At 36.4% G+C, this 235577-nt stretch overlaps 1 protein-coding gene across 1 annotated transcript; it reads left to right on the forward strand.

Moving 5' to 3' along the window:
• Window positions 1-6575: 6575 nt before the first annotated feature.
• plxdc2b (plexin domain containing 2b) lies at window positions 6576-222190 on the forward strand. Its single transcript, XM_015354546.2, has 14 exons — window positions 6576-7532; window positions 84410-84627; window positions 130781-130927; window positions 142777-142846; window positions 155339-155461; window positions 159276-159394; window positions 161535-161634; window positions 172077-172172; window positions 172365-172446; window positions 188283-188343; window positions 188985-189141; window positions 196783-196821; window positions 215385-215545; window positions 217819-222190. Exons 1-14 carry the CDS (start codon window positions 7427-7429, stop codon window positions 217936-217938), a joined length of 1599 nt encoding a protein of 532 aa, XP_015210032.1. The 5' UTR covers window positions 6576-7426; the 3' UTR covers window positions 217939-222190.
• The last annotated feature ends 13387 nt before the right edge of the window (window positions 222191-235577 follow it).

A 235577-nucleotide genomic window follows, 5' to 3' on the forward strand; every position in this document is an offset into this window, starting at 1 on the left:
CCCATATTTCAGAAATTATATTGCTGCTCTGGAATCAGTCTAGAAAAGAGCAGTCATTCTGTGACTTCAAAGCATGTTCTACACTGACATGTTAAAATAACTGATTTTTAGTTTTGAACAGAGAAGACTACAAAAGGTACTGTAGTGTATCACAAATCCTCCATGAAATTGACAAAGTCAATATAGCATTGACAAATCTACCCAGCCACATGCTTGAAGACTACCTTCAAGAAACGGTTGGATGAGTTCCTTGGGTCAAGTAAGCTACTAACTACCAAACTACTGTAACTACTAAATGGGCCAAATAGGTTGGATAGACACCTCTCATTTGTAACCCATCTTATGTTTTTATTGCGAGAATTGCAACATATACCACTCCTTCCTGTTCACTAGTCACTGTAATGACTAATCTAATGTGATGTACAAGTGAATACATACAGGTTATGCAGGTAGACATTCCACTGCAGAAATGTTCCAATGTTATTTGTATCTCAAAGTCAAGAGCAATATTTCTATTGGATTAAAAAAGATGTATTCACAAACCTGCTGGTTTACAATGTAATAGCGCCAGTTCATGTCACAAGACGTTTTGTTGCCTCGTTCTGAATCATAAAGACAGCTGCGAATACCTGGAAATGTAATCTATTTTGTGATGTAAATTTGAGGTTTTACACGTTACTGTATATATTTTAATTTCATTGTGTTTTAAAATGTATTTATCAATGCCAGTTCTTTCTAATCCCAAAATATAAAAATAGCATTGCAGTTCCCCTTTAATACTCAAGACATTAATATTGTAATCAGTAGATACAGTAGCTGTTAGTAGAAATAAGAATATAAAATCAGAATATAGTTGATATAGGATGAAATGTTTCTAAAAATTATACTCAGTCCTGACACCGCCTTAACTACAAGTAATTTATGAATGTTAAATAATTAAACATCCACACTAGTCAGAGAATATCACTTTATAAACAATTTGATTGTGAAAAATAAACAGGCAATACCTTAACAATAAGTAATGATTATGTAACATTCAAGTCACAAAAAGAACACAAACCTTTCCAAATTAATATTTAAAGTTAAAATCATCCAGCCTTCCCCACTAAATTCTTAAATATTTTGTTCTCTTTGCTCTCTTTGTCATTTTAAAGATGACACTGGTGACATAGACTGACTGGGGTCTTTTTGATGAAATTCCAGCTTTATAACTTATTGAGCCATCTAATCTCCACTCAGGCTGTATTGTTATCCAGGATCCTGAGTGGGATAATTCAATTTGAACATAGACTGTCTCTCTCTGCACTTTGTAACTTTTAAACCTGTAGCCTGTCATTGCTTTCAAAGTCTTATGTGACAAAGCACAGGGCATGCACTTTCTGCTCTCCTGTCTGAAAGCAACTGTCTTATTTCTATTCCCTGGCTTTCACCTTCCTCCATAATGACACTTACAGAGAATTTGGAGAACTAGAGAAACAATACCAGTGAATTACGCCTTATTGATGTCATATAATCTGATGTCATGAATGCTATTAAACTGTAAGAAAGTAGAAGCTCAATGAATCCTACAAAAAAGCAGGCATAGTGAAAAGTAGTGCCTGAAATCTAGAATAGCTTTAATATGTACTTTATCTCTGTCTTACTGTCTTAAGGGATAAGCAAATGCATACAGTACTTTAAACATTATCATTATTATCATTGGTGTTATTAATGATGGTAATGTAGTTGCAGTTTTTGCCATTTCCTAAGATACTATCTGATCTGCTGCATCTCTGCCTTGTTTGTTTGATTACTTATCATTTCAGGTCATAAAATATACCAAAGTCAGCAGTTCCCAACTCGACATGGTTCCTAACTCCTACAATCCTTTAAGAGGTGTCTGTTTTGTGTGCTGAACATTCCTAGACTCTGTTACGACTTGTGTCACTAAGTCCTTGTATTGGTACTGATCTTGAGAAAAAATGATTTTCTTATTGATTTTTAGGATTGTGAATACCAGAATCAGGTCCTTCTTAGGACATTTCAGATATTCTCCTTTCCAAGCAAAAACATTACGTTTTCTTATCTTGTTTCTGTATGACATTCCCTGGAATTTCATGCAGAAACATGGAATGGCATGGAATTACAGTAGCCTTTCCTTACAGTATGGTACTTTCCTTTCTTTTCACATAGTGATGCATCATGCATTACTCTGTTTGATTTAAATTCTGCACTGCTAGACTATATAATAATAATAATAATAATAATAATAATAATAATAATAATAATAATAATAATAATAACAATAACAACTTAAACTTATAATATAACTTACACTTCCATACAGTAGTGCTTTTCTGGACACTCCACTCAAAGCATTTTACAGTAACGGAGACTCCCCTCCACCACCACCATTGTGCAGCATCCACCTGGATGATACAACAGCAGCCATAGTGTTTCAGTACACTCATCACACACCAGCTATCAGTAGGAAGGAGAACAGAGTCATAAAGCCAATTCATAGATGGAGATTATTAGGAGACCATGACTGGTGAAGACCAATTGGAATTTTGGCTAAGATGCCGGGGTAACATCGGTGATCTTTTTGAGAAAAATAATAAAAATAATAAAGGTACTCTCAGGACCAGTAGCACACAGACACAAACATACTCACACCAGGGTCAATTTTCCCAGATGCCACTTAACCTACTAGTAACTTACAGTATATGTTTTGGACTGTAGTAGGAAACTAGAGCACCTGGAGGAAACCTACAGTATAAGAACACAGGAAGAACATACAAATGCCACACAGATAGTGTCACGCCCAGTACACCTAGAGGGCGCTCTACTTCTGTCCTGTTCCTAGTTCCCTGTGATTATTCATGTATTTCTGGTGTGTGTTGTTGTGTAGCCTATTTACTTCCTGCTTCTGCTCTGCTCCTCGCTCAGCACTGAGGTTCGGATGTCCTGAAACCCGTCTAGTTTCAGGACATCAGGTCGCCCCATGTCCGCTACCTGAGGGCATAGGTTTCTTTACGGCATTCCCTGAACAGCTGAGCCCGGGCTAACCCCCGTCTCGCCGCTATGCATAGGGTCTTTTTGGCTCTCCTGCTATTCCACGGGTCTTACCTTCCGACATCTGTGACAGATAGCACATCTTATCTGGAATTGAAATCCAGAGTTAAGGGAGTATAGATATAAAGACTTAATAAATGATTAAAAACTGATACAGTTAAAGGAAATGAGTACAATGAACTGCAAGCACAACTGACAAAAAAATAGAAAAGCCAAAGAAGAAATTAAATGGAATATTGCGATTGAGGCCAAAAAAAGATCATAAAAAGCACTTTTGATATGATGAGTATTACATAAAATATATACCAGGACATTAATGGGAAACATCTAGATAATTAAAGAGAAATGTCTGATGTTCTAAATTATTATTTAACTCAGGTGTACTCTAAAGAAGAAGTCATCAATAGCAGAGGAGACCAAATTCAGCACTTAGTTATACAGTTAATTTTAAAGAATCATTATTAGAACTAAATTACACCATAACTCACATGAAAATCAGATACTAAGTACAGTAATAGACAAAACGGATTTGGAATAGAACTTGTTAAGAGTTCTTTGAACAAGCAACAACAGTAATTGATAACTACAGAGCCTATGATATGGTGGATTTAGATTTCCATAAGGCTTTTAACAGTGTTCTGGCCAAATAACTGACAGATGATGTTTAATGTAGACGTTAGTAGCAAAAACATAAACTGTCCAGTAAATATAAAATAGGAGACAAGACAGACATAAGAGGATACTTCTGGAACATACAGTGTTTTTTAGTGTTTGTCAACACATTATTAACATATTCTAGACAATTTTGGGAAGCAAATTAAAATACAAAATATGTTAGAAAATTTAAAGTGCAGAATTTAATTCAAGGGTTATGTTAAAATTGTGCAATTGTGCAATGCATTAGTAATGCTAAAGCCTCATTTAAAATAGTGTGCACAACTTTGGTCACCACATCAGAGAAATAAAATATTGCTACTCTGGAATCAGTCCAGAGAAGAGCATCCAGATACATTTTGGGTCTTGAGGAAAAGCCCTATACTGACAGGCTGAAGAAACAGACCCCCCTTTTTTAAATACAAGTGGAAACTTGTGGAATTACATTTAAAACAGAGAACATGAAGCATTTTTTTTTAACCAAAGGGTTGCGGGACTATGAAACAAGCTACCCAGCAAATTTTGAGAAGCCAATAACCTTCTTTCAACAAATGGCTGGATGAGATCCTCGAATCAACTGGCTACTACTGTAAATACCAAACAGGTTAAATGGACCAAATTACCTTCTTTCATTGTTAACTGTTCTAATGACACAGTCTATTAATTTAGCCAGGTCCTGTTTTAGTGTATTTTTGTGAGGGCCATAGGTGTGAGACAACCAGAACTGAAAAGAACATTAGCAGCAGCTGGTATCTTTCAGCTTTTCTCGCAATCTGTTTTCCTAAATGTGTGCTTCCTGTGAAGGCCCAATGAATGACTCATAGAACACAAAACAGATAGGTGAGAACTTCAAAGGCAGTATGGGCACAGGTCTCTGTTGCACTCACTGCACTTGCTTATGATAATGGAACTTACAAACACATGTGTGCAAGAATTATCTATTACTATACTGCATATAATTCCTGATACGTATATAGTACTTTTCTGGACACTCCACTCAAAGTGTTTTACAGGTAATGGGGACTCCTCTCCACCTCCACCAATGTGCAACCCCACCTGGATGATGCAACAGCAACCATAGTGTCCAGAACACTCACCACACATCCGCTATCAGTGGGGAGGAGAACAAAGTGATGAAGTCAAATCATAGAGGGGAATTATTAGGAGGCCATGATTGGCAAAGGTCAATGGAAAAGTTGGCCAGGATGCCGAGTTAACATCCCTACTCTTTTTGGGATTTTTAATGATCACAGAGAGTCAGGACCTTACATTACATCTCATCCGAAGGATGAGGCCTTTTTACAGTATAGTGTCCACACAGACTGCAGGGTAAGCGCCCTCTGTTGGCCCCACTAACACATCTTCCAGCAGCAACCTTAGTTTTTCCCAGAAGGTCTCCCATTGAGGTACTATCCAGGCTCGCACCTGTTTAGCTTCTCTGGGTTGCCAGTTGCGAGTTTCAGGGTGTTATGGATGCTGCCCGATATACAGTATATATGGAGCTCAAGTGCAGAGGTTCATATTGCCTTTTTTGATGAGAGGATATAAGAAAGATCACAATGATAACAAAGGCTAAAAAGCATTGTAAGACTGATGATGCAAGGATCTCATCCATCCATTTCATGAATGATCACCAGGAACTGACTAGTACAAAATGACTTGGTAGTTTAGCCTTGGGATCCCAAAACAAACGGTCTCACAACACTTAGTTTTGGTACTATGAAATTGCCAAGGATAACTTCAGCCTACCACACACCTTACTGGGTGCCAATGAGACTGTGGTGTTGTAAGTGAAAACTGTGTTGCAACTGCTCTGCAGTCATGGCTTTCCAGAGTTAAAAGCAGATGGTTTGACAATATACAGTACAATTCAGGGCATGAATTTCTGTTTTCAAGCTGGGCTGGTAGAGGATTACTGGTAGTAGTTACTGTATGTACTTTAGGCTTTACCTGCATGCAATATATTTCAGTAACTTATCCCTTTTTCTTAAAAAAAAAACAAAATAGTTTTAAAAACCTGCAAATAGTTTTGGGTCAATACTGGAGCCTCCTCTCTCAAAATCTGAAAAGAAAAGTAAAAACAAAGTCTGCTGTTTACTCTTAATTACAAGTGCTGTAAGGGTTAAGGGACAGTGTAAAGTTAGGCATGGCACCTATTCAATCGTAAGGAAACACAACGTTTAGAGGGTGTTCTGAACTTCATCCCTCGGAGGAAATTTAAATGTTAGCTGCGAAATGTAATACATTGTTGCAATCTAATGCCTTTGTCTAAAACAGGGCACAGTTCACGGCTTTATTGAGCAGAATGTAGGAGCACAATGCTCCTGCGCAGGTTTACACTCGTTACCTGGGCACTCCCAGTAGTACTGTACTGTACTGTACATTGTCCTGCCGCCGGATGTCTTCGGACATACTGTACTGTACAGAAACACAGCGGCATTTATTCATAACTCCATTAGAAATTGACTGGGATATATATATATTTGATAATTAAATGCAAAATATTTATCCCTAATTTTAGATTACACTTTTAGGTAAATCTGTTAAGTATATACTGTATATATAGATTTACTTTGCTTTTATTTTCAAGTGTTTATATTATGAAATAATACGTATTATTTATGTGTGTATTTATTAGCTTAGCAGTGCCCTTAACTAGGGCAATTTACAGTTGCAAACATACGTGGATAAACACGTATTTTTGCAACTGTTAACTGCACATAATAAAGCGAACACAATAAATCGCTAACACTACAGGAGATAGAACACCGATTTGGAGCTGGTGCACCAGAGTTTTTCACAATACCCGTGCGTAACGCGCCAGCCTAGTTATCATATTGTACAGTAGGTTACCTGACAGCGTTGTGTTAGCCCAGTCGTGACTGTGAAGCTGTAGTTCACAGATACCACCCGTTTTACCCTTCTGAAGTCCCAGCAATTAGAATACTTCCGGTTACCGGCAGATTGTATCTTTAGAAACTGGGAGCTGCTCTCCTGAAGTAACCCAGGGCGGCGGGAGCGGATAACCAAATCATTACGAAAAAAATCTGGAAAACTGTTGTTGGGTCTTAACAAGCCAAAGTGAAGGCTAGAAGCAAGCGGCGCACGAGTGCTGTGCAGCAAGCTCTGTTTGAAAGGTTTAGGAAATTCGAGGTGGATGTCATTACTGAAGATGCTGTCTGTGATTTATAAAGCCTGAACGTAAAAACAGTTTTAACGAAAAGCAGAACATTGGGAAATGATTCAGTCTGCGTCTTCTGTGCATTATAACCGTTCAAAGAAAAATCTGGACAAGTTTCAAAAAGTTGAGAGCACATTCTTTTATTTTTTTCCTGGAAGGGTTGTGAATGAAAGAATCTAGAACTGGCTGTCTGCAAGTCAGAAGCAACAGTCGGGAAAGAAGAAGGCGATTTCTTTCCATGTTCTGATAACACATGGGTCACCTATTCTTAGATTAAAAACAGATTTAGACCTGTATGGTCCCGGACTGACCCTATTATTTACTGCACTCTTTTATAGGATTCGTGTGGCTGCAGGACGCGCACACATTTCACTTTCGCCATCTGTACTGTGAAGAACAAGCAAGGGGATTAGCGGGACAATCTTGACTAAGTGAGATCAGAACTGTGAAGCGTGGAGACTGTTTAAAAGCCTTTTTTGTTTTATATAGTGAATATATATCTCAGAACGCCAAGGTTGTCCTCCGTGAAGGTCCATTATGGCGTTGATAAAGAAAATGGACCTTATTGTCGGAGTTGCTTTAGTTTTACAGTCTTTTGGAAATGTTTTTCGGCTAACTCGGGGAGAAAGCACACCAGCAAATGGTAAGGAACCTTCATCTTCACACAAATTCTTAAATCTCCTTTCGCTGCTTTCACAAACTTACAGACACCTCTGTTCATCTCATGCGTGTGCGAAACCTCGAAGAACACATTTTATTATTGAGAACTAGTCTAAACAGTTGAGTCTAAATGTTTTCGCACTGTTTATATGAACACTGATATGATAACTTGGAGGTGTCGATACATTGTTCCCTTTAAAAAAAAAGCATCAGTTTATCAAGTGTGATTATTTTGACCAGCTAATACGCAGGGTACTGCAAAACTATTAAGTCGTTTGACAATTTCAGAATTTATGACAAAGTTTTTATTGTTGATATTTTACTTTACGTGCATTCCACGCAATGTTAACTTATGCTGTCTTATATTTTTGTAAGGTAACATATTTTATACAGCTTGCATTCAGGCTAACTATGAGCATGAAAAACGTAAGTAAACGACATTAAAATGTATAGCTGCTTGTTGATGTTTTGATAGTCATAGGCTTATTCTCCGGCTTTGTCACCAGTCACGGGGCAATATACTTTTGCAAGATGTACGTTTTACAGTGCCTTGCGAAATTCGAATTCGTGTAACGTCTTTAGCTGATTATAATACAAAGAAATAATCCATTGCGTCCCCTTCAAAATGAGTGATTAATAGTCAGGGACATGACTGATTATTCTCTAAAGACTTTCTTCAATTATCTTGTGCAGATAAATTGCCCACTTATTGAGATGAACACCTTTGGTGTTTTTGACTTGGCTCTGACATTAGCGGTCTGAGTAATCCAGACAGCTTTACAGAAATATGAGCTCAAGAATTTTAAACGTCCATGCATATGCTAATAAGATTTTAAATGATAATCTTAAAACAATAATGCCTTAAAATTATCACATTTGATATGCGGCTGCATGAAGTAATAGGCGGTAACTTCGGTTTTGCTTACTGGGTCAAAATAGGACACCGCACTATGAAACTAAAATTAAGCCATGATACTACCGTCTGTATTTAAAATGTGATTGCACATCTATTAAAAGGTTGTAACCGAGGCACCAAAACGCACTAAAACTATCGATGTCGTAATAATATTAGTGTAACGATAGCATTTATAAGTATTGCAGGCTTTAGGTGTTCCACCTAAAATATTTTTCTCCGATGTCTTATTATATCAGTGCAGTAGTACATTACATGACTATAGGTAAAAAGTCTAGACTCGGAGAGTCTTAAATGGGTTGAAAAAATAAAAGTAGAAATTTTATTGAAAATACATATTTACACAAAGTGTTTATTGACCATGAAAAATCAGGAGGTAAAGCTTCTGAAGATCATGATGACATGGCTTTACAATTATTGTACGGTTTTCTTAGTCTATTTCTGGAATTTATTCAGGTCCTGTTTTTTGTTACCAGTCGTGTTGCTTACGTGTGTTCAAGTTTTTAAGCATAACCTAAATAGCTGCAACTACAGTATAAAAGATTCGGGACTCATGATTCGCTGCTACTGTACATCTGTTAATTTCAGGGGTTGACGAAGCATATTTACAGATGAAACAAGGCGTTTTTACTGGGACGATCTTCAGTAGTCCTGTTATTTTACACTGAATTCCAAACTATTCATTTCTTAAACACAGATTACTGTTTAGTTATTTGAAAATCGTGAAAATAAAAATGTGCCTTTAAATACTAAGCCTTATGTACCTTATCGTTCAAAGTTCCATCATAATTGCAAAGTGATTTATGCTTCAATAAATAGACCTTAGTTTAAAAGATAACCCATTTATTTCAGAAACCTACAGTATATAATGTTAGTAAAATATAAGTCTATCTCATATATTTTCAGATATCTTTTTCTTAATGGTTATAGTGAAGGCATTTTGAGTTCTTTGGTTTAGTAGTCTTGATTTGTGAGATTGTAATCCATAATGGCAAAGGTCCTGTATGAAGTAGACCTTGCAAAAGGATTTCTTTGTATATGAATTGAGTGAGGATATCCTTCATGTGCTCAGTGAGATTCATGTATGCTGCTTAGCCAGTGCATAGGCCATGGGATCTAGCACAATAATACTGCTGTTTTTTAAAAGATGACCATTGGCATGCACGAGCAGGTCCCTCCAAGAGTCTCAGATCCTACTAAGATGTCATCACACAGGGAAGTAATTCAAGAAGGTAGCTTCGTCAGTATGTGTAGGCTGCAAAGATACAAGTACTGTAAATGTTTATTCCGTGCTGGAGAAGCAAGAGAAGAAAAGAAACACAACATTTCGGCTGTGGTGGCTTCTTTGGGTGTGACAGCCAAAGTGACACCTGAAGACGGCTCCACAGCCGAAATGTTGCGTTTCTTTTCTTCTCTTTTCAGCATGGAATAAACCTTTATTTATTCCATCACACAGTAAAATATATGATACTTCACACATAGGCTAAGAAATCGCCCATATTATATTCCACTTTGCAAATGCGTCATTGAGGAATGAATGATACACTTATACACAAGCATTCTATGAGAAATTATATCAGGACTCCAAGTGATAGGGTAGAACGGACTGGGGGTGCAAATGTTGAAAAACTCTAGACCATGGCACAGTATCTGTGCTGTCCACACAGTGTGTATGGATTGTGGAGTTCAGTTCCCACAGTTTTCAGCTTCTGCACGTGGCAGCATTTAGATGGGACAACCTAGAAATTGTAGTGAAGAGAAGGCTGATGCAGCCATAATAAGAAATTTTTCTGATATAATTTGCTTATGTTCCTTATGTTTTTGGAAATGTGAGATTTTTTTTTTATGTGTTATCATTCCCCACCTTGTCACTCCCCAGATTTGACTCTGATCCAGATTTCACAGTTGAAACTGTGTCGTGTCACTGTAGATGACTGTAGCTGGAATTCTCCACATGGGACTGTTCAATTGGCAGAGCACCACTGACCACAGCTCTATGTTGGGTCAGCCAAGCCTCTCTCAGCTTTCCAGGAAACAGCGGCTCTTGTGGCTTTCCGGGCACCTGCAAGTGCCACCTTTTCTGTGAGACATTATGAAACTCGCGAAGAGTACTAAGATGAATAAGTTAATAGGTGAGCCGATCAGAAAAGTATGCCTGCCCATCTGTACAATATCTCTCAGCATGGTATAGGATTCAGCTACAGTATATGCCTAGATGTCACAACTGTTGATTTGGAAGCTGCTATGTAGGCTATTAAAAATATGACAGACATTTACAAAAAGTAGCTTTAAAAGTGCTTGAAATAAAAAAAAAAAGTTATTGCACCTCCAATTATTCCAGTTTTGTTTTGGACTAGGAATTTCCTATCACTTCCCTGATGTTTTCCTGAGTGTGCATCTCAGGTTTTGTCAAGGATACTATATGGTTTGATAGGCTAGGGCATTAAAGAGAGCCACAGGTTCATGTTTCATTGTCGATTTGTAAGAAGTTGATGGGGTTCACTCTGTTAATGAATTTTTATTTTTTTGAATACTTGAATCAAGTCCCTGTGTAGTCTTCTCTGTTGAAGACTAAAAGTATTCACTGCTTTTCAGACGTTGGCTTATACCAATACATTAAACCTGGAAATGTATCTGTTTACTGCAGTCTAAACCAAATCTAAATAGAAATCCCTTTTCTATAAATTATACATTCTGTTTTAAAAATAATTCTAACCTGTGCATGGCAAATACTGGTAGGTTAATTGGCTTCCTGCCTTTCTGTGAGTGTGTGCTGTGTCCTTGTCTGTGTATGTCCTGTGATGGACTGGCATCCTGTCCAGAGTTCCAGCCTGTCCCCTGTGACCCTGCATTGGATGAAGTGTTTAGAAAATGAATGGATTATAAATGTTGTATGGTAAATTCTACTTACTGTACTGTGATAGCGTGATATTTTTGTGAAAGGGCATTTTAAGATGCACCAAAACAGTTAAGATCACTGAAAAAACAGATGGATAAGAGAGGAAACTAGTTCCATCTTGGCTTTGTTGTTATCGGGCTTTTCTGGCAGTTTGTCTGATTCTGTGCTGGAGATTCCTTTTTTCTCTCTGAATCTAAGACCAAAATTGCTCACTACAGGAAAGAGGTACCAGTCCTTCAATTTAGTGTGTTGCAGGTGTAATAATTACTTGGAACAGACTAAATTACTATAAAAATTATAAATGTGACTAAATTAGTATTTTAGCATATTAGCATTAAAAATGCTCTAAAAGTAATGGAACAAATTACAACAATTACAATGGAATAGAGAATACAACAGAGACAACATGCTCGCGAATGCTTTCAATGTACTGCTGTTGAATATTGGCTGCAAACTTTAGTTAAGTTAAAGTACAGTACATATGCATGCATCTTAATTTCTAAAAATGCTTAGATGCTTAAAATTCTTAAAATGTTTGTTTAATGCAAGTGGCTATATCGCTTGTTTATTTTGAGGTGGTACTGTATATAGTGATTTAAGTGAAATTTGTGTTCACATCTAAACAGCATTTTGTAGACATGAAGGTCAAATGATTGATAAAACCATGTTTGAATTTTTATTCTCAGTTGCCTTTATTGTCTTCACCAATGGTGACCAAACAACAGAATTTATCATCTTGTTGATTTTACTTTTTTGGTATGATTTTCTTTAGTGTATTATTGCTGTTTGGGAAATGAAATAAAATGTTGTGCATCAGTTGCTGACATATGTCTATTAGGCAGAATTAAATAAAATAGATTACAGCCAACTTGTATATCAAGAATGCACATACATAAAATACAGTATAAGATTCTGTTACAATACTGCCAGCAAATTCATGTATTCCTATATGCAGATTTTATGAGCTTTACAGTAGTTTGCATTATTAATATGATATTATTAGGTAAATCCATAAATATGCTTTGTTTCTGGAATCAGTGAAAAGCAGATCAATCTTAAATGGTTAATAGGGTTGATAATAGTCTTTCCCAAGATCTTGATTCTGCTCTGAAATCTATGGTCTGTTTTCAAGTCTAAACAGTGCTGTGATGTACACAAGTGCTCTCAGGGTGAACCCAGACTGCTTGATTGGTTTATGCTCGGGTAAACTGCTTGGTAAATCAATTTCAATCCAAACTACAGGTTTTCCTCAGTATTAAAAATACCAAATACAAATTGAAACTGAGAAAACATGCAAACTCCACACAGAAGACTTCCCAGACTGGAATTAGATGCAGCTGTGAATCAGCTCAGTGAACTGCCACATCACCATGGCACCTGGATTCTGACATAACACATTTAATAATCCATCAGTGTTTACAAGTATGGCAAATGTAAAGTACGTACAAATGTAATGCATTAAAATAGGTGAGTGTAATAAAATAAGTGGAACACAGTTGGAACAATAAAAATTTGTAAGCATGTTTATGGAAAAGAACTAGTTATTTGTGCTAACAGTAACACAACCAAGAAATATTGGACATATACTGCACTGTACTGTATTGATAGACATTAAGTGCACAAAATGTGGCATTAGTTAAAGTACTAATACAGACCTGTTTGAAGTATTTGATCTTAACCATAAACAAAAACTGTTTTGAATATGTCCTTCACCAGAATTAGACAGTACTAATATTGGAGTAAGTATATTCAAATTATGAGAACAGGAGCTGTCTGTTTACACAAAGGGTTGTGGTTGTAAGGAACAAGCTTCTTAGACACTTTGTGAATTTGAAGATAATGAGAGTATTTAGCAACAGTCTTGATAAAGCTCTTTCTTCATTAAACCACTTAAAGAAATATTCTGTAGAAGTGAGGGAACACTTTCAAAATTCTCCATGCAGACCTACTGTTCTCTGTTCTGCCTTATTATACTATGACAGAAAATCATGCTGCTGTGCTTTGCTTCTATCCCATTTTCTCTACATTGCATTTAATTTTTTTATAATGTTCTTTTATCTTCATTTATTGTACATCTAAGCTATTCACCATGCTCTGGTTTCTTAACTGTGCATTTGTAGTGGTTAATACATACCGAAATAAAGGGCATTTGTTTTTAATTTTCCTGGTCTGTTTTTAAGTTTCTACCCATTAAATGGATTTAAACATGATCTTATTGAGTATACAGTATATATTGTTAAAAGATACACATTGTTTAAACTACATTTTGTCATATTTGTACATGCTGTATGTTATGTTTAATATTTGACAGATTTTACAGTTAAAAGTAATTATACCTTTTTCTCATTTGTTTTTTTTGTGTCAGTGACATGGTTGTCTGTATTTGAAATCACTGTTTTAATGCAAAAGTACATGTACAGTATATGTTCTGTTAATACATCATACTATGAAGTAAGTACTGTATTTTGTCATTCACAGTACCGTATAGTTACAAGGAAGCTGTTGAAGTACAGATTAAAAAATTTATGTAATGATAATACAGTTCTCAAATACATGTATTTTGGAATCGTTAAATAATTCTAAACTCTTGTTTGCATGCAGGCTGTTTTGTTTATGCAACAGATCTCGCAAACTCCTACTTTAAAGAGCAACTGAGTCCTCATGAGTTTGATCCATGTGAGCTACGAGCTACTTCCTTCCTTTTCTTAATTTGTCAGAATTGATTCTTTAAGACTGGACCATGCCTAATATTTAGCTGTGGAATATCATGCTGTTTTTCCAGATACACTTCTAATCAATTCCAAGTGGAAAAGGGCTTCTCAGATGTTATTGCAGGTGCTGCTGAAAGAAACCTACTTTCTAGGTATAGCAGTGGAGTTCTATTATTGGCTTCTATGACACCTAGGCCAGCATTTTGTAAGGACTTGGAGCAACGCAGAGGAATCCAAATTTCCATCAAAGTGATATAAAGCCTTTAGGTTAAACCTGAAGGTTTTAAAAGGAAGCTGTGTGTGAAATTAACTGATCCTCAAAACCTTTTATGAATATTAATGCTTTTAGAAGCAATTCCTTTCTTGGCTTCCTGGATTTCTTTTATTTAGAGACATGGAATGGATCAAATGAAATGAAAATGAAGTTGGCTTTGGTTGGAACTTTAAAAAAAATTCTAGTACTGTGTGCCTGTGTTTTCTTTAGTATCACCCTTGCACTGTGTACAGTCGTAGGGTGGTCAACAGTTCTGCATCACAGCTGGAATTATGTTATTATGGAAGATACATCCTGTAGTTGTGAATGCAGATGGTTCACTGTGAGAGAAGCCTCTGTAAAACCACTGTCGGTTGGTCCCACTGTCACCGATAATAGGAACCACTGTCTCGGTCTCCTCAGTTCTGTCTCAGTCAAGATACTGATGGAATAGTTATTTGACATATTTAGTTTAGTTTTTCACTGCTACAATCAAGGTACTGTATTTATGTTAGTGTCAGAACCTAAATTACCAAACAGCAGTCTGTACATCTGGTTGAAACTAATTTATAACATTTTTCTCACTCACACTAACTAAAGATAACATTCTGTATTTCTAATTGAGTTAATTGTTTGTACATGCCTTTATAATTGAGATGGGATTTTCAAATCCCAAAGGAATGACTTTAGGATAAAGTGCATTCATATATGAAAGTGACCCTGTTTACCAGAGATATTCTTGATTTTATTTACTGTAAATATACTCATTTATAAATAAAAACCCTCACAATAGTTCCTTGAAAAATCTTATATTTCTGACAAATAAAATATAAATAATCTGGCATACCTATTTTATGTCTTAATGAATAACAGAAAAAGGTGAGGAAGCTTTTCCCTGAGTTGTTGAGGCTTGAATGTGTCCTTATGGTGTAACTGGAATAGTCTTACTTCTGCCCCACATTTAAAGTTATTTTTAGAATATGTGCTATTCTGTTGCACACAGCTTCTCCAGCTTGACTGTTTTAACCCATAGGGTAATGCAGCAATTGCTAGTATAGGTCTTTCCTGTCACTTTCCTCTCATATGGGGTATGTACAGTACAATATAACTGGTACAACATTTCTTTGTCCTTATTTACGTAATAGGGTGGATCTGGGATTCAAATATATAGTATATATAAATACTTATGTCAGTGGTTATAAATATGTTTTGGTATTTGCAACTGAATAACACTTTAGGCTACCAATGACTTGGAATGTATATTTAACAGCAGTATTAATCATCACCATTATTCAGAAACCCAATTGACAGTTCCTGCACTGTGTGTTTCTGTCTTAGAGCTGGTTAATTCATGTCACAATTTCTGTTCAAACTGTAGTACTGGGATCTTGGATGGTGTTATTAACTCTGAAATACTGATGGTGTTCTAAGTTCTGGACCTAAATCACATGGAAGTTCTGCAATCCAATGTCTGCTCACTGTTGGGGCTTAAAAGCCTTAATTTATTTAATGAAAAGACGAAGTAACAACAAAAGGAGTCTCGTATTACATCTTGTGAAGTGAATATGTTGGCTTATCACTAATCCCCACTGTCCTGGAAGACAGAGTAGTGTCTTTCTTCAGTGATCATGGTTAAGCTCACATTTAAGCCCATGTGAATACTTGTACTTTTCAGATGTCTGGACTTCAGAAGCATTGATCAGAGGTCATTGGTCCCTTGCAAGAAGCACACCATCAATATGACTTCAGATAAAAGATAGAAAAATAATAAATAATTTGCACACTCTCTGTAGTATTTGTGTGTGTAATATGTTATTAGTATATACATTTGTTTGAAATATGTCTTTCTAAAGAGAATGATGTCTGTTCTATCACGCCCTTTCAATTGGGAGAGTTTTGGTTTCTCTGCAACCATGGAACCCGACGGGACTCTGGCAAGTAAACATAGACTTATTCTTTCCATTTTAATTTACCAAAAAAGTGTTGTTTTCCTAAAGTGTGGTTTAATTAATGAGTTTAGTTATACATTGAAAATTCAAAGCTATGTAATTTCTGTACATAAATACTATTTTATGTTCAGATATATGGTGGCTCCCCCACTGTGCAGATGTGTAACAGCTATTTTGTATCATATCCACTTTGAAGAAGTGATCTCCCAGACTTCTTACATGTGGATGAGCCTGATTCACAGACTGGGCTGTTGTTACCATCTCATCGATCAAAATGGCTCCACTGCAGTTCTTTTTTCAGTTTTTCATATCCTAGCCATTAGGCCTTGAAATGTGTTTAAACAAGACTGAATCCTGAGAAGAAAGTTTTTACTTTACTATGGAGCCTTCTTCTGTAATTGCAGTTTATGTTCTCCCCTAAACACAGAAGTAATGACATTTTATTTTGGCCTGAATATATTGTTCAAGTCTTCCAAATGATAAACATTAACTAGACAAAGCCAAGTTCTCTCAAATACTTGAAGCTGAAAATTGAAAACACAAGGGCTTCTATGCTTGAGGTTATGTTAAGTTACAGTACAGTATGTGAAATCATTATATGAGGTATACTTCAGAATTATAATCGAAAGCATCTACTGTATTTCAATTACAGCAGGGTAAAGTATATTGCATTTTTAATTGTACTTCAAAACCTCATTACACTGTTAACAAGCAGGAACTTTCACTTCTAGTGTTTTTTCATACCTCAAAATGTCATGTGCATTATCTGTAGAGCAGGATAATGGTTCCTGCAGATACATTAAGTAACTTGTTTCGGAGCTACTCATGACACAGCACTTCTACTGCTTTATTACAACAGACAATGAGGTTTTTTTGTTCTTCCGAAGAATAAAGCACAGCGACCAAAAGAGGCTCCAGTGAATTCAAAATTGTGAGTGAGTGTTGTCTTGGAGCGTTCTGTGAAGCACCAGTGCAAAGGAAGCCATTGGCCCTTGGAATGAGCCACCACCCCCCAGCCCCATGGCCACACAGGGACACAAGGAACAGGCATTAGTCATGGTGTGGCTCCAGCAGGGAGAGGGGAATTCCTGAAGCCAGAGTTGGGGAACGGTAAACCATTAAAAAGGAGGTCATTGGGTGCAGTGACCATAAGATTTGAAAAGAGAAGAAACTCCGAAGCAAAGCAAAAGAAGTTAATGCCATAAACTGGTTGTTTAAGACGTACATACCATTGCACTGTTTTAGAAGATGTTCAGTTTGATTTGTATTTAAAACAGACCGCACAACTTAATAGTTCAGGTTATAATACTGGCATTGTTCCAAAATCGTACTTTCTACAGAGCTGTACTAAAATAAAAATAAAAAATGACCTGTAAAGGAATGTAAAATGTATATGAGAAACCTGCTGAACTATTGGAAGGTGTGCAGTGAAAGGAGTGGCTAAAATGGCTGCTGGGGCTTTTTATGTTTTGTTTTTATGCGTATTGCAAAGCAAGGGACTGCAACTGGAGTCATTTACAAGAATGGTTACTGAGGTTCAGCCATCACGAATGCAGTCAGAGATTTAGCTATTAACATTAATTTAAAGCGGAAAATGACAGAATTTTAGCATTGTAACTGGCTTTCCAAAACTTTTATCTGTTGTTGCATTTGTCATGTTTTATTTGAGAAATGAAATTATTCCGGTAGTGTCTTGGTATATTTTCGGCCATATCATGTAACTGTGACTGCATAGGGTAACATTTGTGTTCTAGTTAGTCCAGCATTAGTGATCATGGAGGCTAAACATTTTTTACCTAGGTCCCAGACACCCCCGGCTAAGTGGGTGGTCTGCATGTGTCATGACTGGGATAATGGGGAATAGGGCTGCAAGCTGTTCCCTCCCTACTTTACTTTCCTGTTATTTTGCATCACCACCTGTACAATCTCAAAATGCATAATCTTTGAAGCCTTCTGTACATGAGTATTTGCACAGTCATTTTGTTTTGAAAATTCATATTGAACTGAGACTAAGACACATATTGTTCTTTTTTTAATAGGACGATATGGTAGATGTGAATGTTACTAATAATAGAGGAATTCTGTTGAGGAAGACATTACAGTATACAGGGCAGTATGAAAGCTTTAGATGTATAATGGTTTATTTTGGGCAATTCTAAAGTACTATAACTGGAAGAGAACAGTAGAATCGTTTTCATTCCTTTTTCCTATTAGGTAGTGAAGGTCAAAAGACCTCTTCATCAAAGATCAACATAAATGCATTACAGTGCTAAAAACGTAAAGGAGGTTAGAGGATTAATGTCTGCAGGGTGAATCAAGTTGCGTTCTTAAAATCATGACAGTTGTGAGGTCTTTTGATCTAAATTAGTTTTGTAGAACAGTAAATTTCTACAAATTGGCTTATAATAAGGCTTATAAAATTCAATGACCTATTTTCAGTAGTGTTAAGGCATATCTGACACTCTGATAAGGCAAATTCACATCAAATATATGTGCTGCTTAAAGTATATGGAAGATCTTAACATTGACAGTGGGCATATTTTGAATGTTGAGATATACTGTATTAAGTTGTACAATATGCCTTCTAACTCACATCTACTGTTTGCTGAAGAAAGCCTCAGCCTAGTGGTCTTTGGTATGAATCCAGACTTTGTCATTTTCTCCTTGTAATGAACAGGTTACACTCTTGTCACTTCATTGGTTTAGGTGAGCAACGGTTGAATGTGGTTTAATTGCCTGGGAGGGTTCTGTCCTGTAATTCACTCCTGTTGCTCATTACAAACCTGTCAATAAATTAGTAATATTAAGCTGTGTACTATACACCCTCAGGATCACATCACTGTGCTCTAGGCCTTTAGTGGTGATCACAAAGCTCATACTGTAGCTTGGTTCCACTCCTTGTAGGTGACATGTTTTGCAAGGCTGCTGTTGGCACCATGGCTCTTTAACTAGTAGTTATATGTTTCATACTGGGAGTTATGAAAACTCCAAATACATGTACAGTATGTTGAGAATATAGGATATGCACAGACAGTGCTGTTAAAAGTGCTGTAAAGTCTAACAGTTTCTGCTTGTTGAATCCCTGTGTTTGTTTTCTACAGTGCGTTCACCAGCAGTTGAAACCTGGACTAATGATGTCAGTTCCACACCAGCTCTTTATTTCACAAAGTGATAGAGACAGCATTTGGAAGTCCAGGGAATGATCTATAGCCCCGTACAGAGTGACACATTGTGTAATATGGATTGGATGACAAAGCAGAATGTGTCATCAGCAGTTTGCTCCAGCTTCTCTATAGTTAATGGTTTCTCCTATATTGAGTGTTTGAGTCAGTTCAAAAAATAAAAAGCACATTTTAGACACATATTAGTGCTTTTGAAACCTGTTTGTAAAATGGAAATGTTGACACATTTGAACATATTAAGGGTCAAAGTTTTTAGACTGTACTGGAAAGCATCATTTGATATGTAACAGGGCATAGAAAAACAGATAACATCAATCTGCTGTAAAACTTTAAATCATTCATTAAATCATAAAGTTTTCTTAAGAATCCCTGGATGTGAAACTTAACAAAACTGACTCCTGAACTTGTATATCTACCTTGTCAAAGTGAAGTACAGTATTCCTTTGTGCCGGAAAAGGTTGGCAGGGCCTACAGTAGCAGATGCATTCCTGTTGTAATCTGCCCTGATCTCTCAAAGCAAGGCTTTCAAGGACTTGCCTGAATCCAGGTGGATTGATTCATGCACTCTCTTATGTACTGTGAAAACCCTCCCTGTGTGTCACTCAAGGCCCAATAAGACACACACTCGTGTCTTTCAGGACTTTTTGAGGAATTGTTTGAAGATGCACCAGAATGACGATACAAAGGCAGACCACTCTGTGCAAGTCTTATTTACGTAGCTTTTGGATGCATTTTTCTGATGACGTGCAATAGAAAGTCTCAACAAGATTGTGTTAAAGATGGATGAGCATATTCTATTAACTGTATATTTGCACCTTTATGTGATGATATTGCATACAGTATAATTTAAAAGATGGGGTTCAGAAAACATCTTTATAGTAAATGTACAATATGAAGCCTGTGTTAGTGGCTAGCCAATGCTACTTCAACCATTGTAAAACATTCCGCATTGTTCGGAAAGTACTGCACAGTAGCAGGAGGCCAGGGCTGAATTTACACCTGTGGTTCAGAACCACTGCACAAACATTTGCGATAATCCTTCTGTGCATTGGAGCAGTCACACTTGCAATGCTCTGCAGGTGGTGTTGCTAAGAAGAAAGGGTACAAGCAGTCACTCTGCAAAGTGAACTGCTTTGGGCGTATGAAACCTCTAGAGGCGTTGGTGAAGAAATTGTTCTCAGGTGTCAGATTTTAAAAAGAAAAGGGATCTGAAATGCAACTTTTATCAAAAATAAGGCGAGACAGATAATAAGGCAGATACAGTATATGATTTACTTCATAAATGTTTAGCAAGTATAAACTGACAGACATTGTCCCTAATGGAGAGTGGTACTGTAGCACACTGTTTACTGCAATGATGTTACAGTAGAATACATGAGCGCCAGTGGACTGTCAGTAGGGGTTCTTACACAAAAAATCTCTTCAGAAGATTTTGTACTAAAATGTGCTTAAATGAACAAAAAAATACTTTGTCAGGTTTTCTATGCATTCAAAAGGGTACAACAGTAAAGGGCATTTTATTAGTTTCTTTGAAAAATGTTAAAGTAGAGTTCTGCATGCATTTTTTTTGGAAAGACATAGTTACTTTGTTGGTAATTTTGAGAAGAGTCACACTATGGAGAGCAACCTAATCTACAGTTCTTTCTGTCCTTATTGTAAGATTGAAAGAGGCCAATGCTAAGGAATATACAGTACAGTTGTGAAAAGTGCAGAAATCCAAGAAGTTATGTTACAGATTAGGTTTCATAATGTTATTATATGCTTTTACCCACCACACTAAAAAAGTACAGCTTTCCTCAGGAAAGAGCTTAAGGAAGAGCAAGCTGACTTACAGTTAATATCATACACAGACTGATTAAAGGAATTAAAGACTGTTATTAGTCTTGAACAAAAAGTTATAAGAAAATGTGATAATTGAATAACTAAGACAATCGTCAATGCATGCTACGCCATATGAACAATCTTCTACACATATTCCATGAGCAGTTATCTTGCTATGACAGTTGGATATCTCTTCCTTTGACCCTTTGAACAGGGTCTTCATTTGGAAACTCAGTCATTTCAGATGAAAGTATTCTGGGGGTGAAATAGCACATTTATAAAGACTATATCATGGTGTATGCTTGAAGCACTTTTGTTAAAAGAATATTATGTAGAGTTTTGTTCTTCATAATAAAGCCTATAATAAACAGGATGCTTATCAATGCAAATGTCTGTTCATATACACCACCTTCATTTTCAGAAAATCTTTGTCAGGAATCTTCTTGTACGACAAGAAGGGGCTGGACAAAAAATCTATTTAATTTGGCCTTTTATAGCTGTGGCCGTGCTAAAGAGAGCTGAGGCTCAGTGGTGGGTTTCTCAGTCACCTCAGAGTCACAGGTCCTTGTCGAAAAGCCTGCATGAAGTCTCTGTGTCCTGCATTCCCTTATGTTGAATGTTGAGCTGGCTTTGCTAAAATGCTGCCTGGGCATGCTGAACATCAAACAATGGCTGGGGTACTGACCCTCCAGTGCTTTCTAATTCCCCCGTCCTCCTCTGAAGCAGCTTCATTTCCTCACCACAGCATGAGGACAGATCTCTTTTGTAAGAAGGAGGGCTACACTGCATAAATATTTTAATTACATGCTATTATGCACAGAGTACTCCACATTCTTATTGTTACATACTGAACAACAGGCATGCAAAGAATTTCACAGTCTACTCGATTAAATTGAACATAGCTAGCAAGTTGTCATCTTTTTAAATAGAACTCGATGGACTTACAATTAAGTGTGCAGACAACATTTGTGATATAAGTCTTTTTGTTTGTTTTGTTTTTGGATTTTATTTCAGATTAATTCCCAACTGAATTTTAAAACCATGCGACACAAACAAGCCACTGTGATTGGACTCATTACTGTATGTTTATGAAATACTTATTGCAATATAGTAGTACAGTAGTTTCAATTATACTGTAGCTTACCTTTTTCATGCATCTTTACATAAAAATAATGGATTGTGCATAATCAGAGGTAAGGTACAAAACAAGTCATGCAACTCTGATTTCTGGAGCTGACATTCCTTTTTTCCTCCAGCAGTGCTTGTAACACCCAGTCTCCTCTACAGATACTTTCAGTGTAAAAAATGCAGTTGGCTTTTCACCTGATGGCATCTACAGCAGTGTGCAAGTCTGAACAAGACGGGTTCAACATAGCAGGTTCTTTAGATGGATGCTTTGTTTTTTTTAGGCATACAGACTTTATCTTCTGTAGCTATATTTATTTCCTACACAGAATAATAATCAAAATAAATGTTTTTAAATGAGTAATACTATTTTTTCTCAAAAACATAAGTATCAAAATTACTGGATCTCCAACATTGTTCAAGAAAATCAAACAGCATGAAATATGCAATGAATTTCTGCTTAAACACAACCCAGTGTGAAGGAATGATTTTTTTGGACCTCCTGTTTCATTGGTCTTTAAATAAAGATGTACAGTTACACACATGTAAAAACCTTTTGTCTTCCATCACCGTGGGGAAAGGCAAAAAACTGGCAAATTGAAGGAGGCAAATGGTTGTTGATCTTCATGAATCAAATAATTGATACAAAAAAATACATAAAAAGTTAAATATACCACTTAACACTATTAGACACTATTAATCAAGAAGTTCAAAACCACTAAAAGAGAGGTTAACTTACAGGAAACGTAGGCAAGTGCACCTTGTCCCCACGCACAGTGAGAAAGATTGGGAGGGTCACAGTTGGAGAACTGCAGAGTCTGGTTGAATCTAAATCTACATTGAACAAACTGCAGTATGTCCAAAATCCGGCAGCCAGAATCCTGACCAGGTCCAGTGCAAGTGTTCACATTACTCCTGTCTTGGAGTCCTTGCACTGGCTTCCTGTCAAATTCCGTGTGGACTTTAAAATCCTCATACTCACCTATAAGGCTCTGCATGGTTTAGCACTTCAGTAACTGTCTGAACTATTATCACTCTATTTCCCTCCTCGCAACCTTCGCTCTTCTAATTCTGGTCTCCTAACTATCCCCCAAGCCTGTCTACGTTCTGTGGGTGACAGGGCTGCTCTTGTTATGCCCCCAAGCTCTGACATACTTTTTTCCCAAGTAGTTTCTCTAAACTCCTTCAAATCCAGACTCAAAACTTCTTCTTTTGTCTTAAATCTTCTTTAGAAGAGCCTTTACTTAACTGGTTGCATTCTTTACCCTTCTGCTCCTACTTTACTTATTACCACCATCCACAGTCTCCTCTGTGTCTTGTAATGATGTTTTATCTTGTGTATTCTTTTTATTTATTGTTGTTGTCATTCTGTAAAGCGCTTTGAGAAGCCACCTTTAAAGGCGCGATATAAAATAAAGTTTATTGTTATTATCGAAACATAGGGTCACCAAATCGCCATATCAACAATTAGATGGTGCATCCATGCCAATGGGCTATTTGGAAGGGTTGCCAGAAGACAGCTCTTGCTGACAATAAGAAAGAAATTTAAACTGCTGGAGTTTGCCAAACACCATTGGGGAATTGGGACGGGTGCTATGGTGTAAAGAGACCACAAAAAAAAGAACTCTTTGGCAACTCATACCATCAGTTTGGTGTCACATAAGGGAAAAGGAAAGAATCTCATACTTACCACGAAATCGGGCGGTGGATCGTTGATATTGTGGGGCTCTATTTCTGCCACTGGCACTTGGGCCCTTGTTAAGATCAATGGCTATGTATCAGGATATTCTGGCCAAAAACCAGGTTGTTTCTGGCAGAAAGCTGCGGCTTAGTCGCAGGTGGACCTTGCAGCATGAAAATGACAATAAACAAATAACAGTCAACAAAGAAATGGAACCAAAATCAACATTTGCAATGGCTATCTCAGTCTCCAATCTAAATTCAATTGCAAACCCATGGTCTGAATTGAAGGGAGCAGTCCATAAGGACAGATGAGGATCTGAAACATTTCTACATAGAGGAATTGTCTAAGATTTCTCCCAATGTGTTCTCCAACCTCAAGAAAAGTCTTTATGCTGTTATCTTTGCCAGAGGAGATTGCACCAGGAGAAACAGGAGATACAATAATTGGGAAACCTATGCTTTTTCATTTACTCATTTTCATTTAAAATCTTTACCCATTGCTCTTTTAAACGTATAAGTTTTGATACACAATTATATTAGAATAAAAGCCTATAGTTTTCTCATTTTGGGGGGCATAAAATATTGATCATTATCTGTGCTGTTTATTTTATAGGGCTTTTTTCCAATATCTTTATCAAAGGTGCAAATAGTTCTTGAGGGCACTGTATGTATCTTACAAGACACATCTTGCAGAGTTACAGCGTTAAGGGCAGTTGCTTTGAATTATGGGAATTTGTAGCAGCTGCTTGCTAGATACCACACTATTGCTCATGTGTCCATCGACACTGTGGCTGTGAAGTTTCACATATTCCTGTAGCAATTTCCTGATTATTGGTATAGAAACAGCTATTTCTGGCTTGACAGAGAAATCTGTCAATTCTGTTTTACCGTAAGGGTGCACTGGTCGACCACAGATGACCTAGGTCTCCATGTCAGCTGGAAGCTCCCCAGATGATATGGGTCATCCTCTATCTGACTCCCAAGTTCACACTTCACAGAGCTTTGTGCAGGTTCCACATTTTCAATGTGCACAAGTTCATCCAGTTCAAAGAACACTGTACCTTCTCTTGACATAAATTTTTAACTGTTCAGCATGATAAATATAATATCTTCTTATATTCTTCTTACGTTCTTTGCATGTCAGATTTATTTTAAATGCACAAATAGTTTACATCAAAGAATTCTATGCTGTTCTTCTGTATCTTTTCCCACTAGTGAAGTATACTTTCACACTGTATATTATGGAACTTTAATACGCAGTATAACTGATATCAAAGCTGGATAGCTGGCCTACAGAAAGTTGTTCCATTGTTAGTTATACCATTAAAGCCTAGATAAGCATATTTTCTTCATTTCTTCTTTTCATAAATAAAAAAGGGCTAACTAGCATTTTCATTCAAACCTATGTTAAATATTGTGAAAAGCCTGATACTGTAAAGTTGGTTTAGTAACTTTTTTTATTTTATTTACACATTTTGCTCTTTTTGAGATCCTGAAATGCTCGTTTTGCATTATGAAAATGCTCTTAATTAGCCATAGCTTTATCCTGAAACTGAAAAACACCTGAATGTGTTTGAAACACTGTTTGGGAAAGCACCTTTGACCTTATGAAGTCTGTCTAATTTCATTCAGACTCCAAGAAAAAGGATGAGAGAGTTTAATATGAAACTATTTTCTAGAGAGTTGTCTTGGAGATTATTAGCCCATTTTTTTTCCATTTCCTAACTGCTTCATCCAGTTCAGGGTTGCAGGGAGGCAGTAACTTATCATGATAAACAACTGGCGCAGGGCAGGGTACAGCCTGGGTGAGATACCAGTCTCTTGTAGGGCAGAGACAAAGACATGCACACACAGGCCACACTGTCCCAGAAGCCAAGTAACCTACAAGACCAAGTATGTTTTTTGCCTATGGCAGGAAATCGGAGCACCAGGAGGAAACTCACGATTACAGGGGAAACATACAAACTCCACGCCAATGACACCTAAATCCGGAATTAATCTCAGGGCCTCAGCTCTGCAAGGCAGTAATGCTAACCACTGCGCCGCTGTGCCTAAGTCATTAATTTTAAATCTAGATCATCAGTTATTATTGCTTTAACAATTCGTCTACCAGGAACAAAAACAGCAGGCTCATGTTCCTGTTCATATCTGAACATACCTGTTCTGTATTAAGGCATTGTTTATGAGCACATCCATAAATCATGCCTTTGCACTGATGGAGAAGGGAAGGAGAAGGGACAGACAATTAATACAGAGTTCTCCAAGAGAATTTAGACACGTTTACATAGAAACTATTATTAGTCTACCCCAGTTGTGTTACGATTCCAAATTCTGGTGTATTTTATTTTAATTTTTGAATCATCAATTATTTTTTATTTTTTATCCACCCAATATGAAATCACAAAATGCATAAAACTGTAAGGTTGCTTTGACTACTACTTCTCTTCTTATTGTGTCATATGTTCAAGTTCAGTTTCAAATGATTTTTGAAAAATAAAACAAAGTTTTGCAAAACAGCCATGAATACATGACCAATTACAGACCCTGGTCATGAGCCTTCATGGGTTATTCATAAACCATTCTATCACTAACCTTTACAACCTAAGGCACTTGAATCAGTGACCTAAACTGACCTGTACTGTATACCTCAGATACATTTTTTAAAAATGGCAAATTACAAATAATACAGAAACACTTTTGAAAATGGAAAATAAAACAAAAATGATAAATCTTGAGTCAACTGAGGTTTGATGGTAGATAGTAGTTTTGGTCATTTAAACTTTATAAAGCTTTAACACCTTGAAGTGCCATTTGAAGTGCCATTACTTTGTTTCCTCTGGGCACATAAAGCTTTGGAGTAACACAAGAATCTGTATTAGGACCACTGAACTTAATTTATATCAACAATCTAGGTTCTGGTGTATTAATTAGTTGACTAGTCAGTGTTGCAAACTATTTATTTAGCGAATGCAAAGTCAAGCCAAGTGATAGCTTTTGGTCTGGCAGTGTGAGTAGGATGTGCTACATAATTTGCTCCATTCCACAGGAAAAAGAGGGTTTGCACTGATTCCCAAACTATATACTGTAGGTTGGCAAGACATGGACCATGACCAGTCCTAAAGTGGTTCAGAGTGGACCACTCTTTTCTTGGAAGTTGAAAGCCTGGAGTTTGTTGGTTAGGGAAATGATGAAGTACTTGTTTGTTTAGTTCCAGTGATTCCCTTTCTCAAGCCCAGATGAAGTCTGCTTTGGTCTTGTTGGGGAGACTTTTTCCAGATTGGCTTTTTTAAAGGCAATCCTGTCTTTGGTGGATTAAATATGTCCTACTGTATTAGCAGGTCAGGACTGTTTTGGAACTTTTTGAGTATCTTGTGGGTTATAGTCATCGGATGTGTAAGATAAGATCACTTTATTGACCAATTTCTTACATTAGGAATTCGTCTGTTAGAATACCACAGCTTGCTCTCCATGAGACACACAGGCGGGGAGGCGGGGAGAGAGAAGCTTGGGGTCAGAGTGCAGGGTCAGCCATTTATACGGTACCTATGCCGTAAGTGCCCTGCTCAGGGGCCCAACAGAGTAGGATTCCTCTGCTGGCTGCGGGATTTAAACCGCCAACCTTCCAGCCACAGGAACAGATCCTTAGCCAGAGAGCCAAGGCACCGCCCCAAATAAAAGAAATGTAGAGGAGTGATTTTGACTGCTGAGCAGTAAGAACTTCGATGAGGCTGCACATGGCTGCTGCACGTGGCTGCTGGCCTGGCAGTGGTGTTATTTTTGTTTATCTTCTTGGCTTTGGGATTTGGACTAACATACTTCGAGAGTCCTCTCCCAAAGCTTCTCTTCTCCTCTGTCAGCTAGTCAGATCATTATCTTCCCCGGGCATTGCCTGGGTACTGACAGGAGGTGTGACATGAGTGCAATGTAGATGCTGCATAGGACATTCATATTATTACTACTAATATTGTTATTACCTCCTCTTGTTTTTAATGTTTCATATGTTTTTATGGTGCCCAGAAGATTGCCTGATCTTACCTCACGATGAACTTACTATTATTTTTTTACAGATTATATAAAACATTTTTTTTACTCTAATTGCCAGTATCTATTATATTTTCCAGTTGCAATTCTCTGATTGTTTTTCATCTCAACTTAACATTCTCTGTTGAGCTCGGAGGACAAATGAAGCTGCACAGTCACTATTTCTCTGAGAGGTTTATGAAAAGCAGATGCGGCTTCTACTCGCACTGCTAAAGCTGCAGGCTCTCCACTCAGCTGCAGAGGTACGGTTGTTTGACAGAGATTCCCTCTCAGACTCTCTGGACTGACTGGGAGGTGATTGACCAATCTAACCCTGCTTAATCCTGCTACATCTGGAGATTAGCAGCACCTTGAACCATTGAACTGTAGGTTGTTACAGGGTTCATTCTACCAGTAGCCTGAGGCTTTCTCTGGAATGAGTATTGGAATGGATGAGAGCTCCTCAGCGTCTTCTTTTCCAACATGTTTGTTCAATATGTGTGCTAAACTACTAGTGTTTTTCAACAGTAGTCCTCAAATATCACTTACAGGGAATGCATTAAAGCATATGCACATACTGTATTAATTGCAATATTTTTATGTAATGGTTAAAATAAATTGTTCAACAGAATCAGTCATTTTGGATTTCAGGATTTTATATCCCCGATTTTTAAAAAGATCAAGTAAATGGAGATCCAGAACAGGTTATTGAGTCAATTAATATTGTTGTACATTTAATTTAATACATTTGAATATCTCTGCTATTTGCTAAAAAATGTAAAGACTGTGATTTCTATTATATTATGTATTACAATATATGTGTATTTTTTAAACCAGTTGGATCATTGTTATATATCTAAGCTTTGTTCTGTTCTAGAAGAAAATGTATCCTAATTTATATTTAGTAATATTTTCTGGGTTCAGCATTGTCGATTGCATGTACTGTAAGTGTAATAACTTTGTTGGCCTGGAGAGATCTCTTTAGAGTTTTGTTTTAATTAATGATAATGTTTTTTTTAACATATTTTGATTTAGAACAATTTTTTCAAGTGGTTTCTGGGAAAACTGTCCTTGCCATGGTGTCCATGTTTGTATCTGTATGTGCTCTGCGATGGACTGGCATCCCGTCCAGGGGGTATGCCATTTTGTGCCTGTTTCTGCTCCCCTGTGACCCTCAATTGGTTAAAGAGTTTAGAGAATATACCTATTCTTATAATAATAATTATTATTATTATTAGTAGTAGTATTGTAATTATTATATAGTGCATTTCTAGGATTTTTAATGACCATAGAAAGTCAGGACCTCGTTTCATCTGAAGAACAGCGCCTTTTTACGGTTTAGTGTCACTTTACTTTAATATCCCCTAACTAGGGCATTAGGACCCACATCAACCACAGGGTGAACACTACCTACTGGTCCCAGGGTCCCACTAACATCTCTTCCAGAGGCAACCTTAGCTTTCCCAATAGGTCTCCAGTCCAGGTACTGGCCAGGCTCATAACTGTTTAGTTTCAGTGGGTTGCAAGTTGTGAGTTGTTAATATATTATAGCTCCTGGCTATAAAGGCAAAATTAAGAGATAAACTGCCTTCTAAACTAAATATAATACAATCTGTAGTTAGCTCTATGTCTCTGTAAACCCAGATGCCACCAAATGAATAACCTTTGTCCCTGTGCTTAAAACGCACCTACTAACTAGGAGAGGCTGTTTTTAACCAAAGGATCCTTTACACATGAAATCAGAGTTCCCGAAAAAACACAATCTGTTCTTTCTGGATGATCTATTCCAAATATTGTTACAAATTGTGGGTTACAAATAGAGGTTATCTGGAACAAGGAGCTCTTGCCTTCATGCTCTCTTGTCTCTTGTTCCTCCCCTTCAATCTGTCTCTGTCTTCTTCTATACCTGCCTGTTTTATGGTGTGGACTGTTGGGTGACACTTATTCATTTACCTAGAACTTAATTAACTAAGGTAAATGAAGGTAAACTTAACATTTGCATTGATCAAAGTTTCTGGGGTCTCTGCATCTTAGAAAATACCCCCTTGCTTTGAAACTGATTTTAAATTAAATTAGAAACAATTAAAAGATGCCAAGTTCCATCTAAGAGCTAATGTAGTATGCAGTCATACCATCTCAAATGAACATGCTTCATTAACGCAGACTTGAGTTACTATAAGAATTCTCTTATAAAAAGTCTGACCCAGACTTGTAAGAATCTATCCATTAATCACATCTGCCTACTTACCTGTATCTATAATTATGTAGAAGCACTCTGTTTTGTTCTTACATGCCTGAAAAAGTGTTTTGATTGAAAATATACTTACACTGGTGTCTGGATAAAAGGGTAGAGGAATAAAAAACACATTTTAAATAATTAAACTGTTTTTATTTTAAAAGACTGTTCAAAACTCACTCAGAGAGATAATATAAAAATGTTCATAAAAATAAGTAGTGTATTATTTGGTTTTAGAGACTATGATCTAATTTTCTGTTGTGAATGAAACATAAGCATAAAATGTTTTTTTCAAAAATGAAACTGCAAGACAAAATATAAAGTATCTTGACATGCTCTGTAATAAACATGGTCTTTATTGTACACAAGCTTAACAGCTTGGTGTTGATGTCTTAACTTAAGAATTGAGGTACATACAGTAAGTGCACAAAACATAGGGCTTATTTATAAAAAAAGTTCATTGTGGAGGCTTTGTAGAATGTTTCATAAAGGAATTCTTAAGAAATCATTCAGGGTGTTGTTTAAAGTCAATTAGTTTGTTTTAAAACAATCTACTGTATATTGAAATATTAAAATAAGATAAATTTTGTTAAATTGTTACATTTTACAAACTATAAATATCCCAGAAAATAATGCCTAAACTCCAATTAGTAAACTCCAGAAGATTACCTTATTCTTTGCAATTTTGACTTAGCAGTTTACCTCCCTAGTTTCACACTGTCTGACTGTGAGTCCCTGTCAGAATTACATTCAGAAGAGCTGTTTTAGCCAGATATGAGAATCACAATCACTTCTGTAAGCAGTGTAAATTAATTCACCATTCACCTTTTTGGAATAGAATAGAAATAAATATAACTTTGACTAAACATGATATAAGATAAGATCTTAGATTATTAATAGAAATAAATATAACTTTGACTAAACATGATATAACCCATTGAATTCTCAAACAAAATCACATAGCTCAGCAAAGTAGCTTTTTTCATTTCAGCATTTTCTCACTGATTCAAGCTTATTTTGAGTTCAACAATACACTGGGATATATAATATAATAGGAATTCCTTGATGCATTGTGACCAACAAGAAGAAATAGTCTTCCAGGATATTTGTTCCAAAGTAATCTCAGAGCTTAATGCAGGGGGTTCAGGTATTATACCAGTACTACAGTCTGTCTCAATAATGTCTTAAAACCACATCAAAGTGGACACTGCAGTCCATGGGTGTACTATTTTCAGTGAGATTCATATAGCACAGCCGAGCACCAAACCTACTACGCTTGCTGCTGAGCGTTTAGATATTCTAGAGTCACCTGAGGAGTGAAATCATCGTAACAGTGTCAGTTAACAAAAAATCATCATAGCAGTATAACACAGATGAAACCTATTATACTGGGAAAGCTGAAGGGTAGGTTCTGTAAATTTACATTTTATCAAAGTTGATAAAAAAGTCTCTAGTATCTATAAGGCAGTGTAATATCAAATACTGTAGTCTCAATAAATAGAAATAAATAACAAAAATGACTTGACTGTTGGCTCTAGTGTTAAAATTCAGTTCAAATCCACTTTGACCTTTAATGGGTGATTCACTCTTGCTAAATTAGAAGACCCCAGGGGTGTTATTGTTTTTAACTGTGATGAAAAAACATTTTGTAGGTAACTTGCATTTAACTAATAAAAATTCAGAAGGGTATATTTTGGGATATCCAGATGGTATATTGTGGTAAACACATGGGTTTGTGAACAGCGTTCATAATCTCCCTCCTGTTGATATGTCTGTTGAAATTCTCCTGTTGGTGTGCAACGTTATTGCAGTGCAGTTCATGTTTTGTCAGTGAGCTATTCATATACACAATAGCTTTATAATTACGCTTAATTTCAATGATAATGTATTTTCATTTTTACCTAAAATGCTAGCTAGTGAATAATTTCAGAACAATTAGCCAAGGCTCTGCAATACACACTTCCAGAAACTTAATTGAACACAGTCAGTAGACATAATGCATTTCACAAAGACTGGAATCTAAGGACAAGGCATATCTTTCCAGAAGCAGATCATTTCATTGCCAAAACACGTTAACAGATTTTTTATCTACCTTTTTAAAACACATTGTCATCTGAGTATTTGAAAACCAGAAAAAACTATTTGATTTTTGGTAATACTTTTTTTGGTGTATGAACATATTAATTAATAACTCATCTACCTAGAGCTGATACTCTCATCTTGAGTAGTTCCGGTCAGTGTCATATTTAATCAGTTTTGATCAGTTTTCCCTGAATGTTTGTACAAGGCTGAGTATAAAGCTGGAATTTATTAGGTGCTTTGGCAGCTCCTGAAGCATTTGGCTTAGCAGTAGCTGCCAAAATAGTCACCAATACAACCCCTATACAAGTTTAGTATGGCAACCACCACACCAGTAGTTGCCTTTGTTACTTTGTAAAGAACTGGGAAATAAAAGCAGGTAAGCAAAAGCTAGGCAGGTATGTTGTGTTTGTCAGCCTGTGTGATTTAGAGTTCCACTAGTAGATGTGGATTGTTAGTAATTTTATAATGAGGGATACTCTTAATAACACAGCTATCCTGACACGTGGATAATGTTTGACCTGGAATCTTTTATCAGTAGCTTGTATGTACTGAGAAACTGACTTCTGTTAATGCATAGAATCTTTTTGTTATTTATACCGTTAGGGAATTAAAAAAAAATATATGTCTCACAGCAGAACATTAAAGACAGGAATCTAGTATTTCTAAAATACAATGCCAGGAAATTCAGTGTTTCATTAAACTGTAAATGGCTTATCTTATCAACATTTTCTTCAATGGTACTGGCTATACTGTACAGTATATACTGTATAGTAACTTGTTTGGTCTGTTTCCTTGGTTAAGAAATGGGTGCATGGTTTAATGTTTATCAATGGAGAAAGGAGTAGAATGTAGGCTTTGATTTAGCAGATACATTATATACAGTATAGAAACATTTCTATATTGTCCTAATGCATAGATATATATATTTAAGAGGAGAATGAAAACTCCCTCAATAGATTATAAGAAAAGTTCAGTAAAATAGCCCCAAAGCATAAGGAATCCCTGTAGCATAACAAATACAGCGGAAGTGCATTCAGAACTGAAATCAGGAAGTACTAGTTTGCAAAAAATGTTGTATGAGTTTGGAACAAGCTTACCAGCCATGTTTTGGAAACTGACACCCTGGCTTCTTTCAAGAAATGACTGGATGATGTACAGTACTTGGATCACTTAACTACTAGCAACCAAATAAGTTGGACAGGCCAAATGGCCCCCTCTCGTCTGGATCCATTTCTTCCCACCTCAGCTTTGCTAACAGTTAATTTGTAGTCCTTCGGACATTCATCATTGTTTTCTTTATCCTTGGCTCCCTATAAATTTTTGATAAATTTGGGATTTGGAAAAATGCCCACAGAAAGCTAAATTAAAGCTATGAGCATGTGGCATATGGTCAGTGTAAAGAAGTGTTGAGCATCAATACAAGTGATTTTAATCTTGCTTTCAGGAAAAATGAATGTGGAATTAAATTGCCTAAGTAGTGTTTTGAGGGATTTCAAATTGATGCTATTCCCTGCCATTTGAATACAACTCATAAAATGCCTTGAGAGGCTTTCTTTGTGATGTAGTGGGAGCTGGCTAGAAGTTTCTCTCCAAAACTATTTTTATGTATTCTTATGAAAACTTTGTCATGAAATGCTTGAAATATGCTTACATTTCCAATACAAAATAGCCTAAGTATTGCCATGTTAGTCTTTTGGCATGCCCTAAAATCTGTAGTAATAATGTGAAATCTTATTTCACAATCTTTTAGATTTTTTATTTATTTATTTATATAAATGTTTAAATGGAGAAGAAAGTTTGTAATAATCCTCCAGTAATTGATTGTTGTTGGTTTTTCCCGCTGACATGCTCAAACTCTGATTAGGTCATAACTCTGATGATCTTCTTCAGGATTCCTCTCCCTTTGTACAGTACTTTCTGTCTTTCTAATTGTCTCTTTCACAGCACATTGAGAAGGAAAAAAATGGATACTGGTTTTAAAAGATACACAAGTTTTTATAAATAAGATTATTGTGTTCAAGTAACCTTTGCTTTTTGTGATGCAGTTATATGTTATCCTATTATCAAATGTATCATTGTTAAATTGTCTTATTATCTACTAACAGGACCTGCCAAGTTTCATTATCTATTGTACCAGTTTCTGTCATATGTTGTACCTGCAACATGCCTTGTAATTTCATTTATAAAGTCATGTGTTAATACAAAGTTGGAATTTGCTGCAGCATTATGCTATTTAAGTATGCCTATTATATGGAAGTTTCTTTGTTATTACAAAATATAATGCATTGTAAGGGGTGTCATTCTCATGTTTAACATTTGTAGTGACTTCCCATATAATATCCAATTTGAATTGCCCGTCTTGAGGTTTGAATCCTCAGCCATCTCATCGGGAGTCCAGAGCCATTAATCACTACTCCACACTGCTGCTCCCATATCATTATATATTTTATAAAGAAAAACAGGTTTTTGCAGTTATTTAATTAGCTCTTTAAAAATTATATAATCTAATATTGAAGTGGAGGACGATCTTCTTTTTTCCAGACACAAGGCAGATAAATTAAATTCAACGTGTTTTTGGCTCTAGTGTATTGGACACAAAGGTGGACATTTACATATTCCTCAGCATGAAATTGAGGAGACAATTCGTTAAATAAATTTGTATAACTTTTTTTCAAGTCACTTTGATTGCCAGTCAATGTGTCAGCCTAATTAATAATTATTAAGTCTATACTCAAAACATGTTGAATTAGTCTTGCTCTAAAATGTCATGAAATGTTATCCTACATTACATGTTCAGAAAACATGAAATACAAAATAAAAAAGTTTGGGAATCTTTTTGAAGTGTGAATACTGTATATGTTATGTTATAAAATGCATGAACAAGCAATTATCCAAACTTAATTATTGTTTTAGACAGAAGTTTCTACATCCCTTCCAAATGACAGGGGAAAAATCACTTGCTTAGCAAATTATAGTGCATTGAGAATTATAAAAATAACTATCGAATGAGAGATCTTAAACAGAATGGAAATCAACCTTCCTGCAAAATACGTTTAATTATAGAACTGCTCTTTTTCATCTTCTGAGCGATATAGCACACTTCTACTCCAGAGAGGGCAAGTGAGAGATAGATGGAATTTTTTAGCATTTCCCTTATCTAAAGCTGCTGTGCTAAATAATTTGGTTTCCACTCAGCGTTTCCAAGCACATTTCCAATTTCTTCTTGGAGATGATAAATGAGGAGCAATGGTTTCCTAGCCCTCCATGTGCATATCTGAATCTTTTTCAGAAAGACTCTGGGCAGCATTTCAGAACTGTAGTACAGGCCCCCCTTCCTGTTAACTGTTAAGTCACAGCAATCTGTTTAAGTTATATTTACATATAATGTTTCCACACTATAGATTAATTGAGTGGATTTACAGTGGTCATAAAATCTTACCACTCATTCACCTAAAGAGGACATTGTTGTGTGGAATTTATTTTTCAGTCCCACATGATGCATTTTATTACTTCTCCACCTGAACAACTGTGTAGTGAGGATGTTGACACAAAATTCTGCTCTGTTACCCATAATGAGCATTGAGCAGAAAGACATCAATGCCAGTCCTGCCACCAATTTCTTTGCCATAAAACTGTTTTTAAAAGACAAACGTAAAATATACAACAGAAAGTCAGGTTTCCGTGAGGCAGGAAAGTATATAGAAAGTGCTTTGAGATCTTTTGGGATTAACAGCACTATGTAAAGGCGAGGAATTGTGGTTATGAATACTATAACTATATTGGCACAATTTGCTCCCTTCTTTGCCTTGCACTTCCGAAGCCAACAGACATTCCTACCAATATCATTCCCTGACCAGATCCAGGTCACACATAATTAGCTGAACACGAAGTTAGAGGCTAATTAGATGTGCTTCACACTTCAGAGAAAAATAAATATGAAATAATTTGTTAGCTTTATGCAGTTGGTATCTTTCTCACACACATCATCTACAAGACAATATATTTTTATATTCAACATACCATGGATACAGTAGGTACTCATTTCCCTGTAATTGGTGATTCCAATGTGAGTGGTCTCTCACATAGCTGTATAGGAATTTTGACCCATTCCTCCATGACCAACTGCTTTAGCTCAGTAACAATGGAGTGTTCTCTAGTATAAAACTGCTCATTCCAGATCCTGCCGCAACATTTCAATGGGATTTAGGGCTGGTAATGGCAAAATATTGAATTTTGTCTTCTTCATCTATTCTCTTGTAGACTTGCTATGAGGCTCTTATTGTAGAATGCAGTGTTTTGTTTTCACCAGACATAACGGCACACATGTCGCCCCAGAACTTCCACTTTTGACTCATCTGTCCGTAGAACATTCCTATGGAGGTGATATCTGGAGAGCCATCCAGATGCTTTTGGCAAACTTGACATAAGCGTCAGTGTTCTACTGAGTGAGCAGTGGTTTCCGCCTTGCTACCCTCCCATGAATCCTGTTTTTACACTGTGCTTTTCTGATGGTGGAGTCATAAGCACACCTTTAGTCAAGGTGAGAGAGGCTAAGGAGATTCCTGGATGTTGGTCTAAGGTGCTTTTTGACTTCTGAATGATTTTACACTACTCTCATAGAGTGATTTTGGCAGGATGGCCACTCTTGGGAAGATTCACTATTATCCCAAGTTTTCTTCATTTTAAGTCAGTGTGTCTGACTGTGGAGTGATGGAGCCCCAGGGCTTTAGAAATAGTTTTTAACCTATTTCTGAATGATAGGTATCAATGAGTTTTTTTCATAGGTTATTATATTTTGAGGGGCCACAATGTTTCTTTAGGTTCTGTGTGGTGAGAACTTTGCTGTGATGATCAGAGCTAAAGTTTGTGAGATGTCTATAGAGGAGGACTGTCCCATATTAGCCCTGATTGTTTAATAAATTATACATACAGCTGTCCCTAGTTATCCCTGTAATTGAATTGCTTGAACCAAGAGGGTTTTAACGTTTTCACACAGTGTAATACACAACAAATTTTGGTCTTTATATACCACTAGGACTCGCATTCAGTGGTGAAAGGATGCAGAAATTCTGAAAATCTGGAAGGGAGGTGAATACTTTTCTGTGGAACTGTAAGATTTTAGTAAGTAACGTCCATTTTAGTTTTGAAAAAAAAATATTCTGATTCAGATGATTTCTGTTCCATCATAACATTAAGAAAACATTTAAAAAACATTTCCATGGAGGTTCTGTACTCATTTCTCCAGAGACTGTTCTCATTCACAGCTGTAAAATTAAAATAGCTGTGCAGGAAATGCCACCTGATCCATCATGTTCACAAGGCAGATTGTATTTCTAATCCAGTGGATGACTGCATTTCTCTCAATCTGCATTTCTGATGAGGTGCTGCTTGGCAGAGAGCTTCTTACTGTTCCCTACATAACCTTTGACATTTTATTCCCAAAGAAAGACTGTTAACGTGTGCTGTCAATGTGGTAATGTGGTTTTATAACAGATCTATGTTCTGTTAAGTGTCTTTGTCTTTCAACCTTTGACACCAGCTCATACACAATGAATCGAAGGAGAATGGCAGTATTTTCTCTTTTCGATGACCTGAGACCATTTTCTTCTGCTCTCATCAGAACCAGAAGAACAAATTTTCTAAAACCAACAAACCCTCTGATAATTTACATGCACAAGTACAGATTGTGAATGAAGAAATGGAGCATATACTATATTTGATACTTTGCTTGTCAAAAGAGAGCAGACAACTAAATGCTGATATGATTGTAAAATGTATAATATCTATTGTATTTAGAGATTTAATAACATGTTTTCAGAAATGCTGCTTTAATCTGAATGCAATGTAAAACACCTCTGACTATGTACTAGAAATAAGTATTCATATCCAGTTCACACGTTCTTGTGTTACATTGACATTTTAAACTTCCTCAGATACACATGAAATTTAATTTTGATTCACCTAGATGAAAGTGGAACAATATAAAATGGTTCATTTCGTCATTGATACAAAGGTCTTGCGTATTCCATTACATTCTACCATCAAATGTTTTCTTATTTTTACCCCACTTTTGTTTTTAATGAAAAACACTCAATACTGTTGAACTTATAACATTTTTCACAGTTGTAAAGTGCAGTTTAAACTCACCTCAATATTTCAGATTTATTGATAACATGCTTTAATATCTCAACAAATTCTGTTGTTCAGGTATTCTCACAGAGATGTGGCCTGTGAATTTTCCACCTCCACATGGCCAATGATGGTTATTTTATAGCATAATATCCACCTGGGTGGGAGAAGCCTTCTAGTGTTATGAATCCCACAGCATCAGCAGAAGGAATGACTCTCCTATGGTTAAATTGAGACACAATCCCCTTATGAAGAGCAGAGAATACTCTGGAGTTCACTGGGCACTAAGAAAGAGCTTTGTGACTGCTGATATGCATTGGCACATATATAATCATAAACTAATAATTACACATATGCAATATTTTTTCAATATTGATTTTTTTTTCCAATACATCCTTGTATTATATATCTTTGATCAATTGTCTGCTTGCTGTGTATAATACAGGCCCTGCGGCAGTAGAACAGGGCCTCATGTTGGCTCCCTTTGAACATTTAATCCCTTGTGGTCACTGTGCAATACTTTAAATGCACTGTGTGAGACGTATGGGCCAAGTGTATATGGCTGTGGTGTGGAATAAATGTACGGCATTGTTAAAATATTTTGTTGTAACCACAAGCTAGGAGCCTGAAAAATTGTAATGGCAGTACTTTTTTTCCATGTTTGTATACAGTAGATATATACAGTATATAATTTTAAACTTTTCTATGTTTTTAGTTTATATGAATCAATTATTTTTTACTTTGATATTATTTCTTTAAATAGTGAACACTTTATATTGTAGTTCTAAAAGCTCTTTTAAATAATGTAATACTGTCTTAATGCATGATGCAGGCATTATTAAATCAAACGTTCAGACAGACACTGATGTATTGGAAAAGTGTATGTGTTGAGTTGTTGAGTTCTATTTACCTTGGAAAACTGGAAGATGGAGTTTATACCAAGCCAATTCTGGTGGGATCAGAAAAGCTTAGGGCAACTCTGAGAGCAAAAAAGAACTTTAAAACAAATTACATTTAAGAACTTCCATTTTCAAATCTGAATGCTACAAGTGTAGGGCTAATATGGTATAGAAATTACATATGGCTAGGAAAAGATAATGAGGATGAATCTAAAATTAAGTGCTAGACATTTTCAGAACAATGAACAGGTCAAAGGGGATACTGTGTATCAAAAAAACTGAAAGCTAAACATCTAAAGAGATTAGAAGTCTTTATGTGAGGTAGTCAGAGTTGGCTTTTTAGATGATCTTACCTCAAAACCTAGGCCCAGTGTGTGGCCCTGAGGCAAGATGTCCTCCTGTTAATTAGAAGAACCTGTAGAATGAGGCACAGCTAGTCTTAAAGAGTAATTAGCACTTTGAGGGAATGGAATTTCTCATGAGTGAAAGGAGCTGTTAGGAAAGGCTTTGTGTAGAATTGGTCCTTGGGCTAGGTGAGAAGCTTATTAGACTAGCTGGTAGGAAAAGGGTATCAGTCTATGTCTTGGCTTCAGGAGGTAGAGCTCCAGTGCAGAGATGCCATTAGTAACAAATTGGGCTGTCTTGCAGGCCTGGGGGACTCAGTGAGCTAGAAAGGCTTGAGTAAATACAGTTTACAGTTTACAGTAAGTAGGCTATACTGACAGACATCACAGGTGCTGTACAGATGTATTGTGTGGTACTTTAGTTTGTTGCTAGACTCAATGATTAGGAAGTGTACTGCAGAGGAACAATGTTGACTTGCTAAATAAGGGATGACTAGGAGTGGGGCACTGCTTGGAAAGTTAGCAACGTTATCTTCTCCCCACAACTGAGAGAGTGTAGATGGTGCCTCTTGAATTCTGAGTACTCATTATGCCTTACCTTCAACATACCAACAGGGGGTCTCTGGGTGTGAGATGAGAGAGAGTAGAATCACAAATTAGCTAACACAGTTTAATGGAGACGAGTGTTGGATATTGAGAAGAGTCCCCGGCCAAAGGACTCTATATACTGTATATCTTATATATATATAGAGGACTTATATATATATATCTTAAAAGTGTTCAGTTTTGCTTACAACAAACGTAATAGTGTGGCCTCAATGAAGAATAATAAGAATGATTAATTGGAATTAAATTATGTCAGTCTAGAGCAATGGAGATTGAGAGAAGATTTAATCCGTGTATAAAAAAATATAAATAGGATCAACCCAAGGGTGTATTTCTGACTCTATAGCAAAACAAGGATGCAGGGTCACATTTGAAAACCAAGGAATTCATGTACAGTAGTTTTGTGTTTTGTGTTTTGTATTTTTGGAACAGGCTTTCCAGCCAGGCGGTTAAGGTCCAGATTCTGGGCACTTTTAAGAAACAACTGGATAAAATTGTAGATTCACTTCGTAGGTAAACTACCAAAAGGGGTGAATAGCTAATTGGCCTACTCTATTTAACACTACCTCTTCAAAAAAAAAGTCCTTCGAGTTCATAGAATAAACGGATGAGGAATAAGCTTTTTAAAATGTAAAAGCATGGATCTTAACTTACTTAAAAAACATAAAATGTCTCACAAGTAGAGCAGTCATTGCTGATCACAAAGTCACAGCTCTGGTCGGACATACCTGTGAAATTTGGGGGGATTAGGGCAGTAATTATAAGTGTCCTAGTGCTATTTTGAAACACCCAAGTTTGAAATAAGATCCACTGGAACTGCTAGCTTTCCTGAACACTGCTCATGCGCCACCAATTGAAGCTGAAAAAGGATTATAACCCTGTTGACTATAAATAAGCCATCCCCAATGCAATAGATACAGTAACCGACACAGCTGACAGGTCATTTCATATTATATCTGGGTCTCTAAAGATCTGAAAGGGCAGCAGATAAAAGTGCTTGTTGACTGAGCAATATGACCCTCGGGGCATCTGTTTAGACAGTTTGCCACCTTAATTATGCAGGATTTAAATTTTTCTATGGCTTGACCAACCTTACACCAAACATTTACTTTTGTTCTGCTTCTTTGTGTGGCATCATGCTTCACATCTTACCTCTCTGTCCTTAAGAATACTTTCGTCATGACTTCCTGAAGCTCTGCTTTCACCTTTGGAAAATGTATAGTCTTATCCCTGCATGTTTGTTATGATTTGATTATTTAAAAAAAAATGTGTCATTAGCAGTTTTTTTCCTGTTTTTCAGCCAGCTAGTACAGTATGTAATTGTTCATCAGTTTGGCTCACTGGCACAGTGTCTTACTCTATGGATGAGGATGATGACTGAGGAACTGTTTGTATGCTGCTTTGTTTTGCCCACCTGTCTGAGCCATACTGTACATCATTGTACAAAAGCTGCCAGCTCTGCAGTGTCTTCCAGGAAAGTAAATGCTAACTGGAGGGAGGGTGTACAGTACATCTCCGTGATGTCACTGCAAGTTAGTAGGTTCCCAGCCAATCCCAGTAGCCATTGGTGTTGGAAAATTTGAGAAGACTGGCTGACTAAAGCTCACCTAATCCTGATGGCAGCTGGGGGCATGTTGGGGAGTTCTGTTCAGAAATGACTAATGAACAAGCACCATTACTTTTTTTCTGTTGTTTTTTTACGTTCATTTAGATATGCTACTAAAACATCTACAGATCACAGGAAAATGTTGGTATTTTAGGGGTCACCTGTAAGGCACTCATTATTACTGCAGCATATCTGAAATGCATGCCTTATTAGTGAACATTATAGAATATGTACTGTATTGGTAATTAAATTGTGACAAAAGGTCATGTTAGGAGCTATGTTGTTCATAAACATCTAACACGTGGCTTATAAGTACTCTGAAATTGATGTTCATTTGTTTTAAATTACGCTGATATGAATGTAAATGTACAGGTGCAGAATTGAAAACCTCAAATCGATCCCTTTTCAGAAATATACATTTTGGAATCTTTCCTGTAAATAAAGGCATTTTTCTAATGGGCTGTCAAGAATCCACCACTGTTTTGTAGAAGAGGTCACAATAGACAATCTGCATGACTTTTGGGTACCAAAAAATAAAAAAGTGCCCCCCTTTCCATGAATCACCTTATAATACTCATAAAGTTCAGCACAGCTGTTCTGAAGCAAACAAGTCCAGCCCTGTGTAGGACAGGACAATAAAACAAAGGAAAGGCTGCTCAAGGGAAGTAAATTCAGGTCTGATTCATTCTACCACAAACAGATGTATAAACCCCCAGTTAGAACAGAGTAACAGGCCAGCTCTAGAGTGAAGAAACAGCTGTAACCCGTCACATCCTTTGTTGTGAACTCAGAGCCCTTTCTCTTCTGACAGGAGAATATTTCTCTCTTCAGGTTTTCTTCTTTTGTCTCTTTCAAGGGTTATTAGTGATTAAAACTGTGTCATGAAATGATAGCTATCTGAAGCTTGTTAACAGCATAAACTCTGTTTTATCACCACAGTAATCTTTGCAACAGTGTGCTTTTGATATATAAATGTACATTGAAGCCCCTGTTTTCATGTCTCTTTTTATACTGTACTTTTTTTAACTTTTAATTCTGTTTTATATCTTCCTTGATGAGGGACGTGTGCTGACTAATGACTTGTTTACAAAGAGTGTGCTTTAATGGTCTTTATTGCAATGCCAAATGTTTGTATAGTCTTAATGAACAACTGTAGTATAAGATATTTATTGGGAATTTCTCCTTTGTGAGAAACTAAATGATAAGCTTTTCACAGTAATCAAATGATGATAACTTTTTTCTTAGGGAAGTATAAAGAAGGTAAATCAATATTGAGAAAATTCAGAATACAGTAGGTGAACATTTCTTACACTGCCTTTTTATATGTAAATATATTTATATCCGTTGCATAGATGCCTGTATACTCTCAACCTTGTAAAATTGAACATTTTTTATGATAATGTCCAACAGAAATAGGCACTTCTTGTGTAACTGGTGAACACAGTGGCATATCCAGGTTGATGCTGCACATTGGTGGTGGTGGGGGGGAGTCCCCATTACCTGTAAAGCACTTTGAGTGGAGTGTCCAGAAAAAAGCATTATATAAGTGTAAGCTATTATTATTATTATTATTATTATTATTATTATTATTATTATTATTATTATTATCATAACTATTATAACTATTATTAATTATATTCTCAAATATGCCATTTCATATTTAGGGCACCTACACATGGTTGCAGAATAGAGTTTTGTTGATTCAATTATTCATTGTACCTTGAGATACACCTCTGGTAGTGACAGTATGTTGCTAGAGATACATGCCTGTCTTTGTATATCAGTACATCAAGATAATGTGGATAATGGCCTCTGTGACACCAGACTTTGGTCATCCAGGTTGTTTTTATCTCAAGATTCTATTATTCATTGTACCTTGAGATACACCTCTGGTAGTAACAGTATGTTGCTAGAGATACATGCCTGTCTTTGTATGTCAGTACATCAGGATAATGTGGATAATGGCCTCTGTGACACCAGACTTTGGTCATCCAGGTTGTTTTTATCTCACACACCTGTATTTGTGAAACCATTCACACCATGCGTACAAATGTTTTGAAAACAGCACAATATTGTACAGTCACTCTCTTCCAAATAACACAAGGTTTGACACTTTCACTATACCTTCGAATTCTCTACAAATTCCTGATGACCCCTCACTGCTACATAATAAAATACTCCTTCAAGGGAAACCATCATTTCAACATGACTGTTATAGTATACATGGAGAGCTTGGATACAGAATCAACAAATGACTCACTTCTGCCACTTCAGTGTTTGAACATAATAGTAGTGTTTACTGTACATGTGTGCACTGTTAGCAACACATTCTGTTAAAAATCTAAAAAAAAAGAAAAAAAACAATTAACTTTTACACTTTAATATCTCACAACTTAGAAAACTTTACATGTTTTTAAATTCTGTTGACTGCTTTTTTGTTTGTTCTTCATACAGAACTTTACTTTTTGATGTACAAATATGTTTTATTTTATTGGTATGTTTGCCTGCAGCTCTGAAGTGTGACAAACTGTAGACAGATGGAAGTAAAAAGCCAACTCTAGTAATTCAACTGAATAAAAAAAAAACTTTTTAATTCTGCTGTTCTGTTAATAACACAGCTTAGCCTGTCAGTGGTAGGACAGTAGTATCTGAAACTCCCTTGTAGATTATCAGATAGTGTGATCCTGCTCAGTGAAAAATGCCAAGATCTGATACTGCCACAATTTCCCCATACCAGTGCAACTAGACAAATGGGCAAGGTTATTGCCCTCTTCTGCACTACAGAAATGACAGGTTGCATCACAGTGTGGTATGGCAACTGCAGTATTGGTGACTGCAAAGCCCTACAGCGGGTGGTAAAAACAGCCTAGTCCATCACTTGGGTGGTTCTCCCATCCACCCAGGACATTTATGACAGACAGTGCTTGAGGAAAGCTCAAAGCATCATCAAAGACCCCGCACACCCGGTTGAGTTTAAGACTCAGGTGTGCTTATAAAAGGGAAAATATGAATGGAAATATGTCAAGTAGATTTTAGGAATAGGAATGTGTTTTTGAGAAAAATTAGTTTTTATAAGGATTTTTTTCTTTGAATAATTTTACCTCACTAAAAGGTTTGATGTCTCTCATATTTTCAGTGTAAGATCAAGCTGATAAACAAAGGCATTTTTTCATAGCGTCTTTTGCTCATCTTTACCAAGGGTACTAATATTCTGGAGTGCACTGTATATACAGTAACTAAAGATTTCATTAAAGTTACATTGAGAGGAGGCCACTTGCCCAGTTTCTAGAGATTAGCTAATTGATCAAAGATTTTGAACCAACCATTTCTTGATGGAAGTTAGGGTTTTGGAGCTGTGACAGTGGAGCACACCTCCCACTGCACTCCCCACTCCATGGCACATGGGAATGCGCAGCTACAGCACCTGACGCTAATCAGGGCTGCGCTTTAAGATCCCCACATGCCTGCAGACGGGGTTCAGTTTAGGACCGAATGTGTTCTCCTCACCGGCAACACAAACAATTACTCCGAACTAAGAAAGGATTCTCTCCTATATTAGAGAACAGAAACCTCTGCAGACGACTACACACCGGCACACCGCAAAGGATTAAGAAGCGCTCTGCCGGTACTCAGGCAGCTCCCCATCAGATCCGACTCTATCACAGCGCCAACAGAGTGGCTAGTAGTTACAGTAGTTACTCCCAGAGTGCTTTGGGTACAAAAGTACCTCCTTTTCTCTGTTTTAACTGCACTTCCATGAAGTTCCCACTTATTTCCTCTGGTTGGTGTTCCAACGTTCTGTCTGAAGACGTCTACTGGTTTGACTTTGTCTATGCCCTTGAGGATTTTGAATACTTGTATCAAGTCACCTCATAATCTTCTCTGTTCAGGACTATAAAATTTCACTTCCTTCAGATTGTCAGTGTAGGACCACTTAACCTTAAAACAGTTGCTCTATCTGAACTGAGTCCAAAGCAGCAATGTCTTTCCAATAACATGGGGTCCAGATTAGCACACAGTATTTTAAATAAGGTCTTACTAGTACATTATTCAATTTTAGCATAACATCCCTTGATTTATATTCTATGTTTTATTACAGTATATATCTTAACATTCTGTTTGCCTGTTCAATTGCTTTCTCACATTATCTAGGTGTTTTAAATGATGTGTCAACATAAACAGCTACAGTATGTTTTTTACACGAATGGCCTCTTCTATCTCTTTGTTCCACATTTTGTATTTACTGTATAGTTTGTTTTTGCCACCTGCTTGCAAAACCATGCACTTGTCTATATTACACCTGTAATCTGTCAGGTGTTTCAGTCTTGAAATTTATTAAACTGTTTTGGATTTCATTTACTACATCTACAGTGTTTGCCAGTCATCCTAATTTGGTATAATCTGCAAATTTGACTAGTTTCTTAAGTATGATCATTGATAAAATTAGGAAGTGTGGTGATCGTGTGATCCACAAATAACATCACCTTAAGGTACAGTAGCTATGGCAAGATGAAGAGTCCCTAACAACATTTATTTTCAATTCTGACATACATGAGAGACAATAATTTTTTTTGTATTTATTTGGTGCTTTTTATTCAAAAGTATCACAAAATGTTCTACTTATCAGTGAAGTGCAGCACCCATCTGAGCAATGTCCTGGAGCCATTGTGTACCAACACCTCCACTACAGGGTAGATAAACTGCCTCTTCAACTGTTTTTAGAGAAACTTTTATTTAGCATTGATCTTGGGGTAAATGTCCCTACTCTTACAAATGGTGCCATAAGTTTTTTAATCAGCAAGTTTAATGTCTCATCTGAAAATGCCACTTCCTACATGTGTTCTAGAGACTTATTTTGGCGATTTTGGTCTAGAAGGAAGAACAATGCCTTCTTGGTCCTCCAGCATTACTTAAGTTAAAGTAGCAATTTGGTTTTCCTTAGAGGTCTCCCATCCAGTACTGACTAGACTCAGCTTTGCTTAGCTTCTGATATTTGACAAGATCAGGTTACAACGTGGTAGCACCTTGGTGTAATAGATGTTTTGTGTAGCTTTTGGTAGCTTTATTATGCTCTCAGCGTGCCTTCCAGGTCTGTATTTATTTGTTCATTGGGTTTAGTTTGTTTTTTATGATTGTGATCTGGGTGTAAACTGATCCATATTCCCTCAGAGAGAGAGAGGCAGGCAGACGACAGTATCTGGGACAGTATCTGGAGCAGCATACTATGGCAGGCAGCCACAGTGTCATGATTCACTACATTGAATTGGCTTGGCAATGCTATCCATCTCCTTCTCATCTGGAAAAGTTACCCTTTTCAGGTTCATCATATTTGGTGTACATATCTCAGGCTTTTGACTAGACGACAGGAAATCCAAATAAAACATCTGAAGGCTTCATTTTTTCTAAAACACATTTGATTTTAAGGACTTTTGTTGCCTTCCACCAGACCTTTTGTCTAGCACTCCTGTTAATGGCACTTTATGTGAGCACATCTTTTCAAAGTGTCTTTATACTTACAAAATATTTAGTTTTAGAGTACAGATGAGCAGTGCCCTTGATAACCCAGAGGTTTGCAGGGGTGGCATTTTGTTGATGAGGTAGATACCAATGTCAGTCACATTTTTCTTTGCTGGATAATGAAACCATTGTCTTTTAATGAAAGGGAAAGAGAAATATTAGAGCTTTTTCAGAGGCATCTTTTGAGTCATTTTATTTTTATTTTGTCTTCTATCAGAGTGAATATATAGGTGAGGCATAGTGGTGCATTGGTTAGCATTACTACCTTATAGCTTTGGGGTCCTGGGTTCAAATCCTGGGGTGCTGTCTGCTTGGCGTTTTGCTCCATGTTCTCCCCTTGTGTGTCTCTGTGTGCGCCCTATGATGGACTGTATCCTGCCTTGCTAGAATTGCTTGCCAGAACATTTTAAAATCTTTAAATTTTAAAAATCTACTTTGGTACAGAAGTATATTCTAAAATGCATTCTGGTTGGGAAATATGGTCTGTCTGTGCATACTGTATGTGGTTTGGGAATAATATAGGAAGGCCTATGTGACCTTTTTTACTTGTTCTTAATATGTTAGAAAATGGCCACGTTGAAAAAAACATAATATTGCTGTTTTTTCACTGTAGTTAATTTATTTTAAAACTTTCAATAAAATTTGAGTCTTTAGCTTATCCTGCTTCTGTTGACCTTTTCTTCAGACTTTTCTTTAATGCTGCTGGCAGACCTTCATTTTGCTTTCATTAGTACTTTTATTGCAGCAAATACTCTTGTTTATTAATCCATCATCCATCGAAAACATTCAGCAAGTTCAGAAAGAGTGGTTATTAAATAAAGAAAAGCTATAATATTTTTATTTCTAAAATGTAAACTTATATTTTTTATAAATATCAGATATAGAAAATTAAAAAAAAACGTTTTGATGATTAAAAGGGTGTCACAAACAACAATAGTATTTAAATAAATATTTAAAAATATATACTCTGTATATTTAGAAAAAGCCTTTAAAACATGCATAGTACTGCCTTTAGAAGAAAGTGGGTGTATTTCAAAAACTTGAAACTATTAACAGTTTCTTTAGAGTTAACCTTTATAGCTGGTTAAATCTTATTTAGACTGTAGTTCTAGAATTAAAAGACAGAGGCTGTGTGCAAGGTTTTGCAGTGAATTGTGCAGTGAAACAGTAATTCCACAGAATCGGAACACTCAGACCCAGTGTGAGACGTTATCAGGAGTATGAAGTGATCTTGATGCCAAGGTTTGTATGAACTATGTGCTTGTTTATCTGGACAATGGGTTAATCCTGCTGATAACTTTTCTTTTTTTATACATTCTTTTTTTTTTATAAAAGCATTAGAATTATTTTATAGGATTGCTTTAAATTTAGTATGATTTTTCTTGTTAGTATTCATGCCAGTAAACCCTGATTTTTTAAGAGCCCCAAAATATGAGCCATTTAGTGTATGTGATGTTACTGAATACGAATGTAAGTTTTATCGCCTTTATACCAGATTAGCGTTCACTAGATTTTGTATGAGGTATTAAGTATTTGTATTAAGGTGCCATTTAGGTCTGCATTTTGGCACAATGGTTAGCATTGCTGCCTCATACTGCTGGGCTCTGGGTTCAATTCCAGACCTGGGGTGCTATATGCATGGAGTTTGCATGTTCTCCTCATGTTCATGTTCACTTGGGTTTCCTCCATCATGCTCCAGTTCTCCCACAGTCCAAAGACATACTGGTAGGTTAATTGGTTCCTGGGAAAAACTGACCCTGGTGTGAAGGTGTGTGTGTCTGCATATGCCCTGTATTTGACTGGCATCCTGTTCAGGGTGTATCCTTGCCTTGCTTCAGAATAGGCTCCAGTTTTCTCGTGGATGGATGGAAGTTCTCATTTATGTACATGCACAACATTCATTTATTTTAATAAAAGTAGTTTTTATTGGCTTAGCTTTAAGGTTCTAATTGGAAGGCTATTTCAATTGTATTGAGTTTCTTCCAGCATTTAAACCCGCAGGTGGTCAAGGCAGCACTAGATCATTATCATTAATACAATGATAGACAAGAGTACTGAGACAAGTCAATCCATTAAATTGTATGACAGTACTGGAATCCTGTGTCACCCAAAATGACAGACTTAATGTATTCGGAAACTGTTAAAAGCTTATTATGAACTGCTGCACTGAATTGAAATGGAACAGATTCCATCAACAACCAAAACTTTGTAAATTCTCCATCTCTTATGTTTGGTACATAGATTTCTGCATCACACAGCAGTGGGACATAATCTATTTTTGAAAATGAAGTACAATGCCTGTGTCACCAAAAAGGTCACCAAAATGACCTGACCACATCTGATGACCTGTTTGTTCTTCAATGTATTCATTTGGTCCAAAACACTATTTTAAGATCACATGGCCTCAGCTATCATTTCTATGCTGATGATACTCAAATATACATGCATACCAAACCTGACACTGATGTGGCTGTCTCTGTTCTATCTAATTGCATTTCTGACATAAAAACTTGGATGACTCAAAATTTCCTTCATCTTAACAAGACTGAGGTCATGCTTATTGGCACACTCCATCAACTTTGTAAAGCCAATCCTGTAACCCTATCTGTAGATGGTTCCGTACTTGAAATTCAGTCTAAATTGATATGGCTGCTGGCCGGCAAGCAGCCATATCACCCTGCAACTCACAACTGGTAACCCATTGAAGCTAAGCAGGTGTGAGCCTGGTCAGTACCTGGATGGGAGACCTCCTGGGAAAAACTAAGGTGGCTGCTGGAAGAGGTGTTAGTGGGGCCAGCAGGGGGTGCTCACCCTGCGGTCTATGTGGGTCCTAATGCCCCAGTATAGTGACGGGGACACTATACTGTAAACAGGCACCGTCTTTTGGATGAGACGTAAAACCGAGGTCCTGACTCTCTGTGGTCATTAAAAATCCCAGGGCGTTTCTCGAAAAGAGTAGGGGGGTAACCCTGGCATCCTGGCCAAATTTCCCATTGGCCCTTACCAATCATGGCCTCCCATCTATGAATTGGCTTCATTACTCTGCTCTCCTCCCCACTGATAACTGATATGTGGTGAACGTTCTGGCGCACTATGGCTGCCGTCGCATCATCCAGGTGGATGCTGCACATTGGTGGTGGTGGAGGGGAGTCCTCATTACCTGTAAAGCGCTTTGAGTGGAGTGTCCAGAAAAGTGCTATATAAGTGTAAGCAATTATTATTAGTATTCAATTGAAAAACCTAGGGGTGATATTTGATTCTGGCTTGATATCCAACCTACATGTAAAAATATATTTTTTTCACTTCAGAAATATCACTAGACTACACACTATGTTATCACTAACTCTGGCTGAAAAGCTGATCAACACATTTGTGTTTTCCCAAATTGACTACTATAATGCTCTATTCGCTGGGGTATCTAAATTTACATTGAAAAAGCTGCACTATGTCCAAAATTCAGCAGCCAGAATCCTGACCAGGTCTAGTGCAAGTGATCACATTACTCCTATCTTGGAGTCCTTGCACTGGCTTCCTGTCAAATTCCGTGTGGACTTTAAAATCGTCATGCTCATCTATAAGGCTCTGCATGGATTGGCACCTCAGTACCTGTCTGAACTATTATTGCCCTACTCACCACCCTGCAACCTTCGCTCTTCTAATTCTAGTCTCCTATCTTTCCCTCAAGCCCGTCTACATTCTATGGGTGACAGGGCCTTCTCCTGTTAAGAGATATCAGAGAGTCACCTTCTCTAAACTCCTTCAAATCCAGACTCAGAACCTTCTTCTTTAGAAGAGCCTTTACTTTACTGGTTCCATTCTTTACCCCTCTGAGCCTACTTGACTTATTACCACCATCCACAGTCTCCTCTGTGTCTTGTAATTGTGTTTTATCTTGTGTATTCTTTTTATTTATTGTTGTTGTCATTCTGTAAAGCACTTTGAGAAGCCACCTTTAAAGGTGGCATATAAAATAAAGTTTATTGTTGTTGTTATTATGATTATTATTATTATTATTATTATATTGTTCTGTTTTAAACCACTTAGTCTATTATGATGGTCACACAGTGGCTCATTTCATGCTGCCTCTGTTTAGGCAGTTGCTACACTGAATTAATTCAATATCAGATTTCAAACGGGGTTAATTCAAACCAGAGTTTCACAAAGCCGGTTAAACCAAATGAAGATTTTCTCAAGTTAGCCAAATTGAATTAACCCAATAACTGACTTCACGTTTACTCCAGTTTCAGGCAAATTCTGAATTCAATTGTCCGGTTGAAACGAGGTGCGGTTAAACAACTTAGTGTGCTTCCACCCTGCACTTCAGTAACCAGGGGGTTCAGCATTGAATTCTTCATCCACACCAGCAAAACCACAGTGAAAAACGTGTTAATAGAACGTTAATCCAGTGACCATGAATTATGACTCCTTACAGAAAAGAATGCAAAAATAAAAATCTGTAGTACTGTAATAGAGAGGATCTATGCTGTAGCCAATACAATAGCCAGAGAAGATGTCTGGCAAAGAGTTGCCGATAAATTGAATGTGGAAGTTAATTATGAAAATCAAAGAAATTTCTCAAGATATGAAAAAACTATAAAAATTCAGAGAGCATGCATATATTGGCATTACTCATTTGATAATACAGGAAACATTGTGATGATGAAAATACTACATTATGAACTCGCTCTATGTACACCCATTGTAGGGATATGCTTAAAAACTTATTTTGATGGAAATGATTGATAGTTCATATTGTCTTCTGTGCAATCAATTTTGATATTTTGAGGCTAAAGTTGTATTTTTTACCCATACATTTATGCAGCAAATTTATTTTCTGTTAACAAAATCAGTCGCATTTGAACCAGTGGGGACTTAAATGGGGATGTCTGTACAGTCTGGAGCACCTATTATATTAGGAAATGCTACAAGAAATGTATAAATCATGGTACATACAGTAGCTACAGGAAACCGAAATTACATGTACTATACAGTGGATGAAATTATATATGAGAATATTACCAGCAATTTCATGAAACCCCTGTTTGGTGGTATTCACTAATGTATGGCCAAGAAGCTTTATGAATTCATACACAAACTGTTTAAGTGCAAACCAGCTTTCCTTATTGCATGATAACTGTAGCTTTACTGAAACCCTCTGAGTTTCCAACGCAGTCAAAAGCTGCACCTGTCACAAGGAATCTCAGCCCTATGCACAGAGTTCAGGTTTCTGTTAACTCTGAGCTACACTGTATGATGAACAGTATTAACAATGTGCTGTATGGACTTAAGAGATCATACTTGTAAAGTCTGCCCTGTCTGCTGAAGTGGTATCTTTCAAATAAAAATTATTTCTCATTCTCTCTGTTGAACTGGATCCCTAGAGAAAGGTGACATCATTTTTTGAAGGGGATCGATACTGTAGTTGAGCCCTTAACTACAAAGTCAAGCTTCAACAAGTTTCAACTAACCTGCTCCGAGCAGGTTAAGAGTTAGAGGATATAATTCAATCTTGCTTTGTGAATCCAAAAATCCAGACTTTTGTCAATATATTAAATAAAGTTATCTGGTTTATTGAGTAATCTTTGTGAAACAGCTAGATGTTGTGAACAAACTAACCTGCAATTAGAACAAGCTAATTTTCTTTTTTAAGCAGGCTATTTAATGTATTATAACTTGTTTCACCTCTGCTGTCAACAACTGTCCTAGACTGAAATGTGATTTCCAATCTGTTTGCCTACAGCATGGAAGAAGCCTTGGTCCCATCTCAAACATGGAGCCTTTTACAGTATACAATAGATTTATCTGTAGCACTATTTGAGCATATGTTTGGATTTTCTGGTTCGGCAAGAACAGTGGCACCTCCTGCACCAATGTAGTCATGTAGCCAGCTCAGCTTTTGAATCTTATGAGTTTTGAGTTTCCATGTGACATAGCACCTGAAATATTTAAAATGATTAAATCTTTATTATTATGATTGTTCTTCAACTCTAAAATACATGCCAGTAGACTGATTACATTTATAGACTGAATAGACTGAATACTGTTCCCAAAATCTGGATACAAGTATGACAACTTATTTGAATAATGAAATGTCTTAGGAGAAGCTGATAGCCAGTATTGATGACTTCAAAAAGATTGTGCCCTCAGTGTAGTGTTGGAAGTTGGCAAAAGAGCAACCTTTCCAGTATTTCACATGCAATGCCAGCTTTTCCCTTTGAAAGCAAGATACAATACAAAGAAAAGGAAATGTATAAAAACTCTTTTGAAGAACAAATCTGCACTTGCAGGGATTCAATACAGATAGAGGGCCAGACAGGCATTCAGCATACGCAGACAGGTGTGAGGTTATCTCATGTACTCTAAACAGAGTCATTACGTTTCTTTCCTTTTTCACTAACACACATCTGAAAGCTTCTTTCTCCTTAATTTGCCTTCTCTGTGAAGCCTTGAAGAATGAGACAATATCTCTGAATTCAGTGTTGAAAAAGAACATTTATCAGTGACTTGACTTACTTGGCCCAGCACTTTGAGACCCAAAGGTATCAGAATGAAGAAGCAAAGGGACCATTGAAGAGAGCACACAATGACCAGATGACACAGTCGTCAAACAGATATCTCCCAAGGAGCACATGCTTGCAGATTTCTAGTTTTTACTGTTGTGTTTAATTGTAATCTGTCTTACATATTTAGGAGGTTCCACTGAGTCTGTTTAACAGTATATTATACAAATTAATAGCAGATCTTTTAGGTATCAACCTGAACTATGTGTCCTGGAAGAGAAAATGAAAAAAATCATTTTTGACATTCCGGTATAGTAATTACAGATAAAAGTCTTTTTTTTCTCTTCTTCCTTTCAGATGAAAACAATGTGTAATTCCCCTTATTGCTATCATTGTTCTGCTTGTTGACGGATAGTTTTATGAGCTGTGACTACCACTCATATTTTAGAATTGAGTTGCAATTTTAGTGTGGAGGGTAGCATACCATAAAAGCAATGCCTACCCATCTCTTTGTGCAGTACAGGGATCAGGCTGCTGAAGAGGGTACAAAATGACAATGCGAATAAAATGTGACAGCTGTAAGAAAATTAAATGATTGAGAATCATGTCAGGGCTCTCTGGAGTTTATATTTTGAATTATACAGCAATTTTCTGTTGCCTTAATTTCCTCATATTAATGCAAATTACAGACCCATGAGTCCATATTCATTTATATATACTCATTTTGTCCATCCCCAAATGAATACGTATACTGTACATATGTAAACTGCTGGCATGTTTTGGAAAATTCCTTTGAACACACTGTTTAAAGGAAATTTGCAAACTACAATGTTTTGTATTTTATAATTGTATACTTCTATTTTCCATTTTTGCACACATTAAGAATGATTTATACATTTTTATGATAATAGAGCCAGGAATTATTTCTTGGAATGTTATTAATTAGCTGTGATTTTCTCGGAAGAGTTTTGACATTTGGGCAGTGCTTGTAAACACCGAGGTTCCTGTAAGATCTATACTGTATTTTGAAACCAGTGCTATTGACTTTTGTATTCGGTTACAATTTAAATGCAATTTCAAGACACAAATACAGTGGGAAACTTCCATACATTTATACTTTTGAGCAAAAACATCTGCATATTCTGGTATGTCATTGTTCCGGCTACAACTACAGGCCTTATACAATGTAAACAAGTCACTGTATAAAACACCCATCATCACCTACTGCATGGGTATTATCAGTCATGCTTCTCTGTGGAATAGAAGTCTATTCCTGCCAATAATTCTACAGTATGTTAGGGTATCCTTCAAAGTGGTTTTGTTCAGCATTCACTCATTTGGGTTAGTCTTTGGTCTTCTGGAACTGGAAGTACAGTACCACCAGATACATCAAAATTCTTATGTCTATGGTTATCCGTCCAAGGTAGGACTGCTATGGAAAGTGGTTCCTCACCTCACAGTGTACATGCAATGCAAAAATGAGGAGAAAGAGATTCAGGGTGTCACAGTTCTGCCCTGTCCTGGCAGATCACTATTGATGAAACATATGGAGCATACAGTATGTGGGCTATCCTTGATTAATCCTTGCAAAAGTGTACCAGTAAAACCATGGTCTCATGCAATTGATATTCAAGTTTGTTTGTGCCTTATATAACAAAATTGGGTAACACTATATTTTAATTCTCTCATGCTTTGCACTGCTGAGTATGTTTCCCAGGAAGAAGGGAATGTCTTCCGAATTTGGGTGTCAGTTTGTCCTAATTTTGTTGGCTAAAAGTCCAAAGACAGATGAGTCACAAACTGATTGTACAGACTGTGAAAAAGATATACAAATCCTAACTTTATTCATTTAATACTTTGACCTTAAAGAGCTTTGTATGTGCAAACCAGGATAAAACCTTGGACAGCAAGCCTGGAGAAGGCTTCATAGCTGAAATGTTATGTTATGTAATAAGAAGAGACTAATTAATTGAATGAGACTTAAATGATTTTAATGATTTTTTAAATGATTTTTTTAAGCGATTCTCTAACAAGTGGAGATGTATTGTTTGAGAGAAATTAAACATTATACATTCTCACTGTTTCACAGTTACAATTGAATAAGTCTGAGTGTTTCTTTCCCTTTTTTCACTAGTGCCCACGTATTTATGTAAGCTACCCACGGTATTTTGTGCAATTAAATATTTTTCTTTAAATTTCCTGACCCACTTTACTCTTGTATTTTGATATCTTGCCCAAACAAAGGACTAAAGCCCGTAATGAGAACTCACCTCTTGACTGTATTGGAATTTAATGCTGTTTTTCTTATAAATCCAAGACTTTCAGTAGCTTACCTTTCGAGGAACTGGTAAATTGGCACTTGAGTTCTCTCTGTGGCTCAAGCCATCACTCACTAGTGATCTAGGACTGGGAATTTGCTGACGCTCTATAAATATCCTATTTCTTATCTTTTGTTTAAAGTGTGTCTATTACAGTACCTCAGCAAGTACTGAAAGGCACACACTGGTTTGATTCATTCATTTGTAGGTATCTGAAGTCAAAATCAAATAACAAGAGAAACAGAAATTTGACCTCCTTCTTAAAATTCTTAGTTTAGAAAAATAGAGGCCAAATGCAAGGTTAAATACCAAACACCTGAGTCACAAGGTTGAAACAAACAGATCAGGTTCCTTGTCGTGGGGGTTTGGAGAAAAGACAAGATCACTTTATTAGCCATATACAATTTCTTGCATTATGAATTTGTATTTTCACATACCCCAGCTTGCTCTTCATGAGACACACAGACAGTGAGAGAAGCTTAGGGTCAGAGCGCAGGGTCAGCCATTGTACAGCGCCCCTGGAGGAGCAGGGGTTAAGGGCCTTGCTCAGGAGCCCAACGGAGTAGGATTCCTATGCCAGTTGTGGGATTTGAACTGGCAACCTTCCAGCCACAGGAGCAGATCCTAATTGCACTCTAACAGGCTCATAATGCACTATACTGTAAGGTGACACATAGTTATGAAGTAATGATAGAAATGCCAGAGAAACCCAATGAAAAAGTGTAAAATTAGGAGCTAGTGAAAGTACTGTCTTTGTTTTGTCATATATTCAGGTTTAGATAAGATCAAATCTTTTTTCTGAAGTTGCCTTTTCTTTTTTTTCATTTAAGTCTGTGTGAACAGAATACTAAATTCATTCTGTTTGCCTAAAGGATTATACAGTATTTCATATGGAACCTACAGTAAACTCATAGGTTTCCTCTACTTTATCAAACATGGAATATGAGTTCCCTATGTAAAATGGGGTTTGAGTACCACTTTTCAATGCTTTTTTTCCCTTTAAGCAGGATCTTCTGTGTTAGGACAAATAAAAGAAGGCTGGAACTTTGTCCAGAAAATGTATTAAATAGAATATTTCATATTTATTGATTGATTCATGATTCTCCTACAATATTCCTTGGCTGGTTCAGAATAGTTACATTTGTTTTATGTGTTTTATGAGACAAAGTGAAATTATACTATACATATAAAAGGTCTGTTTTTAAGAGCTGGTATATAAAACTAGTACAATCTTCCTATTAATGTGGCTATACTCTTATGGAATATTATACGAGTATGTTTTACAAGTGCAAGATTGTAATTTCTTTTCACAAATTGCAATTCACTTTCCCAAGTCATAAGCCTACCAGTATTTCATTTTGAAGGTTTGCATGACCCAACTGTTATATGTTGATACAGTACAAAACCTCAGTATTGTGTAATTTGAATAATGGAAAATGTGTTGCTATTGTTACAGAAGCAGAACCTTTAATCAGTATACATAGGATAAAATTATGTAAATAACGTAATTGATAAGTACATATTTGTATTACGTCTAAAAGTAATCAATATATTGACATGAATAAATCTGCTATCCTTAGATGTTAGTGTTGACCAGGAGAAGTCAATTAAAAAGTTAATCCTGCCTATAAGGAACAAAGCTGGAAGCTTCTGTTTTGACCTCTCACCCTAGACAAACATTCATGCTTCTTAGCAACAGAATGAAATGTATAAATCTTTCAAAGTAGTTAAGATGGCCTTTTACAGATACAGAATGACTCATTGTTCCCAATTATCTAAAGCCAGTCCTTCTTGTTTTCATGTCAGTGATGAAGGTAATGATAACACAAGTTATTGTTATCATTATTCTTTACAGCATGCCACAAAAATATATAATGTGGGAAATCACATTCCCATTGCTTCATTAGTTCTGCTATTCTCTGCATGAGAGCAGTTAATTTTAACATAATTTAGCTGGAATTATCTGGTAATATGTCAATTAATGTGGCATTTCAATTTCAGGGAAGTGAAGTGAATAAGTACAAGACATTTTGACAAATCACTAAGTTAATTGACTGAATGAAGTCACTTGCTGGAATCAGAACTTCTTTGTACTTTAGCCTCTTTTCTGGATGTTGTGCATAAGTGATACACAATTCTTCAACAGAATTGGTTCCCGGCAAAGCACTGTGGTGAATACTGCATGTTTCAGTGATTATAATCACTCCAGCTTCTCAATAAGTAAAGTTACACCGAAAAGTGTGGGAATGTGTTTTCACTTCCTAAAAGACTTCAGAGACTCGTTTAATCAACCTTTTCAGCTGGTGGAGAATATTTAAGAGGAAATCCAAGTATAATTCAATTACCACAACAAGTATGGGCAATGGTTGTGTGTTATTTATGTGGTGCGAGTTAATCAGCACTGTTTCATTGTTCCTCCCTCATTTGTATGGTGTAGAAATTCAAAATTGAAGTTTCCAGCTGATTGAACATGAATAATAATGTTGTGATATACAGTATATTGACTGTGTACTGCAGACAAAAAATATTAGCAACTTGAACTGTGTACTAAAGTATTTATATTTATCCAGGATATCTATTTGAAGGTTGTTAAATATTGATTCATTCTAACAAGTAGTAGTGCAGATTTCAGGTGAAGTACCTGGGTTCAGACGAGGCTGCCCAGTCTACATCTACTGTACCTGGGCTATGAAATGAATGTGCATTGAATGTGAGTAAGAGTATGTCAAGATGAATAACTTTTTCCAGTTTAACAGTTTTTGGTATTGTAGTGAGTTTTATGTCAACTGTTAAAAAACATTTTTTTAGCTGTAGTGTAAAGAGTGTCCTGTTAAGTACTTCTGAAGATAACCTGAAGCCCAGCCTGAAGTGGAAGTGAAGCTTCTGGTTTGTTTTTTCCGTAGTAATTTTCGGCCTTTGAGTTTCGCACAATCTTGAGGGCTATGTTAGGAGCTGTTTCTTTGACAGTTTGTGAGCAAATAACTGAGGTGTTCTGAATAGTCTTGTTGTTTTTTTCATTTTCAAGACAGCTGTCAGATAAATAAAACAGCTAGGTGATGTTGGGTGTTAGTTTGGATGACATCACCCTTATTATTAAAATAATTTTTACCTAGATAATGAGGTGTATTAAATAGTATTAACTAGATATTATAGTTAAATAGGTGTTAATGAGACGTGTAGAGTAAAAGAGAATGATTTGTACATTAGTCCTTAGGATTTAAGGCCTTATAGTGCCAAGAAAATGTTTGTGAACCCTTAGGTTGGTCTGAATTCTTGTATAGTTTAATCCTAAAATACAATTCGATATTCATGAAAGTCATAATAAGTACTCGAAAAATAACCTGGATAAGCATACAACACAAGACACTATATATATATTTGTACATATAGATATCATGTAATAGATCTATCATGTTTGTTATCTGTTAGGGAAGTGGGAAAATGATGGTGTCCACTCTTGAAAGAAAGTCCAGTCCAGCCATCTAGTCAGTTTGTTTATACTGGTTCCCATAATGCTCAACCTGAGCATATTTACTGTATAATTTCAGCTTTCAAAACGTATGATAAAAATCTACAGTTTTTCTGGTTTGGTGATGCAAAAAAATAAGCCAATATGGGTAGTATTTCCTTTTTTTCCCCTTAGTGTGGATTAATTAACAAACATAAAGGGTTCACCTTAATTACAAAAACCCTGTTCAGTATTCTTTTTAGTTGCCTTTTTATGTGGCATAGAATGTATTACTGCAAAACTCTTTGGGAACAAAAGAGAGTGTAATAAAATGTCATTAAAAGGGGCTATATGCTATATCATAAATCACCTTGGGTACTCAGCCAGTAGTCTGTTATGGTTTGGTGCAGTACTTAGGACTTTTGGCCCAGCAGTAAGTGGCAGCTTTGTAATTAATCCAAAGGTTTTAGTGGTTTACATTGCCTGTAAAGCAACTGTATGTAAGCAAGAAGAATATGCATGACAAATGTTTAAAAAGCAACAGAAATAGAACAACTGATCTGTGAAAACAATTTAGTTGATTATGTTGACACATATTAAAGTCTTTGTCCTGTCCAAACATCCAAACACCAGGTTGTAGGGTTTTATTTTAAATGCATGTACTGTTACACTACTTCTAGCATTATTTCATATAGCTGTAACTTTAACAGAAAACCACCTTAACAAAACAGATACAGTATCTTGTAAAGTAATTTGAAAGGTGAAAAATTTAAAGCTTGTTCCTGCACAGGGTCCATTAGTGGGTTTTGATTTTTTTTAACCACATGGTAATAGGGAAGAAATAACCCTATTCCTAAACCTTTTTTTCTGCTTGGAACATAACATCTAAGAAAATAGATGATTCGTGCTGGGATTCAAATTAATGTAGCTTATGCAAGGGGCCTTGGAAAATGTTTTCCAGTGTTGTCCTTATTTTCACTCACAGACTGATGTTACAAAATGTTACTGCTTTAAATGTGGGCATTGATTAAAGGTCTGCTGTGTTGGAAGGAGGTAATACAGGATGTACACACATGACCCTTTACTCAGTTCTGCAATTTCTTACTGGTAGGGTAAGTCTGAGAAACCCTATGGCTTAGATTTAATGTACTTTTGTGTCACCAGTGGGAGATCCTGCACTTTCTCAGGACATGGAACATGCAGCGGCATGTTGTCAAACTATTTATTTCCCAACACAAAGTAAATTCATACAGCAACAATAAATGTTATGGAGTCAATTAAATTGTTTGTCTTCCTGCCTTGCTCTCTTATGATAATTTCTGATTTTGGTTTTCTACTTCATTTTTCTAGGCACAGAGACTCTCAGGTAACAACTGTTTTAAAATGCAGTAAAGAAGGTTCCTGACATATAAAGGGAATTAATATAATTTGATCTCTATGGCCTGCAACCTTTCAGGAATTAATTTTGGAATAACATTGCTTTTTCTCTCAGTATCCCTTATCTTGTCCTGTATAACACTGCATTTATAGGCTGGCCTAACTGTTATAGTAAAAAGAAAATATTTTACTATCTGTGTTGTACCTTCAAGCTAAACTTTAAAATTTATTTTAAAGTCATTAAGTCCACGCCACCCTTGCCCTGCTTTGTGATTCCTTTTGATTATACAGCCCACTTAGCTTGGTGGTAGATCCTATTGCTTCATTTAAAGAGTTAGATGATTAAAGCACACTGCCTTGGTATTGATTATGGCACTATGAAAGGTCTATTTGAACATAGTGTTCATTTGACACTAACTCTGCAGGGAGAAAACTTGAAAACTCACTGCAAAATGTAGATGTGGTGACCTAAGAAAGTACCCAGTCCTGGTCCTGAAGTAATGCACACATACTTGTTTCATTCCAGATGAGCTTAATTACCTAGTTGCAGACTTAATTAAATTAAAAAGTTGATTGATTGGAATATTTGCATTTTTTTTCCTCTCATAAGTCTGGGATTTTACATAATTTACTGTACTAAATGCAATAGTTAAAAGGCAAAAGAAAAACTGCTTTTGAAATTATTTTTTGCTGAAGACAATCAAGTACTTCAAAATATTATTATTTATGATGCTGTGCTTACTTTAAATGAAGCAATCTGAAGCTGAAGATGGGATCCAGTCTCAGGTTAGTAACGGGGTAGCTGAGCAGAACAAATGAGACACTGAAAACACAAGCTGGAAGTCAGCCAACAGGCAGTGGTCGATGCCATGAAAAAAAATGTCAAGGTACTGAAGAGATCCAAAATCCAAAATGAGGAGAAGGCAAAAATTCCACACCCAGAAAGAACATGAGCAAAACGCCAGAGGGAAAATCCAAATATTGAAGGGGAAAAAAAACAGCACCGTCGAAAAACAAATCAGCACATTAAGAAACACTGAAACCAGGTGAAAATACACTAAGACTGGGTGCCGTAGTACAGTATACCAAGGACAGGTCTTAAATACATTCGGGTATTAAATATATGGTATTAATTTGTACACTGATCGTGTTCTCAAGGCAACAACCTGATTAACTGATCTGTCATTAGTTGCATTTCCAGTGTGGTTTGTGATACTGTGACACAAGTGGCTATGATAGATTAAGGGTACAATTGTGTAATTGAGAGCTTAGAACTAAAACCATCATGTGTGTTGCTCTCCAGCACCAGGATTGGGAACCTCTAACCTAAAGAGGTTGTGTGTCCTTATTAGTATTTCTGGATTAAATAGTAGCATTTTCTGCATCACTTACAGTAAGACAAGGTTGTTCAAAGGAATAATCTGGACAATAATATATTCTCTGTTAAGCAAGTCCTTGTTGTATTTATGTGAGGGAACCATGCTTGAACAATGACAGTCTATATAAAGGTCTTATAGTAGTTGGTAAATTAGGAGTGAACACCAATATTGCTGGCTGGCTCAATTGCTTTTTAGTAGCTGGTCTTTTGCTGTTGTTTCCCAGTTTTATTGAAATGGCACAATGTTTAAATAAAATAAAAACATTTTATTGTGACAAGGACTGTCTAAAATGTAGTGGATCAGTGTATTTGGTGTATTATTTTGTAGAATATTTAACGCTTTTCTGGGGGAAATTCATATTTTATACTTCCACACATACTATACAGCACCTGTTCTGCAACACTGATGATTAAGACCACATCTTTCACCTAATGTGAAAGACATTCCACATCCTGCTGCTTAACAATCTTATCTGGAATACAGTGTTCAGGTCAGCATACCACAAAAAATATATTATAGCCTTAGAAAGTTCAAAGAAAGGGAAATTCATTTAGGACAGTGAATAGGAAACAGTGCTTTACTGAAAGAGTAGTGGGAATCTAGAACAGGCTTCCCAGCCAGGTGGTTGAGGACCAAACTATGGGCATGTTTAAGAAAAGGCTAGATTAAATTTAAGATTCACTCAGATATTAAACTACCAAAAGAACAAGATGAGCCAAATGGCTCCCTCTTATTTGCATACGGTTCTTGTGTTCTTATGTTCTTAATTTATTGAGTCATTTTGCTACATAGTTTTAATAGTACATATTCTATTTGGTTTAATTTAACTCACTACAGGGAAAATGAAATGTTACATCAGATTGTTATGACAGTTGGATAAGACAGGAGTGTAAAATCTGCCAGAATAGCTATTTAATAATTTTGTCAGCAAACCAAGTGACTTTGGACCTGTACTGTACAGCCTGCAAGTTATAAAAAAGGACAAATTAATCAGATTAATTTCATTAGATCTTCTGCTAATTCAAATACTACATGTTAATATTCTAGAGTTATTAAAATTAAATATTTGACCAATGCCAGTGTTCACATAGAATAAATAATTTAATGGGTTATTGTTTCAATAATTCAAAACCTGTCCTGTGAGTAGTGGGTGAGGTTTTCATATTACAAAATTTAGAAATGTGAACTACCATGCTTATCTTGAACCTAGACTTGATTTGATTATTTGCAGAGGGTTATTCATTATATTTCTTATCTTTGTCTGTTACCATCAACCCCAGCTTTTCTATATATATATACCATTATACATTTAAAAGAGTAAACTCTGTGATCCATTTGTCACTCATAATTCAGTTCAAAAGCATTTAAGTTTGCTGAATATAGAACATAAACTTGGTGTTGACTAGTAAGAATTGGGTGAACCACAGATTATATGAAATAACCCACCATGGTGAAGAGAAGGAGTGTAGAATCACAAAGTGGTTAGAGTCATGGTTTACGGCATGTGTTTAAAGAGGAAAAAAATGACCCTGTTTTTTAAAACCGGATCATTTGTCAAGGGAGCCACCCACAATTACATAAAGCCAAAACTCTCGATGATCATTTAATTCTCAGATTGACTGAAGGTTTTTTTTTATTTTTTTAAATATCTTTAAAATATAAATTCTATATACAGTATATAATATATATACTGTATATAATATACATATGATAACAATTCTCTAACATCTAGTTTCAAACATTATGAGACATTGAAGTGAATGCTGATTTAGGCACAAGAAACAAAAACTATTTGGGGCAGTTAAGTTCAGCCTGAAAATATTATTAGACCATTATACATGTGAAGCAGCAGGCAGAAGGTTAAATAGCTAGCTAGCATATATTGACCATTCAGGCAGAACATTAGAACATTTTAAAATGACCCAATTTCAGTGCTTCCCTTGTGTCCAACCTTATCCAGTTGGACCTTTGCCTACTTTGTGGATTTCAATATTCCACCTGCCTGCCCAAGGCTACACACTAGCCAGGTCTTTAACATCTGGGCAGGAATATCTTCTTATTCCATGAAGGTCAACACCAGCTGTGAATTCGATGTATTTTATCATTGGATGTGTCTTCATTAAAATAAATAAAAGAATGTTGGAACGATTTCTGATTGAACTGGCATGAAAAAAATGTATTTCAGAGACTAGAGTCTTAATTAATGTGTAATGGAACATAAAAGACCAGATTGAGAAAATACACCTTTTCTTGTCTGTGCCTGTTTTTTTCCATAATAAATTTATATTACAGTATTTAATAATGATTGTATTATTTTACAATTTAAGTATGATTTTTATTCCAGAACTGTTTTCATTCAGGAATTACAGTTTATTTGAATCTTATACACTAATTTAATTCTGGAATAAAACCAGAAAATTCATTGACATCTTGTTAATAGTGAAACACTTTTTTTGAGACCTTTCCAACACTTCCAAAGATTTTTGAAGTACTAATTTATATGTTTTAAATTGTTTTAAAATACAAAATTGACATGTTTTATCTTTATCATTAGTATTGTTGTTTATTATTATGCAATCAAATGTTATGTCTTACATTTTTCTTAAATTTGTTGACAGGTTATAGTCATGTAGTGTATAAAATATAATAGAATATGCCATCCATTTTGAGATCCTAAGGAGGAATATATGATATATTTGCAAATAATTGATCACATTAAGGTCCTTTGTCTGGAAATGGACAATATCAGTATTATATTTCATTAAATTAGTACTAGAATGGAAAAGTTGATTTCTTGACTTGGCATAACAAAAAAGGATTTTCTGAAGTATCTGAAATTATATTATCCAGAGGTGATGTGCTTCATCATGCCACAATCTCCTCAATGTGAAAAAAGAGTTATTTTCAAAATGGGTAGATGCCTAGTTAGTGGAGAGCTCACTGGCATTTCAAGACTATCTCTCCAGGCATCTACAGTAGGACTGGCCTACTTTAATTAACATAAAGAAGTCCTAGATTAGTCCTAATCACTGATTTGCTTTTCTTCTGCAGTTTAAAATGTTTTTGATTTTTTTCTGCGTAGATTTTCCAATGAAAACCGATGAGCCATATTGTACTTCATTGGCCAGTGTACCCATTTTCTGACTCCAGGAGAGCTGCAGAAATACATACACCTGTGTACTCAGAGATATGTGCTGCCAGACAAGTTGAGCCATTTATTATGCCCAATCAGGAACAGAAACAGCTGCAAACTGCAATACCTCCTTCTCAGATCTAGAGGAATCTGGTAAGATGCAAGGGTCTCCAGGAGATTGTCAGATCTCTGGCTGAGTGTCTTCTCAACAGCTCTTACTCACACCAGCCCAGGATCATGGAGTAGTACTGCCTCTAAACAGGACAGGTTTAAACAGAAGAAACTTTACACAACAAAGCTGCTATCTAACTAAATACAGGCTAATAATACAGTATGTCTGTTTCCTTTTTATGGACCCATTACTTAGTGCCTGTGTGATATTTAAGTAGCCTACACAAGCTATTGAGTATTGTTAATATTACATTCAGCATTCACGCCTGGCTCCATCCAAAGTCTCTAGATTTTGAGAAACTTTTATGTGCTTATTTATCCAAAGGGGAACTGGTAATTGCAATGTAGGAGATCCCTATATCCAAATTGATGTGTTGTAAAAACGTGTGGTTGGTTTGAAGAAATACAAAATGGCTGAGATTACTAACAGTTAGGCATAGGTATTATCATATACAAAAAAAAAACAGTATCTCTTGTAGGTAGCCAGAAGAATTCCATGTTTTTTCATACTTTCAAATAAGTTGAATTTTGTTTCAAGTTTTATTTTCTCTCCATTAAATTCCAGCTTTGATATGGAGTTGAACATGAATTATTATTTCAGTAGGTTTCAGAATAAACTATGACAAAAAGAGTTTCAGGTCAGGATTGCACCAACCTGTAAGGTGACCTCCACTCTCCCATTGTGGTGTGCTCTCTGGCAGTGACTTGTAGGTCAGTGTGCCTCCATAGTGTATAGTGTTTTGAGTTGGTACTACTCATCACATTATCACCGCACACCATTAAGTAAGAAAATAAAAGTGACAATTGTGGACAAATGGGTAGTGGTTGCCCCAATGTCGTTTATCACTGTTGTTTATCACCTTCACCTTTTATTCTTGTCATGGATATGTTTTTGGTCATTACATCAGTTAAAAAAATTGAATTTAATTAGTACAGCATGGTTTCAAACTTTGTTTAGTTAACACATTGTTTTGTGAATAAAGATTGACCTCTAATTCAATCTGAGTATATTTATAATTCATGCCAATTTGTTTTCTCCACCTTGTGGTTCCTATGTTGACATTGAAAAAAGTAATCTTTGCACTATACTACTTTTTTTAAACTTGCCTATTTGACCCATGCACGTACTGTCCTAAACATTAGGTTCACCTAGTCAAATTTACAGACTCATTAGTAGAATTGGCAGGTAATAATTGCTTGGTTTGGTCTTCCATCACATTTGCTGGTTAGAACTCAGTCCTTCTAAAAACTTGTAGTATTGGTATAGAAAGCAATTTAATCTCAAACATCGCTATCCTTAACTGATAGCAATCTTTTGGCAAGAATGTGGTGTTTGGGCACAGTATTTTCTGGAATACTACAGTTTTGTTCACATCTTGTTCAGGCTGTTCTTTCTACCCAAGGACTAATATTCAGTGGTGATTCTTTTATTGTCCTTTTGGCATTGAGATTATTGTTATTTATTGAAGCCATTCAGTAACCCTGTCTAAATATATTATTCATCTTCCAGCTAAAAAGAGTATGTACTGGTATGGTAATTTTAAGAGGAAAACCATACATTGACGTGACTTCAGAAGACTTAATTACAGTACATTCTTTCTTACTTGCAGCAATCAAATAGATATTGCTGTTTTTTTTTCTCACGAGAAAACACCTTTTATTAGCTTAGACTACTAAATACACTGAGAGGGTGAAACTACACATTTATCAGAGACAGCTTGTCAGTTTCAAAGATTCATGTTCAACAACTTGCCCTGTGGACTTCAGCCAAGTGCTTTAATTGTTTGGGTGCTGACAACTCTAGGCATTCATGCATAATGTAGAGCTGTCTTTCATGGGTGTGTGTGTTTATTCTACCTCTGGGATTTTACATTGTTTTTTGTTTGCTTCTCACAGTGTATGTAACAGCTTATTTTGAATGCTCCCATTTGCTTTGAAATTATTTTCAAGTGTGCTATTTCTAATATGCAATTACATATTCTTTCATTTCCTTTTGCTTTGTGTTTCTGAAACTTGTGAAGATGAAGACGAATCAGATGTATGTATCACATTTCTACTGAACTGTGAAGCAAACATATACAATTAGTAGTTGCATCTATGCTTGTCTTGAACTTAGAAAATAGCGTGATGGCTGGAGACAATTCTGAAATTTCATTATGTTAAAAGACAAATATTGCATCCAGTCCTGCTGCTGTGTTACATTCCTTTCACAGATGAAAGCACGTCAGTTTCTTTTCCCGACAGTGATATACAGTGTACTGCTGGGAACTTGGCAGGAGACCTATTTAAGATTTTTGTGAAGATTAATTGCGATTAATAAGTCAAGTCAGCCTTAAAATCTTCAGCATGTGACTGTCTGTCAGTTGACTTTTACCTTTGTTTATGTGTTATATTATATGAAGACTATTCACTTAAATCTGGAAAAAATTGTTTTGAAAGTATTTGTCTAAAGGTATTTGCATCACATAATTTATGGAAAAGCCTGAAACTATGGTGAACAGCGCAAAATGTGTTGTTAAGGGAGACAGACTTGGTGGTGATTTTTTATATATCATTAATTTTTATTATTATTTTTCAACATGTTTTTTTTATATATTTTGAGTTTTTAGCAGAGCAGGTTACCATTGTAAAAAATCAATCATCACACAAGCAAATTCACATTTGTGAGGCCATTGCTGGAATGGGCACAAGCCATGGACTACTGAGCAGTAGAAAAATGTGATATAGTCGAGTGGATCATCTTTCACTATGTTCTTTACAAACAGGCATGTGCATACAGTATGTGGTGCTAGCCGAAAGAACTTCATAGCCCTGCATGTTCTGTTCCAGCACTGATGAATTCTCATGGTTCTGTACTGTTGTGGGGCACATTTTCTTGGTATGGTTTGGGTGCACTCATTTTCTTAGAAGGCAAGGTCAATTCTAATCGCTTCTTAATGGTCCTGAGTGATCATCTGCACTCAGTGTTTCTTTCCTGTCGGGGGGTGTCTTCCAGGAGGACAATGCCCCCAATCCATAGAACATGACACTGATTTTGTGCATACTTACTGTATGTCTTGGCCTTCTCAGTCTCCAGATCTGAACCCAATCAAGCATTTATTTCCATTCCATTGATCCATTGATCAGATGTGAGTCTAATGTTGTCTGGAATTCTGCTGTAGGGATTTGGAACAGTTCTTCCACAAGAAAGTCACTCAACTAATGCCTGGTTGATTGAGGTGGAAAACATTGCTTCAGACATTTTAATCATAAAACAAATGAATGTGTACTGATATGTTAATTTCTAAAATAAAACAAAAAGTCCAAAGTAGAAGATGCAGTGCCCATATCCTCAATTCAGATAATGATGTGTATAGAGTAATGCTGTATCATTAAGTCTAGAGTTTCCCTGATCTACTGTATATCAGAAACTGTTGAATGAAATATGTTGCTTCCCTTACAAGAGCATGTACAGTACCTCCCTTGCATGTACAGTACCTCCCTTGCATGTACATGTACAGTACCTCAGAAATTGTTAATATAACCAATGTGATTATTTTGAAGTTGTGTAACTGTCAACTATTTACATTTTAATGTACAACATCCTTAGAAAATGTAATTAAAATTGTCTGTTATTAATTGTTTGCCTTAGTAGCTGTTTCAGCAATTATTTATAAAACAGTCAAGACAAAAAAAAGCAAACGTTTGCTGAGAAAAAAGGAAAAGGACAGATGAGGGTAAATGTAGATCATGGCTACACATAAATCAACCCCTTTTTACTGTGTTTTTTTTGTTTAAATTAAGTTTGTCCATTATCAGAAAAAATATATATATATATTTATGTACAGTAGCTGTTCTACATATAAAAACACAAAACGTATTTATACTATGTCTCATATTAGTTTTATCACATTTAATTTCCCTGCTACTTTCTTCTTTTTTTTAGTGAAGAGACTGGCTCTTCATATGACTGTTCCTGTTGCCTTCATTAGTTAAAAAAGTCTATGTATTCCTTCTGTTAGTAATGGTTTTACTAGTATTACTTCTATGCAATCATAAAAATGATCAAAATTATAAAATTGGTGGCAACAGAGGTACAGTACCTGAATAAGTAACTTTTACTTCTATAATTGTTATCTCTGAGACACATAACTTCATTCTTTACTCTTCCTTTTCTGTTGTAACACTGATAAAAATGTTTTAACTTCTGCAGTATTCCTTTCTTTCTCTTCCAGTTTCTAATAGCCTTTCTAATGTGCTTGCAGTTCATTGTACGTCATTTCTTAATGTTTGCAAACAGTGTCTCTAATTCTAGACATAGCATTCCAAGTGAATTGTAGTTGCTGCTTCTGATTAAGTGGGATAGTGCTATTTACAAGCTTGACTCTTTATACCAATGCAGTCATAACCTCAAAGATAGTCATAACCTCCATCATACAGTATGTGGGGTTACACTATGACCCACTTTTATAGGAAATCTTTCTATCCAGGTGCTGTAGAGTTTTTGGATCACTTATGCTTGTCCACCCTACTTCTGTGATGTTATCAACAACAAGAGCTGTCGGATTGAGGATCCTTAACCCTAGACACACCATCATTATATAATTCTTAACAGCCACTGCACATTCCTTCTGGTTTATATACCCATTTATCAATTAAAATCACTCTTTTCCAGGAGAAAAATAATACTTTTCATTGATTCCCCTTTAAATTTCTGCTCAAACATGTCCAATACGTCCAGATATTACCAATCGTTAACTGCTCACAGCAACCTCAGTTTATAAACCTGACTAGGAAAGTTTCTTAATATCACAGTGACATATTGCAAATGCCAAAATTGTTGTTAATTAACTAATACAGTATATTATCATTTACAACTGTCCACTAGAACTTCTTCTTTAATTTAAAGACTTGACATTCTAACCCACACAGGAAAAATGTATTTGATGTTTTAATCCAACATGGCCTTTGAAGAATGATAATTTTGTTTTTTTAACTGTAAACATTAGATTTTTGCCAGAGAGTTACAGGTTTTGGCAAAGACCAACATGACAAAAAGATATTGAAAAGGAGCCTTTGAAGCTAGGGGGCACTGTATCTGTTTTGTTTCCTTTCTATGAGCTGAATTAGCATTCCAGCTACACTGTGTGGTAGTGTGTGGTGAGGAATACATGACAGCAAGCCTGCCTAGGATTGATTCTGATTGAGTAGAGAGGAAAAAAATGAGCTGGTATCTAGAGCCAGAACTGTAGTTGCAAATGCACACCGAGCATAAATGTTGTGCTTTTTGTTATCAAGGTTGAAAAATAATGGGCTCTAGTGTCCAGACAAGTGATACACCCAGGCAGTTTTAGGGGTTTACACGGGTTTTAATGTCTATGCTCTGTATCGGAAAAATAGTCAGTCAGATTTTTTTATTACTGCGGTAGTGCTGTGTTGTAAGACTGCAAGTTTGAAGTGTGATTTACTTTTTCAGTAGAAACAATTTAATATATTCTGTCATTGAGAGCTTGTGAAAGGTGTGATCCCAGCTGATGGATAATTGTGGCTTCAGATGTCTTTCTGGACTAGGAGTCTTGGAATCTCAGTGAAATCCAGACCACAAGAGGTAAAATAAGGAGCTATCAGCCTGGAGATATTTTTGATTCTCACCGCGCTCACTGAAGGGTTCCCTGAAGCTATCTCTGCTTCCAGAGATACCAATGTAAATGTCAAGGCACTCTCTGCAAGAGATGCAATAAATGAGTTTCCTAGATACACATCTCTGGGTGATGCAATAGCGTCTGTTGCAGGGTAGTATGTGGTTAAGGGGATTGTAGACAAGAAAGCTATGTTGATTAGGTGGTCGGCAGTGTGAAATGATAGGTGGGTCAGGAAAAAATATTCCAGTTGGGGGTCATCCGGTGAAGTTTTACTGATGATCATTAAAGAACATTCAGTTAATAAAAAATATAAGTATGATGCAAAATGGATCTTGTGATAGCTTTTAATATTCCAACAACATAGGGAAAATGTAATCATAAACAGCAATGGTATGTGAAAAATTAATTTGAACTTTACGCAAAGTACTTGCAGTTAACATTAATTGGGATTTTGGATTATAGAGAATTTACATAAGAATCTACAGAGAAGGACCTATGCAGTATTTGACTCATTATCGGTATTATGTACCAGAGCAGCAATTTTCCACTTTGCATATCATCTATTTAATTAACATATTAGCACATATCACATATTTAGGTTTGTATTCCAAAGGCAGTGAGACCCTTTCAAAGGACTTGAAAGGATAGTGTGTCCTGGAAATGTATAGGTGTCTTGAACATTACATATGCAGAGGCAGTTGTGAGAACTCGAGCTGGGACTGCATTGTCTGTGAATGTAACTAATGAACTTCAGTTTGTGCAGACAAACAAGTGCTTGGATACAGGAATTGCTTCAGCCATCTAAGAACAACAGCACTGAGATCTGCATAGTAATTAGAGCAGACTAATATTGTACATGTACAAAACAGCCTAGCACTTAGACTTTCAAATGAGGTGCTTGAGGTGGACAGATGCCTTTGTGTTTTCAGATAGGTAGACTGATTAATGTCTTGCTGATACAGTCTTTGCATTTTTAATATCCAAAACCTAGTATCTAGGGGAAAACATTTTCTGATTACTCAATTGTTCTTTCTCTTTCTGTACCTTATAACTTATACCTAGGAATCCCTAGGTAACCCCTTGGCATTGCCTAGGTTACAGGTTTTTTCTTAGTGTGTACTGTAGCAGTCTGTTCTTCCATCTGGTAGTTTTGCTTCACACCTTGAAGTAGCTGTGAATTCTGCTCAGTGCGATGTCTTGATGAATGCTCTTTTGTAATTAACATTTATTTCTTACAAAGAAATAAATTGAATGATCAAGAATTTACTGGACAAGCACAGGCTTTTAAAGAGAAAAAATTAAATGCCCTACAGTATGTATAATAATCTTCATACACATTTTATTTGAAACATAGTTATGATAGATATCCACATTCCAGTGTACAAAGGTTTTCTTCTAAATCTTACTTTGCTTGAAAGGTTGTATAAGGTTATAGTAAATCGTTTAATGCATTTAAATTGATTAACGATTGCTAATCACCAATCGAATAATAGAGGGAAAATATTTAATTAAAATAAACATTTTACAATAATAAGAAGAAACAGTTAAACCCTGAAAGGGTACAGTAGATTTCTGAAGTATTGCATTCTGTAAATAATTGTGTTTGAAAAAGTACTAAAATGAGAGGTAAAAATGCTATCTTGTCGCAGTGTGCCTAAAGAGGATAGAAGACGATTTATCCCTTTATTCCAGAAAGAAAAACTTTAGACACCCTGCTGTAGAAAATTAGGCACATTTCCTTTGTGCTTAATGTACAGTATGTACAGTATACAGTATATTCATGATTCATGGAAAGAACAATGACAAATGTTTGTGAATTGTATTGTGTTTAGCAATTAAGAGGGAGTATATTGTAGCAAACACACAAGTACAGGATGCCTGCTCTCTTTAGTAGACTTGGGCTCTATATGGCTAAGACTCGGGCAAACTAACCTGCTTGTCTTGGGTTTACCCCCAGCCTGCCTCATTTCCCTCAATGCCTTTGCTCAATGCTTCTGGGGTAGGCTTCAGGCCACCTTGACTGTGAATTGGCTAAGCAGTTATTGAAAGTTTGTGATAGGATACTTCATTACAGAATTATTGCTACAGTACATTTGTTTTCATGAGCATAACTGATTCAAGGGGACTGGTTTAATTAATTAACTAAGGTAATGGCAAGTTATAGAGCACAAAAAATTATTGTTTCTGCTTTTTTGCTCTTTTTCATGCAGTTTACTGGCAAATCTTGTGATCGCATATAGAAACCTCACTTGTTTCCATTGGCAGAAGGGGTTTTACATAGTGAACAGCACCGCAACAGTCCATTTTCTCTTGAACATTATCACACTTCTGCACAGTTTACTGCCAACTTATCTCAAAAGAGTACCAAGAACATGTGTTCAGTGTATTTAATCTTTGTAAGGGAAATTGACTTTTGTGTTTCAAATTTCAGGAGTATACAAATTTACCTGGGTGTATTCATCATTAAGCGCACAAAATACAAGAGAAAAATATAAAACTGTAAACAATGCCTTTAACTTAGGCTTAATAAATTGGAAAATCTTTATGCTTGGTTGTTCTGAGACCATAGTTTTTGCTTTACTGTTTTTATGTAATAAAAATAATGACTGTAATAGTAAATACATTTACAGCAATACTAAGCTACTGTATTGTTTTAACAATCAAGAGACTTTCTGTAAGTAAGAATTCCATTGTACCAGTACATGTACCGGTTACATATGGCAATAAAGTTAAAGTTCAACTACAAGTTCAATAACTCTTTATAGGTGCACATCTAATAAGAGAAATATGTATTTGAGTAAAATATTATTTGGGAACTTTATGTACAGTTTATCTTTGGAAACTGGATAAGAAGAGCAAAAAGCTTAAAAAATCACTTAGAGACAGATAATTTAATGTCTCTAAAAACACCCCAGCATTGAATTTAAAAAGAGAGCATGACATTTTTTGATTATCTCTCATCAACTCTGCTTGTAAAGTTAGCTTAATTTAAAACTATTTAAATGCAGCACTTTGTTGTCTCTCTGAAAATAAACAGATATAATGTGTTACAAAATTTTAATTTAAGTGTCATGTACAGCAAAGTAAATTTGTATTGAAGTTTTTTGTTTAAAATTCTATGGGGAATGCCCTAGGCTCAGCAGTCTAATAAGATATTACTTTTGTACTCTGTAAAACCTTATTTAAATGTGCCTGGAAGCTAAGCCTGGTTAAGACTTGAAAACTACTCCTGAGCATAGTTCTGTTCCGTAAATTACACATCAACTTGTGCTCTGGTTTTTGTGATGTAAAAGTAACAAGAGCCTTCTTTTAAAAGGTAAAAACACACTGCCATTTGTTTCATTCTTTCCTGGAACCAAACTTTTCTCTGTGGTACATTACCTTGAAAATTTGCCAAGAAAGAATTGTTGTATTCCATTTTTTTGTTTGTTTTTAATTGAAATGGATATTTGAATGGTTAAATAGATTTAGAACAATTCAAATTAATATCTCATCTTAATACAGCAATTTACATTGTTTTTTTTTCACTTAAATAGGTTCCTTTCCTGGTTTCTGATTTTTTCTTTAGTCACACATGAGTCACACATTGTATTATCATTGTTGATTGGGTGGAAGCTGACTTCTGTCTGTAGTCCATTGCCCTGTTATAGACGGATACACATGAGAGTTGACTTACTGTATCTGTAATGGGAGCCGGTCCTGACTCCCATGTAGTGCATTGTTTAGGACCCTGTGCAGACGGTATAATCCGGAATTGACTGGAAAAGGACTATGGGGAAAACACAGTTAGGAATGGAAGGGATGACGATCGTGACAGTATCTGCATGTAGACCTGGGGCATCTCTAAATTTCTGGGTGGCTGGTGGTGCTGATTAACAATAATCGATTGATCAATTAATTAATTATTTGGCTCTTGCAGTGGAGGATGATTGTCTTCTGTGAACTGAAGGATGATGTCTTCTGTGAGCCCTCTTCAATGCTCTGGCTTTGCTACCATCATTAAAAAACAAAATTAGCTCAAGGGTAGAGAATTTACACTAAATATTAAACTTAAAGATAGTCAAATATCCTCATTAATTTTTATTTTGGGCAGTTAGCAGGAAGCACATCTTGCAAAATGCCCCCGTTAAGATCATGGATAAAGCACATTTTATTTAGAAAAACAGTGTATCAATTACAAGGATGTCATGCACAGTTAAGGCACAAATGTAATAAATTAGATTTATTTTCACATTCCATTCACATATAAAACACAAGAGCCAGTCACAATGATCAAATAACGCAATTTCCTGGGGCAAGATACAAGAATTCTCCCTCCGAAAAAAAAAACTCTGTCTAGAAAAATATAGCATTTGTCCACTTGTACATCCCCCCATCCTTTCAATTGTGCTCTGATGATGTTTTCTCAAAAAGGCAGTACTACAGTATGTGAGTGCTAACTAATTGAGCTTGAGATTCATTAAATGACCCCATTAATTACAGAGATGATTTAGTGGTCACCGTGCCTTGCAAATGAGTTTGCCCTGAGAAAAATAACTGGGTTATATGAAGGCAGGGATGGCAGAAGTTGTTGCAGAGGTCTATGTGTTATGTTTGTCTGTAGTCATCCCTTCACCTCCGTCTGGTGCAGCAGGGGTTTCCCTTAAGTTTAAATTACCTTGTAGGTCTTTAGACACTGGTTTTCCCTCCTGCTGCTCAGACATTACACTGGCTGGATTTCTTCCACAGGCCACAGCAGAGGCACTTGGTTAGCTCTAGGGTACAAATTACAGACTGCACTTGCTGCCTTGAATGAACATGATCGCTTCTTCCCATAACAATCATGTTGCTTTGCTGGACGTGAATCTTGGTTAGGCTTTCTGACAAACACCATAGAGTATGCAGTTATTCTTCAATGCTTTTCATAGGTAGTGAAGATTAAACAATTAAGTCCTGAAGCCTGGGATAGCTAAGTAAGACATTTTCTAAGCCATTATATGTTCAAAATCCTTAGTATAATTTAAAATACCTTAGAGCAGATTAGTAAAGGTTGATCTCCCAACGTTATCTTTACAGATAATCCTGCCACGATAAAGGTAGACAGATAAAGGCAGGATTGTTCTAAGCAAGAGTTAGTAGCTTACATAGACTGATGCAAAACTGAAACTGCAAGTGTTAATTGCAATTTGTAATTGCTTTTGAGAGGAACCAGGCAGGGGAAATCTCACTTACTGTAAGTACAAGCACAAAGATCTAAATCACCTCTTGGGACCTGATATATTGCCGTTGAAGAGATATACTTCAGTGTTGGCTGGAAGGCTCCACATTTTGTTTTTCCCTGAAGCCTGATTGTTTTCCTCTTACATGGAAACACCAGACTGTACCCCCAAAGGAAATAAGACATGATGATCGTTTCTAGGAGAGTGAGGGTATGGAGAGTGTGAGTTCTTCATTTTCAGCTATGTGATAATGTTTTTACTCTTGATGTGTCTCAGCAATGAGTCAGCAATCCAAAATGTCAATGATGTTCTCTCACATTGCTGTATTTAGTGAAATTTTACACTGAACTTAATGGAATCGGTACAGATAAATCAATGGTGTGAGCACAAACCCAGAACTGGATTTATCCACCCGCAACGCCGCATGGTGCATGAAAGATTTCTCAGTTTATGAGGTGTCAAAGTAGTGTGATGTGTACTTGTAGATGCTGCTATCTGCTCCTGCCTCATGCCTGAATAATGTACTGCTGTACACTGCGGCTATACTTTTATACTCTGTATATATGAGTTCTGCAATTAAATTTTTTGCAGTACTGTACATTTACTGTACCCTTGTTTCTTACTGCACTTTTAAAGCAGTATTTTCCTACTTTATCCTTTGTATATCATCTCATATGGAATCATCAGTCAAATGAAGATCATTCTTACTACTATAATTTGCCAGGTTTTAATATGACATCTGTATTGTTCATTTTCATTTCAAAATCAATGTGCAGAGACCTTTGTACTGTACGTATCTTTTGGATTGGTTTTATAGTATTGCCTTTCCACTCCTGTAGGTTAATGAAAGGAGTTGTGACTGTCAAAATGAAAAGCTACCATTGTTTCTGAGAGGCAGCGAAACACCAACAGCAAAGAATTCACTGCATTGGAGTTAATGGTACAAATAGACTTTCAGAAACGAAGCTCTCTGCTCCAGTAAACTAATCACATTTTTTATTTTCCTGGTTTTTGACACTTGAAAAACTGCAGTGCTGATTGAGTTGTAAGTATTCCACTGAACTTACACATATGCCAAATAAACAAATATGCCAGATATGTTCTTTAAAACGTCATCAACATAAATATAATGCATTTTTAAAAACAAAGATATTCTGATATATATTTAAAGTGTAGAAACTAAACAGCCATAAAAATTATTGAAAAGATTTATATCATAAACAGGTTTTTTTTGTATCAAACTATTAGCATACAGTATAAATGTATCAACTCCCTGTAACTGTGTAGACAATCCTTGGTTGTCCAGTCTTCCGCCTGTGCCTGTTGCATGTGCATGCTTTGTAATCCCCAACATAACTCAATTTCTGTACACCTGACATGAGTATCTGAAATTGTTCAAGAGCAAAAATTGAAAAAAACATGTACTAAAAATAAAAACATGACAATGTCAATTGTTGGCTAGATTGCAGGGAGATCTGGAACTTCATAATGGCTAATCTCACATTAATCAGTCTGTTTGAGAAGGGACAATGTGTTTTTCAAGAGCTGCCATGTCCCATGAATCTGTTGTACCAATGACAAATACAAATTTTTTGTGTCGTAATTTTGAGGAAAGTTATCAGGAATGTATCAACCTGCAGAATATATATATTGCAGTTTTGTTTTTTTCCCATATCTAACATGCACTAAACTAAATGACATAATTCAGTGCATATAAGAAGAAGGAAGTAATAAGCAGTTCAGGTTATTGATCTGTGAGCACTGTTGTGACTGTTCCATGAGGGTTGTTCTGTTAAAATGCATGTGTACACAATCTGTGGGGTACTGAAAGACCATATGAGGCTGTCGAATATACTCAAGGGGGCCTCTGACCATTAAGACCATTGAGAGTAGGTGACTACTCTTAGGCAATGTTGTCTAAGAATCTAGTCTGTACAGTAGGGGTTTTCTGCTTTGATGCAAACAGTTGCAAGTAGCAACTGCCGAGCAAGTAATGAGCTTTTGGTAATTAAGGAGATTTGAGCAGATTATTCCATTGCCTCATTGTTCTGAACCTATGTGAAGGCTTGTGAATGCTACAGAGTGCTACAGAACAGATATAACTCTGTACATCTGTCGAGCTAGGAGGGATGCTAGCAGGTGTGTAAATATGTTTAGCTTAGGTTAGGAAAAAAAAGACATTGATTTTGCTTTATTAAAATGGGAAACATTTAATGAAGCGACACTGACATGTGCACCCAGAATTTGCTTTCCAGTTTGGCTTAGTGTTTACAGCCGTAAAACCTGTTAACAACCTGGACATTTATACGGAGAGACTTTGCTTTTGAGCGAATAATCAAAGAGATGATATGGAAAGCAGTGTCCTCCGTGCTGAAATTATGTGAACTTTATATGTATCCATAGTCAACCTTAGTCGAGAGCTCCGTGTTTCGAACATTTTGCATTGAATTTATGTGCAAAGAACTTTGAACGAAATTCCGACTGCATTTGAAACATTTGCCTAGTGGCATGGTTTGATTTTATGATTTACTATATTTGTTTTTGTTGCCACTGAACAGTATAATACTGAACTCATGCAAGCTAAACTTTTGGAAATTGTAAGGGTATGCTTCATTGAATCTCTTCATGAGAATTTTAAAATAAATGTTCCCTTTTATTTACCTGAGAACCACCCCAAAATACATTAGTCATCCATTGCATCAGAAACATTCATCACATGAACTATGGCAAGCAGAGTCATTCAGACTTTCCATTTACTTTAACATCTCTACAGAACACTGTCACGATCGCTACTCCTCCTCTTAAGGGCGCTCCAGCCCTTCCTTGTTCTACCTCATTCCTCACACCTGTTCCTTATTCCAGCCCCTCTTTAGTTCCACCTTAAAAGCCAGACGCAGATGTCACTCGAGGCTCTTCATTGAATCCTGTTTCCTGAGAGCCCGGGTCCTGCTATCCCGTTATGATTTTAACCTTCTGTTCCTGATCCCCTTCCTACCCGGTTCCCGTGTTTTAACCCCTGGATGGATCGCCTGGCTATGGACTCTTGCTTCTGTCTTTGTTTACCCGTTTGGACTTTTACATGGATTGTTCGCCCCGGAATCACTACCCCTGGACACCTGCACCCCTTGGACACGCCCCCTGTCTCCATACCCTCTCCTGCATGGCTTTTTCCCAAGTGTTTCCTCTCTAATCCGGATCGTGTCGTCTGCATAGGGCCCGGAAAGAACTGTTCGTGACAAACACATTGTGCAGTGAGAATAGCTCATGAATTCCTTACAGCAGCACCGAAGTGCTGTGGGTGTGAGTCGCAGCAGCTGATTGCACACACACCGTCTCCACCAAATCATACTGCAGCAGATAAACAGAAAATACTGCTTGATTAGGTAGGAAAAAACATAAAATGTTATTTTTCTTCTTTTCTTAATGTTATACTCCATCAGATTTCTTTTTGTGCTCATTGGGGATTTCTGTCCTGTATGATCTTTAGCCCTGGTTTTAAAAATTGAATCTTGAACACTTTCAAAAATGTGTATTTTGACACATTCGCAACTGGAGAATGTTTTTCTTATTTGATCAGCTTTAATTCATAGTGGCAAAATTGATAATCATAAAGGGCTTCATTTGGCGAGATTTACATTTGTAAATTGTGCACAGCTCTATAATGCTTTTAATTAAAAAAATTATCATGGAGAATATATTGATGGATAAAAAATATATTAGAAATTTGCATTGTGCTTGACCTCCTGAGTATTAGCTTGATCCTGGCAGTGTTGACACCTAGCCTCGATCAGCCTCTGTATAGATGGCTGTGGAATTTAATGTCACTCTCCTGTTGCATTAGCAGCCAGCTGGAAGTGGCTGACCAGTCAGGGTTAGTCAGAAAAATGCAGCAGTCAGCACAGCTCCCAACATGTCTTGACAAAAATTTGTCTTCTGTCTAGCCTGTCAGGTGCAAAATATCATTTTTCATTTTTGAATAAATGAACGTTGCCCCTGAACAGTCTCCAAGCAACCAAATCATTTTTACAGACATTCAACCTTTTTTTTCCCCTGGAATCATACTGCAGCCAACCACAGTCTAAAACAGTTTTACAGATGGATCAGACCAATGTGGCCAATGTGCTGGTGTGGTGACTTCCAGGTGGCCTACCCTTAACTTCCTCAATGATCGAATACTCTGTTACAGACAGGCTGCCTTCAATCATGTTAACAGCAAACAGGCAATCTTCATTTCTCTGGCAGAGTCATGTCTTTCAGTATTCTTCCATAAAATAAAATCATTTCTTTTGAATGGCTTTTTAAATGCATTTTTAATGCATTAATCCAGACACCTGTAATTCAAATCAAATACCAAGCACTGGAATTTTGATGAAATCTCATGACTTGTGCTCAGTATATTGTTATCCCTTAGAATAAATCTGCAGACCAGTCTCCTTCCTGTTAAAATACAAATACATACATTCATAAAATACTAATACAAATACTGATCCATCCATTTTCTAACCTCTTTATCCAATACAGGATAAAGGGTTGCAGGGGAGCCCCTGGCAGGAAACAGGAGCAAGGCAGGATAAACTCTGGACAGGATGGCATCACAGGGCACACAAAGACCCACACACTCCCCCTCACACCTAGGCACAGTTTTCCAAGCAGCCAGTTAACCAACCAGAAAGTCTTTGGAAACGGGAGAACCTGGGGAAAACCCACAAAAACATAGGGAGAACATAAAAACTCCACTCGGATAGCATCCTTGGTCCAGAACTGAACCCAGAGTCCCAGCATTGAAAGGCATGTACCACCATGTCATCCCCTAATCCAGAATACTGTATACATTTATACATTTAAAATTATGCATGCTTTCAATGACCTATTGATTTAAAACCTTATCAGTGCGATGATAAGTCGGCCTGAGAAGATGAAACACTGCTCACATAAGCTCTTCATATGGCATCTGAATTGTTAGTTCCACCGTCACTAAAGATACAATATTTGGTTTATTATTGGCAAAAATAATATAAATATAAAGGGTAATAAGGGTAATAATATAAAAATAAAACAAATAAAAAGGGTAATAACTATAGCCCTATTGGCAGCACTGAGAATGAAGATGTATTCACCAAATAATATTCCCAGTTATATCACCTATCATCATCTATTGTTTATCGTTTAATTTAAGTGTTTAATTTCAAAGAACTAAAAATCCCATTGTGCAATTTTTAAAAGGACATAGCTCGGCTGAGAATTTTCCATGTTTATCTTGCTGTCAGAAGTTTACGGATGAGTGCGTCTGACTGTCTAATTGATTGCTGAATAATTGCCAATATGCGTTAGCAAAAAAAGCAGGTGTCATTTTGTATGCCATAATAAAAGTGGCTGTTTGAAATGATGAATTATGAGTCAGAAAAGTGGCTAACTGAGTTAGAAACCACTAGGTGAAGACCTGGCCAGTAGAAACAGTGTATTTTTCTACTGGGTGTATTTTTTATTAGGTTTATAAGCTAAGGTTGCTGCTGAAGGTGGTGTTAGTAGGGCCAGCAGGGGACACCCACCCTGCGGTCTATGTGAGTCCTAATGCCCCAGTATAGTGACGGGAACACTATACTCTAAAAAGAGGCCGTCCTTTGGATGAGACATTAAACCGAGGTCTTGATTCTCTGTGGTCATTAAAACTTTCAGGGTGGTTTTTGAAAAGAGTAGTGGTGTAACCCCTGCGTCCTGGCCAAATTTCCCATTGGCTGTTACCAAACATGGCCTCCTAATAATCCCCCTCTATGAATTGGCTTCATTAATCTGCTCTCCTCCCCACTGATAGCTGATGTGCGGTGAGCATTCTGGCACACTATGGCTGCCGTCGCATCATCCAGGTGGGGCTGCAAATTGGTGGTGGTGGAGAGGAGTCCCCATTACCTGTACAGCCCTTTGAGTGGAGTGTCCAGAAAAGCGCTACATAAGCATAAGCAATTATTATTATTATTATTATTATTATTTTAACAGGAGGTCAGTCCTTTTTCTTTTAAATCTGGAAATTGTTGCATGCTATCTAAAACATCTAAAACAAGAGCTAATCCATGATTGGTTGAATTGATTATTATATAAAATCCACAAAAATAGTGAAAAGTTTTTTTTTCTGCACTAGTGCTGATTTGCTTGAGAATAATGGAACAATTCAGAACTCAACTAAAAGGTTGCAGCTGGCTCTCATAATGAAATCCCCATGTAAAACAGGAAAAGAAAACGCCCCTTTCATTATATTCTCTGAATACTGATAAACACACATTTGTTATAAGCACATACAGTACCTTTCCCCATCTTTTGCATTTGTTTCACTTCCTACATACATTCTTGTCTTATATTTTATGATTATGTCTGAAGAACACACTGTGAAGAATGTTAGTCCAGTAGTAAGAGAGTTATTCTGGGTTCCCAACTACACTTACAGATGCCTCCTCAGACCACTGATGATGGTGACTTCTGTGACATGAGGGGCTGAGAGTCCTGTCTGTACCAGTTAATCATGATAACAGAGTAGCTGTCATTATTTGTCTTTCAAAGAAGTTCATATACCTGAAATTTTAGTTTAAAAAATACATCTTTAACTCATTGAATTTACTATCAGATTTTAGGTCTGGTTAAATGCAGTATAGGTCTTGTTAAAATGAAAATGCATTCCACTCAGTGTTTCATTTTTAACAATGAGGTGCTAGTGTTCAATGTGAATGAGAGAGAGCACATTATGAGGGGCAATGGAGGTACCAGAGATTTTAACAGTAACATGCGTTTACTAACTTTCAATGCATTTTCAAGACACAAATTTTGATTAAATGCAAAAAGGGTAACTTAAAAAACATTTTACTGTTAGTAACTTTAAATACTATTAATATATGCAATTAGACCTACTCTTTACTATTCATTTTTTTTAAACTTTTCCACTCTCTAGGCTCCCTGTCAGGTCTCTAGGGTTTCAGTATCTGATTGTCTACACTGTAGATACTGTGGCAGAACTGCAATGAACACGTTTTAGAGGTCACTTCACCCCCTTGAAGCCTAGACAATATAGAATTCTGCCACAGTAGAAGGTGCATCGAACCATGTTCTGGTGCTTCAGAGTTTGCCACTTTCTAGGGAATGGCAAAGCATGGACCTGAGCACACAAGTGACTGTGATTGACACTCAGAAGACATAGAGCAGAGCAACAAACATTAAAAACAAACCCGTAGGTAGCCGTAACGACAATAAATAGGGTGAAATTCTCTTCTTTTTCATTACTGTATATTCATAAGCCCCTGACTAAAAAATGTACAAGCAGGTGTGTAACACGGTCAAACATTTTTTTGTTGATCAGCATAGTACTCTTAATTTAGCATTAGCATGATTTTTTATCTTTTCAAACAATTTTCTCCTCATTTCTAAGGAGATGTATTGTTGAATATTTGACTTTGAATGTGTTGAATTTGTCAGTGTGAGGATTTTTAATACTTATATCAAATCCCCTTTGTAATCTTCTGTTCAAGACTGATAAAGTTTAGTAGGACATTCCATTAAGCCCCATCTGGTTGTATTTCTCTGGACTGATTCCAGAAATATCTTTAAAATCTATATTAGACCCTTTATGATCCATGTCTAATTAATTAAAACAAAATAGTTTTATTTCTGCAACATAAAGAACATGACAAGCACTTCAAAAGAGCCATGTGTCTGTGTGGATTTACTGCAAATACACTGTCTGTCTCTCTTTTTCAGGAGTACCATACATGTATGTCCAGGGAATACCTTCCACGGAGGAGAGTATTTCTGTAGATGTAAAGCTTTATAGTCACAGATGGAAAAGACAGACCTGGCCATCACAACCAAAGCCTATGGATAACAACAGAGCAAGCCAGGACCAGGATACGTCTGACTCAGAGCGGCTCCCACTCATGCCATCTGATGAGGATAATGACAATAACACTCAAACAGAGGTACGAGGCTGATTTAAACACAAAGGGAATTGAATGCAGGTGCTTGAAACCTTGCTATCTGGTTTTCTATGAAATTACTGTATTCCATTGTGTACATTATGAAACCTGTATCAGAAAGAAATAAAAGTAAGAGAAATACTTTGCATAGAGAAATTACCAAACAAGTTAGATCCACATAGCTCACAGCGTGATGTGCCAAAAGAAACACACTGCTGGAAAATGGTTACATGAAGAATCATTGCAGTGCCATTACAGAGAAGATCCAGTTTCCAGCCAGTTAACCAGTGTCCTAATGGGTCTAATGGAAGAACTAACATAAATAAGCTCATTTTCAAAACCACTTCTGCATTATCCATTTATGTTAATATTGCTCAAATTGTGTGCAGTCAGGATGTCTCCAAGGCTCTTGAATTAGTTTAAGAGCAGACTGGGTTGCACTATGGTGAGGTGGTTAACAGTGTTGTCTCACAGTTCTAGTCTCTTGGGTTCAATACAGGTCACCTGTCAGTGTTGAGTTGATGTGGACATACTGTATACTATAGGTTAGAGTTTATTGGATATTCTAAAGGTAGATGCCCTCTTTGTCTCGTTACTTACTCATGAGCAGAGTGCCTTTAGTGCCTCTTTTCTATTTTACTAGCTCTGGTATTGTTAGAGAGGGTGTCACACAGTGGCCTGAGCAAGGCCAAAGTAGGTCCGTTTTATCTCAGACTGGCTCCGCCACAAAAACACCCAAGCAAAACAAGTGCAGTCTATTTACAGTGCTCCCAGTCCCCCACACCAGAAAACAACCCCCCCCCCCCCCAAAAAAAAAAAGAAACAAAACTTATAATTATAATAACTTATAATTATTCAAATAAGGGTAAATCCTGCTTGTCTCCACCATAAGCTGACTCACCCTGGAAGTACCTACACCAAACAAACAGTGAGTAACATCCATTTTGAGAGCACTCTCCATTACCACCATACTCACTCATACCTGTGTTTAGGTATTTCAATTTATATGATAAAAGGTATGTTTATGTTAAGTGAATATATATGAAATTAAGTAATAGCAGTCACTAGTCAAGCCCTGAGTGTGCACCCTAAGGAACTTATCTAGCAACAGCTCAATAGGAGGTGTATGAATGCTGTATTTGCTGTGCTATCTGTACCCGGTGACAGACTCCTCTGTCACAGAGGGCTATTGTGGATTTGTGATACATTTGTCATGACCTCTGCCTGAGGCAGCAGCAGCAGCTTAAAGAGCTTCTGTGGTTCTTTCGGGTCATCTTTGCGGTACAGAATCTACCTGGTGCAACACTATTTACCCCGACACTCTAGGAGCTCCAGTACGTGAATGATGCCGGGATCATTGAGCAGTCAGACATCCCATGGCCCTTTCGGTCAGTGCTAATTAAAAAGAATGTCTTATTTTGATTCTGCTTGGACAGCTGGGACCGTAATCAGATGATGAGTAAATACATTTATCTTCTACTTAGGATCAATGAGACCTTGGAGAACATTGGTAGGTCATGTTGGTTCAGCTCCCTGGAACTCAGAAGTGGCTATTTGGAGGTTGAGCTGGCACCAGAGGAGTGATTGACCACAAGACCACATTCCCCATGCCGAGGGGGCTGTGAGAGTTCTGAGTCATTCTCTTTGGTGAACCTACAGCTGGTGTTCCAATATATTTGGGAGGCAAGGCTGAAGCTCAGTCCAAAGACTTGCAGTCCTTGCAGATGGACATACAGTTCCTGGGGCATATGGGAAGTCACCAGAATGTCTCTAATGACCCTAAAAAGGAGAGGGTGATGACAATGTGGTCACACCCCAGCACAGTGAAGGAGCTCCAGAGGTTCCTGGTCCTCACGTCCCACTACTGCAGGTTGGTGCAAGGGTTTGTAGATCTGGCTGCTCTGCTGCATTGCTAGGTAGTCATCCTGAGAGTAACTACTTCGGGGCAGAGCAGTGGCACTGTGGCTAAGGATCTGTGCCTGTAGCTGGAAGGTTGCCAGTTCAAATCCAGCAGCCAGCAGAGGAATCCTACTCCATTGGGCCACTGAGCAAGGCCATTAACAACTGCTCCAGGGGCGCTGTACAATGGCTGACCCTGTTCTCTGACCCCAGGTTTCTCTCTCTGTCTGTGTGTCTGTGTCTCATGGAGAGCAAGCTGGCATATGTGAAAAGATGCATTCCTAATGTAATAAATTGTATATGGCTAATAAAGTGATCTTTAGTGGTCATTAGAAACTTTCTTCCCTACCTCAATGGAAGGCCATTCTTGGTCCCCTCTGAACATGCTTCTCTATAGTGCCTGTAGGCTAGAGAAATACTATTTCACTGTAAAACATCAGTCTGGAGCTCAGCATCTGAAATCACTGAAACGGGCAGAATGGTACAAAGAGGAAAAGGTTACAGTTTCCATGGTTGCTGCTAACAAGCTCAGCATACACCAGAGGAGAGATCCATACCTGGCCCTGGTACGGATTTGAATGGAATAGGAATGGGTTGGTTAGGTTGCTCCAAGTCTGTTAAAGGGCGTGTGGCCCTAATGTCATCCCAAGCAATCTTCAATGGGGTGTTTTACCAGAGCTGGGCAGTGTGTGGCACTAGGGAGCAACAATGGCTGCTGGTGATCCTGAGGGTGCTAAAGGCAGTCTGTGAAGTGCTTGAAAGGAAACGTTAAATTGGCCAAGACTGTGAGGAGGCTAAAGGCCCACTTCTACTCAGGAGGGTACCATGTAGATGTTCGTGACTTCTGCTGCACATGGGGCATCTGCTGGTCATAGACCCCCTCTATAGTATGCGAGTTCATCCACAGGGGGCAGATGCTCCATTGCATAAAAATGAGACACGGTACCTGAAGTGTACCTGAGGAGCTTCATAGTGATGATAGGTGGAACATCAAGTTCCAGATGTTCCTGGTGCTGTACCACAGATTTTAAGAAGACCGGGACCACCGCAACAATCTTATCATTCTACTGACAGGTTCAAATATGAGAACATGAGAAACTACAGGAAAGGTCAGAAACCTGGACTCAGAGACTTTGTTATCTTGTAATAGTGGTGTAGACTGAAGAAATAGGAAAAGAAAAAGTAAAAAGAAAAACAGTCCATGTGGGGATGTTTAAATGTGCTGTATATCCCACAGGTAATATTTTATCTCAGTCTGAAAAGCTGTTGATCTTTTTATAGCCTCTTCCTTCTTCATTACAACCACATTATAAACTTTGGAGTATAAATCTTCCTAAAACAATCAGTCATGCATATCAAAATCTGAATAAAAAGTTTTATGTTCTAGTGATCCATAATACATTTCTACAAAAATCTTCTGCAAAAACAAAATTATTTTGTGACCTATTTACTTTCAGACATCACAATTCATCATTTCTGCTGAGCACTCTGTAGATATACTTTGAAAAAAAAACTTTTATATCTGAAGATATTAAACTACATGGTGATGTGTTTCACCATTGTTATCATTAGATGCTGTGCTTAAATAGGTTAAAGAATTTTTATAGTTTGCCTTACTCACAAAAACAATGATTTTCCCATTTTAAATATTTCTCAGAGGGAGAATTTTGGTAATATTGATGCTAAAAATATATTGTATACAGTAAGTAAAAGTCAAAATTTCTTCTGGGTTCAGAAGCAATGAGTGTGACTCATGACAGCTAAAATGTAAAATATTAGCCAAAAACCTTCATGTAAAAAAATAGTTCCAGTTTTTCAATCCGTAATCTATCATTGAGAACATAACGGAATCTCCTTGTTTCAATGGTGCTTACATTTTTTCTGTACTGTTTTTGCTCTTACATTTTTACCCCCTTTTTTAAATTTTTTTGCCTTAAGAAGATTGATTTCAATGGGATTTATTTTAGTTCAAATGAACACTGAAATTCTGTCTTTTCCAGGATGCAGTCAAATGAAAACAGGGGCTGTTGACAGGAGAGAATGGAAGTCTAATATAGTTTTCAGCTATAAATTATAAGTCAAAATATCAGCCAGTCAAAGAAAAGCATTTACTCTTATGTCTATACTAACATAATCTCATACAGAGTACTCTTTGGTATTTCAAAATACAGTTTATAAACTGAAATATTAAAATAATATTTTAAATATGGAAAGGACTGTGTACTTATGATAGATAAAGGTGATAAACACTGAGGCTACCTTAGTAAGCTTAGTAGAGCATTCTGGCAGAAAGGAATGAATACAGGGGAGTGTGTCCAAAGTGCGCAGGTGTCCAGGGCGGTGAGTCCGGGGCAAACAATCCAGAGGTAATCCAAACAGGGAATCCAAAAACAGACAAGTTAAAAACAGGAACCGGGTCGGAACCAGTGGGGAGAATGGGAGCAGGAACAGAAACTTAAAAACATAACGGAGCCAGGCAATTACAGGTCCTGGGCTCGTACGATATGGGAGTCAAATGCAGAGCCCCGAACTGAGTGGGTCTCTGGCTTTTAAGGGGGACAGGAAGGAGGCTGGAACAAGGGGCAGGTGCACAAAATTAGGTCCGAAGTGACAGAGCCGGAGCGCCCTTAAGGAAGAGGGACTACTATCGTGACATGCATGGGTTTTCTCTGGGTACTTTAGATTCCAGTCCAAAGACATGCCAACGACATGCTATCCAGGTTAACAGTAAAATGCGCGTGTGTGTGAGCCCTGCAGTCGACTTCAGTCCCTTGCAGTCTGTCCTCATGCTGGGGTTTCAGTGACCCTGTATGGATAGAGATCATATGAAGGATCATGTAAAGGGTGTCTGTTACTGTAAAAGAGCTTCTGTGCTGTTCCGATTAGTTAAAACTGCTTGGCTCTTCTTTTTGGCCTTCAGACTAAAAATGGCACAGGATGCACGATTTGCAGGAATGATTAATTCATGCACAGTGAAAGGCAGGAGCCAGAAATTTGCTGATAACCACTAATGCATGTTCATGGATTATTATTGTATGATTGCAAATTCTTTAAACTCCCCCAAATTAAATTTGGTTCACCTACTGTACATTGGCAGTAAACACATTCCTTCACATCTGGGTTCAGACCCAATCAATAACATATTCATGTCAAACAATCTTTTTATCAGGACTGACAGCTTGCTGGTATACAGTATTTAATCCACATTAACACAGCACTCTTCTGCAGTAGACAGCCATTTGATCACAGAGCCTTCAGTCTCCTCATCTCCTCCCCAGGAATATTTATTTAGGCTTCTTCCAATTAGGCTTCTTCCAACACAGAGCTGAAGATGTCTTTTACTAAGGAATCATGTGAGTGAACTAGCACTGCTTTACACATTGGGTAGTGAAGCTATTTCCTTTTTTTGAGCAGAAACTAGATTTTAAACTGCACTTTTCCGATGGTAGATGTATTGGAGAAAAATAGCTGTTTTTTTAGACTAATAGCAGTTAGATAGCAAATATATACCTACTGCAATTTTCTGTTCCAAATGGCCTTGGTGACTTTCATTGAAACATGAAATATGAAGGAGATGGGAAAATGTGTTTCTCAATCATCAAGTTACATCTCACCCACTGTCACTTACTGATTGTATAGATCCATACAGATTTAAAGAGGTGTTATTTAAAAACAAAATTACTGTTGAACAGAAGTTTTGTGATAGCTGTGAGGAAAATGGCAGTAATATGTTACGTGATCTGAACAGCACATTTTGTATCCAACTATATTGAACTAGTCACAGATTCACAGCACTGTTGTTTTAAATCATCTTTACCTCAGACATAAAGTAATTTTTGCACAATGTGATAAAACAAAATGTACATCACAACAGCATCTTGTAAACACTTACATAGCTTTCTGTATTTTTGCTTTTGCACTGCTTATAAACTGTAGATCCTTATCTCTGATTTAGATTTAAATACTTACAGCGGCTTAAATGACCATTTTAGTGTATACAGTGTGTACAGGGACATGCAGAGTGGGGAGTCTACAGTGGCTCAAGCCCCTTCCCCTTTGCCCTCATTGGCCCGAGTGTCCGCCTCCTGTTCATTGTAAAAAGCAGAGAAAAAAGCAGCAGTAAGCAACATAGGCTACTACACCTGTGAAGGTCGTGTTAAACATTTTTGGACGGTGAGAAGATACACAGAGTTTTCAGAAGGACTGTACAAAATTAACACACCAGGTGTTGTGTTGTATTGAGCACTTTGTATTTAAGAAAGACTATTTGAATTAATCTATTCTAAGTTTGCAAACCGACAAACTCGCCATGTTATTGTCTGCATGGCTACGTAGCTAGCTGTCACGGACGTCCAAAGGGACTAACCGTGGGGAGCAGCAGAGCGGAAAAAGACCCATATGCGTAGCGGCGAGACGGGAAAAAGGCCCGGGCTCATTAGTGCAAAGAGTTCAGGAATGCCGTATAAAAACCTATGCCCTCAGGGAGCGGACGTGGGGCGCCCTGGTGCTAGGCGGGTCTCAGGACATCCGAACGTCAATGCTGAGCGAGGACAGAGTGCAAGACCCGGAAATATATAGCCCAAGGGAAAGAGAGGGACAGGAAGGACAGCAAACCGGAAACTAGGGACAGGACAGAGAAGGAGCGCCCTCTGGCTGCAGAGGGCGTGACACTAGCTAGATCTGAGATTTCCTTAAGAAAATTTAGTAAACCGACTAGACAAGCCAGTCTTTTTATGTTTGATATAAACAGCTTACATGCATATTCTTTGTTGTATATATATGGTTCGGTAACAGAAACAGGAGAGCATGTCTTCAGAAAAAAGAATAAGAAAAATAAGAGAGAGAAAATTTAGGGAGGCAGCTAAAGGGATCATTTCATAAATGGGCCACAACTAGCAGCAGACGAACAGGTAAATGGTCATCAAAAAAGCCAGTTCATCGGTACGTGTTGAACGACTTAAGTTTCGATGAATATCAAAACTGCCTGCAGCCTATTTACAAAAAATATACAGGCTATATGAGTAGTAATTCCATGATCATTTTTGGATATCTCTGCCATTTTTAGGACATGACCAAGAAATAATTATATTGGAATTACCTAATATGTAATTATAAAAATGTATGTTGATGTATAAAATAATGCTGAAACTTTTTGTAGTGTATATTGAGCAATTTCAAGAGTAGTGTACATCATCATCATCATCATCATCATCATCATCATAATACAGATATAATGCTTTATAAGACAAGTAAATGATCTGTATCTTTTTATTAACTTTTATGTAACTTTTTATTTAAACTGGCAGATGCCAATTTCTAGCAACTTCCTGAATATTTGTCCCACAATATACACTTTTTGGGGGAAAACAAATCATTGATTTGATGTGCTATCATGTGAACTCTTGCTCTTAAGATGGAAAGAGATTGCATTTGGTATTGCATGTCATTAGATTGTAATTCTTTTATGTGCTCTGTTATCTTGTTAAGATGTGTTATATCAGGAAAATAAATTACTGTATATGCTCAGTAGAGGGGCTGTAATATCTTAATGTCTGTTAATCAAACATAATAATCAATTATGGACAATCATTTTTTTGTCAAGGTTGTGAATATTATAAAGTCACATCCAAACTTCCTGTAAAATTAAAAAACACAGAAATACAAGCGGGCACTGATTTGTGTCCAGGATACTCTAATGTAACAAATCCTGCCCGGGAAAGTACTCCTTCTCCCTTTCTGAGCCACTGCCCACCAAAAGGTCTCTGCACATCTCTGTGTGTGTAGTTATTTAACTTACCAGTTTTATCATTTGTTCCCAGTGAATTTTATTATTCTGAGGTTTGGTTTTAAGTGACTTGTAAAGTTATCACAGTAATAGTGTTTTTAACTCACCATTTTGTGAGTGGCTCTTGAGCATCTGTACCACCTCCATATTGCTCATATCAGTTGGGGGATAGATTGAATGACAACCATCGAGTTGGTGTCAGCTCATGGCAGCCCTATGGATAGTTCCCCCGTCACTATTCATAGAGTTCTCATAGCAAGATACAGAAGTAGATTGCCAGGCCTTTCTTCCACGCAGATAATGCCAGTGTTGCTGTTGTCACAGAAACATGATTTACCGCCACCAACACCACCCCATAGTGCTGCTCCCCAGTATGGCTTATTAGAAAACCTTGGGCCCAATGTGGGAAATGAACCCACTACCCTGAGATTATGAGTCTCATGCTCTACCAACAGAGCTAGTTGGGGGCATTCATACCCCCCAGTTACTGGAGATGAAAACAAATGAGGAAACTAAAATGTAAGCAATGTTTTTTTAACCAGCTGTAAGGCATTTAAATTAAATATGCCTTTTTTTGTGAGTACAGTATCATAGCTGTGCAAATGAAATTTTAGTTAGGACTGTAGCCATGAATGAAATAGCCTGCTGTAATGTAACTCCTCAGCAGTCTGTAAAATGATGTAATACAATTCCTGTTGTCAGTTTTTGGAAAATATTTTTCTCTTTTATATCTGGTTTACATGTATTTCCTTTTGAAGTATTCAAAATTTAAATGTAATATTTTGCAATGTTTTATGGTAGGAGTACTGTGAGTTTTTCTGAATTAAGCATCTTCAAACTCTCAATCAAATGCAAAATAACCCCAGTTTAAAGTCTGTAGCAATTCTGGGAAATGTTACACTAAGTAACTCCCTGCAGTTTGAAGAACATTTACATACTACAAGCGCTACTCATGGATTCCATACAATGATATGAAGGTACACAAAACCTCAGCCCAACATTGCACATGGCAGTCCGAAGCTGTGAGATGAAATCCTCTGCCATTGCTTTGAAAGACTTCCAGTGTAACAGCTGTGTTGGCAACTGATGAGAAACTGTCACATTTAAATGGAGACATTTACCACAAGAGAGATGCAATAAGTGTAAATGAACACATATAGAAAACAGTCAGTTTTTTCTGAATGTGCATTTATAACTTTAAAATACATTTTAGTGTAGGACATTTAATTGAATAAGGCAGCTTTAAGATTAGCTTAAATGCACTTTACTGATGGTTTGCACATTTTTTGTCCAGGATTGTTAGGTCGTTATATGAGTGTATAAAGTTCGAATCAGATTCATTTCAATCTCAGTGCAAAGCTCCATGTTTTGTATTGTTAAAATATTTTCAAAATTGACAGTCCATCATACTCTTCTGTTATTCAAGGAGTGATGGCTGATTTAGGAACCAAAGTTTTATCACAAAACAATTGCAGAAGTTTTTTAAAGATATTTGAAAGGTTGTACATTTTCTAAAATCTGTCTAAACTAATTTTATAGGTTTCATTTTTTATGTTATATTTCATTTAATAAAATATGCCACAATTAACATAATCTGGAGTTACTGTAGGTGTAAAGCAAAGACATTTGTTACATAAATTCGATTTTATTTTTTTACTTAGTTGTTATTTTTCCCTCTTTCAAAAATCATGTTCACAAATTCACAAAAGTTAAGCAAATGGGTCCCATCTTCATTGTCAGTGCATCCTGTCTTTTTGAAGTAAACATTGACTGGGCCATATTTTATTAATGTTTTTTTACTGGGTCATCTTCACTGCTGCTGTAGGCAGCACTAGATATTCTGTTGACTAACAATTCACAATGCATAAGGGTTTAATGAAAGTATTAAACAGAAATGATTGATTGCAGTTGAGTCAGCACTGAAGAAGTAGAGCAAAACGTATAAGTAAAAACAATTATTCTAAACAATTATTTAGCACTTTAAGAAGCCACCTTCAAAGGTGCTATATAAAATAAAGTTTATTATTATTATTCTGTTGTAATAACTATTTTCATCATTAAATTGATTTAGTTTGAGTGATAACAGTCTTAAAGAACATTATCTCAACAACTCAATATGAATAATATGAATCATAGTAGCTAATCCATTGCATTTTCTAAATCTAATTGCCTTATTGTCATGTGTTCTTTGTCTTTAATATCATTTAATATACATTCATAAAGCTAAAAAGCTACTCCTTGTACTACAAAACACAGATCTATCAGGCTTAACTGTTCGCTTTAAATGAAATGGGTACATTTTCAATGTAAGATCACCATCAAATTGAGTTTCTCCACAAAAAGGGAGAAACAAGATTGATAATAGTAAGATATAGTAAGAAGTCTAGTACAATATATATAGTAAGATAAAATGTCAAAATAGTTTTGCATAACATTGTACTTCTTCAAAATACATAGCAGACAGATATCTGAGCAGTCATTAAATATATGCAGTAAGGCAAGGGTAGTTATTGCCTTTCTATTGATATTGTAACACATACGGCCTCCATTGCTTGTGAGAGCCTGCTTACCAGCGCGGTGACGTCACCGCCCTTCCGTGTGAATAGCAGGGACCGCAGCTGCCGGGCTGACGGGAGATTTCCCTTTAGCTCAAGAGGCTGGGTCTCTGATGAGTGACGCCGGAGGCCGGGTTTGAGTCTCTGACAGTGGGGGGCCAACCTGAGGTGGCAGTGGCGAGGGCGCATACCCATGTGAACCCGAGACCCCTACATTGGTGTTAGAAGCGGGATGGGATAGCCCTTCACTGAGGACGGCTAATTAAGCAGGGGAGAGTGTAACGCATACGGCCTCCATTGCTTCTGAGAGACTGCTTACCAGCGCGGTGATGTCACCCCCCTTCCCTGTGAATAGCAGGAACTACAGCCGCCGGGCTGATGGGAGATTTCCCTTTGGCTCAAGAGGCTGGGTCTCTGTTGAGTGACGCTGGAGGGGCCGACCTGAGGCGGCAGTGGTGAGGGCGCATACCCGAGAGCGCTACAATATATTGTAGTAAGTCATAGTGCCACATTATATAAAGGACTTTTGTTTTTCTATTTAATATTTTTAATTTAAAAAATAAAATATTGTTTCTAGAAGAACTCTTCTCATATATAAAATTGTGATTTTTATTTGAAGGCTAATGAGAATTAGATGTAGTCAAATAGTTGTTCCATGCAGTTCTGTGCTAGGCTTAAATTGAAAATGAGTAAAGATTTCATAGTCAAAGGTCTCAAGGCTATTTCAGCAAAAACAAGGGCAATATCATTACTTGTATCCAGGTTTTCCATTTGTTTTGATTTTTTTTTATTTCACAGTTTGGATGACAGTTTTGAATGATTAACAGTTAAATGTGTCTCCAAATGTCTTAATGAAGGGTTCTGTCTACTGAAGCAGGGATTTTGACTTTTCATGGTACGCTGTGGCTGCAGGAGACAGTGTGCTGCTCAATACTGTCAAAGTATTATGTGAAATAGATTGTTAGAGTGGTATTAAATTACTTTTATTTGCTTTTTTGACAAAAAAAATATGTATCAGCAGAGCTTAATAAATATTTCAGAAAGCAAACCTCAGTGGAGATTGAATCCTAGCTGGTGTAGTATGTGAGTGAAGATGGGTTAGTATACAGAAAAGCAGAATTCTGAAGGGAGTAGCAGTGACCAGGGATGAGAAAGATTAATCAAAGGGTTACAAAGAAAAAATAATTCTCCTTTAAATTATGCTAATTTTTATTCTTAGACAAAGTCAACTGAAATAATTACTAGTGTATCAAAAGGCACACTATGACAAGAGTATAGGTACAGAAATATAAATTAAATACAGAGTTAAACCTGTGAAATACTGATGAAGTTCACCAGTCTCATTTCTTAGCATTTATACACAAGAAATCCTCACAGAACATGTCTGATGTAATGGATAATTACAATGAAAACTTATAACAGTGTACTCATTTGCCAACGTATTTTCCCTCTTGCACAGTATCCACATTTGGTTGATGTCTAAGACTTGCAATTATTACACTTTTCAATATGATCCTATATTTAGAATCTACACAATCTACTCAAAACTGATAAAGCTATAACTTACTGATATAAGATAAATACAAGATTCTCAATTACATACTGTATGTATGTATGGAACCGTTAAATCATTTTAGGTGCAAAAGAACAATCTGAAAGGTCACCACGTTATAATAACAGTCTCTGTCTTTGTCGAATCATATTGGATTCAATCAACTTCAGATTACATGCATCTGTCACATTAACTTCCCTCAAATAAATATTGAATTACAAGCCAAAAACTCAGTGATTTGCAGTCGTACACAAATTGACCACAAAGACCAAGGCTTTTAAACCAAATCAGGGATCAGGAGAAAGTTTCTTATCCCTTGAAGTACTGTACACTGAAGTGCTTTATTAAGAATTGGAATGTGCATCTGACTAGCATTCAAAGTAGGAAAGTGGTTGATGATTTTTTTCCTATGGGAAAAAATCCCATCAATTTCCCTACGGGATCAATAAAGTTATCTATCTATGATGTTACTGTGAATCATTAAGTGTCTGTGGAGAACTTGCAAAGTCCTATGCTAGAGATAGGAACTGTTGTTCATACAGAACATTTACTGTACAATATCCTAGTCCCTGTACAAACATGGCTTGTTTGGGTGAGAGGCAGGAAAGAAATCTTTACTGTAATAAGCTCTGCTCTTACCAGTGAAGAGCAGCAAATGAAGGGGGTGGACTCGGATGCCAGGCGGAGCAAACAGACAAAGTGGCAGGCAGGTGTCGATAATCAGTGCAATCCAAGCTACAGTCAGAAAACAAGCAGACTTCATAGCCCACAGGACAGCGAAAAGTAAACAGGGAAAATCCAAGAGCAAAACCAGGGCACAGACAGAGATTCAAGGCCAGAGAAACAACTAAGTAGAGTGCAGGAAAAATCCAGCTGAAACTGAAACAAAGACAGGGCAGAGAATACTGGGAAAACTGGTTTTAAATAACTGCTAGGTAAGTACTGGGTTAATAGCGATCAGGTGGGACAGACTCCCTGCCACTTTGTTTTAACAAATTGATGGGCAGATGGAACAACAGGATTGTTGATTGCCATGGTTGCCAGGACACATCTTCTGGTTGTCTGTTTAGTACGACATTTACTGAAAATGAACATGAACATGATATACTATAGGTATGGCTGAAGGATATATGGTCAAAATAACAATATTTTGATTGAAATGCAAAGCACTATGTCTGGTATAAGCCGACCATTCTGTATCACAGAGACACCACCATCCTTACTCCATGGTGGCAGCACCATCATGTTATGGCATCATGCATCATGTTATGGTGGCAGCAGCATCATGTTATAGCAGCAAACAGTAAATTGCTCTTCAGCATTTGCATGTTTCCACTTGGTCAGCTTTTAAGATCACATGGCCCCAGCTATCATTTCTACACTGATGATACTTAAATATACATCCATACCAAACCTGACACTAATGTGGCTGTCTCTATTCTATCTAATTGCATCTCTGACATAAAAACTTGGATGACTCAAAACTTCCTTCATCTTAACTGTGACAAGATTAAAGTCATGCTTATTGGCACCCCCCATCAACATCGTAAAGCCCGTCCTGTAACCCTATCTGTAGCTGGTTCTGTACTTGAGCTTCAATCTAAATTGAAAAACCTTGGGGTGATTTTCGATTCTGGCTTTACATTCAACCCCCATGTGCAGCATATTGTCAAAACATCTTTTCACCTCAGAAATATCGCTAGACTATGCCGTATGTTATCACTAACTGTGGCTGAAAAGATGATCAACACATTTGTGTCCTCTCAAATTGACTACTGTAATCCTCTACTCGCTGGGGTATCTAAATCTACTTTGAAAAAGCTGCAGTATGTCCAAAATTCAGCAGCCAGAATCCTGACCAGGTCTAGTGCAAGTGATCACATTACTCCTATCCTGGAGTCTTTGCACTGACTTCCTGTCAAATTCCGTGTGGACTTTAAAATCCTCTTGCTCACCTATAAGGCTCTGCATGGCTTGGCACCTCAGTACCTGTCTGAACTATTATTGCCCTACTCAGCACCTTGCAACCTTCGCTCTTCTAATTCTGGTCTCATATCTGTCCCCCAAGCCCATCTACATTCTATGGGTGACAGGGACTTCTCCTGTTAAGAGATATCAGAGAGTCACCTTCTCTAAATGTCTGAACTATTATTGCCTTACTCCCCCCCTTTGCAACCTTTGCTGGTGACACTAGGTACACTGCTCTCCTAACTGTCCTCCAAGCCCGTCTACATTGTATGGGTGACAGGGCTTCTCCTAGTATGCCCCCAAGTTCTGGAACTCTCTGCCCAAGGATATCAGAGGGTCACCTTCTCTAAACTCCTTCAAATCCAGACTCAAAACCTTCTTCTTTAGAAAAGCCTTTACTTAACTGGTTCCATTCTTCGCCCCTCTGCTTTTCTTAGTACCACCACCCAAGGTCTCCTCTGTATATTGTAATTGTGTTTTATTTTGTGTATTGTTTTTATTTATTGTTGTTGTCATTCTGTAAAGCATTTTAAGAAGCCACCTTTAAAGGCACTATATAAAATAAAGTTTTTTATTATTATTATTATTATTATTATTATTATTATTATTATTATTATTATGGGGATGCCTCTCAGCAGGGACTTTATCGCTTGTCAGAAATAAGAGAAAATGCGTTATGTAAGGTCTAAGCAAATCCTACAGAAAAACCTGCAAGGAAGATATGCAAAGTCTGCACTTGGTGAAAGCACCTTTGGAAGCAATTATTGCTGTCAGTAGTTTCAGATCTGTTGCTGCCAGCTTTGCATAGTGGCAAAGTGTAATTATGGCATAGTGTAATTATCCTTTCCTCCTGAGAAATTTGTTCCAGCTTTGACAAGTTTGTTTATGATTGCTGATGGACTACAATCATCACCTCTCACCATACATTTCCTACTGGATTCCAGTCAGAACTTGGGTTACTCAAGGACATTGACTCTCTTTGACATTGTCACTGGTCTTTTTCCTACTAAAGTATTATTTTTCAACCTGTTTTTATATTTATGGGTGACTCAAGAAGGTTTTCCTGTGAGATTTGCCTGTATATATTAACATCCCTCAGATGGACAATGGACAATGTTCAGTTTGATTGTTTCATTTTTATCAAAATAAATGTATTTGATGTATAGGCACTTACCAATAAAACAAGATAAAGTCAAAAATAAAAAGACACGTATACACGGATAAACAGTAAAAACACAGGATTAAGAGCTAGTGTTTGAAAAGACTTGATTTGAAAGTGCAGTGACTTGCAAGATTTGAAATGTGCTGTAAGATTATTCCACAGTCTTTGAGTAAAAGAAGAAAAAGCATAGTCCAAAAAGTACAAATGAAGTCTAGGTTTACAGAGAATTTACAGTTAACTGGTGCAATTGTGAGGCAATTCAATCAAGCCTTAAACAGGAGAAATATGTTCATGCATTCAATTATGTTTCAGCTTGTTGCTGAATAATTATCAAGTTAATGCTAATTATAATTATCAAGCCAAGAAAAGACAAAAGCATGCATTGGCTTTTCTGAATCAGACTGGGAGAGACACCAATGGATTAACAGTGGTTTAAAATTGCAGGATAGACACTTGTGAATGTGAATATGAGATTCAAACACAGAGCTCAGATCAAATGTGATACTGAGTTGCTTATCTAAGAAGCTGGACCTATTCAAGTGCCATCAATAGTTAAAGTAAAATGTACGTAATGTAGGTGCAGAGTTATACACAATTGTAGCTTTGGTCTTGTCAGAGTTTATGTTAAAAATGTTTTTAGTGGCATCAAAGCAGTGTAGGCTACATGACTACTGTATGTACAGTAGATAGAGCTTGATTAACTTCAGATTTCTTGCAAACAAAAATTTGGTTACTCTAGGAACAACAATACACATAATCAGATTCATTTGAGGATGTTTATTAAATGATTATAGAAGTATAGTGAGATTTGGCTCAATTTGCAGCCTCCTGGCCATAGATGAATGCATAAAATGAAAGATGGGAAGAATTTGAAAGCACTAGGCTGAAAGACCTAAATTGTTGGACTTTTATTGGACTGTCTGACAGAAGGTGATGTTCATTTTAGGACATTAGAATTCGTTCTGATATATGCGTTGATTGCCCCTGATGACCAGTTACCACACTGCTTAATTGTGTAGTTGGGAATATCTTGACTGGCTGCTGATAAGGCTATGCCTGCGCAAAATAAGTGGTCGGAGAATTGTTCTGTAGATAATCCTGGATTTTGTTAATGATTTTATTGAGCTGTGATGATTAGAAACTGATTGACCCATTGAGATGATCATAAAATTTCAACCTTGGAGAATTGTCTCCATTTAAGGATGATACAGAAGACATGAAGAAAAAATCAGAGGTTCAGGGTACTGCAAACCATTGACCTGAATGATGGCATCCATAGCTGACAGGAGGTGCTGTCAGTAAAATTCTGGAGGTCATGAGGTCACGAGTCAATCAGCTTCATGAGACAACAGAAATGCAGGAAACAGGAAAGAAGGGCAGCTTATTTTACTCATCCTCAGGTAAATGCTATAGCCAAAGCTCTGCCTTGCAATCTGAATGAGTTAAGTGGTGATGGAAGGTAAAGACTAATATGGCAAGAACTAAATGAATGCTCGGCCTTGTGGGATTGAGCAGACCCACCAAAGACAGGAGTTCCTCTTTGTAGTGCGAGATTTAGATGACAGGTAAGTGGAAAGTTATTTCAATGGCTTTAGAGGGACCAGATGTTTTATCCATGGTGAGAAGGGGCCCTGATTTTTTTTTAAATGGAGATCAGAACACATTCGTCGAGAAGATTAAGGAGAAAAAGAAGTTAATAATTATTTAACAGAATCCAGCAGAGTGCTTTGGTTAGGGTGATAAATCAGATGGTTGTTTCAGATAGTATTTTTGTAGGCATGTAAATTGCAGGTAGAAAAGCCTTATTAAATAGACTGGACAAAAGCTCAATGTGGCTCAGAAATGGGAGACTAGATAGGTAAAACCAGCTGATGGAGAAGATGCAGCAGGCAACTGCTTGTGAGGAGCCAAGAACTGTTCCTTGAGTCTGGAAAGATCATCATCAGAGTAGCATTTCTGGAGATCTGGGAGGCAGTGACAGCAAAGCAGATAGGAGGAAATTTGCTTTGTACACAGTCCAGAAGCAGAAAAAAACATGCTTAACAGAGAGGTCTACTAAAACTATAGCTTTTGGGAAATGGCGTCGGGAATGATTATGATTTGGAACAACTAAGGTAAAAGTGACTTGGTTGCCATTGTCCCTCCCAAACATCAGTTAAGAACTCCCTCCATGTGTCATCAGCATAGAATTGACAACTGATGCCATACCTACGAAGAATCTGTTGCAATACAGATAAAAATAAAACTGTTCTTACCTGCTGCCTCTCCAAATCTTTCTATAATTTGTTTAAATCAACAGTTGCAACACATTTATTGAGCATAGGTTTTCACAATAAAAGGAGTTAATACTCTTCTTTTACTTTCTTATTTAAGTCCAGGAGTGTGATGTGAAGTTATTTGATACCATTTGATATCGAAATGTTAAATGAGTATGATGCTTGGGTGACTTTTTTCTGCAATTGAATTTATAAGTTGAAAATTGAAACCTGCACATGTATTTAAATTGCTACAGAAAGTTCTTTACAAATGATATCCAATCGTAGACCGATGTTACATTCCTGACCACGATTCCTTTATTAAAATTGTGATCTGTGGGTAAAATAATTCAGTGGAACAATCTTGACTTGTTTCACATTTTGTCTTACAAATACACTTATAGTGTTCCGAATACATTCATATTTTTGTTACTTTTTGGCTGTGCATTTTTTGCTTGCCCTAGTGACATTGTTCTTGAGAAGTTATCTCTCACAGACAGGAATAATGTGATAAACACATTCTTACACATAAAAGGTGTGTACATTTCCTTGAAGTCTATTAATTCTAGTAACTTGTACTTTATTTTTATCTTTTCCAACATAGCAAAAAGTTGGTGTGAGGGTGAGCTGTCTGAATCCAGTATTTAAAGGTCATTTTAATGGTTATCCATGTTCAAAGCAACTGAATGAATAATAAATTGCATCATATGAATTTATAAAGTTACAAATTAGTAGTATAATTTATAGAGAATTTTATTTTAATTATTTTAGATTTTTTTAACCGTAGTTATTTGTGCCCTGTATCTTACAGGATGTATCACATCTTCAGGACCTCAGAATTTAATTAAAGTCAGTTTTCAGCCTTTGATTACCTCTGAGTCCATTTTTGTTACTGGCCTTTAGTCTGTTCGATTTAAGCTTTATTTATTTCCCTCTTGTATATTTTAATAAGAGACAGCCGACTACCATTCAACATACATTCAAACAGAATTCAGGTCTGTCTAGTTCTGTCTGGATGTATTTTAAAAAGGCAATCATTCACATCCATGTGGTGCTGTAGTTAGACATTTGGCATTTTTGCTTTTATCCTTTCCTCAAAGTTGTATTGAGGTGGCAAGCAGGAGACAACATGTAACTTTTGTCAGTAATCATTAATGTTTAATTTTAGCTTAATTTAAGTGCATTAACCTTATTTTGCCTCTGTAAATGTCAAATCTCATTATTTGATTCTTTGTAAATGTATTCAAGCCTTTGCACTTTTTTCACATGTTGCTTTAAAACTTGCAGTCATGGAATTTTGAAGACACAATTACTATTTGCTACAGATGCTGCCATCTAGAATGCAAATCAAAGCTTGCACCACGAGTAAACAAGTTGTAATACTGTCATTGTCACATTGGTGTCATTTGGCTTGCCAGATTTAGCACTTCACTGCCCAAAGAATATTAGATGTTAGCTTAATTGAGTCGGTTGTACTGTTTCTTCAAATCCTCTTAATATGAAATATTAAGGGTAATTTTGGTAGCAGAAAATAAACATAACCTAAGTATAACATTTCTAAATAGTATTAACAATGTTAATTTCAGAACATAAATATACAGTATCGGTGGTAGTTGGAAAAAAATAAGTACACAACAGCATTCCACCTTCTTCATAAACATTTTCTGCATTCTTTAACTCAGTTACTTACTGTATTTTGGTTATTTTGAAAAAGATTTTGATATTCTTGTTATATGCTTGTCTTGTGAAAAGCTAAGGTTGCTGATGGAAGAGGTGTTAGTGGGCCCAGCAGCTGGCGCTCACCCTGTGGTCTATGTGGGTCCTAATGCCCCGTATAGTGACAGGGACACTATACTGTCACTATTACTATACACTATGCTCTCAGATGAGAGGTAAAATGGAGGGGAGTCCCCACTACCTGTGAAGTGTCTTCCGTGGAGTGTCCAGAAAAGTTATTATTATTAAAACAATAAACAAAACATACGTTTTCATTCAGCAGTTTTATTCATATTTTTTTATTTGAAACACTTCTGATTTGATTGGATTCATGTCCGCTGCAAGCAATTATAATAATAACATTTTAGTTATTTGTTGTTTATATATTGTTAGAAATGGGGGGTTACGAAACTGGTGAAAATCAGGAATTGATCAAGCGGTTTAGTCAGTGAAATTATTATTCATAACCCCCGACTTGTAAGTGATTTCTAGCAATATACCCGAACGACTGTTATAATCAGAGGCACATTAATTTTATGTTCTCTGGCACAGCTTTCTTGAGAGGAGTAACAATCCAGACACACTTGGTTAATAAATATTTATTACAATGACAAAACACAAACTACATTACACACAACATACAACACATGTACAGTATTTACAAACAAGGTGTTTCAGAAGCCTAACATCACCCAGAAATCCCCTGAACACTACTTAGCAATAATATTTTAATATGCCTAAAGAGGTAACACAAGAGATGAGCTGCCTTCTAAATAAATACAAAGCAACCTGCAGTTAAATCTCTCTCTGAACCCTGGATGCCATAAAATAAATTGGAGCCTACATCCCTATCCGTAAAATGCACCCTAAGCAGGAAAGATGTTTCTACTGAGGTAACTTTTAACCAGGAAACCCAAGTTCCCTAAAACACAGAATAGCATGCACTCTCTAACAAGTTTCAAACACTTAGCTCTAGTCATTATGAATTGGATGATCATGAAGTAGGGGTTTTCGCCTGGTGCAAGCTTCAAGTCCCCTGCAGACTCCTCTCTCTTCTCCCTGCTTCTCCTCATTTCTCCTTCCTTCCGCCTTCTTTCTGTCCTCTTCCTGTGATCTTATGTTGTCTGTTTCTGTCCTGCTTCTTTGCAATCATTAACCCACAACTTTGCTTAGGTATACTTGGATAAACTTTACAATTGTTTCTGCTCAAGGAACCCCCCAAACCTCACCAAACATCCTCTCTCTTTTGAAGTGAGAAGCTTGACTCTTCGAAGTGTCACAAACTGTATCTGAAATCCAAGAGACACTTCTCAGTCACCTAAAGCTGTAACAATAATATATACTGTATATATAAATAATAGGTATTGTGTTTTTGTAGTCTAATGGAAAATGAAACTTCTGATCAAATAAATCCATAAACTAATCAATGCCTGCCACATCGGAAGCCCGGGTTCAATTCCTGGCCAAATCACAAGCTGTACTTTAACAAACTGCCCTTAAGGATAATAAAGACAATTTATCTGATAATAAAATATAATACAAATATAAAAATATCATTTTATTAATTTTAAATATCACAGTTATATATAAAGTGATATAATATATAAGTGATATATAATATGTAAGTAATTAATATAATACATAAAACCTTATATTAAATTAATGTCAATAATAAATGTAATAATAACATAGATGAACATGGATGTACCAATGTATAAAGCTATCAGTTTGGTGAAACCTGCCATACTGTAAGTTGAATAAAAGAAACCAGCCACTTGACCACAAAACCAACAATCTCCCAGATGCTCAGAGAGTAAGGGAATTCAAAGATACAATGCCTGCAATTTGCTTTCTCAGTCTATATGGGTGGGGGTGGGGGGGAATGTTTTGCATTTGAATAATGGTATTGTGTGTTTGTGTGAATGGTAAAATTAAGTCAGTCTCCAATGTAAGCACAATTAGTTGCTGTTTTAGCCTTAAAAAGGGAAAATTAGGAAACATTTTTTTAAAAAAATTTAATGAGCATGTCTTAATCTTTCATATATTACGCATATCCTTCAGTATTTTTTAAAACTGTAGATGCAATCTGGAGTTTTTCATTCTGTCCTTTTGTATGTTTAACTTTGGTGGGGACACATGCTTGTTTTTTTATTTCTGATTTTCTTTGAAAAACTAAAATAATCAGGTGCCCAGCACTAGTTCTGACATGAATGTGTGATAATACCCAGCCCAGTGCTCCCTGAATTTAAAAAAATGTTAACTTTTTTCACATCTTGCCTGTCGCACCCCTCCTCCACCTCTACAGCTACCCCTTGGTTAGTTTTCTCTCTGCAGGGGGTCCCAGCCTCCTTGTCCTCGGTGGGGGGGGGGAGATTCGGGGGTGAACACTTTTTTGGTATATTTTCATAACATCACTCATCCTAAGTCCGTTTATTGTCTTAATATGTTTGAAGTAATATTGCATTTCATATTATGATTATTAACAATAGGAGAAAATTAGACCATTTTGTGTATCTACCCAGTATTAGTAACAGATGATAAAAATTGTTCTTTTTCTATTTTACACCTTGCAAAGTAGGTGATAATATCAAACTCCTTAAATCTATTATTTACATTTAATTGCTTAAAGATAAAGTTTTTACAAGTCTATCCAAAACAACTTCATTTATATACAGATGACAAATAAATATGTCAGTTTCTCTTCCAGCACACATAAATCATCTTTTAATTTGTGCTAGTTTAACAAGGTCTCTTTAACTTTCTGAACTCTGAACAATTTTAAATGTCATTTCTTTAACCATGTTTGTACGGCAATATTGACTCAATAATGTACAAAATACAGTGTAGTTGTCCAAACTAATTTCTGGATTTTTTTTCGGAACACATTCTCAAGAACAGTGACAAAAACTATGGCATTTTCCTAAAGGGTAAATGGAATCTAGAATCTATCCAAAAATCCAGAGTACAGTAAGTCAACAGTCTACCCTCTTTGTTTAACAATTGTCCCACTAACCACAAATATGCTTTTATTTTAGTACTTAATGTCTTTGTTATTCCATATAGACAGTAGTATGCATATGGTGAGAAATTCTGTTTATGTATTAAATTCCAGGTTAGTAAGACGCATAAAACTCCAATGTCCAAGTGGATCCATCTAAAGTGGATCAGAAGAAAAGTGATGTCATTTTAAAGGGGATTTTCAAGCGATCATTAAAATTATATTGCTTTTTTTTAAGCAGAGCATACTCAATTGCAATCTGCCATATTAACAATTTAAATATACTTATCTAAACATAGTACAGACTTCTATTAGCTACAATGCAACGTACTGTACAGTACACAACCCACAAAGTTTTTTTACATATTTATTTGTGTTTAAATACCGTATAAGACTTTATGTTTTTAAAGCCACTGTAGTGTATTTATAATAAAGTATATCAGGTGGGTAGCTGTGTCAGCATGCTTACTTCTCAAAGGAACAAGTGATAGGTTTATTCCATGCTGAAAAGTGAAGAGAGAAAATACAACGTTTCGGCTGTGAAGCCTTCTTCATGTGTGAGAAAGACAGGGCAGACAGCAAAGATTAAATAACATAGAAGAACAAAAGCTGGGAGAGGGGAGGAGGCAGGAGGGGCAGAGAGGCTACTCAGGAAGTACAAAGTGGAGAGGGGTGAAGAAAGGTGTGAAGTCAAAACTGGCATAAGAACAGAGAAGATTATATTAAAATAAATTGTTCACCGAGAGAAGGGGGAAGGTTTGAACCTAGTTTCAGAATGAGTTTTGTTTCTGTTGTTTTTCTGCTATGGGAGTTGAGAAGCCCTTCTTTGAGAACAGAGACAGAGAGATCAGTGTGATCATGGCCATCTGAGGTGAAATGAGAAACGATGGGCTTGGAGAAATCTTTTATCTTCACAGCCCTAACATGTTCTCTGAAGCGGTCTCTTAGTCTCCTTCTGGTTTCACCAACATAGATAGCTGGCATTTTTTGCAGGAGATACAGTAAATAAGGTTGCTGGAGGTAGAGGATGTCATCTGGGTGATCCGGAATTGACCTGAGGGGCCCTGAATGAGCGTGTTGTTAGATATGTATTTGCAGGTGATGCAGTGAGTTCTGTTGCAAGGGAAGGTGCCTGGTGGGGATGATTGCCGAGTGCGGTCTAGGTAGAAGAATGCTTCTTTGGTTCCTACACTGGTTTTGTCACTGTCCTCTATAACCGAAACATTGATGACTGTGTTGGTGCTGCTACATACATTACCAAGGTCCATTACATGACATCTGTTTTTTCTCTTACTGAAAGACATTTCATAATTTAAAGTAGTAGTATTTTTATTATTAAACATAATCTAACAGGATTTAGCGTACAACACAGTACATTAATGAAGAAAGTTTTCATATTTTAGATTATTAGAATTTTTGGAAGTACATTTTGTACTGTACAGATGGTCCCTATACACATCTTCCCACATAATTCAGTTTTGTCACCCTTCTAAATTCCTCATATTGAGTGACAGTGGGGTGATAGCATTACCCATGTTCAAAGCTTATTTCATGAATCACCTGGATGAAAACCTTTGATCAATTAACTACAAGTTTCCAAACAAGCTAGATGGACTGGATAGCCTGCTCTTGTTTGTAACCTTTTTTTATGTTCTTATGCTTAGCCTAAATTGACATTCTTACAGTGCCTATCACCTCCTATTTTGCTTGATTCTTATGGGGAAAAAAGTCCCACGGACAAAGCTATAGGCATTCATTGCAGGTACAAGTAAAGAAATTACATTAAGACTAAAAGTCCTGCAATAACCAGAAACAAAATGAGTGAGGAGAAAGGATAATTTGGGTTTATGGTTGTAGATAATAGGTGAATAGATATGCTATGTCCTCTGAGAATTCATGAATATTTTTCACAAGACAAAGTTGTATTTAATTATAGATATTTTAATTAAGACAAGTTGTAATTATACTGTAGGTCCAAAATACTGTTTCTGAAGCCAGTGCTGTATGAATTTAAATTGTGAAGTCTATCTTCACGTATACAATATGCCATTTAAATGGTTAAATGGTTAAACCAAAGTGACAGTTCTGGCAAAACAGTGCACCGTTTTCTACAGCCTGGTAGAAAAAGACTTTAAAGTTTGTCAGAGCTAATGCCCCTGCAAATCTCTCACACTGCAGAATGGAGAATCTAGAATGTGGTTTGTTTGTAATAATAAACAAAAGTTAACGAAGGAAGTACATTTATTTTATAATGGAAAGTCAAGCTTAGAGCATTTGGGAAAATGTGTCCATCTATTGAAGTCAGTGTCTACCTGTTTAAATATATTATTAAAGTTGGTTATTGTAAAGAATGCAAAACTCTCAGGAACAAAGTGGTTAATTGTGTTTGATCAATGACACAATCAAAGGTACACTCCTACCTCAATTACAAAATTCAACAGCAGTGGTGCAACACCAGAATAACCAAAAGTGCATTGTCGATGAAGCGTACAGTACGAGGATATTCAGTGCTGTGTATTGTTAATGATAATAGGGTAAAAATAGTACATACAGTAGCTATGTAATCAGTGGAGATGGGATGACAACAAGACTGTGTTTGACTCATAGACACTTTATCATAAGAGTTAGCAAATCAAAAGCTGAAAACTCTTTCCCATATCATTCAATAAATCAATCAGGAAAGACATAAGGGAAAATAATAATTACTATTAAAAGAAACAATGAACTGCAAGCACAGGTTATAAAGGATATTAGAAAGGTCAAGAGAGGGATGGAAAGGAATGTTGCAATGAAGGCTAAAACAAAAAATGAAAAGTTCAAAACAGGTTATACTGTACTTGCCCCACTATAGTTCGTTTTTTACTTATGCAGTTGGTGAATTGAAAAACTAATATCCCTGCACTTCAGTTGTTTTAGTTGTGAGTGATCCCAGAAAATGCTCAACTTGTGTACCTGAATGCTCAGCAATGCTTCTAGGTCCTACTGTGTTCTCTCATATTGTGACAGTGTGACATTCTGTCTCTTATTTTAGATTTATTGTGTTTTATCTTTGCAATTCCTTAACAATGAGTAGTAAACATAGTGCTAGTGCAGTTTGTACATTAAATAATAAACATACTGTAGTAGTCCCATTATGCTGGATGTTTAATTAGATATGATGGCCTAAGTTTTCTTTAATGGTATTTGATGACAGTAGCAATGATGAGATGGTACAGTAGTTGATCCTCATCCTCTAATATTCTCTCTTTTAGTCTCATCATCATCTACTGATACCACAAGATTCAACCACTCAACACGAGAAACATAATTAAGGGTAAAAGGGTTAACATATTCATTCTTTTGACGGTAAAACGATCTAATGTGTGTAATTGCTTAAGAAAAGAAAATAGCTTATGTGAAAAAATAATATCACATTGATCTAGATTTTGGGATAGTCAGTAAGATAGTAAACTAGTCAAGTTTGCAGATTATACCAAATTAGAAGAATTAGTGAACACTGTAGAAAAAACAAGGGAACAAAAAGATTCAAAAGACAAAAATAGGGAAACACCTTGCAGTTGAGGTTTATTGTAGACAAGTGCAGGGTTGTGTATGCAGGTAATAAAAGCATAAACTATAAATTGAAAATGGTGAACACTAGTTAGAACATGAGCTGGAAGAGGCTACTAAGGAAAAGGATTCAATTTATTTTAGTGTTTATGCTACTACATTATTTACATATTCTGGACAGTGTGAGAAAGTATTAAATAGGATAAACAAATATACAAAATGCAGTGCAAAAGGATTCAAACATGACTGAAAGAGCAGTGGGAGGAAAATCATTTGCTCCAGTTTCCACCCTAGCAAAATCTTGTACAGTATCAGATCCTTTCCATAGTTGTGATACAATGCTTCATGTCACCGTTTGCATCAAATCCAGACTTCTGCATCAGAGTAAAGTAGAACATGGACAGAAATGTGAATTGAAGCTTACTTCTTTCGTGTACAGGTAAATATTTTGTTCACAACAGTGAATTCGACTTTTTAGAAAGAATATGAATTTTTTCCCTTCAAAAATGTGTCTGTAACAAACCTTTTCTGATCCTTTTCTAATAAATTTGGACCTAAAACAATCAATTATTAATTGCTTGTAAGTATTTTATTTAAAATGCTTCCAAAGACAGATTATTAAATTATCTTTACCTTCTACAATACACCTTACTAAGCACATTTGACATATTCTAATTGTTAATTTGATTACCATGTGACTGCTGGGTCTCAGACACATTTTTCATAATCTTGTCATCTGCCTGAGCACTTATATAATCAAGTTCGGTGTCATTATTGTAGAAATGTCAGCTGACTGTTAGAATGACATCCTTCAACATCAGGACTCTTTGGTAAAAGTATATTCGAATGGTCTTCTAGCGCCAGGATTTTTTTAACTTAATTTCAGTCTTGCTATATAGGAGATATTTTGGAAGCAGAGACTACAAAAACTAAATGTTTAATGTTTTACTTAATTAAACAAAATTAGTTTGGACTATTTGAAAAAGAATAGTGCTGTAAGTGACATACTACAAGCTGTAACAATTGTGCTAAAGTTGTAATGTCACCTTGTACTGAATGAAATTCTGATTGATGACTAGTGTTACTAAGCCTCATACTGTACTTCCTTCAAACGTTTAGTCGGCAGTTTGTGTAGCAGTATTTTGGATGCATGGACAAGAATACACAAAAACGGTCTTGTTCACAATATCCTAAATGCATGCAACTTTATCTTTTTATATAATTTTAGCTGTTTTGATGTTTCTATAAAAATAAAACAAAGAAATATATAGCACAGAGCTATGATTTAAAACATATCTAGTTTCATTCTTGCAAGTTTCCATCTGTAGTGTTAGAGTTTGCCACATTAGGTCAGGAGTCTGGCATCTTAACTTGACTTGTGGTATTGGGTTACAGACTTGCATGACATCAGCCATCAAGGATTTCATGGAAATCTGCATATTTTCTGTGTCCTGGAATAAACTCTAAAGCATTCTAGTGTAGGTTATAAAAACCCATAGGATTAAATAATTATATGGTATTACTTGCCAAAAACATTCACAAACTCATACTTTATTATTTCTTTTCATGTACAAAAACTGGGCCATTTTTTGGTGACTAGAGCTGAGATGCGTTGTTATTCATACACCTGAGAAGGGAGTGACTGAGGTCTTAGGCTGCTGTCTTTGGAAGAGGTTGTCCCATGTTGCATGTCATAGTCCATTATTGCAGGCTAGTGGTAAAGCAAGCATCAATGGTAATTGTTTTGTCATTCAAGTAATATGAATGAATACTGTACTGTAGATTTGAATTCTTCCAAATATAAAAACTCATACAGTGTTCTGAGCTTAGAACATTTGTTTAAATTAATCTTAATTTGTCAGAAGGCAAAACAAAAATGCTGGACTATACCATGGATGAGAGCCAAACATACGTAGAAACATTAAAAAAATATTTGTATTTTATAAGTTCTTCCAAAACATTTTTTTGCATTTTTTTTCCTAATGTAGGATGATGTTGCTGAAAGAACCTGAGAACACTGGTGTTTGAAGAACTAAAGCATAAAGTTCTTTACTACTTGCATGAAGGGCTGGTAAATCCCTGGGGAAGGTCCACTTCTGGCACCAGTTACCATCACTTCCTTTCTTAAGTGGACAGCAATATCCAGGTCAAGGGTGTCTTTCTGCCAAGTGTCAGGTTGAGAAGAGGAGAGCTACATCTTTCTAAGAGTTTAGCTTCAGCTGGTCAGTATGGTACAGTTATGATGCCTCTGTTAGCTAGTCTTCACACAAATCTATTAATAGAAATGGTGAATAACTCACATTTTGTTTTCTGCCTTTAATTACTTTCTTTGTCTGAAAGGTTGAAGACCACTGTCTTCTGTCTAAATTAACTGCTTTAAAAAATAATGGACTATAAACACTATCAGCAGACACAGCCGAAAGGTGTGAATAATGCTGAGGCACAGCGCTTATTTGTGGCCTTGTCTAGATGTGATTTATCTGAGTAGTTATGATTTCAGTGAAGCGATTACAAGGCTTAAAGAAATGGATTGCACAATGACATTGATTTTGACAAAAGATAAATCCTTCAGTCTAATTATATGATAATTATATAGATATAAACCTACCACTTAAGCAAACAGTGAATATTTATTACTCTGCAGTGCGTGTTCAGTTAATACAGCCTACATTCACAATTTAGTATTAAAAAAGGATTTTTGAATCCTTTTAAAAAATGGCGCATTTTGGCTACAGTTGTATCATCCAGGAGAGTGTTGCACTTTGGTGGTGGTGGAGAGGAGTCCGCATTACCTATAAATTGCTTTGATAGGAGTGTCCAGAAAAGTGCTATGTAAGTGTGAGTAATTATTATTTTTATTTAGACTGTCTCATTTGGCTGATGTAGTGCAGAACACAGATTTTAAATGGTGTGAACTGAGATTTTGCTCTCATTAACGGCTTTGTGAATGGTGTTTCTTCAGTATGAGGCTTGAAAGTGTTATGTCTATAGAGTAAGAGTGGATTTTGGAACTCATTTATTCTTATGTCACTCTCTGAAAACCATTGTTTTTGTTGGATCAATGGGTCTTTTTGAATGAAAACTCTAAAACACATTTTAAACAGTTTGATTAAAGTGACAGCTGTGCAATAATTTTAACATGAGGTCAGTTAACTCTTTACATGTATCCGCTACTAAACAATTCTACTCAATGAATTTTGTGACCTTTAGTCAAAGAGATCTGTGATATGAATATGACCTGTGTCATAAGTCACCTTTACTCTGACCAAGAACTTTCAAAATTCAGTGCAAAATAGATTGAGTGTATCAACAGGGAAACTGGGGATTTTAACCTTCTTATCTTCCTGCAGAATAGAATCTGTCTCTATCTTGGCACTGTAGTGTTACAAGTATGATCTGTATTAATTCCTATGGTATGTCAAATTATTAAACTAAACTCTTATGAATTCTATGGCCTGAGCTCATCTGGTCTCAATCTTTCCTAAAAAAAAAGCTTTTCTTGAAATGGAAGCATTTCCATGTTTGTTCTATGTTTGTAAATCATGAAAAATGGCATGAAATAGGAAAGTAGACAAAAGTGAAATTTTGAGCTGAATTAAAATTGTAGTTTTTATTTAATATAGGTAAGACCTGTTGTATAATAGGTGTGACGTACTGTCTGTGCTGTAGGCATTATGAAAAACACCTTATGTTTGAAGAGATTACAATACATTGGGTTTAATTATCTAGACATCCAGCCATTTTCTAACCACTCCCATCCAGTACTGGGAGGAAACACAAACATGGTGAGAACATACAAACTCCACGCAGACAGCATCCCAGGTCCAGAGTTGAACCCAGGGCACCAGCACTGACTGGCGGCTGTGCCAACCACTGTGCCACTGTTTTGCCCTAAGTTTAATTATAAAAAATCTAAAACAATATTTGATGTCTGTATACTTACATGTCTGTATACCCTAAAGCATAGGGAAGAATGGCACTATGGTCAAGTAAAGACGCAATGGTACCAGACCTTCTAATAATAATAATAATTGCTTATACTTCTATAGTACTTTTTCTGGGCACTTCACTCAAAGTGCTTTACAGGTAATGAGGACTCCCCTCCACCACCACCAATGCTCTGTATGATACGACAGCAGCCATAGTGCACCAGAACACTCTCCGCACTTCAGCTATCAATAGGGAGAACACAGTGATAAAGGCAGTTTATAGATGGGGATTATTAGGAGGCAATGAATGGTGAAGGCCAATTGGAAATTTGGCCAGGATGCCGGGGTAACACCCCTATTCTTTTTGAGAAACACCCTGGGATGTTAATGACCACAGAGAATCAGGACCTGGTGTTATGTATCATCCAAAGGATGGCACCTTTTTACAGTATCGTGTCCCTGTCACTATACCGGGGCATTAGGACCCACACAAACTGCAGTGTGAGTGCCCACTGCTGGCCCCACTAACACCTCTTCCAGCAGCAAACCCAGGAGGTCTCCCATCCAGATACTGACCAAGCTCATACCTTCTTTCTTCATGGAGATAAACCCAAAGCAAAAAATAAAAAAAATATATTTTATGAACACAGGAAGAACATGCATCCTTCACAGACACAGGCATCTTAGAAACCATTTTTGTAAGATACTTAAACTGTTTAAACATCCATGGTAAAGGTCATGTCAATGCACAGCCTATCCTGGAAGCATAGAGCCCAACACAGTTCTATACCCTGACTGGGAATGCCAGTCAAATGCAAGGCACAGATAAGCACCTAGGGACAATTTAGATATGCTAGTCTTTTGGGAATTGGGAGGAAAGAGGGGCATAACAAAGGAATCCCAAGGGTGATTTCAGAAAACTCCACAATAAAGGTGTTTCAGTCTGTGATTCAATCCATGTCTGTGAATGTTTTATAAACAGCGATTTAAGGTTTAAATTTGAGTAAAACATCTAAACACATTCAAGGCAGAGAAATAAAGGTGAACTTGAGCTTTGTGTTGCAGATTAATCCTGAAAGTTTAGAAACACATTAGAGAGTGTGAGAACACAGCCTTACATTTTTTGGGGGATCACACAAATATACTCCCCTCGCCCCCCACACACAGACACACAGACAGGCTCTCACTGTTTAATGCCAGCAGGTCATCTTTTTTCCAGTTTTGCTGAATCTGTGCCACCTTGTTGGTTATTGTGTAAAAAAAAGTTTCATGTGCTGGAGCCTGAGCTCTAAGAGGCTAAGCTTATTCCACACTGGACAAATACAGCTGTTCGATAAGAGTGAACACTGTCAACACACTGTGAAAGAAAAAACAACTCCAGCTGGCCTTTCTCACATCTTGAGTTTTATACTGTTTTTTTTTCAGTAGGACGCCAACATTTGGTTTTTAGATGTCCAGGAGTTTTATTTTATATTTGATCAAATATAGTTCTGATTTTTTTTGCTTATTTGGAATCTGCTGATCATAATGAGATCATTTTAATACCACAACCCCCCACTCCCCTTCATAGTTACACTGTAAGATGAAGATGCCTTTTAAAGAGTTCTTAAACCAGTGGTTCTTAAACTTTTCAGACCAAGTACCACCCCTGATCTCATAGGAACCCCAGAAAATCTCAATGACCAACATGAGCGCAAGTGTGGGCACACACACTCACACACACATATAATAAATATTATAATAATAAACTTTATTTGATATAGCACCTTGAAAGGTGACTTCTCAAAGCGCTTTACATAATGACAACAGGAACAACAACAATTAAAAATAAACAATTAAAAAGCACAATTTCAGTGAGAGGGTTGAGCCTGTTTAGTCAAGCAAAACAGATGTGAATTCATTTTTCGAGCCTTGATACAATTCACAACAGAGTCTAACATATTTTAAATCGTCGGGCATTTTCTTGACGGCAAGGGTCGCAATGCGTCCATTCATTTCTGGGGAAACCTCTCTTATTCATGCAACTCCACCGCTGTGTCGGCTTGTCTTTGCTCTAGCACCGTCTGTACAAATTCCGACGCATTTTATCCAGTCAATGCCATTCTCTTCAATAAATTCATTCAGAAGCTGAAATATGTGCTCTCCTGTAGTTCCTGTTGGTAGCAGCTTACAGAACAGAAAGTCCTCATGGGACATACCCTCAAACTCATATCTAACATAAACATGAAATTGGCCAAATTGACTACAGACTCATCTAATTGCAGTGAAAAGCATTTGCTCATTTTAACGTGCTCTATCAGCATACTTTTGATATCATCCGCCATATCACTAATTCTATGACTGAGTGTGTCTTTCAGAGGGGGCAGCATGTCGAGCTGTTTAGCAGCTTTTTCTCCACACATAATACGTGTCAGCTCTTTTGCCAATGGTAAATAAGGTTCTTCAAAAGTAGTGTGGGGCTTACCTGCTTTAGCAATCTGCAAGCTTGCATTTTTCTCCGTTTCTGTTTCAGGAGTCCGTCTCAGAAGTTAAAAGAAGTTTTTATTTCATGCGCATAGGAGCGAAACACAGAGACGCTCAGTGTATTTTTCTCAAATTAACCTAGAACAGTTCTTAAATATTTTTCTGTTATCTATCATGCTTACCTGTGCTCACAAGATTGCCAGCGTTCGTAGCACGCATTTCTATGCTTTCCTGTGCTTACAAGATTGGCGGTATTCCAAAATCACGCACATTGTCCTACCTCCCTATTTCCTGGAGATAATTTTTTTTAAATACAATTGGTCACTTACGTTCATAGCATGCATTCCTATACTATGGTATAGAATTACATTGTAGCTCTTGTGCCCATTCAAGTATTAGTGTGTGCTGTATCGTAGTACTTAGGCTGCGTATTCGACATGTATTAAAATAGAAAATATGAAAACCTGTCCCAATGTTTCAGTGCACACAACAACGTTCCGGGGTCATATGGTGTACCACCTGGCGGCGCTCCACGTACCACAAGTGGTACGCGTAGCATAGTTTGAGAACCACTGTCTTAAACCACTCTAATTCACACTGTGAGCCCCTAGCATCACAGAAAGAGCTTGAGCACAAGGTGAGTCAAACACAAATAACAATGCTTAGAGGTGTTTCCTAGTGCACAGGGGTCTCTGTAAATATGGCATACTGAGGCACTCAGCTGTGCACTTCAGGAATCTCACTGGATATCGTGAATAATTTGTAACAAACTTACTCTACCAATTAAAACTAAGTACTGTATGTGTGGTCCCAAGATCTGCACACATAGAAACACATGATGGCAACAAGAAGAATTGTCAAGGAGGTCTTATTTAATGTTATTTTAGGGCACAACCCCAAAAAGATAATTCCACAAATCACCCTACATCACTAAAACCATGCATACCCTTTTTATACTAAACCCAGACTTATTTAGACCAATGTGAGAATGCGAAATTCGTAAAATCTTTACCAATTAACTAATAATTGGAAAATGACTAGTGGCTGTCATGATTACTACCATTATCACTAACTAAACTCTAGCCTTTTCTTTTTATATTGAGAAAGAAGCCATAGACCTGAGAATGATGACGATGTATCTCTGGATAGCGGATAGCGGATATAGTGGATACTCACTGATAACCATAGTCAAATCAAAACTGAAATGTCTTCTGCATTTTTTAGTCATCTCTCCAGTTGTTGAGTGTGATAATCTTTTACGTTAGATCATCAGACAGTTCTTGGAAATGGTACTTTTGCTTCAGTGTCCAGGCTCTCTTAATACTAAGTGACAATCAGGTAACTTTGTAGAAGCTTCTATACTGTATATTTGATGAGGAAAAAAATAAAATATATTTATTTCAGCATACAGTATGTACAGGGAATGAACAATTTTTAACATTGTGCCTTTAGAAATACGCATAATCGCTATTATATTTTAGGTGAAAAAAATAAAATATACTTATTTCAGCATACAGTATGTACAGGGAATGAACAATTTTTAACATTGTGCCTTTAGAAATACACATAATCATTGTTATATTCAGGCTCATACTTGAAGAAGGCTCCACGGCCAAAATGTTGTATTTTCTTTTTTCAGCATGGAATGAACCTATTACTTGTTATTTTGCAGCCCACGCATGCTGACACAGCTGCCCACCTGATTATTATATTTATGCTATAATTGAATTCATCACTCCTTTTCATAAATGTTGCATCACATTTTCATTCACAAATGTTTTAAAATCTTAATGCACATCTATTTTACATGCTTTGCTTAGGTTTAACCATTTCGTTCTTTTCTCTTTCCTCTAGACTCTGCTACAGAGCCCAACATTAAGAAGCAATGTTGTGTTTTGATTTCCATCTTGGAGTTACAGGAGTTAAATTTGTATGCTAAGATTTTGAATGCAGTATTGTTTTGCTCCTTTTTTCTAGTAGCAATTTATTTCTTTGTCACAATTTCATGCCGCGACATTTGCACCTTGTATAACGCTACAGTATATTGCTTTTTCACCATGCTTGCCATTGTTCGTGAACTGTTCCCTGGTACCGGCTTCTGACCAGTAATGTAATTCGATTTTGATTACCAAGAAAAGAAAAGCTCAAATACCATTACTGTGGTCTGTGAAGAAAAGGCTCCCTTTTTCTTCAAAAAGCCTTTAGTAGTGAAAGCTTTATACAGATGCAGCCATTCAAAATGCATAGTAAAACCCTGTACTGCGCGAAATTATACCGCAGTACGTGATTGGCTGGCCAAAATGACTGACAGGCGGCACTCGTGGTGCATTGGTTGTGAGTGAAACGATTGCTTCATTTAATCTCTTTACTGTGCTTGTTTAAAACCGCATAATATTGAATTAATATGGACTTTTTTAACTTAAGGGAAATTTTAGTAGCTGAGCATAAAAAGAAGAGGAGCATTACATGTCATAAACAATATTAATTTAGGAATATAAACATATTATGCAAACTATATATGGCTAGTACTGATAGTTTAAATAAAAAAATACTCATCAGTATTCCACTTTCTTCACAAACATTTTAAACAACAAAGTCTTTCATTCGGTTGCATACTATGGTTATTTTGGAAAAGTTTTTACATGTTCCTTCTGACTATATTAAGTTTATATTCTTCATAAAAAGTTATAAAGTTTTGACCTTTTCTATGAATACTTGCGACCGTTATCACAGTAAAAGTAACGCATACTTTTTAGAATTTGATTAATAGGGAATATAATATGGAATCGCATATCATAAGAAATTAATAACAATATATAGGAAATTATATTCATATAGCTCAAATTATCACAGTAATGAACTTTCTTTGTAAACATCTGCATCAATTTGACTCATTCACCCATGATTACTTCGAAACCTTTTGCCTGCCCTTTTTAGCTATAGCTTAAGTTGTCAAGCGGTATGTTGATATAATGGCTTTGGTGTGTGGCTTGCAAGCTGGAGGTTGGGGTTTGAACCCAGCTCTCATCATGAGGTTTCTTTGAACAAATAAACATTTCTTTAAAAAACTAAAATAGTAAATATGATTGACACTATATTGAAATTGTTGGTACTGATTTCTAAATATCACAACACATTCAAAGTTAAGTGATTTTTTTAATAACAAATAATACTTTCAAACTGCTTGTATTTTAAAGTTGTATTTTGTTTGCGGTGATTTGTCACTGTTTTCACAAACTTCAATTTATTAAATGTCTATTTTTCCAGACCTCTATTTACTTTCTGAAACGCCCTCTGTATTTCTTGTTTTTATCTTTTCTATGAATACTTGCACTCATTATCACAGTAAAAAACCTCATACTTTTTAGAATCCGCTAAATATGGAATCTCTTATCCAAAGAAATTAATAACAATATAAATTTAAGGATCTAAATATATGTATTTATATTGCTGGTGGTATTACTGTAACCAACTTTCTTTGTAAACACGTTTTATTTTTAATTTGACTCATTCACACATGACTACTTTAGAAACATTTTGAAGCTGTTCGGCTCAGCTATGTTTCTGAGCAGCCTGTTGGCACAGTGGGTTTGCTGATAGGGGTTCTATGTAGGTGATCCAAGTTCAATACCTGTGACACAGAATGGTTAAAACTGGGAACAGGTCAGGCAGGCAGGCAGAGGGAGGTGTCTTCCCACCTCTATGACTAAAATGCCAAAGAGAAATGGCTTAATCATCAAACAGAGCTGGAAACACTTGGTGCTGTCTTCTCCACTTTAAAGGTACACTCCTTGTGGAATAATTTTTACATCGAACGTTTGCCCACCAGCTAAAACAGAGAAGCAAACTGAATCCAAAATCTTGCAAGAATATAATGTGATTATAAACTTCAGATATTTGTCAACATATTTACTACAACTATCCATCTCAGTAATCTTACTATGTTAGTGTGTAAGTCTCACTGTACGCCCCAGAGCTCACTCTCAGTAAAATAAAAAAACAATTTTCCACATAATCACCTCACACCAGGGGGCAAGGAAAAGTGCCCGCGGTCATTTTTTTAACTGACAAAGTTAATTAAAACCCATTATAAAGGGTGTGGTGTTTTAACAGAGCCATTTGTAAGAGCAAGGTGACTTTCTGCTCAATTCAGTAAAGCTACAGTACAGACAGATTTTAAAATCTAAAATATAACAGGGCTGCTGAAGGGCTGAAGTGCTGGTGCTGAAGGAGGTCTTCTGTAGCTCAGCTGGAAAAACCTCTGTTGAGTGATGCGGGAGACCTGGGTTCAAGCTCACGTGGTGAAGGGAGAACTGGGGCAAGAGCAGTGAGGGCACAAGCCAAAGAATCTGAATTCATTACAATGTTATTAATAATATATTCTGTATTGCATTTTAAATTGGAATGTTTTTACAAATATAAGAGGTGATAAAAAATGTGTGAATATAACCCTATATTCACCCTATAATATAGGCTATAATAGTGGACTATTTTTATTTGTCTGTGAGAAACAAACCAAAAGTAATGCTCTGATCGCGCTTTGAACCGCCTGGGTGCAGCTCGCTACAAGGACAATAGGAGCTTTTTTTTAAAAGAATTTTAAAATGTTTCCAAAACGTCCACTTGTGATACTTTAGTTGCTTAGTTACACAATTCTATATTAATATTACTATCAAGTGATGTTAAATCACTACAACATTTATCTTTTTACAATAACAGCAAGTGGTGTTAATACTACTTCGGATGAGACGTAAAACCGAGGTCCTGACTCTCTGTGGTCATTAAAAATCCCAGGGCGTTTCTCGAAAAGAGTAGGGGTGTAACCCCGGTGTCCTGGCCAAATTTCCCATTGGCCCTTACCATTCATGGCCTCCTAATATTCCTCCTCTATGAATTGGCTTCATTACTCTGCTGTCCTCCCCACTGATAGCTGATGTGTGGTGAGCGTTCTGGCGCACTATGGCTGCCGTTGCATAATCCAGGTGGATGCTACGTACACATTAGTTGAGGGGAGTCCCAATTACCTGTAAAGTGCTTCAAGTGAAGTGTCTAGAAATTCGCTATATACGTGCATAACGCAACCCAAGTGCCACCTATCTTCTTTGAGCAGTAAGGAGCTGAATTTGGCATGTTGAACAAAACTAGTATACCGCAGTGGACTTTTCCCTAATGTGGATACATATACTGTATCTATTGCAGTGTTTCTGAGAACAGAGTACCATTTATCTTCTAGTGTAGAGTACTTCATTCTGTGGCTTCATTACTCTGCTGTCCTCCCTACTGATAGCTGATGTGTGGTGAGCGTTCTGGCGCACTTTGGCTGCCGTCGCATCATCCAAGTGGATGCTGCACATTGGTGGTGGTGGAGGGGAGTCCCCATTACCTGTAAAGCGCTTTGAGTGGAGTGTCCAGAAAAGCGCTAAATAAGTGTAAGCAATTATTATTATTATTATTATTATTATTATTATTATTATTACTTATTCTTAGAAAAGGATAAAATGTTATAACTTTTTATGAAGTAGAGAATATAAGCTTAATAATGTTAGAACAAGCACGTTAAAACCAGAACCCCCAGTAAGTTACCAAGTTAAACTTTGATGCATAAAATATTTATGCATAACTAAATTATTTATGATGAAGGTGGAAGGTTGTGTAGTTTTGTCCAACTGAGCAATCTTGCTTTTATAAAATTTACAGACTTTATAATGTTTAATGTTTAACATGCTGTAATACACAGTTTCAAATGCTGTACATGAGATGTAAAGCTTTATTAGCCCCACCTGGTGGTTTTGCAAGGTGCTTCGGGATACTGTTATCATATTTGAATTAACATGCGGCATGATGCAATATATTGCGCCACGCCCACCACGTTTTAACTGGTATTTTTTTGTATTTTGAATGGTTGGATCTGTACAGTATATCATATCAATATGATATAATAAATTACTAATTGTAATATTTCATTGTAAAATCTCAGAACAGTATAAAAAATAGCTTTTGCAAATTAAACTACTTGTACTTCTGGTTTGTTATTACTACCAGTGTATAATTAGTGTTTCTGCTAAATAATAAATTGACAATCCTGTTGCTTTGGCTGACAAGAGAAGTCTGCTAAAGATAGGTGTTGTGTAGCTATGTAGCTAAGCAAGTCTCTTCTTTTTCCTTGGTATCCCCTGTGCCCTGATGCTCAGTGCAGAACAGTGCATGGCAAACAGATGAATGAAATGCAGTACTGTACATCTTCTGAATAACACCTAGCAAAGCAACCTTGACAGCCTTGAGCTCAATTATTATTGTAGCAAATTGTGTTTTGAGCTGAGACAGCAGATTAAAACATGCTTTATAACCTATCAAAGCAATTAAGTTCAGATCATGTTTGACCCCAAAGGCAAATGGAGTGCTTGGCAAGCATTAACAAAAGGCACACTGTTGCATGGAACTCATTAATTTAAATGGAACGTTTAATGAATTAATGAAGTAAAAACCATAAGGAATGCAAAGAGAATTGTGGTAAAGTAACAAGACACCATGGAAAGCAAATGCATGGTGAAAGCATGGGAAAACAGAAAAATCCAGACCAAACGTATCCTGCTAAATGTTCATAAGGGAAATGGTGAACTCACTGCCCCTGCTTTTTTTCCACCTGGCACATTCCACAGTATTGTGGAAGATATCCCCAGCATCCAAAACAAGATAGACCATAGACCCTAGCGTGGTGATCTTGTTTGATGGGTTTGTTTCCTTCCTCTTCACTAGTATGTAACAGATGAGTCATTGACTTTTACTATCACATTACTGGAAAACAATTCCTAATGCAATAGCTTTACCACTCACCCCATGAGGTTTGTATAGGATAAAGTGCAGCAAATTCCACAATGCCTGCTTTTTGTTCTCCATTCTATTCTGATTGAATGGAGAAGGGAGAATGCAAGAATGGAGAATGGAGAATGCAAAAGGGCAGATTTCACTATTCCCCAACAGAGTGTCTTTCCAATTTATAATGTTTACAAAGACCGGTTTGTATCACGTATCTAGGAAATTCAGGTTGTTTCACATCTGTGAACTGTTTTTGTGAAAGGAAAAAATAACTAGGAATATTCTTGTGGTTTGGTTACTGTCATCCTTTTTTAACATTTGCATTCATTTTAAAATGTTTCATTTATTTGTGATTTTGAAATGCACACAAATAATAATTATGTAAATTAAACATGGGAAAAGATACATATCTTGCACTGCATGAAGTGGCCACAAAATAGTATGTTCACATTCCAAGCAGGAAGGGATTAAAACGGTTTCTAGTTATCCTCATGAGCTGTAAAGCTAGTGAATGCACCCATTAAATGTGGGCTTCCTTTGATATTTGATGATAGAGCGTGTGGTCTGGTTATTCTGCACATTAGCTCATTGAGATTGGTTTGCTTCTACATTATACTAGCTACCAAGCATGGTGCCTAGCCAGTCAGCACATTAGAGCAGTTTTTAGTGAGTAAAACCAAATTTGGAATTTGGTTGACAAGGAGATGCACATTCATCTAGTGATAGGAATGAGATCCCTTCATAGTACAAAGCAAAACATTTGACATGCATAAACAGCAAAGCATAAGGCTGACACACAGCAAATAATTTCTCAGTCATGCAGTGGTAGGACAAACAGATGCTATGCTATTATGGACAAGCACACTACAGATTTCAGTCCAGTAATTTTGAAATGTATTTAAACACCTCAGTCATCAACTGAGACTTGCACACACATTGCAAATTTAATAGATACACTGAGTGTACAAAAGATTAGGGATGTCTGCTCTTTCCTTGAAATAGACTGACCAGGTGAATCCAGATGAAAGCTATGATCCCTAATTGATTTAATCTGTTTCAGTCAGCGTACATGAAAGGGAGGAGATGAATTAAAGAAGGATTTCTAATGCTTGAGACAGCCGAGACATGGATTGTGCATCTGAGGGAGAATGGACAAGAATTAAGATTTAACTGCCTTTGAACGGGGTGTTCCATGTGCACTGGTTTGAGTGTGTCAAGAACTGTAACGCTGCTAGGTTTTTCAAGCTCCACAGTGTCCTGTGTGTACACTTGGCCAACAGCAGGTCAGTGGTTGAAAACAGCTCATTGACGAAAGAGGTGAAAGGAGGCTGAACAACAGATGATCTACAGTTAGTCAACAGACAGTCCAGTGCGACATTGGTGTTGAAAGACCCATAAAAAAATGCACAGCTTGTCTTTCCTTGACATGATTGGGGTATGGCAGCCAACGACCTTACAGAGTTCCACATCTTTTCGCAAAACACAATAAATTGTGATTCTCCAGCTGTAGCCCTTCGATTAGGAATAATGATCCTCTACCTCTCACTTGAGGGCAAGATATACTTGTGTCCTCTGCTAGACATGTATACCACTGTTCCAGTAGTTTTAAACTTCTTAGTAATTGCTCTAACAGTGCAAAAAGTCTTATTTATTTATCTGTTTATTCACTCATTGCCTGATTGTGAAAGTCAACAACCATTTGTCTCTTTTCATTCGTGAGTTCTTTGCCTTTCACCATGGTGATGGATGACAAAGGGATTTCACAAGCATGTTACTGTACCTCATTTCTTTACCCTACTGAAACAAGAAGCCACAGAAGGCCACAATATAGATCCCTATGACTAAGATAAACATAAAACATAAAACGGGTAAAAGTAGAATATTAATGCTTAATTCATTTTGTTAGATTTTATTTATAACCTAAATATCTTTAAGGGTGCCAATAATTTTGATACCTATGCATTAGTAATTGCATTAGAATGCAAAGAATAAAGTTTGTCCATATTTTGTGCATAAATTACACATTACCTGCATAGCCTTTTTTGCTCATTTATCCAGGGTGCCCATAATTTGGCAGGTGATTGTAGACAAATTTGAAATCAAATGCCAAGATAGTTAGCCAATATATTTGAGCTATTTTGAGCCTGTTTGCTATTAAAACAATAAACCTGACAAGTTACAGGTTATCCCTTCATACTGTACAACTAATATAGAAAGATGTGCATCTCAAGCTGAGTTAAAAAAAGGCATATTAGTAGATATGATTGGGTGAGTGATAGAATTAATGTGGGTTTTCAGTTTATATTTGTTTTTCTAATAATATGGATACTGTGTATTTGTCTAGAAGTGTTACTTAGATATAACTAAGATATCAGGCAGCTCCTGTTATTCAGTTTGTGGATTATAATTATTGCTTTTGATTCCTGTAATGTTTGAAGCTTCATTATAAATGTACTGTAGATCAAGGCAACTTATAAAGGAAAGCAATCAATGTGTTCTTATCATGCCTCTGTAGGTGTTTTGATGTGCTGTACTGTAGATGTGTAGTTTGTGTAGTCAGTGGTGTACATTAACCATGGTGTAGTCAATTAGGGCAAATAAGTAATGAATAATGATCCTCTACCTCTCACTTGTCTGAACACAACTAGATTTGTTAAAATTGAGTCATTGCCCTTTCTCCCTTCTAAAGATACCATTGAAATGTTTTGGGTTCCAAAGCCCAGTTTCTAATGTTCCAGTATAGTGTTGAGGCTCTGTTCTTCGAATGAGATTCTAAAACCAAGGTTCTGACTCGCTGTGGTCATTAAAAATCCCAGGGTGTTTTTTTTATAGGAAGAGGGGTGTTACCCTGGTGCCTCCTAATAATCCCCATTTATGAATTGACTGTTCCCTCCCCACTGATAGCTGGTGTGTGGTGAGCCTACTGTGTGTACTATATCATCCAGGTGGTGCTGTACATTGGTGGAGGGTAGTCCCCTTTACCTGTAAGGTGCTTTGAGTGGAGTGTCCAGAAACGTGCTATAAAATTGAACGGAATTATTATTATTATTATTATTATTATTATTATTATTATTATTATTATTATTATTATAAACTCTGGCTACCCTACAAACCTGAATTGGATGAAGCTGTTAAAATATAAATGGACGGAGGTTTATTTAAACAAATGTGTGTTTTTTTTGCAGCTTCATATTTTAACAACTGTGTGTGTTCAACTATGTAAAAAAAACAGCAGACCACATGCTAGGTTTATTTTACCTGTCATTTTACACTTATAATGGGACACAACATCAACTTTTAAGTTAACAATTTTAAGATCCCTAAAGACTTTGAAAAAGAATGTAAAATACAAATATGTCAAAGCCCCAACAAGTGTCAATGAAGAGAGCCTAGCACTTAATAATCCTCCTGTTCTGATTAATGCACTTACTGACAAAAGAGAGAGACAAGAACAGTTTAGCAGTGTTTTCTTAACTTTGACCTCTACTGGCATAAAAGTCATCTTGAATAGTTTAAATACATACATTTTGAAGCCAAATATTCTCACTGTTCTATTCAATATAAAGTAAGATTTATAGGTAAAACCCCAAACTCTTCTGAAGCATTTCCAGCCAAGTTTCTTTACAACGCTGTAGTTCTGAATTCTAAGATTAAGTAACCATCCATGAATTATAGCTTCAAATGTCTTCTAGCAACAACTAGTAGTCTTGGAAACACATACATTAAGGCTGCAGCTAGCATCAGAACAATGCTATGGACTAATTCATTTTAAATTTGTATTGTGTACTTTAGTATCATTACAGTGTTGTGTAGTATTCTATAAAACAAAAGCGCATTGTTTATTGGCATCACGATGATGGATTGGTGGAGCAGTGGCTCTGTGGCGAAGGATCTGTGCCTGTGCCTGTGACTGGAAGGTTGTTGGTTCAAATCCCATGGCTGGCAGAGGAATCCTACTCCATTGGGCCCCTGAGCAAGGCCCTTAACCCCAACTGCTCCAGGGGTGCTGTACAATGGCTGACCCTGCACTCTGACCCCAAGCTTCTCTCCCTGTCTGTGTTTCCATGGAGAAAATGGAGCTGGGGTATGTGAAAAAATGAATTCCTAATGCAAGAAATTGTATAGGGCTAATAAAGAAACATTATTATTATTATGAAAACTGGAATTGTTTCAAGGGATTGTTTGTTTTGATATTTTGTATTTTGAAAAAATGCTAAATATTAGGAATTATTTTTTTTTTTAATGAAAAATTTTACACATCATTTACCCCTTACTATTACTGTACTGTCCTGCATTATCTTGGTAGGTTTATTGGTTTCTTGGAAAATTGGCCCTGCTGTGAGTGTGCTCTTGTTTGTGTCTACATGTGCCCTGTGATAGACTGGGTGAACTTGAACTTGAACTTTATTGCCATATGTAACCGGTACTGGTACAATGGAATTCTTACTTACAGAAAGTCTCTCGATTGTAAAACAAGTGTAAAAAACAAAACAAAGTGCAAACAGTGCATCAAGACAATGACTGTACTCTGTGATGGCCAGAATTCTACCACGGCAGCGGTCCTCATAGAGCTGTTTAATCTCGGTGAGACTGCAGCCAATGATCTTCTGGGCCATATTGACCATTCTCTGCAGTGCCTTTCTTTCTCGCGAAGAGGTGTTGCCATACCACACGGTGATCCCGTTGGTGAGGACGCTCTCGATAGTGCAGCGGTAGAAGTTCACCAACACATTGGCATCCCCCATCGCTTGAGGCACCTCAAGAAATAAAGACGCTGCTGAGCCTTCTTCATGATAGAGTCAGTGTTCACAGTCCAGGTTAGATCTTTAGAGATGTGAATTCCCAAAAACCTAAAGCTGGTGACTGTTTCCACTTCCATTCCATCAATACTGAGCGGGCTGTGAGTGTGTGGCCTGTGTCTCCGAAAGTCCACTATGAACCCTGCCTTTTTCCCATTGCTTGCTGAGACAGGTTTCAGCTCCCCCATGAATCATATTGGAAAGAGAGGTTAGAAAATAGATGGATGGATCATCATGACCATTATTATTAATATCAATGTCATGTGATCATAACAAGGCAGGACGAAGTGAAAATCATCACTGAAATTTTTCAAAACATTTAATTCATTGCAATCATTATTAATATCAACATTGTGTGCTAATAACAAGGCAGGATAAAGTAAAAATTATATCCAAACCAACATGCCTTGGACATATTTTTTTAAATATTAGAGCCATCTAGTTCTACATCATTCTGTATATTTCAGATTTATTTTAGTTTTGGTGTTATGTTATACAGGAGAGCAAACTTAAGCCTCAAACAATGGATGTGAAAGGATGTAAACTGTACCCCAGGAACTGAGGCATGGAAGGCCTGGAAAAAAGTTATGGCTTCCAAAGCTCCTTTTATTTAGCTAAAAACACCACTCAGGGGCCTGCTTGGAGTTTTGCATTGCGAGTGCTATTTACAAGTTTTGAATGAGATTCACTGAGTTCTAATTTTTGTGTGTGAATCAGGCTTGTGAACAGGTTTTTCACAGCAGCCAGACTTTGGGATATTAGTTAGGTAAACAAAAACGGTTGGCAAATGCAATTCAGATTCATAATTTTACAAGGGTTGGAAATTCTAATTTGGAAAGCATTTTGGCATGTCGGATTGTTCTGAGGTCATCCGTTACATTTAGAATCCCCCACAAAGCGTCTTTAGCCTTTATATTGGTTACAAAGACTGGTTTGGATCATGTATCTCGGAAATATATAATGTACATGGTTTGGCTTTGAATAATCTATTATCAGCATATGTGCATTTTTCCCCAGACCTTTGTCAGCATATGTGTTTTTTTTCCTAAAGATTATTAAAAATGACAAATTTCATTTTTAATATTCATTATTATATAAGGAACTTTGTATCACACATAATCTTAGGGACATTTATACTAAAACAAGATGAAGGCTTTTTAGTAGAGATGTGTATGCATAAATTAATCCAGTTTGAAGACCAGCTGTGAAAGTGCTGACTGACTTTTGCCTAGTGCAGGGTATGAGGTTTTTCCACAGCCTTGGAGCTGTAGGAAAGAAACAGTGTTTCAAGGTTTATCTAGTTTTGACTCTGAAAGAAGACCAGAGTTCAAGGAGCACAACAGATTTACAGTATAGGTGTGTAGAAAGGTAAACATCACTGAAATAGATAAAAGACAAGGAAATCCAAATTATTAAAGGTGAGCACCAGGGTAAGGACGTGAGAAACACGCTCATGAATTTTAGTTTTATTCAATATTCAAGCAGCGGAGTTGCTTGTAAAGAACTTTAGATTTATCACAAGAGCATTTCTCAAAACATATGTTTTGTATTTTTCTAACAAATTGTATCCTTCGTATAACTGTTAGCAGATTTCCATCAGAGCTGTCATTTTCAAACCACTGTAAAATCTGTCCTTCTTAAATGTCTCGTTTGCTGCCTTAAAGGGAGAAAAAAATTGTTGGATGTATATCAGCTGAACATGTGAAACTTGTAGGTAATTTTATGCTTAGAGAGGAAGTTACAATATTAATGTGAAAGACTCTAAATAGAGTTGCAGTTATTTGCAGTCATCAAATCTATTCTTGGGTTACATAGACTTATAAATGAAAAATAAAAAATGAAAAACGCACATTTGATGCAATGTTTTAATTAGTTATAATGAATTTAAAATAATGTGATGGGATAATTAGTTTTGAATATTTCATTAATAGATGAATCCCAAAATGTAACATGAAAATCCAGTCCTCTGTGGTGGTCATCTTTGTAATTCACTGGTATGAATGTCAGGAAATATTAATATGATGCATACTATATAAATATATACTGTATATATAAACTATATATATACTATACTATATTGTATATCATATATAGTATAGTACAGTATATACAATATATTCTATATACTATAATATTAATATCAATCTAACATTATGAGTCTATTGAATGTGTTTATATTTTTTACCACACGATACCAGCATGCTAATGTCAGTTTCTTGAGGTTCATGTAGTTGATATTGATAGATACAACCTTGTAAAAAAAAGTGACCTCAGGTTTTTAGATCGATTTTATGAACATTGCTAATGGTGCTCTAGGAGAACTATGATCTGATATTTTAGATCTGGACACATTAAAAGTTTTGTTTAAATATAGATTAACACACTGTATTCCTCATCCATGGTGCACCTGCAAATGCATTGATATATTTTTTGTAGCCTGGAGACATCCCCATTTACAGTATTTCATTTCTATTTATTTTCTTTAGTTATTTTTGTCACTTGGTGTCAGATCTAGTTCAGTATTTGTTTGGTCAAAAGATTAACCATTCTCCGTTCAGTTAGTGTATTTAATTGCCATTTTATGTGTTTCACTGTTACTTTTATTATGATAATATGCCATTTTCAATGAGTAGTACTATTATATTGCAATACATTACAGTATACCTAATACAGTCCAGTGTATAATAATGATTCTGTTCTTTTTTAACAGGAAGATTCAGATCACAACTATTACACATCTAAAACATATGGACCATCAGATCCCATGAGCCAGAACCTGTGGGTAAATATTGATCAAATGGAAAAGGATAAAGTGAAGATTCATGGGATTCTGTCAAATACTCACAGGCAAGCTGCGGTAAGTTTAGTTTATTTATTTAATTAAGTAGATACTGTAGTGTAAAACAGGTGAATAATAGTCCTCTTAAGAACTAAGGATAAAACATTATTCATTTTATCCATAAACGTATCCTATAAAATATTCAGATTAGAAATTATCCCTAAACCTGTAATTCACAGCATGGACAACATGCTGGAAGAATCCAACAGCCAAAATACATGAGCAAAAACTGCAATTGAATCACTTTCCTTCTTAAAATAGTAAAATCACTGGAGAATTAGTTGCAGGAACTGAGAGAGTAGGATGAAATGGAGGCACGGGCAAATCCTACATTCATGGAGCTGTGTATCCCTAGTCGCGAGAGAAATAACACAGAGAGACAGAAAGGAGTTGATCACTGGTTCACAAAAAAAGTAAAATACAGTATCCTATCCTAACAACCTTACCTAGCACCACGTTGCCTAACAGGTTGTACCAATATAGTTGACAGTTGAGGAATACAGTTGGAAGCTCAAAGCAGCTCGCTCCCAGCATTCCACTTTCACATCTCATTCAAATTGCACTCTCAACAGCTTCAATCAGTGCTACCAAACAGACAAGGAAACTGAAGTGGTAGTTGATGGAAACTTCCAAACACAATAAGTAAGAATAAGAATAAGTAAGATGGTATACTGTCACCCTTTCAATGTGGTTGAAAGTCAGAAAGTAGACAGGTCTCTTGCAAAGGGAGGTGTAGACCCAGTTGTTACTGTTCTGTTGACAACATAATAAACAAATTCAAAGATCTTAGACACCCAATGATGAATATGACAAAATCCGTCATCTCCTCATGGACCCTTAATTCACCATTCAAAGGTGAGTAATTACAAATGTGAATCCATCCACATGACTGATTTGAGATTGAGGACATGGTTGTACTAAAGACTTTAGCTTTCTTGGCAAATGGAAACCCTACTGTGGTAAAATGTATCTGTACAGATGCAATGGACATTGGTCAGCTTTGGGTAAGGATCTACAGAGAAATTCAAAAACGTTTAAACTAGAACGGAATGGAAAAATCCAATGAAAAATAGAAGAGACAACACAAAGAGCAGAGTCAAAAAGCAAACCCAAGACAAAAAAAGCACACAGCACAAGGTAATTAAATGTTTATATCTAAATGCCAGAAGTATTTGGAACAAAATCCAGCAAAAAGAGCCTGCTGCTAAAATTACCAGTAACTGGGAACACATATACTGGCCAACAGAGAGTGATGGTGATGAATATAGTATATTGGATACACGGCATTTGGAAAAGACAGGAGGGGGTGTTGGTGTAGCAATATGTGTCAAAAAGAAACATCAGCAAATCAAAAGTGTCGGAATCTATATGAATCAGATTTAAAAAAAACTTTCAAGGGGAATAATATTAGGACTGTGGTACAGATCCTTAAATTGTATTACAATCTGGTAGAATGAAATCCGGGATGTGTATATACAGTATAAAGGAATAAGTGTGAGACTAACATTTTCCACTGTTAATTTGGAAAAACTATCAAGGCTGTCAGCAACTAAAACTGAAATGATAGACATGGTAGACATGACTTACCATTGCTTGTTGTTTGTCAGAATACCTAATAGGAGGAATCCTGTATTGATGTAGTCTTTTCAGAAAACAGATGTGAGGGAAACATTGGGAATTGGCAATGTGTTTTTAAGTATGTTTTGAAGCTATATACAGTAGGTAGAGTGTCAAATGTGACCCTATAACCTTTATAGAAACCTCCTATTAACCGCTCTTGGTAATTCAAGATATTAAATGTAAGTATAAATACAGTAAGTAAAAGTAAATAAGACGACTGTATAGGCTCACTAACTCTCTTTGCAGCTCTCGTACTGTAGGTGTGCTTGATTAATTTTTCAGATAATAAAGCACTTTTTCAATATTTTTTATTTTCCATAACTGACCACGTAAAGCCACGACCATGTAAGTTGCAAGACAACTGTATAGAATTGAGAGAAGTGTAAAGAGATAAGATCAAAATCATAAGGATGAAATATGAAAGTGAAAGACAATATTTTAAAAATATTCTCCTTAAAACATAGCATTATCAAACATCCCATTAAAGGAACTTGAGTACTATAAGTTGCGGGTATAGATAAACAAGGATAGAAGGCTATATATTTTTTTCATTTTTCAAAATATAGGCAATGAAAGCTGAATGGCTAATTTATTAAATTAATAATTCGCTCTGGTGTCCCAGGAGCAAGTACTGAGTAATATATTTAGAAGTATCAACAGAAGTTTAGCACAGGTTGGATGCTCTTATGATTAAGAAATCTCACGGGCCTGTAATAATTGTACTCAAAAAAGCAATGTTATTCATAGAATAAAACTGTTTCAACGATCACTTTGGAAAGGGTTAATTTCCATTGACTGGAAAATAACTAATCTAGCAGCCATCCAAAAAAAGGTAAAATTGAAACAGTGATGAATACAACTACAGCATATGAAAAAGTTTTCTGAAATCTTGTGGTAATGCTGCTCATAAAAGATTCTCAAGTTCTCAAATTGGCAGTAGGCCTCACAAGGAAATGTATACTGTATCTCTGGGCTGAGAACAGGTTAATAGAAAAGAGATAAGGGTGAATGGTTAAGATAAGAGCAGCCAGATAAGGGTGAATGGTTAAACTGTGGTGACCTACCACAGGGCTGTGTATTAGGACCACTTCAGTCCTTAATTTACAATGACCATCAAAAGAAACAAACATACCATTGATTATAACATTGATTAGGAGCAAGTAAAGATTTATTCCATGCAGAATGAGCCATGGAGCTGAATAAACTGTGGAGCCGAAACGTTGTGTTTCTTTTCTTTTTTCAGTATGGAATAAACCTTTACTTGTTCCTTTGCAGCCTAAGCATGCTGACGCAGCTACTTACTTGAACTGTAACATTGATTATAATTTATATATATATTATATGTATTTTATTATATGTGTCATAATTTGTATGAATTATGACTGACAATAAAACATTCAAGATCCTATGACAGTTGCATAAGCACTAAATCACCTCATTACTGAGAGAGTTGATTGGATACAGGTGATAAGGCGATTTTACCTTGTTGAATGACAAGCCCTCTGAAAAAGAAAAGCTTAGAAGGAAAACATACACTTATCAAGAGAACATTACCTATATACCATCTGTATATTGGATTGCTGGATTAAGTCAGCACATTTTGTTGACTGGGGCTTTTCAGAGCCAGCAGCTTCTAGTGTAACAAGACCTTACAAACCAACACAGGCCATAAAAGATACAGTAGGACACAGCCAGAGAGACAAGAACTCAGAACATCATTATCCAAATGTAATGGTCTAGGAAGACGTGCTTAGCCATAACACAATTCCACTTGAAGTGATTGATGACAATCTGACTTCACATCACTACACTGAAGACCTCACTCACTGCCCTTCCCGCTGGCTTGACTGACTTGACAGCATCCCAGAAAGATAAAAAATCTTCCTTGCAAAATGAGAATGTGGCTGTTGTACTACTAGTCACATATGAGCCTCATTGAATTATTATGAGATGAGCTAGGACAACACATGGCATCTATACCTCAGAGACTCAAGATCAGGCTCATGCTTTTCCATGAGAAATGAGAGAAATGGAACAGTATCCTATTCAAGACAACATCTGTAACCTGATGCAATGCATGCATGGTAAATTGCATTGCGTCTAACACCTGCAAAAGATGCTGCTAGAACGTGATTTCACAGTACAGCTTTGTTGATGACAAATCCTATTGATAAATGAATTTACATTTGGCATGTCTGTGTGATAACGAGTTATTTAATATACTACAGAATTTTAAACAAATCCAGTAATACCAAAACAGGAGGATCAGCGAACACCATAGATGCTTAAAGAGAATGAAAAAATAATTACTACAAATGAAAATCGATTTAGCCAAAACTCAAGGCTGGGCAAACACAATGTACTGTACAGTGCAGCATGCCACATATAGATAGCAAAAACACAATCTATGACACGACTTGGGAAATGCTAGATTGGATATTTTTATAAGATATTTTTTAAAGTGCAGATTTTTCTAAGGAATTTATATGTTAAAACAGAAAGAAACACTACTGAGCTGTATTCAGAATACACAATTTTGGTCACCATGTTACAAAAATATATTTCTGTTCTTAGAAGAGCAATCAGCTACACCACTAGCAATAAAGGAATGTCCTACACTGAAAGACTGTAATAAATGAGTCATTTTAGTCCTATGTAGAGAAAACTACATGGTGACCTGATTCAAGAATTCAAGTCCTTAAAAATGTTGCCTAAACCCACCCAATGAATCAAGCTGTGGACACAAATTGAACCTAAGAGAATGTGTTTTTGAAAAGGAGACACTTTTAACACAAAGCATTGTGTAAAAAGTTTGGAACAAGCTACCTCAAAAGCCCAGATCAATTACTCAGATCAATGAATCTCCAGATTCATACATGTCCCTGTGGATCAGATGGTTTACACATTATAGTCCTCTGAAAACAGAATCAGGTTAATGTGATAATTAACACAATGGTGAACAACTTGAATTCAACATAGCGGTAAAGTTGATCTGCGTGAATTCAGATCAGGACTGCTTCATTTTATTTAAATAGATAAGTTTATTAAAAATAAAAAAATTCAAAAAGCAAGACTTATTGGAAAGAGGTGGTTGGAAAATAGAATATTAGAAAAGTGAAAGTTGCTAAGATATGGAACAAAAAAATCTTGAATCGGGTAATTAAATGTTAAATGTTAATAAACTTGAATTCTAATAAGAGGCAAAAGGCATAAAGTTCAATTACATTCTTATCAAGATAAACTGCACCTATCATGAACTGAACCCAAACACAGGGCAAATGCAAACTAATTTTTTAGGAAATGTGTAAACTAGAAGAGCTTGGTGTGTTCCTATCGTTTATGTTCTGGGTACCAGGAAAAGGAGGCATCACCTGATCTCTGAAGATTTGTCAATGCGAGGAACTGTGTGATCTGGCTCAGGAGCTGATCCGGTGTTGCTTTGGAGCTCAAGTAGATGCTGGGTCTCTCCCTGGTGTACCAACTTCCTTGGGTCTTGATGTCACTGATCCTGAATTCCAGTTCTCTTGGGCCTATCTTCATAGGCCTAACCTCCCATCCTCCCAGGCTTAACTTCCCAAATTGTGGTTCCTGTCTTGCCCTTTTCATTAGTTTCAGACAAAGACATTCCAAAGTCTTGTCTGCCAGGGTTCTGGTTGGCCAATTCGAACTGCTTATCTCTCCTGCAGGAATTTTTATTGCTTCTATCAGAAGAGACAGAATAAAATGTCCAGTATTTGGGAAACCTCATAATGTCTTCTGAGTAATTAGGTTTGATATTTAGATTTCTGAACTGCCCATGATTTGCCCATTCAGTTGATGCAAAACAAGCATATCCCACTTTTTTCATGAAATAATCGTGGTGCCTTATACTGTATTTTAAATGAATATTTTGTTTACCCTATTGTAAGTAAATGAAGTATGTATTGTGGCAACACATCCAGTTCCCCATAGTCTTTTATCAATAAAGAATGAAAGATACTATTGTAGTGCATCAAAATTCTGATTTTCTATGCAAGCAGTGGGAAGGGTTTGTGTCTCATTTAACCACTAGAGGAATAACGTGGTTTTTCAAACTTGGTCCATCATCTGATATGTTTGGATCAGAATAATCTACTATCTAAATACATATAGAATGGTAAAACATGGTGTTTATAGGATACTGTATATATATGAATGATTTAAGGTATTTTGCCCAGTTTCTTAAAACTGAAGCCTAACAAAAATCCTTTCTTGCATTCCTTGCTAAGTGATGATTTATGATCCTATCTGTGGAACCAGTCTCTTTCCTTGGCTTGTGAATGACCTGACCTACTTTGTTTGTGCCCAAATGGTTTTATAATCATGACTTGCAACTGTCCTTCAGAGAGAGGTTCACAATTCTTCTGGCCTTTGAGGAACTACAAGGAATAACCAATCCTCCACTATTTAGTGATGCAGGCACTAAATGAGCACACATACCTCAATATCAGATCCTATGACCTAAACCTCCCATGAAACAATAGAAATAAAATAGAAATGAAAAACACCATATACCAATAAGAATTTCAGATTGGATAATGTGTTTTGCTTTAAAATTTTAAACATCTTATGCAGTAATCTGAACATTATTGCACAGAGCAAAGTCATCCATCCATTTTCTAAATACTTGATCACATAACAGGTCATGAGGAGTTACTTAACCTATCCTGGCAAGCAATGGGTACAAGATGGGACACACCCTGATTGGAGTGTTAATTTTTAACCAGACGTGAGCTTCCTGGGGTGTTTGGTGAAGATATCAGTGGGCATGAATATTCACTTTTTTATGCCAAATGAACATGGCTTAAAACCTCAATTTATGTTTCATCTCATCATAAAACGTGGTTCCAATTCTCGTTCAGATGTTCTTTGACAAAGTTGCATTGCCTGATTTCATACTTTGCTCTCAGAAGAGGCTTTGTCTTGCAATCTGGCCACATTCATGCATGAAACACTGAATAGTAGTTTTAGATACTATGTATCCTGAAGATACCAGCTTGTGTTGGAGATATCCAGCTCTTTTCTCTGAATTTACAATTGCCTCCTTGTTTCACAGCACCAGTTTGCAAGATGCTCCTCCTGTTCTTGGCAGTATTTCCACTGTTCCAGTCACCTTAAATTTCTTAATAATGGCACTCCAGTGGAAATAAAAGTAGATTTAGCTTTTTGTGATTTTTTAATAGACATGGAGAGATGATCTATGAAAATTTGCTTGTAGCCTTTAGTGAGCTCTCTGACCCTCATTAAGCTCTCTGAAGGCTCATCCAAAATGTTACATGCTGCTGCTCAGTGTTTTCTGAGTGTCTCCTTCTTTAATTCCCCAAAAACATATAAATCTGGAGACTTCTTTTATACTTCCAAAAAGCAGGATGGTACTGTACGTTTGGTGTTGTTGGATTTTATTTAAAGTAGTAGTTACAAGGTGGAAATAAATACAACTCCTATGTTTTCTGGAATGAAATTATTTCTGACAATTATTACGATCAGTGTAAAACATTTTAAAACGTTTTTAAACAAATTACTGTGACAGACCCTTAAAAAAAATTGGTCCCAGGGATCTGAACACATGAAAGCAGTCCAAAGCAGTCACCCCCAAACACCTACCAAAAATCCAGCCACCACCTGTTATGATCCCTGCCTCTCGGCAACGAAAGAGGCAGAAGAAGGCGTAGCCTTAGTTCATCAGTCCACCTATCACGGTACGCGTTCACCATCACACCTCCATCTCATCTGGTATTTTAGCATTAGTCTTTCCCTACCTCCTCGCTCAGTATAGGTTTCCCTTTCGAGTTTCTTATTTGCGCTACGCCTTCAACCTCCTCGTACTGTTCTGGTTCCGACTTTGGTTTTTCCCCTTTTACTACGTCTATTGGATTACGGCTCGGCTTCGGTTGCTTTCTTCTAGTTTGGTTCTCTGGCTTCCCTTGGATTCTCGGCTCTCCCCTTCGTCTACGGTTTTGGATTACGGTTTGGCTTTGGCTACTCTCTCTCGGTTTGGATCACTGGCTTCCCTTGGACTCTCGGCTCTCTCCTTCGGCTACGGTATTAGGATCACGACTCATCTCTGTCGGCTCCCGCAAGTGGGTTCACTACTTGGTTTCGGTTTCACTGACCGAATCCGTAACACCACCAACATCATATTTTCCACCTGGTGTGTCTATTTAGAAATGAGAGAGGTCTTTGATAGCATCTAGTGGCAGGTCGACTGCTTTAGCAGTCCTTTCCAAGACTGGCCAGTCAAAGACATACTGTGTTATCTGATCCTTTGGGGAGAGTAGTGACTCTCTGTAGCATCCAAATGAGTTAGCTGGACCAAATTAATTTTTCTAATTTGTAACCTTTCTTACAATCTTAAGTAGTGAGCATAGTAAATGTACAGCATACCTCCGACTGGAATGGGGGAACTAACTTGTATAAAACTCTGTGTGCATTTTAAACCACACCTCATAAACTCATTCTCTTAGCTTTGCGTCACTATAAACTAAAGAACGGTATATAGAATATAGGCCAATGGAGACTTCTAAAGTTTAAGAGAAAGAAGTCTTTGTTGTAGATTATTGGTGAAGACATGTTAGACAACTATAATAAATAATATGTGTCATACGTTATAAGCTAATTAGCAAGATGAGCTAGCAACTTAGAGTTTTTGGAAATTCAAATGTCCACAAATTTGAGATTTGCATGCCTTTTAATTCTTTAATTTGATCATAGAATTTAATACATTATGATATATTGCAGGATTTTTTTAATTTTGCATTTCACATTTCGATATTAGAGCTTTATCGAATTCACATGTAATTCAAATGTATTAGTACATGCTAAGGTAGGGTCTGATACAATAACAAGTGTATGCTGTGAGCAGTTTGTATTGAGTTTAGTAACACTCCTGCGCACTATTTCTAAATAAAAGCCTTTCCATGGATCTTCTCCTGAGGTAGTCAGCATTAGATGCTGCAGTTCAGTGGAGACAGAGTAAATTAGTTAGGACATCAGGAATCTGGAAAAAAAACACTCTGCGGAAAAAAAAACATTACACATCTATCGAGATTAGAAATTCTGAGACATTTTAACGTTCCACTTTAAATTTGTATTTGTTAAGCTTTCTAAAACAGGGTTATTCATTATTACTTTCAAGTAAAGTTTGTTATCCATTTCACATATTAATGTAGTAGTATTATCCAGATGTAACCAACACATTGGAGTACGGTAAATTAACTCTGTTAACACACATATTATATGTATGATATAGAAAAGTATTAGACTTAAAAAAGGCTTAAGGTGTAAGATGTGTAAGTCTAGAAAACCATTACATTTTATCAAGGTATTTAAATTGTTTCTTCCATATGTTGCATGCTAAGGGTTTAATCAGAATAATAATTGTAAAGTAATGATTGGAAAGGAAGGATTGCTTTTTTTTAATTGTGAATCAGTGTTTATTAAGCTCCATCTAAATTCCCTATCAAAAATGCCTTGAATGAGGGTGATATTATTAAAACAGCATATGTTTCCTCATAGCATCTAAAAGACAAATGAAGCATTGTAAAATTTATAGCTTTTCATTTTTATCAACAAAGTCATGTCATGAGTTTGCTAGATCAGCTTTTTGTAAATACTGTAGTAATGCACTTAAAAAGTTACACAAAAGCCAATATTCTCGTCAAGTCTTCCCACTTCAGTCAGGAAGAAGCAGAAAGCTTTCCTTGGTGACATCTGTGACACACCATTCTGAAGGTTCAAGAAATAAGTCTTTGTTGTAGTTTATTGTTCAAGATATGTTAGACAACTATTATAAATATTCTTTATAATAATATTTTATAACAATATTTTATAATAATTTAAAATGTATTATTTAAATTATACGCTCATTATTATCTTATTTGAATTATCTGCTTTTCGTGGGACTTAAATAGGAATGGTATAGCATTATGAGCTAAAAACTGATTTTTATACCCCTATCCTGGACATTTAGAAAAATAAAATTTAAAGAACAGAAAAAACATTCTGTCCTTTCTTAAATATGCCAACTTCTGATAATTCAATTCAGTGCACTGTATACTGACATATACACACTTAAGATAATTTTTAACAACACATATCACTTGAATTACTTTCTCCAGCCTAGATCCTCGAATATGCTTTTGTCTAGGTTTTCCACTACTTCAGGTTTAATGGTGTGTGTTTCTTTTCTTTCTTTTTAGCTTTACCCTTTTTCAAAATGTGAAAGTCCACTTCTAATTACATTAAGAATTGTTACAAAGGTCTGTTGTCAATTAATCTTTAAACTTGGATCAGGAAGTTTGCATTAGGATAAATTATTTATCTTTCACTTTCCCAGAAGTCAGGCCATAGTTATTTCCCATTTGGCATTTTATTGGTACCTTGGCTGTATGACTCCAGCCAGTCTTGTCTGTGAATGTCATTCCTGAAAAGCTCTGTTTTCCCTTTGGCCCTTCCTAAACAAATTCTGTGTGCAAATGTGAAGAGCATTTTGATCAAGTGGCTCAGTCTGTGCATCCTCTCAGGACTAGAGATGTTGAAAAAAAAACATCACTAAGAAGAAAACAGCAGCATGCCCCAGAAAAAAAAACAGTGAAATGAAAAGTAAAAAAAGGCTTTTACGACAATATATCTTTTATCCAACTTCATTGGAAATGGAAGAACTAAACAACGCAACAGAACAGTGCTTTCTCTTTAGCGGGAGACATATTTTCACAGACATTTGTTCTGTCCAGACGTTCAATACAGCTGAAAAACAGTGCATTAATTCAATGACCATTCAACCAGGGAAGAAGCTTCACCCTGAACTGAACTGAGAACTGGGTCTGGCTAATTTAACACAAAGCTGAAGCTTTTTTCTTACTTTTATATGGGAAATTCAGTAACTTGTGTCTTTGAAAGTTGTGTCTTTGAATTTGGTATGGGGTAACCTGCTTATTCCTGATGTTTGAATGGAAAACTACAGTACTTTAGAATTAAAAGATATACAGTACAGTAGTTCATCCTGTCGTGGGCTATGGGATGCAGGAATCTAACCTAGTAGATACGAGCCTAAGGCAGGATTACACCCTGGTATCTACTGTACACACGTGCATCTTCATTTCTGAAGATGTACCAGAACATAGACACAAAAGGTGTTCCCATTTTCAGTTTTTGCAATATGCTAAGGAATCTTCTGGAGGGAATGTTCTGAAAACCTAAAAGAATGGCAAAAAAAAAGTTTTATTAACAAACTAAAAACTGATGATTACGTCTTGTTGGAGCACACGGCTGGGTGAGCATCATGGACTAAATGGACTAAAGTGAGCAAGGGTTTCTCCACCTTTCCATGCAACCTTTAGTACCTGCTAGGTGTCTTTAAAGCTTGCAGCATTGTCAGAGATGTGCAATTAATAAGTAATAATAATTGACAAATAAGTAATAAGTAAACACCATAGTCAGATTCTTTTGGCAAAGATATTGTCAATACAGTAAACTATGTTGCATGCAGTAATAGTGATAGAAATTTAGATTGAAAGACTTTGAATATCTACAGTATAGTAACCACAAGAAGTACTGTTTTTACTTTAGTCTATATTATCTGTACATATATTTTTTGTAATATTGTAACACAAAAATAAGAGGACCAATGTACTAGTGAGCTACTTTATTCAACATGCTTGATGCATGCTTTATCATGAAGATATCTTAAAGGCTTATTTGCATTTTATAGTCAGTTATTAACTATGGTCACCTGAAAAGCATTGCATGAACTATGTTATCATTAAATGTCAAAATAAGCTATATTAAGTGAAGAAAACACCTTAATGTACTGTATTCAAAATAACAATTCATTTCACTACATATTCATTAAATTGTACATTTAATGTACATTTTTTGCAGCGCCATCTTTTGTGAAATATCAAGTCAAAAGTATGGGGTGGTTACTATGTGGTTTAATATATTCCAGGTTGTTATTCTGGTTGTTTGTTAGCCAGCACAGATAGTGACAAGGATCATTTTGTGTGTTTCTTGGCTTGCAGTCACACTGTATTATTTGAAAATTGGTGCTTTTTAAAAAGCATTTTTTGACAGTAATAATAATATTGTTGTCAGCAGTAAAACAACAAACTGCACTACAGCACTGAAGCTCCTTAATAATCACATCCAATACATCTGTGACATACAAATATACTGTTTATTGCCTTCATACACTCCTCCAACTGACTTCATTCTTTTGTAATTTTATGCAGAGAGTGAATCTGTCCTTTGATTTTCCATTTTATGGGCATTTCCTGCGTGAGATCACCGTGGCGACCGGTGGTAAGTGAACATCAATCCAATGCTCATAATTTTTTACATTTTACAGTGCTGGTTAAACTGTGTTTGCCAATAAAAAGAGGGTAGTAGATGTTTAAAGGGGGTAACAGTATTGGTGCTGACTGGACAATTTCATGAAGCAGGTTTATTCAATAACTTCTACAATGCAGCATCTAAAATATATTAAGTCACTTGAGTAAAATATGGTTCCAAAGCTGTTATTTGGCATTTACCACAGTACAAATCCGTAGCAGCCACTGACTTTAATGACTTTGAAGACTATATAAAAAGCAGCCAAGGAAGAATACATGTAAGAAACTTTATACTCTATCCATCTTAAAGTTGTCCTTTGGCAGCAGTGTGGAGGAGTGGTTTGGGTTCTAGGTTCTAGAAAGTTGTGGGTTCAAATCCCAGGTGAGTCACCACTGTTTTCCCCTAGAGAAGGGTATTTCACCCAAATTACTCCTTGCTGTATAAATGGTTGCAAATGTAATTTGTGTGGGATAACAGTGCCAACCAAATACATATATGCTTTAGTTAAAGCTTTACTGTACTGTTTACTTCATGAAAATTAGTCAATTAATATTGATACACTTTCATTTTTTACATCTTGTTCACATGTAACTTTGTTTTATGAGAGGCTACCCTAATTTCCCTACTGAGGATACAGTATATCTCATTGTTCTCTTTGTAAAGGTAAGTGAACCAGGATACTTGGAAGCTTTCAAATAGTAATAAGAAAATTGGCATTCTGACAACTCACAATGTACAAGAAAATTTTTATTTCACTAAAAACATGTTTGTTTCTGATACAGCCCTCTAGATTTGTTATATTCTCTTCAACTGTTTTTATGTTAATTAACTAGTGTTTGACAGCCTATTCGGTAATGACACCACATTTACTCATGAGAGAAATTTTACTTTAACATAAAAAGCAGTTGTTGTCAAGAATAACTGGTTGCTTATTATAATAACTGCCCCTGTACAAAGAAATTGCCCTGCATCGAGAACAGAGATGTTCTGGGCTGAGATTTACTGCAGGATTTGCTCCAATAACTTCATTCACTTAAGGTATGTCAGCCCCAAGGGCAATTTACCAGCAGAAAAAGTGTACATGTGAACAAGCTGATTTTTAAATCACTGTGCTCACAATGTTCAAGCAGAAGATACAGAGAACATTTTAAAATGAAAACATATAAAACAGCATTTTTTAATGGGTGCAATCAACCATAAGTTTCTTCATACCGAGAAGAATTAAAATGTTAAAGGTACTGCCTATTGAAGCTATAGATTTAAAAAATATATATATTTATTCTTATTATTTACCTTACCTTATTATTTATTATAGAAGCATGATGTAATCTTAATAGTGCAACATAAAAATTCACAAACTTTTAGGCTTGTTCTCAATTAAATGTTAATGTTTCTGTTTGCAAGTACTTTCAAATCCCAGCTGCTAGTTACCCACGATTACCTAAAACTAGACATGTCAAGGTGAAACCTAGTTATGGCAGGTAATGTTTTGCCCTTTTTGTAATACAGTTTAATTTTTAATATGTAAAAAACAGAAATATGTTTAATTCCACTAAAACCATTTTTTCAGTTGTACCTAATGTCTTCAGTTGTTTTGTTTTTTTCTAAAATGTGTAGTTGCTGACTACTCTTCACTTAATACTGCCCCTATTTAGAGTCTTTGCATTAGCACAGGGGAAGGAAGACTCAGTACATGTCTAGCACTGAAACATGTAATTGCCTGAGCTGTTTTACACAGTGCAAGCATCACAATGGCATACAGAAGAATGACCCTATTTGGAAAAGTGATACTCCCCTAACTGACAAGCTCACAGGTTGCCCTTGCGGGGTACCTCAAACACATTCAGCGAAATGGGCACAGAGTGAGTCGTGCACGGCCACTTGGGGGATCATTATTGAAGTGTCATAACCAGCCTTGAACAGGAGATGTAAAAGAGTCACAGTGAGTGCCTTTACTAGTTAAGCCTCATGATTGCTCCTTCCAATCAGTTTATAAGGGAGAAGAGCAAAATAGGGAGAAACAACAAGCCCAGTAGCCCTAGTTTATAACCATAAGTATAAGATGTGAGATTACTATGATATACAGTATTGCCAACAAAAGACTCTCGCTGTTGGTATAATAGAAGTAAATGTAATGCAAAATAGAAATCATGAATACATTAACACAGACATTAGCATACTGTAATTATCTGGTGTTTAGATAGCTTTATAATTGTTATCTGAAACATTTGGTAATTACAGTTATATTTAAAATATTTAAATAAAAGTTGGTGAGACTTTTCTGTCTTAGAAAGCCTTATTTGTAATTTCTGTGGAATAGTCTTTGGCTAACAGACTAGACATTATACACTCTGAGTGTTCTTGCCCAATTAAAAAATCTATTTTTCTTTCAAACACATTTAGTAAAAAAGGAGCATGAACAAAAGGTCAGTACAGTGTCTTAAGATAATGACATAAAATTTAAATCTTTGTCTCAGCTATAGCAATTACATTCAAACTTTGTTCATTGCCTTTCACAGTTTGTATGGAATACACTCACAATGACACATACTGTATGTGAAAGCTCTTTGCAATAGGGGAATATTGGATTGTACTGTACTTTTACACAGGACAAATCACAAGACTCCACTTTCATACATTAAATAAGTTGGTGTGTCAGAACTCTTATTGATATGCAAGATAAGGTACCATCGAGACCTTATGTGGCACCATGAAATGGGGTCCATTTAAAAAGCATGGAATATTAAGTGCAATACTTAATGTAGTTAATAGGAGGATGGAATGCTGCATCCTTCTCATTTGCCTTCACTTAGCAGCTAAGTCTGAGAGCACACATCTACAGATTCTGCAAGCACCTTAATCGAGTGGATATAAACCTTCCAGTTGCTGTAGCGGTGATGCAGAAAATCGGCAGAGGTGCTTTTCTGTGATAAGGCACCTTGGTCACTCTAAGGTATACTGAGGTTGCAGGCAATGTGAGGAGGAGTTATCAGCAGCTGGCAGATTGTGTAATTCAGCATTTCACTTCACTTCTTTCATTCATTGGTTCAAGTCAAATTGCAGGGTAAACTACTTTTGTTAATCACTTGTTCCTTGAATGCGAAAAATTAAATTGCATCAGTTTTGTTAATTCTGTTACTGTTTGATTTACTGTATATACTGTACAGATGCAGCCATTCGGAAAGCACGTCAAAACGCGTGTCTGCAGTAAGCAAAGTGCCGCTGTATGATTTGGTTTTGCCGAATTTAGCTTTTCACTGCCCAAAGAAGATCAATAGGTGGCACTTCTGGTGTGTTAGATGTAAGTGAAACAGTAGCTTCATTAAATCTGTTGCACTACTTCTTTAAATCCACATAATTTTGAATATTAATATGGAATCATGTAACTAAAGGGAAATTTTTGGTAGCTCAAAATAAAAATAACTTAAGCATAATAATGTTTCAAAATGTTATTAACAATATTAATTTAGGAATATCAATATATATTTGCAATGTAGTATATTGCTCGAAGTGGTGCATGATAAAATAAAAAATGAGGTACACAAAAGTATTCCCCTTCTTCATAAACATTTTCTGCATCAAATTCTTGCTCTCTCTCTCTTGCTGTCGTTTTTTGGAAAAGGTTTAAAATGCTCCTTTTAACTTGCATGTTTCAAATTAAAACAAAAAACAATATTTTGAACAAGCGAGTTTTGTTAAGTTATATAAGTATTTATAACTCCTAAAATATTTTATAATATGCTGTTATTCTAGTAATTTCATGCTGTCAGACTCCTCAACCTACTCCAAATCTGGAAACTTAGTTCTTTGCACAATCCTGTAAAGTAAATTGCACTATGCACATTGCACTTTATGTACCCTGTACCCTGTCAGAAATGTCAATGTCTACATTGTCTATAGCATTTGTTTGGCAGTCCCTTGTCTGTATTCACACTGTAGACCTGGAGAAAGATATTTCGTTCCTCTGTATACTTGTATACTGTATGGCTGGAATGACAAATGAACTTGAACTATTATAAGGATTCACTGCAAGGAGAACAATCAATTCTAATCAATAATAATTCTCATCAATTTCCCTTCCGGATCAATAAAGTCTTATCTATCTAAAGACTCTATGCATAACGGCAAAAGGGGTAACATGGAGGTTAGCCCAGGCTCAGGAGGTCAGACGATGTCGGGTACGAACCTATGCCCTCAGGCCGCGGAGGAGACGACCTGGTGCTCGGCGGGTCTCAAGACATCCGAACCCTCAATGCTGAGTGAGGAGGAAAGGGTGACCCGGAAATGTATAGACCCACATAAAGACACACCAGAAGGACAAGAAAAGCACAGGGAATCTAGGATCAGGACAGAGAAGGAGCGCCCTCTAGGTGTAGAGGGCGTAACATGCAGTTTCTGTGGTCAGAGATCATGGACATGAGGGGAGAATTTGCATGCTCTGAAAGTGATTTAAAGTTTAATCCCTTCAATTACTTTAATCATGTTATCCTGTGGTAATACAACTGTGAATTGTGAAAGTTCCATGTCTGGTCTTCTAAAAAATGTTTAAGTTAATGTCTAAGACAACATGTCTAAGTTGTCAAATGCTGATGGGGTGACATGGAGTTAGAAATTAAAAATATTTATACTAAATAGTTACCTGACCTTGAATATATATACTGTACACTCAACCCAGGGGTTTACTAGTAACCCAGTACTACCTAATATGTGCACTTACAGATCGTGGCTGAAAACCCACAGAGACATTTTGACATTGTGATCTGAGTCATATTTTTTCTAATCAGAAAGCTGTCACAGGACAGGCTTATCTACATTTTCATGCAAATTCCAGGTTCCAATGTGAAATTGGAATTGTAAATGGAATTCATACATTCATTTCCTTTGGCTTTGGGCTTTTGGTTGGAAAACTGATTCTATTGAGCTGTCCTCAGAGTGCTGTTTGCACATACATACTGTACATAAAAACTTCCCCATTGTCTGGGATAACACACAGGGGTACTGTCAATTTGGAAATCACCCCCTCAAGTTTAAAAACTGGAATGTCTTTAAGTCGCAGGGAAAAGATGCTAACTTGTGCAGACACACAAGGCGCATTTAATGAAACACAAACATATACAGTATATGGCTCAATAATGGTATTGCTGAAGGCTGTCATGCATTCCAGAAACAATAATAGTAGGTTCTCCTCAGCCTCTCCCAAGGTGTTCTGGGAATGTTCACCATTCTGCTCCAGGAATAAAAGGCTGTTAATCCAAAGACTCACATTCAATATGAATCTTATGCTGATAATGTTAAAAAGTTTGTTTGGATAAAACATGACAATTGTTATTTCTTGTTTTGTTTGGCAGTCTCAGGTGATGCACAATTTCAAACAATTCAGGCATTTATTTCCCCTTGAGAGGTGCTATACTTCAAAACTAAAGGAATCATACCACAAATCCACATCAGGTTATAGTTTAATCGAAAAAGTCAAATTTAATTGAAGGTGATTTCAGCTCAGTTTGGATTTAATTGAGTTACAGTGGAATTAAGGTGCTTGTTAGCAAAGGTTTGTACATCACAGTGGATAGTTACGACACAGTGTGAGCTTTGTCAATGGTCCACACCCTTCCTCTTTGGCATCAGAACAGGTGCATTGATCCCCACATCGAAGCAGAGTAAAAGTAATTACTACATTTGCATGTGAGACTCAAGTGAAAGCTATGAATATGATATTAAGGATTTTTATAAACATAAGCACATTTATAATGGATCTGTACTCTATTTCACAACTAAAACTAAAATCAATTCTTTCTTTTCATAGCAAAAGAGGGCCAATAATTAAGCCAATTAAATCAGTGGCGGCTCTTCTTTAATTAATGCTGCATTTTCTCTGCCATTGTATTTAAGCTAGTGGAAGAATCCTGAAACAACCTGAGGGAAATGAATAGGACTGTCTCATAGGAACAATGAAGAGCTTCTATTGCCAAATGCAGGCCAGGACTGAGCAAGACTCTCATGCCCTTAACACTTAATACTTCTGTTGGCTGCTGTTGATTGATATGTCACTATAGAAGAGAGTCATACTATACAACAGTACAATTCTTGCATGAATGGGCAAAAAAGCAATTGGCTTACAGGTGTCAGGGAATGGTGGAAATCTTAAAGTAGAATGGTTTAATGAAGTATTTTAATGTGATTTGATTGTAATGAACATTTGAAGTATAAAAGGGAAGTCTTTAGACATGTAATTTGCTGCAAATTAACATTCAAATGGTTGTTTTTCTAAAATTAATCAATAACCTCAGTAACCCATAATTAAATTCTTCACATTGCAGCTGATCACTATTGTGTGGACAGTTTGCGATAAATTCTATTTTAGACCCCAATGTCAATCATTAGTTGGCAGGCTGCCAAATTAGAGTATTTCATTGTTGTTAAGTCTTTTGAGACTTCTGTATATTGTCATGTTTAGTTGTACAGCTCCTGGGAGGTATTTGGAAGGTCTAACAGTTGAGATGCAGTTGAGCTGTCTGGCTGTAGCAGCCTGAACTGAGCAGAATGTGTAAGAGATGCATTTCCACACTGTTCTATAGGGACACAGCATAGATCTGAAGGTCTCAGATATCTGTTCTGAAAATCAGATGAAAGATAAAGGACAGGCAGTACGGTAATAGTAGCATGATCCTGTGAGTTTCATTACCACATTTTCTGTCTGCCTATTTTGTCTGCTGCTCTCTGCCTATTAGTCTAGTATGATCCTTTTACCATTCTCCTTGCTTTCCATTCAGACATGGTGAAAGTAAAGCTTACAGTTTTAAATGCCAATTTATTTGTACCACACAACTGTACACACAAATGAGTCGTTATGAAACCCATTAATCGCTCTGAGTTTTAATGATTAAGGCCTAACCTAAACAAAAAGGAGTATCAAATTCCCTTTTAAGAAACCCACATTCTCTTTAAACAAACATTCTCTTTAAGATCTGTTTGTATGTTTATGTAAAAGAAAAAATCATATACTAGGTTGGCGCAGTGGCGAAGTGGTTAAAATTGCTGCCTTGTGGCTCTGGGGCCCTGATTTCAATTCCAGACCTGGGGTGCTATCTGTGTGGAGCTTGCATGCTTTTCTCTGTGTTCACTTGGGTCCTTCCACAGTCCAAAAACTCATTGGTAAATTGGCTCCTGGTAAAATTGGCTGGACATGTCTGTGTCTGTTTTTGTGTGTGTGTGCTCTGTGATGGACTGGTGTCCCAACCATGGTGTACCCTGCCTTTCACCCATTGTTTGCCAGGGACAGGCTCCAGCTTTCCCATGACCCTGTATTGGATCAAGTAGATGGATGGATTGATGAATATATAAAAGACATTCTAAATAAAAGCTCATAGGTGCACATGCACTATGCAGAATAATTATCTCAAATAGTTTGATAATGTAATTGCCTGTTCCAAAATCTTATAACACTTTCTAACACCTATGTATTTTTGTTAAAGAAGATCTCAACACGTAACTAGAAAGCTGTGGGTTCAAATCACAGGTGAGACACTGCTGTACCTTTGAGCAAGGTATGGCTTCATCAGAATTGTTTTAGTAAAATACCCAGTCGTATAAATGGGTAAAAATGTAAGCTGCATTGTATAGAAGTGCCAGCCAGTTACACTTAATTAGTAGTTGGTGATAATTAATTTAAAGATCTTGAAGTTATTCAAAATAATAGCTTATCTAAGTTAATAGGAACTTAATAACGGCATGGCATTCCGAAGGAGTTTGTGATTTATGTTATCATGCAGTAAGAAAATGAAAGCCGTTTCATGAAAGACTTTTTTTTCCTAATTGAAATATTGCTGCTCCATCTCCTTCCTTACAAGCTTCCAGAAATCCAATAATTGCGTCATGTAAATTAATTTTAACTGTGCTCATTTGTGACTACCAATATATCAGATTTAAGAAAAAAAAATGCAAAGGGTCTATATTTAAAGTGATACTATTCTAGGGAATTTTAAAATGCATTATTTATTTCTAAAACTCTGTTATATTATTCCTTTTAAAGATTAGTTTTCTGTTGTGATATTGATTGTCTTCCACTAAGCTGTAATGAATTTAGAATTCATGGATTATGCAATTGGTAATTGCTTGAATTTCAATTTATGTTCCAAAATCATAAATCTCTGAGCAAATACATAAGTCATAAGTCATTCTGCCAGTGTAGTGGAGTAGCTCATTTGTAGTTAGCTCCTGTCTTAGAAACACTGTATTTTCTTAGTTTAAGCAAGTTCTGTAAAACCCTTGCCACAGTATTTGTGGAGATATTTGATATTTTCTTGTGTAACCATATTCATATGAACATATTCATATCCAGTGAACATTTTAAGTTAAATGCATCAGTTCATGTAACACTGGTATGTGGTTTGATTATTTACTGTATGTACAGTAAGAAGGCATTTAAAAAAATACATAGCAAGGTTTGTGCATGGTACTTGTATTAGAGAATCTGTTGACAACAATTTCTGCCATAACCGCAGTCTAATAAAACAGTAATTTAGGTAGTCACATATTTATCAGCTTGCTTTTAATACATGCAGTTGTCCAAATGGTGACATGAATGTAGGGGAAAATAGAATAATAAATGTCTTAATTTCTCTAATTGGCACATTAAACATTTTTCAAATTTGAAAATACTCAGGTGCATTTGGCTTTCGTTGCCTATAAAATACAAAAAAATAAATTTTAAGAAAGAAAAGGCAGATTTATTTTTGCTTTGCTACAGTACCTTTTCAGTATGGCTTTCAAAGCAGAAACTAGAAAGTAACATGAGAAGTTAATTGGAGGTGGTAGTAGTAGTGAGTAGTAAAACATTTGTAATATTTTAGCATTAATTAATTCCTAATATTTAGCATTTTTCAGCTTATGGCACCATCAGAGAATCTTGGTTGGAAATGCTTCAGAAGAAGAGTTTGGTGTTTTACTTATAAGTCTTACTGTCAAGGATGTCGGAAGGGCAAGCCGTGGAATGACAAGGAGAGCAGTAAAGACCCTATGCGTAGCGGTAAAATGGGCAACACGGGTGTTAGCCCAGGCTCAGGGGGTCAGACGATGTCAGTAAGAAACCTATGGCCTCAGGCCATGGACAGGAGCGACCTGGTGCTAGGCGGGTCTCAGGACATCCATACCCTCAAAGCTGAGCCAGGAGCAGAGGAGACACACCGGAAAGACATGAATAATCACAGGGATCTAGGAACAGGACAGAAGTAGAGCACCCTCTAGGAGTAAAGGGGTGATATCTTACTTTATATTGTGCACAGCAGCGGAACTATTATGGCTTCAAAATGTGTTAAAATAATTCATGATGTCATAAATATCTTTTTATGACAGTAGAGATCAAAGTTAAGGAAAAGCATGTATTGATTGCTTAATTGTTCCTGTCTCATTCATTATTAAATGGAGTAATCAGAACAGAAAGAATGCTAGGCTATCATTATCGCATAATCAGAAAAAAATTACATGGTCTTTTATGGAATACCAATGTCTTAAGGAGTCTTAAAATCATGCTGAGTTAATAAGTGTGTCAAATGACAGGTAGAAGTTCTATGGTTGAACACACACAGTTGTTAAAGTATATAGCTGCAGATTTGTGAAAAAAACAAACAAACAAACATTTGTGGAATAAAGCTCCAGCCATCCATTTTCTAACAGCTTCATCAGGTTGTGGGGAAGTGGGAGCCTATCCAAGCAACCAACTGCACAAGGCAGGATACATCCTGGACTTATGATTTAAAGCCTTTATTTATGATTCTACATTTATGATAAAAAATATAAATAAACCTATAGGAAGGAATTTTACTATATACTTTGTTATTTGTCATGAAATATAAGACTGAATATTCATTTTGCCCTCACAGTCTTTTCAGATATAGTTTTCCCACCTCGCTTCTGCCTCGACTTTACTAGATTTGACTTTTATCCATTCTTGTAGCAGAAAATGAATAACACTGAGCATCTCATTCTATTACCACTTAGCCCACTTAATGTGGTGGAATAAGCTTATAGTCAGAGTTAAAGAAGTTGTCAAACCACTCTATATCTATTCACGCAGCTTAAGTGCAGTTTAATAATGGACAACAAAAAACAAACATAAATTCAGTTTTAAGAAAAAACATAGATTTAGATTAAAAACATCATATTATATATGTATATTTTTCCATTTTTTTTCAGCACTGTGTACAATATAAACTTGGCATTGACATAATGTATAAGGTTTAAGTTAATATAATGTTGCTTAACTTAGTATTGTATATTGTATGCCTTAGTGCCTGTCCCGTCAAATCTGGAAATTCTGTGATTCAAACATTCTCTTTTATTGTAAATGTTTACAAAAATAGAAAAATCTTAACATCTTGACATTCTCAAGAATTACATTTATTATATTTGCTAGAGAAAAAAAAAACTTCATACCTCTTACAGAGACTCAGGGTGCTGTCCTGATTACAGTCTAGAAAACTGACTGCTCCTTTGTTTACAACAGATGTTGATGTGGGTGCAGCTTAAACAGTATGGCCTAGAAAACTGTTTTACTTGAACAGTAGTGTATGGTATACTTATTTATTACCAACTGAAGAATACATATTTAATTTTCTGTGAAATTATGTATTTCATTCCACTGCGCTGAGAGGAGAAACATTGTTTCTACTTGTTTTGTTTTTGTTGTACAAAAAGTGTTTTTTTAAACACTTAACATTCAGTTTTACATTTGCTTTAATATGGTCCATGTGTCTCCTCTGTCTCTCTATGTAAATATAGTAAATATATGTAAATATATCCATGAATATCCACGTTTAATTTAATAATTGCAAACAGTAGTTTTGTTAGTTAATTTATTGACATGTGCCTGCTTGATTCCAGAATCTTAAGTCATGTTTATTTTTCAAACTTTTTAAATAGTACAGTAATCAGTTGGATAGGCTGTAACCATTTGTCTTTGGCTTTTCTATACAATGGAAACAGTTACTGCAAAGCCACATTTTGCTGAAAAAGATTAAGTGATTGAGGAAATGGGATCCTGGAGCATTCAGGCTGGAAAAGTATAGATCCTGCAGTTGAATCACTACAATAGCATTAAACTGGGGCACAGAAAGCTGTAAGCAATTGCTCGCCAAGTCTTTGTGGAAGCTCCCTCAGAAATCAGTTTATTAATTCCATTTCTGACCCTAATTTTATTATTAGCGGGGAGCAATGCCGTGCAAAATCAGCAACTTCGCAATATACCCTTTTAAGCTTGGACATTTTTAGCAAAAAGGCCATTTTCCTTCCCCACAAAAGTATAATCAATTCAATTTGAAAAGAAGGCAGATTTCTTTTGTATCCTTTTATTCATTATGAAGTCATGCTTCCAGCATCCATCTATGTTTGAAAGAATAAAAAAAGTACAGAAGGTTAAAACATGAGAGGATGGCAGTAGTTGCTATAGGGCATTGTATTGTCTTGCTACTGACAGTGAAATGCAATGGTTTGAATTATTTTTTTAACCTGGAAGCATAGCAGTTTATAGGCTGATGAAAACACACATTTACTTTATATAGAGTAAATGATATACTTGTATATTTTAATCCCAGAGGATCCTAAAGCGCTTTACATATAATTTAGGGGGGAACCAATCTCTAGAGTCCAAATAAACACCAAGCCCAATGCACGCTTCTCTGCTGTGGGGGTCTTCAGTGCTTTTGACAGACTCAGTTGAGCGTTTTAATTGCCAGTTTAGCAGTAGTTTTTTTTTTGCTATATTGTCATGACACTCTTGAAAAGAGTAACATCCCTGCTCTTTTCGAGAAATGCCCTGGGATTTTTTTATGACCACAGAGAGTCAGGATCTCTGCTTTATGTCTCATCTGAAAGACAGTGCCTTTTTTTTAACAGAATATAGTGTCCCCTTCATTACACTGAGGCATCAGGACCCTTACAGACCATAGGGTGAGCGCCCCCTACTGGCCCCACTAACCCTCCTTCCAGCAGCAACCATAGCTTTCCCTGGAGGTTTCCAGTCCAGGTACTGACCAGGCTCACACCTGCTGTGGTTCGGTGGGTTGCCAGTTTTGAGTTGCAGGGTGACATTACTACTGACTATGACTATTACATTTGAGGTCATATTCTCTTCATTGACACCTCTTTTCCACCTCAGTGTTCAGCAGTTCTCTGACCTCAACTTTACCAAAGTGATAAATTGTTTAAAACAAGTGACTGAAGATGAAAGACTATGAGTGTCATGTGTCCTGGAATCTCCTTTATCAGCTGGTTTTGACACATTATTGAATGACAAAAATACAGATGTGCAATGTAGAGACTTGCTGTATGAAACATTGTCCAAAAACTGATGGACTATGTGGCTTGTACGGCTGATGATGAGTTTCCCTGTACTGTTAGTTGTGGATGTTGTGGCTAATTCATTGGGATTGAAAGCCACAGGTTCATTTGTTGCTCTGTCTGTTTCAGGTTTCATCTACACAGGCGACGTGGTCCACAGAATGCTGACAGCCACCCAGTACATTGCTCCACTGATGGCAAACTTTGACCCAAGCGTCTCCAGGAATTCCACTGTTATTTATTTTGACAATGGTAAGATGATACTAGTTAGATTACTGAACTATATCCATTCTCTTTAAAATATACTGCATATGCAGAAAATGGGGAATGATGCGTATTTGTAAGGATAAGGGTTTCCTTCTGAAAGACAAAATAAAATATAGTGCCGTATTTGTAAATTAATATAGCAGATAAAACTAGATATGATATGATAAGGCACAGTTTATTCTTATCTTGTGTAACTCTCAGGTTAGACACAATCACAAAAACTTAACACACTTCATGGTGATAGCCAGAATCGCAATATTCTAACAGCACTTCATTTTCAAATGTTTTGGAACACTGACTGAGCTACAGTACAATGAATAAAGCATCCATTCAAAATCTGATGCTAAAATATACTGATCCATTCTAAAATACAGTATTAGGTGCAGAATCTGATGCTAAAATATTAGGTGCAGAATTTTTTAAACGTGAATCTTACTACAATGTGTTCTATATGGGTCATTTAGGATTCACAACAGACAATATATTTTCTGCACTTACAGTCTCTACACCTCAATTTCTTCTCCTTTTTTATAGTAGCAGTTGTCAAAAGTCCAACCAGTTATCCTGATATGTTATTGATAATGTTTCAGTACTTGACTTTTTTACTTATTAATTTGGTAACAAATCATTTTACTGTTTTTCATTAGTGTTTAATATGTATTCATCAGTGCCCATTACAGTACATCATACAGTATTAGTGTTCTTGAATTTTTCACAGACAGAGGCTGATGTTGCACAATGAGGCCAGTTTCCTACAGTAATTCACCCTGTATTTGTCATTAATTCGAACTATATTTGATGTTCAGCTGGCATTTGGATATGGTTACTATGTTCCTTTGGCTTTAATGTTTCAGGACCTACTGCTGATCCAGCCCGTACTCAGCTCTCCAGTAAATGCAGTGTGACCTGATTTATGAGCCCTTCTTACCCTCTTGGCTGGGCCTGTTTACACAGTAAAGCTGTCTTACTGGATTTTTCTCTTAACATTTACAGACACTTTGCAATGGGAATGATACTCTCATGTAGGTTTACTTCCTGGTCGTGACAGTATAAATTACACTGAGTAAACCTTGAAAAGGTCCGTGCCCCGTGTTCTTGAGTTACAGGCAAGTGATTTTCTATCTGAATTGATGTCAGTTCATTTTGTGGGTTTTTCTCACGAGAGTTTGAAGGTGTGGTGCTATTAACAAACCACCCACTGATGGTACAAGCACCAATCACCTAACAAATGCTTGTCTATGAAGAACTTGAACAAAGAACATACACAATATTGACCGGTCACAAACCTGCTATCAAGATTAAATATTCCCCTACACTCACCTACATAGTTCTAATAAGTGAACGGAAATAAACATACAGTTTTTATTGGGAGTTGTGCCATAACACCAGTGAATAAAAGCTAGGGAGTGGGATAGAGATGAATGCTTATTCATCTTTTATAAGTCCCCTGAAAGTTATCTTTTCATTCCTAAACAGACAGCTGCTGAATATTCAAAGGGGAACTGATAATTATAGTAGCAGTCCAACATGCTTTCCTTTTTCTGTGAATGCTGAACGACTGGTGAGGTGTGCATTTCTCTTCATATAGTATATCAATGATATGAGTGAAGAATGATTCTTTCACTGAGCTAGTAGTTGTTGGGTGATTCTAATTAAAATAAAATAAAAATAACAGTATGGCAGTGCCTCCAATATGATTATTTTACACATGTAATAGACATACAACTTATCCAATGTATTCTCCTTTTCCTTCCCTGAAATGGTCATATCAAAGTGATTTAGCATGTAAATTAAGCAGCTGAAAAATAAGGTCAATAAATACATTAATTTTGACTGAGAGACTGGGAGTGAGGAAAGACCCAAAAGAGAATGCAGTTCTTGGAATTCTCTGTGAACTCAATACATTTTAAGTAGCTACAGATATTTGAAGTTAACATAGTTGAGCTTTGGCAATGAACTTTGCACATACTGTTGAAATACTTGATAGGCAGTTATAATACAGATGTCCAATCACTAAGGAATTTGCAAAACATGAACCCACGTTTTGATCAGAACACTATACAACTCTCAATGGGTTTTATTAACATCCTTCTGCCTTTTACATTATGTACTTCAGCTCATATTTGAAGACTGATATTGCGCATGAAAAGGTTTCATTCTATATTGTTTCTTAGAATGATTCTTATCAAAGAAGATGCTTGCAATTCATGGTACTGTTTTAAATGCCCAAGATGCTACAGTACATACATCACCCAGTTTAGCTGTGATCCACTGTGACACAAGATATGTGTGATATACAGTATAGGATGTTCTCTCATAACTCTTTAATATAGTATGCAAATCTGTAGAAGTAACACTAACACTTTAGAATTATGTGAACCCCTGATTACATACTATAATTAGAATATGTGATCAGCACTGTTTTAGCTGAATCTCTTTTCCTGAGTTTTAATACATACTGTATGTACACCTCACACCACAGGTTGTAACACAGCAAGACCCAGTTGTTTTGGGGGATTTCTCCCCAACATACATAACATTATCACATTTATTTGCATTACACTATGATTTATGTACTTTTATACTTTCCAGTGAATTATTTTGTATTATTCTCATTTAGGTTCACAATCAGATCACCTTGGCATTTCTGTATTGGAAGCATTTTTATCTTAATCTGTCTTCTTGAAGTGAGCTCTCTTAATTCTGAACTGAACTTTCTAAGGTGCCATATTTTATTACATTCTGATTTTTTTTCTTAATAAGAATGAGAGCTTTTATTTAATTTTACCTTTCCAAACCCAAGGACGCTGTACATAGTGATAAGGAAAAACACAGAAGAGTACAACAAAAAGTAAAAGAAAAATGTATACAGGAACATATAGAAGAGAAAGTAGGGTGGTTAGACATAGATCCTGGTAAAAAGGTAAGTTTTGAGCTTAGATTTCAAGAGATTCAAATAATTTCCCTTTCAAAGATAAAGAAGAAAGGCATTCCAAATAAAGGAGCAGCAACAGAAAAGGCATGGTCATAATAATGTTTTTGAATTGTTCATATCTTTCATTAATTTGTGTATCTCACTGTCCTTCCATCCATCAAAACAGAATTCAATATGAATGAGAAAAAAAATATTAATTTTAACGTGAACCTTTCTTCTCAACCCATCTTGTTTATTTTTTACATCAGTATTTGCATCTCTTCATAAAGTACAACTGATTACTGCAGATAGAATGTTGAACTATCACTGATTGCTTACAGTCTGAGCAGAAACAGAAGTTTGTTTTGTTATTTTATCCTGTAACAGAGAGGCTGTCCTTCTGGGATGTTATTGTCAGGTTAAGCTTTGAAAAGAAACTACTGTAGGTGTGGCCAACAGATAATTTTTCTTCTTAAGTTTCTCTTTAAATGGGGTAAAAACTCAGGAGGAGTCTTCTGGTTAGTTCAGTCTGTTGGTTTGGTAAGTCAATTAGAGTGGATGTTTAAGTGGCTGGAATCGGCAACAAACTGAGTATTCAGGTTCAGCGCTTACCTGCAAGTCAGATAGACTCTCGGTTAGGGGTTGCTTATAAGTTGCAGTTATACTCAAGGAAAATGGCAAGAAAGGTTCCTCACAGCTTTGATACAGTCGACCCTCTGTGTGTACTGGTTTGGGCCAAAGATTAAATATTTTATTGTTATATTTGTATGATTATAAAAATATAATATTAAAATATTCTCTTTCTCAGTTTGCAAAACTTTCTTAGTACTGCTGTTCTGTTATAGATTCATTTGTTGTTCTAATCAGTTTTCCTTCTGTTTCAAGGCACGGCTCTGGTGGTTCAGTGGGACCATGTTCATCTACAAGACAACTACAGTTTGGGAAGTTTTACTTTCCAGGCTACACTGCACAGTGATGGGCGCATAGTTTTCGCTTACAAGGAGGTGAGTATTATGGCTTATATGTGGTGTCCTTCCCTCTTCTGAGTCCACTTGGTCTTGGGCTGGCATGCTTGTGATTGTGTGCAGTCATGTAGGGGCACTAAAAAACTTTAGATTTTTATATTGGTGAGGGAGTTGAAGTTTTGAATTAATTCATTCTCAAATAAACCATATGTGAAAAGGACTTTTTCAGTTCCTTTGTGAGCAGACTGTGTTAAATATGATCACCATGGAGACAAATTTTAATACGTTTTTAAAGACTTGCAATGAATTGGGAAATGCACGCTGCAGAGGGAATAATACAAAATCTAATGCATTTTTTATTATTTTTAAAATCCAGAATGCATTCATTATAATTTGCATTATGTTTCTTACAATAGCATATAACTATATTAGATATAAAGGAACAAGTAAAGGTTTATTCCATGCTGAAAAGAGAAGAAAAGAAACATAATGTTTTGGCTGTGGAACCTTCGTCAGGTCTGCAGTGAATTATGTGCATCAAAATTAACTGGTGCGTTGTCTAATCACAAAGCTATAGGAAACAATACTGACTTTTGACTTTGAAAACTGAGTTTGTGTGTATATGTAGTCAAAGGAAGCAGCTAAAAATAGTACTTTTTCCCTTAGTACGGTTCACCAGTTTTACATAGCTTTTAACCAGTATTTTGCTACATTACTATTTAGATTTCTCTGTTTCAGGTTACTTCTAAAAATATCTTGTTTTATATACTCATTCTTAAAGATTTGCCACATTTTAAGTTTTAAGATCTGTTGCTGCAACAGTAAGGATATACATTTTTTAATATTTAAAATTTAAAGAACTAGTGGGGTTAACTAGTGTCATGTGTGACCTTGACATACTGACACTGGTTCAATCTTTAATCTGTAGTGCATGAAAGGAATTTTTTAATATTCCTCTGCAGGTGTCTCACTGAAAACTAATTGTCAAAGTCTTTCCAAAGAGATTTAATGTATTTTAGGTAGCTCTAAGGAATGCTGATGCCCCGTTAGATTTTAGATCCTTCCCTTATTTAAACAAATTCGAAGTAAAATAGGAGTACTGAAATTTGTTCACAAGAACAAACTATTAAACAATAAAATTAAAATTAAAAACCACTCAAATGAATAACCTTAAACAATTTTTCACTTATTTACTAAACCTTTACTACAGTAATTGTCTTTTTTATGCACTGAATTGTAGTAAAATGTGGAAATAGTGACATTTCAAAAGATAAATATAAATCAATCATTTGTTTAAACTTTGAGCAATGGTTGTAAACATACAGTAGTGCTGTTCAATGCACCTTGTTCTTTGAATTTGATCTAGACAACTGCTGCAGACTACTGGTTGAATAACCACTATACTATGTTATAGTATATTGATAACATATAGATAGGTTATGATTTTTTAGTTCAAAAGCAGTTGAAAATAGCATGGTAGTGATAAAACCTCTAAATGTGCAATATTGGGAGCTTAAAGGCTGAATTCACCTATAAATTATTTTTTTCCAAAAAGCCAATGTAAGATTAGAGGAAAAGCAATTATTAATTAAATGTAAACTCTGTTTTTGTAATAAAAGTATTAATGAAAATATATACTTGAGAGTTATACATGGTGAAAAGATCTATGCCAACTCTGGCAAGAAACACTATTACTACTGCACACCCTAAAAATACAACATATGATTAAATTCAGTGGAAATGTCTAAGAGCACTGGATAGAATGAAAGGTCAGAGCTAACTGTGGTCTCTGTAGGGTTAAGCAAACTTGACATTACCCCGAACAAGAATAAGCTGTCTATTTCAGGCTTATCCTGAGCAATGCTGGGTGAGCTGGAAACATCAAGGTAAAAAGCCAAGAATATGTTAGTGTCTACAGTGGGGACTTGATCCCAGTTCCCCATCAACTCTCCAGCTGAGTCTCCAGAGCCCTAACCACTACTGTCTGATACCCCTGAAAACAACTTTCAACTGGAGGCATGTTTAACTTATGTACTAATAATGCTGTACCATACTGTATGTGTTTCAGGAAGTCATACCATTGTAATTTCCAGTCTTGGAAAGCATCCGTTTTGTTTATGTATTAATCCAGTTCTTAACTAGATGGGTCTCTTTATGCTCTCATTATGTTCTCTCTCAGATTCCAGTTATGGTAACACAGATAAGCTCGGTAAATCACCCTGTCAAAGTGGGACTTTCAGATGCATTTGTGGTTGTCCACAGGATCCAGCAAATACCCAGTAAGTAGAAAATGCTTCCAACTCTTAAAATATAATTTTATATGGATCTTTCACTCTGCTCTATCATCAGATTTCCACAATTAAGTTCTAAAACAAGCTTTTTAATTTTTACATTTATGCAGATATTGTGATTGTCATGGTACATCCTACTAACCTAAATTATTATTATTCTATTAATAAAAATGTTATTGTGTTTAAAATTTACAACACTTAGGTACACTGTTTTAATAATACTCTTTACTTTAAGTACCTCAACTTTTTGGGGACTTTACACCAAAGCTTTATAGTAAAGCAATCAAACAAAAAAGATATGTATAAATTAATGCAGTAAGATGAAAATAATTAAAAGTTTTTAAGTATGAAAGTGACTTATAAGACAGGTTTTAAAAGTGCTGATTGGCTTGAAAGATCTGACACTTGCAAAAACCTTGCAGAGTGGAAACTAGGTGTACTAGATAAGGTGTTATCAGTTCAGTGAATTCACGATTATGGTACTGTATGTAGACAAGAGCCAAATCATTCAAGCCCTTAAAACCATTCAAGCAGCAGTATTTTGAATTTTAATCTAAATCCACAGGGAGAAGGTATTAGGAATTTAAAATGGTTGATTTTATTCTCATGCATTTTAGATGGTCTGCATCAGCATGCATTGCTTTCAAATAACCTTGCTTGGAAAAACATGTATTCATTTTTCTGCATCAGACTGGGAGAGATGTGTTCAGATACAGTGTTAAAAAGAAGAACAAAATAGACCGTCACAGCACTGCAAAAATGAGCTTCGGCAACTTTAAGATACCTGACCTGATACATAACCTGGACTAATTCCAGGACCATCAATTATCAAATACATTTGCAAAGTTCATGAGGAGAGATAGTCAGCATAAATTTGATCATGTCAAATTATAACATTATAACATTATCTAAGCGGTGTGAATGCTTGAGTAAAGCTAGGGGTCATATGAACATAAATTTGGGCATCTTAGAAATGAAAGCTGTTGTCATATCTAGGGAGTTTTTAGCACATTGGTAACTAACATATTGATACTAAAAAAACTCCAGCTAGAACAGAGCCCTGATGGACACTGTATAGTTTCTCTATAGTGAAGAATAATGACTGATTTGGGGTTCGACACTGGACCCGATTGACTTAAGAGCCAGTGGGAGTTCAGCATTCCTCTTGTTGCAGTAAAAAGGGAGGGGGAGAGCAATGGGCTGGGCTTCCTGGTAGCATGTCGTCGAATATACTATAAAGAGAACATTCAGGTATGAACTGCTGGCTCAAGTCAATCATGTATATTTAGTACATCCACATCGTACAGTAATGTGTGTTTATGGGCTATAGAAAGAATATATTAAGTCCTCAGTGGATAGATATTTCATATTTTCCTAATTGCTTCTTGATTTGGCAAAGTGAAGATTTCAACTTCAGGCGGCTGGGGCTGGAGAATGCTGGAGTTGTTGTGCTTTGTGCTAGTGGAACTCCATTACAGACAGTATTGGGAATGCTGAAACTGCAGATTCTTTTAAGTGCAAACTTAAGATCCTTTTAATTGAATTTGCTTGTGTGTGTTATTTAACAGGAGTATATTTTCTCACATGTTTTGTTCTCATGCCTCTTTTGAAAGTCAAAATTGATAGCATTATTCAGGTTCTAGAAACATGTTCCAGTTTTATTGACATACAATATAAATTGAAGTAGTTCAGGTGGGTAGCTGCCTCAGCATGCATAGGCTGCAAAGAAACAAGTAAAAGGTTTGGACCACAGAGATGAGAGAGATGGGCCTCACTGGGAAAAGCATAGCAACACTTAATTCTGTCTTATTAATAAGCATTGCCACTATACGTTAGACTAAACTCCCCTAGCAAGTTCCAAAGGTAATCAGGATCTAACCCATTATTGCACTCTCTCCTTCCTACTGTATATGTAAGCAGAAAAGCCTTAAAATACAATCTATATTTCACAGGAACAGTTTGATTAGGGTTATTAGATCAGGGGTTATATGACAGGGTATGTGTGAAGTTTAGTGAGCACACAAGCTGCAAATTGTGGATATACTGTGGTGCCACAGTTTAAGTAAGGCATTCAATTCTAATTTCTCTTGCCACAGACGTATCAAATAATGGTACTGCTCTTCATTGTGCAGTTGGGGAATGTATTGTTAGACCTGTTTTCTGTGGAGCTTTGCACTCTTCAAACAGTTACAAGGATTTTTATCAAGTACTGTAACATTTTCTCAGTGGGCTGAGCTATAAGATGTGACTAGTTTCAGGGGAAAAGATTTTCTTTGGACACCACTGGAAATGAATTGAAGCTTTAAAAATGATACATCTTACTATGGGCTGTGCATTCATTCTGTGTGCTTTCCTCTCCCCTTGGACCCATTCCAATGCAGTGTGTCCCAAATCACCAACCTGCAGCATGGAATTTTTTAAGGTTAACTGGATTGAATTTATTTTGTAGTCCCAAAAGGAAGAAAAAAGTTAAGAAAGTACAAATTGAACAAACTCCACTTTTTTATTGAATTTTATTCCTGTTTCAAGACAACAGGCTGTTCTATAACATTTACATTTTTTCTTCTACATAATGCTGTTCAAAAATGACTTGGTGAAATATTAAAAGTGCTCAGAGTAGTGTGATTTAAATTTTAAATGTAGAGACTTGCATTAATTTGTAGATTAAGAGATACAGACGAAAAAGAGAGTATCTTATCTTCTCCACCTTGCAGTTTCTGGTATTGGAAGCTATTGTTCGCATTTATTTTGGAACTATAAGTTATTTTTGTTTTAGGCAACCCATTATTAGTATTGACAGTTACTAATTACAGCAAGTAGAAGTTAAATATTTGGATTTCACAAAACATATTTAATTATGTATCTACACATATTTGTTTATGGGAATCATCTTCTTATCCATGCCAAATATGAAATGGTTAACGTTTCTTTTAATGACTAGCCTTGTGAAAATTGTTTTTACACAGAGTGAAATTCATATTTAAGTGTGGTAGATAAGACAATATTAATGTAGTGCAGAAACATGTTCATATTCATGTTTGAAGCCTCTGGTGCCTATTTCAAATGTTATTAATTTTTTTTTAGATAATTAAGCAGAAAATAATTTGGAAAATAATAATTTCTGATAACCTCATCTGTGGGTACATTGGAAAGAATTTGCTTTTCATAAACATTTTATGCTGCATATATTATATATATACACTTTTCTGTATTTGTTTAAATATGGTTGCTGAAAGGTAATAATTTGAGTAATACAAACATGCATAGGCTTAAAGGAGGTTTCTAGGGCAGGAAAAAAGAGAGTACATAGCAGAGACTTGAAATTCTGTAACCCTCTCCCTAGAGCAATTGAAAAAAACAACATAACCTTGGAATTTAGTTTGAGTCATCCATAGTGCTCATAAAAATTCTGTCCCTTTCTTTCAAATTTTCTTCTCTGAAATGTCATACTCCTAACATTAGTGTAAACACTGACAGGAATTCAGATCAGCTCCCTAATACTTATGATGAACCTCAATAACATATTGATTGCTGCATCAGTTCATTTTCTCTGATTCTTCTTTTGAAATTCCACAACACCATAACCCACAGCTTTCTCAGACTGAATTTCCTTTATAAGGGAAAATGGACAGATCAGCAGGACAGCAAGGACTTTTCAAAGGACAAGCTAAACGTTTTTGAATGGTTTTGTACAATGACCCAAACAATACTAATGAAATTTCTCTCAAATTCCATCAGTGGAAATAAAGAGCATTTTTACAGTCTAGATGTTAAGAACTGTTCCTCCCTTTCAGTCTTGGGACAGCAACCATGTAACATAGAAATAAAAATATATACTGTATACTGTATATCTTCCCTTAGTTTTAGAATACGAAAACTAAATTAATAAATCATAACTGCAATAAATTCATAGAATTTCTAGCAACTCTTATAATTGCCATTAACAACGGCAAAAACATTAATCAAAAGGGGATCCTTGCAGCGTATGTCCACTGTTAAAAGAAATATAGGATGATAAAAATACATGCATTTCTGATGCCAGCAGCTACATCACCCTGCAAGCCCACTGTGATTAAGCAGGTGTGAGCCTGGTCGGTACCTGGATTGGAATCCTCTTGGGAAAGCTAACGTTGCTGCTGGAAGACGTATTAGTGGGACTAGTAGAGCTCACCCTGCAGTCTGTGTGGGTTCTAAATGCCTCAGTACAGAGATGTAAAACTGTAAAAAAGCGCCATCCTTTGGATGTGACGTAAAACCAATGTCCTTACTCTCTGTGGTCATCAAAAATCCCAGGGTATTTCTCAAAAAGACTAGGGATATTATCACAACAAGGCCAAATTGCACATTGGCATTTACCAATTATGGCCACCTAATAATCCCCATTTATAAATTTGCTCTATCACCTGTTCTCCTCCCCACTTTATATAATTGTTTTTTTTGGTTATTTGGTCAAATAACTTACATTTGCACTCATTTATGCATCTGGGGTATTTAAATCAATCAAATGAAGTACTTTACTCAAGGCTTCAATCGCAGTGCCTCACCCAGGTCCTGATCCTACAATAACAAGTTCAGAGCCTTGACCACTACCCCACACACTGTAATTGTGTAATTGCTAATACTGTTTTATATAAGGTTAATACACTGTTTCACTTCTGTCTTAATCCCTAAAGAAAACAATCATTTTTGCATTCCCACAGTTTTTCATTCTTTCAGTTTTAACCTATTTACAGAATACTATGTCTCTTCCTACCAGTGTTTTCTCCTGCTGCAAAAAGGAGCATGAGGAGAAAATAAACTACAGTGTAAGTTATGAGGCAATTTGGCCCATCTAGTTCATGGGCTTTCTAGTAACAAATTGATGTGAGGATCTCATTGTCACGGATGTCGGACAGGACGAACCGTGGAATGGCAGGAGAGCGAAAAGACGGGGGTTAGCCGGGGCTCAGCTGTTCAGGAAATGCCATATAGAAACCTATGCCCTCAGGTAGCGGACATGGGCCTACCTGGTGCTAGGCGGGTCTTAGGACATCCGAACGTCAATGCTGAACCAAGGCAGAATGAGAGACCCGGAAATATATAGCCCCAGAGAGAGAGAAACACTGGAAGGACAGCAAAGAACCGGAAATGAGAGACAGGACAGAGAAGGAGCGCCCTCTGGCTGCAGAGGGCGTGACACTCATCCAGTCATATTCTTGAAAGAAGCCAAGGTGTCCGTTTTGACGCCAAGGCTGGTGGTTGTTCCAGACACCAACAACCCTTTGTGAAAAAGTGCATAATTTCTTTTCAAATGCACATTTCATTTGCGTCCTCTGGATCATACTTTATTATTTGTTCTGGAAATATCCATTCACTCGAGAGTTGAGGAGTTTTAGTCTTCCATGTTAAGGATTAAAAGTTCTGGTTCTTTCTCATAGAACACTTTCTATGTTCTATGTTTGTATGGTTCTATGATCGACATTCCTTCAAGCCTGGGAAGACATTTAATGCCTCTTCTCTTGACTGCTAACAGACTATAAATATAATTTTTATAATGTGGTGACAATTGTAACAGAATATCTCTAAATTAAAATGTATTACTTTTAACTACATATACTAATGAAGTAGTTCAGGTGGGTAGCTGTGTCAGCATGCGTAGGCTGCAATAGAACAAGTAATAGGTTTATTCAATGCTGAAAAGAGAAGAAAGAAAACACAACGTTTCAGCTGTGGAGCCTTCTTCGGGTGTAAGAAAGATAGGCCAGTCAGCAAAGATAATATAGCTTGGGAAATCAAAAGCCAGGAGAGAGGAGGGGGTGGGAGCAGGATAGAGGCAGAGTGGCCAATCAAGTGGTGCGAGATCGAGAGAGGTGAGGAGAGGTGTGAAACGAAACCTAAAAATGACAAGAGAGAAGTACAAGAAAACAAGTCTGTCATTGAGAGAAGAGTGTGAACCAAGTTTCAGGATAATTTTGGTTTCTGATGTCTTTCTGGTAGGAGTTAAGAAACCCTACTTTGAGAACACAGATGAAGAGATCAGTATGATCATGGCCATCAGAGGTGAAATGAGAAACGATGTTCTTGGAGAAATCTTTCATCCTCACAGCCCTAACATGTTCTCTGATGCAGTCTCTGAGTCTCCTAATATATATCCTTCACATATCATATATGTACATTTATTCATATATATCATATATGTATGTATATTCATATACTGTACGTGTTGACACTCCTGATCGTGCCGATTACATTGTTATTTTGTCCATGCAGCTTGACATGCAGCTCAAGTCTGTGAGGAATGATAAATCCAGAAGCCACTGGTCATCCTCTAATTGGCATATTCACCATGTTTAGATGACTTGAGAAACTCTTTGATTTCAGGCATCAGCTGTCTGAACCTTGCCAAAAATGTTTGTTTTTGAAATCTCCAAACAGCAAGTCAGAAGCCTCAGCAAACTCTTTTTTACTTCTCGATCCCTTAAGGACTTCTTGTACTTATCCAGGACGGTGCTCACACGGATCGATGCGATGATTACCGCTTTCCCTCTTGTATTAGGCCTCGTGAAAACCGACTGCTGCTAGTTGAGATTTTAATTTTTGTAACTCACTTTTAGCGGGAAAGACTGCATCATACGTTTTGTATGCAGTTTTGAAATTTCGTTCTATATTTCACGTAGACACTACGTGAAATATATCATGCTCCCAATAATATATCATGCTCCCAATAATCATGCTCCCATTCCTTGTGGTAACGGTAAGTTTTCGGATTCTTTACTTCATTATTTTCGCTCAAACAGTACAACTCAAATAGGCTATCAAACTGATCAAACTGATTGCTTATCAAACAATTTGTCACGGCCAGTCTGTTTCACTCCACTATGCACTGTAGCAAATGTGGGGTTCGTGCGGCAATAACCAAGAGAACGTTCTTGGGCAGTACACACAACACTCTTACAAACCAAGCCAGCGCTCAGGGAAGAGACTCTTTCAACCCATTCGACAAGGGTTAAACACACACAAGGGCAGTCAAATGTATGGCATTATATGCACAGATCTGAATGATTTTTAGGCTATTGAAAAAAGTAAATAGTCAAATAGCCCATTTATTTTTTTGCCAAACATTCTTGCGATCTATCAACTGGCAAGCACTCTAGTCGATCGCGATCAACTGGTTGGGCACCCCTGCTTTACATATACTAATGTTGGTTTTGCCTTGATATTGCATTGCCACGTTATCCAGAGGAAAACAATGAAGTGTGAACGTATTTTATGTACTGTAGGCTTTTCAAGCTCAGTGTTTCCCATTTTATATTTGTAGTAACATGCAACACTCTGCACTTGTCCACATTAAATGTCATGCTTCAACTGCTTGCTCAGACTTGAATTTTAGTATTTTTGAAGTTGGATTGCTTCTTCCAAAGGGTTTGGTAATCCTCCTTTTTTTGGTATCATCTGTGAACAGGACTAGTTTGCTGACTTTATCAGAATATATAGCAGATCGCTGATACAAATTAAGAAGGGCAGTGGTCCTAACACAAATCCCTGTAGTACTCTACTAATTATATAACTCCAGTTTTAGCATTCAACCCTTATCAGTACTTTTTGTTTTATATCAATTTACAAGCTAACTAAGAATTAAAGGATGATCTGGGGTGTATTATGTTATATTAGTGTCACCAGTTTGTATGAGACTGGTATTTGCAAAACCTGGGAAGATATTACGGTAGCTGATCAGTCCTACATTTTACACGGTGGAGACTAACAATTTTCCATTAACCAAATGCTGACTGATAAGACCAATGTGGAATCCATAGACTTTTGGGCAGGTTGTGCACAATTCGGTCATGGTGTTCTCTTTTCGATGTCCTCCCTGACCCGCAACCCTGAATTGGATAAAGGGTTTAGAAAATAGACGGATGGGTCTCGATGACTGGAAAGAGCATAAAAGCACATAAGGTGTTCAATTAGGTTAATGCCATTAAAAAATTGTAATATTATTGTTAGATGGAATCACTAACGAAAATGCTGGCCTGCCATTGTTCTCTGATTAGTGCTTAGTAAATTCTAAAGACAAGGAGAAATTGCATTTCAGTGAAAAAAGATTTGATAAAATAGTAATATTTTATTACACTGTAAGAAATAAAATACAAAATAAGAAGAATTTAAATTTCAAATATAAAATGTATACTTCAAATTTCAATTCAAATCTAAAAATATGCAAAGAATGAGTTACACACTTGCACACAAAAAAACAGGTATAATATCAGACAGCAAAACGGGTCCCTTTCTTTACTGTATTTTCATCTTCAAAATGTACAGTAATTGTTTTTTTTTCCCAGCCAAAGCAAGCAGAAATCTACCATTCAAAAATATAATTTAGAATGGTAACCAAAATCACTCACTTGTGCAATGGGTGATAAATTAGAAAGATATAAAAACGACAGATTGCCAGGGTGACCAGTATCATTCTGTGTTCCCAACACATAAGCAGCCCCAACAGAGAAAACCACGAGAATATTTTTCACTGTTTGCAGCACTGACAGCCTGCCCCTGCTTCTGTTTCATGCTTCATATGTAGCATTATGGACAACAGTCATAAATCTGTTTCCTGGCATTTTATAAATTGCTCTATCTCTGCAATTTTTTTTCTACATCTTTAAAAAGAGAATATTGTCATACAGTACATTGTTTCTGTCACCTGTTTTAATATAAATTTTGGAGACAACAATTCCTATTTTCATTTTTTTTAAAAGATTTTTTATATTTTTGTTTTATTATTTGTTTTCTATATTTGAAATTCTAAACCTGCTGTTGCTACTCAACTGGGGTTATCACAGCTCTCTTATCCACATGTGAAGGAGGGATAACTAAGTACTTGTTTTACACACTGTGACCTCCATGGTACATTACAGGGGAGTTAGTGTCATTTGGCGCTGTTAATGCAGCTCTTACTGACTTTCTGTCTTGTTCAGGGGCTGCTCTGTGGCACCCAAACGGTCATAGAGGTCACTGATGCACAGAGGCCAAGAATGCCCGGGGTGGCTGACGCCCACTCTAGAGTAGCAGCACTTCAGACAGATGCGTGCCTGGACACAGCTTGCTGAATGCATAGCTCAGTTTGTTTGGTGATGTCTGGGTAGTAGGATTGAACCTGCTTTCTGAATGTGTGCTTCTTCTGTTTGAGCTACTGTATGCAGGAGCCCATTATTTACCTGCCATTCATACCACAAAACTGGTTTTGGGGTAATTCTAACATCTGACCAGTGTACAGTAGCTGACAGATTTTATAAAATAGTGTCCTCTAATTCTGTTACACATATAGATTTTTAATGTGTTTTAATATGATCCTTCCATCCATCTGTTCTAGCCTATCCCAGCAAACAACAGGTGCAAGACAGGATACACCAAGGATGAGACGGCAGTCCATTGCAGAAACACACACACTCACAACAGGGTCAGTTTTCCCAGAAGCCAAATAACCTATTATAATGCTTTTGGACTGTGGAAGCAAACAGGAGTACCTGGTACCTGGATTAAACCCACACACATACAGTGACAACATACAAACTCCACTCAGATAGCACCCCAAGTCTGGAATTGAACCCAGTGCCCCAGCATTGCAAGGTAGCAATGCTGCCCACTCCACCACTGTGCCGCCCCTTTTTAATATGTTTTACTAAAATTTCTTTCATACATGACTCCTCAATGAACCATCTAATAAAAACCTACATCTGAAGACAGGGTAGCTATAAGGGTAGCTGGTTGTGACAGAGCTTGACTGTGCTCAGCAGTTTTCACAGGTGTGAGTTTGATAGGTCCTGCCAGGATTGGGTTGAATGAGTCTTGGATTGCAGATCTTCCACTTAAAGAACTGACATTCGGACTGAATTAAGAAGTGGGTAATTAGCCCATTGTCACCTGGGAAGGAATTCTGTATTTTTGAATATGCGAGAGAAAAGAAACAAATTGGAAGCAATCTTTGAGGATAGCCATATAGGGTTTTTGGCTCCCTGATGTCAGTGCAGGTTGGAAACCTGGGATAGCGAGTGGTAACCCTGAATGAGGGCATAAAAGCAGAAAATAATACGTATGTAATACGTACAATGGAAAGCTGGGGACAGTGAAGTTAGAATGCAACACCATTTTGTTTTGTTAAAAAATATCAGTTAACATTACTGTATCTATACAAATATATGCTGTCTATATACAGTACATTACATTAGTGACTCATCTTGTGTGAAGAGAATACTGGTGTATCATCATAAACTAATTAACTAATTAACTCAATATCCAGTTCCAAAATGGATGTTTTGTGTGCAAAAAAACCCAGCAAATATCTTTTGTCCCAAATCTGCCTGCCCCAGTTTTCTCTCGGGACCTCTTGTCCTACTTTCACCATTTACTCAAGCTTCATGTACAGTACAGCACGATTTCTTTTCTCTTTTCAACAGATGTTCGCAGAAGGACAATCTATGAGTATCACCGCGTGGAGCTTCCCAAGACAAAAATCACAAACCTCTCTGCCGTCGAGATGTTGCCCCTTCCCAGTAAGTTCGTATGGGATGTTTTCAGAGCATAGCTTAGCCAGACAGCAGCAGCTTATGGAAGTGGCTGTTTCATGAAATTAAGTTGAATCAGTATTATTAGTTTCCAAATTATTTGCCACACCAATGCTCTTATTCCAGTGCCAAACGATCATTTACATTTAATATGAAATTCTTCTTTGCTTTCCCCCTCAGCGTGCCTCCAGTTCACAAGCTGCGGCCCTTGTGTCACATCAGAAATTGGCTTCAACTGTACCTGGTGTAACAAGCTCCAAAGGTAAAGGTTTAAAGCGACAGGTTATATATGCATTTCTTACATTTTCTTTCAGGTGTACTCATAATGTATTGCATGTAGACACACTCTGTTTTTTTGTTTTCCTTACCATCAGAATAATAACCTTCAACTATTAAATCTGCCTTGAGGTATAATTCAAACTACAGTACCATGTACAGTATGGTCTTCATATCTGCAAATGTAACATTCGTAAGTGTGCTTATTTGCGGTTCAGTCTGGCTGACGAGGTCTCATATGGAAGAAGAGCAGAGTGGGATAAGCTGACAGAAGACACAACTTGCAGATTGACTACAACTGATTGACTATCATTTTCAAATTAGCAATGGAACAGACTAGGATCCTGAAATGAATCTAGCTAGTGAATAAGCTTCTGCCTGCCGCCTGACCATGTACCTGCAACCTAGCATCTGCATCTCAGCGTGGTCTTGTGTGCAAGCTTCATGTTTATTTTAACTGATTACTTTAAATTTGCAATTACTGTTGTTTCTTTTAGTTGATCAATGCTGTTAACATTAACTGAAAGCCAGTACATTAGTACATCTTATAAGCAAGGGTTACGTATATATTTTATAACCTTATATAACTTTTATCTTAAAACCATGCTGTATTGCAGTACATTATGTGATGGTATAGGTGTGCATTTGGTAATATTTGAAATTTTGCTATGCACTATTGTTCTCTGCACTGAACCCTCACAAATGTCAAAACTATACTGTAATAATAGCATAATTGTGTAGTCAGTAGTTCTGAGTACAAGTAGTGACAGAATTTGCAGCATTGTATATTTAATATTTCAAGAACCATGTATCCATGCTTATTAAACATACAATCACTGTAGCAAGCAGTAAATTAGTGGACCTTGCAAGTTTACGGATTTACATAGATATCTATAGCTGTCAGTTTGTCTATAACTAGGGAGGAGTGTAACATAGTTGTGTGCACATCCTTGACAATAACTAAGTGAAAGTTTTCTTTAAGTACTATAAGAGACCATTATGCCGGCTATTTTGTGCAGGTGCACTTTTTGTTTCTTTGTTGAGTTGGGAAAGATGGTCTTGTTTGAGTTCTACTGTTGTAAGAAATCTTCAGATAAAAGCTGTGTGGACTGTCTTGTTTTTGTGTTACGACTGACTAGGAGAGATATGGCTTTTGAAAGTAAGCTGTTTGAACAACTGGCTCTATTATAAAACTGCCCATTTGTTAATCCTTACTGAACCCCAAAAGCTCTATTCATCCTTCTCAACTCTAGACATAGAGTCCAAAATTTATTTTCTCTTTGGCACAAAGCAAACAATAAGACTTATTTTGAACAAGACATTGTTTTACTTGTTATCTATTATTCAAAGCATTGTGGATTTTATTTCCGAAATGAAAGATTTAGAAGACCGTGGAATGTTATCACTAGACTTTTTCATTTTCTTCTAACAGTACCTATAGAAAAACAAACAGGCGTATGTGAACTGTCTCTCTTATCACAGGACTATGGTATTTGAAAGATTAATTCAAGTTTTTGTGATTTCATTTTCACCTTTGAAAAGTTTCCATCAGGATTAACATCCACAGGAAATTTGTTTAATAGAAATTTGATGCTTTCATTTTAAAGCAGATAGAATACATACAAAAGTAAAGCTGAAAATTACTATGGATAGACTGAAATTAAGAAATGCCATATTAGAAGGAATTGCAATGTTTAGGTACAGTAAATCAGAGGAAAGTTTCTGACAGTATGAAGCTTGTCATGGCATCCATTTCCTATACATGCAGAGTTCAGTGCATTTTAAATTAAGGAGAGTCTATGAACAGCAGCAGCAGTACCTGTGTCAAGGTTAGTGGTTTTCTAAAAAATAATATAATAATTATTGACAATATTATAATGAACAATAAATAAATCGGATTCCAAAAAGATTAACTACAGAATATCTTCTTTTTTTGTTTTAGCTTAATTGGGCAAATATAAAGTCAAATCAATCAGGATCTCTGAGTTAATCAAGTGTCAAAAACATTTCGCATAACAAAACCGTGAAGGAAGCAGACCTTAAATTTAGATCGGATATCTCTGTAGGTGTCCGAACAGTTCAATGAAATAAGCTGCAATACAGTCAGGCAGACAGATTTTAAATTCTTCAAGCAAAATTAGCTCTTTAAGGTTTGTCAAAATCAGATTATTTGCAAGCAGTGCTTGACTTTTGATTTTTGACACAAGGTTTGATTGTTTTTATCATTTCAAAACTTTGAATACTATGCCTCAGAGCCTCATCTTGACATGCATGTGTAAAGTAGAGTTAACAGCTTCTGTTTTAAAAGGTTTTGAATTTGTGTTAAGATTTGTATCTGTCGTAACTGTTAATACAATGATGAATATAATTGAAGTTATACTGTTTAAAGTTTAAGCTTTTAAAGTCATACAATGTCTACGTTAGGCAGGGACATGGTGCTGTTTCTTATTTTTAATTTTCTTCCCACTTTCACCTTGCCATAACTATAGAGAGGATGTAGTACATTTAGGGGCCTGTTCAGGATCTTTGATCTGTTTTGTGGAGCTGATATTTTATCTGGGTTCACGCATGCTGCACTTGGCGTTGTTTTAGTTTGTGGTGGTCCTTTGTATTACACGTATTACGGTAATACAGTTTGTATTACAGGTAATTGTGGTGTCCATCATGGCTTTCAGTTTAGATTACTTTATTCTGTACCCGACTTTGGAGCAGTTTGAGAAATGTTGCCAGAGAGATGTTTAATCAATAGCGGGTTTTAGTCTCTCGGCTTACTGGGGGTCTATCAGATGTTAAATTAAGGAAGGAGACAACCCCCACCCCCAGACAGACAAACTCTGATAACAAAGCCGCTTATAACAGCAAGGTGATTTTCTGCTCAATTAAATGAGAGCTACAATACAATTAGAAAGATTTTAAATGATTTAAGCGACTTTAACTGTTTGTCAAATTCACCTACTGTACTTTGTGCGGTACACGACTTCTGAAAAGATTTCTCTCGTTCAAACTCATCAAAGGTTTATTTTTTATAATTCCGAAGCTTGGACAATATGCCTCAGGGTCTCATTCATAGTATATTAAAGAAAAACCCTCCACCCCATCCCGCCAGGTCTCACTTCCTGCTGTTCCAAACATGTGAATCCTATGAAGTCAGATCCACAGATACGCCAAAACAATAGCGTACACGGCAATGATCAGCAGTGTGTTCGTATACTGTGTAAATATACTGTATATACAGTATGATACCGTATGGTTTCAAAGCCACTACAGTACAGTATGTGTGAAATATTTTTATTAATAAAAATTTTAAGTTAAATTTTCATTGCTGAAATTTGTATTATGGCAAAATATAGATTTTCTTAATGCGGATGTAAATCTGAAAGAGGCACATCGCGTTCGCAACAAGCTATAATAATAAACTATTTTTTTGCATCCAGCTATGTAAAAAATATAGCCAAAAGGATCGCTTTAAAGGTAATTCTAAGCTGAAAAGACAAGACTTCTCTATAACTCTTTAGTTTACAGCTCGTCCATGGTAATTCATTATTATTATTAATAATATATTCCTTATTGCATTTAAATTGGAACGTTTTTCAAATATAAAAAGAGACAATACACAATGTGTCTCCTCTATAACTGTTCAGTTTACAGAAAAATTCCTGCAGAGCCACACAACATTGTCAGAACATGGTAAACAACAGTCACTGGCTCACTTAAAGATGTAACATGTCTGTCTTCACTGTCATGGTACGGCTTGAACATATTGATAAGCTGTTCTCCAGTTAATCGCGATTGTAAAAATAACCCTTCTTTCATCCTTTGTTTAACTTAAAGAATTCTGTGAAGAAATCCTTAAACACAAAACCATTACTTATAATAATTCATTCTGATACACACACTCTGAGAGTGTGAGAGCATTTAGATGGACCGCGAACATTGGGCCATAATACACCTCTCACACACGTAAAATGCTCTCACACTCTTCATTTAACCTCTCACATAGACACACAAAAAGCTCTCACATTCATTAGTTTTACCTTTCACATACACATAAAATTCACTCGTGTTCAATAGTTTTACCTCTCACGTTTACGTTGCAAAGGAGTGTTTTATGTATATGTGTGAGGTAAAACTAGTAAATGTGAGAGCGTTTTATGTGTATGTGTGTGGTAAAACTAATGAATGTGAGAGCATTTAGTGTGTAGTGTATGTAAGAGGTAAAACTATTGAATGTGAGAGTGTTTTATGCGTATGTGCGAGGTAAAACTAGTGAATGTGAGAGCGTTTTCTGTGTACGTGAGAGCATCGTGTGTGTATGCGAGAGGTAAAATGGAGAGTGTGAGAGCATTTTATATGAATGTGAGAGGTAAAATGGAGAATGTGAGAGCCTTTTGTGTGTTTGAGATGTGAAGTTTAAATAATGGCCTAAACGGCACCTCATATATTACGTTATACTATTGTTTTTATTTTCCGCTACCAAAATTTACCTTTGGATTTTCTCTATGTGGATGTAAACCTGAAAGAGGCACATCGCGTTCACAAGCTACAGTATAATAATAAACTATTTTTTTATATATCCAACTGAGCAATCTTGCTTTTATAAAATATACCTACATTTTAATTAGTTTAATATTTAACGTGCTGAAGTACACAGTTTAAAATTGATAAAAGTCTAAACAGTATACAACTTAAATTCTATAGTTGGAAAAAGATAGTCCCTCAGTATTGACTGGGATTCGAAACCTTGCGTTTTCTGGGAACAGCCCAAACTCTCCACATGCCACATTAAGCTTTCACTGCCCTACCTGGTGGTTTTACAAAGTAGTGCAGTCTCTTGAGTATTTTTAAAAAGCTTCGGTACTCTGCAGCACCTGAACTGTAAAGTACTGCAGTATCCCCCGATCATTCTGAAGGGCTGGATCTGTATATTGGATAAAGCAGTTAGAAAATTGATGGATGGATGTTTGCATAGACTAAACAAGACACCTGCTTAATGTATATCATATTTAAAAATAATTTTAATTGATAGACCGTGTCTATCATAGACAGACCAGACAGTCTGATGCTGTATTTGCAACCTGTTTGTGGAATAGACTGAAACAGACTGGAAGAACTACACTAAATCTTACTGTACCCCTTTGATTTTTTACCTCATGATTTCAGGATGAGTGAAAGAGCTAAAATATCAATATACTGTAAGTAAATCCTGCATAAGGGGAAGACAGTAAGTCTCTCATATACATAAGTATCTTGTCTGCATATGTTTTATGCATACCTTATCAGTTTGTTTTTGAGTATTTAAATAGAAAATAAAATTTGTATTTTTGATGTTCTTATCATTCTTATTAATCACATGATCACATATACAAATTGTTTCATTGTAAAGCAAAAATAATTTTTCACCTTACCATCCCAGTATTTATGGAAGGCACTATAGAGTACATTCTGTTGCAAATAACACGACTGGGCCAGTTCTGTTGATGGGAGGGAAAAAAGCAAAATAATCTAAGATCGTGTTCCTAATGTTTTAAACATATTTCTGATTTCCAGCAACTTTTTCTATTAAATCTGAAATCAAAGTTTGAAAAAATGCCCAGAAATTTAGCAAATTCATTCCCTTTCCAAAAATGTCAATTTGTTATTTTGTTATTCTAAAATAAAGTATACTCCATGGGACAATTCCTGATCTGGAGGTTGTTTAATTAAAAGTGCAGTGTGTATACTTTTCTCTCCTATAGAATTTTGAAGGGCCTTCAAATTCAAGTTCTAACCGGATATCCTGTTGTTTAATTAAAACTAACAAACAAAAGATACTCTGCCAAGAGCCTTACGTCAGATTGCAATATTCTAGTTATACACAGTGTTTTCAGAGCTCAAGATCTACATGTTTAAGTAGAAATAAAACCTGTATTTCAGGAGACATTTACAGGAATGCTGTATAAGCAGTTGGTAGAGGAGTGCTTGTGGGACCACCACTTCACGTTGCTTTATTAGTCTGACCTCTGACTTTCTGATTCTTGGAAGGCAACACAGCTGTGTCTCCATGTGAGCTGATATTTTCCATTAACTGCGGACTGGAGGAACTATATTACCACATGAAAATATGAAAATGGTTTCATGGCAAGGTTTCAGCTAACTGAGAAAAAAGCAATCTATTTCATGTAATATAAAAATGATCTTTTATAATATTGCTTGGCAGTATGTACTGTATGGAACATATTAATTATTTATTTTTTAACATGCTGAGAATGGTAAGCTTGTCTTTAGTAATTGTGGAGCTTAGTGTGCAAGAAACTGTCTTAAATGGCCACAAAGAGAAAAAAGAAGATATAATAAACATATGAGTGGTGTGTCATGCAGGGGATAATTTAGGTAAAGCACCAGCTACATCTCTAGAGATGGGAGGAAAGAATCTGCATAAACTGTAGGAATTTAGTTTGGCTTACTGAGCAGACAGCTTCATCTGTGAAGAAGCAAAACATTTGGAGACATTAGTAATTGGAGCAGCTCATAACAGTCTTTCACTCTATTCTGTTTCCATTACAATAACAAAACAATCTCCCAGACTTGTCCAGCACTAATTGCTGAGTGACTTGGTAAGACTTTTCTATCTAACCAATGTGATAGATAATGTTAGAAGACTTCACTGCAGACACAGAATTGGAAATTTTGTATGTGTCACTCTGTGTTATTTATATTTGACTTATTAAAATCACAGAGATAGAGTATTTTGCAGCTAAAATATACATATTACATTAGTGCAGACACAAATTCAAAACAGGGCTATCTTAATCCATCTGTCCATTATAAATCAGATCTGGTGAGGGCTGTGGTAAATTGGTGTCAAGCCCAAAAGCACAAAGCTGAAATATTACAGGGGTGTGAGTATTTTTAGACCAGCTTAACTTTTTATGAAATTAATAGCAGACTATCATCAACATTTCTCCTTTTCAAAGCTTTTCTAAAGCTCTCATAGTTCCTCAGTGCAAATTTAATATACAAATACAACAGCTTCTTTAATACACAATACTCTTCTCTTGGCAATGTGGTATTTTTTTTTAATTCCATTTTCAGTCACTTGTATCAAAAATTACACTTACAATTCAGACATACAGTACATACTAACAGGTATTGAAAACATAACAAATTATATTGATAAACAGGAGTTCAGGAGAACATAAAAATTCTGTTGGTTGCTCTTAAATATTTGCTGCCCACAACTCTATGTATAGATTTTCTAGCATTTGGAATTTCAGGCTTGTTGGAGACAGGAGAATGTCTCTCGCACTCAACATTGCAAGTCCTTACCTTTGACCAGATACCTCCATCGAGCCAGGACGGGAGTCATTTATTTACCTTATCTCAAGCAAGCAGCCCTTCAACCTCAACCTCTCTATGCAAAAACAGTCTCCACATACTTGCCGTGATGAGGATTGCTCTTTAATTCCACTTCTCCTAATGCTGTCAACCATCCCTCACTCATCAGAACAACCCAAGCTTATTCATCCCCCACATTCTCCCATCTTTCTCGCACTATGCCCGCTTGCTTAACTCTTCACCCCCCCCCTTCGCCATTTGTCCAGTCTAAGTCAAGTGTCCAATCCACCCCTAGTCCTGCTTTTTGCTGTCCCCCCAGTCACTGATGTCCCCTGTACCCTGAAGGTACAAGTGCGTGGCATCAGTCTGCACTGGAACAACGTTACTCATTCACAACTCTCGCCATCGCTGGTGCCCACTCCCCAGGTTTCTTCCCTGCTTCCCCCATTCCATTGGCACCCAACTGATGAGGTGTTTGCCTGCAACACTTACTCCTCCCCACACTTGTAACTGTAATGTAACAATGTAACTGATATTTCTTCTTTTTTGCGGGTTCGGTATGGAATCCATTCTCTTCTATTCACTTTTGGCAAACTTCAGCAAGCAGTTACTTTACCAATTCCTATCCTACTTCCATCTCAGTTCAGTTCATTTCAAGATACTGTTTCAGGGTCACCACAGTGTCTCCTGCTACCCACCACACAGAGTTCCAGTCTTACTCCAGTTTGTGTTTGGTGGCTGTAATCCCACATGTTCACTGATTTGCATTCCTGCACCCGTATAATATGTTTCTCATTCTCTTCAGTCTCCATCCATGATCCTCTAAAACATTGCGCATATGTACAATGTAAAGATTCAAGTAGTCACAATGCATTTAATCAAAGTTTTGATATATGTTTATATCATATGGAAAGGCATTTTCTGAGAGATTAACAGTGACCCACAGATTAGTATTTTTTCTGGTGGACTTTATATTATGATTACTGCTCTGGTCAATATGAGGTTTTGCCATAAATGTTATGTTTAGGAGACAGACACTCTTACATATGTACAGTATTTAGAACCCACATAAATATATTTATACATACTGTAGTAAAATAGTATTTTTAACAATGAATATCCCCCATTTCCACTGGTTCTGAATTGCCAAAATCAGGTGTCTGCCTGTCTTCCTCAGCAAAGCTTAACCAAATTTAGAATTAAACCTTTTACACACATACAGTAGATCAAACTCTCCATATGACAAAATTAAACAAGCTTGTGCTACAGTAGCTTCATATTTGAAAATCTGTGTTTTGGGAATCCTTCTGGGGATTGGTGACAGCTCTGACCTTCAGGTGAGTTAACACTAAACACTTAAGTATTAAGTATGCTAGCCAGCCATCATAATACCCTGCAACTCACAACTGGCAACCCACTGAAGCTAAGCAGGTGTGAGCATGGATGCTGGTGGAAGAGGTGTTAGTGGGGTCAGCAGGTGACACTCACCCTGTGGTCCACGTGGGTCCTAATGCCCCAGTATAGTGACAGGGACACTACACTGTAAAAAGGCGCCGTCCTTCAGATGAGACGTAAAACCGAGGTCCTGGCTCTCTGTGGTCATTAAAGGTCCCAGGGTATTTTTCAAAAAGAGAAGGGGTGTTACCCCAGCATCCTGGCCAAATTTCCCACTGGCCCTTACCAATCATGCCCATCTATGCATTGGCTACATCACTCTGTCTCCTCCCCACTGATAGCTGATGTGTGGTGAGCGTTCTGCTGCACTATCGCTGCCGTCTCATCATCCAGGTGGATGCTGCACATTGGTGGAGGGGAGTCCCCATTACCTGCAAAGTGCTTTGAGTGGAGTGTCCAGAAAAACACGATATAAGTGTAAGCAATTATTATTATTATTATTATTATTATTATTATTAATTATCCCTTTATATTGCCAATTTATTTTGTCCATATTGGAATATGACAGGACTACTGAAATGTGCATTGGAACCAATAACATTTCTTGAAGTTTTGCCTTTCACTAGAGGTTTGGCCATGGATTTCTGTGACCTGTACACAAATGGGATTGGGATAAATTTGAAATTAATTTAGAAACGAACCCACAGTTCTTTTTTTGTTCCAGCAGTTCCAAATGTAGGTAACAAAAAGGGCTCATTAAGATAATTCCTTTTGGTCTTATTTTTCAGCATGGTATATAATTGATGCTAATTCAAGTAGGTAGCTGCATCAGCATGCATAGGCTGCAAAGGAACAAGTAAAGGTTTATTCCGTGCGGAAAAGAAACACAACGTTTTGACTGTGGAGCCTTCTTCAGGTGACAAAACATTGGTCTCTTTTCTTTTCTTTTCAGCATGGAATATACCTTTATTGTTCCTATAATTGACACTGTTTGGCTTTATCAGAGGTTCATCTTCAATAGATCTTTATCAGAGATTTCTAAACTTGCTAAAGTATTTTTAAAAGGTTTATAATTCACATTACGTGTTGTTTAAAGTACAATAAACAGCCAATTCCTTGTGCAATTTATTGTTTTGATCAGATAGTCTTGTGACTTTTTATGGTAATCTTCAGAAAACACATAGTCTATCGGTCACTGGACTTCACTGGTCATTTCAATGACAAATTCATGACAGTCCAAACAGTGAAATTAGGTCAGAGAAAAGCACTGTGGATTTCCCACGAAAAGCCAAAACTCTAATGTTTTTGTAAAATATATTTATTAAAAGTTATATTATCAAATAGATAAACTATACAATTTTACAGATAATTACAGGATTCTACTGAACCATGGTATGAATCTAAAATGGGAATGGATATTCATTAATTCAGACAGGTGGTTACAGTAAACTATTATTGTTGTGTTTTAGCATATACTGTAGGTGGCTGACTAAATCCTAAAACACAACTCTATTAGTACTATGGTGAAGAAAGAGAGCTAGAGAGAGAATCTAAAAGAAGGTTACCACTCCTCTGCTGTTGTGCCTCTTTGCTGTATGACCTCTGATACTAGGTCATGGGACCCAGCTATGCCAATATTTTTGTTGGTTGGGTAGAAGAACACTTCTTCACTTCCTATACTAACTTTGTCCCTGTCCTCTACAAACAATAAATTGATGACTGCGTCAGTGCTGCCACATGCTCTAATGACCAGTTAGAGCACTTCCTACATCACCAACCGTCCCTCAAATATACAGTTAACATATCTTCCACTACTCTTCCGTTTCTAGATATAAACCTATCCATAGAGCCAAGCACTCAAAATGCACTCCTTTTTCATCAACAGAGGATACCCCACCCATGTTATTGACATGGCCCTCATCTGAGCCAAAAACACCCTTGGGACAATCATTTCAATCAAGAACTCCCGGCCTAACAACTGCATTCCTTTGGTGCTTCCCTACCACCCCAACAGACTTTCTATCCCCAGGAAAATTAACGACAACTTTTCCAGTCTACAGGACGATCTCTCCATTGGGGCCCTCTTTTCTGACCGCCCCTTCATCTCATATCGCCGACCATCTAGTCTGCGTAACCTTCTTGTTCACAGCTCCCTCGCCCACCCTCAGCAATCATCCACACCAGGTACTTTCCCCTGCAACAGAGCTCGCTGCATCACCTGCAAGTACTGTACATATCTAACACCACACTCATTCAGTGTCCCTCAGGACAATTCTGGATCACCCAGGCGACCCCTTGTACCTCCAGCAACTTAATTTACTGTATACCTTGTAGTAAATACCCAGTTATCTCTGTTGGGGAAACCAGAAGGAGACCGCTTCGGAAAACAAGTGAGGACTGTAAAGATTAAAGATTTCTCCAAGCCCATTGTTTCACCTCAGATGCCCATGATCACACTGATCTCTCCATCTATGTTCTCAAAGAAGGGTTTCTTAACTCTTATGGCAGAAAGACATCAGAAACAAAAATTATCCTGAAACTTGGTTCACACCTTCCCCCTTCTCTTAATGGCAGACTTGTTTTTGTGGAATCTTCTCTATTCACATGCAGGTTTCGACTTCACCCCTCTTTTCACCTCTCCTCACTTCGCACCACCTGAGTGGCCTCTCTGCCTCTCCCCTGCTCTCACCTCCTCCACTCTCCCTGCTTTTGTGCTCCAATGCTATTTAATCTTTGCTGTCTGCCCTGTCTTTCTCACACCCGAAGAAGGCTCCACAGCCGAAACATTGTGTTTTCTTTCTTCTCTTTTCAGCATGGAATAAAGCTATTACTTGTTCCTCTGATACTATAGATTACACTCATGATCCAATTCAAAATAGCTTCCATAATTATATTAAGTTCTAGTGTTAAGATTGTAAACTTCATTTGGATTGGTTTTATTGCATTACAATGGAAAGCAAACACTGAACAGTACATATTGCTGAACAAAAAGCTTAAATAAGAAATAATAGTTATAGACAAGAGTGTTTTTTCATCCATCTTGCAGTTGAAGGTGAGATTAATTTATATTCTGCTTATCTCTTTGATTGTTAGGTATGATAGTGTTCCAGTAAGATAGTACCATGAGTTTATATCAAAATCCCAAGGGTAATGTTCCACTGTCACCTCTCACTGCTTGTCTCTCCCTTTAAATGATCATTCAAAAGCTGTACAATACACACAAACACAAATGCATGCATTAATACCTAGATACCTACTGTATGTAAACATCAGTGACTATAATATCCTTCACGTTTCATACTAAATTGTGTTTGGCCTGTATGGTGAAATTAATTAAAACTCTTCAGTCCTCAGTTTAACCATCAGTTCCAGAACAATCTTGGAATGGATGTTTATTTCAGTGTTTTGGGGAATCTACAGTATGAAAAATGTTTGAAAATTCAATTTAAATGAATTATGCAGTGAATGTTACATAGAAAATACTTATTTATCTGATTTATTAAGTTCTATATTTTTACTTGTATATTGTAGATACATTTCAATTGAATAAAATTCAATTTAGATAAGAAATGTTGAGGATAGATATCAATATCGTATATAGGGTACTATTAAGTTTTTGAAATATACTGATAAACTAAAGAAACACAACTCTCTGGTCTATTAGACTTAGTCAAATATTTTTAGCATAATGTGGATATCAAAATATACAGAATATTTGAAAAGTACTGATTAAAGAATCAGGATACATTTTCATGAAGGAATGTGACCCTCCCTGAGCATTACAATTCCTGCAGCATTCACACATGCTGATGGGCCTCCTGATAGACTGCTGCAGATGTTCCACTGCTCTTCCTCTGCAGCTGCAGCCAGCTGGCACAGGTTGGCTGGTCGCAATATCTCCTGTTGATGCCATTGGCAGGCTGATAGCACAGATGATCTGTTGGACCTAGATCACGAGATAAGGCTGGTCTTGACATTTTCTTGAAATTGTAATGCTAGCAATGTGTGGTTTTATATCATCCTGCTGTATTCAGCTTGCCAAAATGTAAAAAAAAAAACTGTTGGCTCAAGGACTTGCAAATCTATCACTGAGCAGTAAGGTTGCCCTCAATTATGCAGGCAGATCTTGCAGACCTGACAGTCCAAGGCTATTGTGTTGATCCCCAGCCTTCCAGGACAAGTCCTGTCGCTCACAGAGCTGCTTTCCTGGTTTGTCTGGGGCAGTCAGCTAAGGAATAGTATGTTGGTGTATAAGCTGCCTTCAGTCATTCTGATAGTGACAGAGAAAGTTTTCACAACTTAAGCATTATCATCAAATACCTTGTTCTTTCATTAAATAAATTCATGGTGACTTTCTCTTTATAAAGATTCTTAATCAACAGTTTAATTCAACTGAAATATGAAATATTGAGTACCTGGCATTTTTCTGAAATCACAATACTTCTCAAAATCTTTGCTTATTATTAAACATGTAAATAGCACTATGCTCAATGTGAGCGGTAAGGTACGCAACGGTTAGCATTGCTGCTTCACAGTGTTGGGGCCCTGTGTTCAGTTCCTATCTTTGTGGAGTTTGCATGTTCTCCTCTTGCTCACTTGGGTTTCCCCCCGTAGTCCCCCCGTAGTCCGTGGTAGGTTAATTTTCTTCTGGGAAAATTGTCCCTGGTGTGAGTGTGTTTGTGTCCAGAGTGTGCCCTGCATTGGTCTGGTGCTCTATCCAAGGTGAATCCTGCCTTGTGTCCGTTACTGGGATAGGTTCCAGCTCCTCCGCAGCCCTATTTTGGATAAAGTGGTTAGAAAGTGGATGGATGTACTCAATGAACCATCAATGTAAAACAATGTAAAGACTGTGTCTTCATATCACCCTGCAACTCACAACTGGCAACCCACTGAAGCTAAGCAGCCTGGTCAGTACCTGGATGCGAGACCTCCTGGGAAAAACTAAGGTTGCTGCTGGAAGAGGTGTTAGTGGGGCCAGCAGGGGGCGCTCACCCTGCGGTCCATCTGGGTCCTAATGCCCCAGTATAGTGATGGGGACACTATACCGTAAACAGGCGCCGTCCTTCGGATGAGATGTAAAACCGAGGTCCTGACTCTCTGTGGTCGTTAAAAATCCAAAAATCCAATCTACTCTTTTCTCAAAAAGAGTAGGGGTGTAACCCCGGCGTCTTGGCCAAATTTCCCATTGGCCCTTATCAATCATGGCCTCCTAATAATCCCCCTCTATGAATTGGCTACATTACTCTGCTCTCCTCCCCACTGATAGCTGGTGAGCGTTCTGGCGCACTATGGCTGCCGTCGCATCATCCAGGTGGATGCTGCACATTGGTGGTGGTTGAGGGGAGTCCCCATTACCTGTAAAACGCTTTAAGTGGAGTGTCCAGAAAAGCGCTATATAAGTGTAAGTAATTATTATTATTATTATTATTATTATTATTCATTGTGCACCTCTATACTGTACATAGTCTGAACGGTTTTGTTCTGTTACATCGAAAGCATTAGTAACATTATTCCTAGTGCTATAATTATTTTAGCTACATTTTAAGGTCCTTAGGTTCTGAAGCATCTCACATCAGTAAATAAATGAGGAAAAAAAGATTCCTTAAAGAAATTCCTTAAATTTGTAAAATGTATAATTTTTAAAAGGCAGAGGCAAGGACATTATTTATTTTTGAAGAAACCATAATCAGTGACCATTGTTACCAATTACAAATTTGTTCTGACTAAGCACAAATGTATCTTATGTTTTGTTCATAAATATATATATATATGCAGCTACAACTGTTTACTAGGTTAAGAGTCTGCCTTTTGCAATGTAGCTGAAAATCTGAGCTTCAATGTGTTACTTTTAAATGTCAGTGCTTAAAGTCTTCGTATACTCATGGCATGTGCATCTTTAGGCTAGAGATTGTTATATTTCCTGGTTACTGTATGTCAACTTTGAGAAGTGGAGTTAGTCATATACAGTAGGTCGCTTGTTTCTAAAGATTATAAACATCTGTAAGCTATTGATGAATTAAGCAAGTAATATATTCAATTGCAAAAACTGCTCCTCTTGTGCTGAAGACTACTTGGATTATAGTTACAAATTATTACTTAATAAACTACTTGATTAAACAAATGTAATGCTTAAATGATCGCGAAAATGTTGTTCCAAGCCTTCAGAAACTGATGATTTAGTGCTGTAAAACAAAATTCAATTGTAAAATTGGATTGGGTCTCCCAGGACCAAGGCTCTAGACACCTGCATTAAGGGGATGAACTATTAGAGCTGAGAGAAGGAATGAAGGTGCTTTTAGCTGTGCGTTAAAAGATAGAAAATTAAAATGTTGTCTGTTGCATTAATTAGTCAATAAAATGAAGAGGTATAGTGTGACAACATCCCAAGGCAGCAACATTTGAACAAATTAATTTGTCTATTTAATTCTTCAGTATGCATGCATATACTGTAGGTGATACAGCTGTATACATTTCTCCCTCACAGCACTTGGGCTCAGGCTTTGAGTTCAGATGGGGGACATTCTAGGTGGAGTTTGCATGATCTCCCTGGAGATATGAGGGTTTTCTGTGTGTGCTTTGGTTTCCTCCCATATTCCAAACACATACTCTGTTGGTTAATTGGCAGCTCTCACACAGTCCCTTTGTGCTTGTGTGTGGTCTGAGATGGCCAAGATGTAGTTCTGTCTTGTGTCCAGTGTTTCTGTGTTGTTAGGAATAATAGTGTATCTGTAGCAAATACTGACATTGATATGTATGGATGTAGTTGTAAATTCAGTTTTAGTATGTTAGGCACAGTTTGGTTTTATTTCATAGTGGTTGCCAGAATTTTTACATCTTATCTCATAAGTACTAATACCAAATTACATTTTTGGTTGATTATTTTAAAAAAGGTTTATGTGCAGCTGGTTACCCTTTTATTGCTACTAACTTTCAAGTCTTAAAATATATTGAGATTAAAAATTAAATCATATCTTTGATAATAGTGCCATGAAAAGAGACAACATGTATAATAATGGCTTGAATTTCTGTAGAGCTTTTCAGTCCAAGGATCTGAAAACACTTAATCTGTAATATGGGGCAGTTTAATAAAGATATTTTCTTTTCTCTTTACAGGTGTTCCAGTGGATTTGACCGTCATCGCCAAGACTGGGTAGATAGCAACTGTCCTGATGAGGTATAGACATATTATTTTCTTATAATGATAGTATTCAGTCATGCAGAGTCAAAGCTTACAAATTGTTTTAGCTTTAGTTTTTAGTTAGCAGGGCTGTTTCACCATTTTAATGTCTAGAAACTGGAGACCCATTGGCTGGATAGATCCAGTCTTCTGTCCAAAGAAAAGAACTGCCCAAACCTTTAAGAATAGAAAGATAAAATTATCTTGATTTTACCAAATGAATGTGAATAGGTAAATAACGCCACCAATAACTGAGGAAGTTCAGATAACATCTCCAACAGTTAACATGGTATTTAAAAAATAAAGCACTTTTCAATGCATACAAATTCTGTGAACATCCACTTTGGCAGCACTCTAATTTTTAAGCCTTTTGATGACACAGATTGTTTCACTTTCAATTCACTTTTAAATATTATAAGAATTTACTAGAATCAGGTCAATCCAGATTGGCAGGAAAATCTTGAACGTATCACTTGAAAAATACAAAACAACAAAACTCTTTTTCTTTATTATTGTGTTTTGTCAGCTGCAAAAGCCTATAAAAAGATGCAGCTACTAAACTCAAAGAAACTAGAAAAAGTATGTGCTGTATAATAAAAGAGAGCAAAATATCTTAAGAAAACTCCTTATCTTTGCAGGCTAAAGGAAAAAACTGTGAAAGCATCGTAAACACCACACAGCTCTACCCCTTTACAACAACTATAGCTCCTAAAACATCACCAAGAAGCAGGATCACCACGACAACCAGCACTTCAACCTCTACCTCTCACTTTCCAACCAGCATCCCAACAGAAGGTAGGCAAGAGATGAAGCACTTACAGTATAACATTATATCATTGTAAAATTTAATTTTTCATTGTAAAATATGCTTTTTCTGAACAAAATGGAAGCATTTGAATGCCAAAGTTCCATTCCAAATTTTTAATTTGGCAAAGTTCAATGATTTATTTAAATGTCTCCCATTACACATTGTATCCAATTTCTAATTATACTTCCTGTGTTTGAAATTTTCTGGAAAGAATATAGTTTCCATATACTGTAGTTTCCACAATTTGCTGTAGACCATGCATTGCTTTATTTTTGCATAAGTAATTAAAATATCTTAGCTGTCTGAGATATCAGAACTGTGTTGATCTTTTGGATAACACCAATACAACATCTGATTGTAGAGTGAAATGGTAAAACATTTAGGACATGTTTTGCTTTATTCCACTGTATACACAATTGGCCATTATACAAATGCTCAATTTCACATACAGTACAGCACATTTTATATTTTATAATTTAGTAATAATATTTATTTATGTTATACCTGGAGATTCAGTGTCAATTAGAGGAGAAGTGCGTTGTTCAAAAGCACCTTTACTCCTAATTTCACCCTACTGTTAGTGGTGCTTGCCACAGCTGGTTATTGGCCTGACCCAGGATCGAGCCTGTGTTCATAGAGCTCATACTGCACTCAGGGAAGTGCAGATATCTGACCATGTAACAGCTAAGCCGATCAGGAGGTCCGTTGCACAAGTATTTTAATTTTCATTGCTCAAGTTATTAATTTCCTGATATCTTCACAGGCCCTTAATGTAGTTTATTACACAAGACACAGCAATTAGCACTCCTGAATTAGATAGATATATACTTTATTGTTCACTGCTATGGAAATTTGTCTTTGTTAAAGTAAAAATAAATAGGTAGAGGGGGGAATACATTTACATACCTTCATTGAGTAGTTTTGTTGCAGAGGGGACAAAGGACTTCTTATAAATGTTTTTATTTATTTTTTTTATTTTATTATTTTTATTTATTACATATCTCTTATTAAAAAATCATGAAAGCTGATGGCTGGATGGCAATATGTTTAAGATAATAAGCTCAGGATAAGTGGGACAAGTGATAGTGTTAATTACTGCCAAACATTTGCTATTTTATTCTAGAATATTTTCTTTCTTTTCTAGAACATTTGCAATAAATTTGATTTGGTCATCTCTGAAATACAAATACTGCTAAATAAACCTATTTCAAAATTTTAAAGCCTTGAAGTGAACCTGCTTAATGGCAGGTTACCAAGACAAAGTGGATTGACAAACTGCAAAAAAAATGTTAATGTTCTTCAGAGCAGTTAATCATTTTTCTGTGAGAGAAAATAACTGCATCAGTCTTTAAATTCATTGACCCAGTTGTGTGCCACAATATTCCAGGTACTGTAGGTATGAAATGATAGCTAAGGGGTACTTTTGTAGTTTTAACAATGAAACATACTCATAAACATACTCAAATCTATGGTAGATGTATGAGAAATTAATGGTCATAAAGTTCCATGTATACTCACAATGAATTCACTTATGTATTTCAAGACATTTCATCAAGGCATTCAAGAGTAGTTCCTACATTGGACAGAAATGGCAATTTTACAATTATATCAATTTAATAAGTGTTTTTTTTCTGAATGCCAAATAAAAGATTACAGAATATTGTTTTTCCCTAATATGCTGTAAAACTGAACAGTGGAGCATAAATTGCTTATTTAATAGACATGATCAATAATATAGATAAAGTGCACAAAAAGTCTGTAACCCTCCAATATAATTATAGAAATGTCATAACGTGATTCAATTGTTTACTTGAAACCAGTCTTGTCTTAATTAAGTAAAAAGGTTTATATTTACCTCTTCAATCTTTTTGTGACGGAATGGGGTAAAAAATGAATAATTAAGAATTTTTGTACGTAAAATACTAAGTGAACCCGTTGTTTACTTAATGTAATTAAGGGACTAATTAGAATCTGGTGGTTAAATAATTAAGTAACAAGTAAGCAAGCAGTTCTTTTGGGGAATGTCCTATATAATGATCAGAAACTTTGTGAGTCTGGCCTTCACCATAAAGGCAAGTAGAAACACGTCATGCCACAGTCAAAACTGATTTCAGGACACCTCAGAAAAAGAGCAGTACATCAGTCAAGAAAGGGTTTCAAAACCACTTTTAAACAACTGGATGTACATCTTTCCACTGTCAGATGGACGGAAATAAATGCCAGATGTCTGCAAATGGAAAATATTTGAGTCCATGGTGACTCTACCCAGGATTAGTCATCCTGCCAAGATCTCCTAAAAAAGAGCAACACAGAAAAACATCTAGGAAGTCATAAAGAACCCCAGAGTAAAATGTAAGTTTATTGATTTACAGTATATATAATAATTTATTTGGGGATATTATGCATAGAATTTTATCAATTACATTTAGCATTAAAAACAGAAAAATAAATCCTTCATTAGTAGAGGGAATCCACCTGTGGCTGTGAAGATGACACAGCCATGCAAAATTCTAAAAGATTCAGTTGAAATGAGATTACTGACAAACTGCTAGAATTTGTGCAGTGTGACCTCTAAATGTCATTGACCATGTTATCTGCATACTTTTCACATTTTTCATTAATACTGAAATTGAATTCTAAATCTCTAGGAAAAATTCTTACATGAATCAAGGGGTTTTAATGTCTGTGCATGAAAACAATTAATTTAAGCAAATATCACATAATAAAGTAAAAGTTAAATTAAGAGCTGGAATGGAGAATTATACATAATAAATACACTTTTTACACTCTCTGAAATTACAGAATTACAGTTTTTGTGTTTATTCACATTTTTTCTTTATGTCCTGTTGTGTATATGGTCCATATGCTTTTTTTTTTGCTTTGCGGTTCTCAGACTTTTGACTGTTTATTTCAGTACAGAAGTTTCAAAGTTATGCAAATCCATGTTTTTTTCATAATAACATTCATGCAAAGTAATGCTTCCTGAGGACAAGATAAGGTTTATGATTATGAAAACTAGACTGTGTAGTGCCTAGATATTTGGTAAATGAGATATCTGTGAATAAGAAAATATTTTTCATATTCATGTTTTACATGTTCTACTTAAGGATTTCTACAAGTAAATGCCTGACCATATTTAGTGTATGCATTTTTAGAATACCAATATGAAAAATATTTTTATCTTATTAATTAATAGCATACTGTAAAACATAACATTAAACAGTATCGAACTTTAAAATCCAATTATTTGCAGCAGTCTACATTCTGACAACTAGAATTAGTTGTAAAACGAAAGTTCAATTACTGATAGTAATAGTCATTTACAATAAACTTGTCTGGTTACCACCTGCATGTAAAATAGAATCTATTTTACTTCATGAGTCTGACAGTTGACTGCTATGATCTTTTGTAAACTTGATGAGTAATTGTAAGTTTTCATTATAATTAATATACATCAGTGTAGCTGTACAGTATGTACTGTAACACTGTACATATTGCCTTTTGTAGAAAGCACTATAAAACTGTCATCATTTGCTGTTGACTGAGTGAGTTATCACCTGTTACTTACATAAAAGCCATCAACAGGGAAGACATTCAAATCAGGATTGGAGAATTAATATTACACGGTATAATCTAGTTTATATGTAGATGGCTTTTTATTCATTTTTGTCTGCATTATAAAATAAAAAATGCCATTACTCACTGAAATGATGCCCGTAATAGCAATTGTGTTTCATTATTTAAATATTCTCTAAGGAAACCTTTAATTCTATATGCAAGTCATGTGCTGACTCTATACCTGTTTTTGTAAGATAAATTAAAGCTACTGTAGCTCCTAGCAATCATTCATTTTTCTTTCAAATGCAACACAAATACTAGTGTATACATTCTGTTTATTGTTAACATTCAAGAGGACAGATTTTGTAGTCTTTGCTTTATGTCATTTTTTAAACAAGTTGATAGATTATGTGGAAGCCCTCTTAAAAAGTTTAAATAGATTTCCTGTAAGCACCCTGCCCACCAAGAAAATGAATGCTTGCTGAGCTAAACTGTACTTTAACAAGCTTCTCTAAAGTTTTAGTGCAGGCAATACAGAAATTCAACACTTCAACAATGTGTTTCATTCTTAGGAGGTTGCTTTTTTACTAAATAAGAGTTTAAAGCTCCATGCCACAAACACAGCATGTGTGGTGAATGACTGATGACTGATTTCAGCACTAAGCCCATGCCAGCCATCTGATATTTTTGGGGTGAATAATTCATTATTTATAAACATTCTTTTTCCATGGGTTCAAATATCTGATTAAATAAGTATCCTTTAATGCTTTTAACAATACTTTCCATAGCTCACTAAGTTAATTTTCTCATTTGTAACTAAGCATTAACTGCATTGGCATTTGTTGGAGGTGATACGGAACTGCAGCTGGAATTCATTCTAGTGAATTTTGAAATGCCCCAGGCATGACATTTAGCATCTGCTGTGCTCTATTTCTTTATCATTTTGGTAATAGTCTGTCCTTCTTCTCTTCCCTAGTGATCAGTAAGGAAACTCCCTTTATAGATCCACAAAATCTGTCTCCTAACTATCATTGTACCCCATTGCATGAAGCAACATAGCGTGAAGCATCACGGCCGCATGCCGTGAGATAAACAGATGTAATGGTTCACTGGAAACATTAATAAATACCAGGGTACAAGATGGGCTCGTATCCTGGCTTGGCTTGAGAGTGGGTATTATGAAAGAATAAAGACCCTGAATGAGCTTTTGAAGTTGCTCAATTCCCTATTGGACAGAACACTGTTGGCAGAGCACTGCTGGGGTTGTATGAGTGTGACATTCACCAGTCATTCTCTGGTGCTTACCTGAGAGTTTGCCATGTTATCAATGGGAGTGTTTTGTGTCTTATGTTATGGTGTACATATTAGGACATCAATACAAACTGCTTGTAAATGGCCTTCTCATTCCTCAATACCTTCAATTTAACTGCAATCAAAACATTTCTACCAAAAATCAGTAGTGTGACTCTACCTAGATTAGAGGGAGTTTCAGAGCAGAGAGGAGGGAGTTTACCTTTTCATACAGTAGATATACTGTGAAAAGTAGTGGATGTATTGCATATTTATTACTTTCAGTTCTACCGTCCACATACAAGAGCTGTAGTGGTATATCAAGTTGTTTGATTATAGTTCATACCAAAAAAGGTTATAAAAAATGATTCTGCATTAAAAAAACAAATGTATCTGCACCCCCCCAAAAAAAACAGATAAAATAAATCATAAAAATCTGTCTTTGTGCATCCTGTTCACTAGTCCCACGATTTTTTTTTTCCATTTCAGGATCAGTCACCATTTATGCATTTACACAGAATGCACAATTTTTAAATCCATTCTAAAGTTGTTTTTTTCCCCAGATTATGTGTGTGGGTGCACATCAGTTTTAAGGAATACTGATTCTTACTTTATACTGTTTAATTTTGCTCCCCTTTATAAATAGAAATGTTACACCGAGGATGGGAGCAGTAACATACATAGGCGTATGGTTTGTGTAAACCTATTTTGCAAGCATTCTTAGTTTTACACATTTTGTGTTCTACAATTTTAGGATGTGAACAAAATGAACAAGTAGACTTAGTCTGATCTCCTCTTTGTATGCAAGAAACACTTAGATACCTCAGTTGAGTTCATGTTGGTGTTTGGAGTAGCCGTACCAAGTGTACAAGCATCTTTAGTTTACACTGAGTCGGTACCTGCACATTTGGTGCAGTCTGTGGGAAAGACCAACAATGGACTGTTTTTTCACGATAGCCTACCATCTATGCATGTTGCATAGAGTACTGTACTGTATATACTCCAAAGAGTCACACAAGCTGTGATTGGTAAGCTCTTCAAAGATGAAAGAACTTTATTTCGAAAGACGTGGTGAAGCCTAGAATTAGAAGTCACATTTCCTTCTTTCTTTATTCTCTTCTCCGCTGTAAAATAGATTAGTTTTGATGGCTGGCATAATATACAGGAGGAAGCTGTCAAATCTAATACTTGCAGTCATATCACAATACGTTTTCAATACATTTTCTTTTGTTTTATTGTTCATTTTATTGCTGTGAAGAGTGTTTAGTTATTCATTAAGTTAATATTTTATTTTACAACACAATTGAATATCACTTGCCTTTTTTGTTATTCATGTGTGTGTCTTAAGGCACCCACACAATTGTGTTTCTGGCTCAATGTGAGTTCTCAAGACCTATCTGATATGAAACCCTAATGAGAACTTGTTTTTGTCACATTAACAGAAAGGTAAAATCTTGTATAAAATTAGGTCAACAGTAAAAGGGATTCAATAAGTTACATATACAGTATTTTCACCCTTTTTTGTGTTGTAAAAAATAATTTAGGGAGAAAAGAAACTAGAAAGGGCTGCACTGTGGTGCAATTGTTAGCATTGCTGCCTCACAGCGCAGGGGCCCTGTGTTCACACCAGACCTTGGGTGCTACCTGCATGCAGTTTGTATGTTCTTCTTGTGTTCACATGGATTTCCTCCAGGTGCCCTGGTTTCTTCTAACAATTTAAAGAGACAGTAGTAGGTTAATTGGCTTCTGGGACAATTGGTCCTGACATGATGTGTCACCGTGTCTTGTGTCTGTGTTTGTCCAGCAATGGAGGAAGCAATGGTGTCCCATCCAGTGTGACTCCAACCCTGTATTCAATAAAGTGGTTAGAAAATGGAAAATCAGAAAAATTAGTAGGTCAGTTTATGAATTATAGCTGTGTAATGATGGTGGCAATATACAACTAAATCATTGTTTAAAACATTGGGAAATGTGTAAGTGTGGATAATAAACACAGTTGTCATGTGGAAAAAGGAACAATTTAGTAATGTGGACAGAAGGAATATCATAAAGGAGATAATGAATAAATAGGATTATTAGTAACAGAATGAAAAAGCTTAACTGAACTGATTAACAGTATGTTTGTGAAATGGTTTGTGCCCTTGCAACTCTACTTTACATTTCTTAAATAATATCTGTGTAAACAATACAGTTCCAGTCTGAATTCATGTTTTATGGAAGCTGTATTCATAACAGCAAGTATGTCAGATTTTTTTCTGTAGTTCTATTCTATCTAATCCCTCAATGCTGTGTTTTTATAAATGTTATTTTCCACATTTTTTCAATGTATTTTTGGAAGGAATATGCATTAACTTATATAATGTATGACAAAAAAGAGTTTAATTTTCAATTTCTCGTGACCTCAATTATGTTGGAAAATCAAAGTTAATGGGTTCAGAAAATAACCTACTTCAAATTATAACAATTCTTCATAAATCACATAATAAACTACAATGCAAATGCAATAAAAGATAATTTGACTCAGGTTTTACGAAGCATAAATCATTCAAATCAATTTGACTAATGTTAGAGAATGTAAGTAGATGGTGTTATAAATCAAAGAGTTTTCATGTTTAGAAATAGGAGTGTTTCTGTTGCAACTGATATGTCTGATACTTTTGCATTTATTGTCAGCAGGACCCAGGTGAGAAAAAAAATGGTTTTTTCAGGCTAAATGCTAAGAGGTCTGAAAATCATTATAACATTATCTTACATTTTTCTTTTCTACTTTCATTATTCAGATGACACAAAGATTGCACTACACCGGAAGGACAATGGGGGTAAGTTATATACTTGCCTAAGTGTGACTCTAAGATGGTCACAACATCTCTTCATGATAATCTGTTGCAATTAGTCTTCACACATCATTAATTTGAGTGACATTAATACCTTTCATTAACTGAAGAGACTTCTTCATTTTCACATTGACATTGCTGTGTGAGTGTGTGTCTTAAGAAGATTTATGACTTGGAATTTGTTTTAAACTACAAACAGCTTCTGTCTGTATGGCCTTTACACTTTTTACATGTGTTGTTATTTGATTTGATTAAGCTAATTAATAAAATACACAACTATTAAAATAAATAGAAATAGATATTGTCAAAGAGCTGTTAGCATCATTTTAAAGAGATTCCTAATGTCTTAGATAAAGATTTGCACACTTATAAACTAGTTACAGAAGAATTATCCCTATTGCAAAACCATCTAAGCACTTTCGCAACAATATAGCAGGGTAATGCAACATTTTGGTAAATGAGAAATTACATTATATTGAGGTTTTTCTATAGCTTCAATTTATGCCCTACATCTGCCTCTGCTGTCTGTACTTACAAAATTACAAAACAATTACAAAATGTTTAAGGGAATTATTCCAGGTGGAAATTGCCTCTGGAGGTCTGTGACACATGGGAGTACTAAAAAGTTCATTTCTGTATAATGATGCAGGTGTCAGCAGAGATACAGTATGTTCAATTTATATTATCAACACAGCACTATTTTTTTCTAGAAACTTTCCTATAGGTTGTAAATCTTGTAGCTGACTTGTATTTCCATATCAGATTTCCACTTTGTTGGTAATGTTTTATTTTTTTACTGACTGATTCTATCCATTTTTAAATAAAATTGGTTCTTGCTTTCTTGTACAAAAGTGCACACGTCAGTTTACTCCTAGACCCTTTACTCACCAGTGATTGAAACAATTCACCGTACAGTGCTTCTAGTGAAGCAATAAATCATTTTGTCATTAAGGACATGTAAGCTGCAGGCTGCTTTAAATGTGAAGATATATTATACAAAATCACAGCAACTTTGTCTTCAGAGTCATTTTAACTTGAGGGTGACTTGAACCATTTAAAAGGTAACATTTATCAAACATACCCATTGCTTATGATTCGGAGGACTGCAGCCCCAGTCTAGAAGAGAGGCGGGAGTTACACAATGAATGTAAATGATTTGGAGATATAATTTAATTGAGACTCCAATTGCCGCACACATTCCTGTATGATGGCTCTTCAACAAGAAACACATTATCGAACAGTTTGTGATCATGAAATCTTATTTACTGTAGTCAAGAGAATTAATTCAAAAGACTGGCCAGAACAAGACTTGATGTAACTTGTCAATGACAGAGGAGGCTTAAAAAGTGACACGAGACACGTTTAGATGGGATACAAAAGGAATATTTTTAAATACAATTAAAAATATTTTGTTCCATGTATTCCATTTATAGTAAGCTAAGGTACAATTTTAGATTATGATATGATAATACCTCATTGTCTGATTTCTCAGGAATTCGTTTAATGATTTTATATAATCAGAGTGCATAGGTAGTTGAATGACAATTTTATTATTATTAATCTGTGGAACAGAGAACAGCAACAGTGACTAAACATGGAACTTGTAGGGTTTGTGGCTATTCAAGTAAGATAAAAATGAGAAACATGTCTTGGTGATTTAAATTGTATACAGAAAATCTTTAATATTATGTAATTAATCAAACCATGCAGTTAACGTTCCACTTAGGTTTAATATGTATGGAAGTTTCATCATGAAACGTTGAGTCTTGTGTGTGAAAAGTATTTAAAGAGATATATCCTGTTAAACATTTTGGATGGACCTTGAGTTATGGAGAAAATTAAACCATGTCTTTCAGTTTAGTAGTAGTGATCGAGAATATGTACTATAGGCTTCAGGCTTTCAATTTTATTAATCCTGTTACAGTTCAAGAACAAGCAAAAATTAAAGAATCAAAGATAGTCAATCACATTGACTGTTATCCTTGAGGCAAATTCAAAAATGGAAGAAAAAATTAAATTCCTGAATGCAAGTGTTCCACTTCGATAATTGAAAATCAAGCTGTGGTAGAAAGGCATGCTGAATCTCTACTGCTTATTTCAATCCAGTTAAAACCTGACCAAAATTTAGAGCTGTACAACAGAAAAGTATAAGAAAAAGGGTTTTGAATGATCATTTTAGAAAATAAACATTGAACATATAAAGAACAAAAGGATATTCAAAAACAAAAGAAAGAAGAAGATATAAAAAAGATTTTGTAAATAACAATGCATCTTTCCAGACTGTCCAGTTATTGAACAAGCATAGCTAGCTGTACTTCTTTTGATAAGAACAATTTCTATAAATGAGTAGATCCAAGAATTAAGCAGAGTTCAGTCTTTACCCAACTCAACAAGATAGATCTGAGGCTCATTCACAAGGTTATAGCAGTTAGATCTAACAGTAAACTACAGAAAGCCAGAAACTCTTTATTACAGGTCTTTATCATAGTATACTAGTTTTTCCTGAAAAATGTTCTAAATTATATTTCAGTCACCAATAAGTCAATAGAGTCTCTCCTAAAGCTACTCAATAAACAGTCATCACATTGCAGTAATGACTTCAATTAGTAATGTACTGCAATTTATGCACATAAACTTGGTGTAAGAGTGATGGTCGGTGGCCATTGACACGTAATAGCGCATCCATTTTATTCATTATTATCACAGGCAATGAAGCACTAAAATGAACATGTACCTGTATATAACGTGTCAGGGGAATAGTCTTATTTTTTTGAAGAGATATCAAATACTTAATAACACAGAAAATGAGTGATATAATTAGGCTGCATAAAAATATAAAAAATAACTGTAACGAACAGTTCTTTCCGGACCCTATGCGGACGACACAATCCAAAGAAGTGGGGAAACACTGGGAAAACGTCATGCAGGAATACGGGGCTGAAAACAGGGGGGCGTGTCCAAAGTGCACTGGTGCATGGGGGGAGGTGTGGCCGAGGCAAACAATCCAAGAGAGTAATCCTTAGAGGGTATCCAAAAACACAAGAGTAAGTCCAAAGCCAGGAGATCCATCAAAACAAGGAATTAAAAACCATGAACCGGGTCGGAACCGGCGGACTAGGAACAGGAACAGAGGTTAAAACCTTAACGGGACCAGGCGCTTCCAGGTCCCGGACTCGCCTGGTGCGGAAACCAGATGCAGAGCCAGGATGAGCGTCAGCGCCTGGCTTTTAAGGTGGGCTGGAAAAAGGGATCAGGTGCACAGAATAAAGTCTAAAGTGAAAGGGCTGGAGCACCCTTAAGGAGGGGGGACTATAATCGTGACAATAACAATCCCACATAAAGCATCGAGTATGTTATACAGTATATTGCAGTTGAATTTTCAGTAGATACAGAATATTGCATGTGTTCTTCTTTCATGGATTTGAAACCTGCTCATATAAACAAACACTTCCTTCAGCACTTGCAGAATTGGTAACACCTTTCATATACAGTGTCTTTTGGCTTTTGGTGGGGAAACATTATAAATGATAAAAAATTTATTTTAGCCTGTCAGTGCAGAAAATTCAAATTAATATGTTTGCTTTTCTTTTTTGCATTCTCTGGACAGATTCCAGAGCAATACTATTTTCACCACTGTAACAATAATATATTATGTTTTCATTTTTACACTATGAGGTTTTGGCTGTGGAGCCTTCTTTGGGTGTAAGCTTACACATGAAGAAGGCACCACAACCGAAATGGTGTGTTTTTTTTCATCTCTTTTCAGCATGGAATAAACCTATTACTTGTTCCTCTAATTACACGCCCCACTACTACCACTATTAGAGCATTCACTCCTTAGTTTTTCCAGATTCTAGATTGAAGAGCAGTAATCCTTACAGAGATCCTGATGGTACTCCACAAACTCTTGTACTCTGTGTACAGTATATAGTAGAAATTTGAGTGATATCAGTACTTTATGTATGTAATTATGTTTGCTGTCCAGGAAGTTGATAGAGAAACTTTTATGCCCAGAAAAGGAAAGATGGTAGAGGCCACATTGGCAAAGAGTTTGAGATATGAATGGAAATTGGTGAACTTATACTGAAATTGCTGTAGATGTCTTGTTTAGGTGGCAGCACAACCTAGTCATTTCTTGTTGAAGTTGGGGTGAGACAGGAGGGCAGTTAATTCTACCTCTTTGTATTTTCTTGTACAGTACCTACTGCAGCTGACAAAACTGTTGCATTCAAGGTGCTGTAAACATATCATATTATGATCACAGTTCCCTGATACCTGACAATCCTGCTCAGTCTATCTTTCTTGAAATTGATTAAGGATGCCTTAGTTTCTTTAGCCTTAGGAAATTGAATTTCAGCTACTAAAATGTCATGTTATGTTTTCCAATCTATGTAACGAAAGCTAAAACCTTGAAAGACTATCTTATTATTTATATCTAAACCTGAGGTATACCTCTAACATTGTGCCCTTTGAAGGCTTTTTGTAAGTGTGACCCATGGAGAGTCCCTTGTTTCAGTTAAGTGCCTGTGCCTGAATGCTTGTTTTGATATAGAGATGCAGCCACTCAGAACATCCGTTAATTCTTAGTACTGCATTGGCGATACTGCAGCATTGTACGTTATGTAATTTACTGGCGAATGAAAATCGATAGTGGTTCTTGGTAGCAGTCTGGGGTTTAATGGGTGGTCAAGACATACTGTAGGTCTCTGAAATGTCTTGTCTGTAAAATTGTAATGTACATACAGTAGGGAAACTTGTATGTTGTATATTTATTTTTTGTGTAGTGTGGTGTGTATTGTCATTGTTAAGAAATATTTGTTTAAGTGTGACTGAATTATTACCCTTTTCACCAAAGCTGTGACAAAGAACAAAGAAATCATGTGCCTTTAACTATACCATCCATGAAAATGCTCAGGTACAGTATATTCTCGGTGAAATCCTTACAATTTTGGGGGTCATTTACTGATTTTAACAATATCATATATAAACAATATATTTCTAAACAACAAATAGGAGAATTTCTGGTGAAGGAGAATCTCTGATGCTCATTGAGAAAAACCAGAAACAGTGGAATGCCAGAATGCAGACAGAATTTAGTATTTTCTTAAACAGGTCTATTTTTATGCATCTGTAGTGCAATCCTGTACTGTTTACGTAAAAAGAGTAACAAATGCTCTAGGGGAAAGGAATCAACACATTGTTCACTATATATAATAGAGTTCTTAGTGCTTTGCCTAAGCATTTAAAGTCCACGATAAAAAATTCTTTCAGTTTTGCCCCAAAACAATTTCTTTGTTTTCTGATTGGAACAGGTGTCCTTAATTAAAATATAGTAGTTTCATCCTAATTCACAATTCCAGAGGGAAAAAAATAAGTGCCCCCCAAAAATGCATTTTTTCTTTAAACTTTTTCATAAGTATCCTGTTCCAGCTCTGCATTTTCCATTTTGTATTCATACAGTATAGATCGCATTTTCACTTCTTGCATGCAAAAAGTATACCCACCATCTGCACATCAGGTGTTTGCCCACATATGAATTTTATCAAAATCTTTTTTAATTTAATTTTACAGTGTTTGTTAACCCTACAAAAATGATAAGATCTTCAAACATGACTAGTCTACTAGCATTTATTTATTTTGGAATTTAAGAAGTGTTACTAATGTTTACAGTTCACATATTGATTGTCTAAATCAGACTCAGTGTGTAGGAATGCAAAAAGGCACAGAGCAGTTTAGTGCACGTTTGACAAGTTTACCTGGGGACACAGAGGCTTCTACCAGATGAGAGTAATGTAAATTCATAGTGGAGGGGTTGTGAACCAGACTCCATAATACTCTTGGCCTTATTTAGTACCCTTTTTTGTAGAGATGCATTTAGGGTATTCAGTTTTATTTAATTTACCTCAATGAATTTGTTGCTTATCTTCATTAATTTTCTGAACCTATTACAATTATCAGTACTGATGCTACCACACAAACAACTAAGGAAGCATTTTAAAACACCTTTGAAAAGTGTTAAAATATCTTTATCCATCTTAACCTTAGTTTCTGAAGAAAACTAGTCTGTCAGCCTTTTTTTATAAATGGCGTCACTGCATTTATCCCTGTTGTCCATTGACAAAAATCAACAATGGGCAATTTACATGATAAAGACATCTCTCATGCAATTTATACACTTTCTGTCAACTGCTGGGGGAAGGGAAATTAATGCAAATGGTCTCTCCTCAAACTGCTGGTTGATGCTACAATTGCAGTAGAGTTTGTAACGTGAAATGTTTTTAAAAAGCGGACAATTTTCAAAGAGTATTTTCTTTTATGATAAAATAGTTTCAAATATATAGCAAAAGCTCTTGGTACAGATTAATGGAAACCCCAGATTTTGCTATTTGCTACTATCATGATTGGAAACAGTGTTGATAGAACTCTACTCTAATAGAGTTGATGTGAACTCTATTACAAACAAACTGTACAGCACATCATTTAGAAATGTGTTTGGGTCACTAATAAACAATTCATTAATATACAGCACTTACATAATATACAGCACATACGTAAATCTCTTCACTATAATTATATTATTATAATAAACACATACACAAAATTACAAATACACAAAAAGGTAAGGTTAGAAACTTTTAGAAAAACTGAAACTAGGTGATAGACATTGTTTGAATAAAAGATGTGAACATTTTAATAAATAGCAATCTTTAAAATACCAGTGGTCTGAAGTCTTTTGTTTTCCTTGCAAAGTTATAAGCCAGCAGCCATATCACTCTGCAACTTACAACTGGCAACCCACTGAAGCTAAGCATGTGTGAGCCTGGTCAGTACCTGGATGGGAGACTTCCTGGGAAAAACTAAGGTGGCTGCTGGAAGAGGTGTTAGTGGGGCCAGCAAGGGTTGCTCACCCTGCAGTCTAAGTGGGTCCTAATGCCCCAGTATAGTGACGGGGACACTATACTGTAGACAAGCGCCGTGTTTCGGATGAGATGTAAAACTGAGGTCCTGACTCTCTGTGGTCATTAAAAATCCCAGGGTGTTTCTCGAAAAAGAGTAGGGGTATAACCCTGGTGTCCTGGCTAAATTTTCCATTGGCCTCCTGATAATCCCCATCTATGAATTGGCTTCTCCGCACTTCTCCTCCCCACTGATAGATGATAGCATTACTCTGCACTCCTCCCCACTGATAGCTGGTGAGCATTCTGGCGCACTATGGCTGCCTTCGCATCATCCATGTGGATGCAATGTGGATGCACATTGGTGGTGGTGGAGGGGAGACCCCGTTACCTGTAAAGCACTTTGAGTGGAGTGTCCAGAAAAGCGCTATATAAGTGTGAGCAATTATTATTATTAAAGTTATTGACATCTGAAACACTGTGTGTCAAAAATCAAAAGGCATTTAAAAGAAGTGAAGGCTGTAAAAAAACCATGCTTAACAAAATGGAAACCGTTTGATATATCTAAATCATTTTGTTAAGATGCAATTAAGTTCAGAAAATCAAAATCAAGCTAATATCTTTACATATGAAATAACTTTACTGCAGTGTCACATCAAGCAACCAAAACCTCTTGGGAAAAACTAAGGTTGCAGCTGGAAGAGGTGTTAGTGGGGCCAGCAGGAGGTGCTCATCCTGTGGTCTGTGTGGGTCCTAATACCCCAGTATAGAGACAGGGATACTATATTGTAAAAAGGCGTCATTCTTTGGATGAGATGTAAAACCGAGGTCCTGAATCTCTGAGGGCATTAAAAATCCCAGGTGTTTCTCAAAACAAGTAGGGGTAAATCAGGCCAGGTTTACCATTGGCCTTTATCAATCATGGCCCCCTAACAATCCCCATCTTTGAATTGGCTTCATCACCCTGTTCTGCTCCCCACTGATAGCTGGTGTACTGGTGCCCTATGGCTGCTATCGCATCATCCGGGTGGATGCTACGTACACATTAGTGGAGGGGAGTCCCAATTACCTGTAAAGTGCTTCAAGTGAAGTGTCTAGAAATGCGCTATATAAGTGCATAACGCAACCCAAGTGCCACCTATCTTCTTTGAGCAGTAAGGAGCTGAATTTGGCATGATGAACAAAACTAGTATACCGCAGTGCACCTTTCCCTAATGCGGATACATATACTGTATCTATTGCAGTGTTTCTGAGAACAGAGTACCATTTACCTTTTAGTGTAGAATACTGTGTGAAGTTGTTAAAACAGGTGGCTGAATTTCAGGATCTGCACTACCAGCATCTTGAGAGCTGTTGCTTTCCATGTTTGGTTGTAATGAGTCCCTGCAAGGAAATTTGTTTCACTGGGGTAGTTCAATTTTAAACAATCCAATGCTGCAGAAAATGACTATCGTGTGCATAAGGCATTATATATGATCTCAAGCAAAACAACCTTTTTAAAAAGCTTGTTTGATTGTGACGTATTAGGTGGAACATGTATAAATGTCCACGTTTAGTAATAAAAGTGGCCTATAGCTTATGCTAAAGTGGATCAAATTGGTCTTTATCTTCATAAGAAGAAATGAAATTAAAACTAATTTTCTGACCTGTATTTTAAGACACTTTTTTTTCTCTCACAGCCAGCAGAAGCTCAGGTACAATATGAGAATGCTGCCAAGGCCAGGATTTTGGCTTGATTGAACAACTGCCTTCAACACCTGCAGAGTTATGTGAACATCTAAAAGCCCCACCTATTTGGCAGTCCGCTGGGGTAGTTGCAAGTAGTTTCAAGAATATTTTAATCTTAAGCAGGTTGGGCAGACTTCAGAGGTACAGAGTTATGAATAGAGGTTAATAAAGTCTTTGCTGTTCTGTGCAGGAGTATAATACACAACATTATTATCTTTAATTGAGTCAGAGGAAACTAGACATTTTGTTTAAATCTAGGTGTAAGCACTCTTTTGGAACATTTTCATAATAACTGCCTATGAGAAATTCAGCTCCAATACCGATAAGGTTTTCAAATAAAAAATGTTAAAGCAGTTAAAATTATATTTTAGTTCTCCACTTATTAAATTCCATCCATCCGTTGCCTAACTGCTTCATCCTGTTCAGGGTCATGGGGGAACCAAAGCCTACAACAAAAGTAACAAGCAACAGCACAAGGAGATAGAAACATAGACATACACTCACTCTCACCAGGGCCAGTTTTCCAAGCAAGCAGTTAACCCACCACTATGTCTTTGGACTATGGGAGGAAATCAGAGCACTTAAAAGAAAACCCATACAAACAGGGGGAGAAGAACAAACAAACAAGGAATTGGACACAGGGCCCCAGTGTGCCAAGGCAGCAATGCTAATCACTGTGCAACTGTGCTGCCCTGGTTGTTGAATTGTAATTTCTAATTGAGAGATTAGAAATTAGAATTGGAATCCATTACATTTTATGTTCATTATAGAAATAACATAAAAGTCCCTAATGAAGCATTTAGTGACTTCTCATAGAAAACGAGGGGTCATTTCTATTTTATTTCTTGTCCTGAAGTTCTCATGTTGAAATAAGAAGCATCTGAATTAAAATTAATTTATTTGAACATATTTTAAAAAACAATGCGCTTGGTTATAAAAAGGATACATGATATATTGAAAGAAAGATTGGTAAACAAAAATCTAATCAGTAAAATATTTTTTTTCAGAAAAAAAATAGAATTGGAGTTTTAAAAACTTCTGGTCAATGGCCAGTTTCAGATGTATTCTACAAATGCAGTTGTATATACCATATATATCATATATGAGGTTTTAACTGAAAGTTCAGAAAGATTCAAGATTACTCACTTTCATTTTTGCCTTCCTCCTTACTCCTGTGTTGTGCATAGTTTAGGACCATGTGCAGACAGGAAAATCCGGAAGTGACTGGAAAAGGGCTACGGGTAAAACACGGCTAGGAATGAAAGGGATGGCAAACAGGGGGCGGTGCCGACAGTGATCCAGGTGCATGGGGGAGAGCAGGCGAACAAGTCCAAACGAGGGTAGTCCAAAATGGGAAACTAGGGTGCAGTCCAGGGTCCAAGTGCCAGGAGATCCTTCCAAGACACACAATTAAAACCAGGAATGGGATCAGGGACAGGAACAAGGAAATTAAAAACAGAGTGACGAGGCCAGGTGCACCGAGCCCCAGACTCAGCTGGTCTGGATGCCGTTTGGAAGCCTTTCGGACTTTCAGACGTAGGGTGACTTGATGCTAGACGGGCCTCCGGTCGTCCGCATTCCATAGCAGAGCCCCGAGCTTCCAGAGCACTTGGTTTAAATAAAGGATGGTGGATCCAGGGACAGGTGTACGTGATAATGAAACTAAAAACACAAAAGGGTCAGAGCACCCTCTAGAGGAGGGATGTCGATCATGACAACTCCATTCTCCACCCTTGTAGCAGGTTCGATTTCTCTTCAGCCAGGAAAGATTAGACAGTAAAGCATTGTCTAATTCATGCCTTTACACCTCCTTAAATTATGGTTTGGCCAAATTACTGAAATATACAATATGTATTGTGTATATATATAATAATCCACCAAGTAAACACCATTTGCATTCTTAAATTCAATTACATTGAATAATAGACACACATTCTCTATCGCAGAGTCTTTAAAAACTAGGAAATTAGTGTTGCTATGTAACCAAAAATTTCTCTGATTGGCTGTGATTCTCTTGTTATTGGAATAGTAGTCTATTTAAATTGCAGGTAGATGTGACTGGAAACAGTTACAACCCTACATTTAAGCTTTATAAATGAATGTGGCTTTGATGTAATTATTTTAATGACTTGTGTTGTTGAATTTTCTGTTTGTACTGTACGTATTTTTTTTTTTTAACTAGGAGACAAGAACTGAACATCAGTCTGGTTGCCAAAAGCATCTGTTGCACCTCCTTTACCAGTCCCGCAGCAGTTCAGTCATGGACAGTTTCATACTATTGTAGTATCAGACAGTCTATCCACTTAGTAACCATGTGGGCAGGAAAGAGGGCCATATGATGGCAGAATTATGTGCTTTCCACACTTGCAGAATGATGCAGAACTTTTCCTTTTCACCTGTTAATACTGTATCTGTATCACCTATGAGGATTTATTTCATTCTGCAAAATTCTGATAGCTTGCAATTTTTATGGGTTTTAGTTCACCTTTACTCTTCGTAGTTAATACCAATGTCTTACACTTAAGATACAAGCACGCAGATTGTTGTGCATTTTGTGCTGATTTCTTGGATAGCTGAATTTACACTGATCTCACAGGTTCCCGAATAATACTTAAATTAAAAACTTGTAAATAATGCACTATGAGACAAAGGAGAATTTCCACTTCACATTGCTGCCAAATTAAGAATTTTTATTCACTGAGAGGAAAATGGTTTTGTGCTTCATGAGCTCTGTTTCTAGAACTGCGTAGTGTTGAGAGACTTAAGTTTGTTGTCATTGTTTTCAATACTTCTGTGCCTTCCTGCTTTGTCTTTTCTGTTTTTGATTATATGCATCTTATTATGTCATCAAAGTAATCAGCCCAGCTATACAAGCCAAACAATATGATAATGTATCTCACTTTCTTATTTATTAAGAAACACCATCGTATAATCAGTGACAATCAAATAATAAGACAAGAGGGAGGAAGTGCTCATAATACATTTACAGTACAGTATGTGTATTTAACAATAATATAAGTTCAAGAAAAGGTACTAAAAGAAATATGAAGTATTATCTCTCAGGGTCTACCTAAAGTGGCACCATGACAGTTATATGTATACAGTATAATATGTACATATGTATATATGTATGTCTGTGTTTCATTTAATAGGCATTTTTCTTAAATGCATCACGCTTTACCCTCTGTACAAGGTTTATCATGTGGAAAACCGATGTGCTGCTCCATTAGGCCACTTATTTGATTTTTTACTGCATGCTCATTTTGAAGCTTCAGTGTGTTTAAAATTCTGCTGAGTAGATAATGTTCTTAAAACAAATTTATTAAAGAACTGTCAAGGCTAACTTTTGTATTTAGTCGTAGTGTTGTACAGTAAAACTAATACACTTCTGTCTAGAATCTGTCTGCAACATGCTGACATGCTCAGCTATGATTGATTTATTGATTAATTTAGCAGCTGTTCTCAGCTTCAGACAGTATCTCTCCCACTGTCACTTTAAATTAATGACTTTTACAAATTAAAGTTTGACATCTGTTTTCATGTTGTATATTCTTGGTTTTCTAAATACATACAGATGGTTGATGTGTTTACATGCTCTATTACAAGAGTGAACAATATTCTATTTTTTAACTCAACTAAAACCTGCAATGTTCATAACTTGCAACAGACTTCCTTACACACAACATTGTGATTTAATATGTCTTGATTGGCCATTAAATGTGTCACCTGAAACCCGAAGAAGGTTCCACAGCCGAAACGTTGTTTTCTTTCTTCTCTTTTCAGCAAGGAATAAACCTATTACTTGTTCCATTGCAGCAATTTCATGATTTTATCTAGGACTGAAACAAAAAGGTCTACAGCCCATTTTCTTTTGAGTCAATATCACATTTAAGCAACTAACAGAGAACCACTATTTTTTAGAAAAAATATTTTTAAGGTGAAACAGCATATTTTCATTGGTAAGTTAGACAATTATTTTTTTAATAACATCACTAGAATCTTAGAAAATATTGATTATATTCAACCATAATGCACCTTCACAAAATATTACACACTTACTGCATGATTTATACAGTCTTTAATAAATCATTGGTACAGACTGCAATTTATAACTGTAATTGTCAATATATTGTGATTGGCATCTGGCATACTATTGATCCATTTCAAATTGAGAACAAGTTCAGGGACAGTTCAGTGAGATTTCTCTCATCCCTCACTGAAGCAGAGTAGAACAGCATACCAGAATTTATTTCATGTCTCTACTGGTCAACCAATTTCCCATGCTGTTGGCCATGAAACAGTATTTCACACTAATGTTGTCATGGTTCTAAACCGTCTCTGTCATTCTGATTATTGAAAACATAAAATCACTCAAGCACTTTCTGTGTTGCTATAACAGAGTTGTGCTTTAATGCTTCTCTGTACTGGATTGTCATAACTGTTATCACTTGGGATTATGACAGTAGGCTTTTTGTTGACTGACAGTTTTCACTGTGTGTGGTAACAACAATTTAAAAAAGCAAATTTAAAGTCAGTGACAAACTGTATATCACCATTTCTACAATGTGATTTCTCACTCACAGGCTAATGGAGGTAGAAGCCTGAGTGTGCTTCCAAAAATACCAAAAGATTACACACTTTCTGGAAAAAAGCAGCAGGCAAACCTGGTTTCCAGGTTGGGAATTGCCTTTCTAATAAAATAGTTAAACAAAATAAATCTGGTTAAAGTAAGCTAGGGGGGTACTGGTGAACAAAGGAGAAAACCCTGAAGAGTTACTGCAGAGTTTTAGGACAGAAAAAATCCAACAATTTGTGATGGTTGTCGGTCCGTTTTCTTGTTTTTTCCACACTGGGATCACAACAGATCTCCTTAGTAAATTCTGCAAATTTCCCTCGTCACACTTCTTTTTGTTTTGAAGCAAACCAGAATTCCTGCTGAGCTAGTACAACAATAGAAATAACTCTTTCATCGTGTTTACTTAGACTTGTCATGGTTTTGACCGGATGTTTGTCCTAGAGGCTGACCAGTTTTCTATGGAATAAATTAAATGTATATTTCAAAACAACAAAATATATATGCAAGTATAATATCTGGCTGGAGATATGACCGAAGACAACAAATTCAGTGTCTGATTATAGGAATTACTTTTTTTTCTTGAAAGTAATACATTTTGAAAATTACAAAAAACAGAAAGTGATTCCACTAAAAACAGTTAAGCATTTTATTCTGTGAGATGCTGCATTCATTCGTGAATTTATAAATCATATTGTGTGTAATTGCTAACTTGTACTGACCTTTAACAGCAAGGATTTACTGTGACTTTTCATAAGTTACAAGATTTATATTGAAACTTGTTTATAAAACATTTTTGGTTATGTAAACTGTAATAAAACACATGATCTAGCCTTTTACATCCTTAAGAATTCTAAAGCACTTTACTGTATATAAAGGAGGAAAAGAGAACCACTTCACCCACGTTTTATATGAAGCCATTATGCACCAGAAGCCTCACTAAAAGATCAGGTAGAGAAATTACTTCATCAGCTGAATTAAGCAGAAGCTTTAGACAGGCTAGATCATTCAAATTCAGAGAAGAATTTTGCCAGGACACCATTGTGACACCTCTTGTCTTACAAACAGTGTCATGGGATCTTTGATGACCATGTATTGGGGACCTCAGTTACATGTGTCACCCAAAGTATAATCATCATACTGGGGTTCTGGTTCACACGGAAGAGTGCCACAGACCAGACCAGCCAAGTCTAGGTTCTGATAACTGGTTACCAGCTGATAATGCTGCTGCTGTTATTTAGTTTTTTTTTTGCTTACATCCTCCCTGGTCTTAAAAATTGCACATTGTACAATATGAAACAACTGTCCATAAAGATTAATTTTTTAATCCAGTATTAAAGAATTTGCTCCTTTTATCAGGTTTTCATTTTGTTTGGAATGATTAAATAATAATTATGTCATTATGATGTACTGTAAAATCTCAAATCTTGTAATTTTCTCATTTTGCACATTAACGCTCCGATTGTTTGAAGTGTGTGAGAGAAAGTATTACACATCACACATTTGGTACTAGGGAGTTTGCTGTAAAACAAAATTGCATTTCTTGTATAGAAATACAAACAGAGAAATAAGCACCTAGTTCTAGTACATCTAGCTCCTTTGGTTGTTAGTAACTAAAATATATTAGAATATGAGGGTCATTATTTCATTAATACAAAAATGCCCTAGATTAAAATGCTGCATTGGACCCCTGTGTTTATGGAGCAAGATTTCCATACTCCAGGCTTTGGTTAATATGATTTTGATTTGTATCATATTGCTGGAAACAGGGATGGAATCTCAAGACAATGTATTTTAACATGGGGCTATAAATGGGATACTAGGATGATATTCATTCGACTAAACATACATTAATATACAGTAAACTAGATTCTAGTTCATTGATTGATAGTTAAACATGAGAGTTTTTAGAAACTTGTTATTCCAATGTTTGCCAGTTTGTCCCGACAGGACATTTCTCAAATATTTTCACATCATTTTTGATTCCTACCGCATTTGGCATCTGGCAATGTTGGCAATAACACACACTACTCCAGAGATTCGGAAATAGTTACCAGCACTACAAGGAAAATTACATACGTGGAAAAACGAACCTTTGGAAAGGTGCTTTTTTCCTTTATATTTGTCATCCATCCGTGTTTAATGCACTATTATTTTTCATCTGTGATTAAAATTAGTAAGGCATTCAGGCAACATCAGATGGATGAACAAGCAACAAGGGCAGAAACAAAAGCAGAAGTGCAATGAATTGATTGGTGATACATGTACAATCGATGTCCACAAAATAAAACCCATGGGCAATTTGTAATAATGATTTTGGCTGAGGGTTGCCTCTCCTACTGCTTTCATCAATTCACTGGCTTTTTTCAAACTTTTAAACAAAATACTTTTCATTCCATAGTACTATACCTGTTTCTTCTGATAGTCGATTTTAACTTTTTTAATATGTATGTTAATCCCTTGAAAATCATGTGAAAAGCCATCTTTCTAAAGCTCCTTTTTTTATTATATTCTATCAGGTTTTTTTTTATTTTCTTCTTCATATTTTGAAAATGTTCCACACATATAGATCTAGGAAAAGCCATTTGAAAAATGAAAGCATACCTTTCCTTTGGCAGTAAATAATTCGCTTTTCATTAAGCCTGTATTCTTTATCCTGAAGTGTTGAAAGGCAATTGTTCTTGTGGTTTGTTAATTTAGTTGGAACTCTACAAGCCAGCATTGAAAATAATCCCCATCAGAAATTGGTAGTCTCATATTGCAATAGCTACCTGTATATGCATGTTCAATATCTGTGTTACCAATAAAAATATATAGTTACATTCTAGGCAAACTTGAAAGCAGTAACCTGTTTCCTTTTTCTAGTAACTGTTCATCTTTCCTATTACATTAGTGAGCTGATCTCATACTTAGTACTCAATCTGCTGGAAGGACATTCGGATGTGATGACGCACCCTGTAGGCTTGCTTATAAAGTCACTTTGTATAAAGGTGTTGGATGTTGGAAGATGTTATACAGTCAGTTACTGCAGCATCTGCCCTAGTCACCTAGTACATGTCATTGTTTAAAATATATATTTTTTAACCTTGATAAGTCAGTTAGAACACAAATTCTAATTTACAATGACAGAATGGCGAGAAAAATCAAATTTAATCCTGGGACAGGTTTATAAGGAATATGCCTCAAAACATTACTGCAGTCAGCTGTGTAACAACACGTTAGAGCATGATTAAATAAGGATGCATCATATTTAATGTTGCTGGCAGGAAAGTTACCCGTATAAATATGACAGTTTTCACCAGCAAGAAGCTCAAAGCTTTATTAACCGGTTTTCTCCTAAGCTCTTCTTCAGCAAAGCTATATGCATAGTAGCCATGGTTAGGTAGCATACCCTTAATCTAAAGGAATTAGAACCCAGCCAATAAAGATGAAGTCTTTCAGATGGCCCAACTAATGACAGGTTACAGTATCAGTTGGATAGTATAACAATGGTGGAGAACAGAATTATCTCAGAACACAAATTTGTACAGTTCATTTATAATTGTAGCTAGAAGATTACAACCTGCTAATTAAATTGCCTTGGCTTATCTAACTGCGTTTGGATCTTGAGGCCAAATACTGTTTAATTTTAGCTATGTGATCTTAATCTGAGGCTCCACAGCTGGAATATCATTGTTTCAGAGGCTTTGGAGAATTGGTTCTCTTCAGCTGATGCAATATGAGGTCTCAGTCAGAAGAGGTTTGTACTTTATTTTTTTTCTACAGACTCGCAGTCTCCTTTCAGCAATTCATGATCTAACTTTTAAAAGTGTTGTGGGATCCTTGAGAATAAATTGAAGTTATTGCATACTAGAGAAAAGAAATGTTGCAAATGAGAGGAAGCCATTTGGCCCATCTAGTTCTTTTGGTTGTTAGTAACTAAATGAGATGAGAATATGAGCATCAGCCAGCTGTTTCTTGAAAGAAGAAAAATATCAGCTTCTATAACATCGCAGTAAAACCTGTTCCAAACTTGCAAAACTATTTATTTATGAAGTGCCTCCTGTAAATGTAATATTCTTTTATGCAATATGCAGGATCTTTTAAACCTTGTATGAGATTTTTTTTTTCATCCAGGCATCTACAGTACTTCTCAATAACTAATCGGATAGACAGCAATGTTGATCTTACTGTTACAGAATGCACATCAGGCTCTTTTAGTGTGTAGTGTCTGCTTTAAGAAGAACCTTTGGCCTTCTTTTCACTAAGATGTATGTGATATGGCCTTTCACACATGGAAGAAGCTCATCGTCTTGTTGTATCTGTCTACCTTTTCATGGAAATATAAATTGAAATGCAAGGAAAACAAACGATGTGCATATTATTTGATGGTCTGGTCATTATGTAATATTTAGCTACTTTGCATTTTTATTAAAAGGAAGAAATAAAAGCTGTTGTGTTTTGGGAGTAGTGAGAGAGCTCTGCTGTTCATCCTGTGATCAGTATAGCAGAGAGGAAGCATGGTCAGAGTGACCCCTGCTGGGGGAAAAGCAGAGGCAGGGGAATCCTGTTAAGAGAATATTGAAGAAGTGATACTGGAAATACAGATCTTACCTTAATTTTCAACCACTGCAACCATGCCAACCTTGTCATTTGCACATACTTACTGTATAATGTGGCTTCTCTTATACAGTCCAAAACCTTTCTAAGCAGTTCCCAAAAATGTTCGTTAGAAATCATAGTTATTCCAATTAATACCATTATTGGCAGTGCTATAAATAACTTAATTACTACCTTTATACACAACAGAAATTGGCTTTATATAAACAGACTAAGAATGGGTTAAAGATCCTGTTACGACATTCACAAAGCAGGATTCTTTAGGACGTTATCTTCATACCTGTCTTCTGGTATGTTCCTACTGTATATAGCCAGCTATGACATCGGTGTTCACTGATATAAATTTGTTTGGGGAAAGACTAACATTTCTGTGTCTGTTTTGGCACACCCTCATTTTATCCTAAATCACAAACAGTTTTTTTCCTCTTGCTTCTTTTTCTTTGACTGGAAGCTTACAGAGGTTAGCATTCAGGTAGAAAATTTCCTAAATTCTGTCTTCTACCTTCATTCTATAGAATGAGTAGACTGACTTTGAGTGATGTTTGACAGAAACATATTGAGCTATATCCACCTTACGTCTACCTTATTTGATACTGCCATTTTTCATGTTTGTGTCATTTGTCATGCTTAATCCTGATTTGTAAACCAATCTCCTTTATTCTACTGTATGTATATCCCTACATAGATTCTAGGGATAGCTGCTATCACTTCTTAGCTTCTACACTATAATATGCATTTATGATATTTTGCAGCCTCTCCAGCTGACAGCACAGCTGAACAGAAAGGAGGTAGACTACATGCTGGTTTGATAGTTGGCATCCTATTAATCGTGCTCATCTTGGCTGCAGCCATCCTGATTACTGTCTACATGTACCACAATCCCACATCTGCTGCAAGTCTTTTCTTTATTGAGGTGAGTTCCTGCATGATTTGGTTTTCAAACATACACTGCATCTTTATTTTCACAAATGCACCACGGTAGATTTCCTACATTGCATTCTCAAATTTTTGCACATTTCTCCAGGGCAAGGATTTTGAAGAAATATTAATTTGAGCAACATACACATCTCGTATTCTAGCAAACATTTTCTCAGTAGTGGCAACTCCATTAAATTAAGTTAAAGGCATGGTTCCACAGTCTAGAAACATTTTCATTTGCTATGGTACATTTGTGCATTACCTAAGCTGAACAAATAAAACATTTCTTTAGTAATTAACTGAATTCAAAGAATAAGGCATATAAATTGTGGTGCATTGTCTCTCTAACATCTAGATTTTACAGGGGCAACAGAATGACGTAAACATAAATACTTTATTTCACCACATTATGGTTTTATTGGCAACAGGTTGAATCACAACAAACGGCAAGCTTCCATTTCTAGCTAAAACACAACTTGTATAATGCCAAAGAAGTAAAAAAACAGTAGTCCCCTACAGTCAGGAGGGAGTACACACAAGTCTGCACACTTGAAAAATTGTACCCATGTGCACAAGAGAAGTATAGAGAAACACAGCCTAATAACAAAATCGATTTAACACAATAAAAGTGCCTTACTGAGCATGACAGAGCACTCAAAATGCCTCAGGATATGGGCAAACGGCTTTGCATCCTGTACAGCTTTATTCTCTTATGAGCATTGCTAGATCTCTTCAATGGTTGTATTACATTTCGAAGTTTTAAATTATGATGTGAAAATTATCATTCAGAAATTACAGGTAGTCCCCCAAAATGGAAAAAAAAGTGTGAGGGTTGTTATTGTGTAGAACAGCTTTTGTACTGAAAAGTTGTTAAGACATAAAACATTTTTAAGATGAGCGAATTTTGGATTAAAACAGTAGCTCTTGGAGCATGGTTATCATTAATATATACTTTGGCAGGCAATCTTCCATTAAACTTTACCTATTGGACTCTTAATAAATATTCATGACTTCTTTGTAATTTAAGCTATAAAATATATCATTCAACTAGCCATCATTAGTTCTCCTTTGTTGATAATTCATTGAGAATGCATTAAAGAGTTTATCTTGTTTGCTTGAGCTGATTTAAAATAATGGAGTATGATTGATTGATATTTAGATTTTCTTAGAAGTTACCTACATTTTTAATTTTGTATTGGATTATTGTTCAGTGTCATATTCCTAAATTGCTGTATCATTTTTTATGTCATTATCATGTTGCATTATCCAAAACAAAGTAACATTATTTTTAATGGAATTTCCCAGTGAGAGATATTGCATGCATGTTTTTAAGACCCACAGAACATGCGTGCCTACACATTTCAGGAGAGTAGGGTTCTATGCATGATAAGAAGCCCTCAATTTATAGCAGCAACTAAAGAATTTGAGATCTGTAATCTTGGCTCCCTAAGGAGCAATGCAGAAATGGCCAAGTGCTGTTAGGTTTTACAGGGTCTTAGTCAGCCGGTGTGGCCTCAGTATTAGGTGCAGTAAGGTGATCTCTGCAGCCTGCCAGCAGCCCATGAACTGAATGAACATGAACTGTCCTCTGCTCAGTGCTAATTCTGATACAGGGTAAAAAAAGATGCACATTTGTGTTCTGTTTCAAAGATTGTAGCAGTGAGATAAGCAGCAACTGGAGATTCCAAACTGAGGAAATAAAGAGAAACATAGTAGGTGGTATCAAATTTGAAGAAAAAAAAATGAGTTCATAACTCACACTCACAGTAGACTGGACTGCAATTCAAAAAAAATGTTAAAAATAATAACAAGTAAGAAACAAGGTACCAGCTTTTTTTATGTGTGATTCGGGAAATTAATAAACTGAAACATCAAAACGGTTTTAATTAGATTAATTAAAAATCAATGTTGCCATCTAGCCTTCAAAAGTTTCAGACACACCTTAACCAAAGAAGTCATTCATTCAACCCATTAACGAGGAAAAACAAATCATTATATGGCAAACACTACTGGTCATTCTACATTTCAGTACTTTGAAAAAGGTCCTGTATACTGTGTCTCCAGACTTCCAAATGCTTGCTATGCAACAGGATAATTAGGCATCACAAAATAAAGCTTTATGAATATAAGGTGCCTTGCTTAAAAATATTTGCCTGTAATCTAAATAGCAGTGCAGGGACTCAAGTCATGTTTGCCATAAATAATTAAATGAAGTCCAGAAAACTCAAGCAGTCACATACCTGCTCTCCTATATCTTCTGCTTTCCAGAGACGTCCAAGCAGATGGCCTGCTATGAAATTTCGCAGGGGTTCTGGACATCCAGCTTATGCCGAGGTGGAGCCTGTGGGTCAAGAGAAGGAAGGATTTATTGTGTCAGAACAGTGCTGAATGTTCCTGAAGGGTCATGTGCAAGTGCTGGCTTACAGGTGTGGGAGTTTGGGTGGCATCTTTGTGAAACCACACATTCTAGCCTACAGCTGTTGACAGAAGAAAACAAATCATGGATGAGCTTTGAATTTTAATAAGAGGCTCATCTAATTTGAGAGAACCACTGCATAGTTGTCTTCCTTAGCGATCTTGAAACATTCCTCCCGGGCTGAACCAGCTGGACACACACAGGAAATACAGGGAGGACTGCTGCCAGAATGACTGTGTTCTGAGATTCTCTCTTCATGGGGTTCACAAAGATCAGCTGCAATGTGAATCGTACATTTCATGTTATCAAGGAGCTAAATTACAACCGAATTCTACAGATCAGTGGAAGCCAGCTTCTTTTGCTGACAAGCATTTAAGCAGTGAAATAATTTTTTAAGGGATTTAGCTTAATAGGTGTTATTTTCTGCAGCTCTGCTGGTGTAAGGCTTGAAGGGGGGGACTATATATTTTTCAAATCACAAAGCAGTTTTTGTGAGCAGAGATTTCACATTTTAAGTTTAGGTAAGGTGTTACAGTAGGTTCTCATATCATGTAAGGGGTTTGGGTGTGATTTTATACGGTATTCCCTACACCATTTTAAAATGCATCGGTTTGTCCCAAAAATCCTTATTTTGATTGAAATGTTTACAGTTATCATGTTTTATGGAATGTTAACTAGAACTGACCTGTGTTAAGAGACACTGAGGTGCTAACTCTTATGACTGCAACAGTTGGTGATATTCCACATGAAAAAACTAGGATTTTAAATTTGCTTAAATGATCCTTCTTTTATTTTGGTTTAAAAATGATCTATTTTCAGATGTTTTCTTTTTTTTTGCAAAAATATTCTTAAGTCCTGCTTCTTAAATATACATTTTAAGTTGTCGTTTTGGACAGATACCACACTGTCTTGTACAGTGGCTTTTCATAGCAGAAACAGTGATCACAGCTGACAGTGGTTAGCTGTGATGTTTTTATGCCAACACATTGTAAACTGAGGTTACACTGTTCCATGTGTATAATTTTTTTTGTAGTTAATTTAGATTGGCTTGCTTTCTTTAGGTACATGAGGTACATCAACTTTTCAATATTTTGATTTCAGAAGTTTTGCACAATCCTATCAATGCACATTTTTCTACATTATTTTTTTTTAGTGTATGCTAGATTGGATCTTGTGTGTATGGTGATGCTGCAATGTAATTCATCCTGATGAATTGATTTGGGTTATTTTAGAATTCTTTATATCATGTGGAGGTGATAAGGATAGAAGGCTGGCAGAAGCTCTTCTGCACTGCATCGGGTGGATTGTCTTTTTCTTTGTTATGCTTCCCTCGCAGTGCAAGGGTTTCTGACATGAAAACTGGAAACATCTCTTAATTATCTATTTACAAAACGTCACATTAAGAATATTGAAAACATTTGCAGTTTCAGGTTGTGTCTCAGAAATGGGTTTAGATTTCCTTCCCTTAAAGCCTTAATATACACTGTAGCAAAATATAATCAGCCTTGGTTTTTAATACATTTTAACATGCATATCATTTCTCTCGTCAACATTTCTGTTAATTTTCTCTTCCAGAGCTGTACGTAATCCCTTCCTTTAAAATGCATCTTTAAAAAATAAACCATTTTGTTTCTGCTCCGTTTCTATGGACATAACTGCAATATGCTTGTCGCAAATTTATTATTAGACGTAGTATTTGCTGTGCTGGGAATTATAACTGTTGAGCAAAGTAAAAAAATGCTTGATTATGGAGTTGAAAAAAATAGAAATCTGGAAAATCCCATTGCCCCTTAAGTGCGTAAATGACATTACATGGTAATATTAAAATGACTTTTTATGAAAACTGTATTAGATTAGAAATGTATAGAGCTAGAGACTAGAGTGGTAGGTATCTTCAATGAAGAAATCTTATTAATAAAACACTGGAAATTAGGGTGGAGAAAGTCATTTGAAAAGGGTGACTGGAAGCATTGTTTCTTATTGCTGCCTCACAGCTCCAGGGTTTCGATTTTTGATCAGAAGCTTCTGATCACTGGGTCCTCCTGTTTCCCCCACATCCCAAAAACATGGTGGGTGGTGTAATGGGCTATTGTAGATTGATAAATTGAAACTTACCATTCCATGAGGAAGGGAGTGGGGCGCCCATTACTGTGCCCTGTCAGGACTGGCTTTCATGCCAGGATTCAAGTATGGATGGTTAGGCTAGCTAGACCATCTGAGAAACCTGACTTTGTGTTCTGTTGCATGTGGTGCATTTGTGTTTTAATCATTTGTAAGCCACAGCAGTAAGATAGAGATTTTCTTCTGGTTGGTTTGGTGAAATTGAGAAAAAATAAGATTTACAGTTAACAATTGTTGTTTCTGTTTATGAAGCTGTTTCCATTTATGTCATTTTGTCCTTAAATGAGCACGTTTGCAGAAGGCTGCACTCAACTGTGTTTACAGACATTGTGCACTGACATCAAAGATTTTTTAACCTAGGATAACAAAAGCTACCTCTGAAAATTGTTTAACTCCCCCAAATTCTGAATTTTTCTGTACAGGCACTAGTTATTAATTATGGTTGTAAGTATATTTTTGAGGAAAAATTGTTCTCCTTAGTTTTTCTTCATCTTTAAATTAGAGTGACCTATTATTTCTTCACATTCAGCTCCCAGAGGTGACACCTGTACTGAACAGGGTTGATGAGAATAGGCAGATAAGATCCTCTAACTTGCTCACCCATCAAAGCCATTGAGCTCTGATCTCTTTGACGGTTCAGGACCCTGGAGTGCTGGAGAGTCAGTTTGCCAAGACCTGTGAGAATTCTGGACAGCTGATCCCAACATAGCCCCTGCTGGTGACTCTGGTAACTGTGCAATAGTGTACAGTACATTTAGAGATCAGGTATTAATCCGGTCCGAGCCATAAAACAACAGTGACCAGGATTAACATACTTTATTGTCCTATGCTGTTGTCCAAGCACCACTGGGGCTGACTGGTTCTGCCCAGGTATCATCAGCTTATCATGCAACACCAACCCCTGTAACTCATTGAAAAGCGCTGTGTTTGCAATACTGTATCACTCAAAAAATTCAAACATAAATTGGATTATTAACTTTCATGCCACAACTCCAAATAAGCACATGCAAATCACATATTAATATCACTAATGGCACCGATGAGTCTTGACTGCTGAACATCTATCTGCTCTGAACTACTTTGAGACCAAAGAATCATCACAGGTCAGCTTCAACCAGCTTTTAGCCTTTTTAATTCTTATTTACTGTTATCACTTCCCTGTGATACATGCAATACATTTCTAGGTTTTCACTTCCCTGTGATACATACAATATAGCAACTGCTGGTGACCTGGGGAGACTGAAGTGTTTTTTCCATTATAAAACAGTAAAAGCTGTTCACAAGAACAGTTCAAAAGCTTTTTGTTCCAGTGAGAAAATTCCTGGAACCGTATTAGCTCCGGAATTTACCAGCTTAACCTTTGACATATTCATTAATTTAATCAGTCTTTTTCTTTCCTCATTATCTGCTACTAGTCATTTCAGCACACCACAAGTACATTTTACAATAGACAACATAAAGCTTTGAAAATGACCTTGCAAGTATTTTAACAGTTAATTTATCCAATATATTTACCTGAATCTGCAAATGTTTGATGACGCATTGAAGTTGCACAAAGAAATAAACTACAAAAAGGTCATGGTGATGATGCTTCCTCCTCACTGGGGAGAGGTGTGCTGCAGTAAACTTTCCAATAGTATTAAGCTGAAAGAGTTAATCATGTGGATTTACCCCCACTGAAATCCATTTGCTGTGGTCTATTGTACTGCCTTAGACACTTGCATCATTTAACCAGTTTCATCATTTTACCTAACTTTTAAGTGAACTTAACATGCTTTTAGAGGAAAGCAATGTTATGATGTTATTATAACACTATTAAAGTGGGCTGTTCTTTTTGCAGCAATTTTAAAAGAAAACAATCATGAGCTGACAGAAGCAGGGAGAACACATTGTGCTTCTTTAATTAGGATTGCCTGTATTCTTTGAAAATGTGAAAAAATAACATCTGAAAATGTACAGCTGTAAGGTTGGTGGTTGTTTAAAGCTTTTTCCCATTGCTTCTAGGGTTCAGTTTAAAGACAGAAATCATACCCTAACTGTCTGTAATTTCTGTAACTACTGTCATTTTGATTACATTTGAAATAATAAAGAATGTTGTTTTAACCATGTGTTTGTTTAATTGAAAGTGAAAGTTTGATGACCTTTGTCTTATCTAGGTAATGCTAAGAAATAGCCAGTTCCTTGAAAGTTTTACTACAGTGATACCATCAGTTTTAAAAAAGGCAACACAAACAAGGTCTAATGTAGAACTACCGTATCATCGCACATCACCTTCCTTTGCCTCCTAAGTGATTGTTTAAAGCTACAAATCCCACATCAGTTTTTTTCTTTATGTAATGAAATGTTATTCTGTACTGCTCAAGTCTTCCGTGATTAATTTTGACAAAAAGCAGACCTCTAGGTAAGAGTCAAAATTTATGTCCCTCAAAATGTGTCTTTAGATACCTGTATATAATAGCATACTCAATTTACTGCCTTTCCAATCCAGTGATTGAAACACCTACAGGATCATTTTGGTGCTCTTAGGCTGGTTGCTACCAAGTACTGCAATGGGGTGCATCAGAAGTGTTGAAGGGTGAGTGGATCTGCTGTATAATCTACCAAAACATATATACAGTACCTTTATTCAACATTTTTGCCAGATACTTCAACTTTTGAAACCAGAATGTTGTACCAAAGATTCAGCTAGGGGTTTGAAAGCATGTTGCAGATAAAAACGTCTACTGTTCTTGCGTAACTACAGTTGACAAATCAGAAGACATCTGAAGCAATATACAAGGTTTCATTGTCCACTTATGTATAATACATTTATAGTTGGTATTTTAATATATAGAAACTTTGTATTCGATTTTTTTAAATGTATAATTATTAATTTGTTGTATGTGTTGTATGTTGTATGGTGCACTAAGAGGAATTAATGAGAACTACATTTGTGTTCAATTTACCCAATCGAGGGAGCAGAAAGACGCTTCAGTTTCACCATATATTGTTATTATTAATTTAACAGATTATATTATCCCAGACACTTGGATCATTTGTACAACTTCATATGCAAGTGTAAGTGAGCTATGCATTGTACTACCAGGATGAAAAATAATTTTACAGTCTAACCAATTAAAAAATATATTACAAGGTACAGATAGGGTAATTTAACCAATAATGTTCAGCATAAAATACTATTCCTAGAATATATATAGATCTTATTAATACTGTATGTGCAGTACTATAATACTAGCAAATTACCCATCTGGGACAATAAAGTAAGTATTCAGCAAAAAGGAAAAAAAGTACTCAAATCATGGGAAATAATTCACTGTAGAAATATGCTGTAAAAGACACTTCTGTAGAATGTGACAAGCAGTGCAATATGTATGGTTACAGTTCTTAAAAAATAATGTAATTAATGTAATATTGATTTATTTTAGTTTACTTTGCTCAGATTGTCTATAGCTGCAGGTTGCAAACATGGGTCAGAAGAAAGACAGAATATTCATGCATAGAACGTGTACTTTAGGGTCACATAATTTAAAATGAGTCTGCTTCCAACAGCTCAGCAAGAGAGTATTTGTAAATATTACCATATTTGTATAAGGTAAATAAAGGACACCTCTGCCTTTAATGCATTTATATCTTAAAAATGGATTTGCACAACTTTCTGTGTCATAAAACACATTAAATTACATGTATTCATAGTTGTTTGTAAAGTCTGTTTTCCATACAGGCAGAATGCAAATGTGGCATGAATGTGTGAGCAGTCAATAGACTTAGTTAAATAAGATTTTACTAGGAATAACAACACCCAAGAATTAAGTATACTAAAAGGATTATGGAGTGTTTGTCAAAATTTGGCTTAACCCATCTGGCTGATGGCTAACCTCCTTGCCATAGGACGAGGAGGCTAGAATTCCTATGCAGAGTGAGGAGTGACCAAGAGGCAGCTGCAGAAGGGGAGATAGGGTGCAGGTGGGATGCAAAAAGACCTATACGAGGGGATCCAAACAGTATTTATAGTGTTTTAGAAGAGGAAATGATGTTAGAAGTGATTGCTAATTACTGACTGAGCCGAGTCTGATTGAACTTGTCGTTATCCCTCCCAAACATTCACTACAAACTCCATGAAGAGGAAGCTACACAACTCTAAGCTTACTTTTCTTCTAAAAATGAAGAAGTGGCAAACTCATAGAATCCCACACATCTACAGTACTGTACACACGTGTTAGAACATGAGTGAAAAAAAATACTAACAGCAGGATGCCAGGCACCAAAGTCAGGACAGAGCAAAATCTACTATCAGAACATATAACAACATTCAAGACATGGTGCTTTCCATTCAAATTCTGGTTGGAAAGGAGCAAAGTAAATAAGGACAGTCACAAACAAGAGAAGGCCATTGGACCCATCTAGCCTGTTTGGTAGTTAGTCGATAATTGATGTAATGATCTCATCCAGCCATTTTTTGAAGAAAGCCCGGTATCAGCTTCAACAAGATGGCGGGTAACGTTCCATACTCCCACCACCCTTTGGGTAAAGAAGTACCTGCTTTTTTACATGTACCTCAGTGTTGATTCCACTTGTGCTCTGTGGTTCATGATACACTGTTCATCGTGTAGAAATTCTCTGGGTTGACTTTGTCAATGGTTTTTTGGATTTCAAGTATTTGTGGCATGTCCTCTTTTCAAGAATAAAGGGTTCAGTTCAACCCATCAGTGTAGAAATTGCTTTAAACCCCAGAATATATCTGTTTGCTCTTCTCTGCAGAACAGCAATACCTTTTCCCTAACATGGTAAATTCGTATAAAATAGTCTAAAAAGCCTTACTAGCACACTATACAATTTTAACATACCTGTAAGATTCCTCACTATGTATTCTATAGATTTGGCTTTATCCTAAAATTTTGTTTGCCGGTTTAATCCCTTCCCCAATAGTCTAGAAGATGTAAATGATAAATCAACATAAACACCTAAGTCTTTTTCAAAAGTAGCTCTTTCTAGCTCCATATTTTGTATTTATAGTTTCTGTCTCCTGGATGCCCACTGATAACAAGATACTGTATGCATCAAGATCCAGGGCTTAAGGGAATAGACTTATCCCCTGGAGAGATTTTAGCCAGAGGGCCAAGGTTGATCCAGCTTCTGTTGCCAACATCAGAATTAATGACTTTACTGCAGCCCAGAGGCTCTAGAGGCCCTAGAATATGTCATTAAGGTTCCCTGTTGATTTAACCAGTAAAGGCATTTTTCTCAGGGTGCAGATTGAGTCCTGTGGCCTAGCTATGATAAACCTAGTTAATCCTGTATTCCTGTAGTGTAGGATCCTGTAGTGGCCACTGCATAATTTTCTATTGCTCCCTCTCAATGTCAATGTTCAACAGTATGTACAGAGGAACGTTTGAAGGTACTGAAAGCCATTACATTTCTTGGGACTTTCTGAAGATTACTACCTGTTTTTCTCTCCCTATTCTCCTCTCCTGTTTTTTTTTTCTCCATCCCTGTGAGCCAGGAAAGCAGCCTCCATAACTCTTTGCTTCCACAAACTGCCACTGGGGTCAGAAACAGAATGACACACCTCAAGCATAGAACATAGTACCAGTCAAGAGCAACTTGATTCCCTATCTGCATCATAGCATTATGGAACAGATTTGATTTGTCATGCAACAAAGTAAAAAAGTATGACACAATTTTCACCATGAGAGCACTGTTTTGCAAATATCTTACCCAAGCTAGTGCTCAGAGAGTAATTGGAGCATTGCGTGAGACCAGCTGGGGACTTATTCCTCCAGGCCTATCCATGGGTCACAGAGAAGGGAGAGCAGTGAAGGCGGGACTGTCACGAAGCAGTTCTTTCCGGGCCCTATGCAGACGACGCGATCCGGAATTGTGAAGATACACTAGTGAGAAAGTCATGCAGGAAAGGGTCTGGATACAGGGAGGCATGTCCGAGGTGAGCAGGTGTCCTGGGGAAGTGAGTCCGGGCGAACAAACAAAGCCAAAGTCCAAACGGGGAATCCAAGCGGAAGAGTAGAGTCCAAGGCCAGGAGATCCATCCAAGGGTTAAAGCATGAGCCGGGTCGGGACCGTTGGGGCAGGGAATCAAGAACAGAAGGTTAAAACCATAACGGAGCCAGACGCAGCAGGACCCCGGGCTCTCACGAAACAGAGTTCAATGAGGAACGCAAAGTGAAGTCTGCATCTGGCTTTTAAGGGGGAGCAGGAATAGGGAACAGGTGCAGACAATGGGAGAAAACAAGGAAGGGCTGGAGCACCCATAAGAGGAGGGGTTAGCGATCATGACAGGGACACCGTTGGCCCCCCAGGCAGTCCCATTCTCACGACTAGCCAGGCCCAGGATGTACAGCTTGTACCCACTGCCAACAAAACCATTTACCATGCCACAGCTCTGTAACCACCTCAATGTCAGTGCAGAGGGAACACCATTCCAGGCCCGGGGCCCTGATGGACCCTCAGCATGCAGCTCCAGGCCACGGAACTCTAGCTGAGCACAGCGAGACACCAGCCTCACCGCCTGTCAGACCAGAGAGGATAGGCTGCTAAGGGCAACCTGGAGGAGATGTGACAGGCAGGAATAGTGGAACCTTCTGACAGTCCCTGGAGGTCGTCTATAGCGATGGTGCCTAAGAAGGATAGAACCTGGAGTTTCTGTGTAGACTACCAGTGTCTAAACACCATGACACAGAAAGATTCCTACACCATACCCCACATTGAGGAATCCATGGACCACCTGAAGGTGATGTTCTGGTTCTTAGACCCCAAGAGCAGGTACTGGCGAGTGGAGCTGGCACCAGATGCCCATCTCAAGACTGCTTTCTCAACAGGGCACGGACTGTGGCAGTTTAAGGTAATGCCCTTTAGACTCTGTAATGGCTTTGCCACCTTTGAGTGGCTAATGGGGTAGGTGCTTGAGCTGGCGCTTAGTGTCCTCAACAACCTCATGTTGTACCGTGACTCATTTGACACTCCTTTGTCATGACTCATTTGCCCTCTAAGTCCCATAAGCAGTCCTGTGAGTGTGAGTGGAGTAGGCACTGCCACAGCCGAGGCCAATGTGGCCATGAGCCAAATCTTCCTCCTGTAAGATTCAATAGTAAAATAGCCAGCTGTCTGCAAGAGTTTTCCCTTAAAGGAAATTGACTTGGACTATGAAAATAGACAATATCAAATATAAATTAATAATGGGTAGTTGATATTACAGCAAAACTGTCAAAATTGTATTGTAGTTCTTAAAGCACACAATCTTATATCAAATTATATCAATTGATGATGCCTGTTTAACTATCTTCAGTTTCTAATTATAAGATTACATTGTCAACTTGATGGATAACTGAAAAATCTCGCCATGTTCTCCCCTGGCAACATGCTTTTTAAACAAGACAATTCTTAATTCTTCACTAAAAGTGACTTACAATATATTACTTGCATCAATTTAGTCACAACTCTTTAAATGTATACAATTTAATCAATTAAATGTGGTTGTTTGATTACTTGTAAATACTATATTTAATTCAGTTATTCTGGGTCACATTATAAACACACACATTTGATAAATACATGTACAACTATATAACACTTCTGCAACTAAAAGTGTAACTGTAACCTTTAAGTCCAAAAAACTCATCTGCTGTGGGAAGTCAATTGTTTTAAAATCTTATAGAAAACAGTGTGACTACAATGTTACATCCAAAAAAGCTGTACATCTCAAAGTCTTTTGCCTTTTTTGTTTCCTGTAATTGAATTCAAAGTCACACATACAGGATCCAGAGCATACATACATCAAAATCAGAAACCACCTGACAGCCTTCTATTAGATAATGATAAAGATTGAGGCCTTACATTGCAAGAGAATTAAGGAGATGAACGCTTCACACACTAATGATTACTGGCACTCAAATCCAATCCAAGTGATTAGTTAACACAATTGTGCAGTTAAAAAGTAAATGTGTTCTATTTCTTAAACATAAATCATACTTTAGAGCAATAATGAACATTTGTTGTTACCACTCATTTATAACTATCATATTCTTAGGAAACAAAAATTAATATGCTGTACAAATGCAGACTAATATAGTTAAAAATCATAAAACAATAAAACTTATATTATGTAGATTACAGTATAGTAACCCCTATTTACAGTATTTTGATTCCTTTATATCAGTTCACAAGGTGTCTGTCTCTTCTTTTCCTCCCAGCAGTGTTTGACAGCGTCATGTGTAGGGAGTCTTCCAGCCTGCAGTTTTTTTAGTTTTTTATGCCAACCTGGCATATGTTAATAAATGATAATAATGTTAAAGTTTTGGCGTGCAGCATTTTCAACTCACACTAACTTTCTAGAAGCCTTATACTGTATCTGGTATAATTATATTATATGACTATTTTATACATAGACTGCAGAGACTAATACAGTAATTCCAACTTCAAAAGTTCTGCTTCTAGCATCAAGAAATGGCCAGAAAAAAAGCAAACAAAGCAGGCACTGGATGAATTTTCACTGCATACCTCTTTCACCAATACAGTTTTTTTTTAAACTTTGACACAGTTAAGAAAAAAACTTCTTTACAGTTGATTTAAAAGAAGGTGCAACACAGGGGGAATCAACAAAGAGTGTATTCTTGTACACATTTTCTGAAGGAATTGCAGCTGTAATCCAGGACTTTTTCAGTTTTTGAGGAAGTTGGAAGGAAGTCAACCATTGTTTTTCCTGAGCTGAGCACTTGCTCCAGAAAGCTGTTGACTTTTTCTTTTACCCTCATATGAAATAACTGGCATCCGCTGAGAGTTTCAATAAATATTTTTGTACCGCTTCCTACTTTCTGGCTTCAGGGAAGAAGACAGATCAAAGCTGAAACATGAACTCAAAACCTCATCACCCTTTCACAACAATGAACTCAGTTAGGGTAGCTTTACTGAGTTTTGTTCAACTGTGTTCACTTTCTTAATAATTAAATAAGTGAAATTGGATTAATTGATTATTAGAAAGGCTTCTTAATTACAGTATTCACCTGACTTTAATTAAATGATGTTTGATGTTGATGGCTAACCTACTGTAAACCATCTGGTCTAGATCTGGTCTGTCTTCAGATGGTGTAAACATACTGTACAGTACAAAGAAGACAGTAGGCTTAGGCACGGCAAGTAGTGTTTTTTAATATAAGCAATGGACAGACAAAGAAAAACAAGACAAAACCTTGATAAAAGATTTTCAACAAAAAAGATATCACAAATATTGTGTTTTTCAAGAGTACTTCTCCACACAGAGGCATTCGGAATAGGAACATTGCTTCGCAACACATTTCCTGTGGGTGTTGACCCAGTGCATAACATAGATTAAAAGATCATAGATGATCAACACAGAGATAAACTGATAAGAATATTTTAAAAAGGTAGTCAAATGGATGAACAAAATCAATATGATAATCACCTAGTTATCAAATTCAGTAACAAATAATGGTGCATAATGCAGTTGCAAAGAGTACAGGGAATGGTATGATCTGTTTAATGTCCGCAAAATGGGAAGCAAAAACCTTGTCTGGATAACCAGCAGTAAATTTGGGAATGTGAAGAGACCTTTCAAATCTCAAAACGTCTGCTGCATGCAGTTTATTTTGCATGAGGGAATCTTTTGAAATTTGCAGTAACAGCAGACAGCCATTACTGCAATTTGCACTGCTGATGAAATGAGAATCAAATGAAAAACATGAATTCTGCAAACACATCAGTTAAGATTTATTTATACTTCACTTATATATGTAAGTGAACACTCTAGAAATTACTTCAGACTCATTTTATCTAGTAAATAAACAATACTGTATATCCAGTCATGGAGAGTCTAGTATTTCTAAATAAATGTGGGTATGGACTCAAATAAAAATGTCTTTACATTCAGAATACAAAGGAGCAAAGGACAATGGGTAACCATTCAGTCTACTCAGTCTAAGTTGAGAGACAGGGTTCTAGAGTGTACTGGCCTTCCAATATGTCATTGAATGTAATGCACTGGTATTCTTCAAGACCTAATACACTGTAAAAGATCAAGCCTAATGAACTGAAAAGACAGTGCTTGATCTGCTATATTACAATATTGGTATGCTGATTGCAAAAAGTAAAACAATGAAAGTAGAAAGTAAAAGTCCACTTGAATAAAATCCTATGACAGAAAAATACTTTATGTCATGTAGAAGGTTATGAAACCAACTATTACAAGTATTATAAAAAATAAACTGCATTAACTGTAAATGTTTATACTTTTTTAATGTTGCATTCTTTATAATTATGTCAACTCCTTATTTGTAGTATTCAGTCTTCTGCATTTATGTACTGTAACAAGATATATTCTTTTTTTAAAAAGGGGGAAAGATGCGCTGAAGATCTGCATGATTGTGTAGCAAGTAGTACTGTCAATTCATGGCTCCACGTTCAAATCTGAGTTATATGTGTGGAGTTTGGATGTTTCTCTTTGTTCACATGGGTGATTGTTTTTGCTTACTTTATTATTTTACTATCATACATTTTTTATTCTTACACAAAATACTGCTATTTACACTTTTCAGTTTAGACAACTGCTATAACTGTACTTGTCAGTTTTCAGAAGCCATTATTTTTCTGTGATTAAGTCATTTAGTAAAACAGCTTTGTTGTTTATAGATCAGGTGTCAAATAATGCTGAGCTAGCCAGTTTCCATGAGCCAAGGGGCTTGTTGGACAGTGTACTGCATTCCATACAGGCTAAGCAGGTGTGCCTTTTTGGTACCTGGATGGGAGACTGCCTGGAAAAAACTAAGGTTCCTGCTGGAGGGAGATGTTAGTGGGGCCAGCAGGGGGTGCTCACCCTCTGGTCTATGTGGGTCCTAATGCCCCAGTATAGTGATGGGGACACTATACTGTAAAAAGACACCATCCTTTGGATGAGATGTAAAATCGAGTTCCTGACTCTCTGTGGTCATTAAAAATCCCAGAGTGTTTCTCGAAAAGAGTAGGGGTGTAACCTTGGCATATTGGCCTTTCCTAATCATGGCCTCCTCATAATCCCCATCTATAAACTGGCTTCATCACTCTGTTCTCCTCCCCACTGATAGCTGATGTGTGGTGAGCGTTTTGGTGCACTATGGCTGCGGTCGCATCACCCAGGTGGGGGATGCGCATTGGAGGGGAGTCCCCATTACCTGTAAAGCACTTTGAGTGGGGTGTGCAGAAAAGTGCTAAATAAGTGTAAGCAATAATTATTACAATTATAACTAGGCGGCATAAAACATGGAAAAAAGTCAATGGCATTTTGGCAGATGCAGGATATTAACATGGGCTATAGCCGCCACCACTACAAGAATATTACCAGTATGGCTTAATACCGCACCAGCAGCTTTTTGAAGAGGTCAAAATCAATAAATATCTAAAATCGTCACAGCACTGAATCAGAAAATTAGGAAGAAAATATGAGTTGCAGCAGTGTTGTGTCCAACCCAAGTGTCCTACAAGGCTTCCAATAAGCTACTAAAGCCAGTGTGGAATCTCAGATTCCAGTGTGATTTCCAAATTGCCACACTATAAACAAGATTCCTTTGCATTTCCTGGCAGCAGTGGACATCTGTGCTTGTCATGCTGGACAATCCTCCTTATCAACCAACTGTTTGGAACTCTTTACTATGGATATCATCCAAATTATCACTAATATTATCTGTAACTGGCACACAATTTAATTATATAATTATATTCTTAGAGCACCTGTATGGTAATTGTAACCTTATGGAGGTTTACGTGCAAGGATGTTTTCTGAGCTCCTTCCATGTAAATGTATTAAGTATAAATGAACATTATACTGTATACACATATACAATATACTATATTATGCTTTATATATTGTGCTATTTATAAGATCACTTTATTGGCCATACTGTATATAATTTCTATATAAAGCAATACAATTTCTTAGGAATTTGTCTTTTCGCATACCCCAACGTGCTCTCCATGAGAGACACAGACAGGGAGAGAGAAGCTTGGGGTCAGAGCACAAGGTCAGCCATTTATTCGGCACCCCTGGACCAGTTGGGGTTAAGTGCCTTGTTCAGGGGCCCAATGGAGTAGGATTCCTCTGCCGGCCGCGGGATATGAACTGGCAACTTTCCAGCCACAGAGCCACCGCACCTGATTTATGTCAGTGCTTTATTTGCATTTTCAACATGAATATTTTTATTCTGTGAAAACAATAAGAATATTGGAAAGTATAATCTGCTAAAAAAACTCAAAAGCCTGAGAGAAACCAATGCTGTAGGAAAGACAAGGGCTGAGCTCAGTTCTCAGACCCCGAGTAAGAAAAACCTTTAAAAGATAAACATTTCCTGACATTAGCACAAATATAAAGACTTTAATTAGAAAGTTGTCATAAATCCAATACCAGTCACATGTTTCCTTCCTATGAAATCTGTTCAATCAGGGAATGTGTACTTGTTGCATCAAAAAGGGTGATCCTCAGCTCCTCAGATTAGTCTAACGCTGACATCTAGTGGGAGCCATTGTAACAGGACTCACTCGACTTCATGAAGATGTGTTTTAGAAATCTCTTTAAATCTCTTAAATTTATTGACTTATCACTGTGTGGCTTGAATTTAATCAAAAAGGGTGCAGAATAAATAAAAAATATGTGTTTTTAGTGGTTGATAGGAAGATAAAGATGACCAATATTCAAATCCAAAATTTGAAAATCAAAATGTAGCTATAGTACTGAATGTCATTCCTGTCAAGTGAGGGTAACACTTGTGGTCTAACTTTGCTAAATTTCTAAGATCTGATTCAAACTCCTAACATTTAAATTAGCAACTTTTAAAAAACTATTCAAAAGCTAGTACAATGAATACTAATTCAATATGTGATGTATTTAATTTTGTTTCATATTTCAGTGTCAAGGCTATATAAATATTTTGTTATTTCAATACAGCATTTGGGGCTTGTGGTCACAGAGGCTTAACATCATGTTAATCACCAATTACGTTTCTTAATTCTGAGCCTGCTGGAAAGGGTTTCAGTAACTGTTATGAGTCATCTGGAACATGAATGGGTTTCTGCTGCTTTATATTTTCAGATTCTATTTGGTAATGTAGCAATGTAAATTATCTTTTGGGAAGAGTAGTAAATAAAAATATTCCTGTGACATTTCATCTTGAAAACTTGTTTCTCTGTGCTTGTATTTTCAAACAGCAAATACAGCAAGTTACACATTATAAAAGTTTACCACTGTGTTTTGTGAATTGGGATGCTTACATCTGTAACTTGAGAACATTAAGAGAAAACTGATATGGACTGCACTCTGTTTATAAACACAAAAGATACCTCCATTACCTTAAAAAGGGGAACAAAAGAGAAAGACACTTCAGTTTTTTTTCACTCCAAATTTTTTTGTCACTTATAAATTACTAAGCTGGAGGATTCCTATCTTTAATGGTGCTGGGAATCAGCCTTCTCCCAAACTGGATCATACGGTTTGAAGTAGTGGTGCAGATTCTGGAGAAAAAAAAAGTGTTTTGGACTATGGGGACACACTTGTGAGTCTCCTGCCAACATGATTGAAAGATCTTGCAATTCTTTTGTGGTGTAGCCTGCCAGCTTCCCATTTGGACTGATGTTGACAGTATTAAGAAAAGCTGAAGGGTGATACAAACAAATTGCTTATTTTCTAATATGTACTATTGCTCACATAGGCAGATACAATCCTGGATTAATATGGAGCTGAATTCACAAGATTGGTACTTGAGGCTTTTTCTGACTATGACACAAATGCACAGAATAGGGAGACATTTAGTTTTTTTTTTTTGCCGGGTTGCATTCTCTATTGGCCATGTGCCATAATGTCAGAACGACTGATTGGGAAGAGGATCTTGTGATTGCTAGCAGCTGTGCACATGCTAGGGAGACTTTTTAAATCAATAGCACAAGCCTCCATGCCATAGTCTTTAGCTTAAGCAATGATGCCAGGGACGCACCTGGCTGCAATCAATGCAGTTTTGGAGGAGAATAATCTTGTGAAAGCTGTTGAAGACTACAGGTAAAGTGAATAAGTTACGACCTGAAGACAGCTCACACTCCAGGAACTTTAATCACAGCAACTTCTCATGACATAAATAACTTAATACACGCATTCACAAGTTTCTTTAATTATTTGAAGTGCAAATAAACAGAGTAGATTGCAAAGCCTAGCGATTTGCTGCACTACTGACATGCTGCATATATGGTACTAACAGTGTAGTAACATAGTAACATGCATTGTTATTTCCCCTGCTGTGCATGTAACAAATCTGCCAAAGGCATTGTCTTGTCAATCCAAAATAATCCACATGTCATGCCAAAGCCTTCCCACAGAATTGTCAACAAACATTGCTGTGAAGGGGAATGTCCCAGTATGCACTACCCATCTCCTGAAGCAGAGCTTTAAACTGCCTGAGCATCAAGGCAGATTGAGCAACAGAAAGATTAATTATCTTCACCACTTTTGTAATTACATTACTGAGCTCAGAATTATAAAATCTTTGCACAGTGATTTCCTGGATGAGTAATATAATGAAAAATACAACCTTCTATTTTCCAACCAAAGCACGGTCACTGTCAGTTGCCACAGAAAATGCTTTAGTCAATTAATCTTTCCTCAAAATGGTTAATAAATGTTTTTACTACAGTATATCTTCTCCTGTTGTTTTGCCATCCATGGATTTTAGAAACATAACTCCTACACAGTATCTTGTGGAACTGCTAACTGTGATATATTATTTGTAATCAATAAGGAAGAGCAGCACTCAATACCAATACTAGTACTTGTTAATATTTTTTTCCATATTGATTGTGTCTCTCCATGTAATCTCCATGTAATTAAGCACCTGTCTATGGCAGATCACAGATGATTGTGTCTTTATTGGGCAAACCATTGAACAAAACTTCCAAACCACTGCCATACCACTTAATCTTATTTAATTTTCTGTGGTTCTTATTTTTGACATACAGTCCTACATAAAGCACTTTTTCAATATTGTCTGTCTAGCCAACTAATATTGTAGTCACCTCAAGTGAATTCATGCCATTTTTAACCTTTTCATTCACTTATTAATTTTGATAGTTTTTAAAACCAGCATTCAATACTTCTATTCAATCTTAGCATATGAGCATTTTAAGACATTTTATGACTTACATGAGGAATGCCTATGTCAACCAAAGCACCTGGGTCACCAAAAGGAGAAATTGGGAATTATGTGATAGAAAAACATTTTTTGTTGTTGGATATGATTGCAATTTTAGTTTAGTTCAAGTTATAGTTGTTTTATATAAATGCAATAATTCTAAGGTGCTTTGGAAATAAAAACCTATATACAGTATTATTGTCTAAAATCATTTGATCTGAAAACTGAAAATTTAATTTATAAATACGTTTACAAAATAGGACATTTTAAAAACGCGAATAAATTACGACCATAGGTTCACCTCGTTGATTGCTAATCCATTT

The sequence above is a fragment of the Lepisosteus oculatus genome, chromosome 6 (genome assembly GCF_040954835.1).
Source record: "Lepisosteus oculatus isolate fLepOcu1 chromosome 6, fLepOcu1.hap2, whole genome shotgun sequence".
NCBI lineage: Eukaryota > Metazoa > Chordata > Actinopteri > Semionotiformes > Lepisosteidae > Lepisosteus > Lepisosteus oculatus.

Coding starts and splice junctions, on each gene's coding strand:
- plxdc2b (XM_015354546.2), top strand. CDS start 7,427: ATGGCGTTGATAAAGAAAATGGACCTTATTGTCGGAGTTGCTTTAGTT. Junction 159,395..161,534: donor TAGTTTTCGCTTACAAGGAG/GTGAGTATTATG, acceptor GTTCTCTCTCAG/ATTCCAGTTATGGTAACACA. Junction 188,344..188,984: donor ATAGCAACTGTCCTGATGAG/GTATAGACATAT, acceptor TTATCTTTGCAG/GCTAAAGGAAAAAACTGTGA.